Source organism: Epinephelus fuscoguttatus, linkage group LG4 (assembly GCF_011397635.1).
Source record: "Epinephelus fuscoguttatus linkage group LG4, E.fuscoguttatus.final_Chr_v1".
In the NCBI taxonomy this organism is placed as follows: Eukaryota; Metazoa; Chordata; class Actinopteri; order Perciformes; family Serranidae; genus Epinephelus; species Epinephelus fuscoguttatus.
Genome location: NC_064755.1, coordinates 13,538,953 through 13,827,310, shown reverse-complemented (window position 1 = coordinate 13,827,310; position 288,358 = coordinate 13,538,953). Strand labels below are relative to the sequence as shown.

Below are 288,358 nucleotides of genomic sequence, written 5' to 3'. Positions count from 1 at the left end.
AGAGCTGTTGATTTTGATAGGTATGTATGCAGGATTATAAATATGCTGCTGACCATTGTGAAAAGTCAACTCGAAATCATGGAGCCATTGCAATTTGCAGGGAGTGATACAATGGGATACTATTTGAAATGAGGGGCAGGATCACAAACAGTGTTTTGTTGTTATTGTTTTGCATTTTTTCACTTCTCTTCTGATTTGGACCAACAAGTCTCTCATGTCCCATACTCCTTGTTGCTGGCTAACAATATGGCACATGACTATAGTTTCTTGTTGACTGGCAAGTGCAGACCATCTTGTTTGGGGGGGAAAGGCACATATTCAGCTTAGCCATCATGTCCTCTGAAGGTCCCGTCTCTAAGGGTAGTGTTCTTGAGAAGATCCAGCCCTTGGATTGGGACAAACCCTCCAGTAAGCCCCAGCCTGGTTGCCAAAAGAAAATGGTGACATTGGACTTTCCTGAACGTTTTATACATCATATCAACGTTTCTAAAATGGCTTAGTACATGAACTAACTTTGGCAAAATGAGGTGGAGAGAATGGTGGATGGCATGACATCTAGGCGAGACACCTGCCAAGCTGCTGTGTTTTAGTGAGTCATCACTGTTTTCCAGCAGCTTTTTAGCCAACAAACATAAGTGTTTTGTAGCCACTTGTCCTTGTTTTCCCGGGAGTACAGAGCCACAAACAACCAAAGTGGTTGTTTCTTACCAAGACATTGCTGTGTATTGTGCTACCAAACAAGGTATTCTAAGCAAAACCATTATCTTTTTCTAACCATTAAGTGTTTTTGTGCCTAAACCTAACCACATGTCAGCCACAATGTTGTTAAAATGTAAAGAAACATAACAGTGCCAACATTTAAATTTAACATTTACATAGAGTCTCTTTCAAAATAAAGGCACTACGTCAGTACAACACATGACATTTTTTTCCTTCATCAACAAACACACGTGCTTGGGTTTAGGAAAAAAGAACAAGGTTTGGCTTTAGAATCTTATAGGACGTGAACGCCGCTCTCTCAGGTGAAAGTCTGTGTTTGTTGGTAGTTCATTCCCCTAGATGTTATAAATTATTTCTCTACTACTACCTGATGCGTGACCTGCTGTTGTTGACATAGTGTTTGTTTGTCAGTTTCTTCAGCTTATTGTATTTTTATTTTTATTTTTTTTTGCTATGTCTGCCTCAGGGATTTTGAATAGTATTAAATTGGCAAGTACCACAGCAATGCATGCTGACACAACAGTTTGTATGATATCTAATGAATTAGTGCCCCACCAATTATGTTACATATTTAGCATGAAGTTTGTGCTTAGCACACTTTCAACTACGTTTGGTTAAGAAAAAGAAACATGTTCGGGCATTATTAGGTTTAGGCAAGTAAAGTTACGTAGGTTTAGTTTTGGAGAAGAAAAATGGTAACGATGTACCTCAAAATAAGTTTCAAGTTGTCCTTAACACCAGTCTCCTTGGAGAAACTGCTATGTTTTGTGATCAATCCATGATGGTAACTTTTCTCCTTACGCAGACTACCTCCTTCTTTACTCCCATCAGCGGATCAGTTACATGATCACAGCGTTCCGAATTACATGGGTTCTTCACAGATTACTGGCTCATGATTATGTGGGCTATATACAAATTGTGGTACTTTTTCATAGGTATATCCACAAACAGTGCATGAGAACAGCTGGGCTGCAGCTAACCAGTGATCATTAGTACAACCAAAAAATTTTGATCCTTCACTGGTTTCCCAACAGTGAGCACTGCGATGGAAAGTAGCACCAAGTAGTGATGTGACGTTCGCAAACGAGACGAGTCTTTGAACCGGCTCGAACGAGACAGTCCCTAATTTCTTTGTTTTTTGCTTTAATTTATTTACAAGCAAGTTGCTCGTATTGACAGGCTTGTTGTTTATAAAGGGCGTTGCTATGGCTACACCAAACTTTATGTCTGCGTAGTCTATTCCTCCTTTTCTTCTTCTTTCTTTAACCACAAGAACTACCTGCTGCCTGAACAGCATCGACCAGTGGAAATACCTGTTGCAAGAACATTACTGTGAACACCAAATATGTTTAAACAAATTCAGTAGTATACTAAACCTCACTTTGCACTATTATGTTTACATTACACAATTTCACTCTTTCTTTACTTTGCAGCTGTAACTAAATACTAAAGTCTGACCATGAAATGCTTCTGTTACTGTACAGTAATATATCTGAACCAACTTATCAGCTTTCCAATCACAACATTATTAAAAAAAAAAAATCCACTGTAAAATGCATGAACGAATCTGAGTGCAAAATCCATGAAGCAAAGCAATGAAGACATTCAACAAATGGCTCAATCAGACATGCAGGCTTCCATCATCTCTCAGAGTGCAGAGTAGCACCCAACAGAGATAGCCTTAAAATTACAATTATATGTCCAATAACAATGCTCCTGTGCCTCAAACCACTGAAACAACACATCTCAAACTATACTTGGACATACTGAAAGCAATATGCTAGAACAGAGGATCAAATTGTATGGTTAGAAATGTTATTGGTGCATGTTCAGTGTTTTTTCTACCTCAAAGAAAAGATTTCACACCATATTATCACAATCTCAAACATCAAACAAACATGTAATAATACAAAAAAAAAATGTCCAACCTGATTTATGGTGAGAAACCACAGTTTTCAGCACCTACCTGTCACATATGCAGTGGTGTGAGACATACGTCATTTGAGACTTACAGTGATAGACTGGCTGATTTTAATGGCAATGTAATAACAATTGCGGCAAGAAAAAGAGAGAAGTGAGAGAAGAAAGAGAAGAGCAGATAAGCATGGGCGAGAAAAGCTGCTTTCACAACAGCAGCTTGTGTATGACATAAAGGGCTGTCAATCTAAGATGGCATTTAGCAGAACGTATAGAGATAAATATGAGGTTTTTCTTACATCAGGGTCTTGTACTGTAAAGGGTGGTGCAATCTGTTTCAAATTGCGATTGATTTGGCAATAAACAACTTGTGAGTCGTGAAGTGATATTGGAGATTTTTTTAAATGGATTGAAAAACGTTTTGGACAGATAATTGTGTGACTGCGCTCACAACAACCATTTGTGTAGATTTATAATGGCCTTTTCAATTTTTATGCAGGATTTACCTGAGTGAAAACAGTTCATATGTGTGCATGTGTACGTCCACGTTTTTTTTTCTCTGTGTACATGTGTATTTATGTTTACAAGCATTTGTGTGTGTGTACATCTGCTAGTTTGCACATGCAAATTGTGTATGTGCGCCATCGTCCTCGTCCTAACTGTACGCTGTGTTCTTTGACATTTCTGATCACGCTGCATAAAGGCGACCTGACAAATACACGCGGAGAGACAGAGAGGGAGAGCACAGGTGGGGAACTGCTGCACCCAGCTGTCAGTCTGCTTCAACCATTGTGACGAGACTAATAGATCAAAAAAACAGCACAGAGAGTACCAAAATGTCTCATAACTGTCAAGAAGCAATTCACTGTTTTTTTTTTTCTTTTCTTTTGTCGGTCCAGTTTTTTCTCCCTATACTCCCATGCTCCATCTTTTCTGTGTGTAAATAGCTCTTTTTTCTGTTTCAATCAGAACACAGTGACTAGATGATCTTTAAAGATGACTATAATATAGCAAAGAGGGAACAGAGAGGATCATACATTAGCGAAGGGCATAGAAATCCTTGTCAAGTATCCCAGTCCGTGTTGCACAGGCTGCACAGTGCTGAAATAATGGCTTAAATAAAGCAATATCTCTTCTTTTTCATCTCTGTTCTGTGTGTGTCTTACTCTTTCTCTCAGCTCTGTGTGCAGGAAGTGAGCGCTGCAGTGGGTGCCAGCCTCTCTCTCTCACTCTCTTTTCCCATTGTGGAAGAAAAATAGTGAAGAAAACCCCAACAAAAAAAAGAAAAAGAAAAAAACAATAATTCACAGTTTGACATAATGGCCCATTAAGGTCTCCCTTTGCATTCGGTTTAGTGGCAGTATTGGCTGTGACGCCTCGTCCCAAAGTCAATTCATTAAGCTCTGAAATGGCAATGCTTGCCATTAACAACTATATAATGACAAAATTAATAAAACAATGGTGTTTTATCACCAATGCGGATAAAAAAGGGAGTCATTAGCTCATTGGCACTGGGGAGATTTAAACTTTATTATGCACACTGATTTGACAACGCTGACAATACAGGATTACAGAGCTAATATGTGATCCATGTAAACACAGGCCAGTGAGAAGGAAATGGTATCCCCAGGAGTGTAAAGCGGATGTCACAGCACCATGCGGTTCCTGTTATTCATGTATGTGGCATTCTTTCAATCAGTCGCTGCATGTGATAAGTTCCCTCCGACCTCATTGCTGTCTATTTATAGTGTTATTCAGACTATGTTGGTATCTGCAGAGTGGCGGATGGTTAACCAGGCAAGCCTTGAAGTGGGTCAGTCTCTCTGTTCTTGTTCACAACCCTGAAAACAATGTAGGGCCATACTCCGAGTCCTTGAGATAATTGCGATACAATGGAGTTATACATAAGATGACAGAAATGATGATGAATGGGCGGCTGCGCTAATAGAAAAGACTTCTCTGAAGGATATAGAAATGATTGACAGTGAGAAATAAAAGCTGCGACAATCAATGGCTATTGATTGATTTTACACCAGCAGAGTTCAGAGAGAGAGAGAGGCAGTCAGAGCAGACAAAAGAGGCAAAAAAGGGGAAAAGAAGATTATCAAAAATGTGCAGTAATGCCGTACTTAGAAGTTATAAATGGGGTTATGAATCATACCCTGTGATTCATTATTATTCTAGTACATAATAGTGGATAGAGGAGGAAATTTGATACAAAAAGTGCTACCTTGGTTGAGAATGTTATCTGGCACCCACTGGGAGTGGGCATGTATACAGGCACTGCCATATACACTGATGAAGAGGGATGGATGTATGGATGGATGGCAATAGATTAACATTTGTTTACACACATGCTGTTGAGTTGATGGAGCCAGTCTTTTTCTTTTATTAAAATTAGTTTTTCATTTTGTTTGTTCTTTTGTTTTTCATTCTTTGTTCTGGATTCAAGATATTAGTCAGATGAGCAGCATAGCACGCTGCCTGCTGAGTTTCTTTTCCTCAGTGTTCATCAGATCCCTTACAGCATGGTCTGGATGAAAACAGACTGCAGAGAAGGGAGGGAGATGATTATGATGGTATATGCCGCATTACACACAGCCAATCCAGTTGGAGCCATACTGGCCCATCTGAGGGATAAATGTACACATAACACCAAGGGGGTGTGCCGTTGGTAGTATCCATGTCACAGCATGAACGCTGTGTTTGTTTAGTTAGATACAGGACACTGACTTGTGCAAAGAAGAAGAAATCCACCCTGTCACATTACAGAGCTCTCCTACAGTGTAACCTGCTCCATCTTTCATTCACACTTTTACCAACCCACATTCCCCATGTTTATTTTATTGTCGCATCTCCAGTCAATACCTCTGCGTTTAAACTGCAATCATGGTATCATGTGTATAGTGTAGCTGCTGTAAGGTTGTAATTAACTTACTTGAAACTTGGCAATACAGTGCGTTCACCACGGCAACCTCCTCCCAAATTGCAAAATTAACTTGATAATGGCATGCTGCGACTGAACAGTTCAGGGCCAAAAAGCCCAAGCAAAAGGAACGATAAGAAGCATATCCTTATCTTAAAGACTTTGCCTGACTGGATAAACACAAAGCACCCACAAGCAGAGTTCAATAATTAGATCAATTAAGCCAGTGGGTAATCAGATGCAGAAAGAGCCAGCTCACAAAAGCTTCCTTTCAGGGTATGAAATGAAGGGGCCAAGTGAACCTGCAGCTCACGTCGCGCTGATTGAAGGGCAACCTAATGTGGACACACACGCGCACATGCACCATTACTGAGCCCAGGAAGAGCTTCATAAGAGAAGTACAATCTTGTTTGTCTGGTGAGAAAATCACAACTAAAAGCCTTGACAAGACATTAGACTCCTGTGCGCTGATGATAGCACTCTGAGAAAGTCAATCAACCCTTTCATTTGCACCCATTTCCTGCTTTTATTAGACAGCGTGTCGCTATAATAACACAGCCCTCATTCTCCCTCCTTGTCTCTATCCCTAACCATTTCAGCTCCTACAACTAGAGGTCCTTACAGGTCCAAAATGACAGAAGCAAACCCTAATGGACCTGGGAAATTTGTTCTGAGATTGCGGCGGCTGTAGAGCAGGTTGTCCACCAATTGAAAGATGAGCGGTTCGATCCACGGCTCCTCCAGTCTGCATGTCGAAGTATCCTTGAGCAAGATACTGAACCCCTAATTGCTCCCAGTGATGCTTCCATCGGTGTGTTAGTATATGAAAAACTGGGTAGTAGGTGGCACCTTGTATGGTAGCCTCGACCACCAGTGTGTGAATGGGTGAATGTGACCCGTAGTGTAAAAAGAGCTTTGAGTGGTCAGATGAGTAGACTGCTATACAAATGCAGATCCATTTATCATCCAATTTGACCACAATTTTTAAGAATACGTATATCCAACAAGTCGCCCAAGACATTACAAACCCGACTTGGTGCATGTCCAAAAGGAGAGAGACCCAGGATGGGTCTCGGGTCTCAGGTCTATTTTTTGGACCCGGCAAACCCGGTAATTAAAATTGCTACAGAAGCCTGCTAAAAGCGTTGTCAACATATTGTTCTCAGTAAAGACTGAATCCATCGTTGCTCCACTCTGCCACTCTTGCCTCCAACTCATTGGCGTTGCTGCTCAACATTGTTTATGCCTTACTTTTGCTCCTGTGATTTAATTTTAAGTCAGCCTTGTCATCACGCGAGTTACACACACACATATGTGTTTTTCTCCTGATGAGCGCTGATCACCGATCTTATTGGATTCACTCGGTTAATACACATAATGATAAATAGACCCAAGACCTGCAGTAGTAGAATGGGACCTGACCCTGGCCCGATAAAACGTGAACCCAAACCCATATGGCTCCTGGGTCAGGTCTTGGATCTTGAGCCTTAGGGTCTGGGTACACCTGTGAACAAGGGCGTAGGTTTTGTTTCAATATGGCGGGGACGGGACACATATGAACACTGGGTTTGGAAGCTGTCTGCCAGACAGTTTTGAGAATCAAGCACTTCATTTTCTGCATTCAGGTGATTTTTTATGCACCAACTTTCACACTTTTCTGCATCAATTTATGGTGTAAATTTATTTCATTTTGTCGAAGAAAAAAAAAAAAGAATGTCCTCTGCAACTTTCACATTTTTATGTAGGAGGACAAATGCTGAGGGGGACATGTCTTCTGCGTCCCCCCTGAATTCTATTTGGCTCTATTTTTATTTATTTATTTATTTATTTATTTATTTATCTCTGATTCTTGGAACTCATTGACGAAACATATTGAGGCGCTTCTTTTTAAGCAGTAGTTGTTAGGGTTCCTTCATGTCATGCTCCCTCTGACACCTACCTTAAATCATGTTGTGTGAATGTTTTATGTGTTGTCGGTAGACTGTAGGAACTGAACTGCCCTTCAGGGATAAAAAAAGTTTTTCTGTATCTGTATCTGTATCTGTATGAAGGCCTCTATCAAGAACTCCATCTATCTGTTTTCTCTCTCATCTGTAGCCACACTGTATGGACATGTGGCTTGATTTTTACGAGGAGACACACCCATACACAGGCCTCATTAAAGCATTTAAGAAAAAAACACTGCCTTCTTTAAGCACCTTAAGGCTGACATCAATCTGTCTCCTAAGAAGAGGGCTAAAGGAAAGATCATTACAGCTCAAGATGCTAACCTTACCGAGCCTATTTTTCATCCCCCCTTTCTCCTCGCACTAAAACACTTCTCTTTTGGAGACAAGACACTCAATACCACAAAGTGTGACTTATATAATATGCTGTGTTTGCTACAGCTGGATGTTATTCCTTGGCATCTTCCACTTACAGGCATTCTGTTGCCTTTTGATCTCTCTCAAGATGGAAAGAATAAGCCGAGCAGGATCTCTCCATGGTGCTGAACTATTTCCAGCTGAATAACTGCCCTCAGGCCACGGCAACCAGAAATATGCACCGACAATATGAGACAGTGCTATCCACGCTGCAACAACATTGCATAGACACAGAGAGCTGGCACTGGCCAAACTCCCTTTAGAGTACCACTGTAGATGTTAATGAAAAGGCTCAGGTTATTCATTACTCAACTATAGACTATTGCTTTTTTTTTTCATTGTAATCCCAGATGATGACGATATTCCACTTTAGATCAACATTGTGTGCTTTCAATGAAACTAAAAATAACCAAAGAGCTCATATAGAGCTGCAGTTCACCCAGTAGTTTCACTGATAGTATATTCTGAGCCCACCCACTGGAAACACTTAGAAAAGCAAATGACAGTCACGTGTGTGTGCATGTCCATGTTCTAGCTGTGGCATCAACCAAGGTTATTCCATCCTGTGGGTCACGTGTGAGAAAATTCTGAGGAGGCTAGAAGGCCACATCCCATTCATCACCTTTGAATTGAAATCTCATATTCAAATAAGAGTGACACACAGAGGGAACATTGCATGTGAACTTTCTTTTATAATCACTGTCTTCTGTGCTCAGATTTTGAATTGCATGAGGACTAAATCACAGCCACGGCAGAATTCACACACACATAAATTCAAAATGCCCCATTTTTTCTTTACACAAAGCTTTTGTGTGAAAGTGAAGATGTGTCCGAGCCAGTGTACATTTTTTGTTTGCATGTAGCTGTGTATGCAGGCAGATACTAAAATAGAGTACACTAATTGACTAATTGCTTCACTGGTTTCGGTATGTTGTTAATGAGGGTTTTAAAAGAAAATTTACCAGGTAGAGTACATTTAGAGGTCAACAAATGCATATGCAAACATGCCCTCTGATAGCATTAAAGGAATAAAATCAACTCATTTGCACATGCATGTACAGTACGTCCACACACAGTACTTCCCTGCCATGCATGTTTACAGGGAAGTTGCACACACAAACACTTGTTTTGCAGTCGAGCTGGTCCACATTCGCAGCAGGTGGCAAGTTATATTTCACACCCAATTAAGAGAACTGGTGCACAGGAGTCCAAGCTGGTGTCCATTTGCATGTGTGCATGCCTGCCCATGTTTGTGCTTGTCTGTGAATGTGCAGCTAAGTGTGTGAGACAGCAAAAGACAACTCCACAGCGGACTGCTGCCAGGAATTTTCAAGTGCAGTGTTTAATTACAAAACCATTAGAAAGTCTGCGTGATCCATCCTGTCAGCCATCCTTCCGCCCTCTTTCATTTTCAGCGAAGACGTATAATTGCAATGTATGCTTCATTTCATAATTAGACCTTTCGCATAATAACCCCATCTCTATCATTTTATATGAAAATGTCCTCAAAATAGACAGTCATCAGTGTGTCTTGCTATCATCCCTTTAACAACAATTAGACCACTCAAAACCACATTAACAGCTGAAATTAGCAGTGAAATAAATCCCTCTTGAAAGCATACTAAATGAATACAGACATAATTATAGGCCTGGAAAAATTCATAACATGTTAGTTGTTAAAAAAATGCATATTTACATATTATTATCACATATTACATGACAGCTCCCGACAAGTCTCAGATAAAAATCACATTTTCAAAGCACATTTAAACTCCCCTTGCTATTTTTAAGCTGAGATTCAAACCGAGCGAAGCAGAGAAGCTGCGAAGGCTTAAATACGGGATGGCTTAATCTACTGTGACCAGCTCTAAACCATGCTCATTAGTTTCCTAAGAATCGCCCGTGCTTGTGGTAGTGTAAGAAAAAGTTGCACTTGTTTAAAAGTGTGATCAGAGGGAAGAGGGGTGAGACAAAATTTCACATATAGCCCGAGTGTAAAGAATGAAAAGGGACATGCTGCATTAAAAGAGAAAGAAACATAATATCACAACACTTCAGAAATGTATTGGAAACTCCTAAGTGGCAATATACTGTAGTAGCCTAGTTATTATCAACAATTTTATAGTAATATTGGATCAAATTACTGTATCTAATGTTATAATTGTTGCTTGCAGTAACAAACCCACACATACATATTATATCACTCTGCTTTCAGTATCTTTAGCCCATTGTTTCATGACCCATGACTGTCGCTGCTGGTTGGCAGAAAGCCAAAGCACAACACCAGCCCAGAGCTCACAGACTGGTAGGTGAGCAGAGTGGAGCATTTAGCAGCTAAAGAAACAGATGCACCAAAACAGAACTAAAGAAAGAGTTTGTGTTTCCTGGCTAAAAACTCAACAAATGAGTGTTGAACTGAGTCTTTTGGATGTGTAAACAAGAAACTTTTTGCAAACATCTTATATGAATTCAAAAACAGCTTGTTTCCTCTGCCCCTAAGTGGCGTAATATTTTGTCGTTGCAGGTTTCAAAGTTAAATGACCTTCATCAGGCTGAAATTCTGCACTAAATCCTTGCCCCTTGCAGAGCTCACCATCGTGACCTGCTAGGAACTGTGGATTAAAGGGCCACCAGCTGTCTTTTAGGACATATTTTTGTTACAGAATGTTAAAGAGGACAAAAAGAACAGGTCAGATCAATGGGATCTCTGCAAATGACATGGGCACAGAAATGAAAAACACGAACCCTTCATAAAAAGCTTGCTTAGGCACTCAAGTCAGAATGACTGACTTATAAAAATGTTGAGTGGTCCGCCAGATGAGAGAGAAAATATACATGCAGAGAAGATGGTCTACAGTAGAAGATATGGTAGTCATTAGACATAGACGTTAAGAACTGCAATCATAAGAAAAAAATTTCCTCTGCAATAATGAAATACTCACATAATTTATGGCATTTGGAGTAATGTCCTTTCTGTGCTTTTCTATGCAGTTAAGTACATTCTCAGGATAATACTGAAATGAAATTGTCTGTGTATTTTCTTCAGTGTGCCTCATCCCCACCCCTGCCAGGGAACAGCTCTAAATTTTCTTGCTATTAGTGCTGCTCTTTCCATCAACACAAAGAGTGCAAGTGATCGAAGGAACATTTCTCCAGTCACAATAACGTACAAACTGTGGCATCATTGCATCTTGATGTAGTGATGTTGTTGTTGTAGACGATGTTAAAGTCAATCAGTAATTGATTTCTCTCTGTTTGACTACTGATACAAAGAAAAAGCTCAGCGCTTTGATTCAACTAAAATCACTGTTAACGCTTCGCATTCTCTGTGCAGTCGTTTGTGGGATTGTGCTGTGGAGCTCCATTGTAGCTAGATTCAAAAACATCTGGACATCATGTCATCAACATAAGCCCTAATGTACAGACAAAAGTAATTCCTCTCAAATATCACTTAGGACTCACAGGAAGTGTGTAGCAGTTTATTTATCTGCAGAGACCCTGCCACCTGTGTGTCCTCAGTACATTCTTATATTGCTGTGTTGGGGACATTTGTTGGTGTGTAACGTCCAGTCAATAACACTGCACATGTAAGGTCACTTTATAAGAAGGCAGCCATCAAACAGTAGCAGCACACATCCAAGAGCAAGCTACAAGAGGAAGCTTGTGGACACAACACTAAAAAATGCAACAATAGCGGAAACGCTTTCACTTTCACCCGCAAGCACTGGGGATGGGTATTGCTTTTGTTTTTTTCAATACCAGTAATAAAACAATACTTTTAAAATAGTACCAGTACCTGAATGTTTAAATAAAACAAAACAGCGATCAATGTGAAATTGAGCAACATATTAACTCTTCAATTCAATTCAATTCGAAACACTTTATTTGTCCCAGAGGGGCAACTAAAAGGCACAAAGAGTAGCACAAGAACACATACAGACAATTGACAAGACAACCTTAACAGCTTAAAGTACAGGTGGCACGGTGGTCCAGTGGTTAGCATTGTCGCCTCACCGCAAGAGGGTTCCTGGTTCAAACCTGGGGTGGGGGGTTTGAACCCTGGGGTTGGGGAGCCCATCTGTGCGGAGTTTGCATGTTCTCCCTGTGTCAGCATGGGTTTTCTGTGGGTACTCCGGCTTCCTCCCACAGTCCAAAGACATGCAGGCTAGATCAGTTTAATTGGTGACTCTCAATCTCCGATAGATGTGAATGTGAGCATGAACGGTTGTCTGTCTCTGTGTGTCAGCCCTGTGATAGTCTAACAACCTGTCCACCTCTCACCCAATGTCAGCTGGGAAAGGCTCCAGCACCCCGGAAGTTTAAAGTACACTTAAATATGTATATATGAATAAATACAAAACGCTATTGAAAAAAACACGACAAATTCCCATAATAAATAAAATCTAACCAAATTACAATAATTTAGTACTAAATACAGTTACAGTATGGATATTAACAAAATAAATGTTGAGTTAGCATCAATATCACACTCCCTAACACAGGCGAGACTCAACAGCCAGACTACAATGAGGAGAGCTGGTCGACCTTAACAGTGGACTAACCCTCTTCATATTAATCAGCAAGTGGTAAGCAAAATATTGGAACTTAGCTTGCATATTTTCACTGATTAATAGCCTTAACAGCCAGCTCACACATTGCACTGCTCTCTCTCACTTGGTCACACACTCAGCGGGCACCGAAATGAGGCACTGAAATTGCCGTTGTGATTCGGTGCGGTAGGTGCAGGTTATGTAGGAACCACGGTCATATTGACCCCAAGTTTCAGTACCCAACCCCAGAAAGCACTGAAGAAGATGATGGGGATGAAGAGCACTGTGGAGTTGGCTTGTTTTCTGTTGGACAGGCTGTTGCCAGTGGTTTACTTAGTTAGCTTGCTAAAGTATTATGGGGTGGCAGTAACTCAGTCCATAGGGACTTGGGTTGGGAAGCGGAAGGTCAGCTGAAGTCCTTGTCTGGACCAATCATAGACTGGTAGCTAGTGCCAGTTCGCCTCCTGGGCACTGCCGAGGTGCCCCTGAGCAAGGCACCAAATCCCCAACTCCCCCAGGCACCTGTCCAAGGCAGCCCCCTCACTATTACATCTCTCCATTTAATGCACGAATACATCCTGTTTGTGCATGTGTGTATCTTCTTCTTCTTCTTCTTCTTCTTCTTCTTCTTCTTCTTCTTCTTCTTATTGGCTTGTCCATTACAACAAATGTGATATTTCCACAGTAGGGGGAAGCTAAGTTTGAATGTTGTGTGTTCAAACAGTGACTGACAATTCCTGCATGGTATGCCTTTAACACCAGGCTGAAAAGCAGTGTTTTACTGTCTGTTGCACCTCTGACCACACCCAACAGTGATGTCACAGCATCCTGACCACAGCCTGGAGTCCACTTCTAAATCACTGCAGAAAGATGAGACTTTGAGCCAGTGGAGATCAGAATTCCAAGACTTTCAGCTGTGTCAAGCTGGCCCTCGTCATGGGTAAAAGATCCACATTTACAGTGTAAATGAGTGTGTCTTAAACACAGCATTTTGTCTCTGTCAGCATTATACAACTGCTGCATTTTAGCATGTTTTTATCCCGGGCATAAAGCTGAAACACAGCAGAACAATGGCTGCCCCAAGGCCAAGATGCTATGACTGTCGCCTCAAATTAAATTCCTCCCTCTGCCTATCACACCCTCCTTTAGCCTGTCTGTTGTCAGGGCTGATTTTTATGGCATTAATTTCATGCCTTCTACAGTTTTTCACAATGCAGACACACATGATGTAATTCATTCCCACTTCATGTGAGCACATGGATTCATTGATACACAGTCAGTCGCAAGCAAATACACAAACACCCATGCACCCCCCCCCACACACACACACACAAGTACGTACTCCTGTTGATAAGCCTTCATCACAGCATATGATCAGACTCAGCTGATTGGTTTTATGCATGCTGCTCACACTGCACCCACCAAAAATATTGATCCTTCAACTCTGTTTGTGACTCTTTGACTATGTTTGTTTTCATCTCTATCAGGGCCTATTAGAGAAAAAAGGCTGGAGCTTCTCTGTGGTTTCTTCCCTTAGAAGGCATGAGGAATATTGAAAGCAGCTCAGCACTCTGCCTGCTTTGAAATCCAGGAGGCAGGATGATTGGATAAGTATTCGCTGCACATCGCTGTCCCTGAATGGCCTCGTCTACCTTCTCTCTCAGCACTCTGCACTCACTCAGTGATATCCATGCACATTCGCCGCGTCTCTGATGGATGCAATGGAGTCAGTGAGGAGAGGAAGGGAAGACAGAGAGGTTGGAGGCTCGTGTGGCTGAGGGTACATGTGTTGAACTTGGGCCTAAATGAAACGTTAAATACTGACATATGTTGCAGCCCACTTTCACACAGCGACATGATGGCCCAAGAATTCCTGGGACAAATTCCAGCCCCCATTTCCCCTCAATCGCCTCTGTTCTCTCGGCTTCCCTCGTACCCATTGCACCACCTTTCACATTGTCCAAATGGGCACCAATTTAACCGCTGCACAATGCATCAGGGAATTAAATTCTAGAACCCACTGTGTTCAGTATAATCACCATAATAAATTCACAGAATCCAATTAAATCTACAGTATGCCTCCCATCAGAGTGTGAATGGCTGTGGAGGAACAGACGGGCTTTAGCTCCAGGTACGCCGAATCGGTGGAAGGCTTCTTGCCGCTGACAAACAAAATGCAGGAGAGTTATGGGAGGCAGGGAAGAGAAAAGCACACAAAGTATAAAGGATATGTGCGTGTATGTGGGTGTGTGCTTGTGGGGGTGTGTGACTGTTTGAGGGAGAGAAGATGTAGGGGGCCATATGGACTGTGACTTCAATGCTGCCCGGCAGGAGGTGTCCATGGAGCTGTCTAGCAGTGCGTTAATCTGGCAGGCTTTAATGGCGAAGGCAGGCAACAGCCAACAGCTCCGCACTCCCACAGCAATTCCACAAGTGCAGGCCTCTCCAGCAGCCAAATGGACCGTGGCTTTAAGCTAGAGGAGTCCCTGTATTTGTCTGTGTGTGTGTGTGTGTGTGTGTGTGTGTGTGTGTGTGTGTGTGTGCGTGCGCATGCATATCTTTCTATACTTATAAGCCCCTCATGTCCCCCAAAAAATAAAATAGCGAAGAGAATTATCTGCAGTGAGGTCACTTTGCAAATCCCTGCAAAAAGTCACTCTCTTTCATGAGGCTACTTTCCAAGCCAGCGTTTGTTGTTATTCTCGTGATTGGAATTTATGGCTATAGTTAGAATAATCATTAGGTCAGTTGTGGCTCCTCCTCAGTACCAAGTGACAGTAAAGCAAACACTGGAAGCAGATAGCACAGTGTGCTCAGTGCCCTTGCATCTTTATGGAGTAACTACAAGATTAAAGGACAGGATAAATGTAATAAAGTCAGTGACAAACTGTGATGCCACTGATTAAAAAAATAATACACTCCAAAAAAGAGCATCTTAATAATTACTCTGAGAGAAGTTTTATCTGCCTGCTGTGTTTTTTGCTAGAGCAAATTAATATCCTTGCTCAAAACAAGTGTTACTGAGTAAGCCTAGGCAATTTGAATGCCCATTATGCAAGGTCATTCATTATTCTATAATAGAGAACCAGGCCTATCGCCTTCCTTCTCCTCTTGTTTATTTTCATTTACATAACAATTTTGGAGTCATCCTTTTGTGTTAAACCATGCATTTTCTGAGCCCTATTAATTTGTGCCCCTCTATAGTTTAGGATTAGGATTTATGGTAAAATATATATGGAGGGATAAGGGTAGGATTAAGGTTTATGGAATGAATGAAGGTCCTAAAGTACAGTAATACAAAGATGTGTATGTATGTCTGGTTCCTTCCCCATCTACACTGCCAGCTGTGTGTGCGCCTGCTCATACTTTGTGTTTGCGAGAGAGAGAAAATGAGAAAAGCCACTTAAACGAATGGGCAACACACAGAGGTACTTACATTATCAACACAATGAAATTTGCACACACACAATAACTAGTACAAACATCCACGCCGGGACACAAATGCACACCCCGACTTTAAGTGCTCCCAGTATTTCCGAACAGTTCCCTTTCAAACTAACCTGCTGAAGTAATCAGAACAATACAACAAATACCATCAGGACTGCACAAAGAATGGAACAAAGCAAAAACATTTTTCAATTAGCAATCGTATCACCCCTCTGGGGTGTAGGGCCACTGCAGAGCAGAGACAATGGACACACAATGCATTTCTATTCACAGCAGTGTGTCTCTGCAGAGCATACCTTCTCCAAACAACAGGCTGGCTCTGTGGATGTAAAACATTCTCTAATTAGTGTTTTTCCCTCATTTCCTTGTGTTCATTGATTGGCCATTGTCCTAAACACAATGGTGGAAATTATACAGTTTTTGTGTCCGCAGTTAATGTCCAATTGCTTTCATTAATTTGTGCCAGCCTTAATTAAGAGCTTGTGTTTCCTGAAAAGGTGGTCAGTGTGTGAGTATGTAGCTGGAGTATACACACAAATGTGAATTTGCTTTTTTTTTTTTTTAAATCATGTTTCCACATTCTTGTCTTTTCCCTCACCCAGTGTATTAGCATATTCGTAATTCTTAATGTATTCCATACTACATGTACTGTATTTGACACTTTATTATTATATGCTCCATGACTATTATGTTATTACAACATTCTTTTACTAACAGTGTGGCTCTAGGCATGGCAATATTGATGTTATGGTCAGCTGGTCAGTCACTGCGTCAATCCAGCACTTTGATTCATCTCAAGAACTGTTTTTAGTGACATGTCTTGAACAACTGTTAAATTTGGAATAGATGTCCAGAGTACATGTGGGGTGAATCTTAATGACTTTGGGGATGCCCTGACCTTCCCTGCAGCAACACCAGCAGGTAAACATTACCACATATCCTATGAAATATCTTAACATCTACTGGATGAATTGGCAGAATTTTTTTGTACAGACTTTGATTTATTGGAGCATGTTTAAAGAGGCTGCACACACACACAGGTTACACAAACCTGGAGGGATATAATTACTGGCTTCATTTGCAAGTGTGTGGAGTAGATTGTAATCACAAAAATGACTCCAACCAACCAAGGGTTCTGGCTGAATGCCAGAAGTCTGTTCCCAGCTCAACACCTGGGATGATGCATTGAAATATGTTTAAAAAGAAGAACTGGGAACAACCTTTGCAGCTGTGTCAAGAGAACGCTGACTTTGGAATCAATATAAAGGAAGTCTTCACCAAAGAAGATACAAGTGACGGGGCATTCAAAGCCTTGCTGACTGCTCAAGTAAAGAATTTTCTCCCACACGTCTTAAACAACTTCTACCCTTCAGCTGAATCATAGAACAATATGTGAACTGTGACAGCCTCATCTCCAGGTGAGTGAGAGTTGTGTGTAACTGTAGACAAGGTGAGAAAAACTCTGCAGAGAGTGAACCTTTGTAATGTGATGCAGAAGACATATGTACTCCCACACCACACAACTGTGGGAGATTTTTAAGATGACAGTGAAGGGATGTTACTGTAGTGCTGATAAGGTCTAAGCTGTGAGACCATTTTGTGCTGAGGTGAGGGTGTGTGCGCCAGATTTTTTGGGGGGTGGTCCCCACTGTTCTGCCTAAAACACTGCTGCCTAAATTTCATTTAATTTTGCTGCATCATATGACTACTGTAAACATAATATTTCATTTGAAATTAAATTTCTAACAGTAATGTTAAGGTAATTGGTCTGGACAAAATGGACATCTGCAGGGCAGCTGAGAATTCTAAAACCTATGGCACCAGTGTTTCATTGTTACTTCGCTTTTTAATTCTGTTTATCCATTTTTATTTGTGTCCTGATAAAATAAGCCAGCAGCCTGATGATAGTAGTTTGAAATACTTACTTACTCCTCTCCATCCCATATGGGACATAAGGCTTCAGTGAGCTCTTGCCACTGCATTCGATCCTTGGCAGCATGATGCTCCTCTCCCAAGGACAGGTTAAGCTTTTCCAACTCCAGTGTCACAGATCTGTGCCAGGTGGTTTCGGGCCTTCCGGGACTTCTTTTGCCTGGTGGTGTCCATCTTAAGGCGACTCTCAGCACATGGCCTAGCCATCTCAGTGGCATCTCAGTGGAATTGATAGATTGATTGATAATCAACTTCTCAAGAATCCTATATCCTTTAACTTACGTCATCTATGCCTACATGACAAAACCCTGTATTACCCTAAACATTGTTCCCATATCACGTTTTTTTTTTATTGACAAAATAATCAATCTTACAAATTCATCTGTCACTGCACGAAAAGCAGATATCACAGATATGTAGTTAGCTACATTAGTCAATAAACCAGTGGTTCTCAAATCTAGGAGCAGTACAGTTGCTCACTGGACTCATGTTTATACCTTACTCAGTGCCATGGCCATCATTTCAGAAGTGAGGGGAACAGATTGTTTAGGAATAAGACTTTTTTTATGATTTATTGAAATATTCTTGCCCATTCAATTGCACTTCTCCTTAGCAACTAAGGCATCAAACCAAATACTTCTACATGAGTACAGATTTTCTGTATTCTTTCCACCACTGCTTAATATCTCTCGTCACCTGTAAAAGTCTTGTGACCTTCAGTGCTGCTGCTGCCTGCTCCCTGTCCTGATTCCTGAAAGCTGGCATGTCCCTCTATCTGTTGCAATAACACAGATACATTTACAGTCATGAAAATCTACACTGGCCAAGGTTGATGTATTCTCTATGAACACCTTTCTGGATCTGTATACCAAACCTGTAGACAGCCGTACAACATTTTGGTATCTGAAGCATTCTGGTTTCATTTGTGGTCCATTTGTATACCAAGTAGTATTGACCAATCACATATGAGCAGCAGGTAAAAAGTTTACGCAGAGAGCAAAAGACATGAATCGCATTGGCTGAAATGCAGTCTCGGAACCTATCAGCTGTTGTCTGAAGATGATTTTTTTTATTTACATTCATTCATATGCAGATATCTGTTAATTGAGATTTGCAAAAAAAAAGGTGGCACACTGAAGAGGAAGTCTTGGCCTGGATATCTGCTGGCTACATCTGAGCTCCTGAAATATTGGCTGATACATCCGAAGACTTAATGTTATCAGGCCTATAGCCATTGTATTCAGAGATGGAGGCTGATGTCCTTGCATGCCCCAAATCAAAATCAGCTTTTAGTTGCTGTGTGCTTCAATGACACCAGTCTTTCTTAATGTCTGCCAAAGAAAATACAGTGAAGTTCCCTTCAGAACTAAATTAGTGAAATAACCGAGGAAGTCAGGCCCCTTCTTAAGATCTGTGGAAGTGCATATCTCAGACAACCTACAGGTGAAGAGAATCGCCTAATAGAAAGGATCATTAATCCATCTACTTTCTGAGGAGACAGACAGTCGCTTTGTACCAAGTAGCCATGACCAGATTTCACAGTTATGTTTGGAAACAGAACTGCTTCAAACAGAAAGGTCCTAGAGCGGGTAATGAAACCTACTCAGCTCATTACAGGAGATAGTCAACCTATAATCAAAGACGTCCATACAGAACAGTGTATAAGGAAGTGTTCTGCCCAGTCCTCTCATGTCCATGCTTTGCAGAAAGCCAGTTGTTTTGGCTGGTCCTGTCTCTCTCTTCTTCAACATCCCCCTAGTCTGTAATAATTATATCTCTTTGCAGACAGTTGGTGGCTCTTTAATCCTCACTTGCTGGCAGGTCATGTAGATTGTGAGATCTGCAAGGAGCGAGGATTTGGTACTGATGAAGGACATTTGATCTTAAACCTACAATAACAGAAGACACAGAATTTTCTTTCTTTTTCTATTCTTTCTTCCTTTTTTCCCAACTTGTGTTGTTTTGTAGATGTATTTCAGTTTCACTTCATTGTTAAGACCTCCATAAGGCTGGATATTGTTTAAAAACTTACCATGCCAGTACCAATATCAGGGCCCTTGAAGTCATACCGATACAACACTTACTTTCAAATGTTTTGGTGGATGGACATGCTGCAATGCCAACTCCTTCAAATACACAAATACACCACGCTCAACATCACCTCACAACAAACTGTATGGGTTGTAGCTGTTGCACACACACACACACACGCACAGACGGACGCACGCACACACACATACACACACACAGTGACAAGGCTAACTGTTAGCATCACACAACTAACATTACCTAACAATTATTAATGGGTTTAACATCTAAGTCAAGCCGTTTTTGTGTTGATGTTAGTTTGTTGGGACAGTTTAACAGCTAAGTGCTGGATGTAAGCCACTGATCCTGTGTTAGCTTGTGCTAACTGGGCAGATGTTGAACTGACAGCTCGCTGTGAACTGACAGGTAAGCAGCTCTTGATTCGACAGCAACAGAAAACTTGATGATACAGCTGGAAGTCAGGACAATGCAGGATCAGTACCCCTACACAAAAAGGACTGAATACTGCTAGTTTGACTGGAAACGTATCAATACTACTTGGTACTAGGTTATTTCAATTGATATTTGAATGTTATTTGTGATGACATTCACTAAATACAGTCAGGCCACCGTAGTCGAGGGGTAATGACATCACGAGAGGGGACTGTGTTATTACTTGGCTGGATGAATATAACGTGTATCCCTTGGGTTGCAAGAGCTGTTCAAGCTGTAATAAAACTTGGAGTTAACACAACCTACAAGTGTGTGTGATTAACGTGACATGGTGTCAGAAATGACGGACCACACGCCCGACGAAAATGGCTAAATTTGAACCACCAGAGCAGTTTGACTTTTCGCAGCCGGCTGAGTGGCCGATGTGGAGGCACCGTTACTGCAGGTTTCGCGTGGCCACAAAGCTTGACAAAGAGTCCGGTGAGATACAAGTGAACTCTCTTCTATACACGATGCGGAAGAAAGCGGAGCCAATTTACGAGTCTTTTGTCTATGGCGGAGATGAAGACGAAGAGCATCCAGAAAATGATTTTGAGACTGTGCTAACAAAGTTTGACGAGCATTTTGTACCCGAGCGCAACGTGATTCACGACCGTGAATACTACCATAGACGCGCACAGAAGCCCAGAGAGCCAGTGGAAGACTTTGTGAGGAGCCTATACGAGCTAGCCCAATACTGTGAGTTTGGAGCAAGCAAAGATGAGCAAATAAGAGACATAATCGTCATTGGCATTCAGGATAATGATGTGTCTGAAAAGCTACAGCTAGAGCCCGACCTCACCCTGGAGAAGGCTATCCAGGTCGCCAGGCAGAGTGAACAGATTAAACAACAAAATGTCAACATGAGAGCAGACTGTTCAGTGAACGCTGTGAGACAAAAGAGGCAACAGCAGAGGGATACAAAAAGGAGCAGCAATGGACAGCAGTGGCAGAGCAAGCAAAGATACAGTGAGTCAAAACAAAATGCATGTTCAAGGTGCAACAGAAACCATGCGAAAAGTGATCCCTGCCCAGCTCATAACAAAAGATGCCGGAAATGTAATAAAACAGGACACTTTGAGGTTGTATGTAAAACCAGGATGCTGAATGAGCTTATGATGACAGTAGCACCTAAAAACACAGACAGTGACAACACATTCTTCCTGGGGGCTGTAGTAGGATCTGAAACTACAGTAATAGACCAGCCTGGCACAGATGATGAATGGTGTGTGACACTACCTGTGAATGACAGTCCAGTTAAGTTCAAGATTGATACTGGGGCTGACATCACTATAATGTCTCAGCATACATTCAACAGCCTACCCCAAAAGCCTCACCTAGCCAGGACCAGACCCAGCGCCTCCAGTCCAGGGTAGAGGTAAAATGCATTGGGAAATTCCTGGCAGTTAGCCAGTATAAAAAGCAAAAATACTCATATTGGGTAACAGTCATCCATGGACAGTTCACACAGAACTTATTGGGAAAAAGTGTTGCTAAGACAATGGGGTCTCGTCGCAAGAGTTGGAGCAGTCAACACAGCAGAGTTCAGTGACATATTTGGGGACATAGGGTGCATGAACTGTGATTCAATTAAGATGGAGTTAAAGGCGGATCCCTACATCACAGCAACACCCCGCCGTGTGCCATTTCGTCTCCTTCCCAAGGTTGAAACCGAGCTAAAGAGGATGCTAGCTTTGGGCATCATTGAAGAAGTAACTGAACCCATTGACTGGTGTGCGCCTATGGTGCCAGCAGCTAAAAAGAACTCAGAGGCTGTCAGAGTGTGTGTCGACCTCAAACGCTTGAACAAAGCGGTCAAGCATGAAAGATACATCCTACCCACGCTGGATGACATCACACCAAAGCTAGCTGGAGCTAAAGTATTCTCCACGCTGGACACGTCAAGCGGCTTCTGGCAGATCCCCCTAGACCCTGGTAGCCGGAAGCTGACTACATTTATCACGCCGATGGGCAGGTTTTGTTTCCGCCATCTGCCTTTCGGGATCTCTTCAGCTCCAGAAATTTTTCAGAGACTGATGTCTGACCTGCTAAAAGACCATGAGGGGGTCGTGGTCTTCATGGACAATGTGCTAGTGTATGGGTCGAATGAGGAGGAGCACAACCAACGCTTGGAGACGGTCTTGCGGACTATAAAGCAGTCCAGCCTTAAACTAAATAGGTCAAAGTATCACTTCAACAAGACGGAGCTGCCCTATTTTGGACACATCATAAGTGCAGGAGGCATAAAGCCTGACACTAGCAAGGTCAGGGCTATTACGGAGATGCCCAGACCAACTAATGTCGGAGAGTTACGTCAGATGCTGGGCTTCATCAATTATGTGGGGAAGTTTCTCCCTGGTCTCTCCACCACACTTCACCCACTCAATGAACTGCTCAAAAAGGAGAGTGAGTGGACATGGGGCGAACTACAGGACCAAGCGCTGGAAAAAGCCAAAGCCAGTCTCTCATCAGCACCTGCAGTCGCCTATTATGACTCCAGCCGGCAGACTGTTGTCAGTGCAGATGACAGCAGTGCTGAGCTGAGACCAGTCGCTGTCTGCTCACGAACTCTAATAGAGACTGAGAAACAATACTTTCAGATTGAGAAAGAGTGCCTGGCGGCTGTGTGGGCCTGTGAGCGGTTCACGCGGTACGTACAGGGAATAGTCAGTTTTCTCCTCCAGACAGATCACAAACCACTGGTACCGCTGATCAATGAATACAATCTGGACAAAGCACCACTGCGTTGCCAGAGACTGTTAATGTGCCTCATGAGGTTCAATGTGACAGCTATACATGTGCCAGGGAAACAGTTAATTGTAGCTGACACGTTGTCCCGCAGTCCCTTGAGCCACGGAGCAGAGCCGGATATGGAGCAAGATGTGGAGGCATACGTCAGAGCAGTAGTGACAAACAAACCAATCTCATCAGAAAGGCTCAATGAAATACGAGAGACCACTAAGAATGACTCAGACCTTCAGACTGTCATTAAGAGCATCCGAAGCAGCTGGCTGCACCGAACAGCCGCATTTCCATCCTCGCATGCCTTCTATACTGCGAGAAATCACCTCTCTGAAGTGGATGGACTAGTCCTTTACCAGGACTGAATAGTTATTCCAGTACCGCTGAGAGCCAAGGTGCTGAAACAAATTCACAATGGCCACCAGGGGTTAACAAAGTGCCGCGAGAGAGCTAAAATGTCAGTCTGGCGGCCAGGTATTAGCAGCGACATAAAACATCTGGTGATGCAGTGCAACTTCTGTATCGAACACAAACCAAAACAAAGAAGGGAGCCCCTCATCACCTCGCCCCTGCCAGAAGGACCCTGGCAGAGGATTGCTGCAGACCTGTGTGAGCTGCGCAGGAAAAGTTATCTGATTGTGGTGGACTACTATTCCCGCTACATCGAAATGGCTCATCTCACATCCACGTCAAGCTTACAGGTCATCAGCAGACTTCAAAGCATATTCGCCAGATGGGGGATACCACTGGAGTTTATCAGTGATAACGCCATGCAGTTTGCCTCAGCAGAGTTCAAAGACTTCAGCGATGAATATGGGTTCACCCATGCAACCTCCAATCCCCACTACCCTCAGGTGAACAGGGCAGCCGAAAGAGCAGTTCAGACTGCCAAAAGGATTCTCGGCCAGCCTGAGCCGTCGCTAGCCCTGATGAGCTTCCGGGCGACGCCCATCGCTGCAACAGGGGCCAGCCCGGCTCTGATTCGCACGGCTGTGCCTATGTTGGAGAAGAAACTACAGGCAGAGAAGAAACTACAGGCAGATCCTGTCAGCCGGGATCAAGTTCTGCTGAAAGATTGTAGGGCTAAAAGAGCATATGAACATTTCTATAATCGCAGACACTCTGCCCTCCCACTGCCGACACTGCATCCAGGACAGGCCATCAGAGTGAGACTGGATGGGGAAAAAGGATGGAAGACCCCTGCTGAGGTGGTCGGACAATCTGCGGAACCACAATCCTACCTCATCAAGATGGATTCAGACAGAGTGATGAGTTGCAACAGGAAACACCTACAGGCAGTTCCAGAGAGCATCGGCCCTGCTGACCAGCTGCATCGGTCGGGAGGAAGCCCGACACAGCCAGCAAACAGCCCCTGCTCTGCACAGGCCACCACGGAGGTCGCACCACCCCAGCGCCTGCTACCCACAGAGACTGCACCTGAGACTCCCCTGCGGCCCTTCTCTTCTGAGGGGACAACCAGACTGACCACAAGGGGTCGTGAGGTTAGACTGCCTCTCAGGTACAGAGAGACTGAGTGACTTTATTATTAACTTCAACTTGGTGAGTTGAAAGTGGAATAAGGGACACTTGTTCATTTTGAATGCACTTTAATTTGTTCTGTTTGAGGTAGGATGCCCCAGTAAGGGAAGGTGAAGTTTATAGCACCAGGAAGAACTCTTAAATGAGAAAGAGAAGGACTTTTTAGTTTTATTCTTTAAATTTAGATCAACATTAGACAGTTGAGCTCAGATCTAGTTTGAAGTATTCGTATTTGATGTTTAGGTAATGCTATAAAAGAGTTAAGTGTTTGGCATAAGCTTACATAATTGTTTCATGCTTGTTTACTAAAAGAGGGAGATGTGATGACATTCGGTAATACAGTAAGGCCACTGTAGTCGAGGGGTAATGACATCATGGGAGGGGACTGTGTTATTACTTGGCTAGATGAATATAACGTGTATGCCTCGTGTTGCAAGAGCTGTTCAAGCTGTAATAAAACTTGGAGTTAACACAACCTACAAGCGTGTGATTAACGTGACATTATTGACAATCTATTCCCAGCCCTAGTCTCTTCGGGCAGGGAGGGATTCTGACCCAACAAATCAGTAATGAGGGCGTACCTGCCAGATACTGTGACATGGGTTTCTGGAATAAGTTGTTTTCCAGGTAAATTGGGACACAGTATATGCCAATTTAAGCACTGTTATTTCTGTTAGTTGACTGACATTAAAGAAGCAACAGACAGCATTTTTGCCTATATACTGTATATCATTATGAAAATAATGTGGGTTGCACAAGGTAGTATACACAGTAAAATCAGACTATCAGCGTTTACATAGGTTACTTAGTGACTTTGCAATAAGCTTCTGCCACCGGGAACGAATTTTCGCGGAAAAAATCTGCTTTACGGCAGAAAATGCGTCATGTATTGCCAAACTGGTCGGTCAGTCAATCAGGGACTGGAGCTGGTCCTTATGAGGAACTGGCCGTGGCATGAGATAGTTGAGTCAGGAGCACAATGGCAGACGGACAAAGTTTGGAGATGAGTGAAAAACGGCCTCCCAAAAGAAAACGAGCTAATCTGTCTGAGGAGGTGAGGATGCACAAAAAGGGGAGCGATAAAAGAAGAGGAAAAACAAGAGTAAACCTCAGTCAGGCGTTCAAGAGATGGAGGGAGCTCCGTGACCAAAGAGGCTTCAGAACCGATGTCCAGCTAGCTTTCTTTCTAATGGATCAGTAAGTAACACGGCTAAATGTTAGCTAGACGAGAGAGGACTGTACTGTACTGGCTGCTAGTTCATTCCTAGCTGGCCAGCATCGCAAATCGTCGCAACAAGGGACCGGGTAGCGAGTGTTGGTCGGCTGACATCCTCGTTGCCATTCTACGGCAGCCCTCGGACAGTGACAGTGACAGTGATTTTTCTTCAGATAAATCTGACAATTGTTGCTCGGTCTCTTTATTCATTTATTTAGTAGAATGTCCACACACTTTCTCATTCTACATATACATACAGGTATACTGGTGGCTTTACAGCCTACATTTTATTGATTATCTCTGATCACCATGGTCAATTTGGTCTTTGCGACAGTGCGAGCAACACCGCTGAAGCTAGGTGGCGCCAAGCTAAAAAAACCCCGAATCCTATCTGTTGCCTCTTTAACTAAAGGCCTGTCACAGTCTGCTTCAAAATTTCCATTGCCAGCCACGCCCCCCTCATCATGACAACTCCACTCACCTGTGCGTATATAAGCAGCTGCTGCCTTTTCCTCAGTGCCAGATTGTTCTTCAGCTTCGTGCAAGACTTTCCAGCGGTCACACTTGGCTAGATTCCCCAGTACCTACCCTGCCTGTTCTTGATCTGCCTCTGTCATCTCTGCCTGGTAATCACCTCAGCTTTCTGTCTCCGACCTGTCTGTCCTGCCTGCTCCCTTCCTGGTTCTCGTCTGCTCGGCTCTGTGGCTGCATGGTGCTGCACCAGTCCTGCTTCCCTCAGCTCTCCTGGCTTGGCGCACTGCTTCAGTCTTCACTCCACTACCAGCCTCACGAGAAACCCACCTGCACTCACGGTGCAGTCACCAGCTCTTAGACTGCTCTTGAGTGCTGGCTGCCTGTTCTCATCTCACTCACTCACTGCAGAGACTACAAGCTAGCTAAACCCAAAGACTCCAGAACTGTTGTATAATAGTGTGAGCATTAAGGCTAATTACCAACTGTCTGCCTGCCTCAGTGTGCTGCATTTGGGTCGGCACTCGACACCTGATGAGGCTTCCTTTCCAATCGCAATAAAGGAAATCTTCACCGAAAAAGATACAAGTTTTCAAAGCCTTGCTGACTGCTCAAGTAAAGAATTTTCTCCCACACATCTTAAACAACTTCTACCCTTCAGCTGAATCATAGAACAACATGCAAACTGTGACAGCTTCACCTCCGGGTGAATAACAGCTGTGTGTAACTGTAGACAAGGTGAGGAAAAAATCTGCAGAGAGTGAACCTTTGTAACGTGACCGGTCCAGACACGCAGACAACATATGCACTCCCACACCACATAACTGTGGGAGATTTTTGAGATGTCAGTGAAGGAGTGTTACTGTAGTGTTTATAAAGTCTAAGCTAAGGCCAGACCATCTGGGCGCAAGTGAGAGTGTGTGAGCACACAGAGCGTGCGCTACTTTTTTGGGGGGGTGGTCCATGCTGTTTACTTGGGTTTATTGCTAACGTGCTCTTGGGCATGCCTGTCCCACAGACATCATTTTCAGCCTACCCAGATGCTGCAGCAGGGGTTGATAGGAGTAGCTGTTTTTCCAGCTAAACTGCAGACACAGTATATGCAATTTAACCACTGTTATTTCTGTTCGCTGACTTACAACAATCTGTACAAGTCACTTGTTACAAATTTAATGCCAATTTTCTGTTGCCATGTTTTGGGGGTTTTTTTGTTCTGGCACAGGGACACAACATCCCCGTTCTTAGTTCCGCCTACACAGCACTGATTGGTTTTGTTGTTTTTCCAACTGCCAGTCAATGAACACAATATCAGACAGCTGAAATAACTGGAGATGTGGGTGGCACTTCAGAGGTCTGGAACCATGCAAAGTCAAGCTTGGATAGATTTCCAACTTCACATTGTTTTGAAAATGTATATCCTTTCCAGTGACAAGATATATCCAGAGACAATCACTGCCAAATTGGCAAAAACTCTTAACATTTGCTCACGCGCCATCCCCTATAACTATTAATTTCACTGAAGGTCTTGGAACAGACAGCACATCCCAACTCATAATGGACAATAATGCAGCTTTAATAGCAGATTGATTGAAAACTCTGCAGCACACTACAATGACGTAACATTGACAAAAACACAGGAAGACAAGATGTTGCCTGAAATTGATTATCTGTCACAAGCAAGTCTGCAAGTTGAATGTTCATACTGCAAAGAATAGACTGAAACCAGCAGCAGCCTGAAAGGAATAGCTCGTTCAATGATAAAAAGCACATTTGTATGCTTTGAAAAGTGTTTGGTAGCACTGCAAGGTATATGTGATTTGTCTTACATTGTCTGAAATATACAGAACTCTCAGATTTTGTCATCATATTGACTAAAAACTGTCATCACTGACATATTACATAATAAAAAATACTTTTTAACCTCCTTTAGAGGGAGTGGGGTGATTTTGTTTTGGCCCTTTGTTTTGCTGTTGGAACAGCAACATTTTTTTTGACACAAGCAGCCAGCAGTGACATTTTGAAGAAAATGTTGAAAGTACTTATCTGTGTGATCAGCAATAATTCAGAGACTGACATAGAGTTGAGGGCATAGAAAGCACTTGAATACATTTATGACTTCCTGCCAGAATTAGATGTCACCACAAATGACAGTTTTTAATATTTAATGTAATGACATAACCATTAGAGAAATATTGTAGCTTCCTTACCCTTTTATCTGCTCAAACATTTTGGCTGGATTATCTAAATGATAACTGTAGTTAAGTAGCTCCGTCCTTGATTATGAAACCTTTAAATTAACTTTGATCTTTATGGATAATGTTTGAACTACTAACATCCGTACCAGAGTTGTTCTTTCCGGGTATGTTTGGCAGCTGTGAACCATGCTTATTCAAGAGAACCTTGTGCATGCATGCAGATTTGAAAAAGAAGGGCTTGAGAAGTAAGGGGTTATGGGTTTCATGGCCATGGGTTTGGTGATTAAAGGGAGGAGGGGAAGTAAAAACCAAGGGAAGCATAATAATAGAACAAATAGCAAATGGAAAGTAGTAGATACATGCAGGAAAAAACATGTGGAGATGTTGAAGGTTGAGGAGCCTACACTGGAGATATAATGGTGTTGCTAGAAGGAAAATGTTACAAAAAGGACATCTATTATCATCTTCATATTCATACATTTTCAGTAGAAAACAAACAAACAAAAAAATCATATTTACTGTGGCAAAGATTCAAAGTGGCTTGACGTACAATTCAGTCTCAACAGGTCTCTGGATCTTTGCTGGGGGATGAACACCATTTCATCAAATAGATCTTATTTCATTTAATTTCCCATAGATATTCAATTCCACATCATTTTCACACCCATCAAATAAAACATATCCCTAAGGCCCAGTAAATGATGGCATATTTTTTCCTGGAAGAGACTTTTCCCATTAGTTTAATTTGTCAAAATGTCTGTGTATTTTGTTTTTGTTTTTCATATAATAACCACTTTTATGTGCTACTGCCCTTGAATATGCTACCTTAGGCTGACTGCTTTTACCCAGTGGGAGTTACTTCCTATACAATTTATCATTTATCCTAGCACCTATCACATCTCAAGGCAATTGAATCGAACGCAACTGGACTTGGTTTTGTCTTAGAAGACACTTCACCTCTTACGAACTAACGAACCAGACAACCAGACAAGCATGAACTGATGAAGCCTCTTGGATAAGAGGTGAAATGTCTTCTAAGACAAAACCAAGTCCAGTTGCGTTTGATTCAATTGCCTTGAGATAACTATGACCTGGATGAATGAGAATATCCAGGCATGTAGCACCTATCACCAAATTCCGCTCTCAAATTTACAGTTGTTTCGAATGAATGGGTAAACACTGGCATGGATATCTGGCATTATTTTTGACATTTAAAAAAGATTGTTTGGGCTTTCACAATTTTCACAATACTTGCTAGTGACCGTAAATTATTCATGCATTCATTCATTTTCCGTAACCACTTGTCCTGTTAGGACTCACGGGGGGGGTTGTAACACCTTGGCCAGGTTGCCAGACTATAACAGGGCTGACACATAGAGCCAGACAACCATTCGCACTCACATTCACACTTATGGGCAATTTAGTCACCAACTGACCTAAGGCTAAGCCATACCCCCCTCCACTCACTCGGACAAACTATCAACATTCAGTGACTGGCACTATGGCAGGTGTCACAGTACACAGCATTTTTGGGGACATAATGATCAGATGTCATTGAGAAGTAAGTACGCATTGGAGGAATATATTCATCATTTTATTGTTGAGAAGGTCAATGAAAACTTAAATTACAAGCCAAAATTTACAGGTCATAGTGTACGCTTGTGAACCGCATCTCAATGCTGTCACCATCAAAGACAACAAGTTAAAGTGCCACTGAAGTTAAGGTTTTTGGCTCAGAATATGAGAAAAGGATAACATCCTTTTTACCATCTTTAGAGTGTCTCTCTGTTAGTTTGGTGCTACAGTATTAACACTGAATCATTTAGCATAATGTTTGCCAACCTTTGTTATCTCTGCGATTACAGATAAATTAATGAAGCTAAGCTCCAGAAGTTAACGTTAGCTTAACTAGAGCCCTTTGGACAACAGCTAACAATGATGTACGATCACCAAAGTACAAAACTAGAACAAAATAGGCTAATGAACTCCCAGCAAACAAGGTGACATGATGAACAACGCAGCTAGGAGCTAACATTAGGCTAACTTTAGCTAACGTTAGCTAGAGATGTTAAAGATAACTTTCTATTTCTTTCCAGCAAAGTGACAATATGTTGCCTCAAACACGATGTTGTCTTACCTTAGAACAGATGTAGACATCCTTGTTAAGCTTATTCACGTTGAGTTGATGCTGCTTTTCGAGTCCATGTCATTGGTCCGACATCCCATTAGTCCGACGTCCCCTTGTTCCGATATGTGATTACACTAGGCGATACTGTATTTGTGTACCATAGAGGATCAGCAAATGCAACAGAAGTAGGCTACTGGTCGAGATACAAGTGTCATAGAGAGGAGAGAGTGAAACACCATGACCTCCTGTTATTAACTCTGGGGTCGGGGTTGTGTGGGGAGCTCTCCTCGGTGCTGAAGGGCTCCCGGCGGGCGTATTTCTTGATGGTGCGCTGCGACTGGCTCTGGGTCAGCTGGGAAAGGCTTGAGGCGAAGCAGGCTCACGGCTTATGTGTTTGCCACTTTCTTTTTCATTTTAACCCACACCATGATCTTTTCCTGACCCTAACCAAGTGGTTTTTGTGCCTAAACTTAACCAGACCTTAACCACAGGGCATCATGATGACAAAGGGACTTCGGAACAATGGGTTTAATATGGTCAGAACAACGGGCTGTCGGACCAGTGGGCTGTTCCCCACTTTTCTCGGTTGAAATGTTGTTTAGGAAAGGATAAAAAATACTTCCCGCCGCCCGGCCTCTCAGGATACCTTGTGTCGGAGTTGCATGTACCCCATAATCATACTGTAGACTGATTTCCAGTGTTCAGGCCCATTTCCCTCATAATAATATCTGTATGTGAATATACTCCTCATTACTGTAAGTGTGCTTCCAAAGCTGACGTTTCCTTTAACCCTGAAGTCCCATTAGTCGACAACTTCAGTGACTTTCTTTACGATAAAAAGCATTTAAATTTGATGTTTCTTTTAGTGAAGTCATTCAATTACTTCCACCCGTCACATTTAGAGAGGCCTTACATCATAGTGTAGTATAGTGCAAAATAGAGTGCAGAATATTTGTGTCGTTCAAGAGCAGCTGTGATGAATCACTCTCTGTCAAGTTAAGTCAGTTTTATTTATATAGCCCAATGTCACACAAATTTGCCTTGAGGAGCTTTACAGTCTGTACAACATACGGACCCTCTGCCCTAAGACCCTTAGTTCTGACAAGGAAAAACGCCCCCCAAAAAAACCCTAGATGAGGAAACCTCAGGAAGAGCAACAGAGGGCGGAGTGTACAGAATACGGTAAAATTACAGTATGGACAAGCAGGACAACAGATTTATAGCTAGACTGGAAACATTTGAACCACTACACAAACACACAAACGTCCACCACTCACACGGATGACAGAAAGAAACAAACACAAAGGGAGAGAGAAAGACAGAAGGACAACAAGCAACTCCTTGGCTATAGAGAAATATTCATTCACAGTACGAGGATCAAACCTGTATCTTTTGGTGTATAGAATGTTCTGGGATCAGGTCTAATATTATGAGTGTGCTTTCAGCAAAGTGGACTGAATAGAGAAAACATAAAACATGTTTATCTCCATGTTTTCATACATCACTCTGCAATAATCTCTGAAGGTCTTGTACTACTGTCTGAATTAAAAATACGCTTTTAATATCATGTACTCACTGGTCATATAAAAATCAAAAATCAAAGATGATACTTTTTCAAGGATGCTTGTTCAAGTTCAAAACTTTCATTAGACTCAGTAAATGAATGTTTATCCATGTGGGTGGTGTTTGCTCTAGTAATTTGACGGAAGAACAATTACCATCTGTCATTTGTTGTATGTAGCCTACACTCTGTAGCCTATGGGCTAGTCAGCCTGTCGACATGTGATTCATATGGCTGCCTGTGGTACATAATGTTAATTGGACATTAATAAAAATAGACCTATTAGGCAAGTTCTTTGCTTTAAGCACAGATCGTAGGCTACTTTTCACAAAGCTTCTCACATCAGGCTCTGAAACAAGGACACGTGTTCGGGGCTTCATTCCTCATTAAGACATGGCAAGTTCAATTTGTTGAGGCAATGACTATATGCTGTGTGGCCAGTCTAATTTTAAGATAAGCTGTGATGTATATTATGTTTGAATTAAAAAGCATAAATGAAAGCTTTCCAATTAAAATTTGCATCCACATCACATACAGTGTGTGAAAGAGCAGCTGATGTGAATCTGTATCTCTGCTCTGTGTGTGATACAAAGAGAATATTGTTGAATATTGCATTTGCTGTGTTTCACTGGCTTCGCAGTAATGTACAGTACAGGTCCAGTTGTACAGATGTGTGGAGATTTGCCCACCTTCTTGCTGCATTCAACATCTAGCTGGGAGATTTAAATTAAGGGCAACAAATCCACTGAGCCAAACATTATCATGCATATTTTTTTTATTGCCTTCCGAAGTAACACATACTGGAAGAGGGATCCCTCCTGTATTGCAAACCAATATATGGATAGAAACTAATGCCAGGACTTCCTGGTAGCCTAGGTGTCAAAGGTCCAGTGTGTAGGACACACCGGCGTTGCCGCAGCGCAGTGTATCATGCGACGCATCAAGAGGCACCCCCACACTCCGGACGCTGCAGCTCGTTAACAGACAACCACATATTACTGCTTTTGCTAAAAGATCTATACCTCTTTCACCTTTGCATTATCTTAAAATACACAGTGGACACCCACTAATTAAACTTGATTTGCCACTTGAAGAGCCGATCTACAGAGATATGACTCACAAGGCATTATCTTGTTGGCCATTGTCTTTATAATGCCAGGATTGTGGACTGTTTAGCTCAGGATATTTCTTGACCTTAACAAGTCTCTCCTCATCCATTCTTCATCACACACAAGAAAGCAGCAGCAACAACAGAGTTCTCTTTATACATCCATGGTGAGGAGAGGAGTCGAGCTGCCATAGAGCTGCTGCGGGAGCTGGTATGTACAAGCAGAGAGCAAATAGGGGGAAAATGCATTTAATTCTGGGGGCAGTGAGACTGGAAATCAGACAGCAGCGTGAGGTGCTGTGGGGGAGTGTGTCCAGGAGCGCCGATGTGCGTCTAGCCACCACATTTAGCCAGCCAGCTGTTCTCAACTATGGCCAACTAGTGGGCTGCGGAGGTACCAGGGGTGTCAGTGGTTGGTCTATGGTTGACCCTTAAATGGGATCAAGTACTACAATTTACACCCCCCACTCTGGTGACTGCTGGACACCCAGAGCTGTACAACTTTACAAATAAACTAAACTAAAACTAAAATAAACTAAGTCAGTTTTTTTTTTTTTTTTTCAAGTCAAAAGTGGGCCTTCAGTTACAAAAGGTCAACAACCCCTGCTTTAAGGCACAAGCCTTATTGACCCATTCATCTACCCTGTACTTTCCTACAGTGTTTTGTGGTTTCACAATGACATCACAGTACTTCTGCTGACATAATTCACATGGTCCCTACTCCTCCATGTACTTTTTACTGCTTATTTTTACCTTACGCCCGACTAAATCACAAACATGCTGAACAAAAAGCTGGATCTAAAACTGCTGCCATGTTATTTCATTTCTAAAATCTGAAGCACAGACCACTGACAGTCCCAAGAGTGGTGTGTTTGCCCATTCAGGTATCTGATCGTGATCATTGACTGTAGATGATTGATTTATTGCAGCGCATTTGAAATAACATCAGTCATAAGCAAATGCATGTTAAGCCACGTAATACCACAAGTACCAAAACAATCTTTTCTTTTTAATGACCTCAGTTTGTCACTGTGTGTTTGTCTGCACGGCACTTTGCTAAGTTAAATCCTGGATGATTCAATACATTCATTTGCTTTCAGACTCATTTAAGAATAGATGAAAAGCTTGGCTGAAGCTCAAGGCAGTTTCTTTTCTTATTCCAAGAGTTACGCCTTTCAACTATTTGTATGACTACTCTCAGTGTGTGAGTGTACACTGACCAAAATACAGACAATGCAGACTTTGTTCCGCTTTTAGCAACCTGCTCTAGTTATGGCAATTAGTTTGTACAGATTTGTTGTTCTCAGGTAGCAGAATGTGTCATTACATCTAAATTAAACCAACGTCATAGCAGGGTGTTAATGAGAAGAACCAGTGATGAAAATTGAAGTGTACTGTATGCAGGTGTGATGGTAGCTGGTTTATTCAACTAAAATGGCTGGGTCTTTCCAATTTACTAAGAATTTGGGGGGAAATGAGTGGTATTCATTATTCAGAAATTATAATCAATAATTGACTTGCCATGACTAATTCATGGACAGTACTCAGAATGGTAATCCCACAGGGATCTTCTGCTTCACTCAAACTGTGGAGCAAATGTACACACACTCATGCATGCTCACACACATACACACACACACACACACCAGCCCAAACTCAAAGCTGACTTTAGGAAATATGTGCTGGATCGTGACAATATAGTATGGCTAAAACTGTTGTTGGACAAATCTGTGGAAACAGCATCTAAGCTTCAAGTCTATTGGTTGTATCAGTTGAGAGCCAACCTAAAGTCAGTGTTGGAAATATTGTCAACATTTCCATTTTCTTTCAAGGATATTGTGAGAGGGAATTCTGAGATAGATGGATAGCCTAGTTTATTTAAATGTTGTGAGGCTGCTGTGTCATGGCCTCTATGTAAGATTCACAATATTTTTGCAGCGTGATTTTCTTTTAAAGCCAATTGCTGCGTGCCACAGCAGTTCAACAGGCCTACAGACAAATTCATATAAGACACTATGGGGAATCGTCTGGAAAGTTCATGCTGCTTGCAATAATTAAAACAACAATATTGCACTGGGACAGACTGGAAGAGGTGGTGTGTGAAGAGACACTAAAAAATCAATGTAACTATACCTCAGGCACCTGAGATTGGAAGTTGCTGCAGCACCCTTGAGGTTAGGAGACATGTCAGTGTGGACAACACATTCAGCCTCTTCACATATTGATATTTGTCATGGATTTTCAATGTCGAGATGCTACGTGCAAGGTACCCTGGGTGCACTGGTTGTTAACATGCTGGGACACTGTGACAAGTTCTGCTTTCTACATGTCACACACACTCTGTTTTTACAGAAAATGTACAGTTTGCATACAGTCTCCCCTCAACAACATACACATGTGGTTATGGTTTGCCAACACACGCACGCGGCTGGGTTTGGGCAACAAAAGCACATGATTGGATTTAGGAAAAAAGAACAGGGTTTAGCTTGATAATCTTATGAGAAGCGAACACTGATCTCTCAGGTGAAAGTCGGTAGCTGTTAAACCCATCCACCGCCCCTCCTGTCTGCCTTACTCGGACTTCCGCCACCTTATCTTTCATTGTTGTCCCGCCGTGTTTCCCCTCAATTGTACATTTACAGCTGACAGACAGACTTAGAACCATTAAAACAAAAAGTACCTACTGGAAAAACTGAACATCTGACTTCTTGAGGGTGTTTTAATACAACCAAATGCTAAAGAAGACTTTTTTAGGTGACCAAAATGTTACAATTAACTTACACCTATACTCTTTGAATCTTGTGTTACAACATGGTTATCTAACCAGAGTTGTAGCGACTTGTCAATGGACAGCATCCACGTATCTGACACACCTTTAACTGAGTGCAACTTTAAGCCTTCATAACATTTAAATGGGTGACTTATGTAGAAATTCCCCACCTGTACAGTTGTTATAAATATTGAAATACTGAATATAGTATTACAATATATAATACTGAAATCATTATCTGGCTGCATATAAAGAAGTAAGGATGCAATTGCAAAGTGACTCCTTGGTCCTCTGGTGGAAGAGCAGAGCATAGTGTGGGTCAGCTGGAGGCTGCTTCGAGGCTGTGAGGTAGAGCCAGGCGATTGAGAGTGAAGCCAAGGTCCACGGAACATGTTGGAGTTTTTACCAGGGTTGGAGAAGCAGTCACAGTGGGTGAGAGGAGAGCCTGCCGAGCATGTTGGAGGCTCTATATCCAGGACTGCTGCACTCCCTCTGGTTCTCCAACATGCACTGTGGGCCCTGGCTCTCCTCTCTCCTTCAGCAAGCCCCTCTGACCCAGGCTTTGTTCTGCTCCACTGCCAGAGAACCAGAGGAAGGACCTCTGTCCTCTCACAGCCCTCTGTCAGCTTTCATCCAGTGTTAAAATCCCTGTGAGATTTTGTCTATTTCATCAGGGGTTTTGTTGGCGAGAAAAGTAGTGGGGGGGTGGGGCATAATAATTTTCCAAGCCACTGTAGTTATAATCCATGGAGACAGACCATATCGCACCCCATGGTCCCTCCATCTCGCCCCCACACATGCAACTACTCAGCTGGGAGGAGAGCGGACAGCAACTTAGTGACTGTAGAAACTCCAATTCAGCCAGCCCAAACCCCAACTCCCCACCAGATCAGCAAGCTTCTGTTGCTGTCATTACACAGATCAGAACCAGTGCTGCCGCTGGCCACCAGTCTGATGTGACCCCTCAGCTCTGGGTTAACTCGTTAGCTCTGGCTTAATTCGAGTTGCTGCAGCAAGTCCGTCTCTGCCTCTCTGGACATGCCAGCTATTCTCCTCAAGGTAAAAGTAGTCTCATAGGACGGGAGTGAAGCCAAGAGGAACCGTGGGGGTAGCAGCTAGCTAACAGCTAACATAGTTGGAATTGCTAACATAGGGCAACATTTGACTCCACCCATGTTGAGCACAGTCCCAATTGCATACTGCAGTGAGGGGTCTCTCAAAAAATTAGGCATTTTAACATAGGTGTCAGCAGGGATCAACTTGGTCTTGGAGCCAGCCCCAAGTGGCAGTTAGAGGAACTGCAGTTTTTGGCACTTGCACATTGGCTTCATTTTCCAGCTTGGGAGGGACACGTGAAATGCCATGGACAGCACTGTACCAACACTGACCACAAGCCCAGTGACAGACCGTGACTCACTGACAAAGAAAATAGAGAACCGTATAAAAATAAAATCACAGTAATTACAAAGAACGTATTTCACAGTGCCATAAATTAGAGTCATAAATCAGCAAAAGCTGAGTGGAGAAATACATTCATTGACCGAGTTTCACATTTGACTTGCAGCTAATTATGCATAAAAACACTGAAAATCCCTACATTAATGTGCAACAACTGATGCAGCATAAACATGTTTTGCTTGTCCTCTGCCCCAGTGTCCTTGATTGTCTCACACTTAAGCTAATGTATGCATCTGTTAATTACACATCTGAGTATAGCTAATAATACTTTTTGGTTGTGATAGAAAGAGAAGAAACACATTTGTGAATTGTTGAACATTAAACAACAAAGTCAGAAATTTGTGTACAAACGCAGAAATAGCGCATGCATGTTGACAGTTTTCTCTTCAAACTGTTTACTCTGAGAAATTACAGACTGCAGGTGAGCTCAGATCTTTCCTCATACCAGCACTGCAGCTGAAAAATTCCAATAAGACCATTACCTGCTTCACCCATCCTCTTCACACATATATGATTTCTTTTCTTACTTACTCTCCTCCTCTATTTCCTCCTTCTCTTTGTCCTCTCCGAAATCCTGTCCCTTTCATTCCATCATGTCTTGTCCTCATGTCTCCACATCTCTCTTTTCTCTCATTTTTTTCCCACTGCATATCTTTGTCTTCAGTCTCACATCCTGTCCTTACCCCTCTTTTCCCCTTTCACCCTGTCTCCTCGCAACCGTCTCATGTCTATCAAAGTCGAGATAATGAGAGGTAATATTTCTGCTGCATGCACTCACGCAGGGCCAATCCTGTTATGCCCTGTATTCCCATGGATTTCTTTGGAGTGAGACGGCATCTGGCTTTCTAGGGTCAAAAACTATCACGCTGGTTTTGAAGGTAATGAGAGTGGAAATTTAAAAATGTCATGCTGGTAATAACCTAAGACACATTTAAATAGGTTGGTGAAAAGATATTTACTGCATTGGTGTTGTGGGAAAAAAAAAACTCATCCTCTATGTGAAATAGTTCTCCCCGTGCAGTATGAGATCTTTCATTTAATATTGTTCTTTTAATAGTTTCATTATTGCCAAGAAAAAAAGCAAAATCGCTCCAATAGGATCTGTGGAGCCATTCTAGAGTCTCACTTTCCTTTTGCTATTCTGTCTCCAACATTCAGTGTTATCCACTCTGCTCTCCCTCTCCGTGTCCTTCGTTTCCTCCTCTCTCCACTGCGCTCACTTGTTCCCCACCTTGTCTCTCTGGCTGCCATGCTTTCCTCTCCTGCACTTCCTGCTGTACACCTCATTGAAATATGAGTTCAGATGAATTTCAGGAGGAGCTGTGGCACTTTGGTGCAGAGACGAGGCTAATGAGAGGCAATTACCAAGATGCAGAACACACTAATGGACTTTTACCGTCGTTTGTCTCCAGCTGATTTTGCTCCTTTGGCGAGACAGGGATGTGAGAAAGGGAGTGAGGGTGAGCCACAAGGAAACTTTTCAGTGTCTTCCTCAAGTTGGAAAGTCATGGTTTTTCTTTAAAACTCACACATTTTAACACATGGAAAAAGTAATGTGTTGATCCACAGGTGAACACAATTTTGAGGCAATTCCACCAGTGATATTCACCGCCCAATCAGAAAGACATCTCAAACTGGGAAGGGTAAAAATAAAACTGCAGCCAAGACATTACACAACAGCCGTTATCAGCAATAACTTAAATTGTATGGCTCGAAGCCGGGGTGTATTTAACCTTGCAATGGTCAGTGAACAGCAGTTAGCAACAGCAATAACAGTTTGGATAACCTTTGAAATGACAGGCTAACATAGAATAAGTTAATGAAATAGATGACTTTAGTGTTTATAGAATTGGGACGGCAATTATCTATTAATCAAGACAAATATATTTGTATAGTCAAATATCACTTGCAATGCCTCATTAGGCTTTCTATATCAGCAGTGGTTTCCAACAAAGGCTAAATTCAGTGATTAAAAAAATCAAAACAAACTCAACAGTAAAAGAAAATTGCACGGTAGAGTGGATTCAAAAGAAAGAATCCCCTGGGGGTGCAGTACGACCATGGGTGGGAAAAAGTCTATTACAAACATGAAAAGGAAGTTGGAACAATGAGCGGTTACAAAAACAGTGGGAGAATTTCAATTAAAGTCCAGCAGTGGGATCATTATAAGTCTGAAATTGATTTAGCAAGACCAGTGTAATTCCAATACGATTATAAAAAAATATTAACCTTCTCCTGATTTATTTACTTATATAATTGTCTATTTGATTTTGTGCTTTCCACTATGAAGTTTTGCACACAGCCTCTTTCCAACAAACGTGTAATACCTTGATGTATTCGATGGTGCACAATATACTGATGGTGTCAGGCTAATGTGAAACATCAGTACATTCACGTACATATGACATAACACAAAAGACACATTTACATTCATATTACACTCATTCATTTTAGATTCTTATCCTGACCACCCATCCCCTGAAAACAACACACACACACGCACACACACACGCGGCACAAAACATCTGCTTTCTCTGCCAGTTTGTTCTTGTGAAACAAGCAGCCTCACTCACAAATTCCACAAGATTGAGACAAGTCGGAGTTGATCAGCTAAAATCTCTTAAAACTGGATTTAGAACTGCATTTGAGCACCACAGCTCTGCTTCTTACACCAGAGAGGTACGTCTGTTTTACAATTTATCCTGTCACTCCCACACTGTGCTTCTCAACATGAGCGTAACACGCTATGTAAAAGACCACTATTTTTATGATTTAAAAAATATATTCCCCACTGGACTCTCTCAATCCAGCTCCCTCTAATCCTGTGACTTTCACTAAACTCCTCACCCTCTACTTGAATTTGATTTACGATATAAGCCCCCTGTTCTGTCATGGGCTGGGGTCCTACATTATGCTGTCATATACTGTCACAGAGAGAGGCCAGACTGGAGGCACAGCACAGGATCAGCGATCAACATCATTCTTCTCGTGATGTATTTTCCTCCGGGGAGCAAGGTTGCAGTTGGTAACAGTTTGTGCATGAGTGATTTTCCACTGCCTGTTGACTCACTTAATGCACCTGGTATAATAATGCCAGGACATGCTGAAAAGAAAAGCCCCAGCCATCCATTTTTCATGAAAACCCGTTCAAGAAGTCTGCCCGTCAATATGCTTGACAATGGATGGAAGTCATCGTGGCTCTCTCAAGGCTAGCCCTTTGCTTTGTGTGTGCGAGAGCAGGTGAAAATAAGCACCTCCTGCTTCTTCACTGATGTGGAAGCAGCAGGCTTTATAAGTAAAAGACAGTGATTTCCCCTCCACTGTTTGGTATAACAAAACACTTGCTTCAACTGCTTTGACTCTACTGTGAATATACAAATTAATGTCTTGGGAAAAAAAGACTGTCAGTTGTCTCATCATTCAGTAGCCCGCTGTAAAAAAATTTCCAGCAACAACTCTCAATAAACATTTGCACAAAATGTAGGGGAAATAGGTAGGAAGTACTGTAAAGTGGCCACAGTATTTTCTTTTCTTTTTGTTTTAATTAAAACGGTTGCTTGTAGTGTTGAGCCCACAAAGAATGATGACCAGATTTTGTAGCTCCACAGAGCTTCATAGCGTATTTTAGCTAACTGATGTGGATTTCCTGCCCGCAACTTTACTGTGTTCACTCTCTGAAACAAAAAAGAAAAAAAAGAAACCCATAAACTACTTGTTCATCACCAAACAGTGCACAGTAAGTAGACAAAGTGGAACATTTAGGAGCGAAAGAGCCAGATATTTCCCTCACGAGACAGAAAACCAAAACAAGAGTGAATATTGAGCTTGCATTCAGTAAGTGGCCACATACTCCAAACCCCAAATGACTTCTAATGGCGCTCTATCTGCTGGATGCCTACATAGGCAGCTGTACTCCATGTCAGTCCTTAGTTATATCGGCCATGCTCTGTACAATGGTGGCATCATGAAACGTTGATATGCAATTCTTTGTTTCTTTCCTTTTTATTGGTTAGAACCACAGTTTGTCATGAAGAAGTACAGGCCAATTGTGTTTTGACACAAAATTTGCACTGCATTTGTGCCATGCTCTCAGCTCCATGTAATTAAGAGTCACCACTTCTTCTAACCTACATATCTTTGGACTGTGGGAGGAAAACGGAGCACCTGGAGGAAACTCACACAGCATGGATACTCAGTTAATTAAGGCTCCAGCCAGCTGGTAAGCCCACTTACCGTCACTGTTTGGACATCCTCTCTAGGATGATTTGTAGAGCCATAAGGTTAGTCAAGTGGAGCAACATGCAGGGCCGGACTACATGACTTGAATTTTGCTGAAAATGATGCCATGCTCACCTTTGGTTCCAGAGGGAAGCTGTACCATATAACTATGTATTGGAAATGCTCTCCTATTATATAAAATATTAAAATATCTTGGTCTGACATACTTATTGAACCTTCCTTTGCATGCTTCCATTCATCAGTAGGGAGGCCTTGTCATTATCAAAATCCTTGGGAAGTAAAGCCTTCCTACTGTGTCTGCTCTTAGTACCCAAGCACCCAGCTGTCATTAAAGAAGCTGTCTCCTTTGAAATTCAAATTGTTGTTCAAGTTGCTCCCCTCTGGAGCTCCAGCAGTAGCCATCTTTGGTGTTTATTGTCAGTATGGTTGCACGTTTTCATCTATTACTGTATGAGCAGCCCTGTTGCCAGAAGAAAATGTTGGCATTGTACTTTTCTGCAAACCAGAAAAATGTATCCGGTGGTGGATGGGATGGTGCACTGTGACACCCAGGTGAGGTGCTGAATGGCATGACATCTAGGAAAGATGTCTGTCAAGCTGCGGACTATAGCAGACCACTGTTTGAGACCAACAAACAATAAAACTGGTTGCTTTTCAGGAATCAGCTGCTGCGTTTCATGCAGAGATAATACCATGAAAAGCAGTTGGGTTTTTTTTACCTAGACATTGCTACGTTTCCTGCCTGGATAGGGGTCCATGTCACTGGTCTGACATCCCATTAGTCCGACGTCCCGTTGTTCCGATATGTGATTACACTAGGCTATGCTGTATTTGTGTACCATAGAGGATCAGCAAACGCAACAAAAGTAGGCTACTGGTCGAGATACAAGTGTCATAGAGAGGAGAGAGTGAAACACCATAACCTCCTGTTATTAACTCTGGGGTCGGGGTTGTGTGGGGAGCTCTCCGCGGTGCTGAAGGGCTCCCGGCGGGCGTATTTCTGCCTTGATGGTGCGCCACAGCCAGCTCTGGGTCAGCTGGGAAAGGCTTGAGGCAAAGCAGGCTCACGGCTTATGTGTTTGCCACTTTCTTTTTCATTTTAACCCACACCATGATCTTTTCCTGACCCTAACCAAGTGGTTTTTGTGCCTAAACCTAACCAGACCTTAACCACAGGGCATCATGATGATTTCGGAACGGACTTCGGAACAATGGGTTTAATATGGTCGGAACAATGGTCCGTCGGACCAATGGGCAGTTCCCCCGGATAGTGCCACAAAAGTAGTTGTGTTTTACCAAGACATTCCTGAGTTTCCAGCTGAGATAGTGTCACGATAAATGTTTTTTTTTTTTTTCACTGAGACATTGATGGCTTCTCCAGCTGTTGTTTGTCCTACTAAAAATGGGTATTTTAAGCCCAAACATGATCTTTTCCTAACCATAACCAAGTGGTGTTTGTGCCAAAGTTTAAATGTATTCAGTCCATAAAAGCATGCAAATGTAAGGTATGCATGGTTTGCAGAAAAGTACAACTTCTTTTCTGGTGATTGGTAGCTAAGGTACTGGCTCCATTACACCATTCACACCTTCAACACATTATCCTTTACTTTTCTTAATTCATGAAAATTGTAACAAAATATCTATCAGACATAATTATCCCTAGTAGAGCTCAATCAGCTAAAAAACATGGAATACTGAAGTCGTTGATTTGCACTTAATTTGATACCAGAACATTACCACACATTCAACTGTATGGTTAATACAATGCAAACTGATGACAAGATTGAAATTTATAAGCTTTACCCAGACTTTAATGTCCATTGCAGAGCAGTAGAAATTCGTCTTTGACGTGGCTCACAATAAAACACAAGTTAAAAATACATAAAAGATATAAAAAGACATAAAATACATACCAATACAGTATAGAGCAACACACATAAAGCTAAGAACCCTGAGTCAAACCTTTAAGATTTATTGATAATGTTGATGGCAGTATGAATGAATGATTTCTTTACTATGTTTGTTCTTGCTAATGGTACCTTGTAACGGCGGCCAGATGGGAGCAATTGAAATGAACTGCGGGATGATGTGAGGGGTCGTTCATGATGGTGTTGGCCTTTCATTTAACTGCCTGTGTGTGAAGATCTGTCAATGAGGTCTGAGTGGTGCCTGTTATTTTGGTAGCATGTTTGAATACTTTACACAGTTTGGATTTGTCTTAAACAGAAAGGAAGGTGTACCAGGATGAGATATTGTAGAGTTGGTTGCCCTGCTGTTGTTGACAGCCAGGCAGAGACCACCCCCGACTGACTTCAGTGTTCCTACTGTGTCCCTGTCAAGTCGTATAATGTTAAATCCATATCAATGCCCTCCGACAGCCATGATTCTGTAAAGCAAAAAAGGCTAGTTTGCCCATAGTCCGAGTCGTATTGGATGAGTGCGGAGAGTTCAGTCATTTTATTGTTCAGTGACAGTGACAGTGATTTGACAGCATGATGGCAAGTAGTGGAAGCCTGCTACTTCTCCTTCATAGCCGATTTCTGATCCCTCCTCTAGACCCTCTTTTCCTCCAGATCTGTTTGTTGTAATATCCCCATAGCAAGTGGTGGGGGATCTCAGCAAGGAGTGAAGTAGATCTTAGGTCCACATGAACGCTGGCCAGCTTGAGCTCTATCAGTTCCCAGCGTGCGTACACGCCCCGTCCTGGGTAAGTTGTATTCAGGTTCCCCCGTCTTTCCCAACATCCAAATGTAGGGCTCATGAAGAGAATCAGGATTCCCCAGATTGCAAGATTAAGAGTCGACATTCTTATCTTGCTCTCTGTTGTTGAATACTCACAAGAAGTGCACAGATAACGACAAGACTTTCTTGTGCATTTTTATGGCTCTGTAAAAAAGTGAACAAAGTGTGGAATGAATTGCAAAAATGGGTACCTATTACTTGTATGTAAAACAAAAATTGAATTCCGAGCTGAGCTGTGGATTTTTCAGATTGCCAAAAAAATAAGATATCCTACGGTTTGGCAGATAATGTTTTCTTCCCATCTTTATGAGAAGCTCAGTTTAAACCGTAAAGAAACAGAGGCCCCTACTTAATTTGAAAAGAACTGAGATATTATTTTACCACAGAAAAGACATTATATGAAGATAATTATAAAACAAAGCAATTTAATGAGGTATGGAAGTACATTTGGGTCCCATAAGACTCCGGGGGAGAATACAGAACACAGAACTAATGTAATGTAGTGTGTGTGTGTGTGTGTGTGTGTGTGTGTGTGTAGATATCACCCAAATCTTTTGCTCAGGCTGGATATGGCAATCCTGATGTTGCTTTGGCGTGTTTCACCACCTATGACTGACAACTGGAGGAGAGATCTCTCACTCATAATTTGGGGATACTCTGGATAGGACACACAGATGTGCAGTCTCTTACATATTATACAGATACCAAAATAAAAACTGTCAAAAACTCACAGTCGATTAGCACCTGCAGAATGAATGTTTCATGACAGGATCAATTAAAGATAAAGTCACAAGGCGTGAATGTAGTGCTGATGACAGAAATATCACAAGTTGCAGTGCTGTAGGAATAATGTGAAATATTAAAGCAATGTTACAAATGACAAAAAATAATGTTAAGCTCAGATATGTTATAATACCCTGTTGGATTATTGTAGGAATATTATACAGCTAGTGTACAGCTAGCTTCAGTTTTTTTCCCCAATGACTGATTAATAGCTTTTCCCACTGGTACAGGACTCGCATTTTTTATGCGAGTCCTGTACCAGTGGGAAAAGCTAAATAATAAAACACATGTCCTGCAGCTCTCATGAGGCAGGGGTGTAATAAGCATAATCAATAACAAATTTCAGGTTTGATAAACCACTTAAAGCTGCTCTGATCAATATTTTTATATTAACAATGGATTAAGTGATGATGCATAATGTGAAAGGGGTCACTGGAAGTGATGAACCCACAGAGAATCATCACCTGACTCTGCAGTTCTCCTCACAACTGTACAGCAATTTAGCATCTTTCAGATCATTTTTTAAATATGTTTATTTTATAGGGTATGTCTGCTCAAAAGATGCTGTGTGCCTTGTCTCGTGGTGGTGCTTCACATTGTTGCTTTTAATGATCACCATGTTCTCGGAACATATGATGAGACAGAGTGCTTTTGAAATGCTTGTGGGAGGAATAACCACGTAAGAGTCTGTCCGTTCTTGATTAAAAGCTCTTTATTCTCTGTATGCTTCTTCCTCTTTAAAACACGGCATGATACTTTTCTCTTACTCACTTATTTCTCTAACTGTTGCCTTTCGTCTTGTCTCTCCTGTGTGTGTATCACTGACTTGAGCCGCGATGCTTATCAGAATGCTTATTTGATTGGCTGAGTAGCATCACGCGAGATGATTTGATGCATCAAATCCCAGTTTCCTGGTTGCTAAACCAGTACTGCAAATGCTGCACCAATGCTGAACAGGTGTTAAAACAGACACGAGACTCTCTCAGAATGTAATACTTTATGTGTTATAGGTTTTATAGTTTTACACCTTGGCTACATCAACTTTATAAGATAGTAATGTGTTGACAGATTGTCCTGCTGCCCCCCAAAAAAGTGTCAAAAAAATAAATGCACTGCTTTAAGACACACAACACTTTGTAGTAGGCACCAACAAAACAGTTTGGATGCCAAGATAAAGACAGTTCCCCAGAGGGGCCAAGCTCTGCTGGATGTGTGAACCTGGACGGTAATTCTGTCACCTCAGCTTCATAGACTATCGAAAAACGAAGAGGCTGCAGGAAATGCATCGAGAATTATTGAGGCTGACGTGTCTTCTAAGATAAATCACAACTATACAGACAGAAAAAGAGTTGGAGTACATCTGTGTATGGATGCACATGTCTGTACCAAGTACTGAGAGAGACAGCAAGTTGGTTGTGTAGTTGGCTCTGTCAGCATAATCCTTAAATTGTGAAGAGGACTAAATGTTTGGCAGTCTTTGCTCTGTCTCAAGCCCAGTTGGACTTGGCCTCGACTTGCTGTCTTGGACTGTGCTCTCTCTTGGACTTGTCTTGGACTGCAGCCCTTGTAAGCTCGTATCAAGTTGATGATCCTTCATCTCAGAATGAAGCTGATCATAAAGAGAGCATGTCATTATGAAAAAAAAGATATTCAAAGCCACTTGTCCTTGCCCATTTCCTCTGAAGACCATCAAAGAACTGCTGATGTCCAGCAGAGCTGGGCAGCAGGACACGGGCCACTGATTAATTAGCTTCTAACACTTGTCAGTGATTAAATGTTATGGACATCCTTATTTTACAGTTGGAGTGGTGATGCATGCAGATGGTAGATGATTAGAGGAGTCACTCCCTTCTTAGTTTTACAGTTTTGATCCCATCAAGCATATTTGCATCTTTAGCTTGGAAAGCCACTAATAATGATGTACCAAAATACTTTGCAGTTGTAACTATCCAACCCTCTGTTGTTTTTTTACATCTGCAACAACATAATTACAGCAAATGATTTCTATTGTGGTGGCTCAGGAGGTGTGAAGGTGGGAATAAAACAGCACAGCCTCCACATCAAACACCAAAAGACAGGGTGGCCTATTTAAGCCCCCCATGATATTTACTATATCACTGCCTCCTTTGCCGATACGCAATTACCACAACAGTGGGAAACAATCAATTAGCATCACAGTTTTCCTTTCGGCCTCTTGTCACCCTGAGAGGAGCATTTTCTATCATGACAGCCATGTTCAGCCAGCAGAATTTACAAAGAAGCCGAAGCTAATCAGTAAGAGCTGACCTTTAGTGTAGAGCAGCGGTGATGACAGCCATAAGGATATTTTTTAGCCACCGTCTTGCTTTTTATATGGGGAAATGCGTGTGTTTCAACAATGCCACTATAAAAGAGGACAAAGCAAATCATGCAGACGAGATGCCCATGGCACTTCCTGCTAACTGACGGTAATAGCGTGCCTTCTAAGGCACACACTGACTGTGGCCCTGACTGTCAGTATTAGGAAAATGGGAGTGGAATGATGGGGTGGTGGCTGGCAGGGAGGGGGTAGTATATGCTTTGTAGGCCATATATTAGATTTGAGCTTTAATCTCAGTGTGGGGCAACAAACTGGGCCCAGGGCTTTCGAGTAGACATTTCTCTGTGTCTCTCTCTGTGTCTCTTTCTGTCATTCACACTGTAAACGATAACACCGCTGATGTTTCCTCATGCCACTCATTGCTTAACCATTTTCATAATTACAGGCTCTCCCAATGTGTGGCTGGCATCTGATGGGGAGATGAGTTAATGTGCGTGACGTTAAGTGATTTTTTTTTCCTACCATACAAATTCAAGTGAGTTCTGCCACCCACCAGTGTGCAGTCAAGAGTGTGAGCACACTGGCATGTGAGCATGTGCCTCCCTACCCCCCACCCCCAACACACTTACATACACACACACACACACACACACACACACACACACACACACACACACACACACACACACACACAATTTTACTAACACGTGCATGCATCATTTGAGCCCAAATTTATAATATCTCAGTATCTTCTCCGCATCCAGAGTGACTCACTGGGTATTGTTTTTAATAATATTTTCTACAGATGAGAAGTCTCTAAATATACTGTATCTTCTGAATAAAAACATTAACTTGCTCAACATAAGAATATGGTATGGGATAAACTACAAGAACTAGGACCCAAAATGCCATTTAGTCGTTTAGTTTAATGAACACTGTAAACATCAGTTACTTTCTCAGATTTGTGGTTAGAAAAAAAACACTAATAGACTAATTATGGGGAAAAAATTGTACCTGAGCACAGCTGAAATGCTGATATATCCTTCCATTCACACAAAAAAGTTGCTGAATCAGAAAGTTGCTCGGCAAACTTTGGATATAATTTGCTCTTGTTCAAAATAAGTTTGACTAACCTGAAACCAGAGTTGGGTCAATTTCTGGCCAGTGGCATCATGGTGCAAAATCCAATTTGTATTGCCTTGGTAATAAACAATATGACAACATGATTAACATAATATTATATTCATAGGCAAACAAGCAGAGCCTCTAGTCTCTAACAGGCTGTGCGCAATTTACTGTAGAGCCAGGGCCAGCAACATGAAGTGAAATTTCAGTAGAGGTGTGAGGGAGAAGAGAGACGCACTTTGTGTTCGTTTACTGGAAAGTTAATGTGTTTTTTGGGTTGAAGAGAGGGGACATGGCAATATTCAGACAACTAAAACAATGCCAGTAGGGCAAGATTTTGGATTTGAAGCAGACAGAGGAGTCATAAATAACTGTGAGAGACGTGGTGTGCCATTTTAAGCTGAACATTTGTCAGACACCCTGTTTCTATTTATTCCTGTCGCTTACTTTAAAAGCAATGGATGAGGAACGGCTGATTCATGAAGTTAAAATGAGTAATTATCTACATGATACCTCCTTATTTCACTACAAAAACTTAAAAAGGTGGCAGCTTGCTGGAAGGAGATCGCCAGGGAGCTGAAAGTTTCTGGGAAATGACTATTACTTACAACCTACCGGCTGTTGGCTATATTGTATGTTGTCATTTCCAGTAAATTTCACAATATAAACCATGTTTTGTTGTCTAAAAAGAAAAGTACACAAACATAGATAACAAGTAGGCTACTCAACCATCTTTTAAATGGTTGTATCTACAGTATGCTCTCAAGTGCACAGCTGTTTGTTTACAAGGCATAACAGAGGTACATATTTAATGGATTCAGTGTGGACAAAGAGCTTCAGTGTCATACAATTCAACACAATAGTGGGACACTCGTTTGTTTCTGGGACACTGTGTCATTGAGTTACACCTTGAAGCAGCTGCTGAGTCAAGTGTGACACCTGACATACTGGTGTTTGTCTTGAAAACTTTTACATTTGCCCAGTCATACCTAAATGTGAGATTTATCATTTATCAAGACAGCTCTTTTAATAAGGTACTCTCGGAGCTCCCTGTTTCTAATCCTACCAACCTGTGCACAGTCTGCGGCCAAGTATAATATCCTCTTGCTGTTAAATAGAGTAGATTGTATCTTAAAATAGAGAAAATAAACAACAGTATTGTGCAGTTAATTTAGCATGTTTTATTATGCAGTAAAATTCTGCTTATTGATGTTTCAATATCATTTCTCTGAAAAGTGATCACTCTATCCTCAGCTAATTAAGAGGTGTTAGTGTATTGTTTGCTAGGCTGTTACCATTGGTGATCATACATTTGAGTGGATCACCATGTCATGTGGAGTCCCTCAGGGTTCAATGCTTGGGCATCTTTTATTCAGCCTGTGCTCCCTCTGAGCTAAACCATTCAATACATTAAGATTGCTTATTATAGCAACAAAGAAAACATGGAGATTTACTAAGCTCTCTCATCATTGTCCTATTTACTTATTGTATCAATGCAGAGAGAAAGTAAATAGCTGGTTCCAATTGAATTTCCTTCAGTTATATACTATAAAACATAACAGAAACTATTGGCGCTGAAGAGGAAAGCCTTACGGCCGGGCTCTACCGGGCACGTCAGCAACGCGACACGTCTGCAGCGCAAGTCCCGTAGCAGCTTGCCCTCCTGTTAATCAATTACAGCGGCTCCACCGGCAACGGGAGCGGCACAACAACCCCCGTCTGTTGTTTATGGCTCTTCTATTTTTGTCGCACTACGCTCCCCTACACAACCCTCCAGAAGATAAAAACTACATGAAATAGTGTGCTAAACGAGCACAATGTCACGTTTATCCATGACATTGTGTAAATGTCTGTGGCGGACATTTGAAATCAAGTAGATGACAAACAGTACAGTAAACTTGTACATAATTCAAATATATGTAATAACGTAGGTGGAAAATGCTTTAACATTTCATGCAGCCTACATGCAGCCTCTTGGCTCGGCAAACGGTAAACAACCCCGCTGGCTTCTCTACGTGTCGCTTCCGTACACAGTCAGTGGAGCCCAAATGAATACGCCGTGACGCTACGCTGACATGACGCTTACGTTTGCAGCCGGTGGAGCCCGGCCGTTAAAGTAATTCCTTAGCTTAATTCCTGGACTAAAAAGATGAAAGTCCATGTTTGAATTTGTCATGTTTTAACAGAGAATTTTAACCATGTTGATGCTATTACTACGCAAAATAGCATTTTGTCATCTCAAACAAATAGCAAGAATTAAATGTCACATGCTGAGACAAGACGTAAGTAAAGCAGGGTGGACTATTGCAGTGGTCTTTTTTTACAGTTTCTACTCTTCCTATAAAGACAACTTAAGCTCATTCAGAATGGTGCTGCCTAATTTCTAACAAGAACCAAGAGAATTGAGTACATTACTCCTGTTCTTAAATCTTCATACTGGCTCTAAGATACTTATGGAAATACTTGAGCTAGTTTTTAAATTGCTTTAACAACTCTGGCCAATATTAATTTCTGATTTGCTTGAAGAATATAAACTCAGTAGATCTCTCAGATCTTTAGAAAGCAGTCATCTGGCAGTGTCTCGTGCCAAAACTAAGCGCAATGAAGCTGCTTTAAGCCACTGCCGTATGCTGCACACAGATGGCACCAACTTCCTGATTATCTTAAATGCACCCCTAGTTTGGCCAATTTTGAAAACCTCTGCTGCTTCACTTTGCTTTTAATTGACTTTATTTCTTTACTGAACTGTGTATTTGATTACTGCATTGTACCTACACTATCACTGTATTCCTGGCCTTTTATTTTATGTTTGTTAGTTTATCTCTGATTTTATTTCATTTTACTGTGTTTTGAATGTTGTTCTGGTACATTTATTTGCCCTATAAAACACCTGGAATGGACCGACTGACTTAGTTCATACCCTATCTGACTTCTTTTTACCTATGTTTCTGTGTTCCATATCAGCAGTTAACTTAGTGAAGACAATGTCTTTCTTACTTATAGAAAGACTGACTAAAAAAAAATAAGTTGAGATAAACTGGAAATAACCTTTTCATGCTGCTGCATTAAAAAAAAAAACTTGTATGTAGCTATTAGCTATAATATGAAATATTGTATCATCTGTTATGAAACAATGTTGTAGTCCCTGTAACAATACCAGCCCTTCCATCTAGACTGTAATCAAGCCAATGTCTCGAATAATCATATGATGCCCACATACATATCAGTTAGTCAGAAGCTCTCTTTGCGTCTGTGATTGTTAAACAAACGCAACCACAACAAAATACATTACAATTAAAGACAGACATTTTAGTACTCCACAACAACGTCACCAACAATCAAGAATCAAGTACCACGAACTGCAAGTGACACATGCCTTATATCACCCATATTTGCTCAACAGAGCTATACTCAACACCTATACAGTACAAACACAAATGGATCAATCTCTGGTTTTATTACTTTATTAATTTAAAAAATATTATAAGACAAATTGGTTGCAGCTGAATTCCTCCAGACAAAAATAGAGCTGCCAGAGGGGAAAATGTAATTTTCATGCTCTAGCAATGTTTGGGGCACAGCCCGTTGGGCCTGATTACTTCTGAAACAATTGAGATGCCAAGGACAAGCCACTTTCTCATCTCTGATGATTTATTATGGAATCTCTCCCCTCAGCTGGAGGTTTGGTGTCCTTGATAAAACATGTATGTCCCTTTCTGACCGATTCAGCAACTGTTCCTTCCTGTTATACAGTCTCCAAAAACTCCTCAGACAAATAAGTATCCAAAAATATATTCTTCTTTGTCAGTCCTACAACTGCATCAGCGTGTAAGAAAAATGCACAATCATGTGCTTACACTGAAGATCAACATCCAAAAGCTATTGATCAGTGAGCCACACATGAACACATTATGCTTATGTTTTCTGAATTTAACACGCTTAACTCCTCTGAGATCTGTTGGCCTAAAAGACAGAAGTGGTAGTAATTCATGTTCAAAAACTGCAGCTCCAATCTGAATATGAGAGCTGAGCAGCATGATGTGAAAATTTGATCAAATAAATCTCTCTGACACAGTTACACAGATGGTGCATACTTTAGCACACCCTGTTTTTCCACTTAGTAAAATTTGATTAACATTAAAAAAAAAACTTAATATGAAAACTTCCATCACTGCTATCACACAGAAAGCATTCTGACACCGTAGGCAAATATTTTTAGTGTTCAATAAAAGATTTTGTAATGAAAATAATATTACAGCTGTGTGACTGCTGTTTTTTAATCATGTTTTAAATGCTGTCCATAGCACGCCATGATTTCAGTAGCTGTCAGCTGGCCCAATTCAGGATTAAGTCAAAGCAATCACTGCCATGACCATCTTAAAAAATGATTTAGCTTAAATTAATATGCTCCAGATTTGTGTAGAAGAAAATGGTTACTGTTGTGTTTAATGATTAACCCCCACAGCTATTTATTCAAAGTGAAAATAAGAATCTGTTATGTAGGTGAGCGAAGTGCTGGGATGAATCACCATTTCTGGCATTAGTCATATTGCTTCTTTTTGTTCAAAAGCCCAACAAACTGTACCAGTAAAATGGCACCCACTGGCAAATTAATAATGGTTTGATTAGTATTTAGTTGGATTTTGGAATGGATTTTTTTTTGCTCTGAAATGTATTGTGTGGGCTTTTGGTGCAGACTTTGACAAATTGAGGTTAATATTAAATTTGTAATTTCAACAAAAACAGACAGTCAGTGTCCAAATCAAGTACACTGCTCACCAATATGACAACCAAACTGAAACTGAAACACCAACACTGTTATACTATAGGTAGGAAATTGGGTAAGACTTTCTGTGAAGACCACATCTATAATGTGTTGTGAGGGCATTCATAGTGAATTGTATGCATTTATAATGCTATATGACTACACTCCTAAACACACATAATGCTTACCGATGCATTATCAACAGACATAAAATGTTGTAGATGTGACTTATGATGAAATAAAAGTATGTTATAGATGCTCTTGACTAGTTATAAACTAGAGGTTGACTGATGGATATTGTAATGCATTATGACTACCTATACTCACCTATACACACCTCAACAATCAACTGTAGTAAGGACCCAAAGTCCATGCATTGTATCCATGCATCATTGTATGTGTTAAGTTAAGAGAAGTACATATTGATGCATCTATAATAATGTATGCTTCATCAAGGGATGAATGCCTACAAAACATTAGAATACTTTGAAAATACTTTTGAAACTTGTCTGACACAATCTCACACCTAAAGGTCAAGGTCAAGGTCAAAGTCAAATTTATTTATATAGCACATTTAAAAACAACCAGAGTTGACCAAAGTGCTTCACAGGCATAAAAGAAACTAACAAAATACAGAAACACAGGGCAAACAAACAAAAACAATATGTGGAGTCAAGATGTCAAAGATCAGCTCACATTAAAAGCCAAAGAAAAAAGGCACGTCTTTAGTAAAGTCTTGAAAGATTCAGCAGTCTGAGCAGTTCTTATCTGCATGAGTAAACTATTCCAAAGGTTAGGAGCAGCCCCAGAAAAAGCTCGGTCACCTCTATTTTAAGTAAGGAGGTGCCGTGCCATTTAAAACCTTAAAAACAAGCAATAAAATCTTAAAATCAATCCTGAAGTGGACAGGAAGCCAGTGAAATGAGACTGGAGTGATGTGCTCATTTTTTCTTGTTTTATTTAAGATCCGAGCAGCAGTATTTTGCACTAACTGCAATCGATGGAGTGATGACTGGTCCAGACCCACATAAAGAGAGTTACAGTAGTCAAGCTGAGTTGTTATGAAAGCATGTATGACTCTCTCAAAATCCTTATAATACAGATACGGCTTGACTTTGGCCAGAAGTCTCAGCTGGAAAAAGCTTGTTTTAACAACAGAGCTAATTTGCTTGTCGAATTTAAACATACTGTCAAAAACCATGCCCATTTTTTTTTTTTTTTACAAATGGTTAAATGTATGACCCTAAAGGGCCAAGACTGGCAGCACTTCCATCCAGCTGATCAGCAACAACCACACACAATAACTTCAGTCTTATTTTCATTCAAGCACAGAAAGTTCAAATCCAGCCATGTTTTTTTTAAGATCTCTCAAACAGTTTAACAGGGTTTGCAGTGAGTCTGTATTATTAGTTTTAAATGGTAAATAAATCTGCACATCGTCCGCAAAACAATGGAAGGAGATAGGTATCATATTTTTTTTGAAAATGGAACCCAGGGGAACCCCACAGGAGAGAGGGGCCACAGAAGAAGAAAATTCATCAAGTTGGACAGAGAAACTCCTTTTTAACAGATAAGACTTGAACCATTCAAGAGCCATACCCTTAATACCCACACACTCTTTGAGACAAGATAAATGAATCGAGTGATTGACTGTATCAAAGGCAGCGGTCAAGTCTAAAAGCACTAAAGCACAGATCATTAAAAACTCTTAAAAGGGCAGTTTCAGTACTGTGGTAGGACTTAAAACCAGACTGAAACTTTTCATTAATACAGAGGTTAAAGCAAGAAAAAAATTTGTGCCTGAAATGTGGAGCATGGAAGATTTTCCGGAATAGGGGGCTTGGTGTTGCGGTCACAAAATGAAGAAATAGAAATGTATGTGTTGCAAAGGAACATGGTTATTATCAAAACGAACAAAAAGAACAGGGGAGAACAGGCTCTGATTGGAGGGAGAGCTAACCACGCCCACTTAGGAGACAGGAAGAGTAACCGTTTTCTTAACATTGGATAAGCCTACGGTGGGGTATCTCCTTTATCCTATATCTCTGGCCCAGTGCAGTGGGGACTGCAGGCAGTAATTGATTGATTTGTTATCGATGAAAAAACATCCGATGCCGATTATGGTAAACAGTAAGCTGTGTTTACTCTCACACTGTGTGCCTAAATCATTTTCCCGGTTCACACATATATTTTTAGGGGCAAATGCGAGTGAAATGCTCGCACTGCAGAACACTTCTGCTCGTGCCGGACAGAAACTTCGCCACGCCAGAAATCCAGCGCTCCAGAACTTTAACCCCTGTTAATACTAAAATTCTCCAAGAAAATTTGCAATTGATTAAAAACAATTCTCTCCAAGACCTTAGATAAAAAGGGGAGTTTGGAAATTCATCTAAAATTAGAAAGAACTGAAGTTTCTTTAAAAAAAAAAAAGAAAAAAAAAAAGAGGTTTCACGACTGCATGCTTAAAAGCAGCAGGAACACACCCTGAGCTAAGGGATGAGAACCTAAAGACAATATGTCATGAGTCAGAGTTTTTAGACACAGAATGAGATTTTGCAAAGACTGGAATCCCATAAATTCTCTATAAGACTGTTGAAAAAAAAAGTGGACAGAATTGGTTGCAGTCCTCCAAATCCCCAATGAAATTGCTGTATGCTATAGCTAGCCAGCCAGATAGTGGTTAGCTAGCTAGCAAACTACTGTCCCCATCCCAAACAGAGTTGCTTGTAAGCTAACATTAGCTACTGAAATGTTTGACACAAGCCTACAAGCAAACTGTACATTTCCGATTAAGATTTCCAGCTTCAGTCATATAGGTGGTTACATGATGTGATTTTTGAAGCTAGTAATCCTTAGTTAAAACGCACAGTTAGCTCGCTGGCTAATAGTTAACATTCCAGAGGGTAATGTTAGCTTGTAAATAGTTACACTGGTTAGCTAGCTAGCTATAGCATACAGCATACTTCCAGGGGATTTTGAGGGCTGTAGCAAATTTTGTTCACTTTTTACCTTTTCTTTTCTATTGTGGCACAAAGGTGAGGACGTGTTAAAGAGGCTCTCCTTTTCTTTCCACATCTCCACTTTCTCCGCCTTTTTCCACAGTTGAAGACAAATATAGCTAAATATGCTAATCAATATGCTAACAGTCCAGTCAACCCAGGAGTATTATTATGCATTATTTCATCCCCATCCCCACCCTGGCTAGTACTCCGTTCTGTCCAGTTTTCCTCCTCAGTTGATTGAACTATTTAAAATTTCTTAGAGAAAGCAGAGTTGTGGACTGTGGAGTGAACAGGAGTGCATCTTTGACATGTCCTCACAATTGTACATTGATAGAGTGGAGAAGTAAAGAAGTGGACAGAAATTGCTGCAGCCCCTGAAATCCCCATTTAGTATGCTATATGCTATGGCTAGCTAGCTAACCACTGTTGGGGGCTACTTGCAAGCTCACGTTAGCTACTGGAATGTTTGCTATTAGTCTACGAGCTAACTGTAGGGGAGACTGGGGTAAGTTGAGCCAAAGGGTAAGTTGAGCCACCCCTTGTTGCTAGGAAACCGTAAATAAAATTGAGCATGTGACCAAATATTTTGGAGGAAGGCATCATTTTATGGAGTCTGTGAAGGTAAGAACCACATGAGTTAAGTGGTTAGAGATTTATGTCCTAAAAAGCATTTTTCACTCATGAAAGTGAATTTAGTCTATCATAAGTTTCATGGGGATTGTGTTTAGACCAAAATAGATAATTTTTAATTTGTTTTATACATCAATTGTGGTATCTATTAACTACAAAATGAGGTAGTACAGCTAGCATGAAAGTGCACCATTTTAGCTGTGGGGGCTAATAAAGTCAATATGGTAGCTGTGGGGTAAGTTGAGCAATTTGAACAGGGGTAAGTTGAGCCATAAGTTTCTGAGACGAGGCAACGCTGGATATGGTAAACTAAGTTTTACTTTCAAGGAGAAAGATGAGGGATTCTTCCCAAGAAATGATGTAGCCTAATCGCAAAACTCCCCAAACCTCAGAGTCCCCGCAGTTTGTATTCCCCTGCAACCTGGACAGGTGGGATATTGGGTAAAGGGGCAGGTGGGATATGGATGGAAGGAAGGAGGGGGGTGGATGGAATGAGAGTAAGATGGAGGGAGGAGTTTAGAGAGGATGAAGGAGGACATATAGAGGAAGGGTGATGAGAGAATGAGAGTTTCGGTTCAGAATGCTTAATTGTGTTAATAAACAAGTTCAAATTATTATAATACCTTCATTTCCACAATTGGCCCTCCTGTTAGCAAGGACACCAAACTAGGATTCACGTCTACGGATTTAGTTCAGTGTTTTCTTTCCCAAAACACGGAGATAGCTCGACTCACCCAACTCCTATGCTCAACTTACTACAGACACGGGGTAAGTTGTACTACGAAACCACTTTTTTTGGACATGCTTTATTATCAAAACTATGTTTACACGCATTCTGTTTGTTTGTAAGGTTGCACAACATCCTGAAATATATGCACATATATTAGTTAGCAACAAAACTATAATAGCCTTGATGTAGTGATCCTGAATATGAAAAGTGGCTCATCTTACCCCGGTCTCCCCTACGTTTCAGATGAATCCTGTTCACTTCAAAAGTCACATTATATAACCATTTATATGAGTGAAGCTAGTAATACTCAGCTGAAATGTATGGTTAGCTCGTGTGCTTACATTCTAGTAGCTAATGTTAGTTTACTAGCAGCCTCATTTGGGATGGGAACAGTGGTTAGCTAGCTAGCTATTCCATAAAGCATACTCCCCTGGCAAATTTTATGGCTGCAATATCTTCTGTCCACAGTCTTGCAAATAGAGACTCTACAAGATCCCCAGTTTTTGCAAAATCTCATTCTGTGACTAAAAACTCTCTGACTCATGACACATTGTCTAAGGGTGTGAGAGGGTGTCAAACTTTAATCTTTTCAAAGTCTCTTTCAAAGTATTCAAGTGTATGGTTTGCCTTAATTATTTATGATTCAGCAAAGATTCTTTTAAATGCACAAAAATGCATCACACTTTTCATCAGCACCAACAATGAAACCTTATGATGAATCATACACAGTTATAATTGCATTACCATGAACCACACTTTACTTAACACATATAATTGATAACTTATGATACTGCATGAACTTTGAGTCCTTACTACAGTTGATTGGTGAGTGTGTGTAGGCGAGCATAGGTAGTCATAATGCGATAAAATCCCCATCAGTCAACCTCTAGTTTAATAACTAGTCAAGAGCATCTATACTAAGACACTTGACAATTCATATAGGCTAAGTCACCTCTATGTTTGATGACTGTTGATATTGTGCATCAGTAAGCATTATGTGTGTTTATGACTGTAGAAATAGAGCATGATAAATGCATTGTAGTTCACTGAATGCCCTCATAACACCTTATAGATGTGGTCTTCACAGAAAGCGTTACCGAAAATTGAAACCAGGATGCATCAGGATTTGTCATATTGTATCTTTTAGTTTCTATTTTTTCACATTACTCACACTGCCCCTGTTGTGCTTGGAGAGTGAGGTGGCAGTGGTGTAGTTCAAGGTTAGCTTAGAAGTCCCCTGGTTGTTCTGTTGACACTGTGAAGAACTGAAACCACTTTCCACCAGTTTTGGTTAGATTACTAGGCGAGCTGTTTCACCCTGTTTCCAGTCTTTATCCTAAGGTAAGGTAACCAGCTGTTTGCAGTAGCTGCAGAAGTGAGAATGGTACCAGTGACAAAAGTAATCATCTGATTGTGGCAAAAAAAAGAAGCAAATAAGCACATTTCCTAAAATGTCAAAAAATCAGTCATTACTTGGTGACCATACATGCTTCACTTGGTTCTGATCACAGGCTGTATTAAAAAAGTGCACATTGCCACTATGACATCACCCACTGGTTTGAGGAATACCATTTTGAGACGTCAAGTTAGAAGTGCCCATATTCAGCCGAGAGGGTAGAGTCAAGAGTCAAGCTTGGTCATACCGTCGCACCGAGGCCTCCTTTAGCAGCAGTATGAGCGGCATTTTTTGACGCTATGAGCAACTGTTGTTACGCAGCAAGAATGTCTGCATAGGGCAGATGGAAGGGGTAGTAGATGGGTCAAACAAGCTCTGGACTTATGTTAATAACAACGTAGTGCGCTACTATCTAGCTATAGCATACATGTGTCACATGTGACATACTTATTTTGAGCTAAACCATAATGTTTTTTTCTAAACATAACCATCTATTTCCCTGATCCTAAGGAAGTAAACCTAAAGATGAAGTGTCTTAGCTCAGCTTAGTTTATTTTGAAAAGAGACTGTATGCATTTAACAAGACGGAAACTGTACATTTACTGTGAAAACGAAAGTTCATTGTGAAAGACGCAATGCATGTAATTAGCATTAATTGACATGACAACCCTAAACACCCAAAACCAAACCAGCATCATAGTTTGACATATAGCGCCACTGACCAAGCATAGGTATTTCATGTGTTTGGAGTAAGAATGTGTTGCAGAAGCTGTGGAGGAGTAAGGGGTGGATCTGACTGAGAATCTGATGACACTATGCACCCCCACCTATAGCGGCGACCAAACCACACACTGTGAGAGGGATACATATTGTTACGCCATAGTAGCAACTTGTCAATCACAAAGTAATCACTCCCTAAAACATGCCCTGCTTTACTTTAAAAGATGCCAGAATTTCTCATAAACTTCTATACAATTAAGACTTTTGCAACCAGTGGAGTCGCCCCCTCTTGGCCTTTAGAAAGAATGCAGGTTTAAGGTACTTCCCCATTGGCTTTACTTTTCGGATCCAGAGGCTACACCCACTTCTTTTATACAGTCTATGGTTTTGATACAGCATTCACATGTTGATGTTGAAAAGCAGGAGCAGAATATCCTTAGATAAACTTTTCAATTCTAAAGTCAAACTGGAGACAAACAGACACCAGCTTCTAGTCATCCAGCTGCAAAAATAAAATAAATCATAAAATATTAAAAAGAACAGAATGGGAGACAAGCAAAAAAAAAAAAAAAAAGCCAACAGAAAAGAAGACATAAAAAATGCTGCTGATGCTCTTGGTGGGTTTGGATAGTCACAGCTCTGTTCATGTGAACAAAATCAGATGGCATAGGAAAAGAGAAAGAGGGGGAGAAAGAGAATCTGTAAGGCTCATTTGTCATCTTTCTCAGGACTGCTGGTGACTTCAGCCATGATGTATCACTCTTACAGAGGCAAAGTTAAATTGAACTTATGGTTGCAATGTCTAAACTCTAATGATGTAAATCTCTTGATCTCTCCCTTTGTGAATAAAGTTTACATCATGTTTGAACAGGCATTCAGTCAGGGACATGGCAGGCCGAAGAGACGAGGTGAAGAACAGAGGAGAAGAGGGGAAGGTGATTAAACGGCTGCAGTTTCAAAGTGCTTGGTTTTTTTCTTTTTTTCTTTTTCTTTTTATGCAGAGATGCCATTCTGGTTATTTGGCAAAGCATAGCATGTACAACAGGATTATGGCCAATAACTAATGAGCTATTTAGTGTTGGCAAGGCTGGCTGAAGAGATGATCCTGCCTGCTGCTCACTTTGTACACTCATGTAGTATAAACACATATGACAGCACACACATTCACTGCTAAAATCCAAGTTAAGTTCTGAAATCTGAAACAGACTGAAGGACCTGACATGTAGTGTGGACGTAAAGTTAGTGTTTGTCTTCTTTGTAACCACCTGGCTGTATTTTTTTTTTTAAATTTATCTCCACGTTTCTGACTTTCCCTGGTCTGCTACAGAATATATTTTTGTCCTATTAGGGTTTATGTTTACATCTTGATACTGTAACTCTATTGCACACATGACAGGTATTACATGTTTGTCCATCCTGGGAGAGAAGTCCCTCCTCTGTGTCTCTTCCCAAAGTTTCTTTCTATTTTTCATTGTTAATTAAAGGGTTTTTCTAGGGGAGCCTTTCTGGAGGGTCTAAGGACAGATGGTGCCATTTGCTGTACATATTGTAAAACCCTGTGAGGCAAATTTATGATTTGTGAAATAATATTGACTTGACTCTAAGCTAGCATTGGACTCACTAACTGTGTGTGTGGGAGTGTGCTAGTGCGTTTGTAATTAGCTCAGCCTCCAACTGATCTCAGAGCTCACTATTTATTCCTCTCATCTCGGCACATTCATGAAGCATACATTTTTCACTGGACCTAGTGTTAATTCATGCCACCCCTGGTGAACTCGCTTCTGACTGCATTTTTCCATTGACCGCCCCTAAAATTTGTTTTGCATTCTGTCTGAACATACAGTAACTTCAGCAGTAAAAATTGTTACCAGAGAGTTCCAGCAGGGGGAGCAGGTTTGTTTGTGTGTTCAGTAAATGTGGGCCCTTGTGCATTTTAAGCCCTGTTAACACATTCATTCATTTTTCGTGACCGCTTATCCTGTTGGGGGTCGCGAGGGGGTTGGAGCCTATCCCAGCTGACATTGGGCGAGAGGCAGGGTCACCAGACTATCACAGGGCTGACACATAGCGGCAGACAACTATTCACAATCACATTCACACCTACAGCCAATTTAGAGTCACCAGCTTGACCTAACCTGCATGTCTTTGGATTTTGGGAGATCAAAAGGAAAAACTATCCAATGAAAATATGTTTTAAGCAATGATTTAAAAGCAGATAATAAGCTAGCATGCTTTATCTCCTCAGGCAACGAATTCCACATCCTCGGGACCTTGATGGCAAATGTTCGATCACCTTTAGTTACCAGCGTTGGTCTAAGGACGGCTAGTGAGGTTAAATTTAAGGATCTCAGGTCATGACTTGGCGCGTATGGTGTCAGAAGCTCAGCTACATAAATGGGGGCTAAACCATGATGAGCCTGAAACGCTATTAAAGGAAACTTTGAAGTTAACTTGCAACCAATGGAGGGAGGTGAGAATTGGAGGGATATGTGACCTACAAGTCATGCCGATAAAATACAAGCAGTGGTGTTCTGTAACAGTTGAAGTCTAGCTACAGAAGATTTACTAAGGTATGTCAGAGGTATGCGAGAATATATAAGCATGAAGAAGCCTTTCTAGGTCAGGAGAAGACACAGCTAAATTTTGTTAGCATTTCATAGGTGGAAGTAGCAGGATTGTACGAGATTGCTTGCATGTGGTTCAAAGTTCAGTTGAGAATCAAATGTGATGCCTAAATCTTGCTATAGATTTTTTATTAGTTGCCAGAGGTTTAATAAAGGGTTGTAATTCACTTGCTGGGTGATAAAGGCCAAAGATTATTGCTTCAGTCTTGTCTGAGTTAAGCTGCAGAAAGCTACAAGTCTCTTCCATTCCTTGATAGCATTTAAGCACTCATTTAAAGTGCTCATACTGCTAACATTATCTGGCTTAAAGGACAAGTAAATTTGTGTGTCATCAGCATCACCTTGCTAGGATTAAGATGACTGATAATGCATCCTTTTGGAGATATATGAAAGGAAAACAAAATGGGACCATGAATAGATCCCTGTGGCACCCAACACACCAGTGGAGCTGAAGACAAAACAAAATCACCCAAGGACACACAACATTTTCTATCTGAGAGATATGATTCAAACCATTTAAGAGCAGCCCCAGATACACCTACACTCAGATTCAGTCCACCTTTTTGAGAACTTTGGCTATGAAAGAAAGCTTAGAAATGGGCCTATAGTTCTGTGGAAGAGATTTATCAAGGTTAGGCTTTTTTTTTAATGAAGGCTGATTGCTGGCTTGCTTGAAATAATAAGTGACGCAACCAGATGTAAGGAAACAATTAACAATGTGAAGCAAACTAGGGACGATGGCACCCATAACCTCTTTCAGGGGTGGGGTGGGAAAAATATCGAGAGGGCTTGAAAAGAAAAACATAGTATCACTGAGCTCAGGAAGAGATATTTGCTGAAAATTGCTGAGTAGTTCAGGACAGGCCGTGTAATCGGACATATCAGCAACAGCAGTGGTAGAAGACGGGGCGTTTGGAGCTTTTGAAGAGGCTAGCAAAACAGGGGGAGCAGGGTTGATGAGTCTATTAAAAAGGAATTTAGGATTATGTTTGTTACTGGTGATTTAGCGTGGTTTTGTATTGTAAAGTAATATTAAATGACTCAGCTGGCTAGGGTTTTCTACTGCTAGCTGCACCGTTGTCCTCAGGGTGATTTAACCTTAAGAGTGGAAAAATACTGTTATAGCTGTTGCTGAAATATGCTATTTTGTTTATTTCTATATTATTTCTAGTTTTCTACATTGAAAGCACGTACTGTGAGTGAATATCTTAAATGTTTTTTATTATTATTACAGTAAATGAATGAGTTTGAAAGAGTATTTATAGAATATGTATGTTATGTAGTCCCCCACTGCTGGTACCTGATGGGAAAATTATACGCAGTGGTAATGTAAATATCACTGTTGAATAATAAAATCCAGACTGTTGCTTTTATTTGCTTTTAGCATAGAGCAGTGTTATTGATGTGTTTGTGTTTCACAGAACAGGGTTTATAAGTACAGTACAGAGAGCGAGAGATGTTTAATGTGAGAACTGCATAGTATTGTGTATCTTGATATATCAGTTGTTATGGACATTGTTGTTGAGGCTTGATACTCCGTCTTTCAGGGCTTTTACATGTTTGTGTCAGACAAATCCATGTGGTCATGATAGTGTGGCAGCTCAGTTTAGTGATTTAGACAGTTAAGGTGAGTGTGTTTCACCCAACAATCCTGCCTCATGCAGCTTTCAAAGAATGACCAATACTTCTGCTCACTCAGCAAAGCCACAGCCTCTGTCCCTGAGCAACTTCTCTGTTCCTTCTCCTAGAATTACTATCCTAAACTTCCACTTCAGAGCCTGGCCGGGCGAGCCGACCTGGCGCTGGCTGGCCCTTGATGACATTGATAGCTTGAGTAAGTGAGACATTTGCACGGTCAGTCTGTGGCCTTGCTGACCGAGGATCATAGCCATCTCTCTGCCAGAACATCTGACTTCATTATCAAGCAGCGGGAGGAGACACACGGAGGCCTTAACTCTGTCTCAGGAGACACACAAGCTGGCAAATCACCTCCATCTCAGTGTTTGATAGTCTTTATCCTCTGCTTTCTTGCTGTTACTACCTGTCTCAGGCCTGATGCTTTCTGATATCCTCTCTGAGCGGTGCTGGAGAAGGGCAGACAAAGAGAAATGGCAGGAGGAAAGAGAGAGAGGTAGGAGGGAAGAGCAAGCTTGTCGTAACAACCCTTTTTTGTGTGTTACTAGGAGAGCAGACCCGTAGATTAAAAGGGTACATTTTGCACTTTTTCTGTGTCTCTCATTTGGCTCCCTCTCAAGCATTCTCTTTACCTCACGCTCATTACCGCAGTGCCTTTTATCAACAGTGCATCTGAATTTAGCTCTGTGTCTATGTCCTTCTTTCCAATTCTTCCTTATTCAGAACCTCTCTCCTGCTCTTTCTCTGTGGGCGAGGATGACAGAAGCCAAGAATCATAGACACCCAACAGCTTTCTGTAGGCCCTCGAGTCATCCCTGCTGCTCTCTGATCACAAGGGATGAACAACAACCACCTGAAAGAGACAGTGCATAAATGTTCACACTTACCCTGTACTGAATTTGATGGTTGCCACAGATGTCATTGTCACACATTCTTTAATAGCTCTATTCTATTCTATAAATTGCATTTTAATAGATCTTGCATTATTGCCAGATTCCTGGCAAAGCTGGGTCAAATTTAAGAGGAATCTGGAAATAAAGTGTAATCAGATCTGTTCTTTTTCTCCTCATATTGTGTTCTGTTCTGCCCCAATGATTAAATTATCACATCTAGATTATCTATTCGGTCCTATAAAGTTGTAAATGTAAAAGATAAAGCAGGAAATGGTGTGTGGCAAATGTTATAACATATAAACATGACCAGGAGCCAAGAGTCAAGGCAGCAGCTCAATGCTGCTGCACTTAAACAGGGCACAGAGGTGCTTTGATCTAAATGCTAACATGAGCATACTCATAATGCTAATATGTTAATATCAAGCGACTAATGTTTAGAAGGTTCACTATCTAAGTTTACTGTGTTATAATGTTAACACTTGCCAATTAGTACTCAACACAAGGTATAACTGAAGGTTATGGGAATCTAAGTTATTTTGGCAAGTGAATTTTTGGGTCACAGACCAAAATTGGAATTGCACAGGTTAAAATTTTGAGCTGATAAAACACAAATGTCAACCTTGTGGTGGTGCTAGAGGAAAATACAGGTGATCATCAAAGTATATATTATTAATCACTGAATTTCATGCTATTTCATCCAGTAGATGATGAGATATTTAACTGAGTGGATAAGTGGAAAAACTTGACCTGCTGGTGCCATAAGATAAATAGTCAGTGAAACCAAAGTAATTTGCATTCCTCCTCTAGGATATCTATAGCAAATTTAATGGAAATCCATCCAATAGTTGTCAAGATATATCATAAAAAATTCAACCTTGGTGGCACTAGAGGAAGTTGGAGGATGACCAAAGTGATTAGTGTTCACAGGGACATGAATATCTGAAGAAAATGTTATAACAATCCATCCAAAATTGTTGAGATATTTCAGTCTGTCCCAAAGTGGTGGACTCGCAGACCAACAGCGAGAGCACATGGCCAATAAAAAAATGGTTTATAAAATGTCATGGTTTTAATAGCATGTGGTGTTTAATGTGGCACTTAGTTGATGTCTACATTATGTTGTTGCAAATATTCTTGTTAAAGTTGCAGACTATCTAAAAAGTACGTCCATCCATTAAAACCAATGTACCATTAAGAGGAATTATTTTTATGTAGCACTGATGTAAACAGCAGCACAGAAATGACAAATGAAACTCAAGGCCACCCAGTGTTGTAACTGTAATGGGGAAAGTGCTGTACAACTCCGATAACTGTGCTGTTAAGTTAAAAGTCTTTCTTGCTTCTGCTTCCAAGAGATGCTGTTAAATCATAGAGTACAGCAGGAACAGTGAGCCTGGAGCTGTTTTGGAAAATTGTTCTGCGATGGAACAGCATTAACTGTTGAATTGTCAATTTTCACCACCACAGGGAAATAGAATGAGCTCTGAGATAGATTTCCAGCTGATTAGCATTAACCATGTGATGCTGTTCCGTTATATTGTTCAGGATGCAGCCAGTGGGAGTGGGAGATTGGAAAACAAATAGTGAATTATTTTCATGTTACTCGTTAAGTGCATCATAAAACCCCTGTACATCACACCCAAAGCCACATTTCCACCAAATAACAGTATGCGGCTCTATTAGGCTCATGAGTGTCTCTGCCCCCTAGTGGTCAAAAATACTTAATGCAGCTTTAAGATTGCTTTACGCTTTGCATGTACACAAAACATCTGGAAATATGGCTTGTACTCAGCACTACTGTAAACTTAAAAGCCCATCACGTATTCATCCTCACATCTCCATCTCCACATGCCGTGGAATCATTTTCTCAAGGACACACCAGGTGGCAGTGAAGTGGATGCTGGGAGGCATCCTGAGCCATCTTGAAATGGGAAGAAAGCCCTCCTCAGATTGGATGGACAGAGTGTGATGACCTGACCACTTCAGTCTGCCCCCCAGTATGCGATAACACCACTGCTTCAATGCGACAGGACATTAAAATCCATGAGGAGCATTGTGGCTCTTCTCTCAGTTGCACTGTTTTCCTACAGTAGACCAGGAAGCAGGAAGTTGCTGCATCTATTAGTTTCAATGCGAGCCTGGTGACAACTTTGTTTTAGTCAGGCAGCTGTGAAAGCAGCAGAGGAGTGGGGGAGCAGGCGCCACCCATGTGATGACACTTTCTGACACTGACATTTGACAAACGTCTGCTTATTATCGCTGTGTGACCCTGGTAAAACTTGACCTTGACACTTCAAACACTATCTCCTCCACCCAGTAGCATTCAGTGAACCTCCTTATTATATTAATACCATTTACCACCTATAGTTCTTTCCTTGATGCTCTTCTATTTTTCACTTTATTCTTATTGTCTATTTGATGCCTCCCCTGCACGCACACATTCACACACACTCTTCAGTCTCCCAGCCGTATCGCTGAAGTGCGACCATATGACTGATCTGCGCGCCAACTGTAATCCTCTCTCCTCTCTTTCTCAACTGAAGGATCGCTTCCTTCACTTCTTTTTCAAGTTGTTTTTCTTCCACCAGATGGAAAATCACCTGTTTTTTCTGGAGAAGATAATAGGATAGCTGCTGGCAGCAGTACACCTTGCTGGGTAAAAAAAAAAAAGGATCCAAATGACGCTGCATTGGGTTAAGTTGTAACATGTTTAACTAGGCTTGAAATGGACACCATTATAGTGTGAGATATGGTTTACACTGATGTTTACAGATTACAGATTTACAGATTATTGTTCCATCTGCCAACATCACTCATCCCACTAAAGGCAATGATGTGTTTATGATGTAGTATGCTTTTTTAGATCTAAGTGAAAAAAATGGAGAAAAGCACAGCATCAGTTGTATGTTTAAATGCCTTACTGAGCGTTCACACCAAACGCGATGGACGTGATGAACGCCACAAGTTTCCATTCAAAATCAGTGTAAATGAGGCGATGACACGCGATGTCGCTTTGGGCAACGCGTTTCAGGCAGTAAGAGCGACACAATGACGCTTCATCACGTGTCGCTTGAAGTTGAAAAATTTGAACTTTTCAAACGGCATCTGATTGGATGTCGCTGTGCCGCGACATCCAATCAGCGTTCATTTTCATAAAGAAATTATAAGCAACTAACCGGAGACAGATGGACAGGCGCTCCGCAGCTGGGATGGAGCGCCTGTAGTTGGTGTCCAGGCGGGAGATCCTCGCACTGATACGGGCCAACAGGTCCTCAAACTGGGCCAGCGTCAGCCTGAAGTACCGCTGGAAACAACCGTCATCCAGATGCAGCTCTTGCAGGAGGTGATGATATTCACCCAGCTGTGTGCGTTTCTGGAGGATATTGTGAACCCAGACACAGCGGCGTTTGGGTCTCCGATCCAAATCAGATGTCCACAACAGATAAAGAGCAGCTACGGTAGTTAACTCAGCCATGGTTGACAAGAAAATAGCGGGAGGTGAAGGAAATTGCGGGAGGAGGGTTGCGTCATCGCGATTGAAGCGATGAAGCAATGATCAAAAAGGTGACATTTGTGATCAAGCGACGCGATACTCGTGTTACGGGCGATGACGTGAATGCACAGTTATACAACATCTCTTGCATTTACTTGACAAGGACCTCTTGTCACTGTGCAAATAATGCCTCTTGTCTGCTGTAGAAGTAGCATGACATTGCTATTATACCACAAACATTCTTATAGAGCAGGTCAAGGTGGATGTACGAGTCTAAAAACCGCGTGACCCTTCTGTCATGGCTGCTGTTTGCATTCAGTTTTATACAAAGTGTCAGTATTGGTTTCTTTTAACCCTAACCATGACCATTTTTTCATGTCTAAACTTAACCAAAAGTTGACCAAAGTGGTGGAAAACACACATATGGATCATTTCTCTAGTGATCATTTGTAACAACTTTGGAAGGCACTGACAACGTTATTCCTGCTCAAAGGGGCACCAAGACTCATATGGGTTGCAAACAATCTGTTCTGAGCTACATGCTATGCTCACAATGAAAATGCTACCATACTAATATTTTGCAGGTATAACATTAATCTCCATAGTCAAGTGTGTTAGTATGCTAATATTTACTTCATAGCACAGAACACCAAGTACAGCTGACGCTAATGAGAACGCTATTGGTTTGCAGGTGTTTGGTCATTAAACAGAGAATTGGACAAAGTGAAATCTGGACCTCATGATAGCATTAGGTGGAAAGTTAAGGGATAACCAGAGTTAATACAGGTCAACCTAAAGGGAATTCATCCAACAGCTGTCTCAACAATTGTTGGATGAATTGGCAAGAGACTGATCCACTCTAATGGATGGGCACCTTGCGTATCAGTACCAAATGTCAAAGCAATCCATCCAATAAGTCAAGACAGTTCACAAAAAAACAGCATTGTTGACCTCATGGTGACACGAGAGAAAAAGTCAGGGGAACCCCAAATTAATGTACTGTCATTAGTGCTGTAGGTGTTTTTCTGGTCCTTTGAAGAAGGAGCTGAGCTGGAAGGCATTCCAACCCTCACCAATGGCCATGAGCTTTGAGTAGTGACTGAAAGAATGACTTTATGGATACAAGTGGCCACAATGAGGTTCCACACAGTGACTGGGCTGAGCAGAGTAGAGTTGCAGTAGAGCCGCTGCTCCTCTTCGTGACGAAAAAGGCCAGTTTATGTGGTTTAGGCATCTGATCAGGATGCCTTCTGGCCTCCCTCCTGGTTTTCCAGGCACATCTAAGTGGTAGGAGGTAGTCTACCGGAGGCAGACCCAGACTTAGATGTTTTGGCTTCACTTCGGGAGAGCTATAATGTCTCCAAATATAGTCTATGACAAAAACCAACAAAACATTTAGCAGCACACTTGTCATGTGTTTTGGCTTTCAAGCCAAAAGAACAAATTACATATAAGTTACTGAGATGCTGCCATTTATGTATAATTACTCATCTGTCCTCATTATTCGGTGACTGCTCTGACATCTAACGTTTAGATTTGGCATTTTCACTGCCAGCATCATTAGCTTGTATGTTTCAAAATTATATGTGCAGCCAATAGACTTAAGAACCTATTCCAAATATGCCTGTCTCTATAATTTCAAGCATTTATAAGTGACACCTCAGTCCATCTTAATGGACATCTTTCACGCCCAGTCAAACACTGACACACAACAGGGCACACAAAATCCTGAGTTGTTATTAAGGAAAGAGTGAAATGAAATTCAAAGAAAGGTCATGATGTACACATAGTCCAGTGTGCCCCAAATTAAATGGATATTAAATCAGCTGGGTAAGAAAAGAGGAAAAATGTTTGTTCATGATGCAACCTTACAGAAAAGTATGAAGAAAGCAGTGACAACCAGTTATGTGCACATATAGATTTAAGTAAAGACATTAGAGGAAGCTCTCAGCGGTACATTTCAGAAGTTACAGCCCAACATGTTACAGTGCTTGTTACTATGATTCCGCACTGTAATTGTTTAGATCCAATTATAAGTGTAGGCAGCAAAACCAGTGTCCTGGAATGATCTCTGTATCTTTGCTTGTCAGGCACGCTGTGGGTATTTTACTGGGAGGGTAGCAGGACAAGTGACCGAGTAACAAAACCCTGGCTTTGCGGTCTATTATTTTTACAGCTCTCATAACCCTTACACCACAGAGCCATCATTCCAGGTTAGATCCCCCATTAACAGCTGTGACTTTACATCAAAAATGTCATCCCCTGCGATATCATAACCCCTCCACCATAAAGGTTTACAATCCACCGGATTTAGGTCATGTTTAATGATAACATGTAGAGAAAAGGAGGGGACGTAGATTTAAATAAATCGATGGAGAGTCTGTCTTGGGGCACAACTGTGTTTTGTGAGCAATCTGTTGGAACGGGTGCTGCAGTTTGACAGCAGCGGGTGGAATCTGTGGTTTTTGATCTCCACTATGAGGGTGATGCGGCGCCTTTGCCAAATTGGTTCTCTCGCACGGTTGCATCGTGCCAACTGTAGTCAATGGCTGACAGCAGTCCTCTAAAGACCGGCTCAGAGACCGTTCCCTACTCATGTAGTGGCTCCTGTTGTTCCAATATAGATTACCCTACACAGACCCTCATCTCTCTGCAGAAACAGTGATACTATGGAGCCATTTGGCGAATACTGCTGAGTTTGCACAGCTTATTGATAGAGGTATTCCAGACAACAGATGTCCAGTATGAATATTTGTGTGTAACAATATCTACAACCCTGCTTTTGTTTATGAATTTGAAAAATGCACAGGTAATCAGACTCTTACACTTAGAAACTCAGGATTTGTCGAACTTAATGTAAATTGCTAGAATCTTTAATTAAGAGGGGGTAAAAATCTAATTGGTGGTCAGGTACAAATGAACGTCCTCCCACACACACACACACACACACACACGCACGCACGCATGCATTAACCTGACAGCAAAGAAGCATTCAGGCCTGACCTCCAGCGGCCAGCCCTCTAACCCACAGGCTAATTATAAACCTCATTATGTTCTCTCAGTCCTCTTCCCTCATCACATTAATTCTGCTATGTGCTTGGACAGACTGAGTGAGGACCAATGTCGAAAGGCACAGGAGAACAGAAACGAGCCCTGTCTATATGCACAACTTAAATTGTCCCTCTTTTCTTCTAATATTTGTTTTAATCTTTGGATTGTTGCACTAAATATGTATCATAATGTATGTTTCCAACTCAGACACAAACAACAAGAAAAAAACATCAGGTTTGTCATTGGTTTGGCATATCTGATGCAAGTAGAAGAAAAACATCTGTTTGTGGGATACAGTTACATTGAGGTCAAGAGGCAGGATTTTAAGTGGATGTTTAGGAAGTATAGATATAGACTTACAGGAAGAGACAAGGAATAAAACTGCATGAAGCCATTAGACGTCAATATAATAATATAGCACCAGGTAGCACTTATTCAAATACAGAGCAGCCTGCAGGCTCTACATATGGCACATTACAACTCCACCTCCATCTTATTTGTCTTTCTCTGCGTGTGCCTCTCACAAACATACACACATGTACACACACATAATGAATAACAGACTAAAAAACAGCTGTGTTTGGTTTTGAATGCAGCTCCAGTTGAACGACATATGTTATTGAATCTACATTGTACAGCTCCATGGTCAGGGGAGGTAAGTGCTACATTATATCAGCATCATAGCATCATCTATCGATTCTCAAGTGTACAATGCACTTATCTATACCATTAAAAGTAAAGTGCCAGTTTATCTGAATGATAAAAACATACATTCTCCCACTTCCTCTCCAGTGGTATCTAGCCAGGCAACCGGTTTCCATTTTATCTGTAGGGGTTATATCCATCTGTGAGATCTCTGCCTCCACTTCAATATATTGCAGGTGAATGGGGTTTCGTTGGTGGTGCTCAATGTGTTTCGAAGTTACATTTGGAAAACTCAACAGCACCTGTCACCAGAAACAGTGTCCCTGCTTTGGATCAAAATGATAAAAGATGGATAAAAGATAAAAAAAAAAAAAAAAATCGCCTTAATCTCATTTTAATAATAAACAACTTTAAGTCAGCTATTTACAAATCCAAGAAAACCTTCTTTTGTGTTTATGAACAAGTGATTTCCCTTCCCTACTGGAATACACTGCAGCCTCCCACAACCTGTGACAGCATACAGAATAGAATGATGGATATTAATGCCCATGACACTGATGGGAGGGATAAAAGTAAAGATAATGATCATATATAGGACTGTGGACCTGAACAATCTAAATTTAGAACCGGAGAGGTTTAATGTTCCATCGAGGTATATTACAATAATTTAATAGTGTACTGTAGAACTTCTAATGCATTCTGTGAATGTAGAGTGACTGGAATTGAATGTCCTCTGTGGCTTGTGATTCGAGTTTTAATGTATTTGTGTGGCTTTAACAATCTGAACCTCTGATGAAGGTCAAAACACGTCAGTGTTAAGTTGGTGGTAAATGCAAAAATTCAAACCATTCGCATTGTTATTTCAGAATGTAAAATTATCATTCATTTCATATTTGTATTAAATAGAGGTAATCTTACTGGTTAATGTTTGACGACAACAACATACACAATGTGGAGCACAGAGAAGCAGTCAGAGCTACAGGCTACAGTGAGGCTAAAAACAGAGTTCATATGACGTTTTTCGAAACAACTTTTTATGTCGCGGCTGCAGCACACTTGGATCACGATGGATGAGCAGTATGGAGGTACTTTGTGGCTTCAATTTTGTGTTCTTGGACGTTAGTCTGGGGTGCCGTCTGCCATTAGGTGTGCTGGCCGCTCCCCCCGCCGATCTCCGCAAGGGATGTGAGGACTCTAAAACTTCACCAGGGCCTCCATCGGCATATGGGTGAGTAGACAATGGCTGAATTTTCATTTTTGGGTGCACTATCCCTTTAATAGTGGATGTAGTAAGCAAGCCTCAGTTTCAACTGTGAAGAGAAGACTTCAAGTTGCAGGTTTGACAGGTCGAGTTGCAGTAAGAAAGCCATTGCTAAGATGTCAGAATAAGAAAAAGAGGCTTTCCTGGGCCAAGAACCACCGTCAATGAACTACTGAAGACTGGAAGAAGGTGTTATGGACTGATGAATCAAAATTTGAAATCTTCAGTTCATCACGCAGGATTTTTGTACGCCGTCGAGTAGGCGAAAGGATGGTCCCTCAGTGTGTGACATCAACTGTCAAACATGGAGGAGGAAGCATGATGGTCTGGGGCTGTTTTGCTGGATCCAGGGTCAGAGACTTGTACAGAGTGAAAGGCACCCTGAACCAGAACGGCTTCCACAGCATTCATGCAGTACCCTCTGGTATGCGCCTAGTTGGTCAGGGGTTCATCCTACAGCAAAGAACAAGATGGTAAGCTTGGAGTGGCCAGCACAGTCTGGTTGCTGGCTTGGGATGAACCGGACAGAAGAGTGAAAGCAAAGCAACCTACAGAAGAATGCCACGAGTGTGTTCAGCTGTTATATCTGCCAAAGGTGGCTACTTTGATGAGTCAAAGGTTTAGAATACATTTTGGTTTATAAATTGATTCCATGATTTCTTTTTTAACTTCAGCTGTTTATTTGTTCTATGCTTTCATTTCAGAGTAAAATGAGACATTAAACTGCATACTTTTCAATAAAAAACTGGAAAAATTGGGGTGTGCTTAAACTTTTGACCAGTAGTCTATGTGGAGACATCGGACATTAACAAAGGCCAAAAACAACCCATGCATGACAGTTGTGGGCAATTTGGGTTAAAGAAAATTCATGACCATGTCCTTTACTATTTCTTTTGGCCTCTGTTCAAAAAATATGTAAAGTCATGCCATGCATGTCAGCTCGCTGGTGAACCAATCAAGGTTGTTGAGCCCGCTCTGTTGTTTTTTCCAGTCCATGTGTTAGCCAGCCATTTGATGGTGAAGTGGCACAGAAGATTTTGGGAGGTGCACAGCGTAACAGTTGAAATTGTGAATGTACCTTTATATACATAACTCTCTTGCCTGGATACCAGAGATGCAAAGTCATCAGACAGTGCCTCATGATGTTGAGTTAGTTAAGTGGCGCTCTCTCTACAAACAGACGCCTGTTGCTGAGCTCATGTTTTGTTCTGCCTCTTTACGCAGTGTGACATTTGGTTATGTGTGTTCATGTATGATAAGATAGTAGTTGCACAATCGAGGTTGGTAAGGTTGGTGTTTATGTTAGTAATTAATGATGAGCATTGTTGAAATTCCAGTATGAATGTTGCTGTGAGTTTTTGACTTCAGTGTTCTACCACACTCCCTAAGCTACCTCAACCAAGAAACATGGACCCATACTGTTACAACAAGCTTGATGTAGCACTTTTGGAGAAGCTGAGTGATTGTCGAACCAGGTGCTGTCCAGTTTAGCCCTGGTTATGGGAGTGATTGTGTAGCTCAGGATGTAGATGTTACTCCCACACTTTTGATTGCTTCTGTGCTTGTAGATCCCGCAATTGATTTGGATGGTGAGAGGGATGTTAGAAGTCCTGATGATCCTGTCATTCAGGATAGACTGAAAAATCTCACCCTGCTTCACCTGGCTTAGCGTGTTGGGATCTATCGCTGGCTGCTGGAGCCTGAGATGCTTCAGCTACTGTACATCTCAAGGTTTTTATCCCAACTAAGATGTTTAGTCATCCCCAGCAGGTTAATGATGGGCTTGTTGTGTGTTTGTTTTATATTATTAAATGTGTAGTTTTTGCTTTAGATTTCGTTTAGTTTAGAGTGTAGTGATCCCGTTGGGACCATGTCTTTGAGACCCCTGGGGTCCTCCTGGGGGGTATGCTCTGTTAGGCCTACTAACTGGTATCTGTTTGCTCTGCAGGTGATGATTAGTGTGGTCTGGAACACCCGTGGTGCCCAGTGTGTACTGAGCTTTTATAAGTCTTGGTTGCACTTCAACCACTCTCTCCACTCTACTCCCCATGTTTTGGACCAGTATGTTGCTTTAGTTTATCTTCATGCAACACTTGCACTGACATCCTTCCCTCGTGCACAATACACCACTGACTTGCCTGATTTCCACATCCTATGGTGTAAACATTTATTCATCACTTTAATTTGGTCTAGACTGGTTAAATCGGATTTAATAAATGTCGTTTGGTTAAACTTTGCCATGGTGTGTCTCCCTTTTGTTACGGCCACGTGAGCCAGGATGTGACATCATATATTTCTCCCTGATCTTAATTAGCGTTACACAACAGCACCCAGCTCCAGGGAGACACCACAGAAAATAAATCTCAGTCTGACCCTGTCTCAGCCGATCTCACACTACAACAAAAACAGTAAATTGCAAGCAGACATTCACAGTCTTGGAGCACCTGGTCCATTTGGTGTGAGGGTCACTTGTCATGGTTTAAAAAGGAAGGTTTAGTGGCTGCTGAAATATGTGCTCTCCACATTCACATCCTTTTTCAGCAGTGGTTCTACTTAGTGTATTTTCTGTTTAAGCGTCTGTCACATCTAATGTATATCTGAGCTCTTCAATAGCTCACCTTGCTGTACTGTAAAAGTACATTTTTCTAACAAACACCCTGTCAGATAATTAATTTTAACAACATTCACCGGGAGTACTGTACACACCCTGTTATCTGGAGGATATCAAAGAACAAGCCGAGGCTACAATTAAAAAGATTTCTGCTGTTTTGGCATATTTACTGAGCATATTTATTAAGTGTCTTGCTGCTCACAAAGGCAGTCGTAAATTGTGTAACCTTCTCCAGCAAGATAACCTGGTGAAGGATTTCTAATTATGGCTGCTAATATCTGCACTATAAAACGATTTATACACTATAATCAAAAGTCATTTGTACCTGTAATTACTGCCCCTTACAGTCAGGTAAATTATATTGTAATTCAACACAAGACTGTGGAGTGTGTTAGTGAAATGTCAAAACAAAATTAAAACTGTCCTCTAGACTGCTATTATGAAGTCAAAGATGTTTTGTGATTTATTTCACCCGTCTTCTTCATTTCTGGCACCAGGTGAGGAAACTCTATTGATTTCTGTGGAGATCTGAAGCCTCCTAATGGAAGCTGTGGTTGAGGACACCTACTCAGAGGGCACTTTTGTTTCTCTGTTATCTGAGTGTGACATCACATCTCCTTGGTGATGCTGCTTCCTTGCACTTGGCCTCAATCTGAATGTGTTGGAAAAAGTACAGCAGTACATACAGTATACAGTCACTTTAAAGGAGCGGTGTATGAGATTCAAGGGGATCTAATGGCATGTAGCGGTGGTGATTGCAGATTGTAACCAGCTGAAACTGGTTACTTTTCCATTTCCATTTCTCCTACATTTCTCAGCTTGTCAGAAATGGGCAGCTAGCCCAGCACCTGCTAATGTGTGCTAACCTTATTTCCCTGATAACTTGGGATCCAGATGTTAAGGAGGATTTTTATCAGGGGCCTAATTATACGCAGAGCTCGCTTCCTCACCACACCCAACCCAGTGATTAATTAAAGCAGTAAAAACACTGTCAGTGTTTATCTGACACCGCTCGTTGCAAAGGGGCTGCTTACTACAGTGGTCACTGCAAAATTGCATCAACACCAGTGGCCTTGTTTTGAGCTCTTGCTTGGTTTGTTCTTTCAGGGCTACTGTAGAAACACAATGCTGCAACATGGCAATCTCCATGGATGAGGATCTGAGGATTTTCATTTTTAGGTGATTATACTCTAATGACAACATACTTATTGTATTATATTCCATTTCTGCCAATATATCCCCCAAAATTCTGCACACTGGACCTTTAATGCCTCTTCCAAACCACCACTTTCCTCTGTCTAAAATGTGCACACTCTGCCCTGTGCTGTAAATGACCGAAACCACTATGTCTTGGCCTGGGGGATGCTTTGATCTCACAAATGCACAAATCTGTAAAGTCTCTTCACTTGACAGTTCGGTATCTTGTTTTGTGTGTGTGTTTGATCTTATGAGTGAACCAGGCATTGTAACTGCTTCCCAGATTTGCACCAACACTTTGGTATTTTTCAGAAACTCAGGCCACATATGGGATGACAGTGGGATTCTGTCTTGTGCTTTAATCAGATTTTTTTTGGCGGTCTGTGTTTTTATTTATTTATTTCTTCAGTTGGCCTTTGTTTTTATTCTAAGTGGGACCTAATCAGGTTAACCACAAGCTTTGAAATCCTGTTTGTTGGGCTTCTGTTCCTTGACTTTGGCCTTTGTGTTTGATAATGTTCTCCTGGTAGTGTATTCAAAGCCTGGTGTGAATCAAATGCAAGGTTAAATCCCTGTGTGACATCAGAACTGCAGACGCCATCAGCAGGACTGGTGAAACATCAAACGGCGGTTTATTGGATTGTTTTTACCACAGCGTGGCAGCTCGAGGGAATGATTCTTAAAGGAATAGTTCAGCATTTTGGGAAATACATTTTTTGATGATTTTTTGGACAAGAGTTAGATGAAAAGACTGATATCACTTTCATTTCTGAGAGTCTTCTCATCTAATTCACATTCCGTCGTATTGGCTTAATTTCCTAAACATAATTAGGAACATCAATCAGACAGTGGATAAGAAGATGTAAGTTCTCCTAATCAGCTGTTTCAATCTCTCAGTGGTGGTAGGCAAAGACAAAGTGTTGCCATCCACAATGTTAGTTACAACATTGTTTATACAAATCATGACCCTGTCAGAATGTTTATGCTTTTAACACGCAACCACCTTTATAAGTCTGCACTGATGTGAAACTGTTAGTCTCATTAATAGTGTGACATTGTGAGAAGCTGAACTCTGACAAGATCAAAGACTCAAACATGAGAGTGCAGGAATACACAGGAAGCACAGCAGTATTAAAAAACAAGAAGCAAATAACAAAGTTATGTGCCATACTCCTGTTAAAGGGACTGTTCATTTGCATAAATGGGCATGCCCTTGACTAACATGCATCAGATCTCTCTCATCTTGTGCTGGCTGTGGGTAAGATTGGAAAGGAGTTTGTTATTAACAGGAAACATACATGAAACAGAAAGCCTGTGTGCCTGGCTTAATATTGTATAAGGCGACTACAGTACAGAGAACAGATGATCCCCTGTGTAGTTATCAGTGTTTAATTCTTGTTCCCATTCTGACATAAGAACATTTCGCTTCATATCTTTTCGCTGTTGCCCTTTGAGATTTGCCTCTAATGAAAATTGTGTTAGAAATAAAATGTGAAATCCTTTATCCTTCCCTCCATCTGTACTCCAGCCTTTCACAAAAGTTAGAGGTTTTTAAGTTTGAGAAAGGATAATAGACTGTGTATCAATTCCCCAAAAGCTTTGAATTTCTTAGAGAAGAAAGTGCATGTAGTGAAAGATTATCTAGCAACTCTTGAAAACAAACATGATGGTCTGAGTTTCCTCATTACCTCTCTGTCTTCTACTAAAGCATCGTGACTGAAAATAACGGCAAATTCTCTGGCTTTCCATATGAGCCTTAGTAAGTACGTGCTAGCCTTTTTTGTCCTCACTGCATGGAGAAAAAAATAACTTACAATTTCCAAAAGAAGCTCTGAAGACCAAAGATTATCCAGCTAATTACATATTATCTGAGACAACAGACAGCCATGGGAGGACCAAAAGAGGCACACACTCAAACACTAAGTAGGCAATTACAATTACTATCAGTTCCACCGTTTCGCTGATGAGGAAGGTGATAATGGTGACAATCACGATGACTAACAAAGCATGGAGTAATCAGAACCGGCAACTGGGCCCTGCAGCCACGAGAACAGCGCTAACAAGGTAACCTGCTGGGAGACAGACACAATCCAGGTAAAAAAGGACAGTAAGTATAATCAGCCACATCAGTGTTGACCTACTGATAGATGCACAGAAGAGTTTTGAGCAACAGACACTGCAGTAAACTGCCTTTTTAAGTCTGCTGATATCATGTTAAAGGTCCAGTGTGTAGGATTTAATGGCATCTAGCAGCGAGGTTGCAGAACTGAAACGTCTCCCGTGTGCCAAGCAGGTAGGAGAACTATGGTGGCCAGCACAGAAATGCAAATGAAGCTCTAGCAAAAGATCAGTCAGCAAGAAAATACATTTCATACTTTGGCTGTAATTTTTCTTTCTCACCCTGCCGTTCACTCCTTGCATGCACGCACTCACTGCATGCAGCTGTCATCGTCTGTTCCACAGCTGATGACTGTCTTCATCTTTTCAAAAAAAATCCAGTCAAAAAATTGAGTCGGTTAATCCTGCTTGACTGAAAAATGATAAACATTATTATCTGTCAGGCAAAATGAATCAGCCATGTCTCACTACCCTTAAACTAACATTTAAATTGAAAGCAATTGAGCTTAGGTTTTTATAATAAAAAAAGTGGAAAAAAGGAGTTCAGTCTAGTTTACAGCCCTGAAATATCTTTATACGTAGGAAGACAAGTGAAAAGCATAGTATACCAAACAGCCACACTTTTGTGACTCTCAGTTTATGCAGGAAATAGCCTTAAAGTCCAAGCAAAATTAGGTGAATTCAGCAGTTTTTCTCCTTATGTGTGTTCACATACTCTGCACCCCTCCTTGAAGGATCACTAAATGCCCAAATGGCCAATTTGTACTAAAGCATGAGGTCAGTCTCCTGTGGTTTTCAGCTGGTTTGCTCTGAAAACAACACTTCTTACAGGGAGGTGGAATAACGAATGTGTGTTCTCTCTTAATTTAAGTCATAAAAATACATTTGAATACTGTAACAAGCACTTTTATATTTTGTTAATTCCCTGAAATAATCAATTCTTGCACTTTTTGTAAATTTTGAAAAAACATTTTTCCAGAAGTGTTTTAAGAAATGTGTTTTCTTTCATTCTCACTCGAAATTGTTTGAATGCATTCAGAGTTATTCAGATGTGTTTGATTAATATAAGAGTTCAGCTGAAGTTACAAGGAGGCAACACTGGCATGCTACATTCACATGAACTCCTTCAGTTTGGCTGGAGATTTTTTGCAAGCAGGCTGTTCAGAGATGTTCAACAGGTAAGTATGATGTCTCTTATGATTTAGTCAATTTTGTTTTGTTTTTTTCTGTTTGTTAGAATGTATCTGTGAAAATCTGTTTTTCATAACATTAAAGCAACACAATGGAGGATTACAATTTTTACCTCACGGGGTCCCCCTACAGACCAAAAAACGGTATTGTCTGTTACAATTGTCGCAAAACATTTTCTGCGCGCGCATTTGTTGACAAGCCAACGATACGGGTGAATTTCCTGAAGCTGGCCGTGTAATGTGCGATCGTCATGTCTTCACAACAGGTAAAGTAGCCTTATAGCTTTTTGTAGATACATGATTAGGCCGATTGCTTTATTTATTCACTCAGAAATGAGTTGCTCTCTGCATGTCAGGGCTGACCTCCACACAGCGCATGCACGCACACACGCGCGCGCACACACACACACACACGCACAAACTCAACAGAGTGAAGTCAAACAACAGCAGAGAGGCCGCGGTGCAGATGAAGGGAATATAAGTTCAAGATTACACTAGTAAACAACAACTACGTTTGCTACTGTGAGTAAGTGCGATTTCAATCTGCTCTGATCACAGTCTCTCATTCACTTCTATTATGATTTACGATCGCGGTCGACACAAGCACATCACGCTCCCGGTGCTAACAGCAAAGTGTTAAAGACACACTAAAATGAAAGCTGTCTATATGTAGGCTAACACTTTATCTTAAAATGTACCTGAGGCAGCAACCTGCAGACAGTGAGTGTCCTCAGTAGAAGGTAACAGCAGTAACAGCGCCAGCCAGGTCACCATCGGTCGGGCATCCCTCCTCCTCTTTCAGCTCTCTCCAGCGTGTGAAAGCCTGGCCAATATTAATCCTTGTTCAAGCTCTTGTTTTATCGCTCTCCCGTTTTCTTTTCTTTGTCTCCTTGGACAACACTTTCACCTCCTTCCTTTTCTTTGTGGCTTCAGCCATGACAACCACGTCTAACTTTGTTCACCCTAGTTCGGTTATGCTATTCTAAAGAGAGGAGGGGGACATGACAAAGAGGGGGCTATGACGTATGCTGTAAAGAAGACAAATTTTGTAGTCCTTTTTGTGTCCGGGTTCCTTCCTGAACCCCGAAACTGCGTAGTGCCAGTGCAAGTGAAACAGACTCTCTCAAGCAATGACGGAGGTGTCATCCAACCTATTGTGAGTTGATGTACCATCACAAGGATCTTGGATATATATTTTGAGGGCTCAAAAACTCCATTGTGTCACTTGTGTATTTTTTTCATTGGCAAAGACACAATAATGTTAAAGTTTGCCACAGTGTTGGTGAGTACGCAGGGGCTGGAAGGTTGCTGACTAACAGGACAAATTAGTGCTTGTCTCTACCTCGTTGCCACCACCAAGGTACCCATGAGCAAGGCCCTAAAGTAGGTACCAGGTACAGGCCACAACTGTTGCAAATTAAAAACAAAAGAAGAACAACCTGAGTTCAGTAAACCAGCATCCCATCATGCAGTGGAAATGCAGCATTAGTCAATACTACAGACCCAGAAGTAACCAGGTGCCTACACCCACAATGCAACTTGACCATCATCACCCTGGGTGTGTAATGCTGCAAGTAGCAGCTGAGTGAAAATATGGAGGTCTGGTGAGCTCACTTATTTCTAACAACACCCTCACCCCCACCCTCCACATATTTTCTTCATTGCAAACTTGATGTCCTCACACCCAACTGACATCAAGTGAAATCACTTGAGGCAATTTATCAGATTTTGCGCAGCTGCACCTGGAGCCACAAAAGGCTTAAAGGCTTGGAAACAGATTTTGATGTGTAAATTCTCCTTTAAACAACCAGCTCAGTTTGAAGTCAGCTTTAGTGATGTCATATCTGTGAATTGGTTTTCAAATCATCGTGGAGCCAGTGTATGCTGTGCCACAGAATAAATTACTGGAGTTTTATTGATTCATTACAGCAGAGCAAACAACAAAAAACTGTGTTCAATTTGCAGATAACTGAAGCAAAAATGTAAATTTCATTGATTGTAAAGAGATTATAACCAATTACCCTACCTTATCTCTCCAATATGTGTTGTATTTGCAAGCTATTTAATTTCACCTAAACAAATATACTTGCTGTGATATAAAATGGCTAAGAGTTAAACAAATCATTTAGGGGGCATTTATGGTGTAATTATGCTGTATTTGGATGCAGTGTTCCCCCAGGCTGACTTGGCAACAGCCAAAAGTGTGAAAACACAGTCTGCTCTCTGAACGTCATTCCACTGATGGGGAATGTGATTTCCTGTCTAATTTCAGACGCCATCTTTGTGGATTGCTGTGTACCTGATCCTGACAGAGTTTCAGGAGCAGAGCTCTATTTAATCAAGTGACTCACTTCACTCTGATCACAGCATCTTGCCTCACTAATCTGTACCTCCTAATTTAATCATTCACATCCACTCCAGTGATGCAGTGGTAAATATAACTCTGACCTTCAGTTGGTGATCAGGAAAACAACCGCCACTGTAAACACAGAGTCTAATGGTTCATCTCTAAATTTTCTTCTTGGATATGTATGTATGAGGTGTCTGCCTAACTCAGTCATTAATCTTGCTGGTTGAATTATATTGTGCATTAGATACAGCAATCACTTTGAATCACAGAGGATTTTTTTGCACGTACACATTTGTTTCTGCAATTCCACATGACATATAATTGACATGTCTATCATACCTCATAGGATTGCATGCAATCTGCATAAAAGTATAAGGTAGATATACCCATACTGTGCATCTTATGCATCTATTCTCTTCATCTCTTCAACTAAATGGCAACAGTAGCTGTTCTCAACAATGCAGGGTGATGTCTTTTATCCATTTGCAACCAAAGGGCTGGAATTCCTGCTTTGTTAAGACCCAACGCATTGTGCAAATTGCTATATGTATTTAATTTAGCTACATCTATCTTGTCCTACTGAGTCACCCAATGAAAGATCAGTGCAAAACAGAAATTACACAAACACAACCTCCATGGCTGTGCTCCTTCTGCTCCCTCCTTCTCTGTTTGTGAAGAGTCAAGGATGTAACACGTGAATCCTTGCAGCCCAGATGGATCAGTGGGTGGTCTGAATAGACCTGAGCTTTGCTGTTGCTTTGGAACCCCTGGTGAGATGAAGGACTCTGTTTACTGAAAAAAAAAACACCTTTGAAAGGTGGCTGACATCATGTCTACCTGCTGTAAAAGCAGACTTGCATCAGGGAGACATCTCAGCTCTGTTTTTTGAGAAGCCTCTTGCGACTTTTGAATATGTTTGTGGCAGTGTGTCCTTACAGGGTTTTTTTTTCTTTGCCTGTGAATCAGATTTTCTCATTAATAAATACAGTGTTTATGTCTCTGTTACAAATCAATACATGCCCACAGTCTGCCCATCTGTAAAACACACAGCAATGATAAAGACGGTAATTAAACACAGGAAAGCCTTCCATTTGCTGCTGTATGTATCTTGCAAACAGATGACTTCATCTGCTCTGTGCTCTCTATGACTGTAGCATCGTGCCACAAGGAGTTGTCTGTTATCTGTCACTTTGTGTGCTCTACCTCCCCCTACTGGTGGTGACAAACACCTGCAAACCTCTATTGGTGTGTCCATCACAGATCATAAATGTTACTATAGCAGCACTCTGGAGAGGGCAAGGCTTAATAAACAGAGTGGCGAGCTGCTGCCAACCATATAAATACAAATATGTGTGTGACTAATAAATAGACAGCCGCCCACATGTAAGAGCATGGTTATATCTCTAAGGAGCAGAGGATAAGGGGATAGAAAATACACTCAAATGTTTTTCTTGTTCAATCAATAATGCATTTTTATATATTACATACATTACAGTTTGCCAGGGCCCAAGTGCTGATGAAATGTCTTTGGTCAGAAAAATCTAAGCTGCTTTAATTCCCACAAGCACATACTTCACACACAAGTATGAATACAAACACTGAAAGCTTATGATTTGTCATTGTAGTAGACTCATTTATTTATTGTCTTAACAACTTATTCGTCTTTAAAGTCATGATCTGGTGGGGCTTTTCAGGAAACACTTACATTCACACCTACTGTCATGGCAATTTAACACTAAAGTGCGGGACTTTAAAATGTGAAGGAACATCTGTTAGATTTTAGCTTTTGCCAGACAAGTTCACACAATGATGATTAAGCCTAGCACCGCTTGAGAGAGCTCTCTGTATTTCGCAGAAAAGTGAAGTTGTAGTGTCTGATGCCTGTGGCCACATAAGTGATGCATTTTATGCCAGACAACCACAGCGAAAGGGTGCAGTAAAGGGGTGTGTGTCCATAGCGAAGGAGAAGCAGCTAGAAGTATGGTAGAGGCTGAGGTAGAAAATCCTAAAAAGCATTCAAGAAAACTTTCTGGAGTGGATGCACTGGACATGAAAGAAAGTCAGAGGTCAAAGGAAGTCGAAAACAGACTAAAGAGAGTGCTCCTAAGGGCAGGGGAGATGCCGCAAGCTCACCTGTAGGTATACGTCATAAGCACTTGTCAACAGCATGCAATTACTTGCACTGCCACAAGTGTGAGCCAAAAATTCAGACTGCTGCTTTAAACTCTGATGCTTCCAACGTGCTTATCTTGGGGCTGTCACAGTAAAAAGCACAAGAGATAAACATGCACACAAACCCAAAAAGGAAAATGATCATGGCCAGGAATCAAACCCAAAACCTTTTTTGTCACTTTAATGCAACAACGATAGCCATTAAAAAATATTCTTCCATACATTTTTGTAACCACTTACTAGCTGACAGTGGGGGAGAAGCAGGGTACACCCTGGACAGGTTGCCAGACTATCACAGGGTTGACACATAGAGATTCATTCACACTCACATTCACACCTACAGCCAATTTAGAGTCACTGATTAACCTATCTCCAAACTGCATGTCTTTGGATTGTGGGAGGAAGCTGGAGAGCCTGGAGAAAACCCACGCCGACACAAGGACAACATACAAACTCCACACAGGAGGGCTCCCTCCTGGGATTGAACCAGGAAACCTCTTGCTGTGGACAACAGTGCTAATCACCACACCACCATGCTCATTAAAAAATATATATCATAGATATATATAGAACTGAAACAAATTCCAATCCTTTGGAAATTTTAGGTGTCTAGTGAGTAACGTTTGACTTTGTCAAACAGGTTGGGGAAATGAAAAAGGTTACTCACCATTTAACTGACTCATTAACGAACAGTTTGACCTGTCAGACAGAGCCAGGCTAGCTGTTTCCCTCTATTTTTATTCTTTGTACAAAGCTCAATTAACCATCTCCTGACTATAGCTTCCTATTTACTTCACAGGCATCAAAGTGGTATCAGTCCTCTCATCTAAGTCTCAGCAGGAAAGCAAATAAGCATATTTCCCGTAATGTCAAACTAGTCCTTGAATATCTTTTTGCAGTCCTTACAAATGCAAAAATTCAAACTTTAACCACTCTGATCTTATTAGATCATTAGTTCTGTGGGTGCAGTGTAGTTGTTTACAGGAGCTGGTCATCATACCTGTTTTCCCAGCTGAGGACTACAGATTAATCTGTGACATAATATGATAAACAACGCATTGATCATCCACAAATACACTCTAACCAAAGGATCACTGGTGCAAGCCCTACGGCAAATTATCAGGTATGTTTTCTTAGGCCTTGTGCTCTCAGCGTGCAAAATTAATGCAGCATCCAATGTGATATTGTAGAATGGCAATGGCTGCAGTTGTTGGACTTCAGACATCAGAGCCAAAGAGATTAGAAGTGATGGATTTTCTGTTCTCACCCATTTAGCACGCTTGTGTCCTTGGTGGGCGTGCCATTAACAGTTGACTTAGACGAATAAATGCCTACGCACAGAGGCAAGGAAATACACTGCTCCATGAAGAAAAAAACACACAAATATCTGCTGTGAATAGGTGTGTAGGAACCTTTAGTGAAATCACTTTTTTTTTTAGCTCTGCATCAGCTGCCTCAAAGTGAATTTATCCCTGTGTTTGTCTGCTTTTATTTGGTTGTCCATGTTACTTTTTTTGCTACGATACCAACGTCTGTCCACAGGGCAGAGGTGAAACTGATAGAAATGACTCAGTATTGATAACATGAATTAAATAAGTGGAATCAACCAGAGCCGCTTCGTATCTGTTTCACTGGCCTTAATTGTGACCCATAAATTTCACACGGACACCCTAAGACATGTGTTCCAAGAGAACATAGACACACCTGCTCATGACTGGCAGTAACATCCAGGCAGTTAAATTTAATAGTGTCGAGTGTCAGGCATGACTGCAATCAGGGACGACCAAAGTGGGGATAAATGAAAGAGAAGGATGCAATATGATTGCAGAGGAGTGAAGAAGAGGAGCAGTCGTTAAACTATATGTTCTGTCTGGGATCACGGTTCTGCCGAGTACCCAACAGTACTCAGTCAGTCCTGTAGGAGTGTCACAGTGTGCACTGTATGAACACACATTTGTGTTCATACACAAGAACACACATGTGTGTTCATACATACAGTATGTGGGCATGCATATGTGCACATTTCCTCTGACACACACATGTGTGTTCATTACATACAGTATATGGGCGTTCATATGTGCACATTTCCTCCAAGCTGCTGAACACAAGCTGGAGAGTTGTTTTGACAGTGAAGCTGAGCTTAGAGGAATAACACTCAGCCTGTGTGTCAGGGATCGCTCTTAATTACCTTCAATCTGAGCACCACTGTTTGTTTCACAGACTAATGACTTAGATGGGGATTAAGCACTTGGCACTGTGCTAATTAGCCTGCTTGCGCTCCCTGGGCATCCTAGCGCGAGCCTCAGACAAAAAGCCATCAGCCATGGGAAGGCGCTGTTAGTTTTTTCTGACCTCCCAGCTGACACACCCACAGCACTCCCTCCCATCATGCAGACATGTTGGGGTGGAAGTTACGTGGACAGTATCCTGCTAATGAACATGTAGCGGTCAAGGAACAGCATGTATTATGTCTAGGACCCTAGGTTCAATAGTGGAAGTGGTGTTCACATCCAGCTCAAGTAAAAGTGTTAACTCACTAATGTAATAACAGACCACTAAAGGGAAAAGTCCAGCATGCCAAAATATTTATCCTGTAGAAACATGGCTCCTCTAACTGATATGGTTGAGGTGGAGCTTTTTGTCTCTTTGTATACTGTACATTTATGTCTTTCATCCAGTGTTTCCCAGCCTATGGATCAGGTCCTCTCTGAGGAGTCACAAAATATGATATGAGAAGTTTAAAGGGGGAATCACTCATACATTATGGTACCCCAACTAGACAATATCTCTTTGTATAGCAGGGTCACAAACCGAAGCGGTCTGCAGGTTTGGAACAACTACTATTTCAATTTCGACAATGTGATGTATTTTATAAGATTATCATGTATTTTTAATAACCTGAAAAGAAACTTCTAGGGATGTAAAATAATGTAGTGATGTAAAAAGTACAATATTTCCTTCTGAAGTAAAGTATTAAGTAGCATGAAACAGAAATTCTATAAGTACCTCAAAATTGGTAGGGTAGGTAGGGATAGCAGTTAGGTGCTTTTTTATGCACTTTGAGCTGCATTCTTTTATTATGAAATGTGCTGTATAAATGACCTCTATTGCTATTGTTTTAATAGCTTGTTTAACTAACATCTGACACCAATGTAATGAGTCAAGGTGACAGAGAACAGAGCAACACATTCAAGCCATTGTGTAATAATTTAATCTAACAGGAACTTAAATCAATTTTGTTTTGTTCAACTATGATTACATACCAAAAAAATCTCAAACTCTGACTGTTGTTTTATTTGATATTTGATTTAATTAATTTTTTAATCATTATTGTCAGAGCTCTGTAATGAAGTATTAATGAGAATGTGGTCAGAATCATTCCAATAAATGGAAAATGGTTCAGGCTGAGGGTGAAGCTGAGTTTGAAGTCCTTCATATGGGCTCATGTTAACAAGGTTATATTTTATTCAAATGTTCCTCACATGCAAGCAACTCATATTTGTTTAAAATGTCTTCTTCTGTTCTCTTTCATCTCAAGCCAGATGCTATCTAAAATCTGCGAATAATTAACATTCTCTGAATCATACCTTCTATACACAAAATCATTAACATATACCAAGATTGTCCTACATTGTTCAACTTCACAAAGAAAGATTAAAACAGAAAAGAAAAACATTTCCTCATTCCCCTTCAGTTCTTTGATTTAATTACTGCCGTGCTGTAGTCTGACCCTCAGGAGAGCCTATGGATTAAGCATCATAATTAAGCAAATCCACAAAAACAAAAAATGCTGCACCCACTTAAAATAGTTAGAGCCATAGATCAAAACTGTGGGGCTTAATTAAGCAATCAAGCCTTTTTTACATCTTCTTTTTGTTACTGATTTGCATACTGTTTCCCTGTCTGAAAAAATAGCAGCCCATGTCTATTCTCATATCTTCCAATTAAATTTGAATAGTTACCTGTAAACACACTTCTCAGAGATAGGTAGTCTGCTCTTGTTGCAAGCCATTAGTGTTTTGCGGAGAGAAACCGCACAGATGAACATGAATAAATCTATTATTCACTCTGCCAGTATGAAGCGCTTTGGGGCCACTAGAGCCAGTTTAACTGTACAGAGATTTCTGAGCTAATTGTAATAAAATGTATGTTTTTAATAAGATAACATGACATATATTGTACGTTCACAAATCAAACTAATGCAGAGATTAAATAAAACATGATGTCGTCACTTTTGGAGCAAAGTGGAGCCAAACTGCTCAACCAAGATGAATGAGCCATATTTCCTGGTAAGGAGAAAAGAATCCTCTTTCAAACAGAAGTGTTCTGTTTGTTTTTCAGCAGTTTATTCCCTTGAAAGAAATTTGTAGCATATTCAAATTTACATTTGACAAAGAACGTGCACCAGAAATATTGCTAAGTGGTTCATTAACAGTGCACTTTAGATCAGTGGTTCCCAACTGGTCCAGCCACTGGCTCCAGATTTCTCCTTCATCATCGAATCAAGGTCCACATGATTTCATATATCAGCATCATACTTGTGTTTGGCTACGCTGTCAAGCTAGTCTGCTGTCTCTGTCAAGTAGCTGTCTATTAGTCACTCACTCTACAGCAGGAAACGGCACTTCATATTGAAGCTTTGTGCCGGAAATTCACTGCACTTCAAAATAAAGTTGACAGACTTGACACATTTGTGAGTCACTTGTGGTCCATTCAAAATGAAGCCACAACCCACTATTGGTCCACGACCCACCACTTGGGAACCACTGCTTTAGATACCCCTTATGGCTTATGGCTATCGCATTTGTTGAATTAGTATTATTCTAATGTAAAGTTCTCCGTTGGCAATTGCTAAACAGCACACTTAAAGTATCTCAACCACCAATTTAAGCGCAATTCTGCTGTTACAAAGTCATCAGACTCACTTAATATAATTGCTTGGAGCTGTATGCAACATTCAGAGCATACCATTCAGAGTCTGGAGCGGAATTGTCTGTGCCCAGCTCTCATCATGGAGGTGGCCAAGTCAACGGGTTGCAGGTAATGTTGCTAACTCCATAAACAGTGCCGACAGCGGCAACATTGTTGACAGAGCAAAGATTGTTAACCAGGGGGAACAGGATAATGTGCTTTACGCTACCACTATTAGTGGTAAACACTCAGTACCTTTACATGCAGCTTGAGAAAATCGAATTATTGGCTTACTCTGACTGAAACTGGACTTTTAAATGTATATAAACAGCTTAGTCTGACTGAAATTGGACTATCCGTAGCTCGACTGACACACCTAGATAATTCAATTGAAAATCGAACTATTGCAGCATGTATCCACTTAGTCCGACTGGAGTCAGACTCAGCGCTTTCACCCGGAAGAAGAACGAGATGATGTAGCAGCAGTTCAGTGCATAGCAGTGCGGTAACTCCTGGAAAAACAAACAAACACCATGGCGACCGAGAAGCAGAAGACGCACTTCTGGACAGACAAGGAAACTGCATCCATCTCCGCCATCTTCATTTGTCGTTAGCTTCCTCATCGGGTCAACCGCAACTAGTTCAATATGTGCTATATTAAAAAGGACACAGCACCACCTAACGAGGTGGAGTCAGACGTATACTCAGACAAGACGAGAAGTCCGACTTGACTGATTAGCCGAGCTATGAGCTTAACTCGACTACTGCGTGCATGTAAATGTACTGAGTGTATGAACACAGTGCAAAGTGGAGGTGATTAGCTAGTGGGACACACTCACAAGGACTCACATGCACTAACATGCTGCTGGTATGTCTACCCCAAACAAATAAAACAAAAAACAGAGAAGCTCAGATTACAACACAGAGAGGTAGTGTGACACCATTACTTAACTAAATGTTTAGGATACAGAGCAAATTGTGGTATTAATGTTCTAAATGTTATATGCAGGTCCCATAACTTGATTTAGTGTTTAGTGGCAAAACAAGATTTACACTTGGACTTACCTCACTAGTAAGAATAATGAATTCTTTCACGCCTCATGCTGATACAAGTCCACCACTCGTTCTAATTTTCAGGTGCTGATGGACTCCTCCTCTCTGCCTCCACTGATACATTCTACAGCAAAAGAGCCATCAAGAAAAAAAAAACACTCTGGACATAACATGATGAGCTGAATCTGAAGCCTGCTGTGCAGAGAGTGAATATGAAAGGTGTGAGTGGTGGCTCCCAGTGAGCCTCTTTTCTGTTTTGCAACATTTCAGCCACAATGCTCTGGAGGAGGCCAAACTGCACTACCTGTCAATTAAATAGTCAGTAATCCAGGAAACCATGCTGCTGTCCACCTGCTTCACTTTGAGCTTCACCCAGAGGGTCCAGATGGACATGAAAGCAGTGCAATCAAAGAACAAGATTGCCATCATGCAACCTCCTCTCTGGGTGGGAATAAGTCCTGCGGTGCTGGTACGTCCACAATCATTATGGTATTCAGACAGAAAAGAATTAGATGCAATACAATGTATATGTTACTATATTGTGATAATTATGATGTGATATTATTTTTCCAGATTTAACTGAGAATTGACTGGAGACATACAAAAAACAAACCCATATAGTTGTCAATCTTGCATATATCTATTTATGTGAGGGTGAAAATTGATTAATTTATTCTTCACTCTGTTTTTTTTTTCCATTTATTCCCTGCTGCCCCATTTCTACACAACCTGCACACATTTATCAGGAAATAGTGGACTGCTAGGTCTAACCTTTCTTTCTCAGTGTACAGCAGCAGCACAGCAGGATAACGGCAATCAAACACATAATTTCAAATGTGTTTTCTCAGAAGATCTGTTTGATTGCTCGCCGAAGCTGGAGATTTCTGCGGCTAAAATGGCTACGTATGGCTGAACTGACTGTTTGCACCAAGAACTACAATATAAAACAATCATTTTGATATGATAAGAGTAAAAATGTTGGGTTAGCAGCAACTATGTTTTTGTATGCATGTTTTTCTTAACAGTTATACTGTCGACAAAATTGTTCATTCTGAAATGAATATTAATTCCTGACACAAACACAAGGTACCACATGTAAACACTGAAATTGTAACAGCATGCCGAAATTGCTTTATCTAAAAAAAACACCTCAGAAAGGTTGGACTATGTATGTCTATGAATTCAATGTCACCCTTGGACACATTTGTCTCATTCCCTCTCCCTGCTGCTTTTTACACGGGCGCCGTGACGCCTGTCTGTGAAGAAATACATTCAGTCTTTTTTTCTCTCTCTCTCTCTCTCTCTGTTATCTTCAAAAATTATTATTTTGTCTCATCAAAGCCAGCCCCTCAGTTAAATCCACTGCTGTAATAGACTTATTATGTGAGCCCACCAAGGTGGTGAATTCTATTTCTAGTTCTTCCTGTGAAATTCATATTCATTAATCAGAACCTTTTTTGAGGCAGAGATACAGGTGACTTTCACTGAAGCAGCAGGCACGGTGGATGTGGCACCCTACGTTGAATAAGCTGATATGAATACACACGTAGACATATACTTAATATACCCATATACATTCTCATTACATTTATATCACACAGGGGATTTCACATCGACATGAGGATCAATAATAGAAATATATACTATCTGCTTAATTTATGCACAAGTGAAAGGAGGAAAGAAACTTCAGTGCTACTAGTACATTTGTATTCTGCATGTACACTACAGACTGTATTAGCAGATAAGAGGTCATTAAAATGCTTGGAGATCAATTAAGATTTTAATTACTTATTAACAAATGGGACGTTGCAAGTTAATGTATGTATTGGCAGGAAGGTTAGGGTTACTGATCGTTGTTACTGACTTTGCGTCTTCATTTGTCACTTCTCTTCTTTCACAGTTGCCGACCAAGGTCACTTCTTTGATGCATCACTTTTCTGGCAGAATGTCTGTCAGAATTAGTGTCATTCATCCACATACAACAGGTAAAAGTGAAACTCAGCTGTAGAGTTGAGGACATCTCTCTGCTCATCCATGAGGCTCCATCAGCTCAACCATCAGGTGAGAGGTCGCTGGCATTTAAACCTCTGGGGAAGTTGTTCACACGGGGATGTCACATGATGAGAGCTGCCTGTCATGTGCTGTTAGACATTCATCTGGGTCAGTGGTTGAGGTTTGAATTGCTGTGCAATAATCTGGAAAGTGGTGACACCAAAAAATGGGGGGCAGATGATGCCCTGTCCTGCCAGGCTGGGCCAGTGGGTGTGTTAGAAAAAAACATTGATTGCCAGTTGGTGACTTTCAAAGTGAATGCTGAAACAGAACCATAAAAATACATATATTTAAAATGCTTTAATTACCGTGAGTGGATATTGTATTATAAACACAGTATTGTAGCAAAACAAGTTAAATTAATTACCAGTGAACATTTAACAAATATGTTCAGGCATGCCTTGATGTGTTGATTGGTAACATTTCTTCTTAACAGAAACCATAATCCAGGCATTATGAAATGTCTTTTAGCTGCAAATTAGTGGTACATAATAGGATTCCTGGAAAGCAGAGTTGGTCTCTTACAAGTTTCATGTGACCGTAAAGACCTCAGCTCCAGTGTGACATCTTGGCGTTGATGTACCGCCAAGTAGAACTGTTAGTTTCATCATATCATAACAAGTCTTTTGCAATACACAATACCAATTAAGTGATGTGTGTGTGTGTGTGTTGCCATTTGCGAATTGTGTCCCTACCTTGTGTCTCGGATATGGTGCATATATAATTACATTTTTCTATGTGTGTTGACACTTCAGTATACAGCCCGCCAAGTGATAATAGGCAAATATAACTCTGAGAAATGAGAAAATTAGATTTTTGAAATGTGAACAACACCAAGGCAGTTTGTATAGGAGATCCATATGCAAACAGTGTGGGGAAAACAGTCCCTTAAAATAGAGCAGTAAATCAGGCTGTAAGCTGCCAGATGTAAAGACAGCACTTCGTTATTTGCTCAAAGGCAATAAAGCACATTAGATGCCAAAAACAAACAAAGAAAGTGATACAGGTTGTCCCTGGGAATGCATGCTTCTCTTTGTCTAGTTGTGGTGAGCCCATAGAGCACAGCCATATGATATATTATTCTCTGGGTAAAAATCCAATTAAATATATAAGAATTTTAGCAGCTTTTAATTTATGTGGACTGTTTTTCTCAGTGTCATGTGTAGCAGCTTCAAAGGGGTGAGTACTGGGGTACAGCTAAGGACTGTGTTATTGTGCTGCTCACCTGATAGCTAAAAATCTTATGGCATAAGGCTGCATCATGTTAGCTTTTTACAATATGTTATTGACAGACCACAATCAACTCATGTAACAACAAATGTCTTTGGTTGAACAGTTCTTGCATACATTTACAATGCTGCATGAAAAAATGATCTATGGATGACATCTGCATGATTTTATAAACTGAGCAAGATAGGCACTAAAGTTTCTTTCTTTTTGTGTATACTATGCGTGTGTTGAGAATTGTGTTATTATTATTATTATTATTATTATTATTATTATTATTATGGAGACGTGGGTGCCTGCCTTTGCCTTGCTTTTGCAAATTGTGTCTTAGTAATTGTCACAATAGGCATTGAACGCGCCCCTGCTGACAGTTATCATAGATCATATTTTGCCTTCCTCGTGAGTGTCTGTGTGCAGCTGGACGGGTAAGTTTATCCTGTATAAGCAGAGGAAAACAAACCACAAGGTCACTCATCTTACATTTTACCGTTGACGTGCAGCAGCTCGCCTCCTTCACCGTGTTTACTGCCTGTGGGAAGGCAGCGAGACCAGGAAACACCGTTTGAGACTCCGCCCAGTGACCGAGGTTTGGGGCGTCGACTACACTTCGCTCAGACCAATCGGAGTTCACGGTGAAACTTTGTAAACAACTCTCACGCTGTTTTAAAGCTCTTGTGCTGTATTTACTACGAAAATGCGCGACGGTGCCGCAGCCAGGTGAGCCCAACGTGCCAAAACAGGTGAGACAAAGTTGTGTGTGTTCGCAGTTTTTCATTAAAACTTGTGTTTGTACGCTGTGCGCGCGCGCGCCGAGGGTTTGTATGTGTGTTCTCGTGACTCGTAGTAGTAGTAGTGGTGGCTCTCGTGCAAAACATCTGTCACGTACCTTCTCGAGTGAAGAGGAAAAATGTGGAGAGTTTATTTTTTATTATTTTCATAAAACTAAAAAGAATATGTGACGCTACATTTAAAGCTTTCTTATAACATAAGGTTAGAGGATGCCTCAGCACCGAGTGACGTCGCCACTTTACAGTAAAACGTTAAATTCCCGTTTACCGACACACTCCATAAATCTCGGTTACACTATTACTGTCTGCTTTGCATGAAGTTTGGCTGTTACACCACTGAAAGATTGAATAGCCTGTTTGGCAGGCGTGTTGAAAACAGTTTATCTGCAGATGAGACTTTACATAGCGTTTGAAGGGAGTTGTGATGTCCCCACCTCAGTGGGAGTGATAGTGCCAAAAAGAAGTGAAGTTTCCCTTTCACTTGTGCCTCTATTTATTTATTTATTTATTTATCTATTTTACCTGGAGGAGATTGTGTGATTGAGGTGTATAGAGAGAGTGTATAGAGACTTGGTGGTTTAAACTTAACACACCTTTGACTGATTTTGTGAATAATTTCAATGAGCAGGCTAATGATGGAGCAGAGTTCATTGAAAATCACTCAGCATTTGCCCACTGACTGAGTTCGACAGAGCTGTTATTAAGCAGCCGAGCAGCCTCTAAATGTGTCAGCGTGGTGATAAGTGTAGGTATCAAGAATTGCTTTAAGTGTAAGACAAGGAAATGTGACTCAGCAGGTAGACACTGACAGGAGAAAGAGTTCATGTTAAAGCGTTCAATTATGTTTCAAAAGCTCCTCATGATGTATAAAACCATTGCAAAAGCATTCAGTCAGTCAGTGGAAGCTGTGGTTTTAAATTTCAGATTAACAAGTACATTCCCTGTAATCTCTCTCTCTCTCTCTCTCTCTCTGTCTCTTCCTCTCTATGTGTCTCACCCACTCACAAACTCACGGAGTCACTCACCCACACACTCACTGATTTTAAGTTTCTGTCTAGTCTAAATAAACCATCCCAGTTCTTGTCTCTGAGCTCCAGCAGTGCTGAACGTGTACTGCGCTGTGGATGTGCCTGTTTTGCTGCCTGCTGTTTTACTGTTCGTCTGAGCAGCCTGCTATAGGCTACAGAGTCTCCATTCTGAACGGATGTGGGCACAACTTTCGTTGTGGAACATCAACATCTGCATGCTCTGTGTTTCCTCAGCACGCCCACCTCAGCTGAAGGAGGGGCTGAGGAAGAAGGGGGAGGGCAAGTTTCCTGTCAGACTGACTGAGAAACTGAATCGTTGAATTTGGCAGAGCCTCAGGCCCGGTTGGTGGGGGGGGAGTGACTTTATACTTGCAATCATGAGTTTCTTCACTGTAACTTCACTAGAATTGTGACGCATTTCTTTTGAATGCATTTGTGGTTTGGACAGTTAGCGCAGTTTACTTTATCTTGATTGTACCATACTGTTTGTTTGTGGGTTTCTATTTTGAAGAAATGTATCACTGCTCCAGCAGTCGCTACTCTGTCTCTATTAGACAAACAGCTTTGAGTAAAAGCTTAACGGGTGGTATATACTCATCTCCAAGAGTCCTTGGGCCGTAAAACACTTAGTGGTATTTTTGGCTCTGTTGCTGGCAGCTTTTGGCCTCTTGATATTGTTTTGGATGTTAACTGACACTGTGGCAGAGAGGTTAAAATGTAAACTATGAGCTTTTACTGCAGTGATACCCATACTGAGTAAATCTAAAGAGAAAAATGAGTGGTTAGGATATTTTTCTCACTTAGCTGCTTCCTCTAAACGTCTATTGTTACATTTCTAAGATCAATGGATACAATAGAAAGCAAAGAAAAACAGAGAGGATTTTCAAAAATAGCTAAATAAGGGATTTTGATGATTTATCAGTTACCGAAAACATAAATGTCACATTAACTATTTCTGTCTGTATACTTAAGGCCGATGTGTGGAAACACTGTAGTCTCCAATTGTTAAATGCTGTGACCATTTTCCACAGATTCTTTCAGGCCCAGACATCCCAAACAGACATCAAAAAAATAGTTGCAACAATGGCTGACTGTTGCATCACCTTGCATTTCCTGTGTCTCAGCCAAAAAGTTGCACTCAAGACATTCTCGGAACCCATCGGCTGTATTCGGCGTCTGACTTTTGGCAGACAGTGATACAGCCTCTGGGGGCAGACCCCCGATTTTTTGGCATTCCGGTTTGATTTGGGAGGAGGAGGCGAATTTCCGTTTCCGACTTCCGTTTATATAGGCCTATAAGTAAGTACGCTGAACCATTGCAATGGATTCAGAGTTTGCAGTGACACCAATTATGTTCCGCCTCGTTAGTTCACCACACGGACCGTTTAACCTGGCAACAACTGCAGCTGGCTCAAACGTGATTGGTCAATATCACGCAAACTGCAAACAGCCTACAACCAGAAACCAGGGCTCTTCTGCTCTTCCTCCAGAGGCAAGATCTCTGGGGTTTGACTACAGACTCTGCAGTCACTGAATGTAGAGCCTGTATATAGAGACTACACTCAAGATAACTCTCCATACCAGCAGGTGGCGGTAGTCTGTATTTATCATTCAAAAAAAGGAAACCAGAAGACTGAGAGGATGGATTCAAGATGCTACACAACACAAGAGGATATTTACCAAGTGAATAATAACAGTCACAATCTGTTTCTGCTGAAGAGCTCAGTGGCTAAAAAAAAGTTTTATCTAGTGTAACAACTTTGATTCAGTCTCACTCTCTCTTTGTTTGCTTTCTTTACTTCCGTTTCTCTCCTCATGCACTGAGCTGAGCTGAACTGAAAAGCTGACTAGTGCCAACAGTGCGGGACACAGTGCAACGTTGACCACCGGCTGACCGTCAGCTTGGTGTTTAAGGGCCCATAGATTCCTCTATTGTTGCTCTGATGTAAACTGCAAAATGTCAGTCCACAATTATGAAATAAGCAACTAGAATAAAATAAATGCACATGGTCAATGTGCTTTTGCTGTTACAAACCTGGCCTGCAGTTCTCACTTAGCTTTTTGTGGTCATTATATAGTACTTAGTTTCACTTAGATTTTTGGAGTTTTGAGTGACAGCAAGTCACATTGTCATCGGGTCGTCATCTGAAAACTTCCCGTACGTCACTGATAGGTCCAACACACATCTACTTAAATAAATCATAGTGGTTTTTGAATCTTGTGACAACAGCTTAGCTGGCAAGAAGCTTGAACTCATGTGTTTTTCAAAAAATAATATATAGATCTCATCATGCATGCTGAGCACATTGATTTTTTCTAACTGCTGTTGGAGTTCAGATAAAAATCAAAACCTTTAACCTGCGTGTCAGTTATCTTAAGTAGTGATGACACCTTGGAGGCAGATGGGAATTGTTTGTTTTCATGTTTAGCTTATCTCTGAGCAAATCGAGTCACTGTCTCACATGAAACACACTGACGTCATCATTTCCTGGCACGCTTCCTAAACACAAACAAGGCAGTGACAGACAGACCACAGTGTTTTGGTGGTTTGATTGCTTTAAATGCACAATGCAGTTGTGCTGAGATGATGCCGCTGTTTTGATGAGAATGAGGATTGACCTTTTTTTTTGGCTCGGTGCTGTTCATGTAACAGGAACACAGAATAGTGCCAAGTACATGTGAAGAAAAGGTGGTTAAGAAATAAGAACAACATGACTTCATGTATAGAGGAAAAAGGAGAACAGTGTTTGTTCATTCGGTCAACATCCTTTTACTATCAGAAAAGTTTCAGTTGTGTTTGTGACCAGGTTGCCACACCAGAAGTGCAAAGGACAACTAAATTTACAAGTACTGCAGTCGGCAGTATCAGTGACATACCTCAGTTGTTGCTTAACAGTTAGGTTATTTGTATGATTTTTGTGGTTCCTCATTTGGTGACAAGAATAAACTGTGGTAGAAACTCTTATAGTATGACATGCCTATATGCTGCTGCAGTAGGCGTGGGTGCTATCTTTATTCTCATATACCTTCCTGACATTTCACTGGGGTATACGCTGCATGATGGTAATAGTATTCTGTATTTCACTGAAGTAAGACCAATTGCCTTGTTAACTCATCATAAAACACACTTCATACAAGCTCAACAGAAGCAAAATAAAACAAAAACTTAGTCAGTCTTGTTGGTTGTTTAGTTAGTTAGTCTACGGTTTCAACCATCACCAGCTCTGGTTTTAGGGATGCACCGATCCGATATCTGGATCGAATATCGGCCCTGATATCATCAAAATAGATGGATCGGGTATCGGAAAATGCAACCTATACCTGAGGCGATCCTTTCCCTTTGAAGCTATTGCGACTCAAGCTACGTCATACATCATGTAGCAAAGGAGAGAATCTGCTGTGTGGAGGTATTTCACACTATTTCAACTGCTGTTGCACAATTGTTTATTTTTGTTAAAAACAAATAGTTCATCTTGTTTCATTTAATCTTAGGAAAGAACCGTGTAGTCATCAATGCCTGGTGACTCTGGTCTTTCCTGTTCTACATGTAAAGGTATATAGCTTTTTAGGTCAACCATGGTATCGGATTGGTATCAGGTATCAGCTGATACTGAAAGCCACAGCATCGGGATCGGTATCGAAACTGAAAAAGTTGGATCAGTGCATCTCTTTCTGGTTTGATTGAAATGAACCCGTAACTCACCGAGTCAGATGTGAAAATATTCAGTATTTCCCTGCCGTCTGTGTCTCTGCTGTAGCTGGCTGGATGTCCACTAGTCCTGTAACATTATCCCCACCACTCGCTGTCGCCATCTGTCTTAGCTCAGTTGCCTGCTCCACCAAGAGAGACTGACCCCTGGTGGACCGTGATGTGCACAACATACAATACATCCTCAATACAGCATCTCTGTATGAATTTAACCATGGAATGGGCGGCCGGTGGATGGCTGTGGGAGATTGTTGTTTGCATGTTCCCTTTTAAATCAATCTAGAAGAAGATCCATAATAGTTAGAACATTCTTTTTTTTTTTCAGTAGAAAGCTAAGACTTCTGTCTTCCCCATCATCATGCCCTTATGTTACCTTGCTTTACCTTACGTGCGGAGCAAACATGGTATTTTACAATAATTACCCCAGTATTAGCCCATAATGGTTGCTGGAGTTTGTTGTTTGCATAATCCTTTATATATAGCAATCTAACAGACAAACCATAATAGGTAGACCATTCATTCTTTTTGCAGCAGAAAGCTAAGGTCTCTGTCTTTTGTGTCATCATGTTGTACGCTCATGATGACATCAGTATGATTATGAAATTGCACAGTGGCACTAGAGGAATGAATGGTGAATTTATCAAAATGCCTTTCCACTCTGCTCATAAAGATTAGCATATCTCAAAAAAAATAATAATATTTCCTAAATGGATACATTTTTGAAAGTCTAATGAAAAGACTTGTCAGAGTTTTGTGTTTTTTTTAAGGACACAATTTCATATATTTTATCAGTTATAATGGTTTATTGCCTTACATAACCTTTTAGCTTAGGTTGTACTGCATTTAGGAATATGAAGCATTTAAGGATACCTTTGGAAATGACATGACAATAGCAAACATAACAATGTAGGCACTGGTGGTCCATTTGTATTACAGAGTTCAGAAGGTTAATAGAAAATGAGCATCTGTATTTTTGACAGTATTGAAATTCATATTGTCAGGATTTCTATATACCCTGTTAAACTTTAATACCATTATACTGCCACAGCTAACATTACACTTTTCAGTATTCATCATCAGTATCTTGTAGAAATGCTCTATTCATTGCTCAGACCCTGTAACAAGTGAGGCAAGTAAGAAGGACTTATTTTTCCACAAAAATAACTCTCCAAAAACTGAAATTTGGCAGCCAAACCAAACTAAAGCTGTAGTTTTTTCTTGCTTCCCAGCCTCGCTTAGTGTAGGATGTTGGGTTGTGCACAGACCCTGCCTATGAGGCACAAAATACACTGACAATGGTGAATAAACATGCGCTGGTCTATGACAAGAACTTAGAGACAAGGTTGAAAATAAAACAGCTCTCTAATGGATGATCAGGGGTGCAATGTCAGAAGAGACAAACCTGGCAAATGTCTGGGGCCCCCTAAAAAAATGTGGGAAAAGGGGTCCCACGGGGCAACTCATAAGCTCCTTTCCCATTGCCCAAAAAAACACTAACACCTGCTAACATCTGGCTGTTGTATTTCTTGGGAAAGGTTACTTCAGCATTCACTCCCGGGTTGGATGACTCTGCAGTAGTCACGGGTGTTTATCAGCTCCAGCTATGATCAGCTTCAATCAGCATTGATGGAAGTATGACACCCCAGTGAACGTGCTAATAGGCCTGTTTCCACCACAGGAACTTCGGGGTAAATTTACGGGGCGGGGCCGTTGGTGCGTGTCTCCACCACAGGAACCACCTCCGAAGGACAGAGCTCCGGAACTTTTACAGGGGCTAAACAAGTCCCTGCCTCGGAGTAGGTACTCAGAACGGCCCCGAAAGACTCCTGGCTGGGGCTTGGGGGTTACTTGGTGCTGATTGGATATACTCAAGGCTGAATGTGACGTCAACAGAAAGCAACAAAATAGCCGGCATTTTTAAAACTCAGCAGACGAGGGTTAGCTTGTTCATAGCTTCCACCGCCATGTAAACAAACTCAATAACCGGTCCATGGAAAACATATTTTTTCCGACAGATGTCTTAGTTACAACATGGTTGAGCTAGCAAAGCAGTGTTGTGTTGCTATGTGTGGTATTTATTCAGTTTTGGGAAATCACGATGTCTAGGAAGCATCAGCTGACAGGGACAGCTGACAGCAGCAGCAAAGCTAACATCAGAATGTCATCTGTTAAAAGCCTCCCGTTGTCGGAAACGACACTACTCCTATTAGCTCAATCATGTTGTAACTAAGACATCCGTTGGAAAAAATATTTTTTTCACGGGCCACTTTGTGAGTTTAGTGAGTTATTACAGACACCGCTATCAGCTAACAGCTAACAGCGTCCCTACGCCACTACGTCACCCCAGTCAAAATGGTCACGCAACGATTACGTCACATCCAGAGCCCGGTAACTTTACAGGAACCTCCCTCCTACTCCGCTCTCTCAGTGGAGACACGTTGGTTGAGAGGGCCGAGCGAGAGGATGTTCCTGTAATAGTTCCTGCCCCCCAAACAGTACCAGGAACTTCTTCAGTGGAAACAGGCCTAATGTTAACCCCTCTGCTGGCGCGATCCAATGACAGGTCGCCACAAAATACCATCCATCTCCTTCCAAGCAGTGCTCGAACATAGTTCAATATTAGTTGGCCGAGAAGTTAGTTTGAGAGAGAGACTGAATAAGAAAGATATCAAAAAAGAAGTAGCAACCCTGATATTTTCATTGGCCATCAGGCTGCCATCTACTGTTTACTAACCTGTTTTCTGGCCTGTTTATGGTGTTGAACGTGACTCAGTATTTAAAAAAAAAAAAAAAGAAGAGGCAACTCATCTGCTGCAGAGCGGTGTACAAGGCTCTAGTCGACTGGCAGTGTTAAAGCAGTTTATCACCCATTCCTAATGGGTTTTTCCATGTTTTAAAAAAAATAATTTTAGCTAATTTTGGTGGTAATATTGGCAAAGAATCAAATAACATCTATAAATCCCCTTAGTAAGGACATACAACTAGCCACCTGTGACTGCCATACATATGTTAGGTGTAACCATTAGTGCAACCCTCAGGGTTGATGGGCTTCTTTGTCTGGGCCACCAAGAGTCAAGGATCGCCACTGTGGGTGACTGCTGGCATGTTTTCAGTGCAGCAGAAGCAGCAGGAGGAGGAAGAGGAGGAAGAGGCAGAGCAGTGTCAGATTGTATGTACGGATGTGTCTACTATAGAATTGGACCAGGATCAACTCTGAGATTTTGCAGCTGCTCTGCAGGAAGAACATCCTGGCTTTGCAATGCTGATTATGCCAGCTTAAGTACTGCTGGAATGCGGTTACATGGGTTTCACATTAAAACATCTGTGTCAAATGAACTGTCAGCATGTTATATTCCAGCCTTTTGTGTATTCATATTCTACAGTTTGTGTGCATGCTAAGCTTTAATAATGCAATTCAGAAGTTGTTTTTACATTTGATACATTAAAGCAAAAAAAAAAGGCAATTTCAAACAATTTTACATCCATTAAGTGTGCCTAAATTTATATCTAACTTCACTTGCTAGAATATGTGCCGCTTTCACTGGGCGAATGCCAACCGAAAGAACGGACGCATTGATGCATCGACTGTAATACAGCTTTTTTTTTTTGCTTTATATTTTTACATATTGTATTTGTTTACTGAAATTCACAGCTTTGCAGTATTAAAAGTGGTACAGTGTGTGCTTTTGCCTGCTCGCTGAGGCTTGTCGTGTTGTGTTTATGAAGTAATCAGTGAAGTAGAAACTTTTTTTTTTTTTTTTTTTTTTGCGGCTGATGTTACTGACAAGCTGGTAGCTTTTGGTAGCCAGTACAGTATGTCACACATTACAGCTGTTTTAAGATGTGTCTTGTTGTCTGGTAGGTATGTCAGCTGCTGATACCACAATGTTGTGGCACTGAAAATTCCCCTGAGTGCATACATCAAAGGGTGTTAGTGCATTTCCCAAATGTACATTTGTTATGTCATGAAGTCTTTTTTTTTTATTTTTACTGGTAGGCAGTACCACTTCTCTGAAACTGATTTCGAGGGTTGTGTAAACTTATCTTACTTGCAAATGATACACACAGGTACATGAAGATGGATAAAGAGAGATAGATTCAATGTGGGAGGAAATTACACGTTTCCCGAAGTGTTTTTTGTTTCAGGCTCTTTCTATAAACAAGTATTGTTGGTGTTATGATGGAAGAATTTCTTTGGTAAATCTTTAATTTGTTTTGATTAAGCTTCCCTTTGAGCTCTTTGGGTTTCGACTGCTGTTTTCAGATGTTTGTTGACTCAGTTTGAGACAGTGTAATGAATGTGGTCATGGTGTCTATGCAGGGTGTAGTTCATAGATGGTAAAACTCTGACCTCTAGTGGTCAGGGAAAAGTTGTGCAAGATGAGCCATCCCATCAACATCTAGTATGATTGACTATCTATGGTATCATTATGTGAATATAACTTCATTTGCCAAGAAGTGCTCCCTCTTGGTGAATCAGCGATGCATATTTAAGAACTTATAGTAGACACACATCTGTCTGGCTATCAACACAACAATGTTGTATCAACCTAATGCATAAGCACTGATTTCCAAAAGTAGTGTGATTTGTGATTCCACTTGTAATGGTTGGTTTTAAGAGCTTGAACATCATTCTAGTTACCTAATTCTAAAGTGGCGCTATCATTTTGTGCAAATTAGCTGAGAAAGTTATCATGTTATCAAAAACACTGATCATTACCATTTATCAGAAATTAGATTGTACTATTATTATTATTATTATTATTATTATTATTATTTTACAAAGGGGAAGTAATATGGTTTGTGTTTTTGGTTAAATCAGCTTTAGTGTAAGTTAATAATAGAATGAGTGATTTAGATATGACTTTCTAAATGTGACTGCAAAAACACGTCTACTGTTCTAATAGTATATAAAGATTTTAAAATGTTAAATTGTATGACAAGGGGAAACCCATTTATTTCATACCTTGATGGAAAGTAGCACTAAATAAATATTGACATGACATTTTCCCCTGATACAGTAGAATGCTGTGGCAGTGATGAAGAAAAAAGACATCACTGAACAGTATTTTCATAAAGGTATAATTGAGAATCACACGAGGAATTATCATAGGCTCTTAAATGTAAATGTATCACTGCTAGAAAAGGGTGGTGTTGCCCTTTAATGTCGATTATACACACAGGTGTCATTCTCAAATATAACCACTAGAGGGCAGAAAAGTCATGTTGATGAAATCAGAAACTGAGGGTTTGAGGTACTCTGTAAGGGACATTACCTCAGTGTGGCATGGCTATATGTGATGAGAGCTTCAGTCAGCTTCAGTTAGATGACTTAACAAAAGAGAGTTTGTTTTTTTGTTCAAAAGGCAATATACACTGCAACAAAAGATCAGTTTTAGGACAAGTACTCTACTCTAACAAGTAGCCATTGAAGACGTTTGCTGAAAAGTACAGTCTAAAATTTGTAAAATGTGATTTCATTCCTTATCAGTCTAATCAAAGCATTAATACTTAAACTAATAAGATATATAGTATTAATAAAAAATAATTCTTAACCATGTTTGAAGGATATGGGCAAGAGTGTGACTGTTGTGCAGACGATTTCAGTTGCCTTTGGCAGCTCCGTGAAATTTGTGCCAAATTTAGGCTCTTATGTTTATTTTGGAAGTCTTGGTGGTGCTTTTTGTGGTTGGCTTTGGACGGTGGTCGCATGTGGCTGCGTATCACTCATCTGTATGAGGAAATGACCTCCTGACGACTGCTGCAAAAAAGCTGCGAGCTAGCCAGGTCAAGGTTCACAAATGTAAACATCAGTAAACATGGAGAAAAAAGTGAAGAATGCAACTGAAGTAGTGTCCTGCTAGTCATTGTACAGACGTTGGAAATAAACTGGACGACCTCTGTGTCACATCAGTTCCCAGCAGGATATCAGGAACTGGAACATCCTTTGATTACTAAAATCCCACAGCGCCATTCACCTAGGTAACTCTTTTTTTATATGCTGATGCGATAGAGTAGAGGGCTGTGGTGAGAAAAGGGGAGGAGGCGTGTGTGCTTTGCAGTGAATAAGGACTGGTGTGACAGTGGAAATAAGAGTTGTTGTCCTGTCCCTGCTGTGGATCACTGCATCCATTAGGTGGACGGTTAAATCATTCCGCACCCAAAAACCATGGATTAGCAGAACCATCCGGAAACATGGAGAGTTATAAAGCAGCAGCCAACAATGTAAGAAGAAGCAAAAAAAAGTGCTAAAAACAGTGCACAAGCTAAAGGACCTGATGCAATCACATTTCACTGGAGTTGTAAGTGATTGATTGATAAACAAGATTATGAATCTGATGCTAGATGTCAGTGCTTGGGAGTTTTTGATGCTCAGTGCTACAACCACATTTGGTCTATAACAGTATTGTGTATTGAACCATATACCCAGCCCGAATCAATAATTGAGGCAGTTAAACTAGTCCTTACTGTGCCTGTCAGTGGATTTCAAACCACACCTCTCTACACAAAATCAATAAAGTCATAGAGGTCCCTGACAGTCCAGAAAAAGCCTCACACTGTCACAGCATAGATTTGATTCCTGAGTTACCAAGTGATGTTTAGAGTCAAATGAATACTGACAACCAATCAGAGAAGGTAAATATGCTTTTTTATTTTATGTCATTGCATGATTCAAAACACTCGTTTGTGCAGGATCCAAGGAAAGTCAGACATTTTGAATGCCACAGCCAGCCAACACAGCCTTGACTGTCTAGCACTAACAATAGGACACAGACATGTCGGGGATGGGAGAGGTGTAACAAGGGCAGAGAAAGCACTAACAAGCTGGCTTCCCTGCTCATGTCTGTTTCTCTTTGAAGTCAAGCTTCATGGCCCTCTGTAGGCCTCTGTGACCCCAACGTCTGACCTCAACTTGGAAGTTTATACTAGAAGCAAAACCAATCTGGAGTGCGTTCGGCAGAGAGGATGGATGTGGATTACACGAGAATGTAGTGTGCATGGGTATGTGTTTTTGTATGTGCGTGCCTTGTGTGTGTGTTGCAAGAGACACACAGAGCTCGACAGAGAGAGAGAGACAGAAACCGACTCTGATAAAAAGGTAAAAGAGGCCAATTAGAGACAGAGAGCCCTATTCAGAACGCTCTTATACTATAGGACCAATGGAGTATTTTGAAACTCCAAACATTTCTCCAAGCGAAACCCCATGGTGATAAGAACTGAGCCATATTGTTGCCTGATGTTATTCCTTCATTTTGTGCTCTGAATCTCCCTGTGTAATGTGGTGGATGGCTCAGGATGCTTGGGAGTCACTTAAGGGTTAGTGGCTGTGTGCGCGCACGTTTTTGTGGTGTATTTTAATTGAAAGTAAACTTCCCTTAATGAAGAGTTTCCAGTGAAAGGTGAGCTTTGTGTGGTGTTGGCAACATGGAGGATGAACTCTAGACCGAATTGTGTTGTCACATGTTGTGCTGGCGTGTGGCAGAAAATGAACACGTGAAGGAACCTCAGGGCTTTGGTTTGAGGAAGATGAAAAGTTATGAATGAATACGACTGTGTGGGGGAGTGTTGCTGTTGTGCTTGTACGCATCCTTGTATCCTCAGTCGTGCTCCAGCTTCAGATCTGCAGTGCACACACACTCACACATAAACTTACAAACTGTACAGTACACACCCACACTCCCTCTGAAGTGCTCACATAAATACACATACACACTTTCATCACGACACTGTATATGCACAGAGGTTCCAGTGAGTGAGATTACAGGAGGAGAAACAATCCCAGTTCCCCAGCTAACTGTGTTTATCAGGGCTGGTGGAGGAGACCGCTCGCTGGGCTGCATCAGTCCACCTCTGAGCCCCTGCTGACTCCAGCCTCTGTTGATCTAGACACTGTGGACTATTTTCAACCTAGGGGCCATGCTGTAAGCTGTGTTTAGTTGGACAGACATGTAACTTTTCCTTAAAGCTGTGTGTTTTGTATGTGTAGGTGGGCACATGTGTCTAGCACCATATGCACAAATGTGTCCTGGTTAACTGGTGTTAACACTACTGCATAGCACCACTACTGTGCATTGGCATGGATGGTGGCAACTGGCAACACTGGAAGATGAGACATATACTGTATGCACATGCAGGGCTTGAGGTACCTTTTTCTTTGTACATGTAGCTTTTAAAAAAAATGCATGCAGCAATGTTTTTTTCTGCACCATGTGGTGTATTTGTCCTTCTCAAAAGAAATCCAACAAATATGAGCTAATGAGCTGACTTCCCCTTTCATTTTCCTCAAAAACTGTACCGTTAAATAACTTCAGACATTACAAGGTCTTGGTCAGTGTTACCTTGAACAGGCTTTTATTAAAAAAATGCAAATCTCTGAAGGAAAACATTTATTCATTTAATTTATAAAAGTTTAAAAACGATGACATTTTCAATGTGTTATGTTATTATTTGAGCTTAGTTTTCCCTGTACAGTAATATGCAGTGAAACCCCTCCAAATTTTACTTTTCATAGGAACATTTTAAGCAGAAATCCATTGTGCTTCTCAGTAAACCTAATATGGACACGGTTTTATCTAATTAAAATATGATGTGTAATACATTTTTGCTGTCAAGGGAGTCTTTCTTTGTCCTTTTTGGCCACTCCAAGTACACTGCAACGTGCTGCAACATTATAACTTTGTTTTTCATTGCCTGTGGCATAAGAGCATATGAGCAGGTATAAATTGCATGAGTGTCATGATTAATATGTGAGATCTGGCAGTCGTGCACAACGTATTTCCCGTACTAATTTACATGCACTGGTGCATATAGAGCTGAGAATTACATGCACTGCTTAAATTTTACGTGCATTACTATGCATATGCACAAGCCCTGAAACATTAACCCTCTCTGATAGACTCTTCACCTCCTGGTATTGAAGAAATTACTCTTTTTCCTGGGAGTAATTGGCCTCTACTCCTCCAACTTGTCACATCAAGATGAATGACTTAATTTGTGAAGGCATGTGGTCCTAACCTGCTTAATTAGAACAAATAAATCCACCAGATTGGGTAAAGGTCACCACAGAAGTTAGCCAGTACTAGAACTGGCATATCAAGTCAATCTGACTGATTGACTGTACAGCTGTGGTGTCCTTTAGCCTGCTGTGCCTTGTACCTATCTCAATACATCTGGTGGGTCATTAGAAGCTTGAGCTTTTCTGTGTGCATGAGCCCATGAGTGTATGTATGTGTTTGTTTTATTAGCATCAGAAAAAGAAATATTGTAATACTGGTAATAGTCTGGATCTTTATTGGCATCTGTCTTCCTGTTTGTCATCGGGTGTGAAACCGTGGATGAGGCTGTAATAATGTTTTGTGGTTAAACAAGGATTCTTCACCTAAATACTTCAGTGTTCGTCTGTGTCTCTCTGGACAATCCCTATTTGACTTCTGCTCTACTGTGTCTCTCCAGAACAGCTGGAATTTCTGTCATCACTGCATCTTTCCTCCAGTGAGCTGCCATTGAAATTAAAGTGACTTGATGTAAAGATTGCAATTAAATCTGAGTGATATGATGTGGTTCTGGTGTGGTTCAAACTGATATAGGTCTGATCTAGATTCAAAGCATGGCAAATACTGGCTTTTGTAGGCAAACAGCAATATGTATATTAAAGAGTGACCTTATCCGATACTGAAGAGTTATTTATATTAATATATTAATATAGTTTAGGATTGCATGAGCTCTTGTTTGCTATACTACTCATTGCATTGTGTGTTTTATTTATTGACTTTGGTAACATTCCATGTAACTGGTCATTCCTACATAATATGCACACAATTTATTTTTGCTTTGGCTTGTTTACTTCTTCTATGATTGTTAACTGCTTGTATAAAAACCTAATAATTATGTTTCTTGCCTTGTTTGACCTAGTTTTAGTGATGTTGCCTCTTTCCATGATCCCAGGAATTGAGTACAGTGTTATCATAGCTGATAGAAACAATGACCAAAGCTACAAAAGTTGTTATAAACCATAGTTCTCCTTTAAAAAAAAAGTCCAATGATACCACAGTCAACTTCCTACTTTGTGTCATAGACTATGTAAAAAGAAGCCAAAAGCAAAAGCAAAAGTGAAGCCAAAACATCTGGATCGCCCCCTGGTGGCTGGCACTAGTATAAGTCATAAACCCTGCCAACTCCATGTCAGTGAATGGGCCATCGGCCAAACTACAAGATCTATACATCAAATCAATTTTCCCAAAGATGGTTTCTGTCACTTAAGGTAGTTCTTATCACGCTGATGTTTGTTCAAGTGTTCATTTCTCTGATAAGTTTGGTAATAATTAGTTAAATAGGGGGATTGATGTCATGATAGACAACTGTGTGTGCCAATCGGTGTGCTGGCGATCAATGCTTGGGATTGGGATCCCCTTTATACAGTTATTGTTGCTTTGTGTCAACAGACAGTCCCAGTTTTTGCCGCACTAGAGCCCCTGTGCTCCGGCTTTCTGCTTTGGAACAAACTGCTACGTGAATACTGGTGGAATTTTTTTACTTAGAAATCTTTTCTCCTCACTTTACATTACAAAATACACAAGTCCTGAATACTATGGTGGCTGAACCACTGGCTGTTCTGCCCATCCGCTCCCAAATGACCCAGCACTTTGACCTGGCTGAGCAACAGTAAATGCTTTGATTCAGCCGCCAGCTTCTCCTCCTGGCCATTAGGTACCATCAAGCTGCCTCTCTCCATCTGAACCTCCTGTAAACAAACGAGCCAGCCATCGCATTGGACTGTGAGAAGAGACATCAACCCTTACCCTTCCCTCCATTCTCCAGTCTAAACACATACAGTCCCCCTCAGCTCACTCCCCCATGCAACCTATAACTTGTCCTTATCCTGTGTAATGCGATCAATCCTGCATAATGATGTCAAAACTGTGCCCCACCAACACACACACATGCACCTTATTCTCCACTGTGGCTGGCTCTGGCCTTATATTTGCTGAATTACAGTAACTCATAGTCGCAACACCATTTCCTGGAAAGTAGGGCAAAAGTCAGCAAAGCTTTATGTGACTCTAGTGTGCGTCCTTGTGTGTTTATTTGTGTCTGTATGTATGTATGTGAGGTCTGAGAGAGAGAAGACGCAAGAGCATGTGTGAGACACAAGTGGGGCAGAGGGCCTAGTGGAGGGGTACCCCGATAGGCCCCAGAATTCCCCCGAGCAGCACCCAGCATAGAGGAACAACTATGGCCTTTGTTGGTCACCCCGTGGATCTCACACACAGTTAATATAGACTTTTCCCACTGACTCTGCCAAGAGTCTGAAGTCATTTAATGAAGTGGCGGCTGAGTTTAGAAGGAGCCAGTGTGCTCGCTGCTTGCGCTGACAGAATGGAAAATGTCTGTGTTATGCAGCGAACAGCGAGTGACAAGAGGAGTGTGTTCTGATACTCACCTCTCTGGACACACACACAAATGAATTAGGAACCCGCACACACATGCATACAGACACTAATGACAACGCTTCATGAGAAGAGACACTGTGATTATACCACTACACATGCATTTCTTCTGGATGGTTATGGCTCATTCATTGCGGGATACATCACTGATTCAGACAGGTTTGTAATTAGCTGTGATTGGGTCTAACACCACTAATGTCCCCTACTGAACACAAATGATTTAGTGGCATTTGTGCTGTTGTGTCTGTGTGAATCTGGATGTTTTTGTATGCATAATAAGTGTGATTCTGTGGCAAGTAATATTTCTCATGGCCTAAACTTGTGGCACTCGTACTTAAAATGAGAAAGCCTAATTGTTTCAGGAATTCTTTCTAGTTATCTCTTTGTTTGGTTCATTTATCAGAGCAAAACCTCACCTTTCATGTCCATTTTCACGGCTGTCTATTTAGCCACTTTTGCTATGAATGGACAGTATCTCTGTATGTATTTGGTCGCACTTCTATTCAAGCCCCTGTCTTTTCATCTATCTATGGGCAGATTGCAGTCTGTTTTGGTGTCCTATTGTGCAGCTGTCAGTTATTTTCAAAACACTCGAGTGTCATTTGCCTCAGATTCCATCCCTTTCAATTCTCGCTTCTTTTCTATGGCTCCGCTAGCGTACATCTCATTGAGCGTGCATCAGCAGGCAGATTCATTCTTCTCTCCTTCTAAAAGCACATTTCTTTTTTCATAGCAGCCATAAGCCTCCTTTTTAAACCCACGGACAATGTGTTTTTGTCCATCCTCCTCCGTCCTTTTCAGTGGAGAGTGCAGGGATTCTCTCTCTCTCTCTCTCTCTCCCTCACTCTCTCTTTTTCTGAGGGCATCTGGGGGGACCCCTGAGCGTGGTGCTTCTCTTCAAGCTCAATTGTCTGTCCGTAATGAACCATGATGAAAGATAACAGAATGAAATGTAATAATTCATGCGGGCCGCGGTGAGGAGCACGTGGCTAGCGGTTGGCCGGGGCCGTGATAGCCTCCTGCTCGGCTCCCAGAACAATGTGTTGGCCCTGCCAGCACTGTTCACCCGCTCTGGTCCAGCAATCTTGTTGCTCTGTCCTCTCACTGTCCCCTTGCTGCTATTCAGAATCACTTAACGCTGGAAGGCTTTCTGTGATCAGTGGCATGCCAGAGCATCTCTTTGGGAAACAAGGCAAACTGTCCCTTTGGACTCACTGTCTACTTAGCATTCCTTCATTCTTTACCCCTCGCCTCTTGTTTTATATGTTTGGGCTATCTTGTCAAGCTCTGACCCATAGTTGAGTTTGTCAGATGAAGGTGGACAATAAAAACCTCTTTTGTCACTGCATAATGTTTCTCCTCTTTTGTCAATTGTCCTAATTGTCTTTCCTTGTCTGGAACTTTTCATGATGGTTCCAAAAGCGCAGGGATGTTTTATACGCCTTATTTACCTAGGGAAAGTTGAAATAACACACTCAAGTCTTTACCGGCAATGCCCTGTTTCATATGCAGGCAACACCACACACCTTGAAGCTGAGCAGCCTCCTACTTTTGAGCTCTCAGCTTCTTAACCAGTATATTTGGGAATTGAGTGTCTTGCTCAAGGGCGCATTGACAGAAGTTGTCCGGAGGTTTTGTCATTCACTTTCCCCAAACACATTTCTCCAGCTGCTCCGGGGATTTGAACTTACATTGCCCCTTTGGTCACAAGACCACTTCTCTAACTTCTGTCCCAGTTTCATGACACTATGGCCCTGATTAACGCACTTTGTGTATTTGTGAGCTACTGTTTGCTTGCAACATTGGCAATCAAGGCATTTCAGAAATGTTAAGAATTTACTTCATGAGTCTGAGACAGCCTGTGACCTTCCCACTCTGCCCCCTTATTCAGTAACTTTCCCAAGGGAAGACTAAGAATGGAAACCAGCTCGACCCAGACTGTTCAGTGTACTGTATTATCGAAGGAGAACGTGTACCTGATTTTAATTTAAGTGCGCTTTGAAGGCTGCTTGTCTGGTTTTAGGTTGTGCCGCTCTATGACAAATTATGTGGCGAGGATGTTGGTGGTTGAAGATGGCAGTGGAGACTAGGAGGGTGAGGAGAACGAACAGAGACTCAATTGATGCTCTAGACCGGCAACTTGAGGTTTTTGACACAGATTATTTGTGTGTGTGTGTGTTTGTGTGCATTCCAGTGTATAAGCTCCCGTGTGTGTGTGTGTGTGTGTGTGTGTGTGTGTGTGTGTGTGTTGGCTTTTTTGAACATTCCTTTGCTAGTTTTCATGGAGCAAAAGACAATGGTGTGTGATGGAAAACACATCTTTCCTATTTGTTAATCCTCAATCAGCAAAACAGCAAAGACAACACACTCACTCCAGTTCTTCTGTCATTTGTACCAAGCATGGTGCCCATTGCAAAGTCAAAACAACTATCCTAATTATTCTCACCATGTCCTGAAACATATTGCCATGGTAACACCCATGTGCATCACATACAGGGACAACACCATGTTCATGTCTATGTGATGATTTTGGACGCTTAATGACACCTGGAAGTCAGATGTGTTGTTAACAGGCTTAGGCAGTATCTATCTTTTCCTACTTTCATTCCATCCTGGCAGTTCATTGAGGTATACGGTATATGACAATATTTGTGTGTGGCGCCCCCCACCACAAACCTCACAACCCAACCCCTGAGTGGCAACCATACACCATCTGAATTAAATTTTCTCTCCTACAACAAACTAAGATTAGCTTAGTTGCCTTGTTAACTCATCCTCAGACATACAAAATCAGCAGAAACAAAACAAAACTTGCCAAAGAACGTCTTAGTTAGTCTTTCCATTGTTCCAACAATCACCAACTTTAACTATAGATGTGTGAAAATATGCTGTTTTTTTCTGCAGTCTCTCTTTGCCATGGCGGCCGTTAACTAGTCCTGTAACATTATCCCTACCACTTGCAGTCAGTGTCTTTCTCAGCTAAGCTGCCTGTTCCACCAGCAGAAATTGACCCCTGGTAACATGTGATGTGCACTACACATAATACATCCTCAATACAGAATATCTTTATCAGTTTAATAGAAAGAAGAGTGTCTGTATTTTTGATGATACTAAAAGTTCTATTTCTGAATGCACTGGTAAACTCACATATGGGTGAGTAGATAATGGCTGAATTTTCATTTTTGGGCGCACTATCCCTTTAAGGTGGAAGTACTAACACAGTCCATGTGTAAAAATGAAAGAGTCTTTTACAAACACATGAGAACAAGTATTGTTTACTGTTTTCTGTAAGTCACAGAAAGAGAGCTGCCAACTTGGCCCATGTTGATGTTGCAGTTGTTTATTCAGATACTCTGATAACATACAGCAAGTTTTCACTGCAAGGCTAGCTGCCATGCAAGAGTTAGTAGCAGGGTCAATGGCAAGGGCATAGATCATTTTCACTATGTGTGTCTGAGAGAGTGCACGTGTGTGTGGTCTCAACTTTACATGGAGCTCTGTCTTAGCTTGAAAGTTGGATTGACTAATGCATCACAACCTTCAACACAACAGAATCTTTAGGGATGGACAGATAATGAAGAAAGATAAAAAGCGAGTGAAAGAGAGTCTTACTGTAAGCGTGCTTCGAGTGTGCCAGTTCACCAGTTTGGTGGTCTTCTACCGAAGGTTGTTAATTAGTGCAGAATGTGGACTACAGTTCTACTGCCAGCGCTGATGAAAAGAGGAAAGGGAGAGAGAGGGAAAACTGTGTAGCTGCCAAGAAAGAGGAATTTGTGATAGGTTGAGAGTGGTTCCAAATGCTGGAGCAAAGCATGGAGACTCCCTAAGTTCCTGCCTCCTGACCCATGTGTTTGCTGTGGGGCCCTTAGCTGCAGAGTCAAACAGCAACTGTAGACAACAGAAGTAGATGCAGTGAGAAATTGCAGTGTTTAGACTTAGAAAAGGGGAGTTACTGATTTGATGTGAACTCTGCATTTTAACAAGGGGAATACCTTTGAGCAGTGTTGTAGTTAAGACCACCTAAATCGAGACCAAGTCATGACCAAGACCAGAGTGTATCAAGACCAAGACGAGACCAAGACTTTGAGAGGCTGAGACCAGGTCCAACACAGGACAAGACCAAGTTGAGCCCAAGACCAGACCAGTGTGAGAGACCTGCACGACATACTTACAATCAGATACGGAACATGCAAAGAAGGATCCACATTCCCATAAAAACACCCACAGAAAACAAGTGAAAACTCCTCTTCATTCACCTTTATTCAGCAATGAGAAATGTCTTGATAATAAAATAATCAAAAAGGCATTGCAAAGGTGAATTTTATGTGTGGGATTTTCCTTTTTTTTTCTATGAGCACTAGTAGTACAAACCAACACTAAGGAGCTGAAATCAACGAAACCATTGTTATTTAACACTCCTTTTTGTACAGGCAATTTAGTGATATCCCTTCAGTTGTGCTCTTGACCCATCTTGAAATAAAATCCTACAGCTCTTTGTCTGAGTAGATCAAGTAAAAATGTGGTAGAGTGTGAGAGGAGACTGAGACCTTCAAAATATAGTCTTGAGAGTGGACTTGAGACCAAGATTGATGTCAAGTACTACAACGTTGCCTTTGAATATTTTTACGAAAAATGGTGATGCTCATTCTTAAGATCCAATACAGCGTCATAGAGCCTAGTCTTATCTGCAGACCCCATGAGCTACAGACTCCATTACTGCATTTCAGTACAGAAAGAGCAAAATGTACATTGTATTGTAGAGTAAAAAGCTTAACATGTTACAAAGTTAGGTGGACGGGTGCAGCTTTAGGGGAAACAGGGAGGGTGTTCTTGCCATATATCCGTCTCAGTTTCACACTATTGAGGCATCAACCCTCCCTCACTTCCAGGCTTCACCCGAGGAAATGAATGTTTACTTGTTATTTGGTGGTTCCTTTTTGTGTTTTTAAAAACTAAAGCCACATAGGATGATGTTCACAAGGCCTTAAATCTCTTTAAGAGAATACTTCACCTCCCAAATGAGCATCTGTATATCAATTATTCACCCCGTGTTACATCGAATTTGGGAAAAAGAAGGTTCTTAATGAACTTAAAGGCAATGTATGTAAGAATGTGGCCAAAACGGTTACTGCACTCAAATTCAAAATACTGCCGCGAGTCGTGTCCGCCCCCCCCTCCCCTACAGATTCGAGGTTGCTGGACAGCAGCACGCTGGAGACTGACTTGTTTGCCCACGGGCGGCTGCCGTGGCAGGGCTGTGTCGCCACGTCCTTGATCTTTGGTTTTCCAGCGGACCATTCGAGCAAGTCCGGCTTCTCTGCTGCTAACGCTGCTACCGGGATACAGCTGCGGAGGAGCCGGCTGCTAATGCTATGTACTGGGACACTGCTAATGCTGCTTGCCGTGCTGCTGTAGCTCAGTCGTAACTGTAACTGATGCTGAGACTCTACTGACTGTGTGACTGGTAGACGGCGGTCAGTGGTGCAACAGGCCAAAACACAAATTCAAAACATAAACATGATTTGCGGACCGTAAAATATTTTTTTAAATGCAAATATTCTGGCTGTACTATTGTTGTTGGTGAGATCAGTATGTTATATGAACATTATTCCTTAGTCTCTGTGACATATTAGGATGATTTTACGACTATTTGCTTTAGATTTCTTACATATAGCTCCTTTAAGTTATGGGGGACAGTGTTCAACAGCAGCAAAACTATATTAAGGTACAGTATATTCTGCTGTCATTTATTCAGGTGTATGCTGTATGCCTCCCAAAGACATGTATATTTGCTAAAACCTTACTATTTGAAACACTTCCTCATAAAAAGTGCAGCTGAGGACTTGTCAGGGCATGATGGAAGTATTTTAAATAGTGTTTTATAGAAAATGCATGTGTTTGGGAAGTACTTAGTGTACAACTAGAGAAATGAGATTCAGATTATACTGCACGAATTGTGTGAGTTTGTAAATGGATGTTTTGATATAGCCTAGTTTTGCTTTTGTTTAACGTGATCAACCTATATACATTTAGATTTTTTTCTGTTTTTGTATTTTTCATTCACTGTGTACAGGGATGTGAGGAAAATAAAGTTTTCTATCTGAATTCAATGTAACATAGGGTGAGTGACTGACATATTGTGGTGAAGTTTTCCTGTCAGTCCAGTAGGTCAGGTGTTGCTTTGCACATAGGCTCTATGAATGGCTACAGGTTAAGTCAGGTACCTGATTAATGTGACTTCATTCAAGCTCTCACACATGACACACAACGTGAAGCTTTCACACAAGCTTGCTGAATTGTTGCACTGCATTTCTTAGTATAACCACACAGCAACACAAAAGAGAAACCAACATCTCAGTCAGCCCAATCTCGACCATACTGTCTGTCACTTTGTGAAGCAGTAACTCCTTGTCAAACAGAAGAGAATAAAGCAGGTTTGTGGATTACATAAGCATCGCAAGGCGCCGCAAAGGTGCTCTTTGGCATCAATGGCCGCACATGCAAGGACCTGCTGATGTGTGTGTACTGTAAAGTGACAAAAAGGTCATTATCCAAATGTACCAGTGTGTCACTACAATTATTCACCCTACCACACTCCACACACACACACACACACACACACACACACACACACACACACACACACACACACACACCCCACCACCACCACCACACCTTGTTCAGCACAGTAAAGATCCTGGGAGTGGAGCGGTTGGATGGAAAACACCATTATGTCATCCCAGTTGCACCCACCCTGACTGGCCACACTGTGGTGCTTTGTGTGCAGCAGACAGAGGAGCTGGAGAGATGAATAATGTGATGGATGCTTTAGTGTACGTCATGTAAGATATACTGTTTATCATACAGAGATAAAGAGCTGCAACTAGCATTTTTTGAATGTGAACTTACTCTTGGTTATTTTAGATGAATTGTTCAATTATTTAATAAAAAAATATAAATAAATAAATCAACCAGAGCCCAAGATGAAAGTTTCAGATTGCTTGTTTTGTCCAACCAACGGTCCAAACCCAGTTAAGTTACTCATTTTAAAATCATATAAAAAGAGAAAAACACCAAATTCCCGCATTTTCAAATCTGGAACAGGGGCTGTTTTCTAATCCTTCTGGATTTATGACTAATCATTTTATCAAAAACTTCAGCAATAGATTTATTGTAAGTCACTTTCTAAAATTAATTGACTGTTTCCATTCAAATCACAAAGTCTGTTAAACTCCATTGATTACATGCAAGTTGTGTTTATAGTTCAGAACCTTGTAATAATTTTCCATTTCCCGCTCATTCAGTCTCTCTCTCCAGTCTGCCTCCTAACATCTGCTCCCAGCCAGCCACCTGTCTGCTGTCAAATGCAATATTAATGTACGCCGTACACTTGTTAATTATTTCCCCTGAATGTAGTCATGTCAAGCCAAATATGCATAACAGGATTGTAAAGAGCCATTTTATTAGAGGTGATCACTCTCTTTCTCCCTCCTCTCTCCCTTTCTTTCTCTCTCTCTGTGTCCAAATGCCGTTTCTCAGGTCTTTCACTCCACTGAAGTGGTATGGTGTATGTATGTGTGTGTGTGTCTGTCTGAGCTCGGCGTGCCTTTATACACCAACTCGAGCTTGTTTCCCAGGAGACACACAACTGCGTGTGCTAGGAGGGTGGCAGAGGGATGGTCGAGGGGGCGGGTGGAGGGGATGGGGTGATGGAGGGGTGGCATGTCGAACCGGGGATGGAAAGGGGGACTGTCTAAGGGGTGAAGTAATGAGAGGTGTTGTGGGAGGGGAGCTGCGGAGGGGGTGGCAGCAAAGCGAGGCGAGGCCAGGCGGGTGGCATGGCAGTGGGGCCTCCTTGTGTCCTGGTCCCCCTTGTCCCTCCTGGTCGCTTTTGCGGACAGCATCTGCAGCCTGCTTTACATGCAAAACACACCCTGCAGAGAGGGCGTCTACACATGGGGCTAAGGGGGCCAGAAGAAAAGCATTCCTGAGGCAATGCTTGGAGAAGAGGGAGGTGGGTCTCCTCAGCAGCCTCTCTCTACCAGTGTCTCTCCCAGATGAAGCCATGGGGGGATGCAGTAATGAGGGATGAGAGGATAAATTCATTGCAGATTATTTTGCTTTGGATCCGTCTCAAGCTCATTTCCATGCACAGTCAGTGCTATTGTTTTTTTTTTCCTCCTTCATTTAAACCAGACCTGACACTATCTTCACCAACTTCACACTGTTTCCCTGTTTAGTCCAAGAACAAGCTATTATGTCTGTAAAAGTGAAACATGTGCAGACAGGAGACAACACAGTCAGTTTTGAATATTTGAAAAGAGGAAGACGTGATTTAATGCGTCTCTCTAGGAATGTGTCTGAGATCACTTACACTTTTAGAAACTACAACAGCAGAAACTAGTTTCAGCTCACTTTCTGCCCAGATTCTAATGTTTTCCATCTCTTACTCCTGACCTTTCTTACCACTTCTCCTTACCAGAGGGGGAAAGTTGTCGTGGAAGTTCACAGTTGTCCCCTGTGCTGGCAGTGTGGTGTCCCATTGTTAATAGAGGAAAAACATTAAAGGAGAACCGAGGCCTAATATTATAATAAAGTATTTTATTCCATGGCTTTCTCTTTTTCCTTTTTCCTTCCATTATGCGTAGTGTTAAGTCACTGCGCTGCCCCGAACAATGTATCCAACACTAACCAGATGTCACGGCATGTGAGTCATCTCATGCAGAGGACTCTGTGTGTGTGTGTGTGTGTGTGTGTGTGTGTGTGTGTGTGTGTGTCCTCAAGACAATGCCACCTGCCAAGGAAAGCAGGCACATGCATACACTCCACGTACACACACCTGATATTTTCTGATAACAGTTTTTGCCATAATACTGCTGCAAAGCATTTGCCTTTGCGCTGGTCTCATCATTTCTTTGTAGTTCAGTCACAGTATGCCAGACAGTGTCTTTTAGACGCATTAGAGAAAATACCACAGAGACAGTTTAAGGCTAATGTCTCGCAGGCATTGTAGTCAGTGCTGGACTGTCATTTTGTGCCTGCTGCTTTCTCTGGAGTCAGTTTGAGGTCACCAAATGTCTTGGCTTTACGTGCTCTGCCAGTGACTGAGGAGAGGTATAATTGACTCATTGTAGGGATTTGGGATACTCGAGTGACATTTGGTGGTGTTTCATCTGAGGCAGGATAGGTTGTCTTTCTTTGTTGGCCCTGACGGGAAAATGGGAAGACATTTTAAATGTGGTACTGGTGCCACTTGTCTTTGTCAGTCCATCCGTCTACTGAGGGATGCCCTTTCATCTTAGGCTTTTTCAGACCGACTCACAACAGATGTCTTTATTAGTGTGCAACTTTATTATATTATACTCTAGTCAGATAATTGTTTGATCTGTCATACTACTAAAGGCACAGCAGGAAAAGTGAGTTCATCGGAATAGAATTGGCCATATTTTCACTTTTTTCCTCACATCCATCTTCCCTTGTGTCTAGCCTAACATCCCACTATATTTAGGCGTAATAAATACGTGCTATGATGTGACTGTCAGGCTAACTGCTGGCCTGACTGGCACTAAGTCTTCATAATTGATTAAAATAAAATCAGTCTTTTCCTCTATTTTGTTCTCTTTTTTCTTCCGTTCCTTTCTTCTCTGTTTCTCAACCGACTCCCATCGTCTCTCCAACAAAGCTCCTCTATAAAAAGTGCCTTATGCCATCTTATTTCAGAATCAAGTTCTAACGAACGGCAACAAGCTACTATTGCAGACTTGCCTTCCATTTTCAAACGAGCCACCATGCTTCTGTGACTTTTGGTGTTTGTCCTCTCCATTCCCACAGAAGGAAGCTTCCTCTTTTCTTTTTTCATTCCTGCTACAGAAGTGAATTGTGTAAGATTGCTCTCTTTGTGTAACTAGTGTGTGCAATAATAAACTAAGGAAATGAGTGCTGTTGCCTCACTTAATGTTAACATTATACATACATCAGGAGGTAGATTGCTGCCAGCTCAGGTTTCAAAGCGCAGGCCATTGAGAGTAGTAGTTTATGGGAGAGGTGAATGAACTGTTTCCATGCCATTATGTCAATCAAACCAGAGTCTGACCCCCGTCTAAATGAATACCGCTTTTCATTCACTAGAGTGGGAATTGTCTCAGTGATTTCCTTGACTGAATTCATACAAAAACAGTCTGTAAAGGGAATAGCAGAAGTACGCTGTAAGTCACTCAGCACGTTTGACCTGCTGTCGCTCAGTAGCTGCAGCTCCATCTCTCTTTTATGGCAAGACGGATCCTCAGGCCTGCAATTCAGCATGTCACACAGCAGCACAAATTCCAAGGAAGTTGTTGAGCATGATGACCAGATACCATTGTATACCAAACCTCTGACGCACAACATGAAGCCCCTCACAAAACCCCTTCTAAAGAAGAATTGCAGTGTCCAGTGTTGACATTTTTGTCCTGCACACACCATGTGCTTAGAATAAGATGTTCATCCACATTTGGTGTGAGTAAGGTCCTCCGTCAAGTTGCATCTCCTTAAGAGGGATTTTGCACCTTGCTATGCGTCTCAAAGAGACACTTCCATTTTTTAAGCAGACTGCAAATGCGAAGGTAGTGATTGGTAGAACTCTCTGAGACATTAATGGCTCTGTTTGTGAAATTCACAGCATTAATATAGCAGTAAAGCACTATTTACTGTGTCCTGAACAGAAAATTAAGTCACGCTAACTGCGTGTGTTGTAATCCAAGCTTTTATATAATTTCTTGCGGGCATGTTAGGGTATGTGTGTATCCCACCAACTAGATCATTACCACAGCTTTGCACTTCGCTCATATGGCGTTTACCGCTACAATCCGGACAGCGTTGTCATGGAAGTGTAGTGCCCACCCTTCGGTTTCCCCTGGTTAATGCTGCTAGCCAGCCGCTTTAGCCGAGCTCTGTGCCTGGGACAGATATACACACATTGACAGGGTAACTGTTAGCTTTACACAGCTAACCTTCCCCAGCATTTATTAATGGGTTTAAAGACAGAGTTAAGCCATTTTGGTGTTGTATGAGTTTGCTCCTGGTTTGTTAGCAGCCTCTGTGTTAGCTTGTGCTAACAGGCGGGAGAGAGGAGGAGAGCCTTTCACTGAGACGGTCTTTCAGCACTGCGTCAAATGGCAGCAACAGCAGATTGTCAGCACCGTTAGCATCAAGCCACCACCTCAGCCATCACCATATTGAGAACCATGTCCAGACAACTCATACATTCTGAATTTTATATGCCCTAAAGTGAGCCCCTTTAAAGGTAGGTGAAAAGACAACGAACGCAACATATAGTTCTTATTCATATATTAATGAAATTGTGAAATACGCGTGTATGGAATTCATTGCATACAGCTGTAAACTTAACTATCACCACTGAAGATTCTGAATGCTCTGTGGTGAAGTCTGCATGGGTGCATGCTCATGTTTGCACGCCAGCGCTTGCACACGTACTGTGCAGCCTCCAAGAAGCTGCTGAGAGACCTCAAGACCATTAACTGCTGCAGCTGGGGCTGTTGGGCTCACTGATTGAATAGATGGCTGGCTGGTCCACTGCTGTGTTCTGGGCCAAAAGAGGAACTCCAGGAATCATCTTTTGTGTCCACATCCAGCACATACCTCACATGCTTGCACACTAGAAAGGAAAGCCCGCATTTACTAGTCTCAGCCACTGAATCTTCACCCGTTTATTTCTGTGCCTTCTTTGTTCACCCTTACCCACTTGCACTTTTCATTTGTTGTTTCTCTCCATCTCTCTCTGTTACTTCTTCTGCTCTTGCAGCGGTAAAGAAAGCCTCTGTCATGCCCAATTCCAGATGTTTAAGTTACTCAGAAGGGAAGAGGCGAACCATTGTATAATTACAAACGTACACAATTAAGATCCGGTTTTAAGACTGGCTCTAATCTTAGTTGGATGCCTCTCTAGGCCGCCCAGAGACTTTAGCTTTATGTTGTTGTGCGGAGCGAGTGCATGGTCGACTGTGTGGCGCCCTCAAATGGAAACTCCTGTAAAATAATCCAGTCTTCTCTTTAAAAGGGGATGTTTTACTTTGCTGTTTTGGAATTTGTGCACTTCACAATCTATGAGGTCTCACAGTGCTCACACCCCCACTAGGAATGCTGTGTGTGTGTGTGTGGCTGTGGATGTATGTGTGCAGATATGCTTGTATATCCATTTATATTTCTATGTACATGCTCATGTGTGTGGTTTTTTGCGGTCAGGCGCATCTTTATGCGTATATGTGTCAGAAAAAGCTCCAGCAAATTCATGTGTATTTCATTAATGCAGATGACAACACCCCCAAAGCGTGGAAAAAACAAACAGCAATAAAAACAAGTAACAATACAATTACAGTGAGATTCTAGAATGGTGCCATATCTTAAATGAACAACAGAACTCATTCATGGGACCTGACGTCATTTGGTTACATTGACTTTATGGTGGTTTACATTAAATGTTTTGCCTTGAGTTTGTTCTTTGAAAGTCGTATTTCCATCGCAGCTAGTAATTGTGGGTCTTCTGTATCCGTGAATGCAGATGTAGCTGCTAAAAGTCCCTTTCCATTGCCTGCATTGTGCCTGTTTTCTGCAATATCTGAGCAGTCTTTTCCAGCATCATGTGTGGTGGCCCACAACAAGTTCACATGAACGTGAACACATTTCACATGAACCATATGTTCATGCTCTGGGAAACAGAGGCTCTCTGTGCTGCAGAATCAAGCTTTATATGAACTTGATACCTTTCTTGAACTCTGCTGAAACCTTATATGATATCCCTTTTCTCCTTTCTGTGCGCTAAGCTTCAACAGCTCAGAGCTTTCTCTTGTTTACAGTTGTCGAAAATAGTTTGTCTCCTTTTATCCTCCTCCCTTTTAAGTCACACTTCTCTGACACCAAAGACGAGATGGAAGCCACAAGTGTTCTCTCCCTGTAATTTTCCATGTCTCCCCAAGCACAGAGCATGAGCAGATGGAGATGCAGCCCTCTGTCCACGTGTGTACACGCGCACGTAATTCTATGTGCAAAATAAATCCATAAGATAATATTCTGAATATCCACCTCGTTCTCTGTTTCCTCACTTCCCACAATTCCTTTTTGATGATGTACCCTACATGTCATTGTTCAGTGTTGCAACCAGTGTTCACTGAAATCTCAGAGCCTGAGATGAACTTGAACATCACTGACAACAATTCCTCAACCTCACCCGGCCACACACTTCCCCCTTCTGTCCCCACCCATCTTGTCCTCTCCAGCATTGGTCAGGGGGACCTGGCTGGTGTCATCCCTCCCACACTGAGAATACAGAAACATTCCCTGACCCTCTTCTATCCAGCCTCCCTCTCTCCCTCCACACACACCCACACACACACACACACACACACACACACCACCCCCCAGCCAGACATCCCTGTCTTGTCCCAGCTATCTAGCGGCTGCAGAGCGGGGGAACAGGAGGCCCCACCACTGGGCCAGCTGTTCCAGACCCCCTCGCCGCCCTGGGCCCCACATTCCCTCATTCAAGGGAGCTTTGTAGTTCTGACATCTTGGAACAGTTGAGCAGCTCAGCTTCTAATGCTGCTGTAATGGTGAGAGAGAGGGAGAGACAGAGAGAGCAGGGGAGGGAGGGGAGGAAAAAAGAACGAGACAAGCTTTATGTGTGCTTGCTTGTTACGCTCAATCTCTCCACTCCTCCCTCCCTCTATCCCTTCAGCCCCCTCATCTTGAATCCCTTTACTGTACTTTACCAGGCCCTACGCTTGGGTGTTTTGGTCACATCCCATCTAGGCTCCATTACAGTGCATTTTACTGTGCTTTCCTGTGTCTGCACCATATTGCACTCGACTCACTTTGCTGAATCATACCATATTGTACCATAATGCAATGTAATAGTCTTTAATTTTCCATCCTGCATATCGTAATGTTCCATACTGTGTTGTATCTGTTTGCTGCGGTTTGTTCCTCGCCCAGACAGTCTGAGCCACACTGTGGTGTACTGTGTTTGTACCGGGCACCTACTGTATTTGTAGGAGTCTGCTAGACTCCTGGTTAGATCATACTTGACTGCACCGTGTCGTACTGTACTGTGCTGCTGTGTAGCGTGTGTCTTTCTCAGCAGCGGCGTCTTGACCATGTGCAGGATTCATCCTGTGAACTGCAAGGCTATCAGCTGTTGGGACATTCGTTAGGATGTACTGTACTGTACTGTAACTGTGACTTTGACTCCCCTCTGCCCTCTTCTCTACCACACTGTTCCACTCTTCACTCCAGCTGCCAGTTCCAACAGGGAGAGGGAGAGATGTCTGGGGATCAAGCAGAAAGCAAGCTCACAGAAATCTGATGTTTAAGAGGAAAATATGGGCAGAAAAAAAGATGCATTCTCTGCCGTTTTTTTTCATGTAGCTGTGATGTGTTAATCTAATGTAGCCCTATGGAGACAGTATTATCTTCTGAAGTTAAAAAAGTCGTAACAGCAGCCCTAAGTCTGCTGCTGAATCAATAATGACTTTCTCATTTTCAAGCTGTCGTATTGCCATAAAGTTTAGAGAGCCAGTGCTTAAAAGCAGCTGAGAGAGGCGTGCGCTCATCTTTGTTTTGGCAGACAATGCCTTTTACCTGCCAACAGCGTGCTGCTGTTGTTTGCACTTAAATGCTCTCTGTGTGCCTTTATTCCCAGAGCTATCTCTATCACAACTTATAATATGGATGATTGGCACGGTTCCCATAACGCTAAGTTTTAGCTCGCTGAACTCCAGGACTTTTGCCAGCCTTGCACTTTACACGGCCTCATTTCTCCTCAATGACATGCCATTCAGGAAAGGCCAGTTTTATGGGGTAATCAAGAAGGTTTATCTGAGGTTATGGAATTGTAGATCTCAAGACCAGACTAATTGCTCTCTCCACTCCCTTGTCACAGTGGAAGGGCTATTTGCTTAGGCCACTTATCCGCTGCAATCAGTTCAAGTCACTTTTGCTCCACAAAAAACTTCATGGGAAACTCGGTCTGATCAGGTGCCAAGAGAGGTTTAAACATCCCACCCCAAAACAGTAGAGCTCGTGTGCGCGCATATGCGTGTATTTGTTTGGCTTCCCATGAGTATGTGTGTTTCCCTATCTTTCATGAGGGAAAGACGTGTGCCTGAAAATAAGGGGCTCGCTCATGATTCAAAAAATCTCAATTTGCAACAAACAAACTGGGCTCATAGCTTGCAGGAACCCTCTGGTCAATGACATGCAGACCTTTTAAATTCCTCCCAGTGCAACTCCCTCAATAGTCTCACTGATAGAGCTTTCCTACGCAGATAATGCATATTTTTCTCCCTCATTCCACTGTCCTGCAAATGCATTACACACACACAATGAATATCCTCTTGTTTGAATTTCGTAAGCAGCAGAAAAGAGTGTCTGTATATGAGAGAAACAGATGTATAAATAGAAAGATGGACCAAGAGTGAAAGATGTTTTGTTACTCGTTGTAGTACCTACTGCTGACCTTAAGATGGAACTGCTGCATTCATTTTAATGCTCTCCTTAGTAATACTGTTCACAGCCATAATGAGCATACTGGAAGATCCAGTTAGTGAAGCAGTGTGAGGATAAGCCCCCGACATGTATATGACTTGATGTAGGCAGAATGAATGAATACAGGGGAAGACCTCAAGGCTTGAAAAATGTGATGTAGATTGGTAATTTCTATAACATGTCATCCTGTGGCAGCATCTAATTTAACGAGACAACAGTGACGGCACAGTTTTGCCATGACATGCTCAGGGGCTTGTAGGCATCACATGTGTACAATAGACTTACAGTAATGTTGGGTTTTAAAGAGAAAGAGACTTCATCATGCAGTAAATCATGCTTCCTGAAATATACAAATATCACCAGAAAACTTTTGATGTTAACAGAATTCGCTCTGGTAAATCCCATCTTGTGTTTCACTGCCTCATTCAGTGCTTTTAGTCCTGAAACTGTGTCTATCTATAAGCTCATGTCTAAATTTAACCCTGATCCACACAATAAATATCTGTGAGCAGCATTTCATACTGTGAGGAGACTCACAGGAAACTTAGTGAGCTTTATAAAGAGTCGCTCCACCAATTTTATGCATGAAGTTCAGTTCACTCTATATGAGAAGTACTGCTCAGCAGGGCTGCCCCCTGAAAGTTGAAGACTCAAATCAACAGTCAGAACCCCCTTAGCTGACTGAGATTCTTCAAGTCAGTGTGCACTCTACTTCTGGGATGTTTCAGCCCCCAGAATAAGCAGCAGAATGAGTGCTCCTTGCTTTTATGCCGCAGCACAGGTAGCTGTGGACCCAGACCCAGGGTGAGTTTGACTGAGACGGAGGCAGCTACCCTGAAGAGAAGCTTTGCCTGATTGGGCTCCAAGATGATGTTGTCTTCTGCTTTGTGCTCAGAGCTGGTGAATTTACAGCTCACAGCAACTTAATGCAATGTAGTCTTTGGCTTTTGTTTGATATTTAGTGTTGGCAAAAAATGTTGTTACCTTGTTTATTATATAAGTGAACATCGCAGTCATACTTAATGTCCAACCGCCGACCAAGTTCAAAAATCTAGCAGTTCAATGAAGTGTTGCTTGATAGTCTATATGAATTTAAAAAAGGATTGAATAGTTGAATATTTGTGTTGAACAGCCAACTCCGATTCAAATGACATAAGTCTGACTCACGTACAGCCCTATGACTCAGCCCATGAAAACTGTTGTGTAATGTCGACCATGGCTGTAAAGGAGCTTTTCAGAGTCTTGAATAATAACCCTGATCATGTCATCAAGCCTATCCATGCGTTACAAACTAGAGGTGTGGCATCTGAAAGCTGTGAGCATTTTGATTATAACAAATCTTTTTTTTTTTTTTTCTTTTTTCTTTTAGTTTGTCTGAGCCCTGCAACTTTATGGAAGTACAACACTAAATCAGTGGACAACACCTTTAATGACACATGAAAACTAATTTAATATCTGCAGTTGACACAGTCAAACACACTACAATATATGAAATATAAGCATTTTTTAAAATTTGATTTCATATGATTGCTGAGTCCTGAACCAGATTAATTAATAACTGAGGATTTGGGCATTGATTTCAGATGGTACAGCATCAGTATCTTGTTAAAATAATGTTGCTAAAATGGACTGACATCACTGATTAAATATGACTCACATCAACTCAGCATGCTGTTTTTAAAATACTGTGATGTCATTCCCCTTAGTGTCTTTACTGTTTCACTAAGTGGAGTAAAATGCTGGAAACCAATTACTGCTGATATACTCACTCCATTAAGACCAATTATCTCCACACACTGCTGCAGGTGTAAAAGCATATAGACCGACACTGGCTCAATTGAACTGTCCAAACACAATTGTTTTTCCTTTAATATTTACCCTGATTGGCTGAAGCCAAACACAAAATACATACATCTTAAATTCCACCATATGGCACATCAGCTCAACCACTTGTGCTGCTTCTGAGTCTTTTTTAATGTATCGCTGGTCGTTATTATAATGACACAATGGAAGAACATAGCGTCTGATTTACACAGTGAATACAATGCACAGAATAGAGTGTTTACATTCAGCATATGTACATATAGAATTTCACAACAAAAGCTTTGTTATAGCAGTTGGTTGTCTTCAATGAGGCGTCTGGCATAAAAAAACAAGGTTTGTTTTCAGCCTCTGATCCGAGTCATCACATTTTAAATCTTACATAAATAGCAATAAAAGTCTTTTTTTCTAGACTAGACTAGACAGGTTCCATGTTTTCATAGTTGTGCTGCCTGATCTGTGGTCATGGATGGATCAGATTCCAGCTCTCAGAAGCTTTGTGAATATGCATCCTGGAGTTCTGGAGGTTCTCAGGGGCTGGGTGTTTTCTTTGACACCCACAGGTGTGCAGCCATCTGGGGCCTAACCGTTGAACCAGTCTCCCTTGAAAAAGAGTCTCTCCATTCTGCCAGCCAAACCAACAATTCACTTTGATTTAGTCACACCTTGCTGTCTCCACATTTTGACTATCCCAGTTCTTCTGTAGCCAGGATTAAGTTCACTGTGTGCATGTGTGTACGACTGTCCCAACAGATAAGTGAGGATGAGTCATGTATGAGTCTGCGTGTGTGTGTTTGTGACCCATTGTGTGTGTGGTTTTATGAAAATTTTGATGTCCATGTTTACATGTTTGTTTGTACCGCTGTTGATAGGCAGATGTGAAGAAATCTGTGGGTAGTTTCCCTGACTTAAACCACACATTTCACTAGAATACCACATGGTCAACTGCTAACTTCATTTTGTGTGTCAAAGTAATGTTTTTAGGTAACAGTGCTGTTTACACTAAAACCTCAGTTGTGACAGATATCAACATGACAGTATCCTTAATTAATGCTGTCATTCATGGCGTAAAGCTGCTCATGATTTATCAGCAGTGACGGTCTTCAAAGCATGCACAGTTATAATAACTTGCAGTTATGCAGAATAATAACATATTTTACCAGTAATTCTCAACCTCATTGTCGTCACAGCACATGTAATGTAAAAGTTTGAGCATGTTGTGTACAAGAGGCAACAAAGCAACCGTTGTCAAGCTACCAAACAGCAGAATTGAAACGCAGTGACGCAGTGAGAACTGCATGTACGTCCTGTTCTTGGTATTCATTTTTTGGAGGATTTCTAGGAATGTGAGGAAACTGGTGTTTTGGGTTGATGTTTCTATTTCCTGTTTAGTCTTTTTTTTTTTTTCATTTGTATAGCTAAACACAACTGATACCTATACACAACCGTTGTTGTCACTCACCTTACAGTGGTTGTCATCAGTTTAGATATAGAGATGTGGGGGTTGCCAGTTAAACCAACCTTCACTTGGCACCGGAGGGAGCTACAAGTTGACAGGTTTATAAAGTGCTGTACTGAAGCACAATTTTAGGAGCTTGTACTTTACTTGAGTATTTCCATTTTCTACTTCTTTATACTTCTACTCCTTTAGCATTTTAGAGGGAAGTATTATACTTTTTACTGCACTTTATTTATTTGATGAATTTAATTATTTTTGCTGATTCTGTTCATTAATACAAAATATAATAATTTACATTAATTACATTAAGATATATTATTATAGATGAAGTTACCCAGCAGTATAAATTTTAATAGAACAGTTTTACCTTTACCAGCTGCAATAATGATAAATTGATGGACACATTAATGCATCAATGATATGATCCAGTAATATATTATATATTATTCTGAAACTGGCCATTCCACAAAGACAGTACTTTTACTTTTGGTTCTTTAAGTATATTTTGATTTTAATAATTTTTTACTTTTACTTAAGTATGATTTTAAATGCAGGACTTTTATTTTTACAGAGTATTTCTGCACTGTTGTATTGCTACTTTTACTGTAGTAAAAGATCTGAGTACTTCTTCCACCACTGCATTGGTATTTGTTTTTGTATGATTTTCCAATAAATACAATTTTACAAAACCTAAAATTTATTTAAAACTAAATTGGAGTTTTAAACTTTTAAACTTTTTATCTAGTAATGCTGTTTAAACAGCCAACATTTTCGCCTTGAGTGAAAAGTTTTTTAAGGGCAAGGACCAAGTACTGACAACCGTTATCTTGATCAGAAAATCACACGTTATGTGTGTGTTGCGTGTCAATAAATTAAAACCGACTCACCACTCTGCCTTTATGCAAGAGAAACATATGACCAAAACCAAGTTCCCAAAATGCTCTGCGAAGCTTCACCAGCCGGCTGAAACCACAATGAACAGAATGTCTAAAACCTTAAAAATTGACTCACAAGGCCTACAAAAACAATTTTTCTCTTAAATAACCATCACACAACTTATTGTTTTTTAACACTTATTTGGACTTCACCGTGGGACGAAGGGTTGGGAGAGACAAGTTATTTTATTTTGTATTTTATTTCTAGTGGTACCTATGTTTTATAGCAGTGAACAGGAGGAGTGAGAGTTTGAGGGTTGGGCACGGTCACAGTCACTGAAGCGTGGTCACAGGATACGAGTATTGATACGAGTATTATCTGCTTAGCTCAGGCCTACCATTTTTCACATGTTCACTGGCATTTTTTTTTTGTTTCACAGAGGGTGTGTCACAGTAGTCTGGCTCTGGATATGATGCATCGAATGTGGCATCTGTATTCTTTTAACACTTTTCTGGTAGATTTATAAAAATAAAAGTATTCTAATTTTAAAAGAATCATAAGAAGGCAAACAGTAAATATATAAAACAAAAAGTATTCTCATTTTAAAAGTATCATAAGAAGGCAAACGGGTATGGAGGGAACCTAATTTTGATCTCTATTGAAGGATACAATCTGTCTCTGCAAGGCAGAATTAGCAGAGGTGGGTTTCGGGAGTTACATTTCAGGCTGTTTATATTGACTCCTGACATCAGCTACAACAGCTCAATACCAAATGACTGTGGGGGCTTTGAACCAATCAATGAGTCAGTTGTCTGTGGATCAAAACTTGTGATAAAAAAACAGTGATAACATCCAAATGTGTTCACATTTGGCAGTTAGAGTCAGTGCCGGGAAGGCTATCAGTGAGATTATTTCATAAGAGACTGTTTCATTAGACATATTGCTACATATCGAAAACACACACAAAACAAGCTGAACAGAGGAAATGATTTGGAAATAGCGCGTTCAAGTTTCCTGTTGGACACAAAATGTAGGATGTCTTCGTCCCCAAGCCAATCTTGTGGTGACTTCACTGATGATGGGAAATTTTTTAGAGTAGCGATTGTTGCTGACTAAACAAGAACAGGACCTAAAAATATTAAACTTTGGAGATACCCAAGTAAGCCTTTGGTGCTTAGACTGAGACGGATGTAATTCTTATGCATGTGCAGCGGTGGAAGAAGTATTCAGATCTTTTACTAAAGTAAAAGTAGCGAAACTGCAGAGTGGATCTGTGTTACAAGTAAAAGTCCTGCATTCAAAGTCAAGTGAAATTATGAAACTGTTAGCATCAAAATATGCTTAAAGTACAGAATGTAAAAGTACTCATTATGCAGAACGGTCCATTTCAGATTCAGAATTAGTGGAATATATTTATTAATTATAATACATTCTTATAATTCATCAGAATTTCTTGGTCGATTGATGCTTTGTATTAATAAGTAGATGTATAAAGTGGCATAAAGTGGAAATACTCAAGTTAAGTACAAGTACCTCAAAATGTTGCTTATTGACAGTACTTGAGTAAATGTACTACGTCATGTTCCACCAATGTGTATGCAGTTAATTGAAACTCCCTGTCTGTGTTTGCACTGTTAAAAATTCAATTCAAAATACTCGACATACATCCACGAATCAGCCGGGACAGGGCCCCCCCATTGTCTGTTCATTTCCACATGATTTGATTTCAGGATAGCATTCATCCAAGAATGTGACTCAGAAATAAGACACCTTGATGAGCCTTTGTGCATGGTGTAACGGTGGTGAGCAGGAGGCCTCGGTTTGAGCCGTTGACTGAAGGTTTGAAGTGTGTAGACAGTAGACCTGGTGGGATAAGCCAGGGATTAGAGAGGGGGAATAGGGGGTTTTTCTTCCTGTGACAGCATCATTGCTGTGTTTGTAATAGTTGACTCTGATTTTAATTACAAATATAACTGCAGAGTGTCATCCATGATGGTCTTTATGACTTGTTCAGAGCGTAACGCTTGAGGAAATACTGTCGTAATGAGTAATGCAACTAAGCCCAGGCAACTATGTGCTCGTTGTGACAGTAAGCAAAGTTGGTCCGCCATAGTATACTGCAGACTGAACCTTTGACTAGTTGGATGTTGTAAGTGAGTCTTGGAATGAGAGCAGACACTGTGAGACTCCTTAATCCAACCTTGTCAGTCAAGGGGCCTGAGCTAAAACAATCATTAGCACTATTTCACTCTCCACTGCAAACAGGGCTCAGGGGGAAGTTGTAAAGACAAGCGCACTACATGTGCTGCTTCTAAAACACAAGAAATGATCTTGTCATTTACAATCAAGACAGCATAATTTTTCTAGTAACCAACATGGTGGACATAACACATCCATCAGACACTTAGCAGCTGTTGACAGTGACAGTGTCAGAGTTCAGGCGAGGCTGCAGTGGAGATTATTGGAAGCGAGTGTTGCTTAATATGAAGTGAATATATGATGTGTGAGCGGAGAGAGAACGTGCTAAAGGGAGATGTGCTACATCAATTATTTGTTACTTTTGTTACCATGGTGATACTGGAGCGAAATAGTGATGCATCATTATGGCCTACTTGTGTTTCTGGCAGTGTGGTTAATGACATAAGAGTGTTTGCACTAGGTTGTATGTAGCTGCCTGGAAGTGAAGCCCGAAAACATTTGTCACTGTGAAGCAAAAATTACGACCATCCAAAGTTTTAAAATCAGGAACATGCTACTGAATAAATTTAGCTCTGTAGAAATTAAACATGTGGCTTCACATCTTTGTTACTTAATTTGTCTCCTTCCTCCTTTTCTTTTTTAACTTTTGACAGTTATGAGTTTTTGGGTTTAGTGCAAAGATAAATGCAAGAAAATTAGTCTGAAGTGGTGTGTGGTCGTCCTGTGACAGTTGCCTTGTTACTTGCGTATCAGTCTGCTGCTCTCATGGAGGGGGCTGAGACAGGACGTGGGTCTTCAGAGATTTCCATCAGCCGTCGACTCAGATTTTAGAGCCATCTGGCATGCCGAGGCTGTGGCTGTGCAGCTTACCTTGTGTCTCTCTGTGTGCCATGGCCGGCGACGTTTGACTTGTGCTTTCAAGGTCATGACCCTCAAGTCATTTCCTTCCAGGCGGCCATTCTGACAGCAGGGTTAAGTTTATATGATACCCCTGGATAAGTGCTACTTGAAAGTGCCAAGTTTCTGGAATCAGCCCTCTCAGCTTTGATACTCTGGTTTCTGTTATGACCCCACTCCGTCCATATTGGCCCTCTGTCCATCTGGACAGGACCCCCACACACACACCCACACACATTAAAAGTACCCAGCTTCCCACCCCAATAGGAAGTTTTTTAGTCCCAGATTGCGTACTGTTTTTTCCTCATCATCTAATTCTGCATATGGCCATAAGGAATCACTTTACACTTTATAGGGTATTGCACTTTTAGTCTTAACCATTGCAGTTACACCCAGCTGTTCCATTATAATATTTATTGTCTGTATAAAATTATTGCAGCAAGCTAAGATGGTAGTATTTTAATCACTGAGATAATGTTACTTATTAAAGCAATATTGTAAAGGCCAAATATAACTTTAAATGACTACAGCACTTCACCCAAAGTATTCACCAATAGAACATGTATGGTCCCTGATAAGTTTAGTAAGTCTATAATTACCATTCTCAAATATTTGGAGGGTTTTTGATTCTGTGTGGCTGCTCACAAAGTAACTGTCCCCTGAGAGCTGCCCTGGAATTTGTAAAATCTTTGAACCCTGTGCACAACCGGCTGGTTTCACAGGCCTGAGGAATCTTTCAGTGGCCCTTGGTGCCAGGAGGAGGGCATCAGGTGTCGGTCCAGAGCCTCAGTCCTGCCTGCTCTGGCTGTCCCAGGGTTTTCGAGGAATGAAAATGCCTGTGAGATTTCCCAAGCTAAGACTGACTAATTGAGAGGAATGCTTACAGAGAATTGAGCAGATCATAGAAAGATTATATTGTATGTGAACGTAGTTGTGTGTATATGTACATGTTTGCCTGTTCTGTGACAGAGGAGGGTTTGTGTCCATTTTTGCCTCCATGTTGTCGTCGACTGGTGTCTGAGGTTTGGTTCCTTCCTCTCAGTGCTATGCGCTTGAGTGTTGCTGTCCTTGATACACTTGTCCCTCTGATATAAGTCAGCTGGTCTCCAGAGCTGAAAGCAGAGCAAGGTCGACTGCAGCATCCCCCTCACAGTGCCTCCCATTCCCCATGAAGGACAGCAGCACTGGTATGGAAGTATATCAACGACAAACGATTTTTAAGAGCAGCATTAGATTTATGTGTGAGCGAGGATAAAATTGTGAGTGTAAGAGATTATTTAAGCATGCAAGTATAACTACATTTGAGCTAGCAATAAAGATTCTCTTGCTTGTAATGATCAAAGCTGCTCATGCTTGGATCTGAATCTTGTGAGTGCAAACTAAGAGCAGAACATTACCTGTTCAATTTGACCTGGAAGTGAAGGCTCATTCTGTTAAACCCTTCAGTCTACTTTCAAACTCAAAGCAGGGATGATGGTGGGTTCTTTAACCACCAGACGGAGACATGGAGCAGTATTTGGTGTGTGTGTATTATGTTAAAAATTTAAAATGCATGGACACTAAATGCCTAAAGTCACACTCAGTTTGCTGGCAAATGATCTGGTCTTTAAGCCTCCATGGCTATATATATTATAACTATATATCTATATATCGTAATGGTCATGTTAACTTCTAATGTGATTGTTTTTTCGTTTTACATAATTCTTAATTTTTCATTTTTTATGAATAATTTTAACAGATAAAATGATCAGAAGCATTGTAAGTAAAACACTTTTAAAGAGGCACATGGTTACTTCAAATCTAATGAACCTGATACTGGGTTTACTATGATCTGATCCAACTCCCTGTGTAATAAAAAAAACCTCCAAATGGTTCATGACGAATAACGAGTCTTTGCTCAATCCCACTGTACAAAAATGAAGCCAAAATATCCCAGATATTGCCACTTGCATCTTGCACTAATGAGGTAATTTGGAATCCCACAGCACCAGATCTGCTTTCCAAAAGTGGCCCACTCTGCAGCTCGCATTCCACACCAGTGAGCTGGGCTTCTGACCTGTTTAAAGTTTGAGAGTAGGTTGAGATGTGTCGGCCCCAAGACCTCTAATCATTTGATTTATCAGATAAAACTGCAAGACTCTGAGCACCAGCTATCCTGAGGGAAACTTCGGAGCATGGCCGTTTATTGCTTTATTCCTTGCGCTGATTCTAACTTTGAAATAGACACGGCCATGACATCCAGATGTGGGCGTGTCCTGATGCAATTTGCTAGTAAAGTTGGCAAGCAATTTCAATGGGTCAGATGCACAAATGAGCGTCGGCATGATCGGGATTGCATGCTCAAATCTGATTCTGTTGTTATAAATCTGTGCCTTAGCACTCTCAAATGTTGACTTCCAGACTGAGCAGCGCTCAGAATTTCTTTTGTGCTGTCTCAAATCTTTCAGCATCAGTATACACCAGCCAGTGAAGTTGAAGGATGTACAGAGGCTCTAGGACTTACCAACTGAGCAGTTGAATTAGTAGCCAGACCAGCCCTCATCCAGCTGCAGAAAAAAACTGGGGCAGGTGTTTTTAATGGCAGTCTTGTAGATGCAAATCTGTCAGAGCACTGTTTCATTTTTATCTTTAGAAAAAACATATTTACAGGACAAGTTCCTGTTTATTCTTCTTCTACTCTAGAGTAAGACACAGTTACCTTGCCAAAACCAAGACACACCTTGTTTTGTAAGATTCTTCTCTCTTTTTTATACTGTTCATTTGTCTCATGTGGTATCACTAGGGCAGGCAGCAACTTAAAATGGAAAAGCCCCGTTTGGTTTTGATTTGAGATAAATACAAGATTGGGGTTGTGTTTGATCATAGTTTGGGCTGTGGCCTAGCGACAGTTTCTTAGAATTTCAAGTTTGCGCTTTTAACTCTTAACCTCTCTTACCTCAGTTGACTTTTTTTTTCAATATGCCTTACCATGTATGTGACTGAGGCCCTTATCTAATTAATTTTCAAAATAAAGATTAAGAAGTAAAGTCATTGTTGCATAATTATGTTTCACAGGTGACATTAAGTAAGCAGTTAAGCTGTTTGATAATAGATAATAAAGGGCAGTATTATATAAAAATTCTTTTAGCAATTCATAAGTAGGCCCCAATGAAATCTGTTTTAATTTTTTCCAGATTTCATTTTATGTATCCCGAATTCCATGTTTTCCACTTTAATTTTTCTGAATTCCATGTTTTGCAAATTGAGTATATTTTGTCATCATACTGCCAATCAAAGTGTCTAATCATGTGGTGGATGAATAAATTTCAAAAAAGTCAATAAGAAAATATTCACATATAATGAATATCTATCTATTTATGTAACATACTCAGAGCGCCTCTTTCACATGACTGCAGAGTCAATAATGTTTACTCTCAGGATTGTTTTAGAGCAACCCAACATCAAAGAATTAAGTAATTTCCCTCACAATTTAGTGAAATTTCTTAATCTATAAGTGAAGCAGGTAACGTGTTTTACACATCCTGAGAATAATCCAATTACTGTTACTTCCATCTAAGTATTTACATTGTGTTAACACCCTATTTTAAAAACCAGACATAGTCATATGTGAATCCTGGGCCGTTTCAATGCATTTACAGGTCAGAATGTGGGTGCACTCCAACTTTAGCAGCAGCTTTGACCATGGAAATGCGTGTTATGGCTGGCTTGATGCAGAAACATCAGATGCTGCCTCGGGACCACTTGAGAAGCACAGGAGGAAAGGATTTGACCTAGTTGGCTGACCGAGAAAAAGACAAGCTAACATTAGTCATCAGTCGCATCTCTGCGGCTAAATGCTTAAGTTGGGGACAACACAGGCAGAGCAGAATGAGGTCTCAGCAACGGACCTGGTGTTCCTCTACTCTTGGTGAAACACCAACTCAGAAAGCAAAGGACAGAAGCCCCTAATAACACCAAAACTTGGCAACTAGTTTTTTTCGTTCATTCGGCATACTGTAGGTGCTGTGACAAAAGCTTACAATGGTAGGGGAACACTGATTTTTGTAAATTGCATTTACATATTGGCGATTTCCTGGATATTCCACACTTTATAGCTGATTCCATTTTTATGATCAAATTGTGTGATTTCATCCATGTTTTCCCATCACGAGATTCAAAGGGCTCCACATAATCTTTTAGTATACACAGTGTTGGCATCATTACCTTTGTAGTTGGTTTACGATGGGACTGGTCTTAAATAACTAATTAGGTGCTCTGTGATGTACGTTATGTGATGAGCAGTTGGCTAAAGTCATTAAGCATAAATAAAAGTCTTCTGAAGTGAACGCTTTGTTTCCACATGGTGCTGTTTTATTCTGTATTTTATTCAAATAGCTGTAACAAGTTCCTTCAGTATGTAAAGGTGTCATAAAGGGGAGGGGAAGCGTCGCCCTACCTTAATACACGCTGTAGCACAATCCTGCCCTGGCATGTACCTCACGCCTTTGCCAGTTTACGAAACTGACGTATGGTGCCACTTTGGACTTTGAGAAAATTCTTAAAAATGCATCAGTTTTTACATCAATACTTTTTTTATGCTGTGTAAGTTGCTGGTGATCTGAGTTTGGTGTGTTGGTAATGTTGGTAATGATGGAGCCATGTGCAACCTCACAACCATTCTCTGGTGAGAAGGCTTGCACAGGGATGGTATTCGTGAATGGGCTTGAGTGTGAGAGACTTGCTGCCGGGTTACTGGGAGTGGTAGTCACCTTAAGCGCAGTGTCATGACTTAGGAATGCTATCAATGATAGCTATTTTTACATGATAGCCTAGAGGCCAAGGAGGAGGAGTGGGACAAATGGGTGGGCACATGGTTCTACCTGTTGTAACTCAACATCTTTGATGGGAATGGATGGTGTCCAAACAAGAGCACTAGAATTATAATTATATTAAGGTTATGGCTGTTGGCCAAGCATTGTTGGCAAGAAGTTAACCTACTTCTTAAACGTTTGATCTTCAAGTTCCGTGAAAGCTTTCGCGTCAACATCACCACCTTATTTGTGCCTTACATCACTATTCATTAGATACAGTAGTTTATGGTTTGAATAGTTTATTAAGTGCTATTGATATCAAATTGTCCTGATGGAAATTTAAGTTGAGAGAAGGACAACAGAGGTTGGAGGCATCACCCTGGAACACAGGCTTTGAATGTCAAGCCTGTCTGACTTGGTCAGAAGTTCAGCCATTCCGCATTCTTGACTAAAGGATAAAGCAGCCCTAATCCCCTTTACCAGGTAGCTAGAGTTGGCAGTGGAGCCAGGAATTCCTGCGGCATACCGATTTGGGGAAGTTGCTAGGGTTTGGATGGACAATTCGAACAACAATAGAGTACTCTCATTCAAAGAAAAAGAGGGTTTAAGTTCTGTGAGAAAGTCCTGCCACCACAGAGATAGGTACCATGTGGAATGTGACATATTTAGAGTGCTTTTGATTCAGAGGCATTGGCCACTATTAAAAAAGTGGGCTGGGTGATTTAGGGCATCCAGACAGGGTGGAGAGGTGGGAAAGAGAGCCGAAGACAGAGAAAGACAAAAACAAATAGAGAGGGGAGGTGGTTATGGAAGGTAGGGGTATCTGTTGATCTCATGACAGCCAGGCCATAGTGCGAGCGTCCAGCCAGGGCAGACTATAGTAACAGCAGGCTCTACAGCAGCTTACCTGGCCATCAAACTGAGCCAATGACCTGCCAGTCTTCCTTCCCATAGTCCAATGTCAGGGATCAGGATCAGCCTCGACAAGAGTGACTTCAGAGACACAGAAGGCAGCGTCTAGCTCCTTTATCTGCCTCCATAATGCTGCCAAAGACTCAGGCCTCCGCAGAGGTGGAGCAGCATTACTGACCTGTCCTGCTGCTCCTCTCAGGCCCAGTGGATTAGCTGTGAAAAGGCCCCTAGAGAAAAACTGTGGGTGAAGTACACTGGCCTGTCTTTGTCCCGTCTGTCTGCTGGGCTGGGGAGCACTGACTTTAGCCCTCTGTCAACTAGGCCCGGTGAAACCCCTCAACAAAAGCCATTCATCTGTTGCACTGTACATGCCAAATGGCTGGCATTCCTCTTCACGAGTTGTTTTGTAAGCCGCATCTGTCTGTCTGTCTCTGCAATTACAAGTCTGTTAAGAGAAGAATGGTTTGTGTGCAGCTGGGGTTTTTCTGCGTTTGCCGAGTAGATCTGATTAACCTTCTGTCTGCTCATTACTGACCATTGGCCAGACATGTTTTTTAGTGATTGAGCCACTGAGACACAAGATTAGGTTTTTGCTTTTACAAGAGCTGCACTATGTAAGGTCACATTCTCTGTGTAAGGTTCTTTGTCAGAGTACTCTAATTGTAATTACATGTATCCTGTTTGTCAGCTATTGCATTAGACTTCTCACATTATATTTGAATGGCTTTACTGCACAATTGTACTGCGTTTATGCATGTTTATATGATAATGTCCCGTAAGTGGAGAGGATTTACTCAATTTTATCTTTAGAATGGATTTTCTAGGTTTTTTTAACTCTGTCATGAATTCTCTTTATCCTCTGAATTCCCTCTTTGTGTGTAACTGTTTATTGAACACATCATGATCTAACTGCACTATCAACTTCAAATGCATCTGAGTAATTTTTTAATTAGTTTTGATTCTTTTGATCAGAAAGAATGTAAAGAATTTGTCACATTACAGAGCAGTCACATGTGCCTTTCGGGATTCTAAAATGTGCACCAGTCTGAGAGGCAAACACAGATCATTTTCAACTAGAAAGTCCATTTGATTGGAGTACTTTGCTGTGGTACAGTAGTAAGTTTGCTGTGATTGCCTGGAGTAAAGTGTGGACTAAGCATCAGCAATCAGTTCAGTATACTTGGTGCTTATACCTGTTTCATAATAACTAGAGTTTCTACATGTAAACAGAGTCCTAAGCACCCAATATGGAACACAACTGAAACTGCAATTACATGTTTGTTAAACCTGATGTAGAAGATGACAACTATGTAGTGCAGTCTCCAAGAATTAAGACAGTGGCATGATCTCTGTTGTCATGGCTATTGGATATGAAATGTGTAAGTGACTATGATTAATTGAATGATTTCTTTATTTTTGTGTCACACACACACAAACATGTGCCCAACGCTCATGGGTTTACAGGATATCATTATGAATTCAAAATGGTGACCTTTGGATTTGAATATTAGGGTGCACAGGAAACAAAGGAATCATAAATAAGGAATTGAAGTAAGGTTCATAAAGTAAGAACTATACAAACCGGTCATGCTGGATGATGTTACAGGCAGCATAACATTCACCACGTCGACTCTGACAATTCTGGTGTCCTCTGGTGAAAGAATTGAGCTGCATGGTGCTAGGCTGTGAGCACAGGTCCCACTAGAGGAGGTCAGGCACTCATGCCACCTTCATGGAGTCTGTTTCTGTCAGTTTGGTCAGAAACATGCATTTAAGACTGTGGTGGGAGGCACAGCAAAGCTTCTTGCGACAGCACGTATGGATGTGCCATCCTGGAGGAGCTGGACTACCTGTGCAACCTGATTGGGCTGCAGGCATCGCCTCATGCTACCAGTAGTGACAAGGACACTAGCAGAACACAAAAGTAGAGAAGAATCAGTCAGGAAGGATAAGGAGAGAGCACTTGTGCAATCACTTGTGCTTCCTAATAGACAGTTTGATATCACTGAAGTTTAACTGACTTGGTGTTATACTGTGACGATTAAGTGTTCCCTTAATTATTTTTGAGCAGTATATAAGAACAATTCAGGCATATGACACTTCTGTATACATCTCCTTTTACGATTGCTCAAATACTTTTATAGCCTTTAAAATATGGTGAAAATATGAGAAGTGTGGCCAAAGTTCACAAAAATCAGTAGTGATGATGACAAAATGGAAAAACTGTGATGATGTGATCAGGTGCAAGTTTTTGGGAATGATTTAATTTACAGCTGCATCCAATAAGAGCATTTTTGATGTGCCCAGTTGTACTTCACCTCAAGAATTAAATCATCTGACAACTGTGCACACACTGTAGGTTCAGTGGTCATGTGTTGCCTTAATGTAGTTAGATGCAAAGTAACTGTGATGGATAAGAAGCTCAAGAGGAGGAAATTCACACCAAGTACTAGAGTTTGAGTCCTCTCTCACATCTAACTGTTTTCAAACTTAGGGGGGGTTTTACCATGCCTCAACAAGAATCTAAAAAAGGCAAACATTCTTCATGAACTGAAGTAAACGGGAACCACATTTAACAACAGTAAATATATATCAAAACATCAGTTGATATACAAATGGTTATTTTGCGGCTGAAGTATTCTGTTAAGAGGTCCAACCTTAACGGTACCTTATTCATAGATGTTGTCATGCTCAGATTCAAAGTCAGGATCTTTTCATTTTTTGCCTTTTTATTTCAGGCGACAGTGCTATCACTGAGCTTCTGTTATAGCACACACTCACACCCTTATGTCATCACCAACCTTAATTGTGTGTATATATCATTACAGTTGATACATATTGGGGCACATTGTTAGCCTTAGTCCTGTCACCTCCACAGAAGAACAGGCCTGCCTCTGTATGAAGCTCAGGTAAAACTGACAGGCCAGACTGATAACACAAGAGCCTACAATTTGGCCCAGTGTCATTTCAAATCTGCCCTGTCGCTTTCACACTGTCACACCAACTGTGTCACCGTGTCACCGTGTGTGTGCTCCTGAAAAGTATGTGTGCGCTTGTCACGTGTCACCCAGTCCCACACGGAGCGCTCCGTTCCCACACGGTTAAAGAAACGCTGCCCAGAGGTTGGTTGCCCATTCCCAACCGGCTCACCGTTTCAGCGGCTGGAAATCCCCCTGCGCACAAAGAGGCCAGATATGATACCACAGCACTGCAGGCGAGGGAGGGAGCAAGGGACAGTATTGATACGGCGAGCACTTTTGTCTGGGAAAATCCTTAAGGGAATGCAACCAATTGTTGATAATTGTATGGGGCCACATTCTATCCCAAGTGCTGCTGGTATGTGTTACTTGTTTTGAATTGGAGAGACGAGTATACTTACTGATGATCAGTGCTTGTTCTTGTGACTCATTTTGGTTTTGTGGATTGTGCTCCTCTTTCAGTTGGTGTTGTATCAATCTTTTGAGGCTCACATGTAACGACATCACATGTTCACATTGCTCAGCGATGGCCTGTTTTTATTGTGCACTTTCACACACAGCTCATTTCATTTCAGACCTGCAGGCTTTTTGTACATTCACACACCTAAAGGTGTTTTTGAAAGCAATGTATTAATACCTTAAAAAAATTCCCCTGTCCCTTACAGTAGCTCTCCTGAAAGTATAAAGTGTCCTTTATGATCTTTACATGTTACTGGCTTTTCCACATACTGATGGTCACTGTAGCCTGAGTGAAATATATTCTCCAATGAGTTCCCACAGTAAACTAAAGGGGTGGCGTCAGGGTGAGCAGGGGATATTTAGAGATGAGAGGACGCGTGCTGTTCAGTCCTGGTGGTCCTCTAGGGACAAACAAGGTGCATTCCCTTTTTGTCACTGCACTGTGAAATAGAAAGAGAGAAAGAAACCAGAGAGGCAGCGTCCACAGAGAGATCCACGATGCAGTCACAGAGACGATGTGTTCCCCTGGGCAGCATAATAAAGCTCTCAGTAGGACGACGTGGTTTGAATGCACTTCAGACGGAAAAGGGGAGAGATGTACAGCCCCATATGCATCTACTCACCACATCATATTTCCACAGCCATGAATGAGGCCCTCACACAGACAGCCCCCACTGCTGTCAGACAGTCAGAGCCAAAACCTTTCACAACATGTCTTCTACACAATGCAGAGAAAAACTCTTTCTTGGGTTTGCACCGAGCAGAACCCTTAGGGAGGACAGGGTCTGTCTTCAGGCTGCAAGAGCATAGAGAGCTTCAGAGAGACAGAGAGCTTTAGAGAAAGAGAGATGGGTCGCTTTTCTCAGAAATCTGGAGAGCAGTGTCATATTACCCTCAGGCCTTCATGTGGTCTCAAGCTCTTTTTATACCATGTTTGCAAAATTGTCTCCTGCAAAACTGGTTTTACTTTTGTTTTTCTGACTTTGTTTTGATGAACATTCAGAAACTGTTGTAGGTCTGGCGGTGATGGAGGCCGGAGCTCTCATCAGTCTGCTCGTGTTTAACTGGAATGATCAGCACCGATTAAGGCGGCATTATGTGAGCATGACAGCTATCATGCCAGCTTAACAAAATAAAGCAGTAATAGAATGTAACACTGTGGACAGGAGGCCAAATAGGCCGGCTTCCAGATGAAATGTGCCCCATTTCTGTGATTGCAATTAAACCCATGGCCGAAAGCCAAAGAACTCAAACGTGAATGTGCACAAAACAGTTTCTTCAGACGATAACATGCCCAGACTTTGTAATTGTTGTAGTTCTGACCTACTGTTTTGTTTCTGTTAGGTTTTTTTTTATTGCAAATAAAAAGGAATGTGAGAGATTGCAGAACTTGATAAGTTGCAACATTTTCTTGTACCAGTAATCATATTTTTATACCATTTAAACTGTTTTGAAATAAGTATTTTACCCTGCAAACTTTTCCTGCGCGCTTGCTGATTGTTGTTCCTGATTGGTATTTGTAATTCTTGAATATACAATGAACTTTAAACAAAGATCTCCAAATTATTGTTTGTCACTGTTATGTTTTCAAGTCTATAAACAAAATGAAATGAAGAACTAATGTATTATGCTGATGGAATTATTTTGAGATTTCCCCATATACCACAGCAGTATTGTTACAAGATACTGAGTAATAACACATCAGTGTAAGATAGGTTCTCTTCTTCTGTCTATCTGGTACGTAACAGATATTCAAAGGATAATGCAAATGTTTCTCAAGTTGTGTATGTTGATGACTCTTACAGTACTTCCTTTTACTTTGTTTATCCTCCCCTGGCCAAGATTTTAGGGGAATTTTCAGTCACTAAGCCTATTTAAAGCTGTCATTTGTGTTTTCTGTGGGCAAGCACAGCCTGTTTTTGACAGCATGTGTGTCCATTGTTGTTCTTGCGACGTGAGGCACTGTTGTCTGTGGTCTAATTTGGTCAGAGTCAACTAATCTCAAAAAGGTTACATGCCAGCTGCAAGAGTGAGCAGAAGTCCATCAGTCTGTGATGTGTTGCATTTGCATCTTAAAGGGACAGTTCACCACTGACTTTAAAAATAGATATTTTTCCTCTTAGCTGTAGCTCTATTTATCTATCAAGATTGTTTTGGTGTAAATTACTGAGTGTTGGAGATATCAGCCATAGAGTTATCTGCCTTCTCTTGAAAATAACGGAACTAGATGGCAGTCCGTTTGTGGTTCTCAAAATGCCAAAAGAATACCTTTGAAAACTCAACAGCAACTTTTCTCTCCAGAGATCATGACCCAGTTACTAAAGACAATTTCATTCTCATTTAGGAACTATTGCAATACCACCAAAAGTATGCCTGTATAACAAATAGCAACAATGATATTCTAATGACAAAGTTTGATACTGCTAGCTCACGAGTCAGCCAAAGTAACAGAAACACAACTCCCTCTGCACAGCCAGTCTCAAGGATCAGGTGCTGGTCGGCTGCAGGAACATCTCAGAAAAAAATCATTAACATAAACCACCACACACTGAACTGAATAACTGTGATCTTATTAAGAGCAAACAATGCGTTTCGCCTGTGGCTTCTTTAGGTTCGCTCAACAGAATCACATGAGCACTCAAAGGTGTGCTTAATATACATAAATCACTGTCTCTTTCTTTGTCAAACTTTCACATTCTCCAAAAACATTTATTTATATAAAGCATTTTCAATTCATCCAAAAAACATAATAAATTTACATAGTAAGTAAGTTACATAGATAAAGAAACAAAGCAAGATTCATAAAGAGTACAAGAGTTACAAGAATATTTAACCTCATGACGTTGAATCACATATTAATGTGAACCCAAAGAAGCCGTGGACGAAACGCATTGTTTGCTCTTAATTAAGTCCCAGTAATTCAATTTAGTGTGCGGTGGTTTATGTTGATGATTTCATCTAGGATGCCATCAATGTTTACCTCTCATTCTGTCACAAGCTTCTCGTCCATGAGTAGATGCATGCTTCCTTCTGCGCCGTGATATGGTCATGATTTTTAGAAAGAGACATCGCTGTTTAGTTTTTTAAATGTATTTTTTGCACTTTGAGCACCACAAGCCGCGTGCCATCAAATTCCATAATATTCAAGAGAAGGCAGACATCTCAATGGCCGATATTTCAAACACTCTGTACCTCACATCAAAACAATCTAGATTGATAAATAGTGCTCCAGATAACAGGAAAAAGATGTATTTTTAATTTCGGGATGAACTGTCCCTTTAACTGACCATGAGCTAAAGAGGAAGCAAGTGTTTTTACCTTCTTTTCTACACTGTCTCTAGTCTGCGTCTTTACACTTTCTCTTGACTGCAAAGTGTGATATCTCTGTTTTAGTCCTCCCTCCACCCTGAGCCTCCTCATCTTTACAGCTGTACTGACCCTTTCTCATCATCTCTCCGCCATCTGCGGTTGTCTGCTCAACTGAGCGGACCTTTTCTCACAACTGCCCCCCACTCCAGTCACCATTTGGAGTTATAATCCACTGGAATCCCCTTTTGATAAGGGGCAAGAAATATTGCAAGGCCAGGACACAGGCAGGAAGCCCAGCTAAAGCAAGGTACTATTTTGGTTGAACAGTCCCATTGTCCATGGACTGGGGACGGCTGACTGCCTGGGGGAGAGGGCGGAGGGTGACAGAGAGAGGAGGAATGATGTACTGCGAGGACATCGCACTACTACGCACTCTCTATCCTCCCTCCACCAGCTCTGATCACTCAGAGGGTCCTCTGTCCCCCTTTTCAGTGTTGAACTCATGGCAGTCACACTCTGAAACATGTGCAAAGGAAGGGGCAGGGGGGGCTCTGTTATGTAACAGTGCCTTCCCTAACAGGAGCTCCACTCTCTTAAAGATGTAGTGTGGCAGAGGTGCAACTGAATTTGGACATCAAAAAGCTATTAAAAGAGACAAGGCAGAGATGATGTCAGGTTTTAGTCCCCCCCGGTTTTTGTTGCAGTGGACAATCTCTTTTGTTGTTTGGCTGTAATGATGCCACGTGCTAACAATAACTGCTTTTAGGAAAGGGTGGGATGACACGATGGGAGAAAGGGAATGTCGGCCTTGGACTTTTTATAAATCGAGATGTAAATATGGAAAGATTTATGTGGAAAGAGAAGAGCCTGCTTGGAAAGAAAGCGCACGGAAAATTATGTGTTGTCATATCTTTACAGGCTTGTAGCAGAGTCCCAACTACCCCTAAGCTGTAAACAGACTTTTAAATATTTGCAGTGATAAGTTTCAAAGTGGCTTTCTGTTTCATCTTTAGAAGTTTATACAGTATGTTACAGAAATTTCCCAGGCTGACTTGTGAGTGTGTGAACTCAGTAACACCACAAGGCCACACAAAGACACTCACTGCTCACACACAAACACACACACAAACACTAAAAATGGGAGGGGAATTGATGTATGTTACGGGAAATGTGTTCTTGTTTTAGTTTACTGGTACGCAAGGTCTCATGGCTGCATCCTCCCAACTGTCAGAGGCCCTCGCTCCTTTAGGTCTGAATCCCTCAGAGACAGCGTGAGGCATCAGCTCAGACAGGCGATAATCTAAAGCATCCAAATACCCGAACTACAGGGGTTCAGATCCTGATGTTCCCCTGCTGACTGAATGCTGTCTGCTCGTCCTGTCATCAGTCTGGATAAAAGAAACTAAAAACTGTCCTGAATCTGCACAGGCTGCCCAGTCATCCTTACAATGAGAAAGTAAAACTGCTGTTGAAATGTTGTTTTTTTAAGCGATATTTCCTGGCTGTATTGACTTATCTTAGATGTTTGCAAATTGCTGCAACATTTAGACATTAAAGGCTGGGTAATCAGGACTAAAACAACACAGCAACAAGTATAAGCTTCTCAGCGTCCGCTCAGAAGGCTGCACAAACAAACAAAATGAAGGTCGTAGTAAATGCTTTGGGCTAGAAGTACGTCATGTGTGGGCCACCACGTTGAGGAGCATTAAAGGCCACACACACGTGCACATACACATGCAGATCTGAATACACGCACTGTACCTAGAAACAGCATTCATGTACACTCATGCACACACTCCGAACACTTGCCCTCTCAGACTTCAGGGGCCTCCTTACAGCCTACATGCACACCCACGCGTTCCTGTTGCTGCACTCGTCTTACTGACTGCTCTGGCTGAGCCACTGAGCCAGCTGGTGATAACAACACTTCCTCCTCGCTCCCCTCTTGCGCTTAGCTGTTGTGCTCTTACCATCTGCGGCAACTGGCTCGGGCCGAAGCGTCATGTTACTCCACACAACTGGAGACCCAAAGATCCTGTGGACACACGAGCACAGCCAAGATCCTGAAGACACACACACACACACACACACACACACGCGCGCGCGCGTCTCATGGCAGTTACAGTTGTGGCGGCCATGAGATGCGGCAGTGAAGAGAGCAGAAAGGGGTCCAGGCTATTTATCATGCATTTGAATGCAGGCAGACAAGGTGGAACCATATGGCAAAATGTTCCTGGAGGGGAATACACAGAAAGATGTGTAACATTTTAAAACAAACTCTAAAGGGTGAATTCACAAAGAATAAATTGTGGCTGCTGATAGCCCCATGAATTGTGCATCCCTTGCAACTGCTATCCGTCCCCTCTCAAGGTCTGATTCACAAAACATATTGTGCTAATATTATAACAGTGCAAACATGCCATAAAATTTTGCAGCTGAATGCAATTTGCCAATTTTTTTGCATCTGATGGCAATTATCCTTGTGGCAAAGTTTAAATGTTGCCATTATACCAAGAAAGTAGCAGGCAGAACAATGGCACAGAGAAAAAGAAAACAGAGGTTTTCTGACTGCAAGCTCCAGGTCCTGACCAATGAAGTGCAGAGGCTTTCCTCAAAACTTCAGGCTAAGAATTTAAATGTGACAGAGAGAAACCATATTTGGGATTTAATATTCCAGTAAGTACATGCAATTCTGTTACCGCCAACTCTCTGAAGATGCAACTAATTTTACTCTAAAGCCCTGTTTCCACCAAACACTTTCGGTATGGTCCCTTTGGAACCCAAAGTAACCCTTCAGACGTGGTACCTAGACCCTAGCATTTCCACCGCAAACAATACTCAAACTCACTGCTCAATCCAGCACTCACTGTATTCCCTCATTAACGGTGACACAGATGAAAGTCTGCAGGTCATTTGTCCACAAAACGAGGCTGCACGCTGACATTTTCTGAACGATATAGAACAATCTGCACTGAGACTCTCTCTCAATGGGATATCTAGAAATAGCGGGTGTGTGCATTTAGTCCTTCACAGGCTCCGTCTTTCCTCTACTGCCTCCTCACCACCATTTGTGGATTAGGATATATACTGTTCACGTAACCTGGTCAAAAATCAACATATATAAACGCTTGAAGATCCACTCATTACTAAAAATGTCTGTCGAAAAAAGCCTGAAGTGATGGTCAGAGGTGTGAAAGTAGCATTTAAGGTGTGATTCATGTCTTCAACTCATGTACTGAGTAACGTAACTACTCAACTTTCCATCTTAGAAGTTGCTGGCCCACTGAATTAAGTTGTTTTTTCTCTGACTCCAGCTGTTGCAAGAAGCAGCAAAACATTTTTTTTTTTTTAAAGATATTTTTTGGGGCATTTTTTGCCTTTAATGGACAGGAGAGCCAAGTGTGAAAGGGGGAGAGAGAGAGAGGGGATGACATGCAGCAAAGGGCCACAGGCTGGACCCGAACCCAGGCCGCCGCGGCAACAGCCCCGCACATGGGGCGCCCGCTCCACCACCAAACCACCGATGCCCCAGTAAAACATCCTTTCATTTTATAGTTACAGTCTACCAGTGTTGTGTTAGTTACTGAAAAATAGTAACTAGTTACCGTTACTAGTTATTTCATTAAAAAGTAACTCAGTGAGTAACTTAGTTACTTAAACAAAAAGTAATATGTTACTGAGAAAAGTAACTTTTTAGTTATTAACGGAGTAATGCGCCGTCTGGTAACAGTAACTGAGGTATTGAGTTTAAAAACTAACGTGTTAGAGTATTAATTACTGGGCTGTAACGCGTTACTAATAACGCATTACTGCCCAACACTGCAGTCTACTAATAAAACTCTCCACGGTATGAACAGTGGTTACATGAGCCTCAAAACCAGCCACAACTCAGCCCTGAGCAGAGTGACCGTCTGCTACTGACCAATCAACAGACTGCAATGTTCACAGCTCCACCTTTTAGTACCAGATCTGTGAGCTAGGTACCCCAAAGGAAGGGGTACCAAAAATGGGGACGGTATGGAACGGTTCCATTGGTACCATCCACAACTTTCACAGTGGAAAGAGAAAAAAAGCTTACCGAACTGAACTGAACCGTACCGTACTGCTTGATGAAAACGGGGATTAACTGCACGTGGCTATTAGCGCTGACATTCATGAATTGTACTGTTTTTGCAGTGAGGCTAATTTGCATAGAAAGGGGGCAATTTTGTGCCAAATGTATGCATATTAACTAATTTAAATACATGCACACAGCACAGGAGCACCAGGGCGCTATTTGCTAGGTGGCACAGTTAGGAGAGCTTTCTACCCTTTGCGCATGCTTTGAGAATTACACAGGTTTTTGTTTTGTTTTTTTTTGGTCTTATTTGTGCAAGTTTAGTGGCAGCAAAAGCCATGCAATCCTTTTGTGAATTCACCCATGAGTGTTTTAGTGTCAGCCAAATTCAGGCAGAGAATAGATTCTGAGAGAGAGGCAAAAAAAAATTCAGTCTTCATAGTACTGTATAAGAAAATCAATCCAAAGGAAGGGCACAGTCATTTAAAGCAGAGAAATTTTGCATCACTATCAATTGATTTCAGTTGAACTGCAGTGATCGGATGGGGGTGAGGTGAAAATTAGGTTAATTTGTCTGTTGCTTTCATGCAGAGTTCCACTTAAGTGAACTTTGCCATAGGAATTTACACCAAGTCTGATTGCAAATCATTGTGACATTGATGTCCTTTGAGGGAGCAGAGACCGTATCAATGAAGTCAGCTTACTAGCTGTCACAACATTCAGTTTATCCCACCCTGCCCTGCCACATGATAAGCAAAGGCAAAAAGCATTTTTGTAACAATTTTTGGCATTACAAGCTAACAGGTTACATGACCAGCAGTAGCCATTAGATGACCTCAAAGTAGTCACTACATTGCCAAGCTTCTTGCGCCTCAGATTGCCTATTAAGTATGATCATACAAGTGGACATTAGCGGGATGGCTGTGGCTCAGAGGTGTGTGAAAGGACTTGGTGTGAGGGCGTGTGAATGGTTACTGAGTAGCAGGCGGCGCCATGTAGAGTAACCTCAGCCACCAGCGTGTGAATGTGTGTGTGTGTGTGTGTGTGTGTGTGTGTGTGTGTGTGTGTGTGTGTGTGTGTGTGAATGGGTGAATGTGAGATGTAATTTAAAACTCACTCTGAGCAGTCAGAAGACTAGAAAAACACTAAACAAGTGCAGTCCATTTATCATTTACCATTAAACAAGATCTACAACTATACAAGCAGCTCTGTGAGGCTGTGATTGGGTATTGTGGTACTTCTGGCTAAATGCTAATGTCAGCATGCTAACATGTTCAAAATGACAGTGCTAACATGCTAATGTTTAGCATGTTTACCATCTTATTCTAATGGCTGGCATGCTACAATAGTATACCTGAAGCTGATGGGAACGTCATCAGTTTTGCACATATTTCATCATAAACCAAAGAATTGGACAAATTAAAAATTTGACCAGATGAAAATTTAAGGAGGCGGCACGGTGGTGTGGTGGTTAGCACTCTCGCCTCACAGCAAGAGGGTTGCCGGTTCGATCCCGGGCGTGGGAGCCCTTCTGTGCGGAGTTTGCATGTTCTCCTCGTGTCAGCGTGGGTTCTCTCCGAGCACTCCGGCTTCCTCCCACAGTCCAAAGACATGCAGATTGGAGATTAGGTTAATTGGTAACTCTAAATTGTCCATAGGTGTGAATGTGAGCGTGAATGGTTGTTTGTCAGCCCTGCGATAGTCTGGCGACCTGTCCAGGGTGTACCCTGCCTCTCGCCCGATGTCAGCTGGGATAGGCTCCAGCCCCCCCGCGACCCTCAAGAGGATGAAGCGGTTAGAAGATGAATGAATGAATGAATGAATGAAAATTTAAGGCATTTCCAAAGTTATACAATTCAGTCTGTGGGGACCATGATTGTATGTACCAAATTCATTGCAATCCATCCAATAGTTGTTGAGATATTTCGGGACCACAAGAGCAGACAGATCGACGGACCAGCATTACCATCCATAGAGTCATGCCAATAGCATGGCTAAATGTTTTTACTTCTGCTCGGACATGAAAGTGCTTATTTTGGGGTTTTAAACATGGCAGTGGGGGGCCTTTACTAGATTAGGATGATTCTCCAATCATTGGCAAATTGTTAATGAAAATGATGTCCTGGTAAGCCACAGATGGTGGTGAGGAGGCAGTAGAGGAAAAAGGGAGAGTAGGAGGAGAGTGGGAAGAGAGGAAAGCGGGGCAGAAAGGGAGGGCAGAGAGTGGCATGTGGCTGGATGGTATCCTTGGGAAAGTTTGCAGCTCACTCTCCCACTCTCTGGATCTTAGCTGGGGACAAATACCACATGGAGCTGAGAGGAAGCCCGCTGGAGTGTGCAGGGCCACGAGCACACAGGAATGTTTCACTTCAAACGGAAAATGTTCACAGCTGTTAGTTAGGCTATCTCTCTCACTCTATTTCTCCATCTCTATCTATCCATCTCTCTCTCTCTCACTGTGTCAGAAGCTTGCTGCTATGTTTAGCTCGACTCCTCGTGTGCTTGTGATAACCAGTATTTTTAGTTCTGATGTGGGTCAGTGTTGCTTTTTTCGGAATTTTGCGTTAAATATCTATACCACATATACTTGCATGATCAGTTTGCCTTCATTGGAGTCTAAATTGAGTTTTATTGTCTTGGGCTGGAACTCAGGCTCCTTAAAAAAATATTAGTTATCTTGCCATGTGGTTACCCAATAGCAGAAGGGCTGCAGTCCATTTTGTATTCAAACACATAGTTTAAAAAACCACCCACTTGACAATGTGTGGCATCGAAATAGCGGAAGCCCTTGCCTGACCAACAAACAAAAATGACAACAACAACAACAACACAGGGTTGCCTTCACCACATCAAGCTGTCTGGAGTCTGATGAATCTGGTTTGGCTACACATGAGTTTGATCCTCACAGTTTTGGGACTATGTTGGTTGCAAATGAGCCCAGGCACAATAGTTCTGCATGTTGGAGGTTCTGCCTGCCTGCCACACACATAGGCTACTACCATGCAGACTATTTTCGTGTGTGTATTTATGTCCAACACAACCATATTGTCTGATACAAACTCATCCATGTGCACTCTCACATGTCAAACCACTGATCAAGCCAACCAGCAGGTGTATGCACTCGGAGATACAGTGTTTTTGCTCTTGCAGTTAATTCACTACAAACAGGAATCTGACCAACACTAGATATACAGTAGCTGTGCGTTGTGGGGGCAATGTGCTTAAGCTCTGACCTAGACTGATTTCAAAACTCACCTTGAACTCCACTTTCTTCTTGTCTCATTTTTCCTTTTGTCTCCTTCTGTTCATAAACTGTAGTCATACAGCTCAGGTTAGCTCTTTATGACAAAGAAAAAGAAGATTGGCGATCACCGTTAATAGGTGGGTTCGATACTTGACGATAATGTAGTGGGCACTGTGGACCACACTACAGCATGTCGCAGTTGTACAGCACCTGTTATTTTCTGCTTGCTGCCTTGTTCTTCTCCTCTTTATAAATATATTGGTCATCCTTTTATCTGTGTGATTTTGATGGAGAAGAGGAAGTGATTGGCTAAGGGTTCCCATGGATGAATGAGTTCAGTTGGCTGTTTAAAACTTCAAGAGGCTCATCAATCACACAGTAATTGTGGAGCTTTGCTGAACAGTGCACATTTCCAAAGCCAACGCAAAAATCATGCAGTGGTCGTCATATTGAAACGTGGCACCATAGACCTGAATATAATTCATAAGGGAAGAATTTGTTGCAGGACTGTTGTGTTGGACTGTATTAAATTGTACAGGTGGACCTAATAAAGTGGTTCCTCAGTGTATGGTATGGGGATGTTCCCATAGTAGAGGTCAATCCATCAGGTTGTCATCAGCTCATTATTTTTGATTGTTTATATTCAGTGCACATCTGCAGTTTATAATGGATGTGTTTGGTTTCTTAATGCATAGTGTAGATCTTGTACTTTTGAGCATGTGAGAATGCCATGCAAAGGACCCCCCAACGCCTACCTATCCGTCCAATGTATGTGTATGTATACACGTGCACACATACAGTATAGAATGTATATACACAAAACCACCCACAAACTTACCCAGAGGCTTAAACTAGGGTTTTCTTTTTTCTTCTTAAACCACTTCCCTGCCTTTTGCTTGCTTCTGATGACGACACTCTCTTGGAATTTACTCCTTGTGCTGGTGGTGCTCTCTGACAGAGAGAGAGACTGTCTGTGTTGTTCAGATCTTTTCGTGCTCTGCAGCCACTAACCAGGACCATTTGGTGTCTCCTTTCTCCAAACTCTTTTCTTTATCCCCCCCCTGTTCTTTCTTTTGCATTTATTCTCTTTTTTCTCTTTGCTTGATCTCCTTCCTGTCTGGGTTACGGCAATTTTACATTATTTAGTTTGAAATCAGGCTCTCTGTGAGCATAGGGGGTCCACAGAATCGGGCTGCTATTGGGGCTGTAAAGGGGTTGCTAAATTGTGCTGTGGTGGGGTGGACATGCTGAGGTCTGAGGTTTGAGAGCATTGCTCATCTGTCATTTCATGCCTATACTGTATGTGTTTACTGTGCTTTGAACATGCATCTACATTTGCATTTGTGGGTATCCATGGAAGTTGTGCATGACGACTCTGTCCCTCAATGGCTAATCTTGCATCTGTGTGTCCAGTGGATGTGTGTGTGAGAGACATGGGGGACATGCTGCTGGGTCCTCTAGAGGCCTGTGAAGGGACAGCTTCCCCCTCCTCCCTAAACCCTGGCTGGCTCTAGATTGATGGGGGAGGTGTTGCCTCTGCTCACTCATCCATCACATACTTTATTTGGGTTTTAGAGGAAAGGAAAAAGGAAAAAAGACAGAATAAAGGAAAAAAAGACTTCCAAAAATATCAGAGTTGGGGGCTGGGGGTGTGGAGGGTTGAGGAGTTGAGCAAGGGGAGGCCCCTTGTCCTGTGTAGCTCTGCTCTCATGCCCCCCTCTCTTTAAGCAGATGCTGGAAAAGAAGTCTTACCCTTGTGACCCCCTGCCATTCTCCAGTCCCAGCACTGATAACAAAAGACAGATAAAGCCAAATGGGGGGGGGGGGGCAGATTTAGTGAAGATTAGCAGGCAGGTTTGTGATTTCCACTGAGGTTTTTGTCATGTGTGAGTGTGCATGTTTATATGCTCCTGGTAAATTGTGGTGCCAATAGCAGATTGTGAGATAGAATGGTCCGAGAGTAGTTGGTGGTCTTTGTTTACCATCCAGGCTGGGCAGGGTTTACTGTGTGACAGGACGGTGAGGGCAGATGAGTTTGCAAGCTGACAGAGGAAACAAAGCCTGCAGTGCCAGCCTTCGACTCCTCCCACGGGATGATGAGATTTATGTAGCAACCAGGGGTATAAACTCCAATCAGACTGCTTGACCTACCGCTGAAGTTGAGTGTATCCAGGATTTCTACATGTGCATCTATGGGATGGATAAAATCAAACATATTTGTCATTGCATTCATCAGAACTTGTATCATATGTCCAGAAATTATCATTGTACTTTAAAACTATAAACACTTGATCTGAAAGACTCTTAAACTCTGGCCTGTCTGTGTACAACAGAGGCCAAATATCTTGTCGACATGTTTTCTGTTGGAAGTTTTGCATCCTAAATCATAAACACATTATAAAGAGGAAGAAATGGTTCCCATTTAGACCTGGACATCTGTAGCAGCACACGGTACAGTGCGAACATATACAAGCACACAGTCAGTTTAGCTCTGTGCTCTGGCCTTTGTCTGAAGTGCCTATAGGAAAGTTGGACCACTCCAAAGGGACTATCAAATAAAGAAATCACTGTTTCCTATTATTGCTGCTGTTGAGCTGGAGGTGGCTTGTGTAGCTTATGCCAAACTAATACAAGTGGAAAAATAAATAAATAAACAAAGAAAGGGAAATTATTACCTTCAGAAATTACACATTGGCCTTTCTCTTTATAGTCGTCGAGAAAATATTACAGGTCCCTGACAAACGAGGTACGTTGCTGAGTGTCCAAACATTTCTTGACTTGGCTACTTTTAGTTTTTGATATTGTTAATGATGGAATTCCTTTATAGGAAAGACACCAAATCATGTTCCTGTGCTTCCTTTTCCCACCATGATTATTCACTTTACCATATGGCCAAATAAATTAAATAATTCATTTTCCAAATAGAAGCTGCTTTGTCCTAAAGTTGAAGAAAACCATGCTAAATCCCACAGTTTTGTGATGTAAAAATATGAAAATGTAGCAAAAAGGGAACCAGGTTGGCTTATCCTTGCGGGTATGGGAGAGTGTTTGTTTCCTCTGAGAAGCTTTTCCAACTGCAGACCTCATGGTGGAGCCCCCAGAGGCCCTATTTGAATCACAAATGTCTTTCGTTTCTCAATCGTTCACAGGTTTTGGTCAGTTGAGGAATTTTGGGACCCATTAAAGCCTAGTGACAATGACTTTCACCCCCAGGGCCACCACAGGGGTCCGCCCCCCTACTGACCTCTCCATTGGTGCCCAGTCATAGCTCCAACGGTCCTGCTCCCGGGCTCTGATTGGTTCCACAAAGCACCCAAAAACCGCTCTGGGGTCAATGTCTCTTTTCTCCCTGTTGCTCTTTTCCTCCTTGCTGCCTTGTTCTGGTTCAAGTCGGGGCTTATCAAAGACAATCCAGTTCTGTCATGTGGCCAAATCATCTTGACACCCATTTAGCATGCTCATCAGAGGACAGTTATGAATATTCAAGATGGTGCCAGGGGCCAGAGAGAGAGGCAGAATCGAAGAGATGAGAGTGACAGATAATAGGGGAGGAGGAACAAAGAGGAAGATTAAATGTGTACATGTGAGTGACAGAGCAGGAGGAAGTAGAAAACAACATAATAATCCAAATTCAATAAATGCAATATTATTTCAAGACCACAATACACTAAATTAAAGTTAGTAAAGAGGCATTTTGAAGCATGCTTATCAAAGACAGTGTAGATAATGAACAGAAGATGATACCAACTTGGCCAGCCTGAGATTGTCAGATCAGAGCTGTACTGTGCATTTACAGGAGACGTTGCTGGTGAAGTGGCATGTGCACTTTGTGATGATGATCACTGTTAGTCAGCACATGTGGCTTCGATCCTTGATTCAAAGCAACCAGTTTGCGATTTCTTTTCCATCTGCCAATCCTGATAAGCGTGCTGTACAATCTGACAAAACCAGCACATTCTCTATATACCTGATCACCAAAGCTCTGCTCAAAATCCAATGTCCATAGCATGTCTGCTTCATCAGGGATGGAGATGATCCTGTGCCAGTGTAGCCGGTGTGTATCTTTGCGTATATGCCCACCCAGTCCATGGGCCACATGTGACCCCAGTAGAGATGTCATGGTGAGGAAATTTTCCCACTTGTTCATGAACTTGTGACAACAAACACAGCAAAAAGTTATTGTTTATAGATTAGTCGTCAACCATTAGGTGAACCACCAACTAATTTGATAATTCATTAATCAGATTAAGAAATCTTTTAAGAAAAAAAGTCAAACTTTGGTGAGTCTAGCTTCTTAAATGTGAATATTTTGTGGTTTCTTTACTCCCCTATGACAGTAAACGGAAAATCTTTGGGTTGTGTACAAAACAAGACTTTCGAGGACATGATTTTTGGCTCTGGAAACACTGACTATTTTTCACCATTTTCGGACATTTTATTGACCAAAAAACAAATAGATTAGTAGAGAAAATTGTTGATGGGTTAATTGGCAATGAAAATAATTGTTAATTACACTATTAACAACATTGGTGCAACCAATGTTACAAGTACACAGGACATTTAACAAGAAAAGTTATTTGTCGATGATGCACATCTTGGTCTCATTAACGTTCAGATCGTAGCCACCCCGGTAGCGCAGGTACATGATTAAGTACTGATCACACAGTTAGTACTTTATGAGTTATTTTATTTGATAAATGTGGGAATTGACATGCAAAAATGAACTAAATGGGTTTTATTTCTACAATGGAAAAAAAAAAGCAAAACAGTAGGCGGAGTAGTGGGCAAGTGATGTAACCAGTGCTAATCAGAGTACACCTGAACACCACGGCAAGCCAAGCCCCAGGCTCTTTTCACACTCTTCCATCTTTATGCACCAGATCTATTTTTGACAGACCAGCTCGGGTCTCTTTTGAGTGAAATTTACTTGTGAATGTACATACACGCCTGTAATCATTGACAGTTGACATTTCATTTGTCACTGCCTTTGTCTTCACACAAATACGTCAAAACAATTTTTTGTGTTTGTAATTAGAGAGAGAGAGACAGAGAGAGGGAGAGGGACACACATACACATTATGACATTTAAAATGAGTGATCCCAGAGAAAGTTAGAGTATTATGGAAAACCCTTTGGCACTGCTTATGAATCACACGCTTTTTATGTCCTTGCAGTTGACCACTGTTTGGTTATGATGTATTGGATCTTGTGAGAACAGGAGAGCCGAGCCAGGAAGGAGCAAGTTGTCTGAATGAGCCTGCCTGTCTTGTTGACATCGATGTCAAAAACTTCTAGGATCCCATCCAAGCTGAGACAAGTGATCATTTGGACTTTGAGAACGCGGCACTGTTCCAAGCTTTGATGTTTCGGCTTTTAAAGATTGTAGATGGAGACAGGAAGGGTTATCAAGGGCACTGCATCTCCGTGGATTGTCGACATTTGTGGACGCCGATGATGTTTGTGTTGTAGTATTTTCAGCATATTTTCTGGTTGACATAGTGTGGTTGCAGTTGAATGAATTTGTCTCTTGTTCCAGTTGTTAATTTTCACATTTTGTTCCTGCAGTTCATGCCCATTACCAGGGTTTTCCTGCCCTGAAGCTGAACAGACAGAATGAGCTTCAGTCGTCAAAGATCCACTGCTTGATTGCATAATTGCATCAATTGATCATCAATTGTGCATGAAGAACAGGGCAACTGTGTAAGGAAGGATAGGGAAGACTTGATCAAACAGAAATATGTGGAACTGACAATTCATGTGTCAGTGTCTCGAACTTGGAGTGTGATATGGTGTACCAGGGGGATGTGAGGGTCAGGATGATAGGTGTACATAGAGAAGAGCTTTTCCTTTGGTCCAAACACAAAACAACAATGTTTTGGCACCAGTGTTTTCGAGTATAGAGAAAACTATGGGCACAAATTGAGGGTCCTTTACTGCTTCAGTAAACACTTTCCCTCTGTTGCTTTCCATCTGGTTCCTTAACCAGAATTCACTTTCAAGGTGGATGTATACGCAGATGGAGATAAGTGGTCAACAAACCAGTCTTGATGCTGTGGTTAGTCTTTTTCTTGACCTCTCTATGTGTATGTATGTGCGTGCTATGTGTTTAATGTTTGTGGGATGTGGCGCTTTTCAACATCCCTCCACAACTTAGCCTACTGTATCTCACTATGATGAATGGGGGTCAGGGCTGGGCCACCCACTCCTCACCACAGTCCCAAACCTCTAAAAAGACTACTTATAACACGCCTAAAAAACCCCAGTTGGATTCAATTAGATGTTTATGTACAGCTAATGAGTTTATTTTTACCTCAGAAATGATCATTCCAAATTCAGGAGTCAAGAGTGTTGGTCACTTCTTTAGTTATTAATAGTTTGGGCCAAAGTACCAGTGGATGGAACTGTCAACGGCGTGCATAAGGTTACATGACAAACAACAAAGAAGTCATCATAAATAGATTTTTTAAAAAATCATTTCCACTTATGACTGAGAGTATGAATTATTGTACACAGTCATCTGCATCACCACACCAAAACACCAGTTTGCACCATCTGTAGGCTATAATGTAAGTCCATAAGTCTTTTCTCTTTGATCCAGTCATGTTTCCTTCAAGAGAGCGCTCTTCAACTCTGCAATTTCAGACTGGTGAGGAGAGTGTCTATCTAAAACAGTCCTTTCCCATCTGTGTCACAGGCCATATCTGTCATTATCTGCATTTTATTGTTCTCTCTATAGTATTGCCTACCGCCTGCTCCTGCCCTGTCTTCAGCACTGCATTCTCTCCGATGAGTCACAAAGGTCTTCAGAAAGGCTGCTGGCTAGTCTTTGGTGACAGTGGTAGAAATGAGGGCTCTTGTATAAAGTCAGAGTTGAGTCATTTTAAAGGAAGAGCTTCTGGCCCTGCCAGACCCAGATCGGTTTGTCACTGGTTGAGTCATAAAGGTATACAATAACATTGCCAGAGGTTGTGGAAATGAAAGCAGCTGTAGTTAATTTCAGGAAGTAGCAACATAGTCCCTGCAGGTTCATCATCAGTAGGCCTATCTAGTGAGTGTCTTAGACTCTTTGCCAGGATGATGAAAATGATGGTGACTGAGAGGGATTCTGGTGGAAGAACACCAGTCAGTCATGAGAGGGGGGGGTGGAGGAGGATTTAAAGAGACAATTTTGTCAGAAAAGCCCAGGATGACTCACACCACAGCTCTTGTCAGTTAAAGTGGGGTTTCCTGCAAACACACGTCTGCCACATTATATAGATCTCAGTCTCTGTGTTTAATAAGAGCACTGTTTATTGACTGCTTTTTTGATTTTCACCAAAAAGTTATTGAAAGTAGTACTTTCTTAGATAAGCTCTAACCAGACTTGTGACACCAGTGTTATTTGGCTGAAAAATCAGACTTATTATGTATTAGTGTGATTTTGTGTAATATTGGGTAGGGGGATCAGGATGCACTCATTGACCCAACGCAGGCAGACAGATACTGGATACTCTAGCCAGACAAATGCTGCCCATCCCGTCAGCTTGCTAGCAAGGGCACTGAGGTAGATAATATTTGTCAGCTTGGCTGTGCCAGTGCCAATGCCAGGGTGGGCTAGGCCTGGTGGGTCTGGCTAAGAGGGACGAGATCACTGTGGGCATCGGGAGTCTACAGGGCTGAGGGAAAGAGGAGGATGTACACAGAGGCACTCACAGTGTTGAGAGCATGTCCCAGGCACACACATAAACATACACAAAAACAGGGAAAAAAAAATAGTGTGCATGTAATCAACAGCAATAATTAGGGGTTCAAGCCTGAACGGCTGAAACCATATCGTTTTTCTGCTGATTTATTATAAGTATATTATAAATCTTCCTCCCAAATGTTTGTGCAAATTCCTGTGAGTTGGTACATGGCAGACACATAAAACTTTCATCAATGATTGGAAGATGAAGTCAGATTGACTTGAAATTCGACACACAGGTCCAGCTCAAGGTGCTCTACATAAAGGCCTCAAGAAACATTAAGGTCCACCTCAATAGGTTTTCCACCATTTTTAATTTTTTTGAAAAACACGTTTTTGACATTGTTTCCACAACTGTGGGTCCAATTCCAATCTTTTTTTTTTGTGGATCAGTATTGGACTGGATTTATCAAAAGCTATTTAGCTTGTTGATTTCTCATTGAACTTTTAAGATATTAACCGGTGAATTTAAAAAGGGGTGTGGCTCTGCACATAAATAGGCCTAACTCCACAAATGTTGGGCCAATCGTCACAAAACTTACAGGATATGTCCACACAAGCGCTTTAAATATAATCTAAAAATTTCATTCCAATCCACCACTAGGGGGCGCTATAAATGCAAACAAATGTATGTGGCATAACAAATCAGATTATAAATCAGGAATTGTTTTTCAAGTCTTTATAAAACTCACATGATATGTTTCAAAAACATGTTGAAAATTATTTTTCAAATTTTACAACAGGACGTTGCAGGAGTTCCAAACAAGTGCATTGGCCTGGTGCAAAATTTGGCCTTAAATCAGTGTTTCTTCAAACATCACCGTGATATTTGATTGATAGTTGATATTTTTTTATAAAGCTGTTGAAAGATGTATCCAAAAATGGTTTTGCAGTTGGCCAGTAGAGGTTGACTGTGATGATGGGAAGGACATGGCACAGCACAGATTTGGTTGTGAATAAATAAATGTCTGTCATAAAATCTGTTAGTTATCTTTAATGCAGGTGCTTGAAACTGTCAAAGGTCTTGATCCTTTGCAGCTTTCAACTTTTAATGGTCCGTGTTGGCTTGAACCCCGGAATCGCCGCTTGCGGCTATATTTCTTTCTTGAATTCCCCCAAGCAATGTCTGTATTCTAAATTTGTTCTCTTTTTTATTGCAGTAAGACATCCAGATGTTGAAATCAAACTCTACTCAGAATTAATTTATGAAGACAAGAAGAATGATGCGAGGCAAAGCAAAAAGAAGCAGCACCTGACAGCCTGTTGTGGCCCCTACATAAGACCTAGAGCTTGGGTCAGGCTCTTTATTGGCACACCTGAGTAACATCATAAACATGGCTGAAATTGCCAGCGAAGATCTGAGCCCACCTGTTACCAGCCCAAGCTTTTAATGTAAGTCTTATTTTATCTTTTAACTAATCAAGTGTTTATTATATGGTGTGGAGATTGTAAATTGTCTACCTTGTCAGTTAAAACAACAGCTGTGTGTAGACGTGGTACCTCCAATAGATCTGTATTCATGTATGTGTGTGTGCGTGCATGAAGAACAGAAAGAATCTGCAGTAAGATGCCACCTGAGCTCCATACCTGCTCTGCGTTTGTCTCTGGGGTTCAGTTTGGGAGGAAATGAGATTTTTCCATCAGTCTGTGCTTAAGTACATTTATCACTTGGATCACTCAGAGTTGTGGAGAAGAGGAAAAGTGGTCTGGCATGGGATCTGTCACCAAGTCCTCCACATTTATGTCACCAAACTATTTGGTGGCCACTGAAATTGGGACCTCCTGTTTAGACTGTGGGAACTGTTGGCAGTTGGTGTTAAATCAACCAATGTTTCAGCTCCTCATTGTGAAATAAACAACATCTGCTTTGCTTTGCTAACATCTCTCCCTGAAGCGTCCTAATGTAATTAAATAATTACATTTTAAAAGTGACGGATAATCTGACAATGTGACGCAGATTTACCAGTTTCTACAATTTGAATGTAAGCTTTTATGAGGTTTTCATTTTGATGTTGTAAATTAAGATATTGTGATATAATTTAATCATCAGCACCAAAACCAAAAACATCAATACCCAACAATATTCAGAACATAAAAAATATTCATTCTTTCATCATTGCAGTATGTTCGGTTGTTATGTGGGATGTTTTCACACTCCATCTCCTCACAGTAATGGAACAATATGTCCAACAATAGCATCCCTGACATCAATCTGTTCCCAGTGTAGCTGTTGTAGCGGCAATATTAGATATTAGAGAGGACGGAGTGTCAAAAAGTGGTAATGAAATGTATCCAAACGGCCCCCTCTGGACACAACAAATAAAGTCCAGGTGTCCAAAGGAAAAGGTTTAGTTACGGAAAACACAGGCAGCATACGTCAGGACTTTGACCTGGGAAGCCAACCTGGGGACCCTGGTGGTTGGAGGTAAATCCGTAAGCGTGTGGGGCAGGAAACAAGAGGTATTAAGAGAATTCCAGAAGCCTGAATATACCGTATATCTCTTTATTTCTCTTATTTTTCCACATGGATCATTAATTTTAGTGTGGTAAATGCCAATGATGCCACTTGCAGCCCCATTTATGAACTTTCATCACCTCTGTATTGACCCTCGTGAAGTGTTGGTGAGTTAACAGCCTAAATGGGTTTCTCCCTTGTCATAGTGGAGCTCACTTCCTGTCACTGGCCCCAGGGCGGGAGCACACAATGACGAACACCGCCCACATCAGCCCCCTAGCAGGCAGTCAGCCTAACAGTCCGGGTGACACAGGGGTTATTTGTTTCTGTCAGAAGCACAGAAATAGTCTCCCAACTCCTCCTGGAGTGGACAAAGCAGACACGCATTCATTGGCCTGCTACCGGGGCGGGATGTGCTCTTGTTGTGATTACCTGCCTCTGTAGAGGAAGGGCCTTCTCTGAGGACCTATGGAAAAATGCTGCGGTCTGCCAAGTGCCATGATTAGCGCCCCGGCCGGTTCCTGGGTCAGCTCAGAGGGCAAAAGTGTCTAGACCAGGCGGGGGTTTTCCAGAGGCTCTTGCCTGAGCTGTAATTATTACTGCTTACAGTTGAGCTTCAGCTCTCAGGGCCCACATTCCACTTTGGACGGTTGTACAGCATTACTCCCTTCAGTGTGTGGTGGGAGTCGGATCAGACACTGGCTTTACATATGGTTTGAATATTGTATAGTTAATGGCCTCAATTTTTCATTGAGTCATGTTATTTGATGTAAGCGGATCAAGAGATAGGAGGGTGGGAACTCTTGTGGTGGTAAGTATCTCATGTTGAATTAAAATCCAAGTAAATTTAACACTGAAAAACCCAAGAAGACTTTATTGATTGATTTATTGATTGATTGGCATCATGCAGTTCAGGGTGTCCTACTCCTTAATGTGAGGATCTTCTAGTTTTGCAGCTAGGGCTCTTACAGTGCATTCTGCATTACAAGCTCAGTGTTTGCCAGAAAAAGCACAACCAGTTAATGGTTCGGAACTTTGGCTTATCTTGGCCATCGACGCAACAAAAGCTATAATTATCTGCAAAATAAACTCACTTCCTTGATTGTTAGACAAATAATGCATTAAACAGTTCCAGATAAACTCTGTTTTCCACTGTGTTGCCAGCCCCTGTGGAGAAGGAGAGGCATTCAGGCCACCAATGCTGGAAGAGCTTTTCACTGGGCTGCTCAGGAAGTTGAGTGCTTCATAAAATATGAACACCTTATATAACCAATTATTATTTGAAAACTCTGTTTTCTTCTCTGTGAAAAGAACTGAAAAAAAATGCCCCTGATGTTTCCTACCTGCCAGCAGATTGAGGTTTTCTTGTGTATGTCAGCATTGTGTGTCTCCCAAGGCCTTCTTTATATAGGCCCAGACATTATTTTTGGCTTTTTTTTTTTCTGACGTATACCTCCCACTCCTCCCACTTTCTCTGGCCCACCTCCATAAGGGCCGAGGAAGCCTGGCACTCGCCTGAAGCTCTCAGCCAGTCCTGGGCAGCTGGGATCTGGGGGAGCTCCCTGCAGTTCTGCAGTGTGCTGGCAGCCCCCTTTCTCTTGCCCCCGCCACTCTTAATTCTGCCTTTTTACTTCCAGCCAGCTTCAGAATACAATACAGAGGAGCCCTGTGCTGTGCTGTGAACACAGACACACACCCGTGGGCGTACACACACATCCACACTTTTATAAGCCATTGAAAGAGACAAGACCAAAGGCGGAAAGAGGAGCAGACGCCTCTCAGATGCTGGGCTTGGCTTCATGCGCCTCTTGACACAGACGGCCGCACACAAGATAACTGTTGTTTATTGTTTATGGAAGGACCCTCTGCCACACTCCACGCTCTCTTCATCTGGAGACTCCTAAAGGGCCACAGCCAAGAGCCACGGGGGAAAAGAAAAATGGAACACACTGTATCTACTGTATGTGTGTGTGTGCGAGTGTGTATGTGTGCACGAAAGAGAGTGTATGCATGCTTTTGTGTTTGCATGTACAGCGGGAATGTACACTTAATGTACATTCTTGGGTGCTATTATTCTTCCGTAGCTTCCGCATTGAGTGTGTGTTGTTTGCTCAGCTGGAGTTGGTTCAGTGTGGAGGGGATGGAGAGGCCATCTTGTTCCTCTGGGGTCCCACTCACAATAAAGTCATTACAGCAGGTGATGTATACTTCCGCTTGGATCTGATAGATTATGCACTACAGTCTATTATGTCACGTAGTAACAATTTGCATTTTTTTCTGAGAAATAGTTTTTTATTGTTTCTTAAAGAAAGTACAAACTCCCCCAAGTCATTATCACTACATACACAGTTGGCCTGAGTTGTCAACATAAGCATGCTCCATCATATGTAGGGGACACAAATATTTAAAGACAAATCTCAACAAATAAACTGTCACAAAACAAGGAAGCACAAAACAAATACATACTTTTGTCCATGCATAGATGAGACCATAAACACAAAAATTCGACCCATGTCAGCAGCCCCCCAAAAGGTTAAGTATTTGCCCCATTTTATAATATATACATTCAGTTTTCCCAAAGCGTGTATAGGACATCTTACCAAATGCTGCTACTCTCACCATCTCTGCAGCCCTTTGTGGACTGAAGGAACCCCCTTAGTCTTCCATCCTCTGAGAAGAATCTGTCTGCCTTTGATAACACTAGTTTGGACCCAGTTTCTAAAGTTTGTCTTCTTTCATTATTACTGATCCTTCACTTAATACAAAAAATATGGGTCTGAGTCAATTGTGGGTCTCTGAAATACCAAAGAGATTATCATATATCTGGGCCCTTTGGTCACAGGACCATAACACATGAAATAGGTGACCTTGCAAATGTTAAGATGGTCTTTCTTTGGGGAGTACTGGATCGAGGGAGAAAAATTCAGAAATAACAAACTTAGTTGGATTTCTGCCAATCTATCACCTCAGTTGGGTTGTTTGATACCTTAAAAGACAATACAAGTATAATTATACTCTTAACTCAAACCAATTTCCAACTGTAACCCTTCTATTTAGTGATTTACACTAAAAAATAAGCAGAACATTGAAGAGTAACAAAGTATTATATTTAAAGCCGCCAATATATTCCCTATAATCATGAATTCAATTGGCTGTTTCATTCTAGATTTATCATCTCTGATATCACAAGCTTCCTTTATTGCAAGACATATTGAAAACACAAGTCAGAAAGTTGCACACAGACTTTCAGCACAAGGTCTTGGAAAAAATAATCATTTAAACTGGACTGTACTAGTAGTATTACATTATGTTTAGTGTGACTGCCATAGTTAGACAAAGAGGAAAACGTCTCAGTGATTCCTTGAGGTTGAATTCTGGTGATATAAGGGCAGTGAATACAGTGTCGTTAGTCAGGAGATGAAAAAATGCACATTATTTGTAATGGAATATTTATGATGCTGCATGGTGTCTCTGTATGCTAATTTGAAGCTGAAAACAGTGGGAGTCTGTATATGTTGGGAAAACATGCAGTTCAACAGACAGCAGCTTCTGACTGGAAAATGTGTTGCAAGGTTTACCTCTGCATGGGTTTTAATAGTCATAGAAAAAATTAGTCTTTTCTGTTAGCAAATGAATCTCAATTAATGACACCACTCATTGGTTGTGCTTTGTTTAAAAATATATCCTATTAAAATGTATTACATGAAATTTTATTTTATGATTCCATTTTATGAGGCTAAATATACAGCATTTGCACTGAGGCTGGCTTCTCTGCCCACTCAGGTCTCAGCTCCTCCCTGCCACTCGCAGCCATGTGCTGACAGAAACTTGTTGGTCTGTACCAGGTTCTCAGCAGTTAAAACCAGTAGAAAGAGAAATTCCTTCCTAATGGTGCATGCAAGAAATGATTCACCACTGTATTATTGTTTGAACCTTTGGCAGATCTTTTCCACATTACCTCAACACTACCTAAAGAAAACCATATTCATTTTCATGCAGTTTTATACATTTGTTTTTCTCTCACACAAACTTTGACTGCTCAAGTTTGATGTGTCTCCCTTGACCTTTCATCAAAATGTGCAGTTGGTAGGAAAGAGGCTGCAGCTGGACCCTGATCAGGCCTGATGGCGATAGAGCATGAATAGCAGGGTAGCCCTGGGCACTATGAAAAAGTCCTGCTGACGACTGTACCGACAGGGTCACAGCCCCTCCACGCTGCCCCGCAAAGGAGAGTGGGAGTAAACAGGCGTAATAGGGAGAGACTAAAAGAGACTTGGACTGTGTTCTTGTAAATAATTGCATTCATTGTTCTCTGCCACTGTTGGTTATGGTCACAAGCTGTTTGGTAGGCCCCTGTCTGTCTGGTGCTCCCCATGAGCCCGGTGTCAGCCCCTACGCCCCCGCGGGGAGCAAGTTGTGCCAGGGGTGAGGATGCCAGCTCCCTGACCCGGTGGCCCCGCGTCTGACGTGCCCACGCCAGGAGCAAACGGTCCTTGGGCCAGCTCGGAGACTCAGGGCGTGCTGTGCGCATGCTGCTCCGCTGTTAAATAAAGCTGGTTCAAAGAGCACATTCCTGCCCCCAGCCCAGCAGCGAAATAGCGAGCTTTCTTGCTTGTAGTGTCAAAGCACCAGATTGTTTCGTTTTATTGCTTTGCCTTTATCTCGGCTGACTCCGGTACAATCTGATTGGATGCAGCATGTTATTAGCCTCTGCTGTTGGCTGTGGGAACAGCAGATGGCCTATTTGGGCCAGATTACCTGTACGCCTTATCTTAAGTGAAGAATTCATTCCAAGTGCTCAGATGTTTCAGGGAAGCTGCTTGTTCACATTATGAATGCCGTGCAGTACAGTTGATCTTATCTGGAAGTTAACACCCACTCAGACTGTAAACCTGTAATAGCCATCTGAGAAAAAAAACAACAACATTGCTGTGTTGTGCATATTTTATGTATTGTGCTCGTAACAGATGATGATAGCTGTTTTGGATTGGTCACTTGAGTCAGGAAGTAAAAAAGACATATGAGCGTCACTACAATTACAGCAGCAACATTTTTAAGTGAAAGGAAATGTGAGCTGTCAGCAAAGATTTCACTTGTTCAGCAGGGGCTTCAGGAACTAGTTCACTGCAAGCTCCTCATAGGACAGACAAGGCTCTCAGACAGATGCTGCGAAATAGATTGTAACATGAGAGGAATTTAAGGAAAAAAAAAAAGAAATCAGGAAGTCTCAAGGTTCAGTTTTTCTCCCTGAATCTCCCCCTCTGGATTTCTCTTTTCTCCTGCCTTACACAACTTAAGTGTAAGCCAGAAGCCTCCGTGCGTTATTGTGTCCAAAGCAAAGTTTGCAAAAACAAGCGTGGGAACTAACCCGGCTCAACACAGCATCATCTGCAGCCTGTAATGATAGAACCTCAATGACATCATGTGTGTTTGAGTGCGGGGCTCTGGTAACTGTGCCGTGCATCTCCTCAAAATACCAGTGGCTAAGTGGAACACACAAGCTGAGCTCGGCAATGGAAGTCAGATGCTCTCAAGCCCTTTCTCGCCGGTTAACGTCGCCTCTTCCCTTTCTTTGTCCGCTGATAGGTTTAGGAGACTCCGATAGAGGGGCCTCCTCCACAAGGGCTTCGTCTGACTTTACTGTATGGTAAATGTCAGAAAATAAATGCAGGCCTCTGTAACAAAGTGGAATTGGATCTAATGTGCCCCAGGCCACTGTGTTTGATCTACACCACCTTCTGTACAGCTACCCACATCTTGAGCAGGGAAAAAAAGTGCACTGCACATTCAGGATGTTATGGTATTTTGTCGTATAATAATCTGACATCACGGTGGAAGAAAACCGTTTTCATATGTTACTTGACATTATGAAAACATTAGGTCATATTCATACATTCAGTCACATCTTATCTTTGTTACCGCTCTCTTTTTTTTTCTTTTTCTTTTTTCTAATGAACTTCCCGTAAAACCGGTAACCAGGTTTGTATAATAAGTTTGTTTCTTCTGGTTTCATATTGTATACATTATCCTGCTGAGTAGTTGCATCTGGGGTGCATTCCTGCAGTGCAAAGAGAATTGCAATTTCTAACCCAGCAGCCGAAATCTGATACAATGCCTGGATTTAATGGAGCCTTTATATGACTCTTGAGATCATCCTGTTGTGAATAGCATGTTCTTCATGTGAGTTGCAAGAATAATTGTAGGTGGGGAATGTTTTATCAGGTCTGACTGAGGTCAATCATTCTGCCACAATGGAGCAGAGATCAAAGACTGGGGAGAACAAAAACTCCAAGGCCTACAGGTAGTATAGCAGTTAAACTGGAAGTATGAAACACACCCACCCACGCACATTCAGTTTCCCAACTAGTGTGGGATGATCCCTAAAGATGTGAAACTCAAACTGTGTCGGTTTTGATCATGTGTTTGACATCAGATAATGGATCAGTGGTTAGTGCAGGGGATAAAGTAAAAAACTCAAATATATCAACAGCTGATAAATGTTTAAGACATGTTTTCATTGTTGCACGCTATTCATTTTGTGCTTACATCACACATTCCAGCAAGTCACTGGAGTTTGAATGTGAGCTGTTAAGTGCTCAGCTTCCTCTAAAATCTCAACATTGCTCTGCTGTGGCGATGGCATCAGTAAAAAAACAAAACAAAAACAGATGCAACTAGAAATTACAGAGAGAGAGAGAGAGAGAGAGAGAGAGAGCGTGCATACTGTAATTTCACAGACTGAGCAATCGCTTAGATTTATTAGAATAATAGATAGTTTTGATGCATTTGGATCCAGATCTGCATACAAGGACACTGTACTTTCATCCCAGTACGTTAGTTCATGAGAAAAAAAAAATATGAAAAATGTCACAATGTTGAGAAATCCTTGAATCTAAACACTGATCCAAATCCAGATTAAAAACAGTTACCTGGCTAATGGCTCATCGCTCAGCATTTCATTCAAACCTGCTGGTATGTTTTTGAGATGTACTAACTACACAAACTAAAAGGTTATAAACTAAAGGGTTATTTTGATTTAAGATGTATCCATTCATCACTTACCTTATTCCTCAGTGATATTGTTTGGTTTAAACGTGGATGCTCTTGGAAGGTCCAGTGAACAGCTCGCAGCACTATTGCAATCAGGTCTTGAAATGTGCATATCATAGGCTGTATAAATAATGTATGTAGCTTCTGTGACGTCACCCATTGGTTTGTGGACTGCGGCATTGAAGCCTTGACTTCAGCATTGTGCCCGTTGCCATCTTGGTCTTTTGAAGCCAGAAGTGACCACATTTGGAAGAGAGAGGACCATGACCATTGGCTATGACTCATGCAGTTGACACTTTGAATTTTCATATGAGGTTTGCTTCAGCCCAGTTCAGACCAAAGATTTGCAATTAGACAAATCGTTTTAGAGCATGGCATAGAAAAGTTGCTGTAAACTGTCCCGTCTCAGGTTGACCCAAGCCAGCTGATGGTGTCTCCTGTGACTCAGCTTTTCGAGTCGCCAGTGGCTGGTTTAGGAACGTAACGCATCACCTCTTACAGACGCCAATCAGCTTGTAGCAAAGTCAGCTGGCCAGCTCAGGTACAAACTGTCCGCAAACAGTGTATCAATTTGCCTAGTACGTCTCATTTGCATTCCAGCGACTTTTGACACACAAGTCAGCGTCCTCACACTGTGTCAGCGTCAGACTGTGGGTCATTGCATCTGCTCATTATATTTGCACATGTTCGCACATATACTCATTTACTGGCTAATTGGCGCAGGTTATTTAAATGAAACTTAGGTTGTTTTGTTTGTTTTTGCGGTTTCATCCCTAAAATCCTGCCATAGCGGGTATCTCACTATCACTATCCTCATTCCTTTTTCAAGAGGCTACAAATTATATTCAGCTACAAAATAAGCCTGAAAAGCTGGAAGTTAGAACCTAAGTACATAAAGCTATTGCTATGGAGACGATTCACTGTCTCATATAGTCACAGTGGTGTAAACTGGCAGGTTTTCAGAACGTTGCAGACCGGCAATTGCAAGTCACGAATTTGCCCTTAAGAAGCTGTTTAAAACCTTCCTATGACCATATAAAATTTAAAGTGGTTTCACAGTACATCACTGTAATTTTGGTCAGATGCAGCCTGTAGAAGAAGTGCAGATAAAGAGTGACAGGTACACCAAATGACGCAGTAAAAACATTTTGGTGCATGTAATTTTAAAGGTTATGTCCCCCAGTGTATACAAAACAAAAAGGAGCCCAGTGCAAGTACCTTTTCTCAGCATTTTGTTTTCTCAGTCATAGCTGTTTTCCATAGCTGTGTCTCGTTCTGTTTAGCAGGCTGTCCTGTAAAACACAGCCAGCAAAACACTAACTAAACTAGAATGGTCTTTGTTTTTTTAAGTAAAGCCAGAAAGACAAAGAAGGTAATCGTGTCATTTCGCAAGTGCCCCATAGGAGACGAAACACACGTCAACACAAAGAAAGACAAAGAAACTGAGCGGCTGTTTCAGATTAACACTAAATAATCATAAAAAAGTTATAAGTTATTAGTGGTTTCACTGTGCCAAGTATGATTAGTTGTTTCTTTTCTATAGGAGATGAAGGCAGCAGACTGCCCCAATTTACCAGACCACCATTGATTGCTCTCTCTTTCTCTCTGCCTCACTCACACACACCTCCTAGCTCTCTCTATCCACCCACTGGATAAGGCTCACCACCTCTGCATCACATTTACTGGTGTGGTTTCCCTAACCATTTCTGTAGATTTATGTGCTGATTGTACAGTCTGGTAATTGATTTGCACTCTTGCTTATACAGTTTTATAGATTTGGCATTAAGCAGTTTAACAACTACATGAATTCCCTTGCTTTAAGTCTAGAGCTAGAAAACAACATCATAACTAACATTTGATTAAGCAGGAATGTAGGAGTTTATGAACACCAGTCTTGTTACTCAAAATGCGCACCAAGACATACATTCAGTATATTTTAGGCTTTGTCAAATATGCCGTCCTCAAAAGGAGAAGAAAAAAATCTCAGTGCAGAGTGGAGCACATGGTCCAAATGCTACGCTTTTCTCTACTTCCTTCCTCATGATGCATAATCTTGTACCTCCCTTTCACATCCGTTTACCCCCTTCCACTGGAACCAGAAAATCAATCTACAGCATACACGTTGTCAAACAATGATGTAGACCCTGGTCTACCCCATCCATGGGGCCAGACGTGATTGAGTCAAGATCTGGTCTGGGCTGTTTGAAATACAGTCTCAATTACTCTGTGCAGGGCTCCCACAAACCCCTGGCTTTATACGCACATACGAGCACACATGCATGCACTCACATCCCCATTTTACCCGTTAAATTAAAGTCAGATTACTATCAGTGCATCCCAAATGTGCTTTTCAGTAAATACAGCTCTGTTTCCTCAGCCAGTCTGTTCACATCCCCCACTGGGAGGCCCCTTCAGAAGCCCACTCTGCACTCTCCATGCTACGTACTAATTGACCGAGCCCGTTGGAGGTGAGGTGAGGTGGATGGAGATGGGGATGGCAACGCATGGCAGTCATATGTGACCGAGGCCACTGAAAGAGTCTGATGTGGGAACCATTAGCGCACAGTGTCGGTAGAAGCATGGAGGCGCACGCGGGGTGTGCAGCTTGAACAAATAAGGCCCTCTGTGTTTTGGAGTGAGTACCCCTGCTGCCTTATTACCAGTTTGAAGTGTGGTTTGCTGGCGATGACATCAATGACAAACAGAGCGCTCTGGTTTCCTCTTCAGGGATGGAAACTGCTGCTTTGAACTTCAACAACTTCTCCATTCACTCCTTATGGATGTAGACACTAGGAACTTAGTCCTGCATAGAAAGTATGACAGCCAAAATGCTTCCAGTGAAGCTTGACTTTCATGAAGAATCAAAACAATACAAAAAAAAGTTATTTGTTGTTTTATTGGTTACGTTTAGATAGCAGTTAGATTTGGCTATTCCCTGCAAAGGCTGAAGGGACAGTTTACCCTGATAATAAAAATATGTATTTTTCCTTTTACCTGCTATTTATCAATCTAGATTGTTCTGGTGTGAGTTGCAGAGTGTTGGAGATATCGGTCGTAGAGATATCTTTCAAATATAATGGAACTTGATGGCACTCAGTTTGTGGTGCTCAAAGCACCCAAAAATTACATTTATAAAACTCAACAGCAATGTCTCTTTCCAGAAATCATAACCCGGGAACTCAAGATAATTCACAAACCTTATTATGAGCAGTTTTAGGTTGAAACTGTTTTCTGTAATCGTACCACAGTGCAGACAGAAGTGAGCATCTACTCATAGATGAGAGACTCATACTCATTACAGCACAAGATGTGAACATTAATGACGTCCTCCTCGGCTAAGCTGTGACATACGTTAGGTCAGTGGTGCTTGGTGAGCTAGCAGTAGATGCACTTTTACTTCTACATAGTGATTTGGTTGGTGGATGTAGTTTGGTAGAAAGAAAATAGTTCCTACATGAAACTGCTCACAACAAGGTCTGTGGATTATCTCGAGTAATTGAGTCAAAATTTCAGGAAAGAGACGAGTGAAGTGCCATCTGATTCCATTATATTTGAAAAAAGACAGACATCTCTACATCCGATATCTCTAAGACTCACCAACTCACACCAAGTCAGTCTATATTAATAAATAACACAACAGGTAAGATGAAAAATACATATTTTTTATATTAGTGTGAACTGTTCCTTTAACATGGATTTTTAAAAACAATTTTGGTCAGATTTAACCAAAATCATTACACATGATTCTCCTCTAGCATGTGACGTTCTTTGCAGCCAGTTTTTTGTAGTTTTGACCATAAAAGCTGGAAGGAAATACTTGTCTACTTAAAGGGTGGGGGCCGGTGTTGTAAATAGGAGAAAGCTCAAATTTGCTCAGTATTCTTTGCAGATCTGAGTATGCTTTTTTGTGATTTTTTGCACAGTTGTCTCCACCAAAGTTGCCACCTCACAGTTCACGTATCATCACAGAGACACACTGACATGCAAAAAATGTGTGATTAAAAGGTGAGGAGCTCACAGGAATTGGATGGCATTGCATGTACAATGTATAACATGCAACATTTTGACCTCAGAAAGACTTTTCTCTTAAAAAAAAAAAAAAAAAATCACACGTCCAAATGCTTTTAACACCCAGACTCGGGGACGCCAGCATCTTAGATCTTTTAGTGTTCACCTGATATGGCTGATAATACCCTCAAATTATAGCTGACATTCAGCATTTTTTACCTCAGGACAATGTCATTCATTCATTCATCCAGTTCCTCTTTCCACATAATCCTTGTCAGGGTCACAAGGGGACTGCAGCATGTCCTGACATCCATTGCCGTCACAGTTCTGAAATTAAGACGTGTCTTCGGACTGTGAGAGAACACATGTAAACTACTAACTGCTGATCAGAAACAACCAGAATGCACTGCGCCGCACCGGACTAAAAGCCACTCCAGCTGTTGGGTGATGTAATGCGAGCTTGTCCATTTTGACACAGGAAAATATATAGTGGCCGGCTGGGAACAAAAAAGTGAGTTACAGTTAAACATTTAAAGTGAACATAGGCAATGCAGTAACAGAATCTTGGTTCATATTTGATCATCGCTGCCTAGTTTTATTGTTTGATCTAAGTTTGGTCTGAGTTTAAGAGACAGACAGGAGTTTGTCTCTCTCTCGATCCACTTCTATAAACTGTCCATGGTAGCGGGCGTACAAAAATGCCAAAGTACAATCTGTTGTTTGAGCAACAGCCCTAGAGCCAGGGAAAATGGCTATATGAGAGATGAGCCGAGAGATGTGAGCACCAGTAGGATGGAGGGAGGTTTACCACAGTTCATTTACACATATTGCCCACATTGTTCGGATACAAAGCTGGTTGAAAATCGGCAACATTTCCCTTTAAGGGGACCCAGCCATGCATTGTCAGTGTAACCCATTCACATTGCTGTTTCCTTGATTTTGACATTTACTTGTGCAACAATCATCTATTATTGTTCAGCAGAAACAGCACCACATGATGCTGATACATTTGTTTCTCTTTTCTATTGAATGATGCAATGGAATGTGAATAATTTTAGAAGTCAAAACCAAATCATGGTTTTACCCTCCAGTCCATCTCCGCCAATGTGTTGGTTTGAGATTCAGGCACTTTTCAAATGAGCCAAATGTACTGTAGCATCAGATGGAACAGATTGTTCTGTGAATTGCAAAAATTACCTTGATAGTATAAATACTACTGACAGCCATATTAATGATCGTCATGAATGATTTAAAAACAGTGTATTAGAGGTGAAATTGCAAAACCATTTAGATCTAATTTCTTGAATGTTTCTTACAGTACTATGTACAGTATTCAGTGTGTGAATACAGTCCAATGGTACGCTGAGCTGTCTTATGCAACCTGCTCCAGTGTTCAAAGGCTGCTGAGTGCCCTCTCCTGCTTTGTCAGGCTCACACAAGGGTTTATCAAGTGTAGGGTGGGAAGGCATGATGCTGGAGGACTTTGGAAGTGTGTGCTTGTGTGTGCTTGTGTGTGTGTGTGTGTGTGTGTGTGTGTGTGTGTGTGTGGGTGGGTGTGTGTGTGTGTGTGCAGCAGCTTTGCCTCCTTGTGCATGTATTCATCTGTGTATTGGTTTGTGTGTAAGATGTGTCTGCAGTCCAGTGTGCATGCCTGTGTTTGCATATGATTACATGTGTTCACTTGCACGCTGATGTGCGTGCACGCGTGTCTTTTCTTCTGTTTTCTCATTCAGGGACTTTGCCCTCTGAAAAGGTGTGCCAGCCAGTCAGCTGAGAGAGAGGAAAACAAGATCTGAAGCGGGTCGGGGTGTTAGAACTGAAACAAAGACAAGGGAGAGCGCGAGAGAATGACAGACAGGGGCGAACAGAAAAGCGGCGCCGGAGAGCGGAGCGTGTCGCTTTGAACCTTGTTCCAGATGTTTGTGCATTGCAAATATCGCAAACATAACATAGCAAGCACAAGCAGGATTGCACTAGCATTAAGTTTATGGCAGGTGTTTTATGCCCAGGTGACTTTCATTCACCGTCTCTTTGATCTTGACCGCTGTTTCGCTGAGTCATGGACTGCTCATCCAGCTGAGTCACAATAATTACAGATAATTAGGAAAATAAATATTTTCTTTCACTTTTTAAAGAATGTAGTTTGGGATTCGTTATTGTCCAGGAGAATCGAGTTAATTTAAGGGCACTCGGAAAGTTGGAAACACTAATGATAAGTGTAGAACTTTTACTGCAGGCCAAATTAGAGTCCAGACTCCACATGTAAGGATTGAACTGACTTTCTGTGGCTCTGCTGCATTGATTACATGTCTGTGACAGCAGATCGAAAAGTGACTGACTGACAGGCAGACTAACTGCCCTGCCACCCACGCTGTTGACAAGGCAGGGCGCCTGATGACGTTGTCATTCGGTAAAGTACAAACAGGAACGACACTGACCGACCCAAGCACTCTTTGAACTCCAGATGAATTGCGGGTCTATCAGCAGCTGTTCCGAATGACCTTACCCCACAAAAATCAATCAGCACAAACATACTGAAGGGGCTGGGTGTGTGTTGATGTCTTTTAGCACAAGTCTGTGAGTTGGCTGGTCCAATGTGTTATGTACAGTGGGATGCGGGAAAAACAGGGCTCTTTCCAGAAAGTCTTTTGATGTTGTCTCATATTGTCATAGTTCACCATAGTCCCTTTCAAAGCTGCTTTTTTTCCACTGACCCAAGTTCAGCAGATTAGACTAGTGGACTCAACCCAATGGAAAACTCTCACACAAACCAGCCAAACACACACACACCAAGTGTCAAGGTGTTCTTTTCAATGATTGAAAGGTGCTGGTGCACTTGTTAACCTCTCACTTCCATCCACATATATGTGGAAAGCCAGTACATGACAGTAGAAGACAAGGTGGTGTGGGTTTAGAAGCATCAGGCAGGCCTACAGTATAGCACTCTACTTGTCTGTCAGGTTGCCACACCCATCTTGGCACTGGGCAGGACACACTGCCTGACTGCCTGGTTGGTTGGCGTTTACCTCCGTTGGCAAAGCGGCACTCTTCAGCCTCTCTAGATTTTTAATGTTTTATTTTCATGCCCGTCTCTCTCTTTCTGTCATATTGTGTGTCTCTGCCTGCCTGTTGCCCCGGTGCATGCAAATGTGGGCCGAGGTATGCGTTGGTTATCTCCCTCTGGAAAAGCAGTGCCCTTGTTGCTTCATATAGCCCGGCTCTAGTGACCGACCATTGATAAGGCTAATGTCTCCCGATAGCTAGCAAGCTTTCAAGTCCCGTCACAAAACAGCCGGCTCCCTTTTATGTTGTTTTCCCAAGCCAAGGACAGACAGGCCTCCCTACAGGACTGCGCTGGCTAATCAGTAATCACTAACTTGCTGAGCCCAGCAGTCCCGTTCAGACGGGCTGCTTTTTCACCCATTCTTCTTCGTCATCTTCTTCCTTTGCTTCCTCACATATTCCTTTCCTCCCTCTTCTTCTTCTGCACCTAATTCTTCTTTTAGTTCTCCCCTTTCGTCTTCTCAGACTCTAGCCTCCCTGGAGTCTAAAGCTTTTGATGATGATGCTTTTCTTCTGCATAGTGGGTAAAGTTTTTCTTTCTTTGTCTCTTTATGTCTTTCTTTCTTTCTCTACTCACTCACTCTGTTCTACTGGTTCAATCCCTCCCTGTCTCCCTCCCTCGTTTTCTGTTGTTTCTTTGCTCATCTTCTTTCCTGTCGTCCGTGCCCGGCCGCTCAACAAATGCTGCCCCCTTAGCCTGCTAATGAATCAAGATACAGAAGGGGGGATCAGGAGGTCTGGGGCCATAACTGTGCCGCAGACACATGGCGTTATATTAAAACATTAGTACCACTATATGACTTTATTTAGGACTTGCCAAAGAAAATTGATTAGGTGACAGAGATGGAACAAAGGAGGAATCATCCTCGGCCACCCTGACTGGGCTTCTCCTTTCAGAGCCAACAGCAGCAGTTCCTCTCCAAAGTTTTGCTGAGAAGCGATCTGCCATGCTTGGCCTCTTGTTCAAAGACACACCCTCCCCTGTCCCTCTGTCTGTATAGTCAGTCCAATTAGCTCTACATAGTATGTAGTCCTCACCTGCACCCTGTACTGCACTGTGCGCATTTAAATGTTTTATTCTTGTAATAATGATGATTATCATCCAACCAACTGCAACGTAATCAATACATGTAGTTTCTACACCCTCTCTGTCTCTGTCTCTCATTGTCTCTTTGTCTCTCTTTCTTTCTTTCTCCCTGGCTCAGTAATAAGTTGCAGTCATCTCTCTCCAAAGAATATTTAAAAAACAAAGGAAAATCTAATAACATTTACTCCCTCTCCCTGATTCACAAAAAATCAAGAGCTGATAAAGCCACATATTCTGCCTTTACTATTTGTTTTTAGTTATGTCTGTATTTGTTGTATGTATCTTGGCACCATTTAAAATGAGTGTTCTCCCTCAATATGTTTTTCAAGGTTTTAAATAAATAAATAAATGAAGGAATGAAAATGATCTATAAATATGCAAACATTCTTTATCTCAAAAGTTTAACTTCTTTACACATAATGCTTGCTACTTAATAATACTTACAAATAATCTTGTAGGTAAAACTGGAATGAAAGCGTACAGCAGATCAATTTGAGAATAGTTTTCTACTGTCAAACTGTGCACATGCAATTCTGTACAGTGAAGGTGAAACATCCAAGTAACAATTTGCAGAACACAGTTTCAATTGGACAGGGACTTTAAATTTTAAAAAGGAAAAAGCTGTTTGCACCCAGGTATCTACAGCCACCCATTTTATTTGCAGCTGGCCAATGTGGCTGTTTAAACCTGAGCATATATTCCTGGGTGCTCTAGCAACATCAAAATATGATGTTAATATGAACAGGTTTACTCAGTTACTCAGCTAAAGTTTATGTACGTAGTGTGCATCAGCAGCTTTATACATCTTAAAATAATAAGTTAACAAAGACTAAAAATGATAAACCAACACTGACTGACATGGGACTCAAACTTAGTCTTGTGTGTGAAAGTCCTCTGCTAACCTGCTCACCCACAATGTTGTACTACCTCCATGGACTGTGTTGCTCTTTATACTACGTCACCCTACTTTTTAGCAATACATGTGTATGTTTATCTCATAATTTTACCACTTTAATTTTAGAGAATATCTGGGATTGGCAAGATTGAGCCACAGTCATGATCTCTTTGCCCTAATCCTAACCACTTTCTACCTTTCACTTGTCAATGCTATGATTAGCCTACTAGTTAGTCACAGCACACAGTGGGATCCATAATAAAGCCTCTGAGTGTAAACAGTCAAAAAGCTGCACTGTGATGGGTGCAAATAGACAATTTGTTAAAGAAATACAAAACAATTCTTCTCTGAGTCAGGACACAACAACTTTATTGATATTGAGTAGATCACGCCATGGCCACGAAGCTTGAGTGTTCCACAGTGCCAGATGTACTGGGTACATAATATACACCATATAGCATATTACACTGTTCAACATAAAACATGCACTGTATTAGATATGCTAATCACTCAGATGCATGAATTATAATTCCCTTACGCCTCTGCTGCAGAAAACAGTGGAGGGTTATTCACTCATGTCCAAGGAATTTTGTCTTGTTGTGTTGCTTGCTCTTTACCAAGTAAATGCCACGTTCTTTGCCAAAAGAACATAAAAATCACTTCCTTTTGTTTCAATTTCTCTCTTGTTCTTTATAAGTTATAAGTTTATAAGTTAATGTTCCATGACTGACAGCAGCCGTCAAACACTTTACCTCTGTACTCCCACCCCATTATATAAAAGGCAGAATCTTACTGAACAAGTTCCTGAGGTTACTGTGTCATCTGATTTTTTTTATGCCATTACAACAACAAAATACTGTATAGTGGGTGTTGTTGATAAGTGCCATTGACTCTGTTTTTACCTCACCATATCATGAGATTTTTGGCTTCCAACCCTCATTGTCTGGTCCCTTCTTGTAAGTTTAAATAATGAGCTAAGTGTCAGTTATTACCAGTTATAACCACTTGTTGTTTCAGAGGTATTTTATGTTCACTTGACTTACTGTATATCTTTTCAGCAAGCGAGGGTTCGCAGATTGACCCCACTGCTAACTCACAAACTAGTTCACCAGCTGGCCCCAGATGCATTGTGGGTAAAGGAAATGACCTCAGTGATGAGGAACGTGTTATCAGTTCTGTCCAGGACATCCTTCATACAGTAATGTCACCCAGCGGCATGACTGGGAGATAAAGCACAGGACAGTGGACAGTGTGCAGGCATAGGCGTAGGAAAGCACCACCACCACTGCTGCTGCTGCTGTCTGTTTCTATGTTGATCAGGCTCATTTTTTCTCCCCCTTCACACGTACACATACTGACACACTATTTTTCTATGTGATAAACAACAGCCACTTCAAGAAAATCATTTGATGTATTTGAAGTTCAAGATACAATGGGTGAACTCGCAAGTGTCTCAATACCACAGGTACAAATAAAGCTGTATGCAGAGTTGCTTACTAAGATATTGAAGACACTGTTATCTGGCCGAGATTTTATAGTGCGAGTCATATGTTCGTCACCATGTCAGTAGATTGGATAACTTTTTAGAGAACAATGTAATTGAATGATTAGTACATTTTTACAAACAGCTGCACACATTATACAGCAAAGATGTGGTACAGTGTGTATGGGGTGTGTTGTATGTAGGCTTTTTTATGAGTGTACACTTTGCAGGATATTTAGAAAAATCTATGACTGAACAAGTGTCTCAAGTATCTCAAAGAGCAAAGACGAGACAGAGCAGGAATAGACACAAAAGCGTTTGGTTTGGTGCACCTCAAGCCACTTAAAAGAGCACCTTACCTGCAAAATGACCATTTGTACATCAATTCCATGAGACAGTTTGTACTGACGTCTTTAAAATCATATTGTTTTCATGAAAATGCATGTGCTTAGGAAGTACTGAGCATATGACTGGATAAATGAGACTTGATAATACTGCAGGAGTTGTGTGAGAGTTTGTAAACTGACATTTTTGTTAAACACTGTCCCCACTTATTCTAGTTCTTGAAGAGCAGGCACAGACACAAAAGTCTTTGTTTGGTGCACCTCAAGGCACTTAAAAGACTGCCTTGCCTGCAAAATGACCATTTGTACATCAGTTCCATTAATCAGCCATCAATAAGACAGTTTGTACTGACGTCTTCAAGGTTTGCTTGTTTTGGATTCTTCGTTCACTGTGGAGGCATGCGAGAAAAACAAAGTCTTCTTTACAAATTCAAGGAAGCATGCAGTGAGTAATTTATACACAAGTGGCTCAGTTATACAATGGTTATTCCTTTAATGACAGTGTTTTCCAACCTGGGGATCAGCCGCTAAATAAAGCTGAGGGATCACAAGATGATTTTAAGATTTTTCTATTTGCTTTGTCTTCATTACTTTTTGCCAAAACTTTGTTTCAGGAGTCAAAGCTTTTGGGAACCTCTGCTTTATGGTATGATTAATCGAATCCAATTGGTTTTGAACCCAAGGATGGAATAACTTGGAATAACAGAAATTACTAGAGTAAGCAACATAGTCCTTCACTCAGATCATTTATGCTGGACTATAATGTAATTCAAACAACAGAAACAGGACACATTAAGAACTTCCAGACTTTACCTATGTGTTGTTGTGAGCGTGTTTTACATTGTTTTAAGTTTTGCACATACAACCATGTTCATATTAGGTTCTCGTGGCCCATTCTGCCCTGCCGTCATCCTCTGCCCCCTCCTCCTCTACTGGCTCCACTGCTGGGTAACCAGACCCAGATGGTACCTGGTACAGACACCAGCAGTTCGTTTTTAGCCTTTTGTGAGTCAGACGCTGCAATCAGTAGCCAGGAAGCCCAGAAGTGAGGTGTGGGCCTTCATGAGGCCATACTGGGGTGAACAGAGGCTTAGGAAAGGAAAGACAGGGCGGAGGGGGCGGCTTAATGAAACATACATTTAGAAGGAGTCTTTAAATGTATTTCACAACAACTAACAGTACACTCAGATATGGAGTACGCGTTATTGACGGAAAATCTGAATATATGTGATTTTGTAGGAAGTGTTGCACGCATTTGCCCACGTTAAGTAACAGAATTGCGTGTTTGTGTGTCTGTGTGTGTTTGTGTGCATGGGTGGGGAGATAACAGGGAACATCCCAGTCTGCCTATCATGTATTAGAACTTTGTGATTCAATATCCAGCCTGGCCACTGATACTGTTGAGGCTCTGCACTTTGGCCATTAGTATTATTTTACATGGTTGATCTTTGCCATACTGTCCCAACTGAGAAGTAAGAGGGGATGCCTGAGTTTTTGTGTGTGCCGGAGTTTATATGTATGGACTAAATAACCAGGGGGAAAGAAATGTGGTATTGTGCATGCTGTATAGGTGGCAGACAGTGTGTGCGTGAAGATGGATGAGAACACTGGGCTGTGGGAAGCAGGAATGTCAGACAGACAGACATTAAAGACATACGATATGAAACCCCGCTGTGCTTCACCCTTCTCCCCACCTGCCCCCGTGATATTAACTGTGGTCCTGCCAGGACCCCACATTCCCAAGAGCTCTCGAGTAAAGAAACACCAGGAACAGGCGTGTTATCCATAACTGATGACTAGTTGTTCTTGCTTTTCAAAGATTTCACACAGCTCTTTTATAGGCTTGCTTGCATGAGAATGGAAAGTCTTAGTGATTCTTGATACAGACATGAATTACTCACAGGTAATGTCATCACAAATAAAAGAAGCATTGATGACTTATCTCAAACGGCATGTTTTGAATTACAGAAACCGTTGCCTACCAGTGCTTGTTTGCAGAGCTATTCAGGTCTGAAACACAGCAATGGGGATTTTTTTTTTTTTTTTAACTCTATGCTATTTTCCCTTTTGAAGTAGTCACGTTCCTTATTTAAAGCACTTTATTCACACTGATAAGTGTCCACCTTTTCCTGCCAGGGTTGATGTGGAGTGGTCATGCCACTGCAAACTGAAAGAGTGCCAACGGAAATAACACCAGCCGTCCCTCCTCTCCTCTGCTCTCCTCTCTCCACCCGAGCTGATAAGATTAGGCCACCGTGTGCCTGTATCAACTCTGCTCCTAATTGTCAAGCTCTGCTCTCGTGCTTTTGAGCACCTAATTATGACTCTTTTTTTTTAACGAAGGATGATTCATTCTTAACATCTGCATGACTTAGGTGACACATTTAAACCAAGCCAACAAGCAAAACATTTTTTGCTTGTTGGCTTTTACACATGTTGATTTTAACATGTCATGGGTTTGAAACAAGCAACTGCACGATAGAGCTAAGTTTGAAATGGTTAACTTGTCACTTTTTTCATTCTTGGTTTCTTAAGAACCATACGTCTCATAAATTCCCTTCACACATGTCCCGACCCATCATGCATAAAAAAATTTCAAATGAATGAAAATCAGGTTTCATTTTGAGTAATTTCATACAGAATAAATCATGTAGTAAATTTCCCCACCTACTTTGTTATGCTTTAGCCCCCGACATTTGTGCCGGCAGCAGGAGTATTTGACACCGTGTAGGGTTCTTTTTATAAAACTGAGAGTTTGCAGAATTGAGGCTTGTATTCAAGCTATGTAAACAGAAGATGCTGTCTGTTTATTTCAAACATAAAAGTTAGGAAGAATGGGCTTTTGCTCTTAAATGCCCAGAAAGTGAAAACACAAGGTGCAACCTGACAGTAACCAGGACATGAAAGTATGTACGGTAATTTAAAGTCAGAGAACAGAAAGAAAGAAACCAAAGCTGCAGTTCAAATGACATGCTCTAGATCTCTAAGTGTGAAGTTGTAGGAATGCTTTGTGTGTGGAAACAATGTATTTTCCCCATGATTAAATTGCTTGTGATGCCAGTGTTCTCAGACGTCTGTATGGTAGAAGCCCGGGTTTCTTTTAGCTTTTTTCCTGTTTTGAATTTGGTAATTTTCACACATTTACACCTTGACTGGGTCTAAACCTCATCTACCACTGGTCTGAATGAACACATCCTGGACTCTGCTTTGTACTGTTGTTTTGCTGGTTGGTAGCTATGTGGTTAACTTGTTCACAGCAGGCACACTCATACACACACAAACACGCAAAGCCAGAGGGAACTCGCAAAACAATATGAGTGTGGGCAGTGTGAGCTGTTTGTGACATAAGCTCTAATTTAGATGACAGCCATGCACTTGGCACTGAGTTTCCGTTTGCACATGCGTACAGCTCAACAAACTTAAGTCACTCATTGTTATTATTTAATCATGTAAAACATGTTCTTAAGCCATATGAAGAATGATTCCAGAAACCTAACTTACTCCATCCCGTGTCTGTGGTGTAAGTGTGACTGATAGCAGAGCAGCTGTTTCCTGGGGGCCACACCACTGTTTCTGCCATGCGTGCTGCCGGTGACCGTGCTGCACTTGTCCCCTCTCCAGCTGCCTGCTCTCTGTTCTGCAGAAACATTTAGCACTTATAGAGGGCGCTAGTCAGACTGGCTGACTGCAGCTGCTGGTTGGAGCCTGCTGCTGAGAGCTGTAGAGGCAAGCAGGGCATACAATGAATTTACACACCAACAGTTTCCAGTTTATTAGGTACGCCTAACTGAAACTAATGCAGTCCAATACAACAGTCCTGCAATTAATTCTTCCTTCATGAAGGTTCTGTTATTTAGCCTACCCCCACTAATATAAATGGGGTGGACAAAATAATAGAAACACCTGTTTGTATAATGCAGTGCAGTTCAACGGGACCTCAAACGCAAGCCTCCAGAATGATCATACAGCTGAATCAACATTTCTCTGAAAAAGCCAAACAAAAACTGAACATTACAGCCTTCATGAAGGTTGGATTAATTGCAGGTCTGTTATGTTAGACTGCATTGGTTTTAGTTTTTTCTACCTAATAAACTGGCAACTGAGTGTGTATGGCATGCAGTGCGAGTAAGATGAGAGACAGATTTATGTCTCACGCCTGCCATACACTAGAAGGCTTTGAGAAGACTCTTAAAGACTTAAGTCTGACACCCTCTGACATCTAAAGACAATGTGAGCTTTTCACCTACTGTAATCACACACTTTTAGATTTGCAAAGATGGGATCTTGCAGGGTCACTATTTGCAAGATGACTGCTAGATTCTATTTGAGATTTTCCATCCCGCTCCTGGTGAAAAATATTATGCCAAACTCCCTTTCAGAAATGTGACATGTTAACAATTCTTTACATGTCTGCAAAAACACATAGATCTAGAAACATAAGATAAAAGGCGTCATTTGTCGACAATATTCTTGTCAGTTCAGCATCCATATAATCCATAAAAAATAAACTGTATTTGTGTGCAAAATTTACATTTTGGATTTTATCACCTCAACTCGCTGCCAGCCTCAATTTGTAGGAAACCATGGGAATGAGAAGTGAAACATTTCAAAAATTCAGTTTCTCACTAAAATTATTGCTGGTAGGTGGATCAGATACATGCCAAATTAAACACCTCTTTTTCACTCTACAACCTCACCAGTTTTTCCTACGTTTCTACAGCGCAAGAGAACAAAGACTTGTTCATGTGCAGTGAGAGAGTGCAGCTATTCTTCCCTATTTGCATTAGCCACGACTAAAAATATACAACAATATTAAACATGTTTTGTTGGAATGGCAAGAAACGAAAAAGAGTGACTTAAGGTGGGCAGACTGAGTCTTATGACCACCTTACACCAAAAGATCGGGATCACACAAGCTTGCCCTAACTGAGGTAAACCTCTTGTGATTTTATTCAAACATTGGAACTTTGTCTGTGAAAGTGAAATAATCCTTATTATTTATTTTTGTTTCTTTGTTTGCTTCCAATGCGATTTTACTTTTTTTAGAATGAGGTATCTTGAGAACATCCAGAAAGAGGTAGATCATTTTTTATACAAAGAAGGGGCTATAAATTTCACAGGAATTTAAAAAGAGGAAATCGCTCCAGCCCATTTCACTGTTTTTAAATAGATAATTTTGCATGAACTCAAAGCAAGCTGTATGACTCATTGGGATATTGGTGGAAAATGTTATAACACATCCCCATTGTTTTTCGTCAGGTCTATGTAACAGCCTTTTAGCAACCCAAGGCTCAGCACATGATGCAGCAGAAAAAGAAATGTACCAACATGCTGAGTCAAAGCGAGAGCTCTCAGCTGTTCCAAACCTGCAGCCTACTGCTCGCCACACCTCGCTCTTCACCTTTCGTTTCACATCCTTCTCTGGCGAACCCAAAGAAACATCCTGTTTGCTGTTGATCGAGTCTATCAATGTATCATTATGTCAGCCTGCCTCAGTTTGACACACTGTTACAGGCAGTTAGCCGTGCAGCATGTTAACAGTATCTCTGCAGGCCCACCCTTTTGATTATGAGTCACAGCAACAGCAGTTAACACAAGTCAAACTATGACTAAATTCAAAGCAATGGAATGGAAACATATTTTAAATCTTATCAGCATTAAGGGTGTTAACTTGTGCATACTTTCACTTGCACAATTATTATCTTTTCTCAGGGAAGCCAAATTTGCCACTGAGGTGTGTGTGTGTTTGGAAAAAGCGAGTGACCTACCTCTAGATAGTTAGTGTATTGTTTTTGGACCAGGGTTCACCAAAGGTAAAGTTAGCCTTCCAACATACTGGCTTCTGTTAATCAGTGATACCGCCTTTCCCCTTTCATGTACAGTAAATTGCCCATGAACAGTGGCGACACAGATTTCAAAGAATCTTTCCATCATTCCAAACATGGCAATTATCAACCAATCACATGGGAATCAGTCCCCCGCCTGTCATGTGCACTTGTTTTGCCCAACAACAGTTAAAGTTTAGTCAGATCCCTTTGGGAGTGAAGGAGAAGTCCTTACAAGCAGCTCAATCACAGGACCTTTTTCAAGTGGTTAAATAAAGAGGGAAAACAGGCAAATACCTCAATCCAAAATAGAAAGCGGTGGTGGAATGTTTTGAGGCACAAGGAGGTGACGTAGGAATTAACTGTAATCAGTGAAACACGTTGAGAATGCTGCTGCTTTGTGCCAGAGAGTTGATCACTGTTGGAATCACACAAAAGGAAACCTCTGTTTTTTTCTTAATTTAATGAGTCTTCACAACCATAGTTTGAGAGTCCAGCGATCATTAAAGCTACAGTAGGCAACTTTCTGACAATAAAACAACGAAATATAAAGATGTCATACCTCGTCAATCTGTGTTTCCGACCTCATATTGGCATGCTGTATTACTACTGTGCTTTACTTTGGTTTTCTCAATGTATGTAGACCATTATGGGCGGGGCCAACGTTGAGCAGACGTTGTGGCAAGATAGTGCCAGAGCAATAGGAGTAAAAATCCATTGTAACACAAGTAACATGAACATAAATGTTGTTTTGGACTCCTTTTCTAATAATAAAAAGCTCAGCATTTTTATGTTAAGAGGAGCTGAGAGCAGTGGGCTAAAAGTTGGGTAAACCTCATTTACGATGCTAATTTATGAAGCGGAAGAATTCTGTTTCACATCATTTGTCTTTTTCACACCTGCAATATGGTTCACTTGGTCTAGAAGGACAAAAACTGATACACTGCTGCCTTTAAGATCCATCATGTTGTACAGACTGCAGGTCATTCATTCATTCATTCATTCATAGGACAGTCTTAATGACTGTCATGCTGCAAACACATACAACAGAAGCTCAACAAACCTTTTTTAACTTCTTTTTCCAGCCCTGTCTCGTGGAAATGACATTTATGTACAGCTAATTTTAAACAGCAAAGACATTTTGGGGGAAACATAATCAAATTATGTTATTATTATTATTATGTTAATTGTGTTTTCAATTAACATAATGAGGAAATGTTGCTAATTAATGTCGCTGGCGAGTCACAAAAATGTTGATACTGAACATATCACTGACACCGTGTTTCATTTGTTTCCCATAAAGGCAATCTTCCACTTGTCGTGACCACAGCATTATTTTTTTATTATTACCTTTTAAATTAACATTTAACTGAAATTATGATCTCTCCCTAACCTTAAGTGCTTTTGTTACCTATATCTAACCACAGACAAGAGTCTGGTGTCACAGTCCTGCACTTTATATGACCATTATCCTCCCAACCACCTAACTTCAAATCCTGCATGGTACATAAATGTAGTGTTTCATTAACTTAAGAAAAATGAGCACAATGTAATTATGAAAACAGTTTAGTAATATACAAATGTAATTCCTAGGCAACAGGAGGGCTTTTTCATTTTCTGATCAATCTCGGAAAACCCCTCTCTTGACCACGGTTACCAAATGATTAGCATAAATATATGCGCTGCTTATACATATTGCTTTTACAGTAACCATCAGGAGGTGGAATAGTTTTAGATTTTGGATCCATACTAAAATCAAATTTCGGCGAACATGTTGACAGGCCAGAGCATTCACACCGCATCCGTTCTACACGCTGCTCGAGTCACGCTGCTTTCGCGAGCAAGCTCGAAAATAGAAGAGACGCTGATTTTTTTGTGCGAGTTCAGAGTGAATGGTCGTTGTATTTAACAAAAAATCGACATCTACGGTGGCCAAGAGAGGTCACAACACACGCAAACTCGTGTTTAGTGGTAATACAAAGCAGACAAAGACTACTTACCCATTTGTAGTGTTCAATATTAATTCTCCAAGCGCTGGAATAATCACTGGCGTGCGAACCTGTCCAGCCTTTGGGTTTAAACTCACTTCTTCTTCTTTGGGGTTTATTGGAGATTTGCAAACACGGTGCACTACTGCCACCAACTGTTCAGGTGTGGTTTATATATTAACGGGTTAGGAGCGGCCGCTGCGCAACGTGTCTGTTCGGTTTTGGTGTGAATACATGTGTGCTGCTGCTACGCTTGTGGACAGCTTCGCCACTGCTCCGTAAATGAGGCCTTAGCATGTAAGCAGACTGAGACATTTCCAGAGTTGTTTTAACAAATTTATTTAAAGGGGCCTGAAGAAACAGAGATCTTTATGTGTCCCGGTGAAATCTAGTGTTTCACCACTTACTGTTGAAACTGGACAGAGCAACAAAAAGCTGTTGTGTTAGACTCACATCCATCGGCTTCAACTGATCATGCAAAAATATACGTCTTCTTTTTAAAAATTGACAATATGTAAAGACTTAGTTGCCTATTTCGTCAGCTAGCTAGTGATTGGGAGAAAGCCAAGGTTTGTAGCATGAAGAGTTTCCTTATTTGTTTTGCTGTTTAGTGCATTTCTTTTGCTTTTGATTATGTGCTAGAAGCTGTATTTTTAATGTTGCATACAGACGTGTCTTGTCCCATATGGGTTTGGTCACATATTTGGCACAATACAGAAATAAAAAGTCAAACACAGCACTTTCCATTTTATATGTAATAAAGACAGCACATAGTGCATAGCATATAGTGTTGACAGTTGGTGAAGGAACACAACTGTGAGAGGAAGTCAGTACCAACAAAACACTGTCTATCTTTAGATTAATAGTTCCATACTTTTGCTATTCTCTGTGTTTGTGTAGCTGCAGTCGAAAGTAACAGTTCAATTGAAACAGCCCCAGCAGCATCAGCTGATTGTGGCCATTTTGGTTGTCACCCCTCTAACTTCCCCTTTTTAAGTTGTCCAAACTTCTCCTTCACGAACATGAATGAGTGGAATTTGAAAGTAGAGCTACAGTATGAACAAACCTCTCACCCATTCATCACTGTGACACTCTGTCTCACTCGCTCAATGCAAAAGACTTTTACTGGTGTGAAAATAACCCTACATGGATGGACGTTTCTTTTGAATATTCTGCATGTCCTGTGGCTGAATCATTCAGAATCCAGGCTTGGTTATAAAGTAAACTTTTGTCTCAACTCATAGTGTCTCAAACCTTTTGACCTTAAATGAACCAAAGATTAAATAACCTGTCAGATAATAAACACTGTGAGATGCTTGCCTCAGACTGTATTTTGGGGGGAGGGGGAAGCAGTCATATTTATATGTATGCATGACTGTATGTGCAGACATGCGCGTCCATCCATATCTTCCTGCCTTTTATATCAGTGAGCTCTTGTACGATAGGCGCAATGGATTAAACACTGAGCGTGTTCCCAAAAGGGACCAAGTCCCAGGTGTTACAGACACCATAGTGCCTTCTCACTCTTATTTGCGTACACAGATGTTTAAGCTTCCACCTTCTGTATACATACTGCAGTTCTGTAAAATCCCCCAAGCCTCAGTCTAAACCATACAAGCTAACATTTCACCCAAGAGTGTGTTTGAGGGTGCTGTGTTTTTTTTGACGGACGTGCACATTTGACTTCTCTCTTTTGCATGGTGCAGATTTAAGTCTAGGGAGCATACCCGTGTGTACGTGTGTGTGTGTGTGTGTGTGTGTGTGTGTGTGTGTGTGTGTGTGTGTGTGGTTATGAATGAGCTACAGCTGCATGGCCCACTGGTCAGTATGGACAGCTGATGAATGAAGTGGAAATTATTAAAATAAACTGCTGGGTGATGCAGCAGCGTTCATGCGTCTGACCTCCATGTCTCCCCGACGATATCTTCCTCACACATCTGGTTTTACAAAGATGCACACCCTGTTGATGCAACGGACACAAATATTTAAAACACCAAAAGGTCATCAAGTTTATTTGCGCACTTAGCAGGAACTCTCACGAGATTACGAATCGATACTCATTTTTCACGATTTCAAATGAAACAAGCTTTGCATAAGGCGTGAACACAGATAGAGAGGAGTGGTGATGGCGACAGATGGACAGAGATGGGGAGGTGACAGAGAGACAGGGAGACAGGCCTGGTGATGGATAGATAGACGGGGAGAGAGAGGAAGAAGAAGGGCAGCGATAAGGACAAAGACATCAGTCACGTTTCGGGGGGTTTTCCCTCCTCCCCTTTGCGAGTGGACCTTGATCCAAGCCACACAGACTCTACTGTGTCATGGTGTGTGTGGCCCTGTGTCTGTGTGGCCTGCAAGTGGTGACTGGACAAATCATGACTCAGCAGAAATAGAGCCACATAGAGTAGAATAGAGCACAGCTTCATTGTTGAAGCAGGTTTCTCTGGCCTTGCATTAGCCCCTATTCAGAACACAATAGATCTGACTCTTTTCACAGAGCATCTGAGAGCAGGACTTTTCTCCCTTACAAGTATCACCAGCTACTTATAAGAGACGTGTGGGAATTTCTTAAAGCACATGACTGTCACCGCATTTTACAGAACCTTGAAAGTGAGCTTATGTAACATTTGCTGAACAGCAGCCACTGCATCCGCAAGTGCAGTTACGACACATATGCTGTCAATCAACTATTCATTTGACACGTGGATTTATACAACATACATCTCCAGTAAAATGTGATCCCATCACCTCCTTTAACTTGTGCACCGTAATTCAGTCCTTTTTTGCGTCTTCTTGTATGTTTAATTGTTGATGTTTCCTGATGATTCTGGTAAACCATGGTTTGTGGTTGTAGAATGATTCAACTGTTCACACATCACGTCCTCAAGAAGATGGCCGTATGGTTGCTTCTCCTGAACACAGCACCCCCACTGCAGCTGCCTCCGAGCAGTGTATAGAGAATAGGAGCATGACGTGAATGGTAGTACGCAATGCAAAGCATTGTGGGACTTGGGAGCTATGGTAGAGACTTTGTACTATTAGATGATGCGGTTGAGTTTATATCTTATCCAGTCTGAAAACACGGTGGAATGTTGAACGTTTGCTGCATTATCAACTACCATAACCGTCCTCAGCCTGACTCGTAAAAATATCCATTTCCATTAAATAAAAAACATGTGGTTAAAAAGTACAAACGTAGAAAAACAGCAAGTACTTGCTCATCTTTTAAGATGAAGGTTACATCTTAAGTATGATCTCGAGTGCACAGCTGATGACCTGTGTGGTTTGTTTACATGAGGGCACAGCTGATAGGTACAGTGGTTAGTTTACATGAAGTTCCAGAAGTGCATATGTAACAAATTCAGTGTGGACAGAGAGGTGCTTGCTTGCTGTTGCGACACTGACTTAGGTCAACATATTTGCAGAGGGATATATTTTTACTGAATATTGTGACGGGAGATATTTAAATATGTCGGACTTCAACAGATTTTTCTTGTCAAAAGCAGAATAGGGGGAAGCCTGAGTGTAGCAGTGCTGATGATAAAGCTTTGTGTTGTCTGAGAGACACAGATAGAGAGACAAAGGAGGGAAAGAGTAAGTCAAAGTTGGATTCTTGAAAGATATCATTTTATGACCGGCCTGCCCAAAATCCATGATATTTTCTAATAAGCCTACCCAAACCGCCTGACCGCATCACTAGTTTATACATATCGGGTCGTTTATTTCATTTAATCTTGCAGAATAGTGCTCCTTTGCTTCCTTGTTCAGCTTCTCTCTCAGGGTATGTATGCTAGTGTGGATGCTACTACCCAGAAAGCAATGCACTGTGATGTAATTACCTATTTTCTCTAGCAGTGATCCACAGTGCAAGAGTGGCACAAGTAAAGAGGTCAACAGATTGATTCAGTCAGTTCTGGGTAATGTCAGTTACACAAGTATTGTCCAATGTTTGCTAACATTAGCCACTGACAGCTACTGGTCATACCAGACCAAGTAAGGTTATTTGTGACAAAACCACTGAGTGTATGGATTTGAGCAATGTTGTATATTATAGCTTATTATAGCTTTTCACTCTCAACAGAAAGAATGTTTGAAATCTTAATTCAGAAGTGACATAGTGTTGCTTTGAACTTCTTTTAAACAACATATTTTTGCATTTGATGTGTACTCACAAAGGATTAAATAACAAAATTCCTCCAAATACAGTGGCGCAACAGAAAAAACAAAGCTCAGTCCTTGTTTGGTCGCGATGGCAAAACTTGTGTTTGTTGATAATGAATCACTTCTTAAGAAATGAAACTCTTAATCTCTCAAGGATTTTATCAGCGGTCTAAAGTATTTCAAACAAGCTCCGCAAGTAAAGGGGAGCAGCAGCTGATTCATACCAACAAATACAGCCTAAGTTCACCTGTAATGTATTGTTAAGGGAAGGGCGACTTCCTGCTGAGCTGTGAGGTGATCAGATAAACTTGGACATGTGAGGCAAGTTGTTAAGCAGAGATGGGATTAATAAATTTGGCTTAATAATGTACTCCACACTTTCACATTTACTTTCCTGCAACATTGTGTGTGTGTGTGTGTGTGTGTGTGTGTGTGTGTGTGTGTGTGTGTGTGTGTGTGAAACACTTGCACTTGCAGTTCCTGTTTGGGAGGTCCGCTGATCCTGGCAAACAGTGTCTGGTCTTATCTCTTGTGTTTTATGTTCCTAGCGAGCTGGGGGCACAAGCGGCCCTTTGTGGCCAAGAGGTGGCTGGTCTCGCTCCAGACCGACCCATGCAGCTGTTCACCACTGTTGGACATATCCATGTGTGCGCAGCCTGTGTGTGTGTGTGTGTGTGTGTGTGTGGATACATGTGTGCCTGTGTGCATGTATGTCTGTACTTGTAAGTGTGTCTGTATGTGATGATACATGTGTGTATGTATTATGTGTATACGTAGTATGTACAGTATTTTTATATATGTGTGTGTGTGTGTGTGTGTGTGTGTGTGTGTGTGTGTGTGTGTGTGTGTGTGTGTATTTGTGTGTGTGCTTCATAGTGCAATATTGCCAGCAGAGCCTACAATTCCTCTTTCATTTAACTCTGGAGAGTTTGACTTTTCACAGTCTTCCATCACATACTGTCATTTCCTCCGAGTGTGAGTGGTCAAACTGCAGTTTGGGGACAGGCAGACCTTAACACATGGAGCAGCTGAATATGAGTGTGTTCAGTAGGCCTGCATGTCCATACTCTAGCCCAAAATGTCGTCAACTCACGGGTCTCTTTTTATCCTCTCCTGCACCTGAACCCTGGTGACACCACCGATCCCCTCAGCGGAGGTTCACTGCTCGGTAACACAAAGTGTATTGTGCGTGTGACCCATTAAGAACTCCTAAAAGGAGCCATCGGCGAAGCCAGCACAAAGCCACGTGCTGTGTTGGCAGTTGAGTGTGGAGAGGGCAAGAATGTGGCCCCCAGACTCAGCTTCTGGTTATTCAGTGTGTTAGGGAGAGAGAGTGAGTGAGAGAGAGAGGGGGACATGAAGCATGCTTTTGGGTATTAATGATATGTTGAGACTGAAAAATAACCTTTGATCAGGGAGAATGTAGTAGCATTCCACAGATTTCATTAGGTGTTCATTAGGTGTATAAGTAAATGTACACCTAATGAAATCTGAGGAATGTAGTAGCATTCCTCAGATTTCATTAGGTGTACATTTACTTATATTTCATTAGATTTCAGATATTTTATGTAACATGCTTTCTAATCACGTGATGTTACTAATGCTATGACCTTTTGAGTCTGTAGGCAAACCCCGGAGATCTTGTTTCCAGAAGAAGAGCGGAAGAGCCCTGGTTTCCGCTGCTAGGCTGTTTGTAGTCCACGTGATATTGACCAATCTCGTTTGAGCCGGCTGCAGTTGTTGCCAGGTTAAACGCTCCGTGCGGTGAACTAACGAGGTGGAACATAATTGACGTCACTGTAAACTCTGAATCCATCGCAATTGTTCAGCATATTTACTTATATATAAACGGAAGTCGGAAACGGAAATTCGCCTCCTCAAACCGGAATGCCAAAAAATCGTGGGTCTGCCCCCAGAGGCTGTATCGCCGTCTGCCGGCAGTCAGACGCCGAATACAGCCGATAGGTTCCGAGAATGCTGAATATACTGATTGTGTTATAAGACATAGTTCTCATGGACATACAGTAGTTCTGGGTGACCAACAACAGAAACGTACTGAATGTTAACATTTCACAGCACAATCCTGTGTTGCACTTAGACTCACCGACCGCTTTATTAGGTACACCTTGCTAGTACCTGGTTGGACCCCCATTTGCCTTCAGAACTGCCTTAATTCTTGGTGGCATAGCCTCAACAAGGTGCTGGAAATATTCCTCAGAGATTTTGGTCCATATTGACATGATAGCATCACACAGTTGCTGCAGATTTGTCACTGTGGTCATAAAGGGATGGACACGGTCAGCAACAATACTCAGGTAGGCTGTGGGGTTTAAACAATGCTCGGTTGGTACTAAGGGGCCCAAAGTGTGCCAAGAAAATATCTCCCACACCATTACACCACCACCATCAGCCTGAACTGTTGATACAAGGCAGGATGGATCCATGCTTTCATGCTGTTTACGCCAAACTCTGACCCTACCATCTAAATGTTGCAGCAGAAATCGAGACTCATCAGACCAGGCAACATTTTTCCAATCCTCTTGTGTCCAATTTTGATGAGCCCGTGTGAATTGTAGCCTCAGTTTCCTGTTCTTGGCTATCAGGAGTGACACCTGATGTGGTCTTCTGCTGCTGTAGCCCATCTGCTTCAAGGTTCGACGTGTTGTTCGTTCAGAGATGGTCTTCTGCACACCTTGATTGTAACGATATTTGAGTTACTGTTGCCTTTCTGTCATCTTGAACCAGTGTGGCCATTCTCCTCTGACCTCTGGCATCAACAAGGCATTTTCGCCCAGAGAACTGCTGCTCACTGGATATGTTCTCTTTTTCAGACCATCCTCTGTAAACCCTAGGGATGTGTGTCTGAAAATCCCAATAGATCAGTAGTTTCTGAAACGCTCAGACCAGCCCGTCTGGCACCAACAACCATGCCATGTTCAAAGTCACGTAAATCACTTTTCTTCCCCATGCTGATGCTCGGTGTGAACCTCAGCAGGTTGTCTTGACCATGTCTACATGCCTAAATGCATTGAGTTGCTGCCATGTGATTGGCTGATTAGCTATTTGCTTTAACAAGCAATTGAACAGGTGTACCTAATAAAATGGCCGGTGAGTGTATATCAAGTCCCGCATTTCTATGTGCTGATTAATATTCTCAAGGTCACATTTTGGACTCAGTGATGACCATCTTTACCCGGTCAGGGTTGTTGCTTCCAAAATACTTCATATGCTTTTTTTTGTCAGTTTCCTGACAGTAAGCATTTTATTAAGTTCAGATAAACCAGTTAATAAATTGTATGTTATCATTATCCAATCTGGGTTACTGGTAAATATCCTATCAGTTAAGGTTTTAGTATTCTGAGTGGTTCTTGTGGGTCCTTTAATCATCTGCTGGAAGTTGAACTTTGTCATAATCATTTTCAATTTTTGTTTCCAATGCTCCAATGCTGGCATCTCTGCATCTATCCAGGGGGCTTTGAGCCTCCATCAGTGCTGTGGTGGAGCAGCCTGTTTGTTCAGTTAGCGGTGGTCCAGGATTGAGATGTGTATCACCTGCTAGTAATAATAAGACCAATGTAGTCCTTGAAACATGCCACTTGGCATGCTGTGTTAAAAGTTGTTTCACAGTTTTTGTTTTTGTTGTTCCATTTTTAATCAGTGCCTTCAAAGAGCATGTGGTGTACAAGGCAAGATATCCATGTCCAAATAAGTGAAGCTTTGTTTGATTGACCATTTTAGAGTTTCGGCAGTCAGGTCATCTGTAGGTTGAAAGCAGTGTCCAATAGGGACGCAGCTTCAGTGTCCACAGAAAAGTTTCAGAAGCGTAGTGTTTGTTTTTTAATAGCAACATTTATAATAAAGGTTAGTATTGTTTTGCGTGAAATTTTTCACATTTTATCAGCATAAATATACATTTGCAGTTGATGTAGACATGTAACAGATGTTTTTTGGCCATGTATAACAACCTTCTCATCACTTATTTTAAATTTCAGTACAGCCGCTGCTATCATTAATCTGTATTTTTATTTATTTTGCCTGAAAATAACGTAATCAAAAAAGAGTGATTTGATCTGCAGCTCAGCAGCAATGTCTACTGCATACAGGCTGCATAGTGAAAGCACCACGTTAGCAAAGCAACAGCTTCAGTGCTCCATCTGTGTCTATACAAGATGCATTCAGGTACAATATTGAGTGAAGATCACACATGATTTGGCAGCCTGACACACAATCACTGTAATTACGCACATAAAACTGAATAAATATACTTGAAGGATTAAAAAATAAGCATCAAGCCATGTGTATGTGCATACAGTGTGAGTGAAATGTTAGCCATTACACAGCCATATAGAAGTGCATCGGTTCCGTCAGATGAACAAAAAACATGGCTGAACCACCTCCTGTGTAGACACACTGTCAGGCTCAGGCTGTAGGTGGAGATTGTGAAGGTCAGGGGAGGTGACTGGACATACAGTTGTGCATTGGGGGGCCACGCCTACATCATATATTTCTTGTTGAGGCTGATTATTCTGAGCTGGCATCACTGAGATTTTATCATTTTAGTGTAAAGTTAGTCCTTTTTTCAAGGGCTTAAGTTAGGATGTCTAGAATTGCTTCAGGAAAATATTAGGGTACTGTATCGCAGTCACCCTTATGAAGTTAAGAGCCAACAACAACATGATAACAGTTACTGATCTAGCTTTTGTGCTGTTAGCAATATAATCACAGACCTTCGTCTCAGTGACAGATGTAGCATAATTAAAATGCTCTTGCTTTTCAAGGCTGTTTATTATTCAACATAAATTTAACAACCAAGTCAGTGCCTTAGTGTCTAGTATATTTATATAACAGCATGTCCACATGATTGTTCCCTATTAAAGACATGCTACGTAAAAAGAGATGACAAAACAATGGAAGAACGAGACTTTCATGTTTTCTCTGGGTAACCTTCTTTGGCTTGGCATCCTCTACTGTTTTGTTTACTCCCGTCAGCGCCTGTTGCCAAAATCATGACAGCCGGGGGCGGGCTGGAAAAGCAGGCTTTAAAAAAGAAAACATAAATGGTTTCAGTTGAGACTGCAGAAGGTGGGAACAGAAGCCGAACCTAAGACAAGTCCAAGACAATACGAGAAGCGTATCGAGTGACAGTTCAGCAGTGCAGGTCAGGCCAGGCAGTGTGAAGTCCTCCTCTTTGAGTACTGTTTGCTTCTTCTTGTTGTCTCCATCTAGAGTTCCTCCCCCCAGCCTCAGGGAGAGACTGAACCAGCAGCAAAACAAATTTGTTGTACCTGATGAAAAAAACCTATTTGAGATTCTTTGACTAGTAAAAACATGCTGCTTCCACTGCAGCCGCCGCCATCCGTCATGTTCCCTTGTATTTGAAATGCATCGTCTGAGTCGACCTTTCACTTCAGTGGCCATGTCACTTCCTCTCTAGCCGTGTCCCACTCCAGCAGGAGGGGGTAGACGGGTCACAAAGGTTAGCAGGTTGAGCTGTCAGCACAGGTTTCACATCTTAAGTGGGACACGTGAGGAATTGAGGTGGGACGCTCAGAAGACTGCAGGACACTGTGTGCGGTCACCGCAGATCTGATTTATCACTATTATCACTGTGAACTCCATTTTCTTGTACTCCATCACTTTTTAACTACTTCTTCACTGTGTGTGTTTCGGCGTTCTGTTGTTCTGTGAGAGTAGCTGCTCTACACACAGGTCACCTTCATGTTGGCCATTCATGTTGGTGTGCAGAGATCATAACTAAAACTATTTCCCAGTGTCTTCCTCAACCATAATCAGACTTTTTGTTATTTGTTGAGTGAAGTTCCACCAACAGACTAAAAATCTGTCCCAATAAACGCAAAACATGTGCATTTAATAAACAACAGGCACAAATTGAAGTAATGTGGATCATTTCTCTGGGCGTTTCTCATGAACAGTATCCATTCTGACTGGCTCACCAACTGGGTGATAAAGTAAATAAAAGATAGAAAGACTTTTGGTAATAGATTTAGCTAATTTAGCCATACAATAATTTATGCTCCATCCCTGTTCCATCCACCACTACTCCATTAGCAGCCCCATTTCACTGCAGGGTTCACAGGGTTTGAGTGGGGACGTGTCGAAAGATGTGTTGGAATAGATATAACTTTATTCTCTTTTTATCAGCTCCATGCACAGAACTTGATGTTTTTATCAAAGCCTTAAGGTTTTTATCAAAGCCTTAAAGCCTGAAACTTGATGACTTTCCCTAGTGTGGCCAAAAATGCACAAAAAAAAAAAAAAAAAATTTAAATGTTGTACTTTTGTACAGGTGCTACAAATTCTTGTACACTGTCAAGTTTAACCTGTATCTATTGAAAGAATAATAATAATAATTACAATTATAATTACAATTAGATAGTAGTAATGAGATTTTTTTCTTATGATATACAGTAGCAGTGATAACAATGTTTGATGGTTGTAATGGTTGTAAACAGTTATATATTAAAGGCACTGTATGTAAGAATGTGGCCAAAACGGTTACTGCACTCAAATTCAAAGTACTGCCGCGAGTCGTGTCTGCCCCCCCCAAAATAGAAGTTCTGCGTATCTGTTGCGGAGGGCTCCGGAGTGCCGCAGCTGAGACGGAGCCGGAACGTTCCAGCAAGTCCGGCTTCTCTGCTGCTAACACTGCTGCCGGGACATAGCTGAGGAGGAGCTGACTGCTAATGCTATGTACCGGGACACTGCTAATGCTGCTTGCCGTGTTGCTAACATTTGTTTCTCAAAAGAATCAGTGGGGTCGATGACCCACCTGCACATGGGCCACAATGTATGATTGAAAATGAATAACAGTTGAAACTATTCGAAATGTCCATCCCCATCTAGCTATGATGCTAGTTAGCCAACTTTGGCTAAAGCTTACCTGTCGAGGAGAAGAGTAGCCACTTCGACATCCGATTTCAAATTCTTCTCCGCTTTCAACCATCTCCACCGTTCAAAAGCATCTCCTGTATAGACCCTCGCTTTGCCTCGAGTTTTGTCTTGGCGTTTTTGGGAATCATAACAAGGTGGTTTGGGTTTAGTCGCACCGTCAGCCATTGTAGCTCAGTCGTAACTGTAACTGATGGTGAGACTCTACTGACTGTGTGACTGATAGACGGCGGTGGGTGGCACAACACGCCAGAACACAAATTCAAAACATAAACATGATTTGCAGACTGTAAAAAATTTTTTTAAATGTGAATATTCTGGCTGTACTATTGTTAAAAATAATTGATTTGATTCGCTAATTAGGATGATTTTACAACTATTTGCTTTAGATTTCTTACATATAGCTCCTTTAAACCCCACCGTTCCAGTATGTTCCTGCCATTTTTGGTGTTAATAAAATAGATTAAATCATCATGGATTTTATGTCTTTATGTCTTAGGTAAAACTGGATATGATATTGTGTGATAATAGAGGATTTTTCTACATAAACAAATTGAATTTAATGCTCATTCATTAATGTCAGACAAGCTGTTCATATAATTCGAATGTTGGTATAAATACTTGTTATGAGGGGATTCTTGGGCTGGGTCAGAATTGACCCAGTTTAAAATATGAACGGTATGTAAGAGGTTAAATGTGAAGTCAAAAAAAAAAGAGAGAGAGAGAAAAGACAGTTTTTCTCCCGGAACAAATGATGCTAACCTGCTAAAACAGGACAGGAATCCATGGCTTTGTCCTATCAAGTGCCTGCAGCTCTTCCCCTCCATGCCTTTTCTCTCTTCTCTCTTTTCTTTGTAGATATCTGTTATTTATTCTTTATGTTTGTCCCTATCTTTGATGGTCTGAAACATCTCTGTTAACATTGTGTGGCTGTGTGTTTTCATACATTTATATGTTGGTGTGTGTGCTGACTTCTGTGAAGGAGCATCTGCCTGGTCATGCTGGCGAGGGACAAACAGAAAGTGGGTGAATTCTTAACAAGCCTCAAATAAACTGCCTCACAAAGGGGAGTGGGGAGGACACTGAAGTCTGCCAATCAACTGATTTTTGTTCCAGTTAACCTGGGGTTGAAAAGATAGGTGAACCTCCTTGAACAAACGCAGGGGAGACCAAAGAGTTGACTGAAAGTTGCTTGCAGTCTTTTCTTGGGTGGCGATGGGACGGGCTGTTTGCTCAGGCTTTGGACTGACTCACAAATCAAAGTGTTTGTCAGAATGGAGAGATTAGGGAGCCAGAATAGGTCTGGGATTCTACCTGCAGCCTCGCCTCTTTGTTGTCACCCACCTGGAAGAACATCGCATAACAAAACGCGCACACACACACAACAGAGAAACTTTCTAATACCCTGATAAAATGCAGCTGTTTATCTTCTGCTTCAGAGTTGAGGATGCACGGCAAAGGCTGTTTGAAGCACGCATGAGTGTAGCATTGTTCATAGCGGGAGATTCCCCCTTCCACTGAAGCATTCGGCTGCACTCGGTGTGGCCCGTCCCAGCAGCTGCTGTCATCTCAGGACACGACACAGACCTTAAAGCTAGTGGTACGCTGTTAGCAAACTCATCCATGGAGGTAAAGGGAGAGAAAGAGAGAGAGAGAGTGTGAGGGAAATACGCAAAAATGATGACGGAGTTTCAAAAAGAAAGGGGAAGTTCCTCTGCGAGAGCTGTGAGATTTGCCGTTCATCAACTGTAATAAATGTTATCAGATGCCATCAGACTGGTTTGGAAAGCATACAGTCAAGTCAGGTTCTACTGAATTAGATTTCCTGGTGTGGTCGTCTTAGATTTGTTTATCAGGAAGCGGGTAACTAATGTGCACTGCCAGGAGCTCAGGTTTCAAAGACACGGCTGGATAATGGAAGACGTTTAAAAAGCCATCTCAGACAATGCAGGATCTTAAGTCCTGGATGTCTCGCTCATCATTCTTCTGATCCCATTTCCTGACTTCTGAAGAGTTAGGGATCTAATTGAAACCTCGCCGCTTTTCAGCTGCTTTGTATTTCCACTGTAGTCACAAAAAGGGAAATATGTGTTTTGACAACTTCACATTTCACTGGCTTTCATGCCACAGCTTCCCCGCCTCCTGCACTCCATCACTGCTTCGCTCCTCTCCCACTTACCTGTAGGTGAAGTCAACATTGTCGTACTGTTAAATGAAGCTCCGCGGGAACTCCGGAGCGAGGGATGGGGCATTACCTTTCGGAAGTGAAGCTAGCTCTCTGACCTGCTGTGGTGAAAGGCCTTTGGGCTTCGCTGCATCCTTCTCATAAGATGATCTCTATGGGGAAAGCAGAGAGATTACACCTGATAGGAAGGAGACTTAGCATTAAGTCAATTGGCTCCTTTGTGGAATAATCCGCTCTTCTCATCCAAGTCATTGTGATGAGTGATAAGGCCCAAAGTGCGTATGAGAGGAGGGAAGAAATAGCAGAACAATGTATTTACCCAGCTCCTGTACTCATGTTACATGAAACCAATATTATGAGATTTAGTTTCATGCAATGAGGCACACTTTTACTGTGTTGTGATTTCATTGAGGAATTTTAAAAACTTTTTTTGTACAGCCCAGTGCTGGAAATGTCACATCAACAGCTGCGAAGGTACACTCTTTGACAGGACGCTGGAAAGTATGACACATCAAAGATTTCTTTTGACAATAAACAAAATGTGTCAGAGCACATTTTATCTGACTGTCAGTTACAGGAATTTCCAATTTGTTATCAATGAATCAAAAATGATGACAACTTACTGTTTAAAGCCACAGCCTGTCACCAGGGAAAAAAAAAAAAAAAAGCTACGGTGTGTGATATTTGAAATGCCATTATCTGAAATCGTTCATCCTCATCACTCTGACTGCCTTCATACTTGACTGCATTGCTGTGTCTTCTAGGAATGGGATCTTTTCAGTGGGATATGCTCAGGATTAGCCTCAGGAGGTGATCTCAGGTAAGATGAATTACCTTTTTTTTTTGTTTTCACTGAGCTCACGTGGGCTGCTGATTCATGTGAGCATGACTTATTTCTGTGATTGTCCTCGCTGGATCTCAGACGAGCCTGAATGACCATATTCTGAATGACTCATGAGCTGTGTATGAGCAGACACAAGATATGTCAAAATGGCCTTGGCTGTGTATAAAAAAATGTATATGTGTTGTATATCCTGAAACATTATACGCCTCTGTAACACAGATACAGATACCTTACAGAGGAAAGAACTAATTAGATGTTTTGGAAATGCCTCCAGAAGACAGTATAGACTGTGTTAGTGAATACCCCTGCTATCCCCAGATGCCATCTCTGTTAACAATAGATCATAGCACTGCTGGGCTTGTAGTTTTGTTTTGATTGAAACCAGTCTCGCTGGCTTGTCTGTCTTGCGCAGGAGCCTGAAAAGCTTTCTTCTGCCTGCTTATAGTCTTCTTCTGTCATGTTGTTTCTGAAAAAACAAAAACTTAATGAGGGAGTAGTGGAAATTCTTACTCATTACACTCTTACTGATCTTACTTTAGAAATGAAGCTTAATGTAACTGGGATTAGCCTGCCTACAGTTGTGCTGATGTTGATGTGTGTTTCACAGTCTCATGTTTTAGTTGACTACTGTCACATTGCTCTGCCTCATGACTGCATTGACATACATGTATTCTCAGACTTGCTGCAGGTGTATACATCCCTGATAATGGGAAATAGAAGTAGCTGTTAGTGAGGTAAAGGTCAGCAGAGAGTCTATAATTGACCCTGTTACTGTCATTTTCAGTATCACAATGATATGATACCACTACTGTGTCTTTCTCTGCCATCGAAACCCCACAAGCATGGATTCCTGTAAATGTTAGCTTTAGGTGGTTTCTCTGCTTCTACCATTTTGGTGCACAATGACTGATTTGCTTTTTAAATTGCTAATCAAAAGCTCTTAAAATGTGCAAAGCTACGATAGAGTGTTCTCTCATGGTGTCAAATGCGTGTTCATCAGAGGTGAGGTTCATGTGAATGTGTATTGAAAATGAGAAGACCCTGTCTGAATGAAAGCAAAGTGTTGTAAAAGTCTGGGGCAGAGTGTTTCTTGTCCTCAGAGAGTCAAAACCGCAGATATGTTAGACAGAAAAAACATTACAATTAGAAAGAGAGACGTACAGTCTAGAGTCAGATAGAGAGACTGTTGGATGTGTGATTATGTTGATGTCTGTTCCTAAAACATAACACAATCCCAGTATTTCCAAGAGGCAGAAACAGACGTAAGGTGCATAGTGCAGTCAAGTACAAACATAAAGTGCATTCAGATATGTGCAACTCCGCCTCACACCCTCCTTCTGTCCTGAGTTTAGCAGATTCACTGACAGAGTTCTTATACCTATTTTTGTATCTCCTCCTGTATTTAACAGGAACCCCAGTAGCATTTAGCTGATGGGAGCAGTTTGATTCTGAATACAAGGGTTGTAATCAATCAAGAAAAAATCTTAGCACGTTATCTCTAGATTAACTAAATTGTGTGTCCACCAAAGCGTTTTTTTTCCTGTCACAGGACTCGACAGTAACACTTGCCCAGGGCAACTTAACTCTCTGTTCAGGCAAGTGGAATGCCCTGAGTGAAATATAAATGTGATCTCTGATGTAATAATGACCTAAAATAAACACGTAAGTGTTGAACAGGACTCTTGAGCAAACTCTGACATAATGGACACTAAATACGTTAACTGCGGGCTTGATGATGTCATATAAAACATAACGCTACTAACATTTAAAATATCTCTGTAATGCTGCATGTGAGAGAAAGACTTAGTATTTTTAGCCCATAAGCTAACATGAGCTATCCTGCCGCTCCAGAGGCTTTATAATCCAGCCTTGAACTGCAGTGTCTTTTTAGAGATTTAGTAAAATAAATCAATAGTGATTAAATCCAACACTGAATGTCTTCAGTGATTAATTATCCATATTCATGATTAAAATGAGAGTTGAAAAATGTTCAACTTTGGGTAAAACGCTGCACTTGTCACTGTCACCAGCCAACCAATCACAGTAGAGAAGGGGCGGGACAAACACAGCAAAGACCAACCCTCACAGAGAACAAACAACTGCCATTTTCATCTGGAAAGAAACCTCATGGTGGACACACAGCCTTATTCAAGTAACGCCAGTGATTGTCCGACCTTGGTTGGACCAAAGCATAATGACCAAACAATCGACCAACTGACCAGAAGTCTACAGCCCTACTGAAAACAGGGCAGAGGAGGGATCTGCAATAATTCTCCTGGTCTGTTTAACTATAGTCTTTTCAAAGGGGTCCATGTCATTGGTTCGACAGCCCATTGGTTCGACATCCCATTAGTCCGACTGTCCGCGGCGCTGAATGGCTCGTGGCGGGCGTATGATGTGCTGCGACCGGCTTGAGGCGGAGCAGGCTCACGGCTTATGTGTTTGTCACTTTCTTTTTCATTTTAACCCACACCATGATCTTTTCCTGACCCCAACCAAGTGGTTTTTGTGCCTAAACCTAACCAGACCTTAACCACAGGGCATCATGATGATTTCGGAATGGACTTAAGAACAATGAGTTTGATATGGTCGGAACAATGGGATGTCGAACCAATGGGCTGTCGAACCAATGGGCAGTTCTCTTTTCAAAGAGCAGCTGGAGGGGGAGATTGCGTAGCATAATACAGTAAACTCTCCAAGTGTTTTTTATAAGTCTTACATTCAGGCCAACACAGTGAATGCTTTAGTGACCAGTCATTTGATGGTGTGGTATTATATATCTCGTAGGAACTATAATTACGAATTAATTTGCATACACTTTGGATCGGTTGGTGGTAGCTTTTCTTTGCAGATGCTGGCACACGCAAGATTGGTTTTGTTTCACCAGATGCAAAATTTGGTTTAAAAGTGATGATGAAAAGGCCAGTTCCTGTTCTCTCTCCCTCAGTCCCCTCACACTGTACCTCATCATACGCTCTGTCAGCGCTAATTGGCCGCAGTCTGCGCACACACAAAAAAAGCATACAGTGTAGTCCAATGTGATAGAGCATTCCTGGGTCAAGTGGCTGCTCTCAGGGTGACTCGACACTTTTGACATGTGGTTGGCTGTTCAGCAGCAGCAGCAGAACACTTGTGTTCACAACGTTTGCCTGTTAGGATTAGCACTGTGCAGCTGCTCTGCTCCTCGCGGCTGACCAAAACCGGGACTATCAGGACAGAGGTGGAGATCAGTGGATTGCTTTACACCAACTTCCAGTCATGCAATCGCTCTCACACATAGTCATGTTGACTTATTGTCATTGGCAGGTGCAACACAAGGGAATTTGTGCAGATTATTTGTGAGAACAAGTGGATTCTACACATAGATTACTTTACACCTTCTAATACTTAAATACTAATACTAATACCTGTTAAGGAGTGCCAGCTTATGGACAATATAGAGCTTTAACCTCATGATTCATCATTGCTGAATTGCATCAGCTTTGACAATTGTTTAAACTCAGATGCGTAGTATGATATTTAATATCTATCTAAATGGAATTAAAACTTGTGGTGAATTCTTAAAGGGAACCTAAATGCTTTTCATTATTTTCTTTAATATATATTTTTTTACAACATCAAAAGTTCATATTAAATGTGGCAAAAGTTTTAAATAGTAAGGGAAATGTATGTTTAAGTAATCCCTGTAAACATCAACCTCAGGTTTCAGACCATTCTAAAAACTCTATTTCTAACATTTTTTTTCTACTTTTACAACAAACAGACATCAGCTCATGACGGATTTCCGCTCCAGACACACTCCTGCAAATGTTTACTTTAAATTCACTTCTACATGTAACTACATGGAGGGAAACCTGCACCTGATATAGTCTTGGTTGCCAGTGTTGTTATTTTCCAGATTTTGGCTCATATTCCTGCTGTCCAGTTGTGATGATTTTGGTTTAGAAGCTTTTATTGGTGATTTCTCGTGGTAGAAAGTGCAGTTATACCCTGTTACAGTCATTCCCCTGGCTTCGCTGACAGTGCAGAGATGCAGAGAGTACTGATGGAAAACCCGAAAACGCTAACCAATCAGAGCAGACTGGGGTTTTTTGGCAGGGGGGGACTTTAAGAGACAAGTGCTAAAACAGAGGGTCTCACTCAGAGGGTGAACACAGGTGTTCCAGCACAGTATGAGTATGACAATATGAGGGCGATAAAGTGTTTTTGAACATTAAAGCATGCAAACGTGTTCCAGTGGAAACCCCAAATACAAGTATGAACCGGACAATAAGCCTTTTTAGCATGATTTTCCTCATTTATTGGTTGTTGTTTTGACTCAGTTACTGAGGGTATGATCAATGAGATCCTGTCTTCTGGGTTAGGCCCTTGTTTTTCTTCATGTTCATGTTCTAGAGCCAAACAGAGGAAACATCTGCTTTACTGCTGTTCTAACTGCTCCAGATCTACACAAACACACACACACGCACAGAGGCAGGCCTAGTGGTTGGGCCTGCCAGAGGAAGAGTGTTACTACACAAAGCACACATGCATTGATACTTAAGCACACACACACACCAACACACACACCCACACACACAGATGCTGCCTGTCTTCCTCTCATCCTCATCCTGTCACAACCACTGCACAGTTTGTCCTCTGCACTGTCTCTGCCATCAGGACCTGCTCTGACAGCTGCTCTGGCACCCAAATCCATCAGTCCCATTTTCTGTCAGTCCTTACATTGGTCTGTCTGTTCTTTCTCTGTGTCTCTGTCTCCTCCTCTATCTTGACAAGCAAGCATTTCATCGACTGATTTAACGTTCACCACAAGTAAAAATGCACCAGATATATTATGGTGTAGTAAATCTGAATGATAAGGCAGTCTTTACTGCTGTTGTAGATTACGTTTACATGAGTATTTAACTTTGGTGCAAAATCATCATATACATATATATATATATATATATATATATATATATATATAAAAGTAAATAGAAATAAAGTTAGTGAACAACACCTGTTGCCCAATGATAGGCAAATGCAATAAATAAAATGAAGAAGAATATGATAAGTTTAAAAAAAAAAAAAACAAACAAACGTGCAAATGAGCAAACGGTACACTCTGATACAGCAATTATACAGTAGTAACTTTAACAAAACTTAAAAAGACAGCAATTTTCAAAAACAAAATCATTCTTTAAGGGCCAGTGTGTAGGATTAAATGGCATCTTGAAGATTGCAACCAGCTGAAATTTCTCCCATGTGCTAAGCATGAACTCCCAGATAGGATTCCTTGAGTTTTCAGTGTTCAGAGGGTTTTTAAGAGGAGCCAAATTCTCCACAGAGGTCTCATCCTCTCCAAAACAAACAGATCAGGTGATTACAACCTGAATACAGCAGGATCACTTTAAAAGTCAGTGTATTTCTGATGCTGCTCAGCTCGATGCAGAGGGGCTGCTACCTGTGGTGACCAACACGAAAACACAAACAGCCCTATCTAGAGCCAGTGTTTAGTTTGTCCATTTTGGGCTACTGTAGAAACATGGTGGCGCTCCTTATGTAGTTATAACTGGCTCATAAACACAAGGATTCTTATTTTCAGGTGATCATACACTAGAGAAAACATACTTATTAAATTATATTTCTGCCAGCATACTCCCCTAAATCCTACACACTGGACCTTTAAAGAGCCAGTACATACTACAGTAATGGATTTTTTTGTCTGTTTTCTGAGCATTGAGGTAGTGGATATACTGTAGATCACTGATACTGTTGATGTGTTTGATTGTTTTTTTACATAGAGGGCTGAAACATATTCAACAGTTCCTCCAATCTAAAAGACCAAATATGTTGGAGTGCTTTCTGCTCTGCAACCACAGGGTTGAATTAAGGCACAGAAACGACTGGGTTAATGGTACAGAATTAATTTGGTTTGGATTGAAAATAACTGTCTTGTTAATGTTAGAGAAAGATTGTGGTCATGATTACAGGAAACCAACACTGTCTTTTAATAGGAAAGGATATGTGGTCTCCTGCAGTTCTTTAGTGTTATAACAACACCATGCTATTTCCACCTTTACCTCTGAGAGACGACTTTCACAGCTCACACGGCCACTAGAGGTCCTTGTCAGGTAATCCGAGGTTGTCGAAATGTGAAGAAATGACCACTGCTGTTATTTTTCTTGCAAAGACAGTATCAAGAAATTGTGTTCAGACAGATTGACAGCACTTACAAAGATTAAAATGACCCCCAGGGATCAGGAAACAGTCCTGGGAAGGGGAGACTGCAACACCGACTGTTTGTTGGTGCGACAGAAGATCAGACTCAGACTCTCCAATGTCTCGCCATCACCGAGACACAGAAATAACCCTTGTGTGGGCCCTTTCAAAATTTTAGAATAATAACCCTCGTCACCCAAAAGGGAAAAGGCAATGTCTGTCCTTCCCAGAGATTATGGTGGGAAGAATCAATGACTTCCTCCATCTTTCTCCCTCAGGGGACAGGGGGACAACGTCTCACTGGTATTAATAGTTGTCCTCTGATAAGCCCGCCAGTAAGCTGTCTTGTGGTGTCACAGCCTTTCGTCTCGTTGTGAGAACCTCTTGTTATAGTATCAAAGAGCTCTTATAGAATATACATTCCCTCGCCTTCCTGTTTTTGTTCGGCTCTCTGTGCTTCACTGTACATCACAACCTCTTTACAGTACAATGGGGGACACTTGAGTGTCCCATCAGTAGACACTTGACACTGCGTCTTTTTGACAGTTTTCTCTTCAGCTCTCCGTCGGGGCTGTGATGCTGCCCGCTGCCCCACAGCTGTATTACTATTAGAGACTTGTGTCGTAAAATACTGGGAGCAAAGGTGATATGCCTCTCTCATTGACACGGCCGTTATCCTGAATGGCAGGTTGTATGTTTGCCTCAGGGCCAGGCGAGCCATTCACCCCGACACACTGGTCACAAAAGGAGTTGTAAATACAGCCGTTTGGCCTTTCGATTAACTCATTGTTTCTGAAAGCACAGGAAACATCATGTAACACTTCAATATATAGTTAGAGAAAAAAATGTACTGGGAGTAAGTTGTTTAAAAAACAGTTTTTTTCAAAGACTGATACAAAGACGTGAACGTGATTAGAAACAATAGTGTGGTTAAATTAAGAAGTGATTCGTGCCCACTGAATTGATTTTTTTTCCGACTTCTCAAAGAGTTATTTTTTTCATTCTCAGCTGGTTTGATAGCCTTATGCCCCAAATAGGTTGTCTGAAAGGAGAGCATGGGAAAAATAGCTGCCGTTGTGGAAACTGCTGGGAAAAGGCTGAGTTCTCATTGGTAGCAGTGCAGGGCATTGTGGGATGTGAGTGAGCTGAGAAAGACTGTTTTGCTCCCTCTGAGAAGGACATGGAAACATGGACACAAAAAGCACAGAGATTAGACCGGACCGAGCAGAGCTGACTGACTGACTGCAGTTTATGCTCTGTTGGCTTCACTTCACAGGGACGATGAGAACTGGATGGTCAGTGATAGTGGCAGTGAGTGTGGTGAGGTGGCCACTCCTGCTTCACAGTCGTCTGTTCTAGGCGATTTAAATCCCCTGACATCGGCATGAGCATTGGTGGCATGCATACCGACATACCAGGCTGATGGTTGCCGGCCCATTAGCGAGCCCCAAGTGGTGGAGCCCACCCAGGGCCGACCCTCTCCTGCCCACCTTCTGCCTTCCTGCCCAGCCCTGGCTCTGGATCAGAGGCAGGCCACACGTCGGGGGACAGGGCTAATGATGGCCACAGCCATGCCATCCCTTTCATGCCCCAACCCAAGAGTACAATTTTGGCTAATGCTATTTCCTGCAGATAAGATGCAAACAAGCTCCTTTTACTTCTTTCTCCTCATCAGAGGTTTGGGAGGTGAGGGGAGGTGAGGGGAGGGTGAGCGATAATTAGGTTCGTGCTTTGTTTCATCATCAGCTGGTTGGGTTTTCCTCAGCTTCACTGTTGCTACTATGCCTGCTGTCACAAAGGATTAATTTAAAATATCAGTAATGAAGTGGAGTCAGTGGAATGAAATAAAGATTGGCCACTTGATGTGCGCAGAACCAGATCTAGTTATCCATATCGAACCATTTTGCCCTCCATCAGTGGCTAAGTGGCTTAATCAAGGCTTTGATACGTGATTATTTTACTCACCCAAGACCTTCTAAATTGTTTCCAGCCTAAAAGGAGATTGTTGGAGATATTCATGCCACGTGGAAATGGTCTCCTGTTTTTTGCCTCTTTGTGGTCACACGTTATCTCTCCTCAAGACACGAGATTAGAGACTTTGCAGACACAACATAGCTAAAGAAATCACAATTTTGATTATTTTCACTGCGAAACACTCAGGAATTTAAAAACCAGATCACTGAGTGCATTCAAAAGTTACTGGATACTATGTAGCCAACAATATTTAAGGTCATCTTCTGAGGAGCACACTTTAGGAAATGATTTTGCTACTGAGGCGTTTTAATAATCAGATTTTACCTGTAGGAACACATTAGAGGACAAATTTGCTGTCTCTTAGTTGTAATTATCATAGAGATTGTGAGTAGATGAAGACGACATATCATCTCTAACCATGCAAGTGAGATCATTTTTCTGATTACTGATACATTGACAAGACCGTTTATCAGTGTTTTTGATGGAACCCATGTAATCCATCTTGATTCAATCCAAAACAGCAACATAGGCAGACAACCAACCTCAACTTGCTCTGTCTCATCTCACTGGTTAGCCAGCTCTCACTCAAACAGCTCTTAACTTAACACTTTATGATTAGCTGTAGATATCTTGCAATAGATAAGAGAAGTGTACGGTCGATCATGTGGATGATATCAGCAGAGTAGATCGGAGCAGTCTATGAGTTACTCAGTTGTGAGAAGCCACAACGCAATGCAGCATCATCCAGCAATACGCTGCAAATCAAATGCATGGAAGTGCACAATTTTCAAGTATTGCGTAGCATTTTTTTAAGTTTACCTCGCAGGAATTACAGTTGCCATTATGACTTTAAAGAGACAGTACAATCTGAATAAAAAACAAAACTGAAAAAATAAACATGTGGTTTCTTGGCATTTAATAGGTTGCATCTTTGATCTGAACCACAACCCCTTGTGTTGTTTTTCTGTAGCGCTATCAGTCAATGCTGTGCACTTGTGATGTCTGTAAAGGAGGAAAAAAAAAGCCAACATCTACAAACAAACACGCTCCCTCCTTCAAGAATGTTCGTCATAAAGCCAAGCTGAGGACAGTGAGGGTGATTGTGGATCCTCTTGGCATTTAGTATCATCCCTCTGTCTCTCTCTCTCTCTCTCTCTCTGTTTGAGGAAAACAGTGTCGTCAGAAGGGGATGCGTGATGGCAGAGCGCACACATCCGTCCACGTGCCCCTCTGATCCCAATCATTCATAAATTCAGCCAGGGAGATTTGTATCCACCATCCGTCCTGCAGTCTCTGTTATCTCTGTCCCCCACCTCCCTTTGGCTATTAGGGAGGAATGAGATGTCGCAGTACATACGCACACAAACACGCTCACATGTCTGATGGTGATGACAGCCGTCTGTCTCCTCTACTCATCTTGCGCTGGCATCTCTTATTTTTTCTCTTTTTTTACCCTTTTGTGTCCATCATTTGCTGCATCGTTTCTACTCAGCATCTTCTTTCCATTCTAGCAGTACTTTGCTCATCTCTTTCCTCCTTAGCCACGTTTTTTCTTATTCACTTCTCCCTCTTTCTCTCTATCTCCACTTTCTCACCGTTTCTCCCTTGGCCAGAAGAAGAAGAAGAAGAAGAAAAAAAAAGCAGTGAAAATTCCCCTCAGTCATTTAGCCCAGATTCAACACTGCAGGCAGGCAGGCAGCGTCGAGGCTGTAACTTACCAGAATGTAAATAGAGCAGTGTTTTTCACATTACTTCACCGCTTATTTTTAGTAGCTGAACAAGAGCAGGCAAGGGTGTGCCTTTTCAAGCCCCGACTGTAAGTCTTATCAGCTGAATACACGGGGAAAAAAATGGAGAGAAATTATAAATCAAACAAAACAATAATGACACAATACAGGAAGTGATGTGTTGATTTATGGCTTAACTTTTAACTGTAACTGGCAGACAATGTTGGGGCAGCTTTTTTAAACATAGGGAAAGAATGTTGTCTCTGTTTTTCTCCTTCTCTCTGATGCACTGCACATGCACTCCAGGTGTAATAAACTTTAATTTTAGCCTGACAGTTAAGTATGTTGTGTCATTTGGTGCAGTGCTAACACGGTTTTAAGCGACGCCATGCTTCCTCACCTGGATTTCACTCCAGGTGACACCTTTAAAAGTCAGATTAGCCTACTCATTTTTTTTTTTTTTTTTTTTTTTTTTTTTAACGTAGTAGCAGGTTTTATATCATATACTTTTTGCCCTTCCTTAGCAAGGTCAAAGCACAAGCTGAGCCACGGGGAAGTTTGGTCGTTTGCCCAAAGGACTTTACTCTTCAAACGTAGCTGCCAGCCTTTCCTCGATTACTGGTCTGCAAGCAGCTCAAACTTTTGCTTTTACTTCCAGGGATCAAACCAGTAACACAAGTCAGTTTTAGCAGACACAGTGCCTGCAGCAGTGTGGGGAAGTTAAGCAGTGGACAGTGGCTGTGTCTCGTTGCCTCTGTGCCTGGCAGTCTTCCTCCCAGCCGCCCCTCTGCTCGCACCAGGAAATGTCTTTTTCCAACTCATTCTCCAATGCACTTAATTCCACCCTGCTCTCCAGCGACAAAGCCAAAAGCACCATAGCTAGCTCTCCTCCAGCATTCACTGTCTTCCTCCACAACTTTTGCACATCGATTTTCCCTCTGCAGATACCTCGTACGTTGCAAAGATGACATCAACACTGCGGCTTTGAGAATGAGGCCGCTGAGCAAAATCAGCAAGGTGATGCTGCAGGCCATTCTCGCTCTGCACAGATGTTTTCTCAACCAAGCACAGGTGACGCAAGTTTTCTCACAGAAAAATGGATGAAAGCAGTGTACATTGACATGTCTGTGTGTGTCTCTGTGTCTGTGTGTGTATCTGCATGCGCTTCTATGTGTCTGTTGTGGAGAAAGAGGTGCTAAACTCTCCATGTTCAGCACAGTCACTGAACATGATGACTCAGTTGAATTTCCACTGAGGTAAGCTGTCACTCTCTGATGAACAGTGAACTCACAGAAGCACTGAGTCACACACACGCACACCATCTAATGTCCCCAACTAGCTTACAGGCCAGTTAGGATTATATGCTGAATATTTTCAATGGAGGCGTCAACAAATACAACAGAACACGACTCTCTCTCTCTCTCTCTGATGATCTTGGTGCACAGCCATGGACGCACACACACAGACACACACACACACACACACACACACTTGTGCTTGGCCTTGTCCCTGTCCAAACAGTCCTTCTATAGTGAGAGGCTCCAATGGAGTGGATCAGCTCCAGCTAAGACACCCTTTCACACTTCCTCCCTCCCTTTCTCCAAACCCTCCCTCCTGTGTGACCGCAGGGCCTTCCTTCCTTCCTCCTGACACAGAGGCCTGGGGGAGTCGCAGGGGAGTCAGGATGGCCGGATGTGCCCCGATCAGACACACAGACAGACGGACTGACAAGGAACAGACATGCAGACAGGAGGATGCTGCCGCTACTGTGGAGTTTGGGCTCGGTTTTTCTTCTCATCCGGCGCTACAAGGAGGATGACATCATTCCTGTTTTGATAGGACAACAGGAAGGTGGAGGGAGACGGGGAGCAGCGTGGTGTGTTGGTGAGAGCATGAGTATAATGAAACAAAAGGAAATGTAAGTTTTGATCAGAGAGGAGGCAGAGCTGGTAGGGGTGGATTTGACCTCAGGTCTGCAGGAGGCTTTGATGTGCGCCACGAACATTTTTTATTTCTAGAAACATACATGATTTTTTTCTGCTCTTCGTCCTCCTCCTGAATCTAATAAAGCAAAACAATTAATAAAGTGAGTTAAGACTTGAGCCGGATTTGCCTCACAAGCATTCTTTAATACGTCAGTCTCGAATACAGAGCGTAGAGTTTGCAGGCGCAGGGCCTGCATCTCACACAGGAAGAGCCCCGGCTATACAAAGCAACCTCATGTCTTAGCTTGCAGGTACAGAGCTGTACACTATCAGCAGCAGTACAGCAAGTCTCGTAAGACCTTTGTAGTTTCAGAACACTTCTTCTCAATGCAGTTTATCTCCTCTGCAAGACAGCCATTTCCTCCAGCATTCTCTGGGGGAAGAGAGGGAGAAAGAAATGATATCAAGTGGCTGGAAGAGGAGAGGAAAGAAAGGCAGAATGAAAGAAAGAAGGAGGGAGGATCACAATAATAGCAATCTCTCTTCTCCCCCCTCCTCTTGTTTTTTTTTTCTCAGAAGAGGATACAGTGAGTGCCAGCTGTGCTCTGCTGCTGCTGTACAGTGCACACTACTTCAGAGAAGTCAACCTCACTGCACTCCATCCACCCCATTGAACTGCCAGCTCTGGCAATCAATTCTGAGCCTTGTGCTGTCACTGCTGGCCTCTGGACACAGCAGCTGGCTGCAGGAAGACAAGCGCTCTTCCACAGAGTCTGTCCACCGATCAGCTGCACCCAGCTGTCTAGCAGCAGCCCCGCTATTCAGAGCACTGCTGCTGCCGCTGGTGAGGGAGGCCTCTTTCACTGCTGTCACCGACGCTGCTAAGTCCCCCTTCACCATACTTTCTTTTTCACTTCTTCCTTCCTAAATTTTCAACCGTACAGACACATCCGCCCTTGAGCCGCGCAGCAGGCCTCATATGTCTGTCTAGGCTGGCTTTCTGTCTTTCTTTCTCTTTCTTCCCGAGTCAAATTGTCCATCTGTCTCTGCCTTTCCCAACTTTTACTCCACTATTTCCATCTTGCTTTCTCTCTCCCACCCATTCTCTCCCTGTCCTCCATGCTGGGTCTTTAGATGAACTTTCCTTTCTTTTCTTGTCGTTGTAGCCTTTCTTTCTATTGCCTCCATCCATGTCCCTTCTGTCTCTCTGTTTTGTGGTACCCATTCCTCTTTTCCTTCTTTGTTGGTTGCCATGTCTCAGTTTCTCCACTCCTTTCTCTGTGGTCCTGTCCCCCTTTTTTTGCCACTCGCTCTTATTTCCGCACAATTTCCATCTCATTCTTTGTCGCTCTGCCGCAATCTAAACTATGCCCCCTTTTTTCCAAATGTCACAATACTGTATCTTTTCTTCCACTTTTTCTTTAGAGTAACTTCTTTTTCTGTCCCCCTTTCTGCTGTATTTTTTTTACAGGTGTCTGTAAGGCGGGGATTTACATTTTCTCAGGACAGGCAGCCCGTGGAGAGAGGCCTGCTGGCAGATCAAAGGCTCCGGCTGTAAAACGATCTGAAAGAGTCCGGCATTAGCATCCATCAGGGTACCTTGAAAGCTCCCTGGTCAGCCGAGAGGGAAGCTGAGGGCCCCCCAAAGTGAAAGCCCAGTCTGGAGAGGGGTGATGGAGGGGTGGAGGGAGGGTAGACTGGGGGTGGAGAGAGAGAGAGAGAGAGAGAGAGAGAGAGAGAGAGAGAGAGAGAGGGATGAATAACAGGCTACTCGGCTAAGGACATGAAGGAAATATTTCCACGAGGGAGGAAAATTCCCATAACAAGCCGCAAATGTTTTTATTTCTCTTTTGGACACAGCCCCCCCTCATCTCTTCCTTTAGCTCTTCCTCTCTCTTTCTTCTTTCTTCCTCCATCTTTCTTATTTCTTTTTACAGCATCGAGGCTGTAAGGGGAGAACATCTCCATCTGTGCACCATCTTCACTCAGCTCACCAAACTCAGACTTTTACTACTCCACCCAGCAGTCTACACACAGGGGTCATGTCTGGTCGGCGATGGGAAGTGGAGTGAAGGAGGGAGGCAGGGAAGGATAGAGTGTGGGAGGAAGAGAAACCTGGATTGGCTTTAAATATTGTATCTCTTTACATCAGAATTGAAAGTGGGAGAGAAGTATGGATGGCAGGAGTATGGGGGTGCTTCGTGTGTGTCTGTGTGTGTGTGTGTGTGTGTGTTCCTTCTTACATGCAATAAGCATGATTCACAGTCTTGAAATGGATAGGTACCTAACATGTGTGATAGGGATAAAGATTAGACCTGCATTCCTGGTGTGTTCCGGTGCCTGCACATTTGTTTCTTTTTCAATAACAAAAGTAAGGCCGCATTCGTCACATAAATCTAAAAAAAATCTGCATCCCTCAGGCTGCTCTTATGATAGAATTCCCTCAAGACAGGAGATTTATAGACACTGAGACCTATGAACACTGAGCTCCTTTTTTCCTGGAAAGAAGTTATGTTATGTAGTGATATTTTGAAATGTCTGCAGTTTTCAAATTCCCAAATCTCCAGTAGAATCGGAACCATTGCTGACTTTGACCTTTAAGCACTACTTCCTTACTGTGGCACAAAGGCTGGGTGGGAATGATTGATTCATAAGAGTCCAAATTTTAGGGAGGTCGTGGTTCAGTCTGTTTCCCACAGCTCTACAGGCTGACAATCATTCACTGGTCCTGGTCCAGTGTGAACAGGCTCAACAGGTCTCCTGGTAGACGCTGTGAGAGGATTTTAGCATGTGAGATTTCTTTAGTAACCATGAATATACAGGTGTTATGGGTGTTTCTACAGCAGGAGAATTGTAGGCGGTCCACATGTTCTGAAAGATTTCAGCGTCCTGGACAGATGGGAGAAATTACAGTCAGAATTATCTGTGTTTATTGATCTGAAAAGCAATAGATAAGCAGGCTGTATAAAGAATGGCATCATCAAGGCATGTAGATTTATAATATTTTGTTGTTGAAAAGTATGCTACTTTTGCTTAGACATTACCAGATAATATAAATCCAGTCAGTAGACTCACATGCATATAACATTATATATTCATTGGGGAAATACATTGCAACATGAAGACTTTCCTTCAGATTCACACTGTAAAACGATACAAGCAAGCATCAGTGACAAAATCTGAAACTTTCCTTTCAGCCAATTAAGAGTAACCATTTCACTTTCTTAAGCTGGCATGCACTAATTGGCTGTTGTGCCCTACAAGTGCACTGAAGAGCTAACTTGCTTCCTTCTTGTTTCCTCCTACGTTGTCATTGGACACATATGTCTTTCTACATACAAACCTCCTTAGTATTACTTGTGCAAAATTGTTGTCTTAAATCTCCCCTGTGTGAAAATTGACAGAGAAATTGCAATTTGTAAATCCACAATCTCTCTTAAAACTATTTAAGTACTTAGTATAAATGATCTTTAAAATGTAAATTACTTGGACAGATCCCTGTAAGGAGGGTTGCTCTGACGATGAAGTCATTTGATGAAGAAGCATAAGTGAAGATTTTAGCCTCCTCAGTGAATTATGTCGGGTGATCTCATCCAAAGAGTCACACAGCCCTCACAGAACATATGCATGTACATGTACACATTCACATGCTCATTAACAAAGTCGGATAGTGTGATACATGCTTACACATATGTTGAAACATACTTGCGAAGATCCACACATGCATACGACTCATGGACGCAAAGTACTTTCCACATGGATCACCTAAACACACATGCATACACACACATACATGTGCAGCTTGCTGACGTGTGGAGACTCCTGCGTGCGGGGCCAGGGCTGCATGCCACTGTCTCAGCTCGGTAATGGATGTCCCGTTTGTTGCATACACACACAAGCAGACAGATAGATAGACAGACAGTGGCGGGGCTCAACTCGACCGTCCTGTCCACCCGAGCCGAGGATGAGTTCCTCCTCTGTTTAGGAAAGAGGATGTGATCTCACTCGTTAAAAATCCAACCTATGTCGCTTGCCACTCATGACTTAATCCAGGCTTCTCCTTTGTGCAGCGCGCCCTCCCCTTCCCCTCTTCTCCTCTTACTTTCTCCGTTGCTTCTCCCTCCTCTTCCTATCTATCCATCTATCTATCTATCTATCTATGAAAGCAGAGAGTGATGCATGTGTAATTTATGGAGGTCAGTCTAGGCTTTTGACATATTATTTGCTGTTTTTTAAGTCATGTTTTAGGGTGCAGATTCACTCTAGTTGGTATGTTGTTGTTTGATATCACCTCACTTACATAAAACCCATACATACTGGCCTTGCATTATGTGTTCGTGTTTTTAATATCAGCAACACAGGAGCAGGAGTGCAAACAACATTAATAAAGAATCTTAAACACAAAGAAAGTGTCCAGAGATACAACCATCTTAACTGTGTTTTTTTTCCTCTGCAAGAATTTTACCAGTTCTTTTTAAATTATACAGAGATGCATCAGCATTAGGATGAGCACTCAGCATTTTCTCTGCACCCAACCCAGCAAGGATCGCAGCTGAGACTGTAGACAACCTTAATCCCTCTGCATGGTTATTGTGCTACTTGAGAGAGTAGCCTTTGCAATTACGTAACCAAAGGACTAGGGCTGCCCCCTGAATCATCAGTCCGAGATCCCTCAGTCAACCGAAATTCCTTCATGTCGAGCGGTCTGCGTTTTTGTTTGTTTATTTCTGTTTTTGTCAGTCAGTGTACTTCTGGAATTTTCAGTCCCCAGATGTAGCTGCAGAGTGAGCGCTCCCTGCCTTCGCATTGCAGTCCATTACAGGCAGCCGCAGACCCAGACCCAGGGTGAGTCTGACTGAGACGGAGGCAGCTGCTCGGAGAAAGAGAGGCTTTACCCAGCCAGGCTCTGAGATAACGATATTCTCTGCCTTGTGCTTAGAAGTGGTGATTTTACAGCTCACAGCAGCGTAATACAATACAGTCAATGCTTTTATTTAATATCTGTTGTACGCAAAATATGCTGTTGCTTATGTCCAATCCACTCAGAGGGCCAGCTTGGCTTTATATTACGTGAATTTTCAAGTTAACCTCATTCAAATTCTCAAACTCTGTATGCTAAGAAAGGAACAACTAGTCAAATATTCATATAGAACAGCCAAATCCAATTCGACTGGCATAACTCTGAGTTGGTTACATACCTACAAACGACCAAGCATGTGCCTCTCAAAATTTAAAACATGGTGGTCTGCAGTCACGCCAACTGCACGCTGCTCCCTGTTAATGATTTGGTTCATTGGTCTGCAGCACTGAGAGCTGATCACTTCCTCTTCCACCTTCTTCAAAAACTCACAACCAGATAGCCAAGGTGTTTTTCTAAAGACAACAGGAAAACGGAAGCAAGTAGAATAAAACAACACGTGCAGGACAATGGCTACATGCAGCGACTGTGAAAGAGACATCTTCTGCTGCGTTTCTGGACTTCAAGAGCAGCCATCCATGTGCTCGCCGGGTTTTCACTTTGTCCACAATGCTCACATGTTTCAGTGTGTGTCTGGCAGTTGGTATGTGTGTGTAACTACATGTACATACTCATCATATATATTGGAAAACAACAACTCTAATCTCCCATTAACTTTAAATAACGGACTGCATCTGTTATTGTTTTTAAGCCACTTTATGTTGTTTCCAGTGCAGCATGTCGGTCAAGCTAAACACACACTTTATAGTCCACAGATGTACACGCAATGAAACCCTTCTCTGTGTTATTATGATGCTTCTCATTAGGTTGTGTTATATGGGGGTCTATCAGAATGACAGTGGTAACAAGAACTGAGCATATGGACTCTTTCTGAAATCCAAACACAATGGGCTGTTGACAGGCACAGTTATACAGCGGCCTCTAATCTGTGTCTTTCATGGTCAAACTGTACAGAAGTAGAGAACCAGCCGACAGCTTGTTGAGGTTTTTGTTTCTTTTCTATTTTGTGTGCAGACCAGCTGTGTGCGTGAGGATATTTGTGTGCATTTTTGTGTGTGTACACGCACATATACAGTGTACAGTACACGTATACGTATACGTATTCATATTTGTTTTATTAACAATGAACCCCTGTCGTCATCCTGGCCAGTGATCTCCATCTCCTTCTAGCAGGTCCTGCAGCCCTCACTTCATACACTGTCTTACTTGCCACAGTTTGCCAGGGCAGCTGTCTGCATGCAGCAAGTGATCGTGGCACCTCATAACTCAAACTACGGGGAGAGAATGAGAGCAAGGAACTTGATATACTTCATGCCAACAAAGCCCGTTGGACTGAATTGGCTAAGAGGATTTTTTGCTCCGACCATTTTTTCATTTTCAAACATCAGACATATTCCTGTTAATATGCAGCTCGTTTTTCTTTCATTTTCTCCACCTGCTTAATACTTCTTGCTGTTGAAGGAGACTGGGGCCTATCCCAGCATGCATTAGGTGGAAGGCATGAAAAGATTCCTCAGTCTACTTTGGGGATTCATAGTTACTGAAGATATACGCACACACATATTGTCTCTTTAACTTTTCTCTCGCACACACATTCTATATGTCTAGCCAAGCTCCTTCTCTTCTCCCTTCTCTGATATGAGCTATGAGTCTAGTGTGTGCTGCATGCAAAATGCCTCCTGTGGGGACAGTGACAGAAAGAAAAGGTTCCTCAAGGCTGCTGTCCAGGAGAGCAGGATGTAAAGACAGAAAAGAAATACCAAGAAGAGACGTCATCTCCTCATCTGTATGTCTAGACATCTACTGTATTTATCTAACTTACTTTTCTCACCCACATTCTTCTTTTTAACAGTTACACAATCACAGTATGATGTTATTTAAGGCAGTCCAAACATGGTCTCCTCTTATTTATTCAATATGACATTTCATTACAGTAGAAATGCTGAACCACTGGAGGCTGTAGGGAGTTAATGAAACCTGCAGGATAAAAGAGACTCCTGCAAAATGAGATGCAAGATAAGAGAGATCCTGGACAGGTGACAGTAAGAGATATGGAAATGATGAAGCCGCCCCTGTCCCTATAAGGAGCTGCTGAAATATGAGGCACTTACACATAACACATTTATTACCTTCTGCATTTGCATAACCTGAGGATATACTGGCCCTCCTAACTCGCATGCAACAAGCCCAGGGGAACAAACTGTCAGGAAGTTCCCTGAGAGCTGAGCACCACTGAGGAGATTTCAACCACGCCAAAATGATCCGAGGAACTGGACCAACCAGATGTCTGCTGTTGAAAACTGGAGTAGTGCGAGGACGTCTGGAATCGTCTTCCTGGTTCCAGCACCCCTCTGGGTGATCATATATTTCAGCATTTGCAGCATCACTTTTATTAGACTCACCTCTGACTTAAGGCTTTGTTCTGAAAGGATATATTTCAAACAAGTAGGTCAAGTAATTGGAAGGATTACCTGTTGTGACGTCATTTCATCCGGTCTAAATTTCCCAGGTTGGAATAGCAAATAAAAAATTAAAATGCAATTCTCAACTAATTTCCTGCTGTTTCTTACAACGAAATGTGATCATATAATACTAATCTAATGATAGTACATACAAACTTTATCTCATCATTGGTATGGTGGACATTTTTTTGTAAATGCCAATGGAACCCTGTTAGAAGTAGAAAAGTCATGGAGTTGCAAAGGGAAAAAAACCTGATGGGTTTCTCAACTTTTCTAATTGCTCATCAGCAGAAATCATAAAATACTTATTACACTACTTTTGTTACTTAACCAGGGTTCATCAGAGTTACTTCAGAGCTTCAAAGCTTTTACACCTCCACTTCTAATCTTTTTAATTGAACAAGCAGTCAGCTTATGGTTGTGAGGTATCATAGGTGGCTGAAGTGCACCGGAACAATGCTCCGCCACTTTTTTCTTTAAATAAGGATATTAGATTTGATTTGCAGTTCACATTGTCTGGTTGAAATTCATATGCATATTTTTAAGCGCTTGAAGATCCAGTTAGCACTAAAGTGTACATCAATAAGACAATACGAACAAATGGAAAGGTCAAAGTATATTTATATTTGCATTGACATTTAAGGTTTATTGACTGATTCACAACTTCAGCTTAATGTGTTTAGTAACATCTAAGAATGTGCTTCACCTCAAAAGTAGCCGGTAGCCTTTGAATTAATCTACTGAAGCCAGTGAATTTAATTATTTTTTCTCAGTCTATAGCTCGCTTGTGTGTGACCGTGCATCACTTGACGGTTTCTTTATTTGTGAAGCATTTGCAAAGAAACATTACAAAGCCAGCCTGTTGAACTTGACCTGCATGTGTTGCATCCATAATGCATGCAGGAAATGAAAGCTTGCTTAACTCCATTTTCATAGAATATGAAGAGCTTCGTCTCGCATTTCAGCTTTTCCTAAGAATGGATATTTCAAATGTGGTGTAAACATTTGTTCAGCACAAGTAAATATATGATGTCATTCAAAACACAACATATCTATATACCACTTCCTTAGCTAGATGTTTAGCTAAGTACCGCATTGCCTAATGTTCTCAAAAAGAGTAAACTACTAATGACATCTGTCTAACATTTAATCATGTGGTCTGTTAAAGTTAGCTAATGTATATAAACTAGCCACCATAGAAACAGCAGTTAATTAACCCCTGAAACGAGCCACAACTTAACCATGTGTGTGCACACGTTAAAGGTATGCTCTGGTACCTAAACAAATAGTACTACACCCCTGGAGGTATTTACTGACAGGGTGACTGCAAGGCACTCTGGAGGTCCTGTCCTCACTATGAAACCGGTGGGCTCACATACAAACCCAACTGTAGGCAAAATTTAGGTGATTGCTGAATGCAGACAAACAAGTGGCTAATGTTAGCAAGCCAGCTAACTAAAAACATACAAAATTTAATTATGAGCAAAGTTAAAGTTATACCTTCTGTAGTTAGCATACAATAATGGAAAATTTCTGTATTGATGATAAGCTTTGTTATTACCTACCTGTGTGACATTGTGCTACAGACTCTCTGGGAACTTTTGATATCAGTTATGTGAGCGCTGTTGACCACACAACGTGCCCTCATCGGCACACATCCATTCAGCTGAGGAATGTCTCTCACAATCCACCTTATCAGGTGTTTTGTCTGTTTTGTCTGAGGGGCATCCGAAGAGGGCTTTGCGTTACGACTGATAGGCCATTTAGAGTACACACCTCTCTCCTCTTTCCTTACGCATCCCCCTCTCATCCCTCTCTCTAGAACTCTCTCTTTCCTTTTTCCCATATCCCTCATTTGTTCACATTTTTCATAACTTCAGTATGAAAGCAGCATCTTTCCCCTCTCTGAAGGTTAATTGGAGGAGTAATACCCAAAGTACCTCCTCAGTCTTTTTATGCACGGCCTTTCAAGAGTTCAGGTATAGCATTAAAACATTTTGATGACACTTTGATTGGAACAAGACCTTTTTCCTTTCAGAAACACCCAGTATAGTCAAGCCCTCCTCCACGCAGGAGGAATGTTGTTACCTTGTTCCCAGGCCTACCTCCTGCAGCACCCACACCCCTGACCCGTAACATCCAATTGATTTATCCCTGATTGTTAGGAGGCCTCTGGAGCTGCGTCTCGATTGGCTCCATATGAGAACAGTGCCGAGAGGTCATCTATAACAATCATTTTCAGTGGCTCATTATTCCTAGGCCAAACAACCCAAAGACCCAATTTCCTACCACACTGTTCATAAAAGTGACAGATGGCCAAAACCTGGAAAAGCTTTCCTATAATCGTTAGTCCACTGAAGTTCTACATACAATGCTCTTTAGTATAGTGGAGGTTGGACTCTGTTCCCTCTCTCACCCACTCCTTCCACCTTCTCTATCCTGTTCATTTTTTCCAAGGTGAAGAATGCGAAGGAGGAGAACGCAGTGTGTTTAATAGCTTTAGGCCATATTCCACAGTTCAGTTCAGCTTTCCTCCTCTTCATATGGCCCACAATGTGAATTTAACACACAAATATTTGCCAGGTAGTTTGTCTCTCTCTAAAGGCTCACTCTGCCTTAACGTGGGACAGCACTTAAAGTCACATGGACAGACAGAGGCCAAGACAAGTCCTCCTTTCATCCAGCAGACCTGCCACTCTCTGGTATTCAGGGTCATCTAGTCACTTGAGCGAGTCTGCACCCCTCCATGGGCTGCCTGTGAGGGTCTTTTCTTGCTGGGGAAGTGCCTGTGTGATAAATGTGTGGCTTGGAACAACAGCTGAGACTAAGACTTGGCTCAGCCTTCCCACTGCCTGTTTCAGACACAAGTGTGGTTTCCTCATATCTTGGCTCTTTGTCATGAATGACCTCTTTCATTTTTCCCCACCTCCAATAATAACCAAAGTCCTCTACTCAGCATTTAAGAAAAAAAAATCCTTCCATTTTTCTCTGAGGAGTGTTTTTTTTCTCATATTTGTTTCCACTCCTGTTTTCTTGGCAGAGTGAAATGCTAGGTCATTGCAGTAACTGTATCCACTGCGTGGTGGCTTGCAGGACTGTGTGGGGTGGTGGGTGGGCAAATGGGTGGTTTAAAAAGATGTTCAAAACACACGTCCTCTTGCCAGTGAGGTTTTTCATTCACCAAAAAAACTTTCTTACTTCCACTCTTTTTTTGGATTGTGCATGTGAGTTTGTTTCCTCTCCTGTCCTTTTCCCCTGCAGAGACAGCTTGCTCACTGAGCACAAAAATGTCACAAAACTGTGATATGATACATGTTACAAAACTGTGATATGATACATGTTACAAAACTGTCACCTCTTACATAAGCATTGGCAGTGGCATGTGCAATTTCCAAATCTTTTCTGTTTAAATCATCCACCAGAGTCCAGTCTGCTTACATGAGCTACTTCCAGATTTTACCTGCAGTCAGTTCAATCAGTGTGGTGTCACTTCAACCACCGATTTGTCTTATAAAAATAGGGGGCCTAACCCCCATCTCCCTCGACCATCTTTCATCCTGGGTTTGTGGCCCTCCCATATGTGCCTCTAATCTCTCCCTTGTGTCTCTGAAATGTCAGTGCAGAGGAGCGAGCATGTACTTGCTCGCTATGGATTTCCCATGGAATGCTCCATTTTCGGTTTACCCTGTTGCCTGTTTTGATAGGCAGTGATTATGGAGTATTTATTTTCCTACTGGGTGTGGGAACCCAACCTGTTGGTACACTACCATTGTGAGGCGGGTTTGCCGTTGCTTCTGAAGCTGTGACTCACACATTTTAACGCACAAAAACACATTGTCAATTAGATTAGATAAGATTAGATCACATCTGTAATTAACATTCAGTCTTGCACTGAAAGCCACCTTAAGGTGTTTTGTTGACAGTGGAAGGATAAAGAATGAATTAGGCCATCAGAGGGAAAAAAAACCAATTGTCTCTAACTGGAGAGGAATGTGCATCAAGGAATGATGCAGCACACAATCAAATGGCATTTGGGTTTTCTAAGGTTTGTTTTCTATGGTTATCTTGAGTTGCAGGATGCTAACATGTCTGATTTTTATATGCAAGTTCTAATTGCATGCACGCATGCATGAGTGTACGTAAGGGAGTGGGGGTGTGCATGCCTTTTCCTGTTTGTTTGTGTTGAGAGAAGAGAGCTCTAGCAAGTCACAGAGGTTAAGCCCCAACTATCTTACTCATTGGTGAATGGTGGAGGTCTGGGATCGGGGCTTAGTGGAGGAGGGGTCAAAAAGACGGAGAGAGTGAATGATGGAGGGAGGGAGAGAGGGAGGCCCATGCAAGACAATTCCCCTGACGTTGGGTCTTTCACAGACACAGGAAATGCTTGACCTCACACCCTGAGAAATGTCCACAGCGGCCCACTTGTGTTAAAGGTGTAATTGAGCATAATTAGGAGCTGGCAGAGAGAGAAATGTAGACGGACTTGCGTGCCCCACATGCCTTCCTTCCCCATGCCTGCCTCCGTCTGGCAGCCTGCGACACACAGGAGCCAAGCTCTCACTGCACAGATTTACAGCAAATACCATCTCTAAACAAGCAAGGGAAACTTCACAACAACAAGGATCCTTTCAGCTCAGCTGCTTATTTTCAGGCTATAGCAGGGAAGGTCTTACTAGCATATTTTTTTCTGAAATCTTTGCTTTCTGAGTTGTGTAATCGAGGGGATCAACTGCACGTGTCCTAATTCGTTTGCCACGCTTGAAACAAGGAATGAAATCGTCCATGTGAAGGCTTTGACACAGACATGTGAAACATGTTTGAGATAAAGAAGTCCAAAGCATCACAGCAGACATTAGCTCTGACCCTTCACCTTGACAACTACTTCAATTCCTCTTTTGTCCCAGCCTACAGTTCACAGGAAGAGCAACCTCAGGTGGTGTGGCAGCATTTCCATAGCAATTCTATGCACATCATCCTCCTGGGCCCTATTTCTTGTCGTTTATGTTCTTCTTGTCCGTGTTTTTTCTTCGTCTTCCTCTTCTCTTTACTCAGTGCTTAATCTTATTCTCCTGTGTAGAACATGGATGTAAAACACCGACGTCTGACATGAACTCACCAAACAGCCAGCTGCTTCCTCTCAGAGCCGAGACAGGAATGCACTTTCGTTTGGGCCCTTCATTCATAAGAAATAAACCATCGACCCGCATGCAGGGGGTTTTAGTGAGAGTAAGGGCTGCGAGCCATTGATGTGATGGGGGGGGGTTGGGTTGCCGAGGGGTGGTGGGCGGATGGGTGGGATAAGGCTTGGGAAAAAGAACCAAATGTATGGAGCATGGTGCAGAGCTCTCTGCAGAAACATCAGCCTAATGAGACAAGTTGCGACTGATCAAATGCAATTTGGCTTTCTAGTAGCACAATACTAAAGGGCAAAAGTCAGGTTTGTCTTGTCAAAGGTAAAATGACAGCAGGGATGAGAAGAAAAAAAGAAGAAACAAATGAGGCGATGCTGGAAAGGGATTTAAGACAGAGAAGAAGTGGTGATTTAGGAGTAACAGCAAGAGAAAAACCAAGAGGGGGGAAGACCTGGAAATGTAAGAGAGCTGGCGGGGAGCAGGGGTGGATGTGGGGGTAGCAGGGGAGGGGGTTAGCAGAGAAGTCAGTGATCACTCAGGAGGTCTGGAACTCTGACCTCTAACCCCATAGCGGAGCGGATGCCACCATGGTGAAAATGTGAGAGGTGAGGTATGTGAGCCCCCGGAGCCCTGGCGGAAACCATTCCCCCCATGATGAATGGGATGTTAGCATTGACACAAATTGGCCCATAATAATGACACAAGGCTGCTAAGCACACAGACACAGAGTGACAGAGTGGGAATTACAGAGTGATAGAGCAGGCAGACAGACAGAGAAGGGAAAGAAGAAGAGAAGGGGAGAGAGAGAGAGATGGAGGAGAGATGAAAAAAGTCTTGGAAGAAAGAATTACCTTACCCAGAGGGACAGACAGAGAGGGGGAGAGGTAGATTTATGGCCCAGGGTGTCTTTGGTGTTTTCTCTCCACTCTCCTGAACGGTGGGATTGCAGAAAGACCTAGCGTTCAGAGGGCCCCTGACACACACACACACACACACACACACACACACACACACACACACACGCTGGCAGACAGAGAGGCTGATAGAGAGACACACACACACACACTCCGTCCGTGGGATTGTTACCTTGGATTGTTATTCTTACTGCATGCATCTTCTGTTGTAATTTCCTTTCTGTCCCTAACTTACTCCCCTTTCTCTCCAATCCAAATCAAGTGTTTACATCACTTCCAGCACCACATACATCCTGCTAAAAATAGATGCGGACTTCCCAGGCTGAACCAGAAGAAAACTGCTGCATCCCTTTTTATAGCTTCAGCATGACACAGCGTGTTGATGCATGCTTCTTTTTTTTCTCCTCTGTCTTCCAAAACAAGGCATCCCTCTGTCTTTAAGGAAACACATGTATTAGATTAGGCATGTTGGGAGGCAAGGGTCACACTCCTGTCAGTAATTGAAATGTGATTATGTATGAGCTAACATGATTACAGGGGTGAGGGGCTAGAGGAGGAGGAGGGGGTGATTGAAAGGTGAATGCCAGCCTGTGATGTGCGGCTGCTCCCTTATTCCACAGTAGACATTCCTGAGGTAATGGAACATGAATGAGTCTGCCGCCTTCATGCCGATGGGGAATAACCAGAAGTTGAGTTTATGTGTATTCCTCACAGTTCTTCTCAGTTCTCAAGGTATCAATCAAATACTGGGGAATTACATTACTTAGCTTAGGTATTCACCAGTCCCAGTGACCGCTGACCCAGACCTGACCTGGGATCAACCATTCAGTCCAGGTCTAATGGGCTTGTTGTCTTGCTGCAGGTCTCATCTGTCTGATACATGAATAGAGCAGTTGACAGCTCTGATCACTTGCTGCATCGTGATCATTGTAGGAGAAAAATGTGTTTGTTGACATGAGATGAACAGTGACAGGTATACAGTGTTGGTGTTCTCTCCATAGACTGTGTAAAAATAATGCACGTAGCCACCATGACATCACCCATTGGTTTAGGGCCTCCTGTTTTGAAGCCTAGAATGGGGTATTTTGACCATTTTGGATTTTTGGAGCCAGATTTGACCATATTTGGATGAGAGGGTGGAGCTGTAGAGGACCAAGAAGTGGATTTGACTGAGGGGTTGTATACATGCTGCGTCTTTAACCATCTGGAAAATGCGAGGTCGGACGCTGACCACTACTTCTGTGCCTTTTATGTGGCAGCTTTCAAGAGCGCGGTGGCAGGTTGCGTCTGAGGTTGCCAAGCAAACTTAACAAGCACTGTACCATAGCACGTTTACCTCAAATCCTGAGTACAGAGCTGAGTACAGAGCTTTTCCATATTTACCACAGACTGATATTTACAAAGGAAAGAAAAGATATCTGTTGGCTGTGATTGGTTGTTCCTCATTACATGATGTGTAGTCTGAGTGGGCGGAAGTTCGCTGCATAGATCAGCCTCTCATTGGGCAGAACGAGCCACCCGCTGCAGTCCTACCACCTCCGGTTGTGTAGCAGTTTTCAATCGTTTTCAACATGTAGCCATGCGGGGATGTAGCCATTTTTCTGCCATGGTAGACGTCCTGTAGGTGATATTTTTGTGGGCGTGTTACACCAAAACCTGTTTCCCCCCGGCAATATTTTTGCAAGAGCACCGTTGCTGTGGCATTGCCCAGATCGAATGTGATTGGTTGAAAGAAATACAAGCAGCCGGGGCGTTTTTTTCTCCAATCGTAAAGTGAGAATCAGGCCAGCCAGACCTTCCTTTTCTTGAGAAAGGTCTGGTGAGCGAGACTACATGATGTGGTACGCTGCTGCATTCCAAATGCTGAACTTAGTTTATCTCAGGGCACAGCCATCTCACCCTGAAAAGCAGACACTCGGGAATATGCGCGGACCCTGAGAAGCCAAGGACACTATCAGCAGACAGCCAAAGTGCCCCCGCCCTTAATCATGCATAGCTGTAAGCCTTAATAAAATGAAAACAGATAATTCATGTAAAAATTCAACCCCTGTTGTTGTGAATGGTGAACATAGCTCAATCAATCAATCAATCAATCAATCAATCAATCAATCAATCAATTTTATTTATAAAGCCCAATATCACAAATCACAATTTGCCTCACAGGGCTTTACAGCATACGACATCCCTCTGTCCTTATGACCCTGGCAGCGGATAAGGAAAAACTCCCCAAAAAAAAACCTTTAACGGGAAAAAAAAACGGTAGAAACCTCAGGAAGAGCAACTGAGGAGGGATCCCTCTTCCAGGACGGACAGACGTGCAATAGGTGTCGTACAGAACAGATCAACATGATAAATTAACAGTAATCCATATGACACAGAGAGAGAGAGAGAGAGAGAGAGAGAGAGATGCAGGTAATGACAGTAGCTTACAACAACATTACTGAAAGTAATAATATTATAGTTATAGTTCTGGCTACTGTGGTACAATATGTTGAAAGTACGTATTAATATCTGGCAGTATACATGTGTGACAATAGTCATGTGTATAATAACAGCAGAAGTATGACTAATGACTAATGATGGCAGCAGCAGCAGGAGGCATCTGGCAGGACCACGGCAGCAGCACAACCACACACGTCACACTGTCCAGGCACCTCTGTGATATGAGTTAATCTGAGAGACAGTGGAGCACAAAGGCTCCGGAGAAGAAGCCGAGTTAGTGACATCCAGAATGGCCGGGTTAGCAAGATGCAGTAATAGAATACGAGAGAGAGAGAGAGAGAGAAGGAGAGAAGGTGCCCGGTGTATTATAGGGGGGTCCTCCGGCAGACTAGGCCTAAGTCAGCCTAACCAGGGGCTGGTACAGGGCAAGCCTGAGCCAGCTATAGAGATTAAAACCTATTTTTGTACAGACTGTAAAGATGTTTATTTCTGCTGTAAGTTGGACATTTTAACATTGAGGTCCATGCTTTTAGATCCTCAGGTGGTCATTTGAGGATCGGCAGTTTTTGGCACTTCTGCAGTGGCTTAATTTTTCAGCCCTTGAGGTTGCCTCTTGGTTGTCTCTCTATTTAGGCCCTTTCACAGCATTTTTGATTCAACAAGTCCTCCAATTTAAATAATCCAATACAGCGTTTGTAGTTGTTTGTTTGAAGGCGACATTATCTTCATGCCTTACAATTAGGTTAGAAATCACTGTTGGGAAAATAATACTGTTTTCTGATCTGATACTGCTGTGGTTAAAGTTTGGTAAAGTTAACGCCCAAAACGGCTTAGTTAATGTAAGGAAATGATTGTGGTTGTGGTTAAAAGAAACCAACATTTGTTGTCTGTAGAAATCAGAAAGCAGAGTTTGGAGAGGCGGCACAGCTTGTGTTGACAAGTAAAGATATGTTAGCAGGTAAGGTACATTGAATGTCCTTCAACAAGGTTCATCACTGGCTGACAGGAAAGACCATGAAAGTGTCACAGTGAGTTCACATGATAAAAACAAAACTAAATAAAACATGAATTCTAGTTGTTTTAGTTCTTGAGCTTATACTAAAATCTTGATTAACCTGGGCATACACTGCATGATTTGATCATGTTTTGGAAATGTTTAATTGTTTAAGTCTGTGATGTAAAGCTAAAGCTTACACTGTGCAGGTTGGTTGTCAAGCCATGACCTGAGTGCTCACACTGTTCATGTAAAATAGACAATAAAACCGCAAACCATCCTGGCTATTGACAGTTGTCAATGAAAATCTGTTTAAAAACTCTGGGGCTGTGTGCAAGTAGAAGTTCTTTGCTGGTGGAGGTAACTTGAGGGTTCATGTGGGTTTAATGTTGAGACAGTTGGCCCAAAATGAGCTTAAAAGTCCATTTCTTCCCAGAGTAGCTCACCTGGTAGAGCGGGTGCCCCATGTATAAAGGCCATGTCCTTGCTGCAGTGGCAACAGGTTCGATTCGAATCTAAGGCCCTTTGCTGCGTTTCATCCCCTCTGATTCCCCTTTTCATGCTAACACTGTCCACTGTAAAGGCCCAGACAAACCAAACCGACTCCAGAGAACTAGCTGCACTGAGAGCCCCCTGCTGTGTCACCTTATGATGCTGTGTCTTGGGCTAAAAGTTGCACATGAACACACCAAACCAACAGCCAATGAGCCTATATGTTCTGTGAAAGGACAACAGACAGCAGTTGTCTGTAATTGTTGTTCGGAGAAACGTCTTGCCACTAGGTAGCCAGTTAGCACATTAACAACACAGTCCAGTTTTGAAAGAAGAGAGCGTATTTACCATGTGCCAGTCACAAACCATCAGGAAACATTTCTGCTATAGAGCTGATGAAAGACCAACATTTTTGACTTGTCAGAAATTCATGTGGACATCCGACAGCCAGTTGGGAGCAATTGACTGGGCTATGATCGGTCCTTGCTCCCCCTGACCCCTGTACACTGCACGGCAAATGATGCTTGACAAAGCTAAAATTCAGTCCGACTCCAAAATGACTTGTGTCGCTCAAAAAATATGGTCAGAGGCTGGCTCAATTTACACAGTGTATGCCCAGCTTTAGCTACCACTTATGACATGTTGTGCAGTGTAACCAGTATAGACTGCTGTCTAAATGCTAGAGGTGCAGTAGAGACATTATTCTGATTAGCGAGACTCTGCATTGTTTGTATCTCTTATCCAGCTTGCACATGCATGTCAAGAGCCTAGGATACAAATTTCTGTTGACTGCAGAGGGTGTAGGCAGCAGTGGCAGTAATACATCAACAAAGAGAACATTGTGCCAATAAAAGAGGAGAAGAAGAAGAAAACCACATGCGATTTAAACAGTGCAGATTTTAAAACTTACAAAAACTGACTTTGAAAACATTTTGAGGAAGGAAATGCATTCAGCATGTTTGTTATCCCTGAGGGATATACACAATGCATTTTGGTAGGAAAAACTGAATGTAAACAAAACAGTGTTTGTTTACAATGAAAAATCAGCAGCATACCTTTAACTGTAGTCACAGAGAAAGCAGGGGAAAAAACACATTAAACATGGAGTAGTCAGTTAAATCAATAAGGTCTAATTACTGGTGAAAGGACGTCTGAAGGGAGAAGAGCGAGAAGTGAGGATGTCCAGATGCTCATAGATCACTAAGTAGAAATGAAAGAGAGGAAAGACTTCATCTGATTGACACAGGGCTGTCAGGGTTGATTTGAGAAATCTTGATTTGCTATGTCATGACTGAATCTAACTCAATTAGCTGGAATACAAACAATATCTATGTTGTTTTTGAAAGCTTTGAGCTTTGTTTTTGGAGTTTTGCCCAACAGACGTCTTTCTTAGGAAGCCTCATTTCACCTAACCAGTTCATAATGTGCTTTTTACAAGCACTGATGGATTCTCATTGATAAAATGTTCAGTAGCACAGTAACCACCTTGACAAATTTCAAAACTGACAAATTTCAATAAAGTGGTGTTAAAACTGCACTGTGGTTTAAAAAAAATGCAAAATTTAAAAAGCTTGTAATGTATGGGCTTAGCACTTAAACGTTTCAACTCATAGTCTTCATCGGGGCATATGAAAACAAGTGGCAGCTCACAGATAAACCAAGGCTGATGTCAGATGCCAGGCAATCAGAATAGCACTACATACTGCTCAAAAAAAATAAGGGATCACTTAATTGTCACAGTATAACAGCAAGTCAGTTAAACTTCAGGGATATCAATCTGTCCATTTAGGAAGCACAAGTGATCGTGAATCAATTTTACCTGCTTTGGTGCAAATGAAAATGACAACAGGTGCAGTGGAGAGGCAAAAGCAAGACAACCCCAAAAAGGGAATGTTTTATATGTGGTGGCCACAGTTGTTCTCTCCTTGGCCTTCCTGACTGATTCTTCTCTATTTTTGTGTTTTAATTGTGTCCTTGTCACTACTGGTAGCATGAGGCAGTACCTGCAGCCCAAGGTAGTCCATCTCCTCCAGGATGGCACATCCATACTGCGGTCACAAGAAGGTTTGCTGTGTCTTTAAAAACAGTCTAAAGAGCATGGAGGAGATACCAGGAGACCATCCACAAGGAGAGCTAGACAGGGCCGTAGAAGGGCATCAACCCAGCAGCAGGACCAGTATCCACTCCTTTGTGTGAGGAGGAACACACTCTGAGCACTGTCAGAGCCCTACAAAATCACCTCCAGCAGGATACAGGTGTGCATGTTTCTGACCAAACTGTCAGAAACAGACTTCATGAGGGTGGCATGAGGGCCCAATGTCCAGCCTAGCTCTGTTTAGCTTGATTGGCTTTCACCAGAGAACACCAGAATTGGCAGCTCTGCCATTGGCACCCCGTTCTCTTCACAGATGAGAGCAGATTCACACTGAGCACATGTGACAGGTGTGAAAGAGTCTGGAGACGCCATGGTGAAGGTTTGGCAGTGGAAGTGGTACTTTTGGCTGCATTTTCTCTGCCATTGTTCAGCAAACTCCTGCTAACTCAGTATTTCTGCTGAGGAGTGTGCTGAATATTTCCGGCAACGGTGACACGTGATGAGTACACGCAGGGAGGAGAAAGGGAGGGACGGAGGGGGGCTCGGGCAGGACGAGACATGAAGGTATCTGATTGGTTCTTTCCATTCGCACCGAATGGCAGGGATTGGTCAGAGTTTTTACAGGCCTGCAGCTGCCACAGAGGTCGGATTTTTTTCATTCCTTTTTCTGAACACATTATGTATTGACTACTCTCAGGATGGAAGGACCATTTCACCCAGTATAACAAGAAGTGTTTCTGAACAGGATTATCAACTGTAACTTTAAGTTTTCCCTCAGTTTGTTTGAGCAGTATATTTTGAAATAGGTTCCACCAAGGATCTATTTCTCTGATATTATTGGTCTTCCTGGGGGGCTACACTTTTGGTAGCATATAGAAACATGGTGATATGGGACTTGGGGAGAGCATGAAGTTATGCAGGAGTTATCCTGGACTTTTCTTCAGTTTCTCTAAGCATGTGGTTCAATCATACAAAGCAATCCTTTCTTTCATAGATAAGTTATGCTCAGTCATTGCCTTTTTACTGTTGTATAATTTTACTATGTCATGGTCAGTCTGTCTACAGTATGTCACAAGAGCATGATTGCTGAAGGGCAGAAATATAATTTGGGGTGGAATGCATTCCTATATCCAAGATTAGCAGTGGTTGTGGAGCTAACCTTGCTCGGGTCATACCATGCTTTTAGGTGCAAACTGCGGTAAAAATGGAAAAAATCTATTTTTGTTTTGAACAGGTCAGATTGATGGGTAGGTACAAAAGTAAGCCCTTTTGGCAATACAGTGACACACTCATCTGACAGTGGGGTGTATGAGATATTGATAACTACCTGTGGGTCTTGTGACTCATAGTGATTGGTCGGTGGAGTCGTTCCCCTCCTCCTCCTCTGCCCCCTTCTTGTTTTCCTTGTCCCCTGTTGAGGCTGAGAGGTAGTTCTGCTTTGGCTAAAAAGAGGAATATGGGCTTTGGGTGCATTGTCATCATCTTCTCCGCTTGTAAGGTTGAATGAAACATGTTTTTTTTTTCTGTCTCTATGTGCTCCATGTGTAGGCTCTTCCTTCTTCATAGTCCCTGTCATTTCTTTTGGATTTCATGAGCTTCATCTCCTTGAGTTTTCTTGTAAATTCATCCATATCTTTTAAGATTTTCTCCTTTGGGGACAGTTGGGTGTGATTCTTTATAATTATTATTCTTCCGCCAAATTTTTTTGCCGCGTAACTCCCACATTTACTTCCACATTTATACAAACTTCATTCAAACATTAGAATATTCAGCTCAATTAGGAACAGTGTGCTTGTATTTTTCTCATACTTAACATAATTTAATCATAACCGAATCCAAATATTTAAAGTTTTTGGGGCATTTTTTTCCCCATTGAAGAGGATAGGAGGAAAGTTCAAACCTGACACAAATTCAAGTTTTTTGAGCAATATCAACTCCTATTTCCTCATTCATACATTTACACAAAATTTCAAATTCAAACTTTAAAATGTTAACCATCTTTCGTACATTATGGCTTGTATTCAACTTTCCAATACCATTCAAACTTTTTGAAATATTCAGACTTGTTTGAAGCATGGTAAAAATGCCCTTTACAGGATTTTACATCACATACAGAATGTTCAGAGCTGGAGCGGGGGACTTAACTGTCAGAGTGTAGAGAGCTTCTTAAACATTTCTCTTTAACTCGCTGTCACGCCCACAATTTTCACTCTGTAGAGAAACTCCACCATCTGAGGCAGTTCATTTAATGTTAAGTGAGACCAGAAATCTCTGAAGGACAGCAGATAGTGCCAGTTTTCTAACCTGCGACCATGCTCACATTTTTGACACCACAGACACAAATTTCACACTGCATTTTCCTCATGTTGTCCTCTCTCTCAGGGTATACATATTATAATGATCTGAGTTATTGTTTTTGAGGATTGGTCAGTTTTTTCAGAGCTGTGCTTCAACAAAATCTATAAGATTAATTGCCTCATCCATCATTAATAAACTTTTCAATGATATTCATACTAAATTAACCTATTCACACTTTTCCGACTATTCTTATGACTTCACTTTATTCTTACACATTAAAGCCAGAATTGCAGTGTAGCATCAACTTTTCAAGAGCTTTGAAATATTCCACAGTTTTGGTATCGTTACCTTTTTCAATCACATTCATACTAATTAAGCCCTTTCCCAACTTTCCATCTGTTCCTAATAATTCACCATCTTCTTACACATTGAAGCCAGCATTGCAGTGTAGCGTCAGCCTTTCAAAAACTTTGAGATATTCCACAGTATTGGTATCATTAAGCTATTCACTGACATTCACACACATTTATGCCAGCATTGCAGTGTAGCATCAGCTTTTAAAAACAACCTTAAAATATTCCACATCATTCATACATTCATGGCACTATTAAACGTTTAAAGCCAGTATTGCAGTGCAGCGTCAGTGATTCAGCATGCAGCATTTACACCTGCAATTTCTTCAGCAATTGCATTCTCTATTTTCAGTTGATCTTCTTCATAATCTGCAGTTTTCATCTTGACATCCATGATTTTCAGTTGTAGAGTGGAATCTAACTCAGTTAGCTGGAATACAAACAGCATTGTTTTTGAAAGCGTTTAGTTTCGTTTTTGGAGTATCAGTTTGAAGTTTTGCCCGACAGATGTCTTTCCTAAGAAGTCTCATTTCACTTAACCAGTTTATAAGGTGCTCGTTACAAGCACTGATAAACTGTCATTGATAAAATGTTCCATGGCACAGTAACATCCTTGTACAGACACAGGACTGGGGCTGTTATGAACTTAAACCTGACTGAGTTCAATTAAGTGGTGTAAAAACTGCACTGTAGTTAAGACTTTTGTCTGTGTGTGTGTGTGTGTGTGTGTGTGTGTGTGTGTGTGTGTGTGTGTGTGTGTGTGTGTGCTCTTTGCATATAGACACGTTTATGTGTAGTATTTGATTATGTTGTATACTCTCAGGTTCCATTGCTCTAGATGTGGCACAAAGTGCACTTTTGCTCATATCCGGCGCTGTCAGAATCAGTACCTTCAGCAGACACTTGTAGCAGGTTTCTCTAATTGGGTACGAACAATTGTCACACTTCCAAAGCCAGAGAGAGCGCGTCTGCAGAGGCACTGCAGATACTCTGATAAGAATGAACTCATGACAAGCTGGCACACAACAAACAGGTGCAACCAACAAACACAGGAACTGGTCGTTTCTGAACTGCTCTGAAACGGGTTCGCCTCCTCCAGCTGTCATCAGTCTTTTGATTAGTCAGTGCCGCTGTGTCGTGTTCTTGTAATCCACCTATTTAGTTCATTGAGGATGGTATGTCACTTGCAGGAGTGGAATCCCCTCAGTGGTAAACGGTGTCCAAAAAATGTGTAAATGGCTCACAATTACTTGTAGTAGTCGTAAAAACTGTATACCCATATATGCCAATCAGTCTGTTTACTGATAATTGTATGTGTTTTTCCTTCTTATCTGAACTTCACTTAATGTTTCAACGAAAACATGTCCTGCTGATGACTCCAAACTGTACTAAAGCTATGCACTGACTTTGACTCACAGTTACTCATCAGATGCATTCTTTTCCACTTTAGAAGTGGGGATTTCCTGCATAAATCAACATGGAACTTTTTTTTTTTTCACCATTACATAAAAAACAAATGTTTTTTTTTTCCCTTTTGTGCAAAGATTGTCTATAAGTGCCTAATAAGTTATTTAGGCATTTGTCTGCCATATCAGAAAGCATGTGGTAAGCTTTATTTGGATGGAATCTTGTAAACTAATAAAGACTAAGTTAAATGTTGGGAAGGAAGCGGGGGTGTTCAGGTGCTCTGCCAACACAGAATGTATTCTTCCATTGTTGTGTCTGAGATAGACACCAACCTCCTCTGCATTTATTCACATGAAAGTTGGTTTTATTTCCAAAATAAACCCAAACAACAATCACAGAACGGGAATTCTTTTAATACAGTTCCTTTCTTTGTATGTTCTTTAATTTGGACAATTGGTTGGTGTGACAGTCCAACCATTGGTTCCTGGTTTTGGGTGGAGGATAAAAATTTGTCATAATTTCAACTATGAATAATGAATAAATCTACAAAGAATTACAAAGATAATTAAACAATTTATGTCTAATATGTAATAATTGATAATGTTTTGCTTATTTGTTAATAAAACAGATATTTGTAAAACTAACTAAATAAAATTAACTAAAATGAATACAATTTATTTCCCTATCCATGCTTTCTATTGTAGCAGTCACTGATTTCTGTATTCCCTGGTATTTATTACTCTAATTCTTAAATTATGCCGAAGTTGAGGTATTCTCAAACAAGTGCAGTCAATCAAATATACCTGTGCAAAAGATCAACACAAGCTACATGTTATGAAAAAGCCACTTTACCATATTATATAGAAACTTTTCAGCAAATATTTGTTTTGAGCATATTGCCGTGTCATGCATTTATTATGCTTGATGATTTCATTTAGTTATTTGTAGATTTCTGTATTTGGTTCTTAAATTTTTGACACTATGACTTGGTGCTGCCCTTACGCTGAGTTTGTTTTCTGGATGTCTTGTATTAAACTCTACATTGAAATAAGGTGTTAAATTGTTTGTCTGTCTTGATCCCTGATCGATTATCAGACAGCCTGAAGCCAAACTGAATCCTACCTGATGGTGACATTATTAAAGCCAAGAGGTTTTCTTGGTTTATTGATTCAATAAGAACTATATCAGAATATGCAGAACAAATAAAATTGTCCTGTATGTGAGTATTACCAAGATAAAATTAAGAGTGAATAATTGTGCAGTGGTTGCTAGATTGTATCATTTTAGAAGACCAAATAATGTGTTTTAAATTTTATAGCTGAATAGGTTGCAGCCTGTCATGAATTATATTCTTGATTAATATAAGTCCCATCTGATACAGTGAAAATCCACTGAGAATAAGATGAGTGCATCTCACTGAGTTCACTTTGGACAGGCTCGCTTAGTCCTGAAATAAAACAGATTTGCAGCATTTAAACTTTTTATAGAATCAAAATTTGGCTCCTTGGTGAGAGATTAAACTGACCAATATTTTGGAAAAGCAGTAAACAAAGCAGAAAGTAAGAGTCATTATTTACACAACAAGGCTCGGGTTTGTTAAGTGAAACATATTCAAAGCATCTATTTACTGTTGATGATTTACCATCACATTTTGGCCTGCGTGCCTTCACCAGGGCATCAAAGCATGGCTCTGTGGCCAAGGCAAGCAGGTCAACAAACATCTAAATCCATCCAAATAAACTCTTTTAAATGTTTTCACATCACAGATTCCTGCCTTGTTTGTTTGCAGAATATTTTTGTGTCTTTAATTTTCTTTTTTAAGCCATTGCAGTTTGCCTGAATTGTGATTTTGATTTGAGCTCCATCAACAAGCTTAGTCCAGGCCGACCAAGAAATGGCATAAATGTTGCTCAATGAAATGATTAATTGGAAATTTATTTTCAATTGTCCAGAATCAGTTGTGAGCGTTGTCATCTCATCGTCATACAGTCTTACAGCTTCTCCTCCAAGAGCTCCCCAAAAGGGCCTCCGAGTGTGAAATCTGACTTAACCAAGTGAGTGGTACCCCACCTACCAGTTGTCCAGCATTATCATAGGATGTACATTAGATATAGATACTCTGACCCCCACCACTGATTGCAGACTGGAGAACGTGTTGCGATTACAGGAGGTGGGCCTCTTTCCTGCTCCCGTTTATCTTTCTTTCTTTCACCTCCCCATACACCCCCCGCCTCCTCCCCCTCCTCCCTCCTTCACCCTCTGTAATGTCTCAGCTGTTCCCTGCAGGCAGGGCTCTCTGACTGAGTGCCTGCTCTGTTATGGGTTCATTGGGCTGGTATGTGGCAGGAATCTTTGGATCAAGGTAATTTCACACTGTTCAACTTTTTCCCAGGCTGTTAAGCTTCCTTTTACCTTTGTGCCACTCAGAGAGCGAGATAGGGAGCGACACATGTAGCCGTTAAACACACACAGTGGCTCAGCGGCTGACGCCACCGGCGGAGCCGAGGGAAAGACTTGAAAGATACGGCCTATAAATTACAGTCCAACACCTCAGTTTCCCAAAAGGATCAGATTATTTGCGGGCTGATCCAGAGTGGTGGGGAGGATGGTGCACATTCATGTGTGGTGCTGTAATGAAGCTGCACGTCTGCCAGGGGAGCCACTGTGGTGGGGCCCCCTCATTTGTCTCTATAACTGATCACTGAGGAGATCAGATAGTGTGTGGGTGGGTGGGTGTGCATGTGTTTTCTTTGCTTGTCTATTTTAATATGTGTCATATTTTGTGCATTTCTCAGGTGTTTCTGCATCTGCCTCTCCTCTGACACGTGTGCGATCTCTGTGTATGGCTTTTCATCCCGCAGCAGAGCACTCAGAGTTTTATTATTAGTAACAGCAGATAGGTGAACACCTGATATAGTTGCAACAGGAGGGAAACCCTCTATAATTGTTGAAGTAATCTTGTTGTCTTCTCCGTATGCTTTAACATCCGATGCACCATCTGTTACCATCTGCAGGAGAGATAACAAAACAAGGGCAACAGTAGCATCACTCAGTGCATGCATGTGTGCATGTGAGGGCTGCCATATTGCTCAGGTGCTCGCTATATTTGGTGTTTGGGCTTAATTGTAGTGACTTGAGTTATTTTGGGAACTACATGGTTAACTTTACTGTTTGCATTACCTCTCCATCTGTTTTGACACACTCAATGTAAATAGGCAGCTTTTCTTTTGTTCATTATTGGGAGCGGTATGTGAATCATAGATTAAACAAGATCTGTATGAATGGCCCGACTTGGGTTATTCTGCAGCTCAATCACTCCTCGCCGCGCTGCTATGTTTCTCACATCATCCTGTATCCCTTTGCATAGCTATAATAATGGTTTTTAATAAGTTATGTGTGATGAGAGTAGTTGATTTTCTGATTGCTGCCATTATATAGATGCCTGCAAGATTTTTTGTTAAGCCCAGCTGTGAGATCTCTTTGACCTCAAGCTCAGTGTGTTTTAGTCTGAGCTTGTTGTGATTCCAGGTGGAAGTCCTCAGGATGTTGATCCTCCCAAAGCACCAAGAGACACAATTTTTCAAACAATCTGGAGAGTTTTTTTGTGCAAAAATGTAGTTATTGTCTTGACGTACACAACCTCTCCGGGAGAAGTCCTTGCATTCTGCGCCAAGGACTCCGCTGGATTAACAATGCCTTTGTTCTTGGTGTGCGCAGTGAGAGAAGGGAGAGCAATAGGCTGGAACTGTGGTGTGGTATCAGCAAGCAGCTGTTGCATGAGTGACAAAGTCAAGGGCTAGTGATATGAACATGGGAAAATCCTGGAGGAGCTGGAGGGGAAGAGACAGCAGCAGCAGCTGAGCCACTCTGCACTGCTGTGTGTGGAGTGAGGCAGACCTTCACTGTTACTGTTATGTGGAGCCGGGAAAAAAGTGTGAGAAAGCAGTTTATCCTCCGTTAGGGCAAGGAAATATTGACATTATTTAGCAGCCGGTGCTCCAGGCCCACCTCTCTATCTGGCTCATTTGGCTCCAGATTTGATGACTGCATGAAAGGTTGTTGGTGGAGTTCAAAAGACAGGGTCAAACATGTGAAAGAGGGGAGGGATGGAAGCAGGGAGGAAGGCAGGGATGAAGGAATGGGGTGGGGGGTGGAAGAAAGGTAAATGAATACCAGACGGTTTGTTTCTTGTGTTAACTGAAGGTTTGGCCAGAGCTACCAGACTTTATTGTTCCAGCAACGCACCTTCTGCAACACACACTCTGTACCTTTTTATCAGGACAGTCCAAGAACACTGAGTCACCTGAGGTTCTTGAATAAAACCAAAAAATTGAGTATTTTTCTTGTTTGTCTTTTAAAGACTAGGAGATACAAGTTGCCCCGCAGGAACTTCTATATCATTTACAAGTTCTTATTGTCCCATGACAAGAACTTTTCACTCTTGGACCTTTAAAGAAAGCGCAGCACATGTGATGAGTGTCTAGTCACAAAAATTTGGTGATGAGGGCACCAGGCAGCGGGTGTGTTGTAGAGCTGGCATGCCCTACATAAGAGCAGCAATACCATCAGTTTCAGCATGTGCACCCAACATCTCTGACACTGTGTGAAGAAAAAACAAGGTGTGACTCTGCCTTCACACTTGGTCTTCTGTTAGTTTAATGCTCTTAACTTAGTAACTAAATAAATTCACAAGTCTGCATCCTTGCTGCTGTTGGAGGGACTTGAATGCCTGTTAACACCACTGCACCCCCATGCAGCGGATGCATTTTGACCAGCGGCTCTGAAAGGTATCCACCTGAGTTAGACGTGTCAACATCTTGTCCCGAAGACATCAACAATTAAGACTTCGTTCTTTGCTTCTTTTCCCTTGCTCTCCCCTTGTTTCTTCTTCCAGTTAATGAGATAAGGGCATGTCTCAAAGAATTCGGGAGGACATGTTTGCATAAAGAATTTCTGAAGGAGTCTAAGGGAAGTCTGCAGGGGCGGGCGCTCAGTGCCAAAGCTGCATTGTTGTAACATCAGTCATGGAGTGGGAATCAGAGAAATCCCACAGGTGGTTTGTGGAGATGTCAGGGACAAGCCTCACAGCACTCCTTAAAGTGCTCCCATCAGTACAGGAGGTACAAACTCAAATCTTTCATGCTGATTTGGAGAAAGTGGTCTTCATCATATCAGCTGATTGCAGAGCAGATGTTTGTCTCATTTAAAAAAAAAAAAAAAAACAGCTGGAAATTCTAAATTAAATTCAAGTGGACTTGTTTGTATCATGGGTGTGGTGATAGACATCCATGTCTGATTGATCCTGTTGGTGCTGCATCTAAACAGCATTAGAATTTTGAGTGCTGTCAATTGGTGCTCGTAATCAGGTTTAGATTCATCTAGGACACATGATCATTTACATTCTGATTACATTTAACATTAAGGGGAGTAAAAGTGCAAAACGTACTGGTTTGTCTCAAGTGCTGTATCCTATAGGCATCTGGCCTTGTTTGAATTTCTTCTCCAGTTCCCTATGATATAACATTTAAGATTACCATGACCTGGATGACTGTGAATCTTCACCACCATACTGGTTTTGTGTTTAACGACTCAAACACTTTGTATTTCATGGACCAGTGAGATGCAGCAGAAGGCGATGAAGCATTCGACACGCGGAGAATGTTTCTGCATGTCTACATTTTACCAATAAACAGCTTGTGATGTTTCAAACTGGTTGGAGAAGGTTTTTCCAGTGAAGTTTTGCATGAAGTCTGGTGTTGTTTTTATCGTGGATGAGTAAGTTTTCTCTGTATTGTTGTTGTTTCACACACACATCTGCAGCCACTCAACCATAAAAAAATACGGCAAAAATGGGGAAATGTGGGCATGATAAACAAATTCTGTGTATGTATGAGTGATGTTTTCATATGAATTTAAGTATGATTCAAGCATGATTCATCAGCGACCAACACACAGCACTCCTAAAGATCAGTTTATACGCATGTAGAGCTTCTCAAAACTGTTTTCTTGCTTCAGATTTTTATGTCAAAGCTGCATAAGAAACCATGATTGGAGCATGTTGCTGTGGTTGGTTGTTGCTCTCTGAGATGTCTCCATCTTCCTATGTGTCCTGATCTTTAGTCACCTGGCAGGAGGTGACCTGAGAGATTTAGTTAGCAGATGAATCCCCCCAAAAAATGTCTGAAGCAGAAAGGGGGGAGGAGGCTGGATGTACATGTGAGAGTTGTTGTAGACGTTTCACCTGCTGCTTGATTGTTGGATTTAACTGTTTTCTTGTGAAGCTGCTGCCTTTTGATGCAGTGTGAACACTTCTATCATGACTGCACACATGAAGACGTATTTTTGAAGTGGAATTTTCAGTCATTAATACCCTAAATTCGTTTCTCCTCCTCTCATTTCCACCATCAGAAGCATTGCTTCCTGTGTGTCCTGTTTTGTAATTCAAGAGAAATACATTTCATATGTTCATAAAATCCCAACAAAGCCGAAATCAAGCAGATTTATTATCCAGAAAATGAAGAAGTGGGCACATTTGAATTTTAAGAATGAAATGTTTCATTTTATTCCTGTTGTTTCCTCACAAATAATTAAGTCTCTGAATTAAATTCAGTAAATAAGTCAGCTCTTCAGCCGTTCAACAATAATCTATTACAGTTGGAGTGTTAATACCTTCATGAAAAATCTTCCAAAAATTATCCCAAGTATGAATCATGATAAAAATTAAGATTATATATATAAACACTTTAAACATGGACATTTAAACAATTAATTCATAATTCAAACTAAACAGACAAAGGTGGAATTTCACATAAATCCACCAAAGTCTCTTTGTTGCATCAGATGTATTTAATAATCTTGTTTCTTTAGATACTTAAAAGAAACATGATGAAGAGTTAGATCATGTCATATTATAATAACACACTTTTAGTAATTTAATTTAATTTAATATAATATAATTTAATTTAATGCTGAGGTGTATTTCCTGCATGGCAGTTGCTGACCTGCTGATGCAGGTGTGTTGTTTTTTCATTGTGTTTGAGGTATTTCCTTTTCACATACCTGAGGAGATCTTATCATTTTAAACACGTATAGTTTGGGAATGCTTTGTTTGAAGGAAAATAATCTCCACAGTCTATTCTTGTTTATTTCAGTTTCATTTTTAGGTTGATGGACATGAAGCCTAACTGGAAAACCAGAGAGCTTGTCTCACATGATCTTTTAATATGTAGATTTTAACATTTAATGTGTGTAAATATATGACATAAAAATATACTATATTTGTGCATTATTTTTTAAATAAAAAAATATAAAATGCATGCTGCTTCTGTTTCAGCATTGCTTGGAGTGTGTAGACAAATTCATAGAAAATAGACCTCTCATACTTGATTGGAAAGGCAGAGCTGTTTAATTTGTCACTCTCCAAACACTGAGACCTGCTGCTGTCATTTCACAACTCTTTCTGCTTCGATAGGAGTCTGCCAAATTCCCCTCCGACACTCTTGTGTCATGTGGGACATTTTTTCTCAGCGTCATGATTCCCATTTTGATGTCGGTAAAATAATAACAAAAAAAGTCTGTCTCATGGTCGGCACACAGCCGGGGTATTGGCTGCTGTTCACTGCTTGTTATAACGGTGATTTAAAAGTGTGAAAGGTGCGGTGATGATGAGTCACTGGTCGATCCTCACTGCAAAAAGTGACCAACACTCCCTCTTTTATTCACGTCTTTAAATCTTATTTTTAATCAAAACAAAGCGGGGAAAATCCACAGGCAGGAGTTAATAATTTAGCATATTTTTAATGAAATAATTTCGGGGATTTTTTGGAATCATCAGCCACTAAAACAAAGCTTGATGAAGGCAGATGTCTCCTCTGGTCTCCAGGAAATATCACCATTTGATAAGCTGCAGAGACGTGGGTTTGCCCCATGCTCTCTGACTGCTTTTATTTAACTTTTATTAAAGAAAATAACATTTCAGAACACAAACTGTATAAAAGAATTTGACCCGACGGATATTTCTTGCAGTGTGCAGCGCAGGAATTTGACCAAACTTTTCAAAGTTCACTTTTTATTGACTCTTCCCCTCCCGGTGCGCACTTGCATGTATGGTGTCATAACTTGTTTCTAACCAATGGGGCTGTGTCCTGATCTTATTGTGATATGGTAATTGAGTGCTTCCGGGGACAAAATGCGCTGCTGCTGCTTATGATCTCTGTCAGAGGAGCCACTGGCGTCACTGTTCCGCTGCAGGAGCTGCAGAAAAAAAAGTGTGTTAATACAGTAGTGTGTCTTCACAAGTTATTTTACTGTAGTGTTTGATAAAGGGGAATAAGCCTTGTTTGATATTGTTCATGAAAACTTTCTTGTTTATAGTATCAGCATTGTTTTTAAGACTTTTACATGATGAAAAAAAAACTTAAAATTGTGAATTTATTTAAACAAGCTGGACTTTAACTCATCTCGACTTTTAAGGAAGCAAGATTCAGTGTGTCCATATGGGCATGTTGCTTTGCGTGCTGCTGTTTGTGATGCTGAATAGACCATCTGCATTTCTTAAAATAAACTTTGACTCACTCACTTGTAACAAAGCAAAAATGACCAGTGCCAACATCCCTCTGTGGTGCAATGCTGGAGTTGATGGCTCCGACGTGCGTAATTGCGCATCCTGGTGAGTTGGAGGCAGCTAATGGTGCTGCTGGATGTGGAGGAGGGATTCGGACACCTGCCTCTCCCACCGCAGCACCTCGGTTAGCCACATTTGATTCGGTTTGGCTTCTTTTAAACTCTAAAAGAGTCGATTTGAACAGAAATGGCGCGTCTGTAGTGTTGATTCATTTTAAATTATTTTTCGTAGCCTTCTGTGCACCAAAAAACGAACGTAGAACATTTTAACAATTAATTTAATCCATTATAAAGTGTAAAAAAAAAAAAAAAATTCCACCGGAATGCACCTGCCTTCCATAATGAAAACATTTCGATTTTTTCTCCACTAAATCCGAAGTTTAATTTAAAAAAAAAAAAAAAAAAAAAGAGTACTTTCATTGAGTGATCTCATTCTTCCTTATTTCAACACACAGACTGCTATCATCAACTACCCAGGGTGCACTGGAAGAGGAGATGTGTCACTCCTGTCACAAAGTTCCTCTCCTTTACTATTGTTTAAACTTTGCTTATGAGGCTAAATTAATATAAAGCCTGAGTCGCAGCCTCTTTTCCGACCGAGCATTAAACTTCAATCATACATGATGCCACTTAAGACAGGGTGTTGTGCGTGTTTAAGCAGCAGCGACATCCTTTAAGGGGTGAGACTGATAGATGACCAGCAGAGGAGGGAGGAGAGAGAGAGACAGAGAGAGAGGGAGAGAGGTAGGAAGGTATAGAAGAATCTGCCCAGTAACAATCGCACAGCCTCGGTCGAGCGCTGAGGAACTATTGGCTATGCAAATAGACACACAGGGAGGAGGAAACAACTTAGACTGGGAAAAAAAACTTTAAAGAGACATTTCCCCCACTTTTCTCACAAGCATTGCTATATAGCCAACGAGCTTCGGATGGAAATTAACAGCTCTAAAGCTCTGAGGACTTTACAGTCCCCAGTCCTGCCCTGATGCACTGAAGTCTCGTTGCATTCAAAGGCTCACTCTTTGAAGTTGACTAAGAATAGGAGGGGGATTAACATATTTACCCATGCAGATTCTCTTTGTGACTGTATGTGAGGCTAAATCATTTGGCAGTCATTTTTTTTAATTATCTGCTCAATGACTTACACTCTCAGCTTGGTCTCCACCTGCTTGTTTGTCCATGTAAATTATTACAGAAGCCTGAATTCTTAAATAAAAGAGATTTATAGCAGCAGTAAAGTTAAGTTGGTTAGTAATATTTGTGTTGAGCAAAGCCAGTGACTCTCATCTCTGTGTTATCTTTAACAGAAGATAATGCAAAAAAAAAAAAGTCAACGCTGCTTCACATTTCCTAGAAAGCTATCTCACAAACCACGAGCAGTTTGTGGCTGCTATGAATTAAATACCATGTGTGTCCGTGTGTGTGGGTGTGAGTGTGTGCGTGCGTACATGCATGTGTGTGTGTGTGCGTCAGTGTCAAGAGTGGGTGGTTCTGTCCTGTGCGCGTGTCCGTGCGCGCGCACCCGCCGCTGTAAGTTAACATGCAGTGTTTATGGCCACATACATACAGTATCTACATGCGTCATGCTCCGCGCTGAGGTTCACTGAGTGCATATGCAAAGGCTGGCAGACAAGTTGACAGGAAAGCAACAGAATCAGTCGCTTTTTTTCTGCTTTGTAATCCAAACTAATATTCAAATTAGCTTCACAACTTGCTGCACTTTAGCAAGTTAAGTTGGGTTCTTGGAGGCTTTCTGCTGCGCAAAATGTGCGTAATAACAGCGCAACAGTGAATAAGGCGTCCATTCATTTATTTGTATTGTGTTAAATGTTAATGCTACTGTGTCCTCCACTCTGTAAGTAGCATCACAAGGCATCACAAGGCACCAACATAAAGAAACACATCTTTAAAAGCACAGAAAAGTTTGTATTTCACCTGAAGGCACCATGTTCCAATTAAACATCCATCAGTCACATGCTTAAATAAATCAAAATAATTTAAATAATTAGTTTATTTCAGCCTAAAACAGACGGTAAATGCGAGTTATTCTGGTTAAAGTCGATTTTACATGAATTTATTCTGCATCTGTCACTTTATAGTTGTGCATCCACTTTGGGAAAGTGCTTTAAATGTTTAAATGAAACAAGTTCAGCGATAGTTTGTGTTCATGCCAGTATAGAGGACAGAGGGACTGCAGTGCAGCATGTTGCTTCTGGTCTATACAGAGGTAATGAAGTGAATTGCGTCAGTGGCGCACGCAGGGTAGGCTTGAAATGCGCCTGATCTGGCCAGGCGGATGAAAGTAGAGGCGCACTGTGGGGAGAGAGGAAAAAGTTCTCAACAAGGAGAGGCAGGACTACTCTTACGGAGCCCCTGCAGTCTCACTTTTTATGCCTCTAAAACACTTTCCCTGCCATCCTTTTGCATTTTTTGCTCAGCAACGACGCTTTTACGTTTCCCAGAGAGAATTTCTACTTTTTCTTTTTTTTTTTTCTTTTTTTTTTTTTTTTTTGACTTAAGTGAAAGCACCAGCACCATGGAGCTGCTCTGCCTCGAAATGGACACCATCATACGAGCTCGTCCCGATCCGAACCTCCTGTGCGATGACAGAGTCCTGCAGAGCTTGTTGACCATAGAGGAGAGATTTCTACCGCAATATTCCTATTTTAAAGGCGTCCAGAAAGATATTCAGCCCTTTATGAGGAGGATGGTCGCGACTTGGATGTTGGAGGTACAGCGAAACACCGAGTGCTGACAAGTCTTATTATTTCCGTGCTCGACTTTAAAGCCTCCCGATTTGTTTCGTTACTGCTTTGCTGATCACTCTTTGCAATATTTTGGACAGTAGATGAGACTCCTGGCTCTCATTTCCGACAGCTTATTCCTCATATTAACCAAATGTGTCGCTTTCTGTCATTTCTTGCCATATTTAAAGTAGCTACGCTCGCGAAGACTGTTTGTCAAACTTGGACCTGCGACATCCGTGTCACCGGAGAATTTCTCCGATATGCCTCGCATGCTGTCTGCACGAGCTGCCCGTTGATTCTTTAATGTTATTATTTTAGATAGCCTGAATATTTCCATGCACACGTATGCACTCCCCAATGCAATGCTGCCCTGTGCTGTTCTATCGCCATGTTGGTTTTTACAGGAGCGCTTGTGCTTTTAAGAGGACTTTACAGTGTCATAAACGTAATAACAGCGGTTAAAAGGCATCGGCAATGACAGAAGAGGGTCTTTAGTGTCCGCTGAATATAGGAATGATGTGGAAAAGCGTTGCAAACATTTTAGGTATCTATTTTAAATGTCGGAAGGGGCGAGGGCCTTATCTGTCCTCTCGGTCTTCCTCCTGTAGCAATGCCTCACTCTGGAATTATGTTCGATTTTTGACACTTGATCAAATATTTCTGCTCAACACCCATCTGTAAACAATCTTGAGCCTTTGAGCTTTATTTTCATGTAAATATTATCAGGTTTCGACCCACTGGAGATTTTTAATTAATTTTTGAAATAAATATATCGGGTCGCCGGTGACGCACATCAGACCAACCTCTTGCGACTTGTCTTTTATTTTGACGTTTTATTGGTGTTTATCGCGTATGGATTTGGATATGAATTGTCGGATATGATACGGAAGATCCCCCTGAACATTATGATGTGAAGAAAATCGCTCTAGATAATTTATTTATATTTTTAATTATTTTATGAAAATATGACGAATGAAAAAAAAAGTGTGTTTCCGTGTGCTGCGCTGTCGGGGTGTTTTTTGGCTCGGCTGATTGTGACTTGAATTCATTTCTTAGTGAATGAACTGCAGGAATGCGACTCTATTGACAGTATGTGTCCGACACTTATTTCATTCTTTGTGAAATAATCTATTTCGAATTAATTTATGATGTCGCAACCGATTAGGGCTGGGCGCAGATTCTTGGCCGGGCCCCAACTATGTGTGTCATTGAATTTATATGTGTTCTTTATGTGATTAGAGTTTTGTTTCGTTTTCTCATAAAAGTTTTATATACGTTTACAAGTGCTGGGGAAAAAAGTAAGGTCTCTGCAGGGCTGGTTGCTGATCCCAAATGCTGAACATTGCTGCATTGTCTGCTGTCTCTTTATTCAGGTTTGTGAGGAGCAGAAGTGCGAGGAAGAAGTTTTTCCCCTGGCCATGAACTACTTAGACAGATTTTTAGCCGTGGTACCCACCAAAAAGTGTAACCTGCAGCTGCTGGGAGCAGTGTGCATGTTTCTTGCATCCAAATTGAAAGAGACTCGTCCATTAACCGCAGAGAAGCTTTGCATCTACACAGATAACTCCATCAGACCACAAGAGCTGCTGGTAAGCAACAGTTGGTTTAATACATTTTACAGAAATTCACAGTGACACCTTTGAGGGTTCATGCTGTCATCATCAGCTGGTTAAAGTCAGACATAGCTTCATGATATGTGTGTTTCTGCATCATGTTTGTTTTGAGGGGAAAATTGTTTTATTTCAGTTTTTAAAGACATTAAATCACTTAAAATATGTTCATTTTAATCATTAAGTTCAAAACATCCCACACTAAACACCAGGGTTGCTCTCATTTCACTCATTCTGTAGTCCAGCCTCCACTTTGGACTGTGCTGTCATCAAAGGTGCATAAAAAGCACAAGCCTCACAGCGAATTGTCCCACAATGGCTCTCTTTACTGTACAAGACCCTCTGGGCTTTACAGTATCCATCCAGCTTGTGCAGTGGTCTCCATTGCCATCTAGTGGCAGATATTTGCACAGAGCAACGAGGTCAGCTTGAACTCCAGCCAAAGTTCTGACTCTGTTCCTGTCAGCTAGAGAGGGAGAGACACAGAGAAATTCAAGTTTGCCTTTTACAGTTTAGCTTTCATCCAAAAATAACCATGGATGCATACATTTCTGATATTATGTCATGCTGCGCTATTTCTGATCCTCACGCATTTTTCAACGCTGAAATGCTGCTCACAGTCACAATGGTGCATAGAAGTGACGATGCAGGGTAAAAAAAAATCCGCTGTGTGCTGTGTTTGATAGGGCCTGTTTGGCCTGATAATACCAGCTGCCTTCACCAGTGCAAACCAATTAATTAACTCAGTTTCACATCAGATAAGTGTTTCCCCACTGCTCTGTGGTGCTACATAAACATTCCTCAGTAAACAACAGCCAATCCCACCCATGTTGTGAAAGAGGCCACATATTATGATTCAGACGTGGCTGATGGTTGTAGGCCTGCCTCGCTGCCTGACTGCCGGCTCCACTCGCCGAGCCCATTGCTGCAGGATATTCAAGTTCCTGACAAGCTGCTGTCACTTTCTGATCATTTTCTGGACTATATTTCTGCTTGGGAATATTGTGTCAGATTTGAGCCTAACTTTCTAGAGTGAAGGGTACGAGGTTCAGCATATTATACTGGGTTTGACAAGTAAACAGAATGTGCATTGAAAAGAAAAAGTGCGGCCCGTCAGCTCGGTGTTGGCTCATATAAAACAGTATGTCGTGCTGCACTTTACAAGAAAGCGTCCTACCTTTATGTTCAGTCTGAAGACAAAGCCCTCAGTCCTTGAACTGGTTTGCTGGGGCCTCTTCTCTCTGTTTCTGTATAAGGCAGTATTTTGGCTGACATGCAGATACAGGAAACAGAGATCAGCTGCTCAGGGCATGTGATCGTTTTTTTGTCCTCGTCTTTGGTAACAATTTCTTGTAAAGAGAACCGCAATGTTACAAAGAAGGTGTGACCAGAGGAAGGCAGTAGCAGAAGGAAGTGGGTGCCTGCCTGTCTGCCACTCTGTCAGCATAGAGCCTGTGTTGCAAGGTTTGTCATTGCCTTCGCTGTAGGCTTGAATCTTGCTTGGTGGCACTGATGGAGGAGGCTTTTTGAAGGGCAGGAGGCAGCCATGTTGCGAACATTAGAGCAGACACAATCAACGCGACCACTGCTGAGTCTTATGATTTGCATATGATCAAATAATTAAATCTCCAAGCAGTCAGAGGAAGATCCCTTTAACCTTTAAGCCAGAGGTGCTTTTATTTTCTCATTTCCTCCCCCATGAGTAACTGGGGGTATAATGATCTCCTTGATGCCATGTCTGTGGCATCAAGGAGATCAGAAAAGCTGAAAAAGGTCACTTTGATTAGAAAATTGCAGCTGATAGCAGGGTCAGTGGCAGCCATGTTGAATTGTCTCATGACCGAGTTCATGTGGTCTCTGTCTTTCACTGAAAGGGAAAATGATGAGCATCTATGGTCCCGGTCACAAGGCTGCAATCCGGAACCAAACCACGAAATTTTTTCCCAAATTAGTCACCAACTCTTCCGTTAATCACCTCCTCCTCAAGGAAGTGAAAGTAACAAAACAGTCTAAGAGAAGAGAGCACCACACCTAGCGTCCCCTGACCCCCCCACCCCCCTACACACACACACACACACACACACACACTCATCTGAACTCGCATGTGTCATCACATTTTGCCAAAAGATCCATATCTGAACGATTCGTGAAATACAGAGAAGTTGATTCAGGGGAATCTCATGATACAAAAAGGTGTTTGATTCAAAGCTGCTCACGTCAAACACTACCCACAGGTTTTGTCTCCTGTGAAGTCTTTAATTATATTTGGCGCTAAACATAGTTTATATGCAGAAAAACACCAGCTGAAAGGGTGAATTTATCGATGAGTGCCAAAGGGCTTTAACAGGACTGGCAGCCAAGCGCAAAATTTCAGTAAAGAAAAATAATCACGTTACCTGTTCCAACATACAATGACGGGTTTAAATAGTTTAAATGATGAATGGAATGAGATAAGATTAAATAATAAAACAATGTTTAACTTTATAACATAACACAGATTTATTGCTGGTCGTGCGCGACAAGCACAGCCTTCCTATCCATTTTCACTCAGCAATCACACACACACACACACACACACACACACACACACACACACACACACACACACACAGTAGAACCTCTGGTGGGCCTCTTTAGGAAAGTCCCCAGATGCCAGACAGACAGACGGGGAGGGAGACAGTGTTGTGAGGTCACCTGGGTTGGTGGCGCTGCTGGTGTTTCTCTGTCCCAGGCCCGGCCAAGCAGAGACTAACGTAATAACAATAATGCTTAACCTCCACACATTAATGTATGGGGCCAGGGGACACAGTTGCTCAGTTTAGGCTGGCTTAACTGCAAGTAAGTGCAGCGTTGTAGCTGAGACTGGTACAGTATGTAAATATGTGGTTGTACTTTGTGTCACTTAATCTTTCTCAGTCTTTCTCATTTTCGGTCGTCTCTCTCTCTGTTCTCTACTCTCTGTCTCTCTCTCCAGGAATGGGAACTGGTGGTGTTGGGGAAGTTGAAGTGGAACTTGGCAGCAGTAACGCCGAACGACTTCATCGAGCACATTGTGAGGAGGCTGCCGCTGCCCGAGGATAAGCTGGCACTTATACGCAAACATGTCCAGACCTTCATCGCCCTCTGTGCCACAGGTAGGACACAACGGGAGCTTGTGTTGTGCGCGTTTCTGTGTTATTTGTCCAAATGAAGTGTGATATTTACTTGATTTGAAAGATGACCATGCAGAGTGCAACGTCATCTCAATAGCATATCTTTTTTTTTTTCGGTGTTGCAAGTGACACAGATCATGGATAAGCTGCCAAGTCAAACCAAGCGATAATGGATCTTGCATCAACATACTTTCTCGTGTTGCAAAATATCTTTATCTGCACATTCTTCCTTCAGCGCCATATCAAAGCCCTCTTTTCTCAATAACATGCGGCAACAGCTCTGTTCAGAGGTGTGCTGTGGGCCAGTCCCGGCCCGCCGTAACTTAAGTGAGATGCATTACCTCCAATGGGAAAGTATTCTGCAGAAGAAAAGCATGTGTCATGGAAGACATTTCAGCGTTAGACTTTTAGGTCTGACGTCCATCATTTGTCTTCTCTCAGGCTGGTATGTGGTCGTGTTTTAGAGGCATATCAGTGGCTTCTTGAGCATCCAGTGACACTTCAAAGCGCATTTAGCCTGGTTAAGGGGCATTCCCATGTCGCACAGGGTCGAGAAGAGGAATGGACAGGGGTGGAGGCAGGCAGGCCATTGTCTTTCTGCTCTCGAGGTGGAATTGTTCTCTCAAGATCAAACATCCAGCAAGTCGTGGGAGGGACGGGGAGCCTTTAACATGATCTGAAGAGCTGGAGAAGATGCAGGAGGGAACAGGGGAGTTTGGGAAAGCCAGAGGAGTGTATTGTTTTTGCACTGCCAATTCTAAGGCATGTCATGTTTTCATATCTCTTTCCCCTGCCGCCTTCCTTCCCTCCTTCTCTCCCCCCTAACTTCACACGCCTCCCCACCCTACAGCTGGAGGACATGATAGCTTTCCCATGTTGAGATTCTCCATAGGGGAGGTTTCTCCTATTTGCGTCACCTCAAAATTGACATTCAAAGCTACAAACAAGGCGTGAGTAGAGTTAGGAAAGCATCACTTTTACTTGTCTTTAACATCTTTAAAGACCAGTCTTAACATTAATGAAGGAAATTGCACAATTCACGCACAATGAGGCTGTTAGGCACTCCTTTGTTCTTCACTTTCTGGATGACCCCCACCACCACCAGCTTCCTTTTCTGCAGGCCTCAAACAGGAATGCTAACTACACCCCCTCATGGGAAACAGCTCCTTGTGCTGACATCATTCAGAGGAGTGTGTGTATAGTTAGATGAATAGATACAAGGGAGGTGACAGGTATTTACAACATAAAGTGATGGAATCCCCTGCACTGATTGTGCAATGGATATGATAGGGTGGGAAAAATGTTTGCAACAAAAGTTCATGTTTGCAAAGTTTTGGAAAAGAAATGCCTGTTTCCTCTCTTTCTCTGCATCACCCTTCACTTCACTCTCTCCCACTATCTCTTGCTCTCTCCCTGCCTCACCCCGCATCTCTCACCCTTTATTTTGTGCCAGCGGATTAATGTGTGGAATGACAGCGTGTCAGTGATCGGACCTATTCCCAAAGCAACATTGTGAAAGACTCAGCATGCACTTTGTCCTTAATTGCTTCAATGAGGCAGTGGAAATAAATTTACGAGCCTCCCGGAGTCGTCCTCCTGACATTGTGTTTTAGGAGAGAGACTTTCTGGAGATAGCTGTGGATTAGCAACAGGCCATTTATCTGTGCATGCTCTCCTCAGACTTGTATCCAGGCAAACAGAGAGTGAGGGCAAGACGGAGAAAGAGAGAGCGAGAGTGAGTCAACAATTTGGTGCATCTGAAGATCTCTGGGAATTCGAAACCCCATTTGTGGAACGTTCCCAGCAGTAAATCTTACGGTTATCTGGTGAGAATCCTCCTTGAGACATCGTCTGAGCAGAGCTGAGAAGGTGAGGACGCAGCAGAAGGAGGAGATCTCTCAGGAGGATTTACATTTGCAAGACAGTTGACAACGGGTCACCTGTGGCCTTCCTATTTCATACAGTCTCATTCAGCCCACCACCCACCACTACTCCCACCACTGCTGCCCCTATACTGAAAAAGAAAACATGCATAAAACCACGGCTCTCTGTTTTCAAGGGAACAAGAGAGAGAAGAGGAGAAGTGGAGAATAAGGCCTCTCATTCCTAATGGCTCCTCTCTTTTGATGAAACAGTTCCGTTCGGGCCACTCGGTGGGATTTTGTCAGGTGGCGCAGGCTGGCTCTGTATTAATTAATAACATTGGCTGGTCCATTCAGGACTATGCAAATGGCTTGGGAGCTCAGCTAGAGGCTGGGAGAAAGGAGACAAAAGGCTTGGCCCTTACATTTCATATGCAGAGCCATGCGAGGGTCAGCGCTGCGGGGCCACTTGATAGGAAACACCAGCGTTTCCCTGAGGCAGGCCGCCGTATAATAGCCCAGAAACAAGCTCATTAAGGGAGATTATGAACCTCCATTCCTACACACAGACACCAAGCACTCCGAGCTTCCTCTTCTATTCTTATTCAATTGAGGTAAAGTGGGAGAATGGACGGGGTGCATGGGGCAGACAGATGCACCCCAACCTGTCTGCTGCGGTTATTGAGCTCCGTCTTCTTGCCATATTGGCAGGGATTATGGTCTATTTTTTTTTTTTATACGGACTCCAATAGCTCTCTCTGTAATGGTATGCATGGAATGGTGACAATAGTCATAGAAGTTGATCAAAAGAAAATTCTGGATCAGGGCCAACAGTGCAGTCCAAGAGAGAGTCAATTGTCCTGGAGGACACAATGAAGATTTTGCTACAAGTTGGGATATAAATAACAAGTGATTTAAGTTAGTGAGTACTCGCTCTTTTATCTCAGAATAGTATTTGATTACTTTTCCTAGTGTGTAGACGTGTCTTTAGACTGTGTGAAGAAACATGATGATTAACTGGTCAGAGACAAACTAATGATTCACTAGCTAACAAACATGAGAGAAGTCGAGCTTTGCTGCATGAGTTCACTTTCCCTCGTGTATAACATCACTTTCTGTAACAAAGCTGAGGTTTAAATTTCTAACAAGTGTTTCCTTAAGGCCCCATGCGCATTTGTCCTCTCCAATAAAACCATACAAGCTCTAGAGCACTCTTATTTTGACGAACTTAAAGACATTTCCACCATATTTTGATGCAGAGGAGGGAAAACCGATGCATGAAAATTCACCAGAATGCAGGAAATGAAGCCTTATTTAACAAGGAAGTCAGTTTAAAACCTCTTTTGCAAGTGAGACCTGGCCAAGACAGGGTCAAATAGAAGCATTAAATACAAACATCAAATCACAACAGCGATAATAGATATGTCAAAATACATTACATAATACAGTGCATTAACAAGGCAGCAATATTTAGTCTAAAATTAGTTGGTTAATAAAGCAGCTGCAGCTAGCCGTCACCACTTCCTTTATTCTAAGTTTAAAATCATTTAAAGAGATAATGGTCTCGAGTTTGAGCTCAGCCTGCTGATCATCCTAGGACCAGGGAAGGCACTTTAAACTGAAGCCATTTGTGTACCCTAAGATTATGACTGCTTTGCAAAGTGATGTTCGCAATTTCCTGGGGGAGGTCCCCAAAGTCTCCACCCTTGGGAGTCTCCACACTGCAGGAGTTTAGTTTGTGTAACAGCTTCTAACCCTAAAGAAAGTTGGATGGCTGCTTTCATACACTTCCTCTGCTGTGTTTCATTTTTATTTTAAAGTAAAGAAGATATGCACAGCTGTCATCACAGCCTGACAGATATAGATTTTTCTGTATCATACAGGTTCTCCAAGCTGCGTGCCTCACATTCTGAAGGCTTCTCTTCTGTACAGGAAGAGACACATTACAGGCAAATGTGCCAATTTTTATGCAACAGTGACCAGTCTAACATTGTCAGATGATTCACAACTCCTCTTTTCATCTTCGCTGTTGAGTCTCACTGGTCCCGAGGCAGGAATGCTCCTTGTAACTTCCTCTCCAAGTGGCTGCTGCACGGAGAATCCCCTCCAGGCTCTGTGCCGCATTCTAGAGATGAATGATTCATCTCAGATGTGGTCAATGAAATGGTCTTTACTGGTGTTTGTTTACATAAAAACCCCCTTCATGTCTGATGACTCAGAACCCTAACAAATTAGCTACCTCCTCCAACAAATTATCATCTCTCCACACGCTCCACTGATGTGAGGAATCATGTCCGGTCCGGCCGCACTGTCAACACGTGGAGCAGGAAGAAGCTTCCTGACAGTATGCGCCCAAAAATGTGACACACAGAGTGAATCATCGAGTGGCATGTCCTGAGTTCCCCCCCTTTCACCTCGCTGGTGTAATCAGCACCGCACTGTAAATACCATGGCCAGCTGAGTCACAGCAGAAACACAAAGACAGAGATTTTTGCTTTGGAGGCTGCAATTATCCCACCAGAAAGATTTAGAAATCAAAATGTTTTTAAGCTCACATGTTTACCTTGGGGGTCATGTTAACCACAAAGACTAATATTTGTGATTTGAAGTAAAGTAAATGTTAGTGGCAGCTAGTTTGGCCTGGACATTTTTGTGATGACACCAGAATGTCTCTCCGTCTTTTCTGATTAGATGGTTTAATTACTTCAGCTATGCTCCTAATTTTGTCCAAATCACATCAGCCAGAGAGATAGACATGATAGATAGAGAGTTTTGAATATTTCAACTAAGCACAAATACAGTTACCAAATAATGCTTTTCCAATGTGGGGAACAGTGAGCGTGTCACATCCCACCTTTGATCTGAATCCAATCTGTATGCACCTCCTCACTCGACACTTCAAGGCTGCAGCTGTGACAGTGGAGATGATGGTGCAAGGCTGAGGAGCACTGTCACAGGATGCTACAATTAAGGAGGAATTCTGTTTTCTGGCAAATGAGCGGGGATCACAGTTGGAGCTGGGTGCGTGACTCAGACTCTCCCAAGTTTTGTTTGCTGTTTGTCTCCAGAGTGACAGTCTGGAACAAGAGGTAATGGAAGATGACAGATAGCAGTATCAAGTTATTGTCTCTTAATCAGCGATTTCTCCCCTTGTTACACATGGAAGAACTCCTCAAGCCCAGTCGGGAACTTGTTGTTGTTTGTCTCGCAGAGCTCGGTGTACTGTCTGAGTAGCTCTCCACAGACCTTGTTTTGACTACCAGGCGGTGTTGCATTAGCGGTGAAACGTACTGTCATGCCAATCCCAAAATGATGTTTGTTTTTGGCCTTAATCAGTCAACAGGCCCTGGGTCCTCGTAATGCTACTCCTTTAATAAACAAGGTCAATAAGCACTACATGTATGGAATACAAGACCCTGATTTATAGCGCTGGAAAGAGAGGGTGAGAAGGGGAGTTTGGGCTTTTTTTCTTTCTTCTTTTGGCTGTTATTCAACTTTCCAACTTTAATTAATTTACAAGTTTAATGTGCAAACTGTGCATTGCAGCCACCCAAGAGGAGTGGGCCATGTAGGGCAGCAGACTGTGTGACCAGAGGCCTGGGGATGAAGTTTCAGGGGGTAGGAACACGGAGGAATGGAGATGAGGGGGCGCAGGGAGGAGAAAGGGCCATTGAAGGGGGTGAGAGGCGTGCAGGCCAGGCCAGCCAGCCGCTGCTCACAGGGAGCTTTCCATCGCAGGCGTCCCCACTCAGCTACATACACTGTTTATCCTCAACATGAATATCAATGAGGGCCTCCTAAAATACGGCCATTCTTCCCCCCCCCCCCCCCCCCACATGCAGCAGCCACCAGGCCGGAGTGTCAGCCTGCATCGGCTGCACGCGCGCGTCCTTGTTCTGCTACAGACCTGTCTTGTCTTGAGTGCGAAAAATCAGCTTGCTGCCCACTGTCCGCCACTCAACTCTCCCACAAACCTACGTCTGTGCTGTGTGTGTGTGTGTGTGTGTGTGTGTGTGTGTGTCTTAAAGCATGCAGGCATCAGTACATTGTTCCTCGCCTGCGTCTCTTAGGTGTCTGCCTCCTTGCCTGTCAGTCTGCGCTCACAACACACGTACAGTAAATCCATGTATGCCTTTGTCCTTCTACCCCTCTATAGAAAGTTGTGCTCTTACAGCAGTGATGTAATGCTGAGGGGCTTTGTGTGCTCTTTCCTCTTGGCTCGAGGTAGCCTTTAATAAATCGCCCCTTGGCAGAGGCCCAGCGGCTAACACAGGGGTGTATAATAAGTTCATTTATTTGTCAACACTGAGCCCACAAGATGAGAAAGCGCCTGGCTGTGCATGTTAAAAAGGCAGCGAGGGGCTGCCTTTACAGCTATCAAAGGGACTACCTCTTTGATTCCAGATATAAAAAAAAAAAAAAGAAGGAAGAAAAATCTCCTTCATGGCCATTGCACGCAGTTTGCTTTGCAATTGAATATGGTAATATGTTAATGTGCAGGCTGTTTCTATGCCCCCACTGCCCACTCCTCTAACCCATAGGTGGCCCAGGAACAGAGGAATACTTGTGGGGCGGGGGGGTGGATGGGAGGCAGGAGGTGAGGGTCACTGGAGGGCGACTCTTTTCTTCTTCCAAAACCTCACAAGAGTCTGGACACAGACTTGAGAGTGATGTGCATCGGACTTGTCTGCCCCCTCTCCTCTCCCACCAAGCCCACCACCTTTCCTTCTTTTCTCCTTGTCGCCATTCCGTCCATCCCTCCTTCTTCATCGTCGACCCCCGGTCCCCCCGTCCAGCCACACTCTTTGTCCAGCCTGTCTCTCTGAATTGGTATCAGCAGAGAGGGGATGGATGCTGTGTCTCTCAATTGGGTGAAATGAGGTGATGACTCTGGACAATGGAGTCACACTCTTCTGCCTTCCCTCTCGCAGGCCCGCCACTCTATTAATATGCTAAAAGATAGGAGGACCGCCAATGCAAACCACTGCCTGTTGTAGCAACAAAGACTGGGGCATGTGTGCCATTCACTGGCCCCATCTAAGCAGGCCATGTGTTGTCCAAAAAGAAAGGTAGAAGTTGAGCAAGACATAAAGAGAGAATAGAGAAAGGAGCGAGTGTGTGTGTGTGTGTGTGTGTGTGTGTGTGTGTGTGTGTGTGTGTGTGTGAAGAGAAAAACTTTCTCTCTCCCTGTCTGTCTGTCTCCCTTGCTCTCTCTCCCCCTGTATGCCAGTTGCCTTGCCTTTTCGGGCTTCTGGCCCGTTCACAAGCTGTCTCATTTGCATTATGAATGACAGTGAGGGGAGCTAACAAGGTTATTGGTCTTTGAGACGCACGCCTGTGACCACACGTGGAAAAAGGACCTACAGCAGTGAGCATTGGCAGAGGCACTGAGCCTCTTTATTCCTCCCTTTCCAAGCGCTATGGGGCTTTTTTCAGCGAGCACACGATTTACTCAGGAGATGGAAGAAAAGGGGCCGGGCTGGGGAAAGGGGGACTGGGGTGGGGGAGCGGGTGAGGGTGGTTGCTTTTCAGCTCCTTTACAAGCCAAGTGAACCCTCATTATCCAGGCCCCTGGTCATTAGTGAGCTCTGCGTTCAGACCCAGTGCAATAGAGGGATTATTTATTAGCTGACTGCTAGATTACCAAATCATATTGTCTCTGGGAGGGACGTATCTGTACCCTTTTTGTGGAGCATATGCATTGAAAAGTGCAATTTAGAAACCGCACCAGGTGAATAAAGAATCCAGTGTAAATAAGCTGTTTTTGTCATTTATCCACTGAACTAAAGAATTTAGCTCCTTGCTTAACGAAACAATAAATACGTCTTTGTATAATTTATATAACTAATTTATATCATTTTATAAATTAATAGCACTGGAGACACATTTGACTCAATTAGTATTTCTTCCTCCAACAGATTTCAGATTCGCCATGTACCCTCCCTCCATGATTGCCACAGGAAGTGTGGGGGCAGCAATCTGCGGCCTACAACTGGATTCAGCTGACCAGTCACAGTGGGGCGACAGCCTGACAGACCTGCTGGCCAAAATCACAAACACAGAAGTGGTGAGTTTGTTTTATACACTCCTACTCCTCTGTCACATCCACGTTCATTACAACATATGAACATATATATGTATATTGAATTTTATTTACTCATTTTCCCAAAACAAGAGCTGAGTTTAAATCACTGAAGTGAATTCCAGTGTGGTCTTGTTAGTCAGGGTTTAGCTAAGAGCGTGATACTTGTGTCTGGAAAATTTTGGGGGTGATGTTTCTGAGTAATATGTGAACAGGGAGGAGTAACTGTTGGTATCTCCGCTGACATCAGTTAGGTGTTCACTAATACAATTATTACAGTAAGTCTATGATTCAAAGCTGAATCAGCTGGTGCTGTCGTTTAAAGCTCAGTTTACATTTCCAGTGAAAAACCACAATCAACTCATCTAATTTCCACTAAAACACACAGTTTTACAATCAGTTACTGTTAACAAGCAAATTCTTTTTTCTCCCGCTCTCTACCAGACTTGCAATTTCTGTGAGGGAAAATATCCCTGTTATTTATGTCAAAAGTTAAGAAATGCCACATGTTTGTTGAAGTTGTGTGTTTGCAACAGACAGAAGTTGAAATGTTGAAATGTCACACTCAGATTTGGCTTCTTCACTGGGATTTGGCTTTCCACAAACCCATTTTGGGGGGTTTTACTGCCAATATTTGTCATGAGAAGAAAGAAATAAAAACGAGCATCAATCTACAACTAAGAATGTCTTCATTAAAAGCAGTCCTGAACTGAACTGCATTGGTTTATCTGCAGTCTCATCTGGCATACACTTGACTGGACTATGAGGTAGCATGTGGCAGGTTTTCCTCTCCATCAGTCTGGTCAGGCTGCTCAGGCCCCCCTCATATAAAGAATCCTCTAAATCGAGCCAGGTTGAGAGCATATACAGTATGCTCTGTCGCTGACAGGAATGCTGGCCAGGCCGTTGTGTGGCTGTCTGGGTACAGTGAATGTTGCGGTGGTGGGTGAGTTGAGTCCAAACACAGGCAGGGCCTCCACTGACTCTGAGATGCCTGGCTTTCATCACGCAGATGGGAGAGGGCTTCAGCTTGCTATAGCTCACTGTGAGGGTGAGTAGGTGGGCAAAGCCACAGAGGGTAAGGAGAGTGAGACTGTGAGGTGATAAGTCAATTGAAGTTATTCTTTATTCGTCTCTTTAGGGGAATTAGTCTTCTGCATTTGATCCATCCTAACTATTCAGAAGCAGTGTGCAGCCGCAGCGCAGTGCCCAGGGACCAGCTCCAGGTCTGAGGCCACTGCCTTGGCAGGAGTATCCCTAATACCAAACATGATGAAAGAGGCTTTTAGTTAGTAATGATTCAAACATGAACATTTTGAGTTCATGTGTGCTCAGTGCGCAGGGAGCAGATGAAAGGGCATGACACGGACCCCAAGCCTCAGCCCTGGTATGTTCTGTCCCAAAAGGAGGCAAAGTAGGAGGAGGGGGTGGAAGAAAGCTGTTGAAGTGTGAAAAGGACACTGAGGGAGGGGGTCATGCCTCCCTCGCGACAATCAGCCCTCTCTCGTCTCCTCCTATGGTCCATAATGCAGCACTGCTGGAAAGCATGGCTCCCTCTGGTGAGAGCTGTGTGAAGTCTCGCTCAGCAGCTGAGGAAAAACAAATAGCTGACCTCAGCAGCACAGGGCCTCAGTGTGTTTAGGCTGCAAGGTCTTAGACTTGAGGGAATTAAGTCGCTCTGTGTCTCTGTGATCAACTCTTCACATTCCTGGATTCAGACAAGCCATGGCTTGCAGTAAACACAGGAGGCAAAGCAGAGGGCACCCTTCCTAATTCAACATATATGAGAGGCTTTAGTATAAACTGCTGAGAAGCCAGCCACATACAGAATATTTTGGTTTATAAAGTTACTTAAGCACTTACATCAGACTTGTGCACCACTTGTTATACAATGTATGAAGCACAGCCTAATGACAGAAGCCCAGAAGTACTTGTCAGCATTAGTAAGTTGCTTCAACGCTCTTTACACTGTTTGTCACTGATTGAACTGTTTGGCTTTCATGCGCAAAAAAAGAGGAAATGGTGATCACTGACTGTGTCATTTTAACACTTACCCTACCTTCTTTTCCCAAAAGCTCAACCACTTTATACGTCAATTTAATACCCAAGGGTCACCTCAACCTCAATTTCAGCTGCAGTCATCAGGGTGGTGGTACAAACCTGAGTCTAAATGTGTACACATAACATACTGTATTTGGTTTTGGCAGGCTGTGTAGAGACCCGGCAAGATGGTAGAGCAGCGTCTCGTAGCCAGCCGGCCAAAGAGCCAGGCAAAATATGAAGGCAAAGCAAGTTCCACCAACCTCTGCAGCTGCTGCTGCCAACAGCATCATGGCCAACGCCACCCCCCTGGCACCCTGCTGGCATCTGTGGTATCCAGAAGCTGTGGTTTTCCAGTGGAAATGTGATAGGGCCAAGTCACCGTCTTGGGCCGCTGGAGAATGTGTGTAGCCCCACATACACCTGGTGTGGCCAAGAGGGGCTCTCTGTTAGGGACAGCAGACGGGGCTGTGCGCCTGAGAGCCAAGCCATAATGTGCAGAGAGAAAATATGAAATTTGTGAGAATGTGTTGAGTTTCAAGTGGGAAGCTGATCACCTGTGACTCCCCTAAAGAGCTCAGGTCATCTGTAGTGACAGTAAGAGAGTTGGAATAAAATTTAGACACACAGTACATGAAGGCCAAGCGTGTAGAGCTTCCTTTTATTCTTGAATGATAAAACAGGAAGTAGAGGGTAAAGAAGCACGAGGGTTAAAGACCACCACTTCCTAGATTTTATCGTTTGAGTCGATTTCTCTCAGTCTCTCATTCATCTTATTTTTTCGGTCAGGGTCACACACTAAGACACCGGAAACATGTTTTCCTTTTCCTCCTGCTTTCATTCCTCTTTTTTTAATCACACTGGTTTCCCTTGTGGCCTAAATATCACTGAGATAGTCTCATACAAGTTGCACGATAGATGAATGTGAAATTGAAATGTGATTTTTCCTAGGGAGGAATTCAACAGCAGTGTGTGTTGGAGCAAGCATGCTTGCAACAAAGATGCATTTATTAAGAAAGATTATCTCTATTAACACAGCCTGTGGCGTCACCGCTTGTGGTGTTTCGGCATGCAGGCTAAAGAAAGAGAAAGGTCACATTTTCTATTGTAACTTGTGGAAATTCAAGTCATGCGGTGACTCCTTATTTCCAGTGTCAGCCTCCGGATATTTTGTTTTAAGATTCCCTGAGATCCGTAGTGTGTGTCTGCCTGTGTGTTTGTTTCAGCTGTCTGACCACCAAGTCCTCCCAGAGTAGCTAACACTGTCTTGTGTGGTACAGTCAGCAGTTAAAACACATTCCATGGCTTCACACATTTCTTCCTTTTGGTTTTGTCTGTCTGCACGACTTCCCCCCTACCGCCAGTGTCACAAAGGCTGCCCAGGGATAATGTGCATGCCTTGATTTGTCAGAAAGACAGATTGTTGCAGTATGATGTATGTTTGAGGTGGGGCAGATGGAGGGCAGTTAACGACAAGGGAGGATCTGAGGTGGTTATGTGTTTTCCGGGTTGAGGCTACAAAATAAGATGCTTCAGTATAGCGCTACCTCCCATGGCCAACTTATTCAGTGCTGTTGGCCCCCTCAGTATCCAAGTACCTAGAGCTTCTCTGAAAACAGTATTGGTGTTTCCAGTAGTCACACATTGAAGTCATTAAAGTTTCTCGAATAAAGCCCATGGGGCTTGGCATGGGATCCGAACTGCTGCTCTAAAGTGCAGCAAAGACGGGGGGAGAATGTCTTTTAAGAAGTAAAGGCGTGCATTCTTGCGGTAAGACACAGGCAGTTCCTTTACATGTTCTTCGCTTTACTTAATTTTCTCACAGGAATTGAGATTTTATGACCAATGGGGCACATGTTGGTGGGAAGATTTTGTGTGTGTGTGTGTGTGTGAGTGTGAGTGAGCGTGCACACGCCCATGTTAGCGGCCAGCCTCTGGAGGAGATTAAGGGACAGACGCTGGTCGGGTTTCCTCCACGTCAGACCCATTGCTGAGGGAAAACGTTCTCCCAGAGGCACCCAGCCCAGACTAGTCCAACCTCCTCAACATCAAATCATTCTTCATGGATCGTGACCCAAAAAACTCTCAAACTAATCACAAGTCGATGCTGGAGAACTCAAAATAAAAGAGATGTCAAGACAAAAATGACTTCATGCAGACTTAAGATATCAGCAAAACCCCTCTAGGCTGAGTCATTTTGTCAGAGGTCATGCAATATAATAGAACTCTTAGTCTTCTTGTAGATTCAGCTTGCAAAGAAATCCTCCCTAACACTGTACACAGTACAGGATGCCAACAAATCACTGCTCTAAAAAGTTGCGTCAGTGTCAAAAACTCATGTAGTTTCCCGTCGACAACACAGTACAACTCACCCTGCAGTGTGTCACGCCTTTTGACCTTTGACACCGTGACCCTCAGTCACTCACCCGTGTGTTGCCGAAGAGCAATTCTGATGTGAGTGAGGCCTCAGTTCTTGTTTCATCAAGGCCCAGCAGCACCAGAAGCTGTAATACAGGCTCAAACTGTGGCCCATCAGGTTTAAATTAGCTGTAAATTTCTAAAGAATGTTTCCCCAGCTCCACAAGCAGTACACTTTCACCCATCCCTCCAGCCGTGGGGCGCTCTCAGTCATGTTTCCCACAGATGCCTGGTGCTTTAAGGCAGGGGGTTATGCGTGTGTGTGTGTGTGTGTTTGTGTGTGTGTAGAGCTGAAAGCAAGTGACTCTGCCTCAGTTGTGCTATAGAATTTCACCACCAGAGAGCAGTGTTGACGCCCTATTAGCTCTTTCAGACAGGAACTTTCATATTTGTCCTGTTGCAGAAGTTCTTACTTCTGAAAATCTTTTCTCTACGCAATTCCTCACTCAAAAACAGTTTGACCTTTCTCTCACGCTCCTGCTAACAACCCATTAAGCACCGCTCTCCCCTTTACCCTCCCCCCACGTCTTCTTCTCCCCAGTCAGTTGCTCTCTCTTCCTGCGCTGCGCTGTCCCCTCTGTCAACCCTCCATCAGGGAAGGATATGAGGGCTCAGCGCTCTTGAGAGGCTCCTCTCCCAGGTGGATTCTCAGATTGCCACGGCGGCCTTTGATGGTGAAAGGCGAGCCGGCCAGGTCTCGGATGGATCCCCCGCAGGCAGGCAGGCAGGCACACAGACTGGCTCTCGTTAAAAAAGCACCACCTTTGTGTTCCCACAGGAGGTGGATGTAATTAACATAGCTTTAGTACTACCTGTGTTTTCAGCCTGCTGTTGTCAAGGCTACTTCTGTTTGGGTTTTGTGTGTGTTTGGGAATGGCGGAGGTGGTGGGATAGGTGGGTGGTTGGATGGGGGAGGCAGTGGTGTGCATGCGTGGGTGTGCGCGTGTTAATGCATATATGTGCTTACGTGCACATGAGCACTATAGGGGTGGTGTTCAGTTCACAACCCTGGTGGGCTGATGTAATGCTTGGGTCTGGTCCGTGTCTGTGCTCAGCCTTGGCAGTAGCTGGAGCAGCTAGAAAGTCGTGGTCATTTAAAACCCCTGGCCTACACTGCTCAGGGGCCCCTCTGCTGCCTCACCAGGGGCCCCTGTTTCTCATGCATTGACTAAAGTTTTCAGATTGCTCTTGCTGCTTGTGATGATAGTTGCAGAAACCAATTTCCTCACTGAGCAATCGTGGTACTTTATCTTTTGATAAAGAGCCTTTAAGCTTCATTATCAGCTTCTGTTGTAGTTCCCGCTACGATAGGTGTCACCAGTGCCACATTTTGTCATGATGACACACACACACACACACACACACACAGACTCACGAGGTAAAAAACGATACAAGCCGTTGTGACATTGCTGCAGCTGATAAAAAAGTTGTTTGCTCCTATATTAAACTGTAATGTCGTACTCTCTGAGTGACAAAAATCTGCCAATATGATGAGATAATTGATTCTTTCAGTTTTTTCAGGTGTCAAACAAAGCAAAAAGAGGGTGATCAATCCTCTTCTATGTCAAAACGGACACTTGAACATTCAAGAAAGTTTAACCGACTTGATCTGGAAATTAGAGAAACTTCCTGCCCCCGTTTGCAGATTAAAATGTATATATTTTTACAGCTTGTCCTCTCTCTTTTGTTGCATTGCAGGATGTTCTCAAAGAGTGCCAGGAGCAGATTGAGCGCGTGTTGGTGAGCAGCCTGCGCGAGGGGCGACAGCAGCAGCAGCAGCAACAGCAGACACAGAGAGGCCCCAGCGGGAAAGGCCTGGACGAGCTGGATCAATCCTCCACCCCGACAGACGTCCGCGATGTCAACTTGTGAACCACCAGAGGGCGTCGTTGCACAGGATTTACAACAACAAAAATCATCATGAAAAAAACCCCTCAATTTTGTTAAAAGCAGAAAAAAAAGAACAAAAGAACAAAAAATGTTAAAAACACAAGCCCTTTAAAAGAAAAAGAACAATGCTTGCTAGTTTTTTATTTGTAGATTTTCTGTTCTTCAAGTCCAAAACACCTACCCACGAAATAGATTTTCTGTGATGTTCTTGTCTAAAAGCAACGCATTTGATACAAGATGAAGCTCTGTGGTGCCTTGGATATACAGAAGGGAAGCCAATCATATTTGCATTCTGCCTTTGATTGTATAGTATGATCTTTAAGTTATATTTTAACCATAGCTTGATAATGAGGCTCTTATGTTAGAAGTTGTGGAAACCATTCAGAAAACTGCATACATGGGATCACAGTGGGGCTTAAGTTTTTTTTTCTGTTTTGTTTAATATGAGTATTATCACTATTACATTCGTGGTTGGTGTAAGAGAGGACGAGATCTCCCATCAGAAGAGACAGACAGAAGAAGCCGTGAGAACATTATGCTAAAAGTTGGTGGGTCCCAATTCCAGGGAACAGGCAGGATGATAATAATTATTGGTAGTATTAGTAATTATTATAATTAATATTATTATTGGACATATTTTTGGAACTCAGTAGTAGAGATCAATAAGCTCCTTTTGTCAGGCTGCTTGTGTGCGTCAGTGTTGGGGTGCAGTCTGCAAGCGTGTGTGTTTGTATGTGAGTATGCCAGTTTGCATGCATGCCTGTATGTGTGTTTGTGTGTGTGTGGTGTGTGTGGTGTATGAATGCTTCATGTGATCCTGTATCTATATTAGCAGTGTGCATTCGAGGGTGTGAGGCAGTCGTAGATTTACGGTTCTTTGTTAAAAGACGACGGGGCGAGCGAAGGTTACACACACTTTGTCCGTCAATATAACAGGGCATCTATGCGATATCACTGCCTTCATGCATTAACAATGTGTCATGGTTCATTGTTGGCCAACAATAAACTATGACCGAGACAGAGAAAGACTTAGTGAAGGAGGACATGGGCGAAGGGGCCGTCACATAGAGCCCCTTTATCTGTCTAAGAGCATTTTTCCTGAGGTGTCTCGCCTCACACTCAGAGGTCATGTGAGGTGTTTGTTTATTACTGCCATTCTGTTAATGAAATATTACAGATACTTCATTCTTTTTCACGTTGTTACAATATGGTGTTTCTTAAGTTGTGAAAGGCTGCTTTGAGTCTGGAGAGTACTAATGACCTCCCATATGTGCAGTGTGTATGGCACATGTGCAAACAAGAGAGGACGATGTCTTGGAAGAAAGTAAGGCTGGAGGATGTCGGACTCCTCCATGTTAATTAGCAGGGAGGGAACAGGGTGTGGCGTGAGAAGACTTAGAAAGAGAGGGACAGTTTGCAACTAAGAAGTCACTGTGGAACTGTGGAAGGCACATGAGTGCACAGCACAGGATGGTAAGACAGAGAGGATTTTAGTGGTGCAGGAGCATGCTGCTGTGTGGAGGATTTACAGCCCGTGGCTGGAAGATGATAACGAACAAAAGATGCCCAAAAGCCTCACGATGAAACTTTGATATCTGCATATTTGGATGGAATCAACATTCATTTCACATAATGGATGTCTACACCGACTCAGCTAAGTGAACTAAAACGTTCGGGGTTTCCATTTGCATGGAAATGAAATGAGGAACTAAGACTGTACGCTGCCAGATCATGTGAGGATGAACTTTTTTTGGGGTGGGGGTGGAGGGGGGGAGGGGGGAGAGTGGGGGGTGGGGGGGGGGGGGGAGTACAGGATGATAATATACTGTCAATGCATCTGGAGTCCCACATAGGGTTGTTTTTTTTAGCTCCCCTATATGATTTCAGTGGCAAAGCACTTTGAGAACATGCTCCCCAGGAGATAAGTACAATGAAATGCGTTGGGTGGTGATTAGAGGTGAATGGATGTGTTCTTTTATTCCTTGTTAGCCTTTTCTTTGGTTTACTTTGTAGGGCTGGTTTCCCAATTGTCAGACATACCCTTGTCAAGCAAGAGTCAAATTAAAAAAGGCTTTCCACAACTTGCGACGAGAGGACATTCCGATCAGAAAAAAAGAGAGAAAAACAAAAAAAAACATTCCTATTCAAGCAAAGTGCTCGTTGATGGGGAGTCTGACTGTGTTCGAGAATTTGAACAAATCGAAAATGCCAATATGAATCTGAAAATGCCTACACAGAGTTCACTGATCCATGGGTTCTGTTTGATTTTATTTTACATTGTCAAGAAATGAAATATTTGTTTTTACTTGAATTTTTTTTTCTTCATATTTATCTGCGTCACAGCCACAGATAGTCACACAGGGCAGCGATGAGCTACAAGAGAGGGTGGTGGTAACATCCAATATTTGCACACGTTCTTCAGAGGGCAATGAGGTTTGCATTTAAAGACAGAGCAGAGCCTTTGTTCAGAAACCACCTTAACTGATGTGCGTTGCAGTGGTTGGTCAGTTTTCTATGGTGCTGGCTTCAGGCCGATTGTCTGTCAGTGAACACATGTGACCCCTGTGAGCTTTGCTGCTTTGAATCATTGGCAAGGGGGCTCATCAGCCAAACAGACATCAGCACAACACAAGAGATGGATGATTTTTGTTTTGTTTTGTTTTCATGGGACGCGTTACTCTGCAAACAGCAAGGTGTCTTCGACTTAATGCTTGAGTTTTTTTTTCATGATGGTATGTGACTTTGCTGAGTGTATGTTTGTCAGACTGAAGAAAAATAAGGGGGATCTAATGTTAAAGTGATGCTTTTCAGTAAAACTTGGCAATTTAATGACACATTTGCCAAAACATCCCCGTCTGAATATTTGATATGACCTCTTCATTTTGCCTCTGTTTGCCTGATGTAAGCTCTCTCCCAAACTTAATGGTTGTGATTTTCTTTCCTGCAATTTATTGTTGCATGTGTTATATATTGAGACCACCTTTTTCAATTTGTGTTTGATATATTTTATGGGGTGACCAGACCCACAAAAGGGGTTTTTCTAAGATTAAGAGATACTGTATTCCAAAGTGAAGAGAGGACAGAGGAGGAGGTGTGAAGACATCAAGAAAAAAGTGTCAATATTTTTATTGAGTTATTGTTGTCTTTTTGCGCTGCTAAAAGCTATGAATTTGTTTCATTTATACAAAAAATAACATTACCTAGTTGTGATGTGTCACTTGAGTGTGCTGCTATTTTATAAACATTTGTATTATAATATAATTATTTTACTGCTTAAGAGATACATTCAGAGAAAAAAAAACGAAGTAGATGGTGATAGAAGAACATGAAATGAGTATTCGACTGGAAATGTTCTTTGTACAGTTTGACAGTTTGCTTAGATAGCATGTCTCCTTTCCCCATTTTTTTTTATCTTATTTGCTCTCCTTCTTCAGTCACATTCTGCATCAGTGGTATTTCCTATACCTCAGGATTACTGGACAAAATAAAACACAAACAAATCCATCACCTATACCTCTGCAGTTAGGTAGCCTGGAACGGAGGAGATACAATACAGTGGGGGTGGAGGAGGAAAAGCAACAACACATTAACATTTTTGTGGATGATTCCCACTGTTTTAGTGGGGAAACAACTTGCTCAGTGAGATGGGAAACAGGAAATATGCAAGGTTTCCACTTGGACTTAACCTATAGTGGAGGGGGGGCATGACAACATTTCTCCGGGGGTGTTTATTCCGTAGATAGTTCAAGCATGTTCATTTCTGTTCATGTTGGTGCTACATCTGACTTGTTGTGTGCGAGAGAGGGGAAAAATAAACAGCATTCCTATGATGGCCAAAGTACAGTTCTTGCTTTATACAACCACGATCACTCTGAATGTCAGTAAATATGGATTCCGTATGTAAGAAAGACATGTTTTGGTCTGAAATATTGTTTGTGCGCACCATTGTAACTGCCACATAATAATGGGTTGAGCTACACCTGTTATGTCCAACCATAAATATTCTGATATCTGGAAGTTTCAATGGTGCAGATTTCCCTTTGAGTTGCCCCCCCTCCACTATAACTCATATCATGTACCTCAAATGTCTGTTGCACAACCTCTGTTCAATAAACTTCTGCTTTAAAGGGTGTGACACCACATCAGCTCACTATTTCCCACGCCTGTGTTCCTTTTAAGCTGTGTGTCTAATTGTTTCATGATCAGTACAGGAGTGTGTGTGTGTGTGTGTGTGTGTGTGTGTGTGTGTGCGTGTGTTTGTATGAGTGAGTCAGCAATGATACTACAGAGCAAAGTTCAGCTGTAGCACTTAATCATTTGAAAGCCACACAAAGCAGTGATGATGAACGTGGAACCATATGTCTTCCCCAGGCCAGAATGTGTGGAAGAGCAGTTATAAACACTCCCAGTAAATGTGTACATGCAGGAAAAAGGGATGTATTGATTTTCCAGGTCAGTCACATAAATCTGCCAGCAAAAGTTGAGGATATGTGCTGGTGGAAAAAAAGACTCTCGACCACTGACCACAGTTGACTGAGAGACAGACGTGATGGAGAACTTAAAGTTTATAGAGATCTGCATGCTGCATAGCCTGCTGACCTCCTGCTGCACTCCTCCTCATTCATCAGGACACATTATAGCTGCTTGCATGGTTTTTGTGGTATGGTGACATATATTATTGAATCTAGTGGTGAGCAAAAAGGATGGTTAGAACTTAGGACACAGATAAAAAAATCTGGAAAATGTCACAAATACTTGTTGTTTTTTTTTGTTTTTGTTTTTTTCTTTTTTTTGGGGGGGGGGGGGTTATGGTTATTATCTATAACCACTGATCCTGGTACAGGGTCGCAGGGGGGCTGGAGCCTATCCCAGCTGACATTGAGCGAGAGGCGGGATACACCCTGGACGGGCCACCAGACTATCGCAGGGCTGACACATAGACACAGACATCCATTCACACTCACACTCACACCCACGGGCAGCATCAGCCCCGGTTTCAACGAACTCTCTCTCTCCATGGTATATTCAAGAATAGTGGGTTTGTGCATTTAGTCCTTCTAAAGCAAGCTCGGGGGTTTAGTAATGCCAGAGCCAACAGGAACGATGCTCCACAACACTTTCTTTTCCTCCGAGTGAGGATTAGAATATATGCAGTTCACATAACCCAGTCAAAATTAATATATTTAAACGCTTCAAGATCCACTCATTACTAAAAATGTCTGTCCTATAAAAACTAAAGTAATGGTCAAAGTTGTCACAGTGAACTTTAAGGTGTGTTGACTGAGTCATGACCATCAACTCATGCCTTGAGTAACATTACAAGTTAACATTCCACCGTGACTGTCACAGGCAGTCGACCCAGTGAATTAAGTTATTTTTCTCTCTGACTCCAGCTGCTGCAACCCTCCATTTTATAGTTAAAGTCTACTAATAAAACAGTATGAACATTAGTTAGTTAGTTAGTTAGTTAATTAGTCGTTACATAAGACTCAAAACCAGCCACAACTCAGCCCCGAGCAAAGTGACTGTTCACTATTGACCTTTTGACTGACTGCAGTGTTAACAGCTCCACCTTTTAGTGTCAGATCTGTGTGTTCGGTACCCCAGCAGAAGGGCTACCAAAAATCGATACCATCCACAACTTTTCACAGTAGAAACAGGAATTAAGCAGGCTACTGAACCTAACCTGCATGTCTTTGGAGAGAGACTCCCCTTGACACAGGGAGAACATGCAAACTTTATACACAAATGGACTAGCCAATGAGTTCAAACCCCAAAACCCAACCCTTGCTGTGAGGCAACAGTGCTAACCACTGCCTCCTGAACCCCAAATCCCCCCCCCCCCAAAAAAAAAATTATCATTGGATTTTCGATTTCTGACGGTTACTAAACCTCATGGGGGAAAAGAAGAATCATTTAAAAAACTATGGTTATTTATTGGTAGATTTAGTGGTGCATGGTGTAGCCTATTTATGGTGCTCAGGGAGGCTCAAGATTAAATTAATAATTAAATAAATAAAACGAAGTCACACCGAAGCCACGCCCCTTTAGATAAGTAGAGCACAGTCCCCAAACGTCTCTGGTGTTAAACATGTCACCAGTAACTTGTACTAACCCACTACTTGTTAAAGTAGCCTAACTCAGACACTGTAGCTGTGGCGTGTTCTGCCAACAGTGTTGAACTTTGTGTGAGACATTTCCTCTGCAGCCGAGACGTGTAGGACCAACGTTAGTCGTCTTCAGGGCAGTTTAACCACCTTAATGCGACATTACTCCGTCGTTAACCTCCAGAGCATGAAGGCGCTAACGTTTGGGATAACTCTTGTCCGACAGTAAGTGCATTTGGCAGTCATATTTAGTGTTTATGGTAAATGTCATATGTTTAGCACAGAGGCTCCGAGTGCTGCATGTCGCTCCCATTTATAGAAGAGCACCTATGAGCTAGTTTTATAGGCGAAAATAAATAATATGTCGTCAAATTCATATAGGCCTATGTGGATAATTAATATACATGTGGGAAATTGATAGCAAACACACGTGTAAAGCTTCGTTGGAGAGCCCAGCTGTACTTTCAAACTTGGTTACATGACTGAAGTCTGTGGTTTGCATTCATTTAGCATTAGCTAGTTAGATGCTAACCCCAGCAGGTGTCACTCACTACTGATAGACACAGAGAGACTAGAGAGGTGTTAGCCTCAATTTCCAACATAGCTTAATTTTGTAATAGCAATAGCATACGCAGAACAGTTAGGTAACGGGCAGCTAGCAAGCTTTAAGGGCCCGTGTTAAACTCCCAGTCCTCTTCATGGTACTCTGTAACATTACACTCACCTCTGGTTCAGTGTGTGGACGCTGCAGTACCTGATGAGGACCACCAGAGGTCAGCATTAATCAATGAATGAACTCCCCCTATTAAATCACAGTGTTATTATCAGGTGAAACCAAATCTGTCAAATGAAACATGGACATATGGTTCTCAAATTTGGTTTAATATGAAAACAGTTTGAATGTTATGATAATAAACGTATGAGATGTAAATTAAACCCACCTTTTAATATTATAAACTGTTTCTGAGTCACAGACAGAACAATTTATACAATTTAAAACACATCTGAGAGTCAGGTAAAGTTATGCAAATAAAACCAGAATCAGTAAGACACTGCAGATGAAAATTAGCCAGCAATAATTTCGATATTTGATTAACTGACTAACTCAGTTACTTTAGACTCGACCAAAACTGATTCCAGCTTCTCTAGTTCAAGAATTGCTGCTTTTTTGTCTTGTATTTATTGTAGATTAATTATTGTTTGGTTTTGGACTTTTGGTCAGACAAAAGCAATTTGAAGACTTTTAAGTTATTTTGGGTTTTGGGAAATTATGAAAGGCAGCTCAGTGTTTTCTGATTTTTTTCATAGTCTAATATGTTGATCAATCAAATAATTGATACATAAATTGATGTCTAGTTGACAATGTCCTAACAACTGTCAGACAGACAACTTCTAATAAAAAGTTACCATGCCAGAAAATTTGGGCCATCAAGTGCAGTGACTGTAGGTGTGACCATCTGCCTACTGAAATGTGTTTGAGCAAAACAGTTATACAACAAAGATATCTCCTTATGCATATATGACAATGGGCATGACATCAAATTTCTGAGAGTCAAACAGTAGCTTCTTTACCCAGTCTGTTTATGACATTAGCTTTTGTGCTTCAATATAAAAATTATTTATGTCCTGCAGTGGGGAAACACAGTACAATAAAGAAGGCCTGCTGCAAGGTATGACTGAAGGCATCTGCGCCAAAAAAATAATATCACTCAATCTGTCTTTTTCTTCCTTGTCTTACCTTCATCTTTCCCTCTTCCTCCACACAGGCCAGGCTATAGATTCACCCTTGTCTGACATCGGGCTGCAGCAGGCTGAGGCTGCAGGCCGTTACCTGAAAGATGTCAAATTCAGCAACGTGTTTGTCAGTGACATGCTGCGGGCCAAACAGGTACGATGCTTTTGTTTTACAGTGGGAGGTAGCGATGAATCTTTAGATAAAAATCAATCAAAACCCTACAGGGTGTGTTTATTTTATTGTTTGATTAGAGCTCACATCTGGGGGGGAAAAACAAAAACTTTATAAAACTTCACTTCTTCTATAGAGAGATAATGACAATATGTCACATTGTGTCAATATGTGATGAGATGATGATGATGTGTGTTTTTTCTTCCAGACTGCTGAAGCAATAATGAAACACAACAGTAGTTGTTCTGGTCTACAGATGGCGTGTGACCCTTTACTTAAAGAGAAAGTAAATGACAGTGTGTGATTTTACAGCTTTATAGCAAAGTGTTTTCTCACCTAAACATTTACTTATTAATAAAAACACTGAGTCATGCAGTTATTGACTTGTTGTTTTTCAGAGCTTTGGGATAGCAGAGGGGCAACGGGTGCAGGAAGTGAAAGAGATGGCCAAGGCAGCCGGTCAGTCGTTTCCAATCTTCACTCCTCCAAACGGGGAGACGCAGGAGCAGGTGAGGCTGGGGATGTAGCTGTGATAGAAGGATTGATCTGTTTCTCTGTTATTTCATTATTTATGTGGGTATTATTCATTTCTCTCTCTTGCCTCCTCCCTGTCATTTATCAGTTATGTTTGTTTATCTCAGAAATTGCTGAAGATGGTACAGCATGGCATACTTTGCACAGGATACCATTAATACTAGAAGCTTTTATTTATTTACTTACTTATCTACATACTGATCTCCAAGTTTCGCAGTGTCTTTGCATGTCGCATGAAGTTTGAAAATAAAACGCAGTCAGTGTGTAAATCAGCATCGAATCATCATCAGAAAATCCTGATACGAAATCACTACTCCCCGACACTGCACAGGGGTGTATGAAAACCTTTATATAGTTGTTTTGTAATTTTAAAATGATCTCAAACAAATAGACTTAGAATTTAAAAGACCCTCTTAACCCTTGAGATACTTATGATAGTGAAATTAAATCTTTATCCTCATTTAACTCCAGTTATAGATCTGACCTGAATGCCCTGGTGCAATACACACATGTGACCACTAGGTGGCAGAAAACGCTAATTTCCTCAGTTAACCAATTTTTCTGAATGGATGTAACATGCTGGCGCAGGGCCTCTTTGCATCCACATGATTGTATATCTTTGGCATCTGCCAGAGCTCTTGGTTTGAATCAGGAGGATCAAAGTACATGCCCTTCCACTGTCAAACAACTGCAGAGTGTTCGTCACTACCCCGATTAAAAAGTCACCACTTAGCTTTGTGTTATTTGTGTTAGAGCCTGCGTGGGAGGACAGCCTGTGTGCGGGGGCGTCGGAAGGAGGGATGTTCTATTTCAGAAATACCTCATCAGGCTTCATCCATTAGATCTTGGCTTGGACGTTAACTCTGGTCCAGCCCAGTACGTGACCAGCACATCATGATGATGATGCAGATATACAAAGATAGATTTGACGCAAGCAGCGAGCGCCCCAATCAGTGTCGACCACAGGCCTCCCTCCCAGCTTTCCTAAACGAGTTACAGGTTGTTGCATCAGGAAGAAACTGAAGTCAGCATGTGTGATGTCCATGGCGTTGTGCCAATGTTGTTTTGAATTTAACAACCTTTAACTTTTATCCTTCACAGTCGCAGGCAGTCACATTTCATTGACATGTGCTCTTAGTGTAGTAAGAAAATGTAAGAGAAGCATGACGCAGTTTATAACAGGTTTTTGCTCTGTTCAGGTGACGGAGCGGGTCAAAGAGTTTCTGGAGAAAATGCTTCAGCAAATTGGGGCTGAACACTGGCGTGACAGAGGGGAGGATGGAATCTCAGAAACATCTCCTGTGGAGGGAAAGGCAGACGATGGGGTCAGGGGTGTCCCGGTCCACGCTTTGGTTGTCAGCCACGGGGCCTACATGTGTGTGGCGGTGCGCTTCCTTGTGGAGGAGTTACACTGCTCCTTGCCTCCGGGTTCTGACAAAGCACACTTGTTCTCTTTAAGTCCTAACACAGGTCTGTGTCGGTTTATACTAAACATGCGGAAAGAGGACGACAGGTTCAAATTGTCCGGGATCCGTTGTGTGTTCGCTCACAGAGGGGACCATGTTAAACAGTAGGAGAAACATACAATGTTAAAAAGCTCCACACACTCAACACTGACAGTTTACAATTGTAAAAGATTTTATTTATAGGTTCTGTATTTATTTTTCATTTGGTGCTCAGTCACTTCACGGCACAGTTTGATCACATATTGAAATGGATGGATCAAATCCTCGTTGTTCAATATAAGCATGTTTTCACAATGGAACTGTGAAACAAAAAAATGTTAGGTCAAGTGTTTCGGTGCTATTTATTATTATATAGTTGAGTGGCTCTTAGCCTTGTCTTGTATCAAGGATCCCTGAATGAATAAAACAGTTGGTTATGGACCCTCACTTGAAAAGATATAACTTAGGGGACCTCCATCTGAAAAGACTTTGCTCATTAGATCCTATGATCAGAATAGTCACTCTTGTGACTCTAACTCACATTGGGCTTGCTTCTATAGTGAATTAAATAGTGATGATAAACTATTCCCCATTTTTCTTGGGAGCCCCTAAAATTCTTAAATTAATTGAATTTGAATTGAATCTGGTTTAAATTCAGCAAGATAAATAATTAAATACATCTGCATTATTTTTTTACAGTGGACTCCAACAAAATCTGTTTTACATTCAAGCTCTGCATGCTGGTTCATAAGTTGAGCAATGTCATTTAACCTCAGGTAGATGGTTTGTGTTGCAGGGCAGTGTCATCATCACTTTGTTACTGTCTGGCTGTTCATTACTGTAAATGCAGGCAGCTTTTTGCTCTAATGAGTTCGTGTTTCTATATTTATTCTCCGGAAGTTCAGAGATCCTTTGCAGGAACACGGAGCAGGACTGCAACAGTGTTGACTTTTTTGGAAATCAGTGACTTTGTCATTGTTGGGAATTAACGCTTTGGTCAACAAGGGCAGATGCATTCAAGAAAGAGTGCATGCATGTTGTGTGTTACTGAAGTACAGATGCACTGTTTCTCTACTTTTCATTCCTCTCTCAGTGTAAAACAAAATCATGTGCTGACTGCTGAGCTGGATTGTATGAAAAAACATTGTGCAGTTTCTATTGCTGTTGTTACTCTGATTCTGTAACTGAAAAAAAAAACACTTTATAATGTAGGAAAACTGTCAGACTTGACCAGGTTAGTCTATTTTTTAAATTAGGAGATGTAGCTGTTAATGTTTCTGTATCATAGTGGGATTTGTGGAAACTTGCCAATAGTGATAAAAGATCCTTTTCAGCCGAAACTCCCTAAAAAACCCCCCCCCGATATTCAATCTGTGCTGGTTCTCATCTGTTCATATTTGCATTATATACACCCTTGAACTTTACATTTTGATTTACAAACATGTTCTAGCCTAGAATATATCGTTTCAGTAAGTATGCATCTTCATTTGTATCATTATCTACAATATTTGACATGCATTTCATTTGGACCGAGGCAGTATTATTAGGATCAGGATTATTATGCCTATTAGTATTAATAGGATGTGTCCCCCCCACATAAATAAACTGGTTGTACTACTGTGGTGTACTGCAGGTCTGCGTGTGATTTCGGCAAGTGGTGTCAGTGTACCACAGCAAAAGCCAATGTCCGGCTCACTAAAATGGCCTTCAGTCACCAAAACCTTAAGAACTCCTAGTGATTTTTCATATTTCCCTAAAATGGTCAATTTTACCTGACCCCTCTTGAGGCTTCGGTCACAGAAGATGTTGATTAATGTTGAGTAGCCAAGCATGGCGTTGATTTAGACATTATTTGTCCAGATCTAATATTTGCCAGTTACATAACTAATTGGCTGTGTGGATAATAACAATGTGACTTTTGTGGCCTTTCTTTGGGAAATAATTGGATGGTGAGCTAAAGACTGAGCGGCAATTATCTGTTGTTCTAGCAGGCTGTGTGCAGTGACCATAATGTCTGTGGCCAGGGACATTTTAAATGTTAAAGTAATTCTTAAGTGACTCGTTGGTAGCCGTAACTTTGGTAAGGCACCCTAATGAAAATGTGAAACTACGAGGAGAGGAAAGCATCATTTATTCCCAGTGTTGTACAGACAAATCAGACAGACGATCCACAGAATAGTCATCATTTATTTTTCCACATTAGAAACAACACAACTTGAAATATATAAATAATATAACAGAAGGCTAAGAAGGAAGTCATTTAACACATTTCAATAAATAAATACCTTTTCATCGCTGTGACTACTGGTGTCCGGCACCTGACATTATTTGATCCTCTTTATATCTATGTTATGGCTACAAACAAACAGCAGATGATTTTTTTTGTTTTGTTTTCATTATGCGCTGGTCTATTTTTGTTAAGTTTGTAAACTCCTGTCATGAAGCTTTACTGTATCAACACATGTATGTATAAATATTCATAATTACTTACAGATTAGACACCTTTACATATGCAAAACAAACATTGCCACATCTGGCCCGAGGTTTAAAATTTAACTGACAATAGAGGTTAAAGGACAGCAGGACCGACGCTGGACCAAACTTGCTGCATGATTATGTAGAATGTTGCCAAACTTATCCTTCGTCTGCTGTTCAAACAGAGGGTCTGTACAAGCTGCTGTGATGTAACACGGTTTGTGAGTACATTACCGAGAGTAATGGTACTGTAAAAACAAATTCTGAACATTTTGATTGAAAGTTTTTATAAAATGCGGTCTCTTTTCTCTGAAGTTGTAAAATCTCGAATGCTTTCATGTGTAAGAAACAACCCTTGTATGTCATTGTGTGGCTCTCACTCACACTGCAGTCCACAAACGCAGTATCTACTCTGACCAAGCAGTCAAACATGAAGTGAGATTTCAGAACAAACATGAAGACCTGCAGCCCTTCTTTGACATTTCACTCATTAAACCCAAGTTGAGTATCTTAGTCTTGTTCTGCCCGGTCTGCAATATTAGTCTTGACAGGACTGACAGGTCCGTTGGACTGTAAGACCCGCAGGGGGTCGTCACAGGAGGTGATGGTCTCTTTGGACACAGCACCGGCCTGGTCCTGCTCAGGCTGCCCATGATCTGCGTCCTTGTGATCCGTGGCAGGATGTGAGGGATGTGACTGTGATTGTAATGGATCCGAGGGGTTCACCTCCTCGCTCCTCCTCTGTCTCTTCACCAAGGGACCCAGGAGCCTCTTCACCAGGGCTGAGGCGGGTTCAGGCGGCTCCTGGTGAGCAACTCGCAGCTCAGCTCCCTCCAGTTTGAGCAGCCGGCCCCCACTTGTAGAATAAAACACATCACGGTGGTTCACCACATCTAACCAAATGCGCTGGAAGAGACAGTCTTCTCTGTTTTTTTGCTTCTGTTCAGTAGAAAAAAAGCAGACAAAAATGTTTAATGTTAGTGTTTTACACATTTCCTGGCGTCACTCAAATGAAGTGCATCTAAAAAAAAAAATACTCACAGAGTTGTACAGCTCTCCGTTTGAGTCCATGCAGAGGAAGCGTTTTCTTCTCAAGTCAAATATAGACACAAAGTTGCCTGAATTTTTTCTTACTGGCAAGATAACTGCAAGAAAACAGGTTTAAACATGCCGTCATTAGTTATGAAAATCTCATATACTGAATATTATGAACAGTTTAAGAAACATGTTTCAACATGAACATGTCTGGCTGCCAGAGATCTTGTTTGTTTGTATAGATGACATGCAAAATATGTACCTAAATTACAACATATATTTGTACATTTATCCATTTCCAGGATTTTATCTTGTGTAGCTATAAAAACATTTATTGCCCATTGTTTTATATTTTAGAAACATTTGGGGACATATATATGTAAAGCATACTATTGCCCTTTGAGAAATGCTGTTAGGTGTTCAAAAGGGTTTTATTTTGTGAATTAATGAATGAATCTGTAATGAAACAAATGATATCTTTATGGATCTAGGCAGACTTACCCATAAAGTGTCTGTGACTGCCTTTGCTCATTGATCCACTCAGTTCCAAGTAGAAACGTCCCGTCCCAGCAGATGTTTCCACATGTGCCTCCGTGTTGAAGCTGCTCTGCTGATGTTGTAAAAGTTGCTCTGGGTCCCGGAGCCTCGGTGCACAATCCACCGGTACACACACATGTACGGCAATCAGGATGAGCGAGAAGAAAGCTGGGTGCATGATCAATGGGAATGCCGTGCTGTCTTTGCTCCTAACAGCACAAATGTTAAGGTTTGGTGTGTGAGCAGCTACTGGAGGAGGAGAAAGTCCAACAGGTCTATTTAAACAGAGGGTCGATGAACCAGCTAACTCATTTACCAAAATGACAGGCTACCTGTTTTTCTTTGGTTATGAGGAGGTGGAGGAGCCTATAGCTGACATTCCTGCAGGCTCTAACTGGTAAAATACCATTTTATCACAAAAGGTTTATGACTCTAACTGGAAATACCTCTGTGAAAACTTTCTGCTGTAGATGGCTGTAGATTATTTACTCTGTTGAAAGCTAAAAAAAAGTCCAACACAAAGATTAAACTTGTGACTCCAGAGACAGAGGAGAGGATGAAGAGAGCTGAAGATTTAAAATGATGAAGGAGATGGTGACTCCTCGTTGTCGTCGTCGTCATCCTCCGCTTATCCGGGTCCGGGTCGCAAGGGCAGCAGCCTCAGCAAGGAAGCCCAGACAGTCCTCTCCCCAGCCACTTCCATCAGCTCTTCCGCAGGAACCCCGAGGCGTTCCCAGGCCAGCCGGGTGATGTAGTCCCTCCAGCGTGTCCTGGGGCGGCCCCGAGGTCTCCTCCCGGTTGGACATGCCCGAAACACCTCCCAAGGGAGGCGTCCGGAAGGCATCCTTACCAGATGCCCGAACCACCTCAACTGGCTCCTCTCGATGTGGAGGAGCAGCGGCTCTACTCCGAGTCCCTCCCGAATGTCTGAGCTCCTCACCCTATCCCTAAGGCTGAGCCCAGCCACCCTGCAGAGGAAACTCATTTCGGCCGCTTGTATTCGCGATCTCATTCTTTCGGTCACTACCCAGAGCTCGTGACCATAGGTGAGGGTTGGAACGAAGATCGACCGGTAAATCGAGAGCTTCGCTTTCTGGCTGAGCTCCCTTTTCACCACAACGGACCGGTTAAGCGCCCGCATCACTGCTGACGCTGCCCCAATCCGCCTGTCAATCTCCCGCTCCATCCTACCCTCACTCGTGAACAAGATCCCGAGATACTTAAACTCCTCCACCTGAGGAAGGACCTCCCCCCTGACCTGGAGTGGGCAATCCACCCTTTTCGGGCGGAGGACCATGGCCTCAGACTTGGAGGTGCTGATTCTCATCCCAGCCGCTTCACACTCGGCTGCGAACCGCCCCAGTGAGAGCTGGAGGTCACTGTTCGATGGAGCTAGGAGGACCACGTCATCCGCAAAAAGCAGGGACGAGATTCTCCCATCACCGAACCTGACACCCTCCACCACTTGGCTGCGCCTAGAAATTCTGTCCATAAAAGTTATGAACAGAACCGGTGACAAAGGGCAGCCCTAGCGGAGTCCAACCCTCACCGGGAACAGGTCCGACTTACTGCCAGCCACACGAACCAGACTCGTGCTCCTTCGGTACAGGGACTGGATGGCCCTTAGCAAGGGGCCACCAACCCCATACCCCCGGAGCACCCCCCACAGGATGCCCCTGGGGACACGGTCGTAAGCCTTCTCCAAATCCACAAAACACATGTGGACTGGTTGGATGAACTCCCATGCCCCCTCCAGCACCCTGGCGAGGGTAAAGAGCTGGTCCACGGTTCCGCGTCCGGGACGAAAACCACATTGCTCCTCCTCGATCCGAGGTTCAACTATCGACCAGACCCTCTTCTCCAGCACCCTGGAGTAGACCAGACTCATCCACCCCCGGGGCTCCGCCGCCTCGGAGTTGTTTCACCACCTCGGCGACTTCTGCCCCAGAAATTGGAGGACCCGCCCCTGAGACCCCCGTCTCTGTTTCCTCACTGGAATATGTGTTGGTGGGATTGAGGAGCTCCTCAAAGTATTCCTTCCACCGCCCGACAATGTCCCCAGTTGACGTCAGCAGCTCCCCGCCCCCACTGTAAACAGTGTGAGCAAGTTGCCGCCTTCCCCCCCTGAGGCACCGGACGGTTTGCCAGAACCTCTTTGGAGCCGATCGATAGTCTTCCTCCATGGCCTCACCGAACTCCTCCCACGCCCGAGTTTTTGCCTCCACGATTGCCGCCGCCATGCTCCGCTTGGCCCGCCGGTACCCGTCAGCTGCTTCCGGAGACCCACAGAGCAACCATGCCCTGTAGGCCTCCTTCTTCAGGCTGACGGCTCCCCTCACCTCTGGTGTCCACCAGCGGGTTCGGGGATTACCGCCGCGACTGGCACCAGCGGCCTTGCGGCCACAGCTTGCAACCGCCGCCTCAACAATGGCAGAGCGGAACAAGGCCCATTCGGACTCAATGTCCCCCTCTGCCTTCAGGATGCAGTCGAAGCTCTCCCAGAGGTGGGAGTTGAAGATCATCTGGACAGGTTCTTCCGCCAGGCGTTCCCAGCAGACCCTCACTGTTCGTTTGGGCCTGCCAGGTCTGCGCGGCATCTTCCCCCACCATCTGATCCAACTCACCACCAGGTGGTGATCAGTTGACAGCTCTGCTCCTCTCTTCACCCGAGTGTCCAGAACATATGGCCGCAGGTCAAATGATACGACTACAAAGTCGATCATTGACCTGCGACCTAGGCTGTCCTGGTGCCACGTGCACCGATGGACATCCTTACGCTTGAACATGGTGTTAGTTATGGCCAAACTGCGACCCGCACAGAAGTCCAATAACTGAACACCACTCAGGTTCAGATCGGGCAAGCCGTTCCTCCCAATCACGCCCCTCCAGGTCCCGAGACGGTGACTCAACTTCACTCATCTGTGTCTTTAAACAAGAAAAACTAAGGTAAGAATAACAAACTTCCCAAACTCATTGTATAATCTTTATTTTTTGTACTTTATTGATTGATTTGTTTGAATCAGACTTTGAAAACAACAAGTAGAGTTGGGATTCTGGCACACACAATTCACCTGCCTGGAAAGTTCATGGAAGGGGAGCTCTTAATTACAAAACTTTTAGTATAAAGAACAACATGTTCTCAAGCCCACAGGCCAAAATCAGTAAATGATACCTTTACGACGTATAGGTAGAAATTACTGATCATTGATGGTGATTTAATTTAATTTATTTTGTGTCACACCTCTCCAAGGAAAATGACTCATGCCTTGCTTATGAATTAACTACACACATCCCCCGCTTCTCACTCCCTCTGTGGCCGCATTTTTTGGTGGTTTTATATTTTTACCTCCTTAAAGAAGTGAGAAAATTCCTCACCATTCATTCGTTTATTTATATTCTGAGCCTTAAGTAATATTTAGAGCAAGTGTCAGATGGTAAATGCCAGCACAGCCTGTGTACCATACAATGAGATGCAATACAGTTTTATTGTCAGTTTACACTGACATTCATGTTGCATCCTGAGGCAGCTTCGTTTAAGAAATGTACACACAGGTTGAGCATACAGTTACACATGTGGCACTTCTCATAGACATACCAAACACATAAAACAGTCATGATAATTACACACACAACATTATATCCACTGGGATTTACATCTCAGTTAGCAGCACACAGATTTAAGTTTAACAACAGGATAGAGTGAAATATAAATTAATCCTTCAGCCTGTAATGGTTAAGTGGAGGAACTCTAAATCGCCTATTTGTTAGAAGTTGGTAGTCTCCGTTTAAAACATGCAACGAGTCAGATGAGTTGCATTAAAGGAGTGAGCTACAGGTTGGCCAATACTCTTAGCACAAATTTTGACTTGATAATATAGTTTGGTTTTAAGTTTTACAGATAGGCTGCTGAGCCAGATCGTACTGCGGTACAGCAAGACACAATGATTTAGAAAACTGAAAAATAATCTGGCTACTGCTCCAAAAGATCTGAGGCTACGAAGAAAGTAAATAAGTTGCTGTATCCTCTTGCGAATAAATTCTAAATGAGGAGTCCAAACAGGTATTTGAATGAAGAGACTGTTTCAGCATTGTGAATGTCACTACTGCATAGGTGCATGTTAATGAGTAGAGTTATGAGTATACATTTTGGGCTCCCTGGAAGAATATGACACCACAGAGAAAGATTCAATGTAGGACTCAACCACTTGAGCAGTGATAGTATTGTACTTATTGCTGAGGCCAAAAAACAGGAACAAAAATATTGCTTTATTTTAGGCTACAGGTCTGTTATTTCCAAATCATGTCTTGAAACTATCCTGTAACGGCATACATAAGTTTACATGTATGTTTACATGTACATAAATAGAGATGAAGGTTATTAATTTGCTGTGTTGAGTTGGAAAAGCAGTTTACTTTTCAGAGGAATTTCCTTAAAATAATTGTTCCGTTTAAACCAAAGTAGATTCATTCCTCATTCATTTATTATCAGAAACTT

The 288,358-nt window shown here is 41.9% G+C and overlaps 3 protein-coding genes across 5 annotated transcripts; 2 read left to right on the top strand and 1 right to left on the bottom strand.

The window, feature by feature from the left end:
• The first annotated feature begins 95,077 nt into the window (after nucleotides 1-95,077).
• On the top strand, nucleotides 95,078-271,579 carry ccnd2a (cyclin D2, a). Of its 3 annotated transcripts, XM_049573106.1 has the most exons (7): nucleotides 95,078-95,217; nucleotides 162,871-163,102; nucleotides 203,928-203,983; nucleotides 252,144-252,359; nucleotides 255,355-255,514; nucleotides 263,313-263,461; nucleotides 269,633-271,579. In XM_049573106.1, exons 4-7 carry the CDS (start codon nucleotides 252,189-252,191, stop codon nucleotides 269,804-269,806), a joined length of 654 nt encoding a protein of 217 aa, XP_049429063.1. In that variant the 5' UTR covers nucleotides 95,078-95,217; nucleotides 162,871-163,102; nucleotides 203,928-203,983; nucleotides 252,144-252,188; the 3' UTR covers nucleotides 269,807-271,579. The 3 variants fall into 3 exon arrangements, with proteins under 3 accessions (XP_049429063.1, XP_049429064.1, XP_049429062.1); XM_049573107.1 differs by lacking the exon at nucleotides 162,871-163,102 and having other exon boundaries at nucleotides 95,140-95,217; XM_049573105.1 differs by lacking the exons at nucleotides 95,078-95,217; nucleotides 162,871-163,102; nucleotides 203,928-203,983 and adding an exon at nucleotides 250,203-250,754.
• Nucleotides 271,580-275,895: 4,316 nt separating this feature from the next.
• tigara (TP53 induced glycolysis regulatory phosphatase a) lies at nucleotides 275,896-280,682 on the top strand. Its single transcript, XM_049573109.1, has 6 exons — nucleotides 275,896-276,156; nucleotides 277,564-277,601; nucleotides 277,698-277,819; nucleotides 278,046-278,123; nucleotides 278,236-278,346; nucleotides 279,571-280,682. The coding sequence occupies exons 1-6, from the start codon at nucleotides 276,086-276,088 to the stop codon at nucleotides 279,943-279,945; spliced, it is 795 nt and encodes a 264-aa protein (XP_049429066.1). The 5' UTR covers nucleotides 275,896-276,085; the 3' UTR covers nucleotides 279,946-280,682.
• A 13-nt stretch (nucleotides 280,683-280,695) lies between these two features.
• On the bottom strand, nucleotides 280,696-284,169 carry LOC125886790 (fibroblast growth factor 23-like). Its single transcript, XM_049573111.1, has 3 exons — nucleotides 283,828-284,169; nucleotides 283,333-283,436; nucleotides 280,696-283,230 (listed from the first exon to the last, which is right to left on the bottom strand). The coding sequence occupies exons 1-3, from the start codon at nucleotides 284,039-284,041 to the stop codon at nucleotides 282,802-282,804; spliced, it is 747 nt and encodes a 248-aa protein (XP_049429068.1). The 5' UTR covers nucleotides 284,042-284,169; the 3' UTR covers nucleotides 280,696-282,801.
• Between the last annotated feature and the right edge of the window lie 4,189 nt (nucleotides 284,170-288,358).

What these genes read in the sequence shown, in the direction of transcription:
- ccnd2a (XM_049573105.1), top strand. Translation starts at nt 250,320, where the DNA reads ATGAAAGTAGAGGCGCACTGTGGGGAGAGAGGAAAAAGTTCTCAACAA. An exon ending in TCGCGACTTGGATGTTGGAG is followed by an intron (nt 250,755 to 252,143) that starts GTACAGCGAAAC and finishes CTCTTTATTCAG; the next exon opens with GTTTGTGAGGAGCAGAAGTG. An exon ending in TCAGACCACAAGAGCTGCTG is followed by an intron (nt 252,360 to 255,354) that starts GTAAGCAACAGT and finishes CTCTCTCTCCAG; the next exon opens with GAATGGGAACTGGTGGTGTT.
- tigara (XM_049573109.1), top strand. Translation starts at nt 276,086, where the DNA reads ATGCGACATTACTCCGTCGTTAACCTCCAGAGCATGAAGGCGCTAACG. An exon ending in ACCCTTTACTTAAAGAGAAA is followed by an intron (nt 278,124 to 278,235) that starts GTAAATGACAGT and finishes GTTGTTTTTCAG; the next exon opens with AGCTTTGGGATAGCAGAGGG. An exon ending in ACGGGGAGACGCAGGAGCAG is followed by an intron (nt 278,347 to 279,570) that starts GTGAGGCTGGGG and finishes TGCTCTGTTCAG; the next exon opens with GTGACGGAGCGGGTCAAAGA.
- LOC125886790 (XM_049573111.1), bottom strand. Translation starts at nt 284,041, where the DNA reads ATGCACCCAGCTTTCTTCTCGCTCATCCTGATTGCCGTACATGTGTGT. An exon ending in CAGTCACAGACACTTTATGG is followed by an intron (nt 283,437 to 283,827) that starts GTAAGTCTGCCT and finishes GTTTTCTTGCAG; the next exon opens with TTATCTTGCCAGTAAGAAAA. An exon ending in ACGGAGAGCTGTACAACTCT is followed by an intron (nt 283,231 to 283,332) that starts GTGAGTATTTTT and finishes TCTACTGAACAG; the next exon opens with AAGCAAAAAAACAGAGAAGA.